This window comes from Meleagris gallopavo, chromosome 4 (genome assembly GCF_905368555.1).
Source record: "Meleagris gallopavo chromosome 4, MGAL_WU_HG_1.1, whole genome shotgun sequence".
Lineage (NCBI taxonomy): Eukaryota > Metazoa > Chordata > Aves > Galliformes > Phasianidae > Meleagris > Meleagris gallopavo.
Window position 1 is genome coordinate 5456729 of NC_139407.1, and position 288358 is coordinate 5745086.

At 38.5% G+C, this 288358-nt stretch overlaps 5 protein-coding genes, 1 long non-coding RNA gene and 1 pseudogene across 22 annotated transcripts; 4 read left to right on the forward strand and 3 right to left on the reverse strand.

The window, feature by feature from the left end:
* Positions 1-11131: 11131 nt before the first annotated feature.
* Positions 11132-32322, reverse strand: LOC146544399 (uncharacterized). 2 transcript variants are annotated; one of them, XR_014882816.1, is made up of 3 exons: positions 31539-32322; positions 31144-31230; positions 11132-13272 (listed from the first exon to the last, which is right to left on the reverse strand). It is a non-coding gene; the product is annotated as an uncharacterized LOC146544399 (long non-coding RNA). The 2 variants fall into 2 exon arrangements; XR_014882815.1 differs by lacking the exon at positions 11132-13272 and adding an exon at positions 23696-24733.
* Positions 25681-28501, reverse strand: LOC100540167 (tubulin alpha-1A chain pseudogene; annotated as a pseudogene).
* Positions 32323-32384: 62 nt separating the features above from the next.
* Positions 32385-38560, forward strand: HPF1 (histone PARylation factor 1). 2 transcript variants are annotated; one of them, XM_085222072.1, is made up of 8 exons: positions 32385-32503; positions 33338-33497; positions 34040-34226; positions 34686-34784; positions 35775-35925; positions 36674-36761; positions 37343-37515; positions 38313-38560. In XM_085222072.1, exons 1-8 carry the CDS (start codon positions 32450-32452, stop codon positions 38442-38444), a joined length of 1044 nt encoding a protein of 347 aa, XP_085078198.1. In that variant the 5' UTR covers positions 32385-32449; the 3' UTR covers positions 38445-38560. The 2 variants fall into 2 exon arrangements, with proteins under 2 accessions (XP_085078198.1, XP_085078199.1); XM_085222073.1 differs by lacking the exon at positions 38313-38560 and adding an exon at positions 38156-38300.
* Positions 38561-39540: 980 nt separating this feature from the next.
* CLCN3 (Cl-/H+ antiporter 3) lies at positions 39541-98313 on the reverse strand. Of its 5 annotated transcripts, none has more exons than XM_085222067.1 (14): positions 98154-98313; positions 85010-85185; positions 61390-61547; positions 59523-59622; positions 56876-57063; positions 56123-56245; positions 53881-54087; positions 53370-53450; positions 52262-52807; positions 49830-50016; positions 48192-48590; positions 46508-46724; positions 44266-44341; positions 39541-42594 (listed from the first exon to the last, which is right to left on the reverse strand). In XM_085222067.1, the coding sequence occupies exons 2-14, from the start codon at positions 85167-85169 to the stop codon at positions 42436-42438; spliced, it is 2601 nt and encodes an 866-aa protein (XP_085078193.1). In that variant the 5' UTR covers positions 85170-85185; positions 98154-98313; the 3' UTR covers positions 39541-42435. The 5 variants fall into 5 exon arrangements, with proteins under 5 accessions (XP_085078193.1, XP_085078194.1, XP_085078195.1 ...); XM_085222068.1 differs by having other exon boundaries at positions 98065-98154; XM_085222069.1 differs by lacking the exon at positions 98154-98313 and adding an exon at positions 97789-97966.
* Positions 98314-98355: 42 nt separating this feature from the next.
* On the forward strand, positions 98356-139844 carry NEK1 (NIMA related kinase 1). 9 transcript variants are annotated; one of them, XM_010709488.4, is made up of 35 exons: positions 98357-98504; positions 99261-99313; positions 99815-99963; positions 100039-100135; positions 101964-102061; positions 103381-103464; positions 103906-103973; positions 104086-104172; positions 105186-105240; positions 106450-106650; positions 109303-109363; positions 110483-110640; positions 112466-112525; positions 112778-112837; positions 112979-113026; positions 113130-113204; positions 116117-116289; positions 116372-116503; positions 119094-119196; positions 122277-122360; positions 122894-122977; positions 123831-123908; positions 125582-125677; positions 126098-126259; positions 127636-127701; positions 127789-128023; positions 129126-129278; positions 130252-130366; positions 130551-130633; positions 131586-131803; positions 133548-133702; positions 136437-136645; positions 137006-137139; positions 137420-137552; positions 139268-139844. In XM_010709488.4, the coding sequence occupies exons 3-35, from the start codon at positions 99847-99849 to the stop codon at positions 139279-139281; spliced, it is 3696 nt and encodes a 1231-aa protein (XP_010707790.1). In that variant the 5' UTR covers positions 98357-98504; positions 99261-99313; positions 99815-99846; the 3' UTR covers positions 139282-139844. The 9 variants fall into 9 exon arrangements, with proteins under 9 accessions (XP_085078192.1, XP_010707790.1, XP_085078185.1 ...); XM_085222059.1 differs by lacking the exon at positions 122277-122360; XM_085222062.1 differs by lacking the exon at positions 116372-116503.
* A 13021-nt stretch (positions 139845-152865) lies between these two features.
* SH3RF1 (SH3 domain containing ring finger 1) lies at positions 152866-226125 on the forward strand. The gene is made up of 12 exons (XM_085222074.1): positions 152866-153030; positions 153583-154060; positions 194855-195130; positions 196454-196549; positions 203675-203977; positions 204592-204702; positions 211687-211838; positions 213442-213612; positions 213761-214020; positions 217605-217963; positions 220069-220403; positions 223399-226125. The coding sequence occupies exons 2-12, from the start codon at positions 153680-153682 to the stop codon at positions 223565-223567; spliced, it is 2613 nt and encodes an 870-aa protein (XP_085078200.1). The 5' UTR covers positions 152866-153030; positions 153583-153679; the 3' UTR covers positions 223568-226125.
* A 13247-nt stretch (positions 226126-239372) lies between these two features.
* On the forward strand, positions 239373-245501 carry CBR4 (carbonyl reductase 4). Of its 3 annotated transcripts, none has more exons than XM_085222075.1 (6): positions 239373-239511; positions 241847-241989; positions 242524-242644; positions 242754-242890; positions 243466-243600; positions 244937-245501. In XM_085222075.1, the coding sequence occupies exons 2-6, from the start codon at positions 241848-241850 to the stop codon at positions 245113-245115; spliced, it is 714 nt and encodes a 237-aa protein (XP_085078201.1). In that variant the 5' UTR covers positions 239373-239511; position 241847; the 3' UTR covers positions 245116-245501. The 3 variants fall into 3 exon arrangements, with proteins under 3 accessions (XP_085078201.1, XP_031408869.1, XP_031408870.1); XM_031553009.2 differs by lacking the exon at positions 239373-239511 and adding an exon at positions 239872-239978; XM_031553010.2 differs by lacking the exon at positions 239373-239511 and having other exon boundaries at positions 241846-241989; positions 242444-242644.
* The last annotated feature ends 42857 nt before the right edge of the window (positions 245502-288358 follow it).

Genomic DNA, 288358 nt, shown 5'->3' on the forward strand with positions numbered 1-288358 from the left:
ATTCAGCAGATGAAGAACCCTCATTTTGCCTTTTGCATGGCAACACTGCTTGAATTTAAAGAGAATCTGCCAATGACTTCTATACATTTTAGTTCTACCCTGCATAGCACTCAGGTTGTTCACCAACCCGTTGTGCCTCCTCATGCCCTCAGTATCCTTCAAACTAGTCATCCTGGGTTTCTTGAACACTAAGGAAAGCTTTCCAGACCTTACTCTGCACAGAAACAGAAGTCATCATTTTAAAAAGTCTCTAGTCCACATCCAGCCTCATTTGCTTAAAATAAAACTGAAGATGGATAGAAAGCAGAGAAGCTCACCAAATAGATATCTTCAGTCTTAAATGCTAACACGAAACTACCACTGTGCAAAGACACAAAGTCTGCTCTCTTCTGTTTTGCAGGCCTTTTGCAGTTTTCCTTTTTAGTACTTGCCTTTCTGATTTGGAAGCCCAAACTGCACCACTAGCAGAGGAATCTGAGTCCAAGTTTGTCTTCTGCTTTTTCTTGCACTTACTTGACGCTTGAAAGAAAGCCAATTGAGCAGTCAGGCCCAGATCCAGAGAAACACATAAACATGTGATTTATATATATGAATAGTACCATTGTAAAAGGTGTTGGCTCTTTCCCAATATTTCCCATCAGTCTTTTCTCTGCTGTTGCTACTTCGTTCCACGTTACTGCATGTTACCTCTCTGTTTATTCCATGATTTGGAAATTCAAAATGTGTTGCAGGCTGTTTATGTGACCACCTCCAGAGCTCAGAGGATAAGGCTCTCTGGGAGGCAGCACTCGTATACAACTGTGTTTGAAATAAGATGTCAGAAAATCCTCAGCACTGCTTCTCATCTCAGTCGATTGGCATGGATCAGAACAACTATTAGCTAGCTTGCTTGTCCAGCTTGAAATGCTAGGAGATCTTAGCAGTTACTTAATCAGGGAAATAACAGTACAAGTACTGAAGATTTGTGTGTTAAAATACAGTTGGGGTTTTAAACACTAAATGCTCTAAAACTGCGTAAAATAGTGTGGATTTTATGGTATGATGAACCTATTAATATTCACTCATCTATGAGTAGTGATGCATACTTGGAGAAAAGACCAACATGTTTCTAACAGTCCCACAAGCAAAATAAACACGTAGGGGTAAGCTTTATAAGAGACTTATCATTAACATGAATTCCCCTGGGAACAATTTCATACAATTGAATTATCTCAATTATCCTACTTCAAGTTTAGGAATTTGTGTTGGAGATTCTCACATATTGAGGCAGACCCATCCCATCTAAGATAAAACATGCACCAGCATCAGTCTGGCTCTCAGAAAAAGGCATAATGGTTTTTCTAGGAACCTTTGCCTCAGCGAGGCCTACAGGGTAAAGGACAAGGAGCTGATCTTAGTGTAAAGGTATATTCAGTGCTGTTGCCCTAGTAAAATGAATTCTTATTTGCTCAAAACCTAACAAAGCAAAAAACCAACCAACAAAACAAGCAAACAAAACCCAAATCCTTAATTCAATATCCTCAGGGTGTTTAAAAAACAGACTGCTTTTGTGTTAAAGCTCGTTCTAGATGAATCTTAAATCAGCCTGTATTATAGAGTTGACAACTTACTAAATGTTTCTAGGCAACACAAGAAAATAGCAAAAAGGAAACAATTTAGATATGCTAAGGGAGAACAAACTGACACAAAATAAAACCAATTCTGGGCTGGAGCTCCTCTCTTCTGAGCAACATTAACTCCTTTCATTTCGTGGGTAACCAGAAGTACAGCATCTCACAAAACAAAGTGCAGTGCTCGTCAGAGAGCTTCTTGATTGTGTTATTTTCACTATGGGCTTTCTATTTCTTTTCAACACTTGAGCAGACAGTTGCTTCCAATTTCAGTCAATCCATGCTCACCACCACCGAGTCTTCAGAGACTCTGCAAAACCACTGAGGCAGAATCTGAAGGCCTGCCTCTGCTACACACGCTTCTGCCATCTACATGGGGCTTAGGCGTTTCCCCATTACTGCTCCTGTGTGGTCTACATATTGGAGGGTAAAATCCAGCTTTTGATTCTTAGATGTGTATTTCTTAATGCTATGGTAAAGTAGAGGTGCTGAAATTGTAGTTCATGCCAGTCAGGAGCAGTTGCTGACTGTAGCAAACTCCTCTTGGGCCACCAACTGTAAGAGCAGTCTCCAGGTGTTTTTTTGTGGTTATCAGCAAGCTCTGTTACCAGTTCTAATCTACCACCAGAAAGACCTCTTCCCCTCCACATCCCAATAGTACACTCACCATGCCCAGATGCCCCCAGTAACGGGTTTGAGGGCTTTAGAGATGCCAGGGTATTGGGTGAGGAATGTCTTATCATCCAGCTATTTGGAAAACACTCTCACCACAAAATAAGTTGAAGAAAGATGCAAATAAAAGCATCCTTCTACCTACACCGAGTTTAAATCACAAAGGTTTCTTTCTTTCATGGTACAGTGAACAGGGGTAGATTTTTCCTGAGAAAAGGTTGCCTCTTTCAGTGACACACATGTGAGCTGATTATCATCACAGAATGTTTTACCCTGCTGGGGAATTATAACCTCCATAAGCCGCCTCCTATTTAAAATCCTGCTGGGAGTCCATAAAACGTATTTTGTTTCCTCCTAATCCAGTATGTCAAAAGATCATTTCCACTTTGCTAAAATAAGCTCTGTTTTGTTCCTGTAGAGATGAAAAATATCTCTTTGCTAGATGAGGTACCAGGCTCCGTGCCTGACTAATTAACAACAACTTTTGTCAACAAGAGGTAAATATTTTCCCTTGCCCCTATTGATAAATTACTGCATGTTTCAGTTAAAAGCATGTCTCTGCTGAACTATACAGTCCATAATACATACTTGTAAATTTGTTTTAAATTTCTCTTATATTGCTTATTACTAGCAATCATGCTAACAATGTCACCGCTTTGGGCTGGCAATTGGTTTGGGCTGATTAATCCTCATCTCCCTTCTTCAAACCATCCTGTAAAATAACAGACATGTTGACCTGGGATACAAGAAGGCATTTTTCAGGATTTGCTTCCCAAACCACTATGCTCTTGCTCAGCTTAATGTACGTTGAAAATGAGTTAAGCTAAATGTGAGAAAGTCGTGCTAACCATGGAATAAAAATATCCACGTGTGGTGTTGCTCAGGAATAGCTGGACTTGAATGACGTCATATAAGCAAGCCTGCAAGATATTTTTAAGGCTTTCTTTACAATCACGACTGGTAAGATCTTGGGATATTTTCTTTTAATTAAAACAAAAATTCTGTGGCAGAGAATTGCTTCAGAGAAATTGTTCAGAAAGACTGTGAGTATTCGTATCTCTTAGTTTTGCCCTAATCTTCTGGTAAAAACATCTCCACAGCAAGGCAGCTAGAAACCCAGAACGGTTTTTTGCACATTTCTAAGAGCATAGGAAGCCACACAGTGTTAGTGGCAGTGCAGGAAGTCAGCACACATAGGAACAAGTTGTTGATGTGAGCTTGGTGACTCAGGCACCATGGCAGGATTTCCTTCTCTCTAAAAATTCTTTCATTGGTGTGGATGATGAGGTGTCTGCTCCCTCCCAGTTTGACTCAGTGCAACCCTTATGGAAAGATATAACTGTTTTAGGAAAACAGATAATGGAAAAGCTTTTTGACAGAGTACAAAAGACCAAATCTGTAGGCAATTTCACTGTGGCCAAAATAATAGCAGCCTGTGCACCAGATGCTCCACTGCAAACTAAACGCATCGGAGTAACTTCACTGGTTTGATTCATAGAAGCACAGAAGTACTTAGGACATCTGCTCGAGGGTTTATGTTCCACTTCTAGGAAAACACTGATAACCTTTTTCTTAGGAAGATATTGGTTCTTCAGCCTTCCTCCTCTTCTCAGGCCCTTCTGAAAATCCATTTGTCCAAGCAAAGCATGGAATTAGATTGCTACACTCAGAAATGAGTGTTGAGCTTATGTTTTGCCCAGGAGTCAGGAGTGTTTTGAGGGGAGGTGAGGTGCTGCCATTCTCTCAGGTTCTAAAGAGACAAGAATTCACACACGCACTTTATTGGGCCACTCAATAAATGCTACAAATCATCTCCCTGAGCTGATCAGAGGTGCTCATATTAAAGCCACTTTGGACCTTATTGCACTAAAATACGGAAATTATGTTGTCAGATGAGATCTTGCACTGAAACTTGATGATGAAAAATGTGGGGACAGTGTTTTGCAAGACATATTTACAGATTGATTCTAAGCTCAGGAGAAGATTTAGGTTGGATGTTGGGGAATTTCTTCACAGAGAGGGTGGTGAGGTGATGGAACAGACTGCCCAGAGATACTGTGGATGTTCCATCCCTGGAGGTGTTCAAGGCCAGGTTGGATGGGGCCTCCTCAATTTGGGTTGGATAATGTCCTCCTCAACCTCCATTAGGAATTAATGATGCCTCAAACAATATTATCTCTCAGAAATTTCTTTTTACTGCTGCTTCTTGACTACTATGGCAACATCACAGCTCTGTCCAGCCCATGTTATCAGGGCAAGTGATTTGCAACAGAAACAGAAAGGCACCAATTCCACGGGGACATCTTACTAATCCTCATAGTGCTTGATTCCATTAACTGCATATCTGGGATTCCCAGACTTTAACATTCCCACGGAGCACTCCACCATCCCTAAAGCTTGGAGAGGACAGCAAATATCAACCAAACCTCCTGAAAACACTGACTTTGTTTCCCTTTCTGTGGGACGTGGGATTCAGGACTAAAACTTTAATTGATCCTAGATTGATTCTGTTAGCAAAATATTAGGTTTTTTGGACTAAATGGGTGAGAAAACTTTGCAGAATTAATGGAAGCACTCAACCTCTTCTAATTATAAACTGCATTAAACTTGTATGAGGGAAATCATACAGAAAATGCTTCACTTTGAGTGTATTCTCAAAGCAGCTAATTTAGTTTGGTCAGTTGAATGGATCAGGCAAACAAAAACTTAACCTAACAAAGCAAAACCATACATGCAAGGGTAAAATCCCACGTTAATCTCCAAGAAGAACAAAAATAGAGACAAAAGCTTAGTACTGGCTTTAAGAGCTAATAAAGAACATGCTGCTGTTTCATTTAAAAAAAAAAATCCTAAAGGAAAAGGGTTGTTCTAATGTACTATTTCCAAGCATGCATATGTGTCCTTTGTTCAGTTTATTTATCTGCCTTTGATACGTCAGCTGATGCTGATTTTTATGTATATTACTCCATTTATTTATTCAGTCCGAACTCAGATCCATGTCCCTGCTGTGCTGTACAAGCAGGTACAAGATAAAATATTAACTCTGTTCCAGAAAACAAAGAACTCAAGGGCTAAAAAGGCGAGGCAAGAAAACTGGAAGGAGACTCTGAACACTCATTTCACATGTGGAGGATGGAGGCACAAGTCTGATCTTCGCTGGTACACTACAGGGATGTTCTGTCTCTGACATACGTAGGGACAGGGTTGCATTTTACGCAATGTAACCAAAGGGAAATGGAACATCCATTGCAGAAGGGAGGATAACCACAATCTGCTGCACACTATTCACAGATGCTGCCACTCTTTCTCTGTTTATCAGGACAAAAGAATTTCTATAGCATAAACAGACACATTACAGACACGCTCTGTTACAGTACATAATGTAATGTATGATTTATAATAGTGTTTACAGTCTCTCATGTATAATATACATTACACTTACATTAATAAAAAACATCAAAGCCAGTGGTTTTGATGCCTGCAAAGTATTTAATAGAAACAAAAACAGCCAACAGTAATTTTGTTTGAATATACACCAAGCAATTTCTCAGTGTCACCTGCTGGATCAAAGAAAAATTTGCTGTTGCTGCTTTGTGATGCTGTGAGGTTGGTGGGTGGGCAGCCACCCCTCCAGATGTGATTTCATCATTTGAGAAATAGCAACAGTAAAGGAGAACATGGGCTCAGCTCATCTGAGCTCCATCCTCAGATCTGATACTTAAAGAGGTGGGTGTAGAGTCAAGGGACAGCCTGCCTCACCAGCAGCCACTGCCATGCTGGGCAAACCCTGTCACAGGTTTCTCCATTAGCAGCAAACAACAACAACAGAACTCCTTATTCTAAATGTGCCAAAACTTGTCTGCTCATTTTCAAAATGAACATGGGCAAAACCAATTTTTCAAAGTCAGTATCACCCAATGCCCTCCCCACCAGCTCTAACAGAAACACCTACTTCTGTGTAATTCTTTCAGACCCACAAACAAGAGGTAACATATTTGTGTGGCAAATAACAGTAGTTATTTCTGTAGTGAATGGATTTTATGCATTTTGAGCTAAGCTAAATTTTAAAGGAGAACTCCAGAAAAGCTAGACTAACTTTTCTTGTGTGAGGTGATTCACAAAACCTGGCTACAACACCCAATACATTAAGTCCTGCAGCTCTGAATCAAGGCTTTTCATGACATTTTGTCCTTATTTTTCTCTTTCATTCCTGCTAATTGTTTTCTGGAAAGCCATTGATTTATTGTTAGCATCGGGGTATATGTTGCAGTAATTATTTTAAGGGATGCACTGAAGCTTCAAATAGTATTTCTTAAGTACTTACCTAGGCTTATCTTCCTAGTTACATTTCTAAAAAGACATAAAACAACCTCAAAAGGAAATGGGGTAGTGCAAATTATTTAAAGATCTTAGGCTGCAGCATGCAGTCTCGCTAGCCATATTGTTTTCTTCATTAATATTCCATCTTTTACTCATCTGTCTCAATGAAAACACTTCTTAAGACGAAAAGATCTGCTTCCTTACTGCAAACTTGGCAGTATTAGGAACAACTTGAATTCAGCTCTGGTTGAATATGTGTAACTCCACTGAGGACAAACAAATCATCCCACTGACATGGGAGAACCTGGCTCCATGCTAAGCACTAGCTGGCCAGGTTGGTTGTTAGGAGTCCTTCCATAATCCTGTTAAACGTCCTTCTACCTGTTGCTGTAGGCATACACAGATGATAGGGCACACAGTCAGATGTACATGAACATCTGCCTGAGTATTTACAGGACAGTATTTCCTGATAACAGTCTCTTATTTTTTCCCCTACTTGCATAGCGGTCACTACCTCTGATGGCTGAAGTTTCTCACCAACTAATTTTCAACCAGCCTGCCAATGAACCTTGCTCTTACCTGAAGCAGCATTTGCAAAAAAATCTAATTAAATTGTGTTTTCACATATAGCTTTTCTTTTCTGTTGGATTTGCTCTTCAAAAATCACCCTTGAGTTCAGGACAAGGGTATGGAAGTCAAGGCGAAAAGAAAAAATTCTGAGAAGTTAGGAGTTCCTAAAACAGAGGCACAGAAAGACAGAACTGGCTTTTTAAAAACTATTTGCTTACCAGAAGTCATGTCAAAATACAAGTAGATGACTCAGTGACAAGAGACTTACGTGTGTAATTCAGTGCCTCATGTACTAGATTTTCTCCCTAGGCCAAACAGGTGTTATCATGTCACCTAGGTAACAGCCTCAGAACACAGATTCTACACAACGACAGCAAAAGCTTATCCCAATTTCACAAGTCCACACAAATATATACTTACAAATGAAATGGGAAAAGACTGAAAAAAGATCAATACATCAAATATGAGCTTTTATGAAGTTCAGACGGTACAAAAGCATTAACAGTAGGCACTTCTGCTTCAAGCGCAGAAAAAAAAGTAGTTTTCCTCTATATCCAAGTTTTATAGTTTTCCCCAAGCCAGTAAAATCTATTTTTATATACATAAAAGAATTACATTAAAAATAAGTGTTATTTAAGGACTATTTGTATAGTTCTAACATTTCTGTGCGTGCAGTTCAGTACTGTAGCACTTGCCAATGCCAGGAACTGGGATTTAATAAAGAACAAAACATTCTTGATAAAGAAATCAGTGGTAAAAACAGATGGACTTCTTCTGAAAAGGATTTTTGGTATGTCTCCTATTAAAATCCTACGTCCCACCATTTACAGTTGCTGTGAGTCAGAGATGGGAACTGGGCAAGGCAGACCTCACAGAGTGAAAAATGACTCACCAAAATCTGCTTAGACTGAATTCCCTCGTCCTTGTAGTGAGAAACAATAGTCACTGAGATACAGAAGTGATCAAATGAAGAAACAAGGAAAGAAAATACAGATAAAAGGCAAAGGTCGTTGAAAAAAAAAAAACAGCAGTTACTTGATGGTCTTAGTCTTCACTAACTGAGAGAGAATGGTTTCATATATGGCCACTATTTGTGAATAGCAACGTTTCCTGCTGTATGACTCAAATGCCTTACTGTGCTTCAATCACAGATGTCCAAGTCTGGTCTTATGCTTCTATCCCCAACTCAACAGCAATTACATGAAAAAGCGAATTCATCTTGGAAGTATAAAGTGTCTTTCCAGAGATGCACTCAGAACAAGAGTCCTTCAAAGCAGTTATCAAAACACTCAGACCAAATGAAGGCATCCACATATAGCCTTGACAGAACCACAGAGTAGGACTGACAATGGATCAGTAAGTAAAGAACCCTCATCACACCCTATTCTAGACTAAATAATGTCTGGAAAAGGGATACTCCAAACCAAGAGTTCCTTTTCAGGTCACCATTGCTGGGTGGGGAGACTGCTGGAGGGCCTTGTGGGTGCTTAGCTAGGAGCTGCCCTGAGGCTGGCTCCTGCATGCCACTGCTGTGAGTCATTTACCATAACAGAAACAAAAGTTTCACTCCTTCCCAGGATATCCACGTGCAGTAAGCATAACAATCCCCATCCCAGGTGGATTTAACCAGTCATCAGGAACAGAAGGTGTGTACCTTTCACTACTGATGCAAATCATTGTTTTTCACGTTTTGCATAAGGTTTCCATCCTATTCTATGTGCATAAAGAAGTAGAAATTTGATTTAATTCATTTAATGTGAAATAGCACAGGGTAAATGAGTATCTCATAATGGTAGAGCTTTCGTTAATAATAATAATAATAATAATAATAATAGTAATAATGTACTTTAATCTTGGTGCAATCTCACTCATGTCAAATACTACCCTTCCCTTGTACTCCCAACATTATTTCTTTCCAGGGACATTACCAATTCCTCTGCAACTTCCTATTAGGAATGTTCTGACCATAACTAGAACTGGAAATATGAGTGAAAGGCTTCCAGGAACCCATGAAATCATGTTCTGCAATGATCCCTGCCATCTTGAGAAATACTGCACATTTCAAGCTGCCACTCAGCCCTCACCAAACCCAGCGCTGACCTTTAAGCACACTTGTTTCTTTACTATATACTAAATATATTTATTTGGGCTGGTTTGCTGCTTTGTTGTTGTTTGCTCGCTTTTCTGAAACAATCCACAATTATTTATACATTGCTTGCAGGGCTGAATGGCAGCTTGTTACATTACCAGCATTAACCATATGTCACGGTTTTATGATTTTTGTTATCGGTGTTCCATAACATCGTGTAGAGCACTGGGAGTTCAAGAGTTAATGCTCCAGCTCCATGGATTGACAACAGTTCTTAGAAGAGAAGAACTATCTATCCCAGAAGACGTTCATTGTTCCCTTTCTGTTTCCTGTAGAGAGGGAAAGATAAAACTGCTCACAAGTCACAAGATGTCCCTTTTTCTTTTACTGCTCATCTCTCTGCAGTGTGTGTTCTCCAGCTCTCTTGCCTTCAGCACTAGAGCAAGGCCTTTGGTTTTGAACAAGCTCATTTGATTTGATTGATTAGCCTCAATTCCAATTATCTTTCATTATATTGTGTTACCTTGCATTTCGATATCATGTTTAATAAATTAACTCTTTTCCTCAGATCGTTGCTGCTGTTCTGTTCCTAGGTCCATCTCCCATCTTCCTACCCTTCCTCTTTTCCCCCTTCCCTTTTCCCAGGGTGTGGGTCCGTGGGTCCCCTGCCCCATTAGTCACAAAACCAGGCTGAACCAGCTGGTAAACCACTGACACCATACTACTTGAATTTCCTGCTGTTTAACAGCATCCTAACTGATCAAAAAGGGGGAAATGAGCACACCCAGTGCCTCTGCAGGAGAACTGCCTGCCCTGACTGAAACTGTAGGTGGACAGCTGCTGAATCTCCAGCTTTTCTGGAGTTGTTCATACAGGCTGTGCTTAAAGAGCAGTGGTTTGAAATGAAAATGTTTCTTACTTGCTGTGTTAGTTCATCCAGCATCTCTCTCCCTGTTCAGAGGTCATTTGCAGTACTTCCTTTTAAGTCACAATTAAGAATGGTTATTATATTCCAGCTAAAATTTGAGTTGAAACTGAGACAACTACGAAGCTTTAAATCTAATAACAATAATAACCTATTCCCCAGAAATACAAGTGGCTCTACAATCCAAGTGTATATATCACCATTAAAATGAGCAAAGATGACACGAGGATTAAGATACATTTTATATGAACTCATTGCCACACGCTGCAAGCTCTTAACAGCAGTTAAAGACGTAATATTTTCTAGGAGATAGTCTGAAATATTATGGCTTTGGTTTACATCTAATAAGTTTTCAGTAACACACCAGAAATTTACAGTGGACTGTTGTCACTACCAGTTATTTCTTACTGACATCACCATAATAACCAGCACCTCTTCTGCTAGGCAAAGAGCCATGCAAACTTCCGTAAGAATCCAAGAGTTAACACCCAAAACAACAACTGACAAACCATCAGGCCAAAACCAGACCTGATTTACAAATTCACATGGATTAAACCTAAGAAAACCAGCTGCCAGAAAACAAGTGGCATTTGGAAAACAGCACTTCTTGAATTGATTTGGTACCGAGCAAGTACTCAGAGAAGGACCTCTCTTTGCACTGGTATTTTCCTAACGATTTTCTTATTTTCTCAAGCTTCTGGAACTAATGGGTAAATCACAGCCATTTTGTATTGCTGCCATATAAGAAATCTCAGCAAGTTCCATGCTTTTATTGCTCTCTCATGTATTTCCCAAATAATTTATACTTCATGTTTAACTTCTTGCACATCGCCGCTGAAGTTTTACCCTTCTGACTGCCAAAATTAAAAAGAATTATGAAGGCCGTTAATTTTAAAGTATATGAATCCATATTACTTTTGTTTTCGTAGATGACTTGTTATTAAATATTTTAATTACATCCAACGTTTTTATTTTACATCACAGAAAACAAAATTGAATGAGAAAGATGGATGTAGTGGTAACAGTTCTAGGTTATGCATCAGTGTGGGAATACATCTATCAGTGTGGGAAAAAGCTGCCTTTATAAAGAGATGATGTTATTGTTACAATGAAAAAAATGAATTTCGAAACATTGGACACCGAACATCTCAGCATATTTTTTTCCTAAGCTATTACACAGCACATAAATTGATTTTATTTGGCAGCTGCTCAAACCAGTTGAATGTTTCAAGACTGATTATGTTCTCATTTGCACTAATTTGCTCTATTTATAGCAACAAATCCACTTCTGTTTACACCAGTGAGAGAAATATGAATTCGTTTTTCCCTTGGTATAAGTTGCTTGATTTGATTTTGAAAGACACTGTGGGTTGTCTTCTTGTTTTTATTGACTCATTGCTATCAACATCATTTTATCATAACGGTATCAATGATATTATTGCAAAGGAAAATGACAAGTGAAAGATTAGTGAGTTATTTAAAACTTCTTGTAGGATACCCGTTATACCTAAACCTATGGATTTTATTTTGGTAGCAGAATTTCTCTTTAAATAATAAAAGCTGTGAATGAGAGATAAAGCCATTGCCAGTAACCATTTACAACTAATATTAGAAGTCCCGGAAAGTAGTTGTGTGCAATCTTGTTAGCCTTTTTTTCCACTCATCACTACAGAAAAAGACTGTCTTGTTATGCGAATCTTCTGTTGTGAGAATGATATAGCATGACACCTCTCCTCGGAGGACAGACTGAGAGAGCTGGGGCTGTTCAGCCTGGAGAAGAGAAGGCTGAGAGGTGACATCAGAGCAGCCTGTCAGTATCCAAAGGGGAGCTACAGGAAAGAAGGGGATAGACTCTTTAGCAGGGTCTGTGGAGACAGAATAAGGGGGAAATGGCTTCGAGCTCAGGAGGGTAGATTCAGGTTGGATATAAGGGAATAATCTTACAGTGAGGGTGGAACAGTTTGCCCAGTGATGTGAATGATGCTCCATCCCTGGAGACTTTCAAGGTGAGGCTGGATAAAGCCCTGGGCAGCCTGATGTAGCTGTGTTGTCCCTATGCACTGTTGGGGTGTTGGTCTAGATGGCCTTCAGAAGTCCCTTCCAACTCTAAGGATCCTACGGTTCTGTGAAAAGTTGCTCTTAATTTTCAGTTCTTCTCTTCCAGAAATTGCATTTGTTTGAATAGCCAGAAACTGGAACTAGTCACTGAAAGATGGATTTTGGATTGAAAAATAAAATCTTTCTGTGCGCCTTCCAAGGTCAAATTTTAACTTCAGTTAAAATAAGATATGGAGTAAAGAGAACTGAAGTAAAAATACAAATTTAAGTAAGGGGCATATCTCCAGGAATCTTCATATCAAGAAGCAGGTCTGCATTCAAATAATATTTAACTGGACTGGGGATTAGCAAACAAAAGAATTATTTGAGATGATCCCACACAAATGAATGATAACAAAGCCAAAACCTCGGCTTTAATGAGGTATGTAAATCTTATCATGTCTCTCAAAATTAGGGAGATTCTCGATTTGTCCTCATTTCTTTACACCTGAAATGATACAAGAGGATTTTAGCTATACCTGTGAAATTATGTGTACCAAATCAGCTATCGAGTTGGTAGCTGAGAAGAAAAATAAACACCTCAGCCTGAAGTGTTTACTTCATTTTTCTCTAGAGAAACAAGTGAGTCTAAAGAGTGCTGCCACATTGGAAAGGCTAGACTTCCTTACTGCAGCCTGGAAATACGTGTAGATATAAAATGTTCTAAAGCACTTACTGAAACAAAAATAATTTTAAAGTACTTTGAATTTTACAGACTCTCATTCTTTCTCCTGGAACAAGCTCTCTGGTACTTGATGAACCCACAAGCCAGTGATGAGAGAGAAGAAAGGACGTGTCTATTCATTTCTTCTTATCATGTAGATTCGATCAGTCTTTCTCCTTTCCTCCCTCTTACTCTTTCTTTGCTGACAGGCAAAAACAAAGTTGTTGTCACTCCTGAGCAGCCTTCTCACTGTCACACGTATCGACCAGAAGTTCGTATCCTCTTATGTCTAAGCAGTTGAGTTGCTCACCAGTGGGTTTTGAAACTGGTTTAAAAAAAAAAGAAAGGGAAAATGGTTTCTCTCTGATGGATATATCAGATCAGCATCAAGGAGTGGAGGTGAGGAGTCTTAGAGAGCTAAGTATGTGAAGTTGGGAATTGTTTTGTTATGTAACAGATTCCCACTGGGGGAAGGAGGAAAAGGACAACTGTGCTTAATTCCCTTCACAAAAAGAGAGGTGCATTAGGTATATGTTACCCTTTTAATCATAAAATTATTTAGATCAGTCAGGGATTTTTTAGCATTCAAGGGCTAAAAGTGCTAATTCACAGAATGTGGGTGTTTCCACTTGTGAGCTAAGCATCTTCACTAGCCTCATAAAAAGACTAAGGGTGGATCCTAGAGCTGTTGTTCCAAACTGATTGTGATGAGACACAAAATGTGACACCAGTCTTAATCACTATTAATTACATTTATGCCAGTAATACACACTATGAAGCTTGGTGGAGAACATGGCTCTTAGAACAGCCAAAGGCTTAAAGGCCAAGTTACAGTCATCTTTTCCATGAACGAGAGAGCTCCAACCAGGGAAAGCTTTTATGCACCGTTTGAGATTCTCCTGAAATAGCACTGGAAAAGCTCCAGGGAAGTCTGTAGAAATTACACAAGGGATTCATCAGTTTGACAAGCCTCAAGGTTTAACATGGCAAACACAAAGACAGCATCAACAAAAGTAAAAATCTATTTTCAAACAGGACTGTAGTAAGGAAAATATTGCCAGTCCCACGCCCTCCTCCCCCCCCCCCAAAAAATATATAAATATATATATCACATTTTGGATACTTATAGATGTCTTCCGATGCCAAGGCATTCACATTGACTTTGTCAAGGTTTTCTTCACAGTCACTATGGCAAGAAGCTTTCTTTAATTAAAGACTAATGCTCTCATGTTGTATCTAAACAAAGCAAATTTTATAGCCTGGAGCCATAGCAGTGACCCTAGGTGTGCCTGCCAAATGCATGCAGCTCGTTTCAGTCCCACAGCACACTGAAGTAGAAAGGAGAAACAGTGCAAAATAAAGTCATAATCCAGCATGGAGCTAGGCAGGCACAGAATTCCTGTGCAGGCCTTGGAACTAGGAAGTGCTCCTCTCAAGAGCACTGTTAAAACTGCTGCTTCTAATAACAGAAAATGAGGATATGAACTGGCAAGACCCGAATTATTTTCCTACGACATATTCATGAAGCCTTTGCTGTGCTCCATATCTGTGAAGTGCAGCTACTTTGTGGGAAAGCTAAAACCTTCCACTACATTTGGGCAAGTAATTCCAAATTTACCACTTTTTGCAACAACAAAATTTGATCAGATGACTCAACACATCCAGGAAAACTGAAAAACAAAGGAGAATTAAAAGGAACAAATGTAACTTTAGGTTGTATCAGTTCAAGTCCTGTATTCTTCCTATACTTAAGCAAAACTCCAGTCAACTGCACCAATGAATACAACCAGCTCAGGACTTCATTGGAAATGTTATGAGACACATTGAAACCTTCTGAAGAACTCCAAGCTATACAGCAAACCTTTAACTTAAATGATCTAACTGTCAGTTATTGTAGTATTCCAGAGAGAAAGAAGCAGGGGAAAAAAAAATAATCAACTCTCTCAGTTTTCTTCCCTGGGGTGCAGTTATATGGCTTTTATTAACCACATGGTAACTCAGATCTGTTGTTGTTAAGTTTGGTGCATCATTAAGCAAGCTGTTAATGGAAATGGTTTCTTACAGTTTTCTATTTTGGAAGAGAAAGAGTTGTCTTGAAATTCATTAAAATGGATATTTAGCAAAAGCTCACTACAGATAACTAAAGTGTTGCTTATATGTGTCCAGATTCTGCAACTTCTCAATACAATGGCCAGTTAAAATGTTGCAGGTTATGCTCAGTTGGTCTACAAAATAGACTTGACAGCTACATTTGCAAATACAACTCAGCCTCTTGAATCACTAGCACTGTAAAATTCCACTTCCTAATACAGACTGATATTTTGTGGTGATATTTCTTTCTGCTTTCAAAGATTAATCAAAATCTAAGGAACATATAGAAACTATCAAGACAATAAGGAAATCTGCCTGATCACTACTACTCCTCTTAAAGCACTCTAAAACTCCAGTTTCTTTTCCTGAGGGCATCCATGAGCTACATGGACCAAGGGCTGCTATAATTCACCTTTACAAATGAGAATGACTTGCAAATGTCCAAGAGCTGTTTCAAATAATCCTTATGTGACTTCAACAAAACAGCCTAAGTAGGACAAACTGATGGCACTGTTCTAATACAACTGAGAAATAATAATGGTATCCATAACTGTCAACAGATTAAAATACAGTCTTTTAACTACCCACTGGAAAAAGTCACCGGGATATGGAAACAACCTCCTAGTTTGTTGAAGAATCACAAAAAACCATACTGTACAAAAAACCCATAATCAATTGGATCAATTAGATCGTCCTTTATGGGCTGTATGCAGTCACTAGTCTAACACTGTCTCTATTGCTCGTCCTGCATTTATGTCAATCCACTTACCTGAAGTAATAAAACTCTTACAAATTTCAATAAGTTCAGAATAAAGTTCCATTTCCTATGAAAACATGAGCTGAAAGGCATTTGTAGACATTGCTGCATTACGCATCACAGTACCTCTATTTACTACAGTAGCTCGAATTTTATTAAGCTTTTCCTGACTCCTCCAGAGGAAAAAGTGACACATAAAGGGCGGTAATATTTTCACCCTCCTGCTAATAAAACATCAGCAGATGCGTATCGAAGTAGGAACAATATGCTTGACTTTTGTGATGGTGAGCCAGTAACACATAAGCTGTGTTATGAAACAAATGAAACAGAACTTTTATTTAGAATGTCAACAACGTGAATAAAATGTTCCATGTACCAAGCATTAAGAGTCCAGTCCAACTTTCTCTGAAGTCAACAGGAAAATTCTAGTAACTAAATGTTATAAAACCCAGAAACATGGCACAAGTGTGGGAATGCCACTCGTAAGACACAGCTCTCTGTCTGACTTTGATTCTTACTGAATGAGAACAAAACTCTCTATGAGTTAATATTGTTAAAAATCAGAGCACTGAGCATTAAAACCTATTCACACATACCAACCAGCTGAGACTGCTTTCATCAGATTCCTGGTAGTTGGAACTGAGATGTAAATACACACTTGAAGATCTTCATCTCAGCACAGTACTTCAATAAAAGTGCTTTGGTTGTCAAAATAAAACTTATTCTAAGCAAGTTATCTTTACTGCTTTTTTTATCTTCTCCTTTTCTGCAAAACAGGCAGTTCTTCAGTACTCCACGCTGTTACCTCTCACATTCTCATCATTTATTGAAAATCTGCCTGAAGGCTGAATTCAGAAGAATGGCAGCAGTGCTGGTAAATAACTAGCCTCTCTTATTCAGCTGTTACAACTGCAGCATTGGCACAATCTAAATAGTTTATAGACCAAATCGAGAATCCCAGCTCTTCCAAAGGTGGGACTGAAAGCAGAGATACAAATGGCTCATGACCCAGTGGAGGATGTGTCTGAAGTGTGGCTGCTCACGGACAGGCACAATCAAAACTGGCTGCCTTATATTTCTGCTCCAAATAAATGCCAATAATATCCATCACTTAATCTGACTTCTGAATGTAAAATGTTTTGGGGATTTTTTTTTTACTGTTTTTTTTTTTTTTTCCCCCTCCACGTTATTCTATTTCTGAATCCAATAATACAAAATACATTATTCTTCTTTGCTCTGGAGAAAAGTCCTAAATGGCTCTAAAGTCCATCAGGGAATAACTGATGAGGAGTCCACATATTAAAGTCCACAGATACTGAAGAATTTCAGTTAGCTGGGACTACAGTGAATTATTCACATCCTTCTTTCTATCTTACTCTTCTCCTGAGAAATAAAACTCCACCAACACAAACAAAACACTCAAAACTCTGTTTCTTTTTTCCTGTTACTTTTTCTGCTGACAATCTATGAAGGTACCCATATAATTTCACAATTTCACCTATTTTTTCTCCCTGTGTTCCCCATATCCCCATTATCCCATATTCTCCTCTAAACCAATCTGCAATTTGACATTTCCAGGCAACGTGGATGATAGCAGTGGATGTGTAGTCTCAGGTGGATGGTTGGACTCGATGATCTTCAAGGTCTTTTCCAACAGAAATGATTATGTGATTCTAGCATTTTCTTCCCTTTCATTTCTATTCATCTTCCCTGCATTTTCCTTATCAGCTAAGTCAACTGTATCATTTCAGAGCTTCAAGACCTCAGCTGGGCCCAAGCAGCCTCCCTGGTTAAAGGTTGTTTTTTTCTCTCCTTCCAGTTATATACATGTGATACTGTCTGAATGCCTATTTTAGTGATGTTTCTGTAAATGCTTCTTATTGTACCTTGGTTACTTCATTTTCCTCTCCTGTCAGGATATTTATTTGCATTTTTAAACTACACTACCTGCTTATATTTTTTTTTCAGAGGATTAATTTCTATCAAGTTGTCTTAATTCAAGACTCCTTCTCATATGAAATCTGCAGTGAGAAGACTACCTAACATCTTTTTTGAGCTTCCCTTTATAAATGCAAAGTCAAAGAAACACACCTTAGTAAACACAAACTGGGACACTGCTACGAGCTGCCAATTTGCATTTGATCTTGTCATGCTCAAGCAAGATTCTCACATCCACTGAATTATTCAAATGTATCCATATGATATAAAAAACCCAGGTGCCCAGCACCAGAAAACCACTGAATTGAGACAGAATGAGCAAAGACAAAGAGAGACTCAGGAAAAAGAGAAGAAAAAGCAAACCTGAGAATAATAGATCCCCAAGCCTAAATAACAAATCTGAAAATGCAGATGCATTTTATGTGTAAAATGACTGAATTACTAATGGGAATATGAAATGCTGCATTAAATATAATTGCTAGGTTACAAAACGTCATGTATGTGGATAACATTTTGAAGGCTGCCCTCATTTTTCCCCAGGGAGCTGAGTTGTGGTCACTAATCATCAAACAAAAAGGAGGCACAGAGGGCAAAGTGCATGTTCTTGGCTCACACAGGACGAATCCCCCTGACTCAGGCTGGTGTCTGCATTTGCTCTGTGCAGCACACAGCAGTCACAACAGCAGGCCAAGCAGATTTACCAGGCACCATAAGCTTCCCTGCCCATGGTCAGTGCCTTTACCTTCCTTTCTGTATCTTGAAAGTTAAGTTTTCTTGCAGCCATCTGAGACAAAGTACATTTCTCCCTGGAGATCAACGAACACACTAAAATTAGGAATTTAGGATTTTCTACAGTATGCAAACAGTATCAGAATATTCAGTGACACGTAGCTAGCAAAGCAGCCATGACCAAGGTACTTTCTGATTGAAATGGAAGGTTTGCCCTTTCTAAAAAACGTATTCAGACTTTGTTAAATATGTTCTCCATATATTGGATATTAAATAAATAAATGTTACTACTCATTATTTTATTCAGCATGTAGTGAAAAGAAAAGGAAGCCTGAGTGCAGGGCAGTAAGTTGCACTCATGCAGGAATTTGTTTCATGGGAAATCTCAGGGAGGGCAATCTTTGCAAAAACAGCTGCCATCACACCTCCCATCTGCAACCTGCTTTCACCCCCAGAGGCATGACTGCCAGCTACTCAGCCTTTCCAGGGGAGAAAGAAATGATTCCACAGTTCCACATGGTAAGTTTGATCTGTATCCTTCACTCGATGCCAGGCTAAGCAATCAGTTATCTGTACGAGTGGATCTTATTCAGAGTGCTGTGAAGATCAAACTACAAACTCTGGGAGAAAGAGCAAAGAACAGATGCACTACAGGAGACTCCTTTTAATACCTTTGCAGAATTAGCTATAAAGTCATTTAAAATCAGACTCCATTCCACTTGAAAACACGTAAGAACTCATTCAAAAATTTAAAGATATGATCGGTTTTTCACATATATTGTAGATTCCCTTATCTGAATATATTATCATTTTGGATAACAAGCTATTCATCCTTTTTGGAGTGGATAAAGTTGAACAAATGGCTGCTCAAATTCAGAATAACATCTTTCTAGAAAACCTAGATAAAATGAAATAAATTAAGGAGCATTCAATCATTAGATCTCAGATTTCATTTGTATTATTTTTAATATCCACTTTCTGCCACTGCTAGTTTTTACTACTTTTCTGTATTTCTACCCATGACTCATGGTTGTTTGCAAACCTGAAGCACTTCCTTTTAAATGTTTGTCTTCTGGAGATCAGTCATACACTATGACTACAGAGACTGACAATGTCTTCAGCAAAATGTCACTTCCCTTCAGAAACATGGGGTTTTATTCTGCACTCTCTTATCTTTTTGTTATTCCCCTTAGTTGGACAAAGTTAGTCTTCGTTCTCATCAGCCTCGATGAAGAATCAATTCAATAATTTCAATGCTTGGTGATGAACATCACTTGGGAACAATGGATTGCAGACTATTTGCATGTGATATAGTAATGGTATGTTGTCAGCAAATGCTATTTTAAGGGAACTTGCAACTCCTGCAACAGAAATGTGTTCTTTGACTGAAAAACAGAAAGTATCAGGCCGCAGGAGTAACATAAAGAACAAAAATAGTTTTATATTTTTTATTTTTCTATTTTAAAAGGAGAAGCAAACTTCTAAGCATGGGTTAAATGTGTGCACCAACTGCTCTGAACATGTGCATATTTGTCTCGTAAATCAAAACACAGTTTTCTATGTTGGTTTTTTTTCCCTTGCTTTGATACTGAGCCAGTGACTTCCTGCGTTGCTGTGATGTCCAGCAAAAAGCCTGCTGGGATATCACAGCTATTAAAGAGTGAGCCCACACAGAGTGGCACGTGTCACTGCCACCATGTGAAGTGATCTGGATGGCTTCAAAAAGGTACATTTTTATCACACTGCCCATGTGGCTTCTTTGGCTGTAGACGTGGTGGTCAGGCTGGGTACATGAATACTTGAGTGTGAGAAGAAATAGAACTCTATGAAAACCAAGCCCAGAACACACCTTTCCTTTAGGTCCTCCTTATACTAGCAGAGTACAGATGCACCTGCCTGATATACTGCATCCTATTTGTTGTTGTTGTTGTATTCCTAAAAATACAGAACTGTCCTCATAATTTTACTTAGCAGCTTAAGTAATAACTTCTCTGAGACTATAAAAGAGGTTTTGCTTCATGACAACCTGACTAAAATGTAAGCTTTTTCTGTTTATTTCAGCTTAATTACTTGATGGCCAAGAACTTGATAGTCTATAATGAGAGTGAATGGACTTCCAGTCTGAGATCAAATGTTAGGTCTAATAGGTGGTAATTTGAACTGAATATCAGATGGGACCAGCAGATGGGAGTTTAACATTAATTTATCTTATGGTTGCAGTCATAAAGCAAATTTAGAAACAAGTGCTCTTTTAGCTCATAATTCACTAAAAACAAGTGGAAAAAAAACCCCACAGCTTCTGAGTCCATTCATCTCAGCAATGCTTACAATTAGACTTAGGCTACTGCCTAGAAATTTCATGTGATCTGCTTAGGAGAGGTGCTGATTCTACAAAAGACAGGCACTGGAACACAGAGCAAAGTTTTCCAGGCTGGGAAGTCCATTTAACTCACCATAACTGGATGTGAGCATTGTCACTAACCATTAATTTCTCTTCAAGTAATTCTTACTCGTTCTTTACCAGTCCAAGGAGAAGGATAGTCTGAGCATATCTGGGCTTCTTTCCTACTGTTCAATCTTACTAGCTGTGAACTATTTTGCAGTAGCCATTAAGCACTATTCAGTAGTGAGTCCAGAAAGCAGCTCCTACGGTGAACTTGTGGCTGCATTATCTGAATGCTGGGTATCTGAAAACCAGAAAGCAAAAGGTAATTTGGATGTCTGTCCCACAGACAAGAGAAGAAACAATAAATATGACAGAGTAAAGGAGCAACAGTGAGAATATGAGAGCCATGGAAGACAAGAGAAGAAAAAAACACATCTGAGGGGCTAAGGGAATGGCATCACAGCATGTCTGTTGAGGTGTGGATCTTCTGTGGCTGCAGATACCTACTGATCAGAAGACACCAACAGTCAAAATGGTGAAAAAGGAAGAGAGGGCAGAGGAAGGTAGACAGAGAGACTCTTGAGGATGGGGACAGTGGAACACGGGCAAAAAGAGGGGGGAATGTTAAACAGGCAAAAGAATTCAAGGCAGGCAAAATTACAGGTAATGGGAAAGAAATCAAACTGACGTGGGTTAAAACAAAATATGGAAGGAAAAAAAGTATCTTTAGGAAGGAAAGACTGGGAAGGGGAAGAGGGCGAGGTGCTCTGTCAGTGAGAGAGCCGTGGGAATACGTGGAGCTCTGCCTAAGGATGGATATAAACCAGCTGAGAGTTTTCAGGCAGGGATTTGATTAGAATTAGTTTCCAGTGCAGACTATCTTGGGCAACATTGCAGTAGGTATCTGCCAAAGACTTCCTTATCATTAAGAATTAGTAGATGAGGTGTTCTTAATGCAACTAATAGTCCATGTGAATACCTATAAGCTCTCCAGAGGCTCTGGGTGTGTAGTTTTGCTACCAGAGTATGCTGAAACTTCCATTTTTGTCAGCAGCAGTGGTTACATTCAAGTTATAAAAAAGAATGCTTGTCAGTCAATAAATATGCCTCTATTTTACCCAGTATTCAGGCACACTAAAGGGAATCTCAGAACTGATCCTAATGGTCCAGTTCTGATCCTCAGAACCTCAGAGCCTAATGGGAATCTTTCAACTGGTTCCAGAAAGAGATGACTAATAAATACTGCACCAAAGATGCACAAGGCAAGCTCACTGTGCAATATTCTCATAACTGACATTTTACAAATTACAAGGGGCCATGAGACATGCACTGACCTTAACAACAGATTCATGCACGTAACCATTACGTAGCATCACCTTTCATGACCAGAATCCAACTAGGTCTGACTCTGCCCCACATTTGTAATGTTTCAGAAGACTGACTCCACCCATGATTCCAACATCAACTGGAACACCTGATCAAGGTCAGCCAAAAGACTGATACATGTGTTAAGAACAGAAACACCACTGGACTCCTGCCTACCACGATGTCAGAATACTTGCTACCTTATAACAGAACAGATGTCCTGCTAAAAGAGGACAAAACCACAAAGTAATGTTATTATCTAATTATTAATACTATCATGAGATCAAGACAAACACTTTTGATAGCTTCTCTCATAGATTGTCCTGCATTATGTGGAGGAAAAGTAATGAACCTTTTTGCAAGGACAGACCAAGCTCGTGTATCAGAGAGGAAAGGCAGCACAGCACAGGTGTCATTTCTTACATTTTTTTCTTTATTAAAATAAAGTACTTTTAAGGCTCTGGGTGGTTCCACGTAAATGCTTGCAGAGAGGACAGATTCCAAGAAGCAAAATAACATATTTTCAGTAATTCAAAGCCACGAGGCAGAATGATTTTCCTAAATAACAGTGTGGAAAAGACAAGTGGTAGATGCTATGACAAGCTGACAGGGATCCAGGTAGATGCACATAAATGTGACTGGGACTGCTGAAAACCTGAAGCTCAAGTAACATACCAACAATTCTGACAGGGAAGTCTGCCCTCATCAATCTCTGCCCATCATTACTCACTCTGACCCATACATGTTGAGAGGATAGCACCTGCTAGCTGTCTCCATTACTTTCAGACACTGACTTGCTCTGCATGGAGTATCAGTTAGGCATAATGAAGGAAATGAATAGAAGAAATGTGAGGAAGGTAAGGAAGAGGCAAAAGGGAACACATTGATTTGCACTGACATGGGAATTAGTCAGATGAGGGGGAAGACTGAAATGACTTCTGGAAGATTCCATTTTAGAATGTGTCTTGCCTTAATGTTTTCATTCATGATGTGGGCAGAAACTGAAGTTTGCTGATGAAGATGGGAAGCAGCACCAGCCAAGATAAGAACTAACACGGAAAAACAAGCTCATCTCAATATACAGTGCTTTCCTCAAAAGCAAACAGGACAGGCATCCCTAATCATTTTTTTAACAAACCATTTTTTGAAGATGAAAAATGTAAAAGTGAATACACATCAAAGTAGGTTCCAAAGAGAAAGAGACTCCTTTAGACATACAAAGCAGTGCAGAATTTGCAATATATATAGAAGTATGGAATTCTATGGTAATTTTCAGTCATGGTATCATTGTAAAATCATTCACTAACCAAGCCTGTCTTGGAGGGCATTTATCTGACTTCTGGGCCATAGCTCCAATTTATTACATTTATTACTTGCTTTTACCTCATTCAGTTAACAGAGTGGTCTTTAAGTAGGTTTTAAACCTGATACAACCTTCCATTCAGACACCCAACACTCTAATATTCTGGCCTAAATCTGTACTGAAATGCTATTTTAAGGCTGGGATACTCTCATCTCACAGATTCTTTTTTGTCCTCCAAGAAGTATTTGAAGCATTGCACAAAACTAACTCTAAACTGATCTTAAGCTAGAGGCCAAGCAGCAGGAGCCCAACCCTTCGGTCAGTGAAGGTAAGTGTTAAATTTCCATTTCATTCTGTAACTACACAGGGATTTTACAGAAACTTTGGGCACTCAACCTGTGCTCTTTAGGGAGACAAAAACTTTCACACGTGGGCCCTGGTCCTCAAAAGAAAGAAGTCTTGGCTGAGTTTGTGGTGGTAGCACTACTTCACATCCAGCTTTCACACAGCTTTTTTCACAGATCAGATTCCTGTTTTCACCAAGTTGATATCTGCTTAAAGGAATTTTATTTAAGGGGGCTCACAGAGAATGAACCTCTTGACTAGATCCACTGATGTGCCTCATGCATGCAAGTATTGGACCAAAATTGCAAATAAACTTTAGCTTCCTTATTCAGTCTGTGAAGTCTTGAAAGCTTCCATACACCTACATTTTCAGTATTTTAATTCTAAAACACTACATTAAGAACAGATTTACCACGTAAAAGAGCTGCAGCTCCTGCTTGAGCCCATTTACACTGCACAGATTGATGTGTTCTCAGTGTCATATGACAGAAGATACGTTGTGCTGTTCAATGGCACCCTTATTCACATCCTAACTGCACCCAGGCCTGATGTATAGCAGTACTGTGTGAACAGATTGCTTTCGTGACAGTTTTGAAACTAAGGAGAAGCCAGTTTGAACTGCAATTTTATTTTCAACCATTCTACAAGTGATGCCTACAGTCTGTGACACAACTGACTCCAACACGGTGCTGATCACACCTCTGCTAAAGTGTCAGTGTAAATAAGCAGACAGTTCTGAATGGTTACCTCATATAAACCACGTGGCTTTAAAGGGCAATTCACGGCCACGGAGAAGTTTAGAGTCCTAAAAGTGAGTTGGCAAACAATCGAGCCACTTCTTTTCAGTCCTCATCTTCTTTCTCAAGTGGTAACTGCATAAAAACATGTCAAATTTAACAAACTGCCCCAAAAAATACATCAAGGACAACTTAAATTCTGGGCTTCTAAATAACCAGAATGGTACTACCCAAACTCTATAAGCTTTCCACTATTTAACAAATACAGCTGAACTAATCTTTTAACATTTCCAAATACAAGCACATGATTATTTTAGCCCTTTGCATTTGCACTGTGAAATACTCAACTTAAACAAGACTGATGACACATCCCTTTGACACAGGACCATACTTAAGCACTGTAGTTTGCACTTCTGTTATGTGCACCCAGTGTAATGCAGTAATGCACAGATACTCACACTAACAGGAAGGAACAAGGTCATGATAATTACTGCAAAAATGCAGACAATGAGGAATGGGGAAGAACTTGGAGCTAAACTTCCCTCCAGAACAACATTTTCTTCAAATAAAATAATGACACTAATTAGTATTGTGATAAAAGACTGATTTAAGAATTACTGATAATTACTTGTTCATCAGAGATGCTGCTGGATCATACAGTACTTCATCTGCTCTAAAAAAAAATGAAACTTCAAGAGGTTAGTGTCTTTTTTGGTTTATAGAAATTTAACTACTCATCTCATATTCCCATTATCAGCCATGTGATTGAATCACCATGATTTACTCTAAAGGAAAAAAAAAAAAATAGCAATTCCTATAATGATTACAATTCTGAAGGTCTCTCAGGACAACAGCTGTGTCTTGTGGACATTTTCAGTTTTGTCTCATACCACAGAAAAATACTTGTATATAACACTGTGCATGTAGTTGCTAATGTGATCACTGTGCAGTCAACTGTGTGTTTTATAACTGCACACACACCAACAGTAGGTTGATGAGCTCTATAACTGTATTCAAGCATACGTACACACATTCATAACAAACCTCCTGTCTACTTCAAATTATATTTCTGTTGGCTTAGCTGTCTCATTCTGGATGATGATTATTTTTTTTTAATGAATGATGTCAACTCAGAAAGTATTTTACACACACTGTTGACTAAACAGTTATGAAGACACAGATTTGGGGTCAGAAAGAAGGAAAATGGCTTTGCCACACTGCAAAGCTATTATGTTGATGGTGAATGTGAAACAAGAAACTGCAAAATTGAGCAGTGGGTTGTAAGAACACACAGATGAAGGTTTATTTACCCAATTTTCTTATTCCTCTAGCAATTGCTATCAGCTATCACGTAACTGGCTGAGTTTGGAGCCCACTTTTCACAGGAGTTTTAAGAAGATCCTTTGCTGCACATCCAGCTCTCCCATCTGAAATGCAAATCTGGATCTTTATGTTTACCTTTTTTTTTTTTTTCTGACATACATAGGAAATAATACACTGCAGGCTTCTCAGCTCTTTCACTTTCCTTTGGATTCTTGGTTATCAGCCCAATGGGTGCTTCTATCAGAATCTGACCCACATCAGAAAATACTTTTATCATATTAAAAAGGCTGCATAGTATGAAGAGGGCTAAACTGAGAATTGTAAAAAAGTAACTTTTTTATTTAGGAAACCAACCTCATTGCTCCAGTCCTTGTCTTTGAGGTGTGCGTGGGGGGGGGTAGGGGGGGGAAGAAACAAATAAAATAACCAATCTTTGATCTTTTCTTTAACAAGATCTACATAGCAGATGCTCTCCCACGACGTTTCTGAAATGTCACAATTATAAATAGCCACAATGTTTGACAAAAATCTGTAGCCTATTTCCTCCAATGGCTTAATCTTACCTGCTCAGCTGAAAGTCACAGGAGTCTCCACATAACAGAACTTGCTACGGTGTTGTAAAGCTACAGCTGCCAACATTTTTTCTGAGCCAATTACGATGAGTTCTGGTCATAACATTGCATTTGCATACAATGAAGTACAGATATAATATAGTTAGTAACTATAATAATTACTAACATTTGCAAGACAGAGGCTTTGACTATTTTTTGCCGTATCATGTGAAAACTGCTTAAGGTTCTTATTGTGCTGATCATTAAGTTGAGGCTTATAAAGCTGATATGCTACAATGTGCAGGTAATGAAAGGCAGTTTCAGTGTATTTATGAGTATCTCTCATCCCTTAAAAGCTGTGTTTGTGAATTGTGAAAAGTAATACATCCCAGTACAGACAAACCTTAACTTTTCTGAACAGCAAAGAGCAAAGCTACTGAAGTCAAAATCCTATTGTGAATGAAGCATTCACCAGCTTCTGGCCCATTAACCTCTTTTTAAACCTCATTGTTGATACTAAAGCTGTCTAAATTGCTCATATATCCTTACATATCAGAACAAAAATTGCAGGCTCTAGAGAAATGAAGTTGAGAAATAATGTTGGCTCCTCAAGGTTGAGGAAGCATGTCATTTTCTTCCTGTGGTGTGAATGACTGCAGTTTCCCAGTGATGTCTGCTCTAGGTTACTGCACTAAGGTCACCTGGTGTGAAAGGGGTGGTGAGCCCAAGGCTTCAGTAGGTCTGCATCAAAGGCAAAGGCCAGACACTACCTCCTCCCACTGTCATCCTGGTGAAAATAGGGTTGTTTCCTGCTACTGGGTGTAAGCTTGCCTTAGGCAGTACTTTCTATCTTTCAGTATGCCTTAAAAAGCCCATGGGGATGGGCTTTTTTTTTTCTACCTTGGCACTTGTTGATGGTAGCTCACCATATCAAGACATGAACAGGAAGTGGGATGACTTAAAACAGAGTTGGATGCATTGCCAGTGTTGCAACATGGTAATCACAGGCAAGCATCAAACTTGCCTGGTTCCAGAACTAGAAACAGCAGAGCTGTGTCAGCACTGTGCTGCACTTGAATTGATTAAGCTTATAGCTGGAAAGCTAAAGTGTTTGGGAGTGAACTGTGCTGATGCTACATATCTGTTAGCTGGGAATGGCACAGTAGAACACCAGGTTCTGCACTGCTTTCCGGAGATGTTTCAGTCTGTTGTGTTGTTGTGTTGGAAGCCATATGGAAAGGAAACCTCCAAGCAGGTCTGAGAGTAGTGCTTTAAATATGAACACAAGTCCAAAGCCAAAATTAGACTTCAGTGCTGTTTTAGCCTATGCTAAATCTAGCTTTTGTTCCTTTTAATCTCTACTGCTTACGACTAAATATAATTGGATTGCTCTCCCTTAAGCATTCACTAAATCTGAGGACTGAGCATGGTAAGCTTTTGCTGACAAGATGATAGCTGCATAGTTTGTGAGTGGGAAGTGTATCTGTGGGAAAGGCACCAAGCTGGTCTGAAACTCAGTCAGGTCAACACTGAAGGCACCATCAATCTCAAGGAGGCAGTGATAGATGAGGCAATCTGCCCAGTCAGCCTGTTGAGGTTTGTGTAGGTGGGATCCTCGATATCCAGCTTGCAGTTGCAGATGTTAAAGATGGCCTCGTTGTCCACCATGAAGGAGCAGTCAGTGTTCCAGAGAGGTGTGGGTGCTGAGGATGAAGTTGTAGGGCGGGGTTGGGTTCAAAGAGAACTCCAGCTTGGATTTCTGGCCGTACTCCAAAGAGAGCTGCTCCATAAGGCATGAAGTGAACCTCAAGCCTTTACCTCCTCAAAGTTGTGAAAGGTTGGGGAACTCTTGGAGCCTCCACTTGTCAGCCATTTTACAAGCCCCGTCAACAACAGAATTGCTGACCTCCTCACCCATAGTGTGGTTGTCCCAAGAATAGTTAGTAGAAGCATCTTCTTTGCCATGGATGAGATGCTCCAGGTGGAAGAGTGAGTAATAGGTCCCAGTCCTGATCTCATCAATGAAGATTTAACTTCCTGGGATAATACATTTAGCTGGACTGAGCCTGATGACAGTGCTGAATATACACTGCTGTGCTTCACAGTAAACCAGGTAACTTATAATAATCAATTTGTCAGCTATAAATCTTAACTGCATTTGCTTAATTGCAAATGATCTTGCTTGAATTATAGTTCTGTACAATCACAGGACTACAAAGGAAATTAGTAGGACAGATGGTAGGGGTCAAATTGCACACTTATGTAATCAGAATGGTTTTCCTATACTCAATTCAGAGCAAAAAGGGAGGCAGGTTTGGGGTTGCAGTAAAACCCTACTGCCGACTTAAAAACCATAGTCTACTGCTAGATACCTGATCTAAATAAACAGTGGTTCAAAATGCTGGATTACAACAGTACCAAGCTGTGAGGTTTACATTCCTGTCAAGAGTTGTTATTTTAAGGCTCTCTGAGTTGATGCCAAAATAATGTTAATCACTACACTAAAAGGTATATGTGATTCCAAGCCCTTCTCAACCATCTACTTATATCCTCATCCATGTTCTATTCCAGACATTCCCAATACAAAGCAACACGAAGCCTCTAGGATTTCTCAGGAAATAGATGGCCTGCAACATCCTTACGAATTTTATTCCACTGACAAGACTTTTTTTCTCCTCCCACCGTGTTTTCTTCTCATTCATCCTGATGTATACAGCCTACCTCACAGAACTGCAAGGAGAGCTGGCAGCAACCCAGCCCAACCTAGCAGCCCAGTCAGCAGAGAGGTGGTGACTCAGCAGAGGCTTTGCAGAGGTCTTTGCAGTCTGCTGCAGCACTGCTCACTCACAACCTTCCCGGAGGCAGATCCCTCATCCTTGACACTGACTGTGTACACCACAGTTCTTGCTCATCCTTGGTTTTTTATGGGAGGGAGGACACGTTCTCCTCTGAACTTGAAAACATGGAGCTGTCGTACAGAAGCTAATAATGCTAGGACCAGTGGCTCTGTGTGACCTAAGGATTATTTAAGGCATACATGTCCAACCCACTAGTTATACAGTTTTGTTGCCCTCTTTTTTTTTTTTTTTTTAATAATAAGAAAAAAAACCATAAAAGGTTTGTTACTTACACACACCGACTATATTATATTTTTATACACAGCTCAGGTAGGCCAACAGGTTGCATGCCCATGATTTAAGGCTTAACTTGCTAATTCTGTGAAGTAACTCATTAAGAACCAGACTTTCACTCAAACTGTACTGTTAAAAACTAATTAAAAATAGCATAATTTCACAGTATGTCCATACAGCCACACAAAACAGACAAACAAAAATCCAACATACTTGGTACATATGCTGAGACTGCGTAGAGTAAGACTAGGTTATCCGAAGCTAAGAAGCAGCTTTTCTCCCAAAGGAGCTGCACTGAATGGTGTACAAGGACACATGGCCTGGCCAGGAATGGATTAAGATACTTCTTTGTCTTTTTTTTTTTAATGATAAGAATTTTAATGGCTCCCTCTTGTGGCAAGTGAAGCACAGTAGCATGTTCCTCTGCAACAGAATTTGTATATTTATATTGCATGGTCTAATCATCAGTACATTGTGGAGACCAACGAGAAGACTGTGCACACCTATCCCTTACTGCTTAGGTACCCTGTAAATTATCTAAAAATACGCTTGAATGTAAACAAAAGGGTGGGGAAAAATAGATGAATTCTATGTGTCACACAATTAAATGGGTAATGCAGAGCAGATTATATCACGCCTTGCAGGAAACTCAGCTCTCAGGACTCTGGAACACCTGAGCACAGACTATCTGACAGCAAAGACGTAAGAGTCCGTTCATCAGTAGGAAGGAGAAGGCTCTAACATACTTCATTGTATATTCTGCTTTAGTTGCTTATGTTTTGTGAAAAGTCTTTTATGTTACAGCCTTACAAGTTGTTAACAGAAGGAATGCCAAAATAACTAGCAATATCAAGTTATACATGTTTTCCAAGTCCGTGACTTTAGAAATCAGAACAAATTATTTGGAGGTAGATACAGATTGAATTATTGCTTGTTTACAGGGAGAAAAAAATACAACGGTGTTCTGAATGATCATTTAGTATTTTAAACGTTTTTTTCTGCTGTTGTTTTCTTTGGGGAGAGGACCTACATGGTGTAACTGTGGGATCCCACAAGCTCTCTATCTCTAAAATTCAAAGAAGAACTGATGAGGATAAAGACTTTACAGAGGAGTAACTGCAAGAGTTTATTAAACCTTAAGTTCAGAAGAGTTGTTGTGAAAACATCTTCTTAGCTACTGCCTGAGAGTAGATACCTCTGACCTCAGAAATGCTCTTTCTATCAATCCAGTCATTCAGAGATAGATTTCTGAACATACCACCAAGACGTTCTCAGCTGAACCAAGCTAACTGCCTCACAGCTAAAGCCTGATGGGGTAGGATCAGGCAACTGAGCCCATTTCTCCTGAGGTACTCATTCCAAAATTGTTTGTAACATTTATATAAAATGCATGAGTTACACCACACATATATACGTCTATAAATGTATACATCCACAGACAACATGAGTTCTCATTTTAAATATGACCAAACACTGTTACTCTTACTCAATAATCTAGTGGCTGCAGCACCTGCCTGGAAAGCATGAGATGATTTCTTACCTTTTCTCCTGGATACTGTGCCTTTCTTTCCTGCGGTATCTCTGCAGACTACTCTGGAAGAGAGATGCTCTCAGGCTTTTATAGCTTCTGCGGAGAAAAGAATGAAAAACAAAGTGATCTACAACGTTCACAAGAGCTGCATCTGTACTACAGAGGAAACAGCCCTCCCAGTCAGGCTTGTGAGGCCTCTCGCTATTAACACTATAAAATGCCCAACTACCAATCCAGGTGATAAGCATTTTTTTCTGGTATAGTTTTGCCTTGTGAGGTATTGGCATACTTCAAACGTGCCCATCACAAGTTCACTTTACACCTGTGTTACATCTCACTCAGTGCTGGAATGCAAAATATTCTAAGAGGCAAAACACCTAACTGAGGTTGTGAAAAGGTCCTACCTTCTCCTCGACTCAAAATGCGGAAGCTCTCACGATGACTTCCTTCACTTCTTTTGCAGCAGAAGACTAACACAGCAGGAACACACACTTCAGACTATGGGCTGTTTGAGCTACCCTTCCTACGTCGCTCTTGTGTTCAGCTTAGAAGTGTTTTACTTGTAAAACTGAGGATGGTTATTTGGAACTTCATTTTAGTAAAAACGGATGAGGAGGCTTGAAAAGTATCCGCAAAACTGTAGGTTTGGAGGTGTGGTAAATTAAGGAATTGAGTCCTTAAGGCTGTGTCCTGAAGTAGCTATTCTGAATGGCACAGAATCTCAGCCTGGCCAGTCACGTGTTAAGAAGTTTTTCCTTGGTTCTTCAAAATTCTTTGCTTTTTAAATATCTAACGAATAACAGCTAACTCCTTAGCTGACTTCACTTTGCAATCACGGAAAGCAAATCCTGAAACAGTAACGGATGGCAGAAGTTAGCAGTCGTTAGATTTAACACCGAAATGGGAAATACAGACATCTCTGGCGCCACTGCATCATTCCAGTGCTTGAGGTTAGAACACGGTTGAGCGAAGCTATCTAACGGATAGCGACGTGAGGGGATATGGAGCTTTGTTCTCCTGAGAACCAAGACCCAGGTCACCTCCACCAAGCTGCTGGGGAAGCCATTCCTCCAGGTGCCATTCACCCAGCTTCCAGCACACCTCAGGTCTGCTATGCTGCAGACTGCAGTGACAGCTAAATCAGCAGCACCCTGCGTCTAACCGCCTTCCCGCGCCCTTCAGTTCCCGCCCAAGGCGGAGCGCGAGGAGCGGGGCGCGGCCGGTCGGGGGGGGAGGGTGTGCGCATGCGCAGAGGCGCCGCGAGCGACCTCGGAAGGGGCGGGGCGGGGCGAGGCGCGATGCGAACGGCGGGAGCATGACAGGTGGCGGGAAGCGGCGGCAGCGCGCGGCGGAGCCGGAGGGAGAGCAGGTGGGCGCTGGAGAGCGCGCGGGCGACTGGGAGCGGAGGGTGAGGCGGGTGAGGGGCTTGGAGTGGGGCTTGGCCGGGTGGCACCGGCGAGAGGGCGGACGAGAGCTCTTCTAGGCCTGACTGGCGGCCGTGCTGCAGCCGGCCCTTGGTTAATGGTACGGTGGCTCCGGCGAGGAGGGCTTGTGACGTGTGGCTGAGTTGTATTCCCCTCTAGGAAGACAGGCTGAGGGAGCTGGGCTTGTTCAGCCTGGAGAAAAGGCTATGAGGGGACCTCATTGCAGCCTTCCAGTACCTAAAGGGAGCCTACAAACAGGAGGGGAATCAACTCTTTGAAAGAGTAGATAACAGCAGGACAAGGGGAGATGGTTTTAAATTGAGGGAGGAAAGATTTAGGTTGGAAAGGAAGGAAAGTCAGAAGGAAGTTCTTTTCTATGAGAGTGGTGAGGTGCTGGAACAGCTGCCCAGAGAGGCTGTGGATGCCCCGTCCACCCCTGGAGGTGTTCAAGGCCAGCTTGGATGGGGCCTTGGGCAGCCTGGTCTGGTATTAAATGGGGAGGTTGGTGGCCCAGCCTGTGGCAGGGGGTTGGAGATTTGTGATCCTTGAGGTCCCTTCCAACCCTGGCCATTCTGTGGTTCTGTAATCAGCCCATAAGGGCGCTGGTCCACTGAGATGACAGCAGTGCTTTGTGCTCTGGTGTGTGAGTACAGGAGTGAGGTGAGGCACTGGTAAGGGCCTCTGTGCAAAAGAGGCACTCTGATCTATGCGTGTGCTTTGCAGAGTTCAGTGCAACCATCAGGAAGCAGCCGTGTGCACTTTTCTTTCTGTGTCTGCAGTGCGACAAAACCAGGGACACCAAGAAGAGACGGTCAGGCCAGGCAGAGGCACGCGATGCCCTCCAACAAGAAGCAGAGACGTGCTATCAGCTGAGGCTCCCTGAGGACTTCTACCAGTTCTGGAAGTTTTGTGAGGAACTAGATCCTGAGAAACCAACTGGTAGGCTGTGCGATTCTCAGTGGTTTTTGCCTTTTCCCTTTCTAACAGCTAGAAGGGAGGCGGACGGGGCTGTGGGAGGCATCCTCGTGCTGCTCTGTTTTCAGTTCAGATGCGAGATAATTCCGGAATTGTAAACAAGAATGCTGGGCAGCTCACAAGGACGTCGGTCTGCTTCAAGCTTTCTGAAATAAAATGACATAATGCAAAGGGACTAAATGTTGCTTAGTTCTGCCTTTCTTGCAAGGATATCTAAAGTATTTAATGGGGAATTAAACCTTCCTCACATCAACTCAGACTTCAATTTCCCCAAATTGATTTTATTATAAGAGGATATGGTGTCTCTAGGTGCTCTAGAAATGACACTTTGTTTTAATATGAAAAGAGTAATAATCTAGCTCTTGAATGGAAGCTGTCTGTGTAGACTATCACAGCTTTTCTCATCTGCTGAACAGCACGTCTGACTGTTATTTGTGGAGGCTTTTGATACCTGAGTGACACAGGAATGTCTCAGTTTACAAAACAGTTCACCCTCTGCTTTTCAGATGCACTTGTGTCAAGTGTTGGGCTTACACTAGTTGGACCTTATGACATTCTTGCTGGGAAACACAAAAAAGCAAAATCAACAGATGTGAACTTCAGTCTTCACTGGAGATTCTTCTATGATCCCCCTGAATTCCAGACTATACTTGTTGGGGATAGCAAAACACAGTATCACATGGGATATTTCAGGTATTTGATTCAATGTATGCTGATATAATTGTGTTGTAACTTTGTTTTCTCATCTTTGTTTTCCACAAGACAGGATTTGAGAACTGCACTATCATCTCTCTCCTGTAGTAGGATATTAACATGTGAATTGGTATTTTATTAAAAGAAGATCAAAGATGTTGAAGATTGAAATATTTATTAAACTTCTCCCCCCAAATCCTCCAGAGCATCTTCACTCATTGGTCTTTAGTTCTAATTTTATTTAAAAAGTTGAGCATTATGAAATAAGGGGAACTGCATTCTCTGTATGTATTGATAGGAGTTCCTTTCAAAGCCACGCTGTAAGGTTCTACAGCTACCTAACTCTGATTTTGTTAGCTTTCTGAAGATGGCAGCATGGCAAGGGGGGAAATTAATCTCACTTTGGAATGGGAAAAATGGGCACAGCTTGAGTATTTGTATGTTCTTTTTCATAAACAGGGATGTGCCAGATGAGCTTCCAGTGTGGGTTGGTGCAAATGAAGCAAGGAAGAGCTGTCTGATTTCACAAGTTGGTGATAATGTATTTGCTGCAGTCAAGTAAGGTTCATATTTACTTTTATTCATAAAAAGTTGTATAGAAAACAAACTATTAATAATATCTTACCATGCCTCTTTCTTCCTCAAGAAACCCTCCTTTACTCCTGCTCTGGTAACAAGCTTTAAGCTGCCCTGAAAATCTTCGTTAGGCTTCTTGAAAATGTTTTCCTTTTATAAACAGAATGCATAAGAGTCAGTTGTCTGAATCTTAAAATATACTGGAATGACTACGAGGGGGAAAGTCTCTTAAGAAAAAACTGCCCACTTCATGTGTCAGAAAACTTTGTAGGTAAAGAATAAAGCATCTCAAACAGTGGTGAAGAAAATCTGATCATACTAAATGAGTAAGGTGTAGCTTCTTATTTCTTGCACACTTGAAAATACACTTTATATTCTAAAAAGAGTAACTACAGGAAGCCCTGTTTCTGAGCTGGGGCATGGAGATAGAATTCCTTGATTCATATTCTTTACCATATCCTGCATCATGAACTTAAACAGTGGAAGTGTGAGTAGTCTTGTCAAATGACCTGCCATTTAAAAATGGAAAGCTCTCTAAGGACAGATTCGTGTCAGTAAGTGAAAGCATACTAAGAAAAACTCCTGTAAAGAACTCTTAGGTAGTGCAGAGTTAAATGATGACATTTGTGCATGACTTGGATGAGAAAAAGTGTATAAGGCACTGAAGCAGTAAACTAAATTCTTCAGATAGCAGCATGTACAGTTGAGTTCCTGAGAATCTTCAGCACCTGCAGATTGCATAAACTATATTGTAATACAGCAAATGCAGATAGGACATAGCAGAGTATGCACTGTGCCAAACTCTTTGGCTGTTGTTCTGGTTGTTAAGAGGCCTGAGTTCCTAAGTCTGTGCATAAATAAATCCATGACTGCTAATCTGCATTGTAAGATTTGAAGGTGCAGTGATTAGAAGGCTATTCATTTGTTTGTTTTCTGCTAAGCTCTTTTAAGACGTGTTTCTTCTGTTTACAGATTATTTTTGTCAAAAAAACTTAAGGAAGTGACTGATAAAAAGAAAAATGCTGTTTTGAAAGACATAGATGAAAAGCTAACAAGGACAGCAAAAGAATTGGGTTATTCTCTGGAACAAAAAACCATGAAGATGAAACAGAGAGATAAGAAAGTATGACTTTCCTGATCCACTGGAGACAACTGAGTTCTGTTAAACTGCTTTTTTTTTTTTTTTTTTTTTTTTCCCCCCTTCTTTGGCCTCCTATTCAGTAAAGAAGCATCACTTACAAATTTCAGAGCAAATCATCTCTAAAAATTTTCAGGAGAGGGAAGATGAATAGAACTGTTTTCCAAATGTAGGATTGAATTTAAATGCTTTATTTTTCTAAACTGTAGCTTAGCAAGTAAGGCATTAAAGGGAAAACAAACACAAACAAACAAAACAACGGGGGAAACAGTTCGGAAACTGAAACAAATGGGGAACCTAGACATAGAACCATAGAATGTCTTGGGTTGGAAGGGACCCCAAGGATCATGAAGCTCCAGCCCTTCTGCCACGGGCAGAGCTGCCATAACTGCCTCATTATTGAAGATTAACTACAAACAGTAACATGAAGGATGATATGTATTAATAGTGGGATTTTAATCTATTTTCTGAATACCTATCAGAAATAATTTTGGCAGATGTGTGAATCCAAGGATTCCTACGTTTCAGAACATCATCGGAGTTTTCAGTTCTGTTAAACTTCAGTGCTTAACAGTAGCTGCTGCATAGTTTAAGGTGATGTCCTTGAGGCTAGGTGCTGCATTTGGCTGGACCACCAGAAGTCAGGTGCTAACGTTGCTTTCATGAAGTGAATGGTTTTATGTCATAGCAGTGCCTTACAGTACTACATTCAATTTCCTGGCTCTTTTTTTAGGTGGTGGCCAAAACATTTCATGGAGCAGGCCTGGTTGTTCCTGTAGACAAAAATGATGTTGGATACAGAGAGCTTCCTGAAACAAATGGTAAGAATCTTGTTTTCTGTGTTCTTCCACTTTCATTAGGCAGCCTCCAGGCCAATCTAGTCTGCAAAAAACAAACTGCAGTCAGATTTTCTACCTGGAGAAGATGAGTAGCTGGGAGTAAAGGGCAGAAGCTTTAACCATTGTAATGTAATTTATATATTTTTAATAAATCTGATAAGAATCAGTAAAACATACTACATACTACTACTGAAGTAGCAACTAAAGTAGTAGTTTAGTCTATGCTGCTGTATTGGCACAGCCGTATGGGAAGGATTCTAAAAGAACTGATCCACATTCAGGGATGTTTTGGTTTTATTTCTCATTCTGCCTCTTCTGGTGCTGTTCTAACCTGAATCAGTTCCTTGATGCAAGTTTTGATACATGAACACCCATCTCTGCAGCAGGAACTGAGATAGGGTGGATACAGGGTGAGAAGGAGCTGCAAAGGGGGACACTTTTTCACCAATAGCTCAGGTTGTGTCCATTTAATCTTCAGTTGAGACCCATGGGGATACTTTTGGCAGAAGCTGCTTTGATGCAGTATTATTTATTTAAACATATTTCTGCTTTTATTTTTGCAGCTAATCTTAAGAAAATATGTAAGGCCATTGTTGATGCTCCTACTGATGATGAGAGACTGAAGGCGTTTGCACCCATTCAAGAAATGCTCACCTACGTTCAGTTTGCTAATGATGAATGTGACTATGGAATGGGATATGAACTGGGGATGGACCTTTTCTGCTATGGCTCACATGTAAGTACTACAGAAGCCATGCATGTAGCAGACAAACATTATTTTTTTGTGTAGATCAGGGGTTGGTGTGTATCACAGATCTTTATTCCGAACTCTTTATCATATACTTGCTAGGAATCATGGAAATCTGTGTGGATATTCTTAGTGTGGGAAAACAGCTGAGAAGTCGTATTTGTGACACTATTCCATGTTAAATTAGAAACAGCTTCTATGAAGCCATGATCCTCCAGGTCAGAAGAATTTAAATGGCACTTTTGTGATTTGATGTGCACATGACAGTGAGTCACACTGAAAAAATGCAGAATTCTTAGTCTAGATATGCAGGATAGATACGAAGCTCCCTCTCCCCACCTGCTTTTATGGGCTTAAGCACTCGTGCTGAACTTGATCAAGAAACAGGCTGATGTCTGTCTGCAGTCACCCCAGGGGGGCAAAAAATTGACCCTGGGGTCCTTTGCCTGAGTACACCTCCCATAGGATGGCATAAAGCCCTTCCACCAGCCTGCTGTAGCCTGTAGGTTTCCAGATGTTTATTTCTGGCTTGCTGATGCTGTTGACTCACCGGCACTTAATCACACCTAAAGACTCAGTGTAACACTCCTTGTTCTCTATTCACCATCGCCCCCCTTCAACTGAAAAGGATCATGGCTGCAGGGACATCACCGCTGGCTGTGTTTCTCACTGCATGCTACCAGCCACTGATGGAACCGCTGCAGTCCCAAATAGAGGTGCCTGAGCCCTGGGGAGAGGTGGGCCTGGTGCAGGGCTGCGCTTAGGGCTGCTGTTCTCTCGTGCAGTACTTCCACAAGACCGTGGCCCAGCTGCTGCCGCTCGCCTACAGCCTGCTGAAGAGGAACCTCTTCGCCGAGGTGATCGAGGCGCACCTGGCGGACCGAAGGCAGGAGGGCCTGGACCGCCTGGCGCCCTGAGTCGGGGCAGCACCAGGGCTGTGCTCGTGTTGTGGGGTGGGGGCTGCTTTGTTCGTTCTGTGCTATTTTTCCACGTGCGAACGCGTTCTGTGCTGTTAATAAAGCTTTCTTAAGGACCGGCTGTCTCTTGCTCGCCTTGGAGACCCCTGGGGCGAGGCTATAAAATGATTCCAACAAGCATCAGTAATGTCAGTTGGTGCCACTCATGGAGGAATTTTCAGTGACATCACTTTGCTTGATACGTGCTTCCATCTCGGACACCGATTTGTCACGTAGCCCCTCTGTTGCCACGTGTCACACAGCAACAAAATGGACTGGAACGTTGGTGGGAAGGTTCAGCCTCTACAGTCGTTCCAACTGGTGGTGTGAGCTGACATCATAAATAGGAGGCGTTACTTTCAGAGCGCTCCTTGAACCGTATCACTCAGTTTAGTTTAACACACTGCAAAGCCATAGGCCATTTTAAATCATAAAGCTATTTTCAGTTCTCAGTCATGCAGGATCTGCTTTTCTAAATCTGACAGCTCCCCCCCTTTGGATCAGCATACAGATGTTTCATTTATTCAAACATCAGCAAGCAGACATGAGCTGTTTCATGGGCCTTCTCGTTTCAGGCTCCAAACAGAAGACACTTCCATATCAATGCCCTGTAAGTCACACAAGCATTCACCTTTCGCATTATTATTTAGTTCTGAACATCTCTGAAAAAAACGGGGATTTCAGTATGTACTTTCATCTGTTCTTCTCAATGTGAGATTAATGACTGTAACACTAACTGGAAAAAATACCAAAGTGAAATACATGGCAAACAGGCATCTAACAACCTTACCATGTTCTTTTTAAGCAGGACTAAAAATGCACTGTAAAGAAACTGTTTCTACCTTTGGGACGATATAAGCATCACCTATTTTTGAATCAGGAAGCCAACTACTCTGCAATTACATGATTGAAGCAAATTTGAAAACGTCTGTTTCAGAAATGTGTGATTTTTCCTAGTGTTGTATTTTAAGCCTGTGGCTGTTTATCTCAGGGAAATTAAATGCAAAAATCAACAGAAATACCGTTTGAGAAAAGATGACAGAGTCGAAGCGACAAATGGTCATATAGAAGTTTTTAATGTTTGATTAAGTCATCACAGTAATGGGAATTTTTACTGTAATGATACGCAGCTCTACCACACTATTATAAATAAAAACATTAAGATCAATCAATATTAAATACAGCTCTAGGCAACATCACAGATTAACAAAGTATGCATTCTTCATCAACCAGTAACTGAATGGTTTAAAACAAAAAATAATAATAATGCTGACACTTTCATCCTCCCATCCACCACATTTTTTTTTTCAAATCAGTAACTTGAGTAAGGCGCTGGAAGCTTTACATTAGAAAAATTTTGTTGAACAGCACAGGCACACATACTTCAGTATCAGAATTTCTAATGCATGTTTACGAGACGTTTTGCATGTCAGTGGAGAAAGCTTAGCAGGTAAGAACAGTAACCAGAGATGCACCACTTATATGCAGCACTTGGGATCCATACTAAAATGATAAAACACAGCAGGGGCACGGACTGCACTGTATTCCAGACAGTATGGTCTGTAGGTGGGGTCAGGTGCAAATCAATACACTGCAGTGTATTAGGATGAGGAAACCATCAGAAATGGCAGAGGCTTCAAACTGGTTTAAAGCAATTTTTTTTTTTTTTTAAAGCTGTAGTGCATTTATATCCTTCCACTACAGAAATAATAATAATAATAAACAGCAGAGATCAGCCTCAGACAATTTCCTGAGCTGTCCTCCTCGGATAGACCAAACCCTGCTCCTTATAAGGTTTCTGCAAGCTCACACAATGTAACAGAACAAGTTTGGAGCTGGTAGCACTGACTCACTTGGAAGAGTACAGCTAGTTGCTGCCACACAGCAACCATAACAGCTCGATTCTGTTTCAGTTCCAAAGCTGCTTTCTGCACAGGGGCTGACTGCAGCCCACCAACACATCAGGCTTTCCCCTGGTTCCAGTTGATGCAAGAGGTGAGAAAGAGGTGACTGCAGTTTTATATTCTGAAAACAGACAGCAATTCAGTGGAGCACTTGAAGCGCTGGCATTGTTATGGAGCTCGCCAATCCTGCCAGAGCACTATTTGGAGCACATCACCGCTCTTCAAGGTAAGATCGTGCTGAGCACTTGGCTGAATAAAGATGTTTGAGGTAACTGTGATGACAGCCTTAGAGATGCCCAAGATTTTAGCTGTTTCATCATTTAAACTTTTGCAGTCTTATGGGCGAAATTGTTAATAACTAAATTTTATTTCACCACATACTGTAAAACAAGATTTTGTCAACCACTTTTCTTAGCTTTTTTACTGCTTACTTACAGCACGCTACCTTTGTTTCCACACTTGTTTGTGGCGCTTTGAAAAGCTGCAGAAAAATTAATCTGGTGGCTGAAAGGAGAAAGACGTTAGGAATGTGTCAGCTCACCTTCTGGCGCGTGTGGTGCTGCTCAGCTCTGAAGTCCTGCCAAGCTTTCAAGTACTGGATTCGATTCTGCCCTGCTGCTCATCTTCTGTGGCTGTGTATCATTCACACCTCTGTGTACTCAGAAAAAAAGTCTAAAGCAATCTAATAATTATAGTTGCTTCCTATTCGTTTTAAAACCCTGATTTTTTTAAATAATGTTTTTAATATTACTGTTCCAGTTATCTGCTCAGGAAGGGAAAAGGAAGTCTTAAGGTAACGGCAGTGAAAGTTACATCTGAAGATCATCTTATATGCATGTTGGATTGTAAAGAAACAATTTTGTTTAAACCCTTCATCTAGTTGTAAACATTTGCTAATCCTCCATCACTCGCAGAGGATTACGAATTATTATATAAAATCACATTAAAAAGGTAATTAGTTATGTGAGACATTAACTGATTTGTATTTAATAGATTTTTTTAATTCATAAAAATATAAATAATGGTAAAACCTCAAGAAAAATAATATACATTAGTGCAAGTTATGAGTTACGTTTCTTCCTACCATGTCAGCAGTGGGACGTCTTTTGTTCAGAAGAAAAAAGAAAACTGAGCGATCTCAAACTTTACAGAGGGGAAATATCTCCAGTGTTGTAGCATGCATTTTTCCAGATACACGTATACAGAATTGTTCCAGCTCTTAACTAGTAGAACAGCAGTACTTCTCCTGATACTGCACAACATTGGTATATACCCTAGTGTTTCGACAATACAAAAATTGCATAAGATCAGGTCACATTATTGATATTTTCTGCAGCAAAACCAGTATTTTTCTCTGCAACTCTACTTTCTTTTGTTTACTTTTTCTCTTACCACGGCAGATGGGCTGAAAGATGTTTCGCGTGGCTCTTGCAAGGTATTTCCTGCTCAGTCTGCTCTTGTCGCAGTAGATCTGTACTGCCCCAAGCACTTCACGATGTTCAACCTTACGCATTTAATGGCACAAGCAAAACCTCCCTCCTTGTGATCCAACCTCAGTAACTCACAGTACATCTCAATATGAGAAACAACTACTTCAAAAGGGCACACCAATTTAAAGAGGCTTTGTTACGGCTCAGGAGAGAGAGAAATAAAGCTCTTCTGGAATGTAGAAAGGTGACGTGTAATAATTATACATTTCATGAGTTAACACAACAGTTTTCAATGGTAAAAAGGGCAAGACCTTTCAGTCTCCATAAGATGGCTCAATTCAGAAGGATCCCTCCAGAAATAGGGACTAGTAACACATCTCTTTGATGCTGAAGTACCAGGCTGGGGCTGGAGAATTGTGCCACCTCGCACGGCTCTCGCACTGCACTATCATGGCAGACCGGACATCTCAGGACGCATCCAGTGCAGGACAGCAGCTCCCACGCTCCCAACAGCCTTCCTCCTCTCCACATATTCCCCCAGACCAACTCCTGATTTCCAGCAGCACCGTTACGCAAAAACCCAGCTCTCATTTCTGATTTTTAGAAGTATCTCCCAGACTAAAGTGTTGTGCTATTCAACAAATGAACCTCCTCTTCAGTTTCCTCTCTCTCCTCAGCTATGGGTTTCAGTTGAACATTATTGAGGCGGGGTCTTGGTTTGCCGTCTGGGCCATATGACGGAGGATATCTTTTTTTGTTATAATGCCAAGGAGGCGCCTGGAAAGGATAAACAAACATCACCGTTAACCCGAGCGGGGAAACTAGTCAAACAGAACACATCTGTAGCCAAGTCCTTTTTGTTGACAGGGACAGAGCGAAAGTAAACAGCCTGATTTTCTTATTTAAACACAAGCATTTTATTAATCAAAATATTTAGTAACCACCAGTTTGTTAACAGACAGCAGTGCTGAGACACCACACCTGGATGGTCTCTGACAGCTGTAGTCCATTTTAATTAAATATAATTAATGCAAGTAAAGCCCGTGACAATTTTTATTTAACATTTTGTTTCCAGAAAAATGAAATTTGGTTAGCTATGCCAACAAAAAAGTAAAAGAAAAATAAAATAAAGAAGGACAAAGAAAAAGGAGGTATGAAAAAGAAGTGATACCGATCCCATTTCATAAGGGAGGTGTGTTTGGGCAAGTCACCACAAGTGACACACTGCTCGATGGCCCCCAAATCCTAGCAGCAAATCAGACTCCCCTCCCCTTCTTTCTTAAAATCACAAGGGTCTTTCCCATCTGACACACTGGCTCAGACTGAATATATTCATAGGAGCACACTGTATTGCCCATGAAACTTTTGCAAAATAATGAATAGTTGACTAGGCTTTAGAGTTCACAGCTTCAGAAAATTAATTACGAATAATAAAAGTTTTCATTTTCAACTTTGGATACTGTGCTCTTATGACAGCAACTGAATTGCTTTTAAAAGCAAAACTTTGTGAAACATCAAAAAGGGTGAGACTGTCCAAAAGGATAATATCACAGGAGAAGCAAAGAGCAGAATGAATGAGCTGCTGCCCTTGTTATTTTGGTTAGTACATTTTGGTTTGGGTTTTTTTATTCATTAAAGGACGCATGAAATACTTGTGAAATATTAGCATAAAATGAGAACATAATTAGCATGTTTTGCACATAAGCAGCTAAACTTGGTGGCTAGGTTTAGCAAAGATGCAGCTATTGCAGAGCAACCAATGTCCAAATTAAGACAAAGTCTATCTTACAACTAAGGTTAGATCACAACATCGTACTTAAAACAGTATGAAGTCAACAGTAGATGCATTAGCGTGCCATTTAGTAGCTCAGGGTCCCACTGGAGTGCACTAGTTGCTGTAGGTAACAGCAGCAGAATCACAGGACTTTGGACAGAATTAAAGGACTTCACGCGATTTTTAAAAATGCTCTTATTTCCCAGTTGATAAATGGGGATTACAGGGAAGACCTGATGCTGCAAGACATTAAGAACTTTGCTCCTCAAAATGTACGCTGCTTAATTAGCAACTTAACAGCTATTTAAAGCTGTCAAAATCAGCATATGGAAAAAAATTAAATTTACAATGAGGGGGAAAAGGTATTCCTAGCTGTGTGCTTTCCCAGTGAGGGAAATCAAAAGGTGGATCTACGTGATCCAAAGAACAAAATACCAGATTCTGTTTTTACCTTCCTTTAATGTTGTGACTAACAGACCGTCCATAGCAACTGCTTAATTTCTATACGAGGATTTTGCACACATTGTTTTCTGTTATAGTTTCTTTAATACAAATTTTTAATACAGGATTATTTCTTTGTTCAGCCGATGTCATAAAAGTACTGAACAGTTCACAAGTTTCATGCTTCCTGACTTCTAACGTGTCTAATTATGAGATCTGATATATCTAATCACCAAGGGTTCGACGTGCTGCTTTAGTTGCTCGAGATGCTCTAATATGTTCTTCTTTGTGATGATCCCCAAGACAATCCTGAAACAGATCATGTTATGCTAATAACTGCGTGTGAAATCAAATCAAAAAAGTTCTAGTCACAATGAAAAAGGTTTAGAGTAGTGCAAAACTAAAAAAGAAAATGGGTTGCAAGAAAGTTAATGAGATAGTTAAATGAAAATGGTTTGAAACTCAGCACCCTTTCCCAGACTTTTTTTTTCCCCCTCCACATGTTTGATCTCCAACAACCCCACAGCAATATGTTTCTCTATCATACACACTGGGGAAGCATACTTCAGCTCTTCTCGCCACATCCTAATTTCTTCAGATTTTAGAGGCACTGAAACTAAAATCTACTTTATATCCTTTGTTTACTAGTTATTTCTCCTCACAAATACAAATCACTATTCGCATTATAACAAGCTACAGTAAGTGATCAAAGCAGTATCTGTAAAGTCACAGAAATTGAGGTCTGAAGCTTCACTACAGAGCAGGGTTACCCGGCCCCAGGAACAGACAAATTCAAACCAATTTCTCATTTATCTTAATATAAATAAAGAGCAGCACCTAAAAATGGACGCTGTGATAAAAGCTAGAAAGAATCAGGCTCAGTCTTTATATATCTCTGTATCTATCATCAGCACCAATTCCTGCACAATTCCTAACTGTAACCAGATTTATGTATATCTATCTAGCTATATATCTCTATTCAATGTGCATGAAATTTGCCATAATTTAGACAAATTCTCTGGGTGGTGCATAGCCAACTGGACCTCAGGGATTAACTATCCAACCTTGCTATGGACAGCATTCTCATGGAAGATCACAAGCTTATAAACTGAAATGGGACAGCAAGCACTGAGTATCAGAAAACAACAAATCAAAGTCTCCCATATTTGCAGCTACTTTATCATCAAATAATTAAAAACTTACACTACAGTTTGACATACCTTTACAAGATCAATCTCTCTTTAGAGCCGTTTTTCACATCAATGTTAATGTTTGAGCACTCAACCACAACAGAAACTAAGACAAAAACCCATAGTAATAAATATTTATCACTGAAGTTTTACCAATTCAAATTTCCCTGCATAAATAGGAATAATTGTATGCATGTCTGCACTGATTTTTAAGTGGCAGATCATGATGGCCTTTTCCTGGCAGCTTTTTTTAAGAGCTATTTATGCTTCTAAAAGCATCTACTTGCCATTCCACACAAAGATGAATTTAATAAAAAGCAAATTTAAAAAAAAAAATCAGAAAGCAACAACAACAACAAAAAAAACAGGAGCACATTTAAGATACATTTGTTTTAGAAGACATCTTAGGAAACAAATTTGGAAGTTTGCACTATTTCAATATTTGCCACTTAGAGCAGCACTCCTTTTGCCCACAGCAAAAATAAATACCATCTATGTTTAAGGTTTCTTAGCTTTTTCCCATGGACACTGGTACTAAATAATGTAGATTAGCAGACAGTGCTTCACTTCTCATGTGATTTAAAAAGATGCTAGAGAGAAAGCAAGATACTGTGGTAGAAGCTGCAGTGTTAAGTGCAAGTGCTTAACACAAAAGATACAGGGAAGCAGAATGCTGAAGTAGAACCATACTCAAAAGATCTTGTAAAAAAAGAAATAGTTCAGAGGCAATTATAACAAACAATTTTCTGTTTCCACACTTAGGGCTGATTTATTAAGTGGCGACCACATATCAACCCCCTATAGTCACACTTACAAACACTCTACATCTTGAAGTTACCCTCTTGAAGTATTTTGAATTGTACAATCGCTGCAGACTGCAGTTTCAGAACTAGTAGCAGTTACTTAGTTTTCAGTATTCCAAAACTAATAGCTTGGTGGTAATTGCCATTCATGAACTCCAGAAGAGGAGAAAATGAATGGATTTTTTTTTCTCCTTTGCTTTTTATGAACCTAGTATTTGTAGAAGTTGTACAGCTGATGTATTCCACTTTTTAAATTTTTTTTTTAAAAAGAAAACCTTTTAAAAAAAAAACCAAACACCCAGAAACTACCTGCCTGCTTACTTGGAATACAGGGAGAGGTAAGAATTTAAGAGACGTGCACCTTCTTGTCACTGACATACTGCACCAAATGTATGGGTTCAAATTCCATCAAAGCTTTGATCCCAGAAGTGAAAGATAGTATACCTAACAAAAGAAAACAGAGTTGCTCCCACATCACTCACCCATTGTGTGTCACAAGGCACTGCCTCAAACCCAACTTCCGGAAAATATCCACCACTATTTCCATAGGTGTGTGGTCTGTCACGGTGAAAGGGCTCATGTCAAGTATGCTTCTCAGTTTCAAAGGCCGAGGGCTTTCTGCTGGAAGTGATGGGGTATGCTGGGCAAAACAGACCCTGGAACTGCCAACAATCCCTTCCTGCTTCTTCCTTGCACTTTCTTTAAGGGGAAGAAAAGAAAAAAGAGCAGGAAAACTTACATTTTTGGAGTAAGATCATTTAGCGCAAAGTTCAATCAACACTACCAGGCTCTGATGCTGATATGCTGACATTGTGTTTCTATACCCACTGCTTTATTCCTGAGATGTGTTTGTGCAGAAATCACAAAAACTATTTATCATACAGCTTTAGCCATCCTTCAGCTACTGCCTTTCTCAATCCAACAGCAAAAATAAAATTTATTTACTATGGAGAGATGGAAATACTGAAAAGCTAACATACAGGAAGCATGCAGCAGCTGAAGCAGTTGTCAAAAAGAAAGCTGATCTGATAGTTCCTCTACAAGAACGACAAATAAATGGTTTCAAACCATCAGTGATTACAAACTCCTCATTTCTGATCTCCTTGTGATTACTGTCTTACTTATGCAAATGTATTTAGCTTTTTGTGAACTTGATCTGTACCCTCTTCAGTATTTGGCTACATGAGCGACTCTCCCTGTACCCCGAGCTACCTCACTGACTGACTCCAAGACAAAGCACCATGCACCATGCACCATGCACTCTCTGTAACTCAAATAAGTTTTAACTGTGGAAGTGTTTTATCAGAACAATGTTTTGCTATTCCTCCTTCTAGTCTTAAGTAAATACAAACTTAAAACCATACAATATCTGTAATTCTTTTCCCTAAAGAGATATTTGTCAATATACAACCTTACAAATTATGAAAAAATATGAGTATTTTAAGATACAATTTCCGTCACTGATTTTATGTACAAGTATTTCTTAAATAATAATTCTATTTCCCTTTGCTGGCGATTGTAATTTCAAAATCCACATTTCTTTTGCCAAGGCACAAAGCACAGCCCTAGTTATCAGACAGTTTCTAACAGCCACCCAGAGACAGGGCCCAAACAGAGCACATGCCTGATGCCAAATTTCACAGCACGCAGACAATAAGAAATGTAAAATATTTCACTCATCTCTCCACAGTACAATATTAGTTGGTGAAAAAAGAAAATCAACAAAAAGAAAAACAGCAAATAAAATACTCCCAAAGAGAAGCTTGATGCTCATTTACATTTTACAATGACTTTGACAGTAACTCTGACTGAATCCCGCTTTTCCAAATGGGAATTACTCAATTTTGAAGATGGTTGAGGATTTTGAGGAAAGTTGAATGCCCTTGAGGAAAAGAACCGTCATCAAATACTACAAAACAAACAAAAATACTGGACTAGATGCCAGTCTGGCCTACAAGTATTGTACACAAAGGCACAAAGATATTAGCATTTTATTTTATGGTCTGCTATTGGACATAATCAATATCTTCAGTAAAGCAATAGACTACGCAAGCTAACTGGACCTTAAACCTGAAATAAGTAGAAACACAGAGAGTAAGTTCTCTTTTAAACTTTACAATAATTTCTATTAGAATATATAATCATAAAATATTGGGAGATAATTACCTATTGCAATAGTTAAATCTCTTCTTAAAGCAAAGCCCACTAGTCTCTGCGATTCTTTTGACATAATAACAGGAAAACCATTATAGCTGGTTTCGTTGATCAAGTTTTCTATGTCTTCAACTGTCATATTATCCTGTGTTAAAACAGCTAACGGTGGGTCGCTTCTTCGAGGTCTCATAACATCAGCAGCAAGTGTTGTGTGAGTAAATTCCTCCTTTGCATCCAAGAAGGGATATCCATTCAGTCGGATGTGTGCCTCATAAATGCCTTCCCTCCCAAAGGCATCTCCTACCCACTTACTGGTCATGACTGCAGCCATTAAGGGCACAATATACTCCAGCCCTCCTGTTAGCTCAAAGACAATAACTACCAGGGACACAGTCATCCTTGTCACACCACCTGTAAGAAAAATGGCAGTCAGTAATGCTTCAGTGTCAAAGAATACTGAACTTGTATTTTCTGCCTTCCTGCTGAGAACTGCAAACATAACTTTGCCATCTGACAAACATTACAAAAACAGAAGCACACAAGAAAAATGAACACAGACTAAACAAGTAAAAGAGCCTTAGGGAAAATTCCTGAAGATCAGAAAGTAAAAGGATTTGAAAAATATGTGCTTGTCTTTCACATAACTTAAGAACAACTGTATACTTTTTCAAGCAATTCCTAAGTTAAAAATACTGAGAAATTAAGAAATCCAAACCCAGTAAGATAATAATTTGGAAAAAGAATGACACTAATGCAGGAAAGGAACAGATAACAACTCAACAGCTATACTGTCCAAAATATCATGAATATAATGCTGCTGTTGAATTATAAAAACTAAAGAAAACTATAAGCTGGTGAAAACTTTCTTGAACAGAAGAAAGGAGTTACGTTTCTCCTTTGCCAGCATGCAAAATGTTTGTACTACAAACATTTCTGATACCGTGCCTTCTTTCAAAGAAATCGTATTCTTCCTTCAATGCATTCAAAGTGATTTTGATTGAACCATCTAAGAAAAGAAAAAACTTCCCCCCAAAACAACGGAACAACCTCTCCAAGAACCAGAGCCATTCCACTACTGTATATGATAGTTCTTAAGCTAGGACAAGACCTCCATGAAATCTCTCCTAGTTTAGGAGCGCAATCTTCTTCCAATGAAGCAGATTTTCAACAGTTTGTAAATCAGGCCTCATATCAGACCTGTAACCAGACTCCCCAGATCATTATGGGCTTCTTAAGTTTCTGTTTGGATTAACGAACTCCAAGAACATTTATTGCTATTCATGTAGAAGTGCCAGCAGATCATGTCACCTCCTTGTAGCAACTTCAACGTTTTCAACTCTGTTTTATACATTTCAATGCATATGACACCTATAATATGTAATTACTCCTATTGATGCCGAAAAGAAATAGCAAACTCCTATTTAAGTTACTCTCTTTCCCACCACATAGTCACTTTCATATTATTCCTCAGATCATAAGGATCTAAAAGCTTACACAAAGATATGTGACTGTATTCTTCTGAAGAAAGAGAAGTCCACATTACAAGTGTTCCTATACAGCACATTTATACCTATCCCCACTTCTCGTTGTTACTTTGCTAACATAAAACAAAATAAAAATCAGATATTTGCTTTGTTACAGTTTAGTTACCTAAGCAGGCAGCAGCACCAACCATGGCATAAAGACCAGGCGTAATACAGTCGGCTCCAACTTCACACCACTCCTTGAAAATGAACCAGTCGTGATGATAGTAAGCCAGCTGCTCCACTGCAATTCCTACAATCCTTCCTGCTATTGCTCCAATTGCCATACTGGGTATGAACAACCCAGATGGAACCTACAACAGAAATGGAATAACTGCCACCACGCTGATGGGAACATATTTGTTGCATATTTTAAAAAGAAATGCAAATACTCAGACTGTCATTAAAAACGCTACAAGGTTAGGAAAACTTAATGCAAATTCCTAAGACAAAAAAGCAGATTAACACTTTACTGTTAAAAAACAACAACAACAAACACATGTCTATTGTAATTTTAGTTATTTGATCTGTTTTTCTGTTACTAACTTAACCCAAATAGGCTAGATGGCATTGCAATAAGATTTAACCAAACCATTCTGGTATGACAAGTCTTGGTTAGCCTTGTAGCTGCAAAAGGAGTGAGGATTCAACAGAGACACTGCTGTTGTGCCTCTTCTCCTCCTTTTCAAGAAACCACCAGGAATAAAATAAAACAAACAAACAGAAAAACACCAAAACCATACTGCATCTGAACATCTCATTAAACTGGAAATGCCCGTTGTTTCACCTCATAGCAGTTGTTACTATCAGAAATATATTCCACCATGACCAAGGCATGAACCTCAACTACAATTTTTACTTTTGTCTAAACACACCTTTGTCAAAATAATTTCATTTTAAAAAAACCATACCATTGGTGTCAAAGAAAAAGCCATTTAATTTTTTTTTCCACTGTAGAGCTGGGAAGCGTATGCATTATGCAGCTTGTAACTAGATTCTGCCATGGAATCCAGTAGCTGATGCAGAACTGTATTTCAGATTCTATTTACATTATTATTATATTGACAACATGTGTAGTTGCAAAGAATTTCTAACAGGTAAACCAAGGACAAATCAATATTCCACAATTTATTTCAAAGCCATCTGCATTAGTTGTATTGAAAAGGTTTAATAATCCTTCATTCCCATCCTAATTTTTACCTAATTACTGAATTACCTAATTCAGTGTTGACAGCAGTAACTGTTCAATGCCATATTCTGCTAAGAGTAAAATTGTGCACTGACATCACTAATGCTACTTCCTACAATTAATTGTGTCTGAAACCCTTTTTAATTGTTAAGTACTTTTTTCTTTCTTTTTTTTTTTGCTTAGTGAAAATCATTCTTGGGGAACACTACAGTAACACCTGAAAACATATATTATAGACACAGAAGTAATAGAATGTATTTTTGAAACTGCTGAGTTTCTAGTATGCTACACTGAGTATGTCACAGTAATTCAGTCTCCAAATGGAGACTACATTCAAATTTCTGGTCCTTTGTTAACATGAATTGTTCATGAATCTCCTTCTCTTCATCACATGTGGATAATAAGTCAAAGGTCTAACTATGATTGCAATTTTACAGGTGACTTTTTTAGCATAAGCCTCTGACTCACATGTCACAAAGCAGAGAGGAACCTCACCACAGAAAGAGCAATGAAAAAAAATCAGGTTTTACCTTCTTTCTTTTCCAGTGCATAAAGTGCCCAACTCAAGTTATACTTTAGAGAAAATGATTTATACTGTGGCAAATGCAACATCTTTAAGACAAACAAGGAATCAGGATATACACGCAAACTTCTCTAGCAATGCAGTTGCCCTTGGCACTTGTAAACTGTAACAAGTTTACTGAAAATAAAATCCTGCATACACACAACCTTTTTACTTTTGCAGCATAGTTGTGTTAAGGCCTGGAAAAAAATACGTTGCCTTATCAGTCCCCCTGGCAATCTCTGATCATGGCAGTAAAAGCAGTTGGAATCACCGTATCCTATAGGCAGCTGAGTTGCTTTGCCAATAATATCTCCAACAAATTGCGACTGCTGAAGTTATGAGAGAAGGAACCAAAAACAGATCAAGAAGCTCTACCTTTGTGTAACTTTGTGAATTCTAATACACAGTGTTCCTGGGCTGACAACTTCGTGAGACAGCTAGATGTACATGAACAGAGGAGTGGTAAGACACAGTACAGGTGTTAGAATGCTTAAATGGTAAGAGGTATCCTAATGCTTAGAAGGGCAGAGTCCTAGATATAAGTGAAATGCTATACAACAGAATTTGAGAGTGATAACTGAAATTCTGTCTTATGGAAAGCTAACATTTAAAATATACCTAACAGATTTATCTTACCCAGCAACTAGTAATCAACAGTAAAGTTTTTTTTTTAAGAGATCTAAAACCATTTATGGAGAAAGAAATCTATAAACAAAGCTGCTAGCTTTGAGAGATGGAAAAATAAAAAGGCAGTAACAAAGAAAAATAATCACAGTAGACGATGTAGCCACTGCATTCAACTTACCTTAATACCAAACGTGAAGACTGTCATGATTATTTTAAATATGAGTGCTAAACACAATTGCCATATAGCTGAATAGACTCCAGTGCCTGCTGGACGATCAGGAATATCATCTACTATTTTGCTTGCATTCATATCATTTCTGTAGTCACAGAGGGAGGAGGACTCTAATGGCCCACAGTCTGTGAAGAGCTCTTTAATAAGCTCACTAGTGTTTAGCCTCGTATATGGATTGGGAAATGCAATGACAGCTGTTATTGCTGCAACAATGATGACCTCCAGGACAGGGTACTTCCCAAATTTTGTAGATTTGCGTCGACGACACCATGCAATGTTTGCTCGGATGAAAAATGCTCCCCAAAGCCCACCAAATACTCCCAAAAGAATGAAAGGTAGCAGTTCAAAAAGGTACCAAGGAGTGTGATATTCCACATAAAAAAGAACTAGGCGGCTATTACCAAAAGGATTGATGGACCTTAAAACAAATGCAGCGACTAAAGCAGCAAAAAATGATCTCCATAAAGTTTTCAATGGGAAATAGTAACTGACCTGCAAAAAGAAATACGTGAGAATTATTTGTAAGTCAATGAAAACAAATCCTGGAAAGACTTAAAAAATAAAACTAGTACGAAACATTTCTCGGTGAAAAGAGTTTGATGGCCCTTGTGGTCAGTTTCAATTATTCTTGACTTACTAATCACTGATGTATTCAATTGTGTTTAGCATCTGAAACATTAAAGAAAAGAATGTTTAAAAACTTCTTTCAGAGAACTGTCAAATAGGTTTCTAAAGTCTCCTATGAAACGAGAAAAGCAGCCCAACAATTTTTCTTTTTAGACTGCATTTCTAGAGTGAAAAACTGGTGCATCTCTATGTAAACTGTAATTATTAGCTGACTAGGCTGAACTGCAGCAAAGTTGACATTCATCTAAAGTAAGTAAATAAACAAATAAATAAAATCTTTTACAGTTTGCCAGTAACAGAACTCAATTTCAAAATGCAAAATTACATTCTCTTTCAGGTAGGACTCTACAACTTAACGGAGTCTGAGATTTTTCACACTAAAAGAGATTTTTAAGCATCCTTCCTTTAGTGCTGTCTCTCGACATACCTCCTCCAGACTGAACAGGACTCCACCAATTGGGGCACCAAAGGCTACAGACACTCCCGCTGCTGATGCAGCTGACAATACCTGGAAAAGAACCATGGTGAAGGTTTTTTGCACTCTGTGGTGTGTTTTAAAATGAAGAACAGAATCTCAGTACAGTTATCAACTTTCCCAGGAGAACTTTCTTCATGAGGTCAAAGACACTCTGCTGCAAGCAGAGAAACAATTGGAGACTACTGTCAAAATGAATCAAGAAGAGAGAATGTAAGGAAAAATCAAATGGTTTCTTATGAGGTAGGAGAAAGGCAGAAATGCTCCAACGTGGAAACTATTTACCTTGTAGAACACTAGGGATAATATGTTGTTTTTAAGACAAAAAAAAAAAAAAAAAAAAAAAAACCTATAAAAAATCCAAATCTAAACACAAGCTAATAGAACAAATGTAATCTTTTAAGAAGCCAGTATTTTGACATTTTTTACTAAGCACATGGATAATCAATACATTCTAACTTACCTCTCGTTTTTTAGCTTCATTTGTGCTGTACTTTGGAAAGAGGTAGGAAAAAATATTCCCACAGCAGCAGGCAACATGTACCAAGGGACCTTCTTTTCCTAAACTCAAACCTGATGCTACAGCCAAGACTAAAGTGATGGTTTTTATCATCAAAGTCCACTTCCCCAGGTAACCTCTGATGATGAAGCCACTCAAAATAGTTTTTATCTGAAAGAAAACAAAATTGGTACTATATATTCTACTTCCTTTGGTAAATAATTACTTATTAGTGACTTTAGACAAGTAACTCCAAAAACAACCCTTTCAAATGAATAATTGTCACATGTTAAAATATGTATTCTCAAATAGCCACACTGGTTGCCAGAGGATTTCCATTCACCAATAACTGTAAAACGTAAAGTGATAGCATACATCAATATCATCATATTTAGTAAAAAATATATCTGCAGCAGCTTCTAGAACTGCATTCATTAGTGTATTATGTAAATTCTAAGTTAAAGTCAGAAAACTCCTGAAGGAAAAACACATCTGCTAACACTATACCTCAAGATCTTCTACTGTTGACTTACAACCCTTGTACCAATTTATTCCCTTTCAATTTTTCCCCCCTATTTCCTTGCTAAACAAAAGATTAACATTGACTTAAAAATGGAAAAATCAGCCTTTTTCGCTAAAAAGGATACCTCAATTTCCAAGGACATTACTTTGCCTAGAAGCATTATGTCATTAATCTGCAAAATACACCCATACATGACCTGCACAGGCTTAATAGGTGGGCCCATGACAACCTCATGAAGTTCAACAAGGCCACGTATTAACTCCTGCACCTGGCTCAGGGCAATCCCAAGCACAGATACAGGTTGGGCAAAGAACGGCTTGAGAGCAGCCCTGAAGAGAAGGATTTGGGAGTGCTGATTGATCAGAGATTCAATATGAGCCAGCAGTGTGCGCTTGCAGCCCAGGAGACCAACCACATCCTGGGTTGCATCAAGAGAAGTGTGACCAGCAGGTCCAGAGAGGTGGTTCTGTCTGTCTACTCTGCTCTTGTGAGACCCCACTTGGAGTATTCTGTCCAGTTGTGGAGCCCCCAACACAAGAAGGACATGGAGCTGTTGGAGCAGGTCCAAAGGAAGGCCACAAAGATGATCAGAGGGCTGGAGCACCTCTGCTATGGGACAGGCTAGAGAAGTAAAAGCTTCGAGGAGACCTTATAGCAGCTTCCTGGTACCTGAAGGGGTCTACAGGAAAGCTGGGGAGGCCATTTTATAAGGGCAGGTAGTGAAAGGATGAGGGGAAGTGGCTTTAAACTGAAAGATGGCAGATTTAGACTACATATTAGGAAGAAATTCTTTACTGTGAGGGAGGTGAGACACTGGAACAGATTGCAAAAGGAGGTTGTGGATGCCCCTTCCCTGGAAGCACACAAGGCCAGGCCGGATGGGGCTTTGAGCAACCCAGTCTAGTGAGAGATGTCCCTGCCTATAGCAGGTGGGGTGGAACTAGATGATCTTAAAGGGCCCTCCCAACCCAAACCATTCTGTGATTCTACACTGAAAATAACATAGTTACCAAAATAAAGAACAGTACGTGTATAAATGGGATCTACACAAAACAATGGCCAGCTGTTTCTTGAAACTGAAGGCGAGCTAAATTTGGAGATCAGTTTGGGATGAAATCTTACGTAGAATAATGGCATGGAACTCCAGGCTTAATATAAAGGCAAGATTTGTCCTTCCATTTCCACAGTACAAATACATGAAGAAATATTTACAGACTGATGGGAAAAGTGTGACAGTCCAAAATTTTCTTCTGTCCCCACCTCTCACCACATTCTGCATATAGCTGCAGAGAGCAAATGTAGAAAGAATGAGTTTCCAGGGTTATTAAATGAGTTTCCTTGTTAGCTTATGGTCTGATTGTCCGTGCTATTTTAGAAGACTAAAGTGAGTGCAACAGAACATCAATTGCTGTCTCTGAGGACCCGTATTCTATTAATGAACTGCTATTCTCTTATTACTGCAGGATATGGATTAGAGATGTGGAGGAAAACCTATGAACTCAATACCTGAAGTTTCAGAGCTCTTTTTTCAGCAACAGTTAGCAAGATTACTTCATTTAAATTTTAATACTGGAAGTATTTCACAGAGGCCACCCTCTTACCTCTTCTTCTGGTCCTGTAGGGCAGCAGGAATTTCCACATTTATATGAAACATCTATAATGTAACTGTTAATTAGAGCTCACCTCAGGTATTCCCGAGCCACAGGCATATGGAGCAAACACCTTCACCAGACAAACTGCTAAGAAGGCAAAGCTCAAAGCCCAGAAAATGTACATTATGTAGTTCATTATGTATGAACCTGGACCCTAAAGACAAAAAGAAAAACCCAAAATGTAAGAATACAGATATGGTGTAGGAACAAAGTCACTGCTTAAAACAGCAGAGAAGTACTCTTCTTGTAATGTACTTGCATGTACACATTTCAAGGGACAGTAATTATTACCAAGCCACCAGAATGTTGGTTTTGTCTGGAAAGCACAGCACAGACTAGATTGTATGAGTTAAAAAGTGTTCTAACACTTCATATTATGAACAGAAATAAACATTTTAATAGCTATTAGATGCTTAGATTTACTGAATACCAAGAAAGTCTTCTATATTAAGAATTGGTTTAGAGAGAAAAATAAAAGCAACATTCATTGTTTTCTAAGGATGAGAAGCTGAATTTCTTTTATTTTTTTTGCTTCTTATGACCGTGAATAAAAATTCTCATGTTATTAACAGCTCTATACTCTCCTTGTAACTTCCTTACATCTGCAACACTCCAAGTCCTCTTGCAGTGCATAAAAGACACACTTATTAGAGTATAACTAATTAATTAATTAAAATGCTGAGAGCTGAGCAGAACCCAATCCGCAGTTTATTACCCTAGCTATTCTTTTCTGTAGTCAGTAGAGCTGTTGAGCAATGATTCCACAGAACAAGTACACACTTACTTCTGCTTGCCCAATTATTAGTTCTGCCCAAGTTTTCCACTGTGGACATTTATCTCTCTCTTCAAACGTGGTCTCATTTGAACCCCAGCAACATTGTTCATGGTTAAACCACAAAGCACTAAGGCAAATGCCTTCCTTTAAGTCCGTCATCCAGTCAGCAGCAATGTCAATTAATCCAGCCAGCGCCCCTGTTGTAGAAACAGTTAGACATTAATTCATATAAACTGAAATTACAAAAAACCTGAAGAAAGAAATGTTTAAACGTCACTGATTTCCAGAACCACATTATATTAGCAATACAGTGAGATTAGTATTTCCTAACGAATCTAATATCTTGCATATTTCTCAGGATAATCACACAGTCACAGGATGGCTGCAGTGGGCAGGGCCCTGTGGGTCTATCCGCTCCAACCCCAGCTCCAGCAAGGCCACCCAGAGAAGGCTGGCCAGGCCCACATCCAGGCAACTTTTGGAGATCTCCAATGACAAGATTCCACAGTTTCTACCTATTACCACTGCTCCATGGACTGTACAGTAAAAAACTGCTTCCTCGTGTTCAGACAGATGATCTTCTGTTCCAGTTTGTGCCTACCATCACTCATCCTGTCACTGAGTACAACTGAAAAGGGTCAGGGTCCACCTCTTTTGCACCCTCCTTTCAGGTATTTACAGACATTGATGAGATCCCCCATGAATCTCTTCTCCAGGCTGAACAGGTCAGCTCTCTCTGTCTCTCTTCACCAGAGAGGCATTCCAGTTCTTTCCCCATCTCTATGGCCTTCTGCTGGACTCCTTCCAGCATGTCTAGGTGTCATACTTGGGGGGTCCAGAAAAAATGATGTCTCTTCCCCTCCCTTTTCCTTTTCTCTCTTCTTTTACCCAAGCTATACTTCTCCAGTAGTCCACTAAAACAAATGAGTTAAGAGTCAAAAGTGGACTCTCATTGTTTTCTGACAAAAACCATAATGCACCTTCTGACAAACAACCTGATCACGCTTCAAAGGACTCCTTAGCTATGAGAGCAGAGTTTGTACAGAACAAGATATTTTAAAACAAATAATTCTTACCATGCCAACAATAGTGTTAGAACATCATAAGTAAATACCATATAAATGTCTCAGGGTAAACATGTAAAATTCCTACTGCAGGTAACAAGCAGTATAGAAAAAAGTAGCTCTCCAACTCAAAGCTTAAGAGGGATTCTGTGTGGCAACTATATGCTGAAAACCTACTGAAGAGCCCTCAAAAAGGTATTAGGTAGGAAATTGCTTCTAAGGGTTCTTTAAGAAGTATTTAAACAACCTTATTTAAAGGAAAGAAAAAAACAAAACACTTTTATGTGACAACAATATACTGAAAAAACACATCTAAAGTCATCTCTTTTTGTGAACCTGTACAACTGTTAATTAGCTATAGTTTCCTATTTTAAGGTATTAATCACTACCAGAAATAGCTGTCAAGTGTCAGCCCCTGAGCTTACTTGTGTAAAATCGAATCATAGAATGGCCAGGGTTGGAAGGGACCTCAAGGATCATGAATCTCCAACCCCCTGCCACAGGCTGGGCCAACAACTTCCACATTTAATACCAGCCCAGGCTGCCCAGGGCCCCATCCAACCTGGCCTTGAACACCTCCAGGGATGGACGGGGCATCCACAGCCTCTCTGGACAGCTGTTCCAGCACCAGACTGAGTTCCAGAAACATTTTCTCCTGATTTACTCATCTATATTTACTAGTTTCCAGAGACCCTCAGTCTGGGCCAAACAAATTCTAACACAGTGTTTCTGTTGAGTAGAATTTAAATTAAATCATCTGAAATACACAAATGTAAGACTTCTCCATGACTGAAATCAAGGCTATACTACTTAAGACTCACTGGACACATACAAGAGAAAATAACTGAGACTGAAAAAAACTGAGGAATGTCCATGGACAGAATTTGCTAGCTTTGGTGAACAGAAACACTGTAGTGATTTTAATATGCACTGCAGCTTTGGAGCAGGAGGAAGAGAAAAAAAAAAGACAAGACCTAAGCCACACAAAACCACAGCACTTTGTCACCCAAATTAACCAAATTAACATAAGCAATTTCCAATAATTCTACACTCCCAGTTTGTATATTCGGAGGTATAGACACACTTTGCATATACATTAAACTATGTGTGATTTGTGAAAGTGATTACGTATATACGTTAAGAATTATACACTTACCATGCCTTCTTAATAAGTGTATCTGTGTTATGCATTATGATCAAATCTTCCTAGGATTTAATCTAACAATTCTGTTTAGAAACATCTGTTTGGAAAAACTGGGCAAAAAGTTTGCATCCTCTTACTACTGCACATTTTGGTCACTCCAAACCACGACGATGGAAAGCAGCATGGCAACACAGTGAGGCCACAAACTATCAAACATTATTAGCTGTAGAACTCACCCCTAAAAGAAATTCAGTGGAAAAAGGTTTTGTTTCCTATTTCATTAGTAAATCCTTCCTGTGAAATGCTTTTACCTATAAATCAAGATAGCCACTGTTTTCTTTCCCCCATGAAATTAAAGTGCAAGCCTCAACCAGCTTTTGACAAAGTTGGTAGATAACACACAAAGGAAGAGCAAAATAAAAGAATATTTTTTTTTTTTTTTAATTACCTGAGGCCAAGCCAGTAAGTGTGACTACGAGCCATCCTGACCATGCATCATACAAACTTTTTGTCATCTCCCATGCTGATTCTTTCTTCTTGCTGTTAATCTGCAGAGAGAAATCATTACACATAGTTGTGGGGTTTTTTTTCCAATAATGTGAGAAAACAAAAACTATAAATATGTTATGCACCTAGCTGAAATTTGTCCTTAGCTTGTTCTTATGATTATCCAAATGTCTTAGGATTTTTCATACTGTTAAGGAAGAGACAAACTATGTGCAACAAACAAAGGGACTGAGAAAGAAAAAAAATACAATAAAAATAATGAGAAGAAAACAGAATAGTAGGCAAGGAAATCCAGACAAGAATTACCATCCCTAAAAGAAATGCATTTATTTTCAGAATCTCCCCTCTCAAATCAGCTTTCTGCAGTAGCATGTCTTTCAAAACACATCCTTCCCTATCTTATATCTCTGATTACATGGCTAGACATTCTCATGTCATTCAGGGCATATTTATAAATTTCCTAGTAGTTCCGTAACTGTAAATCCTGTCAACTGTAAATTCTGTCCAACTTCTCCGGTCTCAGATGTTAAAATAAATAACAGTTGTGAGACTTCACTTTACATAATCTATTCCCAGATGTGATCTGTGTCGCCATGACTTGGTGAGTCCTATCATTCTGTCCACTTGCATATCCACTAGATCTTAACAAACACATCTAGAAATGAAATTATGAAATAAAGCATTGCACAGAAAACACCTTACTTAAAAAAAAAAACAAAAAACATTCAATCACAGTACTTATGTGCAGAGATCCATTGCCCAAAGATCTTCCATTCCCACCAGAAAACTATAGACCTGCAGATGCTTTGCTTTTTGGACTGGTGTTAAGATTTCTTTTTCAATCATGTCAGAGTGAAAACACTGCATTCATCCTACATTTGCTTCCAGAAAGCTAAAAATGGATGTCCTCAAAGAAAGCAGAATAACTACAGGGTGTTGAATGTGAAAAAGTCTCTTTCCTGACTCCTCCCTGCAATTATGACTCATTTTTAACTATTCATTTTGATCAGCTAAAAATATTTCAGGAGAGATTTCATCTCCAAATTTATTTTTGTTTTTGGGGCAATTTAGTGTAAGCATTCCAAAAGTTTTGCAGTCAGGCTCCAAACAGTGTATTTCCTCCCCAAAGATTACTAAACAAGTCTGTTAAATGACTGATGCTATCTTGTCCAACAGTAATACAGCCAGAGCCCACTTCATGAAAGAACTCATAGCAGAGAACACTGAGGAGGGTGAATGGCCTCAACTTAGAAGACCTGATTAAGAAATCAAGTTTTGGGATGGGAGGGTGGAAAGAACATTCCCTATTTTGGGTCCATCTTTTTTTGTTAAACATATACATGCTCATAAGTGCTTTTAGATATGAGAATTTTCACTTTTCACAGTCAAAACAACCACAGCACTACATAGCAGTAGCACAGACACACTTGTACAGTACAGCTATCACCACAAGCACTATCAGACTACCGCAAATTCGTCTATGGTGGAAAATAGCCTTAATACACAACAACTGCAAGCAAAACAGTCCTGTAAAACTGTGCTGGGGGATGAGACATGGAGAGGAGGGAGGTAGAGCATGACTATTCCCACTCAGTTAAATTACTACTTCCTTTTCAAGTCACAGTGCTGTTGCAAGATTGCAGGGATCAGTGAATCAGTGCTTTATTTATAGTGTGAGGGTCGTTCTAGTTGATATAAATACTTACAAATTTAAAGTCTGCCTATATTTATATCCATTACTAACCCAGACCTCAACTCTATCACCCAAATAAACACGTCTTCCATGTATTGTTATTGATCTCATGTACCCGTCTGTGCCTTTCTCTGTCTTTGCACTTCTCTCGAACCCAGTCAATGGTATGGAAGTCATCGTACGTTCCTACTCCAGGAATTGGTTCATCCAGAAGATCCAGTAAATGTGTTGAACTGTTGATGCTTCCTCCATTTGTCATTGTATAATGAGTTCCTGTGGCAGAGGAAAGACAAAAATTCTGTAATAAACGAGTACTGTAATGTTCATGACATGGCATATAAAATTACTGTGCAGGTAATTAAGACACTTTCTGTAATATGTGTATGCTACTTCATCTAGCTGTTTTCTTTTTTGTCATTCAACTGTAGGTTAAATTTTCCCATTAGCAACTTCATCTTTTATGTTGTTTAAATAGAAATTAATGTATCACAGTCAAATTATTGTTCCACTTTGTGTGCAGACTCCTGAGAAATTTCAGTAGAACCAGCTGAAAAAATGAGTGGCTCTGACACATTTAACTTGAAATTTATTTCTGTTTATGAACTACTAGAAGAAAATTTGACGAAGGGAACAAAATCAGATAGCAGATGAAGTTGATAGCACCTCAAGTTACTACTTATTTCTCAGTATTCATACTGTTGTTCATCACTCTCCAACATGTCTGAATTAAACCTAAAACATTATCAACAGATCATGTGAATGCAGCTAGAAAATAAGAGCAAGTCAAGCAAGCAGGTTGATGGTTTTTTTTCCTCATTCCTGGCAACTCACAGAACAGATCTCAGTCATGAAAAGTTGGAAATCTTGTAAATAGAAAATGTCTTCTACCAATTTATCATCCTAATTCCTTTACAGCCAACTTACACAGCAAAACCCCCCAGTAATATTTCTTTCAGTGATCAGACTAAAAAGAGCATGAGGACTAGGAAGAACTTCTCCTTCCTCCAAAGTGGACCAAAAGTGTTGTTTTTTTAAGCTTACATATGTCAGTAATTCTGCAATATCTTTTGGTATTGCAGATGGTATGGTATATTTTGAGTTCCTGGGGTACATTTACAAACTCCAAGTATAATTTTCTTCTGGATATCTGTCTGAACATTCGCACGGCTTTCATTCTCCCACCCTGAGTGCTTCTGCAGCAGTAAATGCTATAAAGAGAACATTTATATTGAGGTTAAAACAGACAACAATGATTTAAAGAGTGGTTACTCTCACTTGTTTGACCACAAACAAAATAATTTGGCCAATGCAAATGGTACACCACAATAATGTCTATTCTTAAAGATGAAATCACAAGTTGGCCAGCACTAATGTCAGCTCAGATGGGCTCAGCCTCCTGGTGGCATTAGGATTTTTCAACACATCAAAAAAATCTTCAAAGATCCAACCTGGAAACTGCTTCTAAAGGCTATGAATGCCAAGTTCATCAGCCCCAGCCGAAGCAACAACTGCCAATAATGATTTATTTAGAAGTAAAACGCACTTTTTTCCCTTTAAACTTGTGAAGTCTGAGCTCTAGCAACGACAGCACAACACACAGCATTAAATTCTTCCACGTCTCCACCATAACCTCAAAGTCTCTTCCCAAAGCTGCAGCTGGTGTCTCTTACAGCAGATATGAAGAAGCATCACCTGTGTTCCAGTTAATAAAAGTTTAACAACAAGAAAAAGATCAGATTTACAAATGGATGTGAATGTGAAAAGCTTGCTCTAGGATAAGAGATTCCATTCTCTTGCTATTTCCAATATTGGTAACTAGGAAAGAAATCTAACATACAGACCTGACTCCTCAAAAGCGTAGGAGGATCTACTGGATGGGACAGTAAGCAAAGTCACACTGCAATGATTAGTTTAGCCCTCAAATTTTGAGAAATTAAAAACAAACAAACAAACAAACAAAACAGAAGTCACATTGAAAGTATTATTTTTACATGAAATTAACCTTTCACAAAGCAAGGGGACATACATTAGAATTCACATTGTAATTCAGCCACAGCTTAATTATTAATCTGTAACATTTCACTGAAATTAAGCAGTTTCCAGAACCTGGGTGAGCACAGTAGAACAAAAAGCTTGCCTTTGCCCGAGAGCGTGGTTTTATGTCCTGCTATACATGAAACAGTATCAGGCTACAGGGAGCACAGCCTTGGGCCATGTAAGGCAAAGGGCAGCTGAGAGCTGGAAAAACCTCACGAACAGCAGTGTCTGATCTGACACATATCACAAGGTGTGGAACCAGGTTCCTTCCAGGGAAGCCATCAGGGATGGCACCACACACTGCACAGACAGCACTTGAGCAGGATAACAATGAATGGCTGTTGCCTGGACACACTAAAAATGCCACTGAAATTGTGCCAATTTCACACTTTGCCAGCATTTGCTAAGTCACAGGATGGGATACATGTGGCACATCAAACACTGGATTACAAATGATTACTGAGTGATGGTGAGGAGATGCAGAACAAGATGTGAAGCTGAAGAGGTGATTTCCTTGAATACAGAGCTTGAATGCACTATTATATAGTGCCAAATGAGAAACAGGCTGCAGTGACACTCTGCACTGGAGTGTGGTAGAAAGGCCACTCTGTAGAAGAGCATCAAGAGGACAACTGTGTAAGAGCCAACAATCAGTATGTAAAATACAGTCTGACAGAGGTAGGACAGGACATTCTCTAGCTAATATGAGATATATTGCCTAGAACTATTCCAAAGCAGAATTTAGAGAAATGTATCTTTACAAGATTCAACCCATTTCAAATGTCTGCATCCCTTTCTTTCCTTCCTTCTCTAGCACTCCACTCTACTCCACTCTGTAAGTAGAGTTCCTTCCAGCTATAACAATTTTCACAAGCATAAACACATGCAAAATTTCATCATGTCATGCCACCTTCATTATTTTATTTTCAGTTTAAACACTGTGCTTAAGTCCTTGCCATTCATATGTATTTTTCAACACAACAGTCTAGCCTCCAAGCGGGAAATCATCAATTACCACAGAAGGTAATTAATACCTTGCACAGCCTCTAGCTATAACAACTCCATTTTCCAGATGCACATACCTAAGCTGCCATTTGGCTATGAAGAAAGTAAAGCCTTATTTTTTTTTTTCTTCTTATGCATGAATTTGCATAAGGCTTTATTAGATTGGGAAGCTGATAGCAAAAATGACAAGCAGAACTTTTGTTATTATAGTTATTCCAAACTAACTCATGTTACTACAGGGAGGCAAATAATATGCTGTTTCCCTCAGAGCCTCAGTGTAACTCCTTTCAGAGGCTCAATATAACTCATAGAAAAAGTTACGAAGCAAATCTGGCACAATCCTTCCACACTACACAAAACTTTAGAAGCCAAGGTAGCTGTCTCACCTTAGACTTCCTGTCCACCAGCGTATTCACCAATCCTGTATTCTCAGCTCGCAGCTAGTGAGCTTCTACAGTCACACACTGCAAGCTTGCAGACCTTAAAAGCTTTTAGGCAATGAAAGGAATGTGCTTCTTCTGAGAAATGGGATTGCCTTTTCCAGGTGGTCCAACTCCTGTTGGTTTGGCCTGACTTATTCCCAGGAAGGTAACTGACCTCTGTTATCCTTCCACGTGCACAGCTCCAAGCCTTCAGCACAATCCTTACACAGCAACCAGATCTGCCAGTGATGAAGCATTGCTTCAAGTGAAGTGGAGCAACAAAACAAAAGCAACCAACACATGTAAAACTGACTAAACAACTTCATATTTAGTCACAACTCCCAAACAAGAAACTCAGCTTTTTTAACTGCTGCTATACTTGCAATAACCTGTCCATATTAAAGATCAGAATCACAGCCCTGAGGAGTATTTTACACAGCCTACTGAAGGAAGTATTTTGTAGCATCTTCACCTCGCCACACACAAAAAAAAACTCAGACCAACAAACACACACATACACACACCCACCAAACAACCCCCCAGAGCTCTCCACAGACCTCACCAACAACCCAACAACAAAATAAACAGGAATATGAAGAGACAAATGTTGAGACTGTCTTAGTTGGATTCCAAGTTCCCAGTTCCAGTAGTTTCAATGAAGTATCTTGCAATACGTTGGAAGAAAAAACTGTAATAAGCACTAAGGAGTTGGACTTGATGATCCACGAGTCCCTTCCAACTTAGGACTCTGTTGATTCTGTGATTCAGGTGAACTGTAAGACACTGCATCTTGGTAGGCCTGACCAGAACAACATATAGAAAACCATGGACAAAAAGAGAAGAAGGGAAGTAGATTCCAACAGCATAAAACCACTCATCTCTCAGGAAGTGTTTCCTTTGTAAATGAGAATGAAAAAATACCATCCGAAATAACTTGTGCGGATGCTTGATGGAGAAGGCAATCCTTGCAGGAACTGACATACACCATGCTGTTCCTCATAGTTTCCCTCTAAACATGAATGGATATAAAACAGCCATTGGTTCCAAACACTGATCCAACTTACATTTGTCTGACTAGTCTCTCCTCACATAAGGTAGGAGTGGAGAAATTACAAAATGAGTATTTTATTACACTCACACAAGATGTTTTAGATGTTACAGCTTTCTCCTTGCCTTTCGTCCCCTTGAAGCAAGGAATCTCCCTTTCCTTACACTCTATACAGGCCTCACAAAAGCTGTTCACAATCTTGACTGACATTCAAACTATGACAAAACACATGGCTAAAAGTTGATTTTTGTAGATTACAAAGCATTTGTCACGTGCTGTGTAAGGCACTTTTACCTCCTACTGTAGTGATCCCTTATACTCTGGCAACTTCACAGATTTCTTTCCAAAGATTTGAAAGCAACACTTGGCAACATGCAGCTGATGGAAAATCCTGGATTTTGTTTGTCTTTAAAAGAAGATAACCTGTAAGTCTTGAGCTACTTCATTTAAAAAGAAAAAGGCAAAGACAAATGCCTTTAGAACAAGAGCAAATCATTACTGACTCATTCACTATGACACAGCTCGAAAGTTTCCCAGATAAAGCATTTCAGAACACTAATAAATGAAAATGTTAGTGGCTGACAGTCACGTGAGGTTGCATTTCTCATTTCACATATCTCTCAAATCAAGTGCTCAGCGAAAGTATCCATTAGATCATAAACATCTTCAGGGTGCTCCTATCCTTGTCCCTGGTATAAAGAACTGAAAAGCCAACAGACTTGGCATTCTCTCCTCTAGGAATGCACCTGGTTCCAGTTTCCACATTATGATTCAATAATCCCACTGAAGGTACAGTCAAAAAACTTTAAGAAATGAGGGATCATGTGCTTCAGTTATGTAAGTATACTGTTTCACACGAGGAAGGGGTTTTATAACATACTTGATGCTCCCAATTCCTGCTCAGCTGTTCAAGAATCTTTCCTGACTGTTTCCTCGTGTGCAGTATTTCTTCTTGTATCGTAAAAAAAAATGAGAAGTGGAACATCGATATTTAATACAAATACTGTTTCCTGGGTAATCAAACAGTGCACAATAGATTTTTATGAGGTTCTGAATCATATGTTTGCTTATCTAAACAATTACCCAATATTGTCTATAGAAGAAATGTACACAGCTTCCACAGAGACCGGAACCTGGACATGAATAGGCACAAGAGGGTGGCTGGCAAGCAAGAGACCAGAACTTCATCATAAATTCTAAGACCCCCTACATATGCCATACAGCATATGATCTGCATCTTCTGAATGCATATCACAAAATACTCAGCTTGCATCAGCTTAGAGCATTTTCTGATATGAAACATCTCTCAGGACACAGCAATGCAGCAAGGCTGAGCTAATCTTGTTCAACCCATTTCTACCTCCCATTCTCGGGCATACACTTCCACTCTCACCCCTGGATCAGCTCTGTCACACCATGAGTCTGCACAAAAAAACAATCTAAAATGCTGATACAACTAAGCAGGCAAAAGCATACTCTGCCTTTAAACAGACCTAGAGTCAAGGCACGGTGCTTTCAGCCAAGAACAGAGAGAGAGAAGAGATGGGGAATGGTAAACAGGCTCACTCTTTTCCACAGCAACAAACTATCAGACCAGTTACACCAAAATACATAAACGGATCCTTGGGGTCTTGTTAAATTTTAATTATGTCTTTCTGCTGGAAACAATTCAGAACTCCTATCAATACTAATATTAATATCCAGCTAGCATACAGCAATATCTGTTACACAGAGCTCAAAATCCCCAAAGATGACTGTTTAAAAAGGTTTCAGAACTGTGAACACAATAGATAAACAATGTCAAAAGATTCAGGTTAGATATAAGGATTTTTGTCTTTTACAGTGAGTGTTGAGGCACTGGAACAGGTTGCCCAGTGATGTGGTTGATGACAGTTTCCTTGGAAACTTTCAAGGTGAGGCTGGATAAAGCCCTGGGCAGCCTGATGTAGCTGCGCTGTCCCCGTGCATTGCAGGGGAGATGGACTACATGGCCTTCAGAGGTCTCTTCTATCATTAGGAATTCTATGATAACGGAACCAATGTCAGAGCAAGTACAGGACTCAATTTCTCCAAGGTGTTTCTCTGTAATCAACTTAATGCTAACACCTACAATAAGAATTCACTAGTTTGCTGCAGCTCACACATCCCTTGCTCCAGAAGATGCACAACTACACAGTACTCTGCTCAGCTGCAGTCTGCCTGGCTGACATCCATGCAATGTGTTCTATTTGTGTTACTTTAAGCAGTGAGAAAGGAGGAAAAAAAAAAAATGCACTGCTGTGAGTGAAAATGAAGCTAATCAGTTTACACCAGAGGCTGGAATAAGCCCTCCTTGACATGCCCATACAAACCTGCTGAGTGCTAAAATCAGCAGGGGCTGTATCTTTCCAGATACTAATCCAAGGCTTTGCTTCACCCGTGTCCTTGGGCATTAGGCAGCAAGGGGAATGAAGGCAGGGAAGAGTCCGGGTGCAACGTACACCATAAGGATTGTTTACACTCATAACAAAGAAGGTTTGTATGCACAAGGTACGTCGCAGTGCCTGAGCTGCTTTCCGTATCAGTATTCAGACTTCAAAATAGAAGGCTTTCAGTGAAAGGAGAAAAAAAAAGAAACTACTGGCAATTTATTTAAATTTGTCAGTAATCGCTCAAGAAAAGGCATTAAGCATTATTGTCTTTTCCAGACCAGAAATAACTTGTAAATTTCAGAATGAGAAGCACAAATACACTCCGCTGGGTGAAACACTGGCTGGATGGCCGGGCCCAAAGAGTTGTGGTCAGTGGAGGTAAATCCAGTTGGTGGCCAGTCATGAGTGGCATCCCCCAGGGCTTGGTACTGGGGCTGCTTCTATTTAACATCTTTATTAACCATCTTGATGAGGGGATTGACTGCACCCTCAGTAAGTTCACATATGACATCAAGTTGGGATGGAATGTTGATCTGCCAGAGGGGAGAAAGACACTACAGAGGGACCTGGATAGACCAGATCAATGGGCCAAGGTTGACTGTGTGAGTTTCAATAGGGTAAAGTGTCAGGTCCTGCATTTTGGCTACAACAACCCCATGCAACCCTACAGGCTTAGGGAAGAGTAGCTGGAAAACTGCCTGATGGAAAGAGACCTTGGTGCACTGATGGGCAGTTGGCTGAATACGAGCCAGCAGTGTGCCCAGGTGGCCAAGAAGGCCAATGGCATCCTGGCTTATATCAGGAATGGAGTGGTGAGCAGGACCAGGGAAGTCATCCTGCCCCTGTACCAGGCACTGGTGAGGCCTCACCTCGAGTGCTGTGTTCAGTTTTGGGCACCTCAGTACAGAAAGGACATGGAGATACTGGAGCAGGTGCAAAGAAGGGCAACAAGGCTGGGGGAAGGGCTTGGAGAATGTGGCCTATGAGGAGAGACTGAAGGAACTGGGGCTGTTTAGTCTGGGGAAGAGAAGGCTGTGGGGAGACCTTATTGCTCTCTTCCAATATCTGAAAGGAGCTTACAGTGAGAGCGGGGTTGGTCTCTTCTCACTGGTGTCAGGATGAAGGGAAACAGACTCAAGTTGTGCCAGGGGAGCTTTAGGTTGGATATCAGGAAAAACTTATTTACAGAAAGGGTTGTTAAGCACTGGAATAGGCTCCCCAAGGAGGTGGTTGAGTCACCATCCTTGGATGTGTTTAAAAACCATTTGGATGTGATGCTCAGGGACATGATTTAGTAGAGGGTTGTTAGAGTTAGGGTAGGATGGTTAGGTTGTGGTTGGACTTGGTGATATTGAAGGTCTTTCCAACCTGAGCAATTCTGTGATTCTATGCCAGAGTGTATCATTCACTACCACTGATAATCAATGACCATTAAGTATTTGTAAACAAGTATTACTTTACCCTTTGCACACAGTTATAAATTTTCTGCCTCTTTAGATTGATTTCCTAAACTGCATCAAATCATGTGTTTCACAAGCTACAAACTGCTCTCTGCTTTACAACCAAAATTCATACAAAATGACTACAATATAGCACCTGAAGAAAGAAAATCAGCTGCAAATCTAAAATACCAGGAAAACTCCGAACAAGATTTAAAGAACAGGGAAAATAATCAAAATGCTTTACAAAGGGGTGAGCGATAATCCTCTCCTATCATTCCTTCTGGGAGAAAAGAAAATTTTGTTAAAAAAAGTCTTTAAAAAGTGGGAGCTAAGAATGTTGTATGGGGGCACCTCATAGTGAAGCAAAGACTTCTGATGTCCTGAATGCACTGTAAGCACACAGGAATCTGAGAAAAAGGCAAGGTGATAAAATAGTGCTCATTATTTAGCACATGTTAAAAAATACAAATAGCTTTAGCTTTTTCTTCAGGTAAAAGAATCAGTTCTTGTTTCTTAGATGCACGAGGAACAAAAAGGCTTTATTATTACAGATAGCTTTTGGCTTGAATTACACGGAGAGTAGAGTCCATGTTGTAACAAATAGTGACTTTAGGTACACAGGTGAAGCATTATAGGGATCCTTATGCAGTTAACTTTACTGATTAAAAATGAGATGGACAGCACAGGAAAGAAAAAAAAAAAGCATGAAGACATGTGAAGTTCTGTACAGTAAACATTACAAAAGGAAAATAATGTAGCATCTAAGGTAACAGAGTCAAGACAACCAAAATCTAGGTAATTAGATTCCTAAATGCTGCTGCATGTCCGTAAAGAGCTACTTAGATATTCCTTTGGAAGGAAAGACAGGATGCAACAAAAACAAGAATTCTGCTAATACAATTATTCCAAGTCAGGGCATGCTCAGGCCCAAGAAGAGCATAATATTGATTTCCTCATTAGCTTTCCAGACACCAGAACATGGCAAAGATCTCCCCACAGCTAAGGGCGTACTGTGAGCAGCAGGATATTGTGACCCCCACTTTCATGCAGTGGTGATTGGACCTTCAGCACCAACAAATGAAGTATATTGCCAGTCGTTTTGTTTGACAAAAAGATTACTGAAATGTAATTCAGTATGCTGCTCTTCACGTGCCTGTTTTAATATCTTAAAAAGGCTAGCAGCTCAATTGCAAATTAACAACCCCCAAGCTTGCTGGAATTCCAGTTTTACCACTGACAGCCTGGCTGCTAGGAATGCACTGCTACTGCTCATGTCTCAAAAACTTTTAAAGGATGATAAAGTGAATGTTTATTTACGAGGGGAGAAAAAGGGAAAAATAAAAGGGGATGGAAATCTAACATGTCCATGAATGGCTGGAAGATCAGCAAGATGTTGATAACTGGACACTATCAAATGGGTCCAGCTAGGAAGAATAATGAAAATACACCCAAGAGGAAACAACTGAGTAACATAAAGAAAAGACATATTTATAGAATATATACTACACTAAGTGGCTTATATTACAAATTCTTCTGAAAATGTGTACATCAGCTAATTCTCATGTATGCAAACCCAAATCAGGACTGCAAAATGCTTTCTAAGAAGAAAAATAGTACTTTTAACTACCAAAGACGAAACTAAAATTGAGTTCCTGCAGTTATATTTCAGTGTATCACAGAGGGTAACCAGGTCCAGACTGAGGTGCTCAGTACTACATAAAGTATCAAGACAGAGCAAGTTAAAGGGAGTCTGGATAAAAAGTATCCAGTAGTATCTTGTGAGGCCCCACATGCAGCACTGCGTCCAGGCCTGGGCCCCCAGCACAGGAAGGACACGGAGCTCTTGGAGCGGGTCCAGAGGAGGGCACTGAGATGATCAGAGGGCTGGAGCACCTCTCCTGTGAGGAAATGTTGAGGGAACTGGGGTTTAGCTTGGAGAAAAGAAGGCTCCGGGGAGACCTCATCGTGGCCTTCCAGTACTTGAAGGGAGCGTTTAAACAGGAGGGGGAATGGCTGTTTATAAGTTGGATAATGATAGGACAAAGGGAAATGGTTTTAAACTGAGACAGGGGAGGTTTAGGTTGTATATTAGAAGGAAGTTTTTCCACACAGAGGGTGGTGAGGCACTGGAACAGGTTGCCCAAGGAGGTTGTGGATGCCCCATCCCTGGAGGCATTCAAGGCCAGGCTGGATGTGGCTGTGGGCAGCCTGATCTGCTGGTTGGTGACCCTGCGCATAGCAGGGGGTTGAAACTGGGTGATCATTGTGGTCCTTTTCAACTCAGGCCATTCTATGATTCTATATGTTGTTACTTTTTTTCACCCTCTCCCATTTACTACTTGCTCTTTAAGGAAAAGATCAACAACTAATCAATATATATTCTAAGAATCTCCACATTTTATCTTTCATGGCATATTTGCACCAAGAAAACAAAATTATCTTCCTAATGAAATCAGTGGGTCAGACATAATAATACCTTACATTTCACTTCATCAAACGGTAGTAAAGTCTTTTAATTAAAACTTCAAGCCCCCTAATGAGTTAAACAGTCATTTCACCATGGTTGAGGCGCAGCACTGTGGGCAAGGCGCTGCAATCAATTAGTGCAACAAATGCTTTGCTGTTACAAAGCAGTTTTGCAAGACATGAACGTTACTCCGCAGGACTTAAGTAGTGTCAGGATGTGAATAAAGGAAAAAATTCCACACGCTTGAACAACTAGGCTTGTTCTCTCTAAGTATCTGCCCATTTTCTCCTAGTTTCTTCCTCAACGCTCTGAGAGCTACGTAAGTAGAAACACCTTGATAGTGGTCCATTCCAGATTCATAGGTAATATAAAAAAAATGTTAGGAATACTTTAAGTTTCTGGTTTTATTGTTGGCATTTTAAGCCTTGTTTTAGCAGCTAAATGACAGTAACAAGAATTACTGTGGTATTATAGAACAGCAGGAAGTACAAACAAATTTTAATGAAATCTGTTGCACAAACTGTAAGGTGTGGAGAATCAATTTTCTTATGAGTCACATGCACTTGACAAATTCAGATTTGCAAGAAATTATGGCAAAAATTACAATTATGGAGTTCTGTTCAGTTTTCCTCTAAGTTTGCTACAGCAAATAGAAGAAGAGCACCAGTGAGACTGGTTTTGAAATACTGTGTTGGATTATTAGAAGTGCAAGCCTTAAGAGAATTCAATGAAGCTGCAAAAAGTGACATGTCACAAGGGGCAGTTCTCTTGCTGGCACCAAGCGTGAACACTCAGTCTGGCCCCAGCTGTTTTCATTACAGAATCTATAGACTATTTAGAAGCTACGTGCTATTTAGACGCCAGATCACATTTCAGCAAACATCAAACCATAATCCGCAGAGCTTTGATGTGTAACGACGTGCTTTGCAGTTTGAATTGAATTTGAAGACGTAACTGTAAGCCATCCTTACTGCAATTTCTCCCCGCTACAAAGCCAAACATTTCGGAAACGCATTCCGCTCGAAATGCGCAGTAAGGAACAAAAGGCAACAAAAGAGGATTTCTCTCCGCACTGCTAACACCGGCTTGCTGCTAATCGGCTTCCTGGCCAAGCAACACCGTGAGGAACCACCACAAGCTCCGGTTCCGTAAGAGCTCAGCACCGTCAGCACAACCGACGCGCTGCAACCCCGCGACGAGTCGAGCCTGCGAGCACGCAGGGCAGCCTGAGAGGCGGACACGAGCAGTGCGTTTCGGCTACCGGAGAGCCCGGGACAGATGCCTCGATACGCTCCCGCCGCTGCGGCCACAGCTCCGCTCTGCGCGACGAGACGGCAATGGCCGTGCAGAGCGGCCGAACGCGGGGCCGCGCCCTCCGTGCAGCGCCGGCTCCCGCCGGACCCGAGTGCCTCCCCCGGCAGCGACTGGAACCCGCACCGCTCAGCCGGGGGCCCCGTACCTCTTTTATGCAGCTCCCGGAGCGGAATGCCGTCTCCTCCGCCATCGTAGGGTAAATACGGGTCGGAAGAGGCGTCCATGGAGGCGAGGAGCTGCTCCCGCCCGCCGACGGAAGGGCCGCCGGGCGCTCAGCGCGGCCCCGCCGCCATGTCAGCCGAGCCCAGCCTACCGCCGCCGCCTCGGCGCAGCGGCCGGCCGAGCCCCGCCCGCCTGACGTCAGCGGGAAGCGCCGCCGCCGCCCGTTACCTGAGGCCGCAGGTGCCGCACACGGCGGGACGCTTCCCGCCGCTCGGGAGGAGCGCGGCTCCAGCACTGTCCCACCGGTACCACCTCTGGTGCCACGGGAGACCCCAGACTTTTCAGAGTAAAGGCACCTCTCGGCTCTAAATTATTGATCTGAAAATGCAAGAAATCTTTGCGCTTCTCAGTTCCGCACCTCAACAGTAACCAGGAGTCAGTAATCCTATTACAAGGCTCTAATAAAAAGTCATTCGCAGCAGGAAAACTATGGCAACAGTGTTTGTAATCTGAAAAAAGAACCCTTACAGAATGAGCTGTCAGCGCATTTACGATACGTTGATTGCAGTTCAACTCCACATCGGAGTTACATGAAATAAGGGTTACAAATAACTCACCTAACATAGTCTGGAAGATCATTGCCAGCAAAGGCCTTTGAACTGACAACAAGAACAAATTACAGCAGAGCAATGGCCAGCCTGTCAACCTGAACTTATTCACTGCCCTGAGGCACAGGCAGTATTTCCACAGAAGTCTAAAATTCAGTCTAAATTGGTAAAGACAGAAGATGCGAGCAGCTAGAAGTTGTATCTGATAAACTTCAGATATAGGGGAAAATAATGACAAAGTCTTCAATGTAAAACTGATACAACTTTGTGCTTGCTTCATAAATTTTTTAGACCCTACCTAATACTAACTTGCAAAAGCCCTCCCAAGGTCACTGCTAGTAGATAAGCTGCTAAATACAGTTCTCTGTATAGTGTTAAAGCAGAACAGTCATTTTCCCTTCTCGGTTCCCAGCAGCCTGTGTTCTCATTGTTTATAGCCACTACCATGGCAGGTATTATTCCATCCCCTACACAACAATGAAAAGTGTTTTATTATTTATTATTTTTGTTTTAAAGAAAAAAAGCAAAACAGAAAAAGACATTATGCAAGTTACCCTGATCTAAGAAAGACAGTCTTTTTCCTTCCACACTTCTGTAAGTCTATACAATTTAATACTTCCAAAATATCTTTTCTCTACCTGGTTTGAAAAAGTGCATCAGTTATTCCCATTGTGAAGTCCAATAAAATCCAGAATGGCAGTCATTGAAATGGTGTACATAACATTAGGAGCACTTGTTGCAAAGCATACATTTAGTTTTACAATCTCCTTATTTTCAGTGACTGAGACCCCTTAAAATGGCGTATCTGGGACCCAGAGCAGCAGGTTCACACAGCAGCTTGCTTCAAAGAGATTTCATCACAACAATTATATACTAAGGCCTCTATCCCAGAATACTCCTTGCTCAAATAACTTCATACACCCGAGTGCTTCTATTGTTCTCAGCAGGCACTTATTATTGTTAAACATTACTTGGATGCATCAATCTTTGCAGACGAACTTTAAGTCCATTGTTCTGGAAATATCACAACGTATTTGGATGACACGCCTTTAAAATACACTGAGAATGAAGAAAATTGCCTTAATCCTCTTCCACATTTTTTTTTTTCCTCTTAAGAAGAGAGAGAAAAACACACGTAAGATACAGGATCTGAATACATACGAACAAGTTACAGGTCAGCCAGATCAGACTGACCCTGGAAAAGGTGTTTTCAGCTGACAGACCAAGGTCGAGAGAAAGAAGGGAAGTATTACAAAGCTGCAATAGCTTCCTTAGGCAAGGCTGGAGAGAGAATTTTAATTGTGAAGCACCATTCCACAAGATCATACTAAGAAGTCAGCCAAACACCTTGCTACATATAAAACATACATTTTCTTTTCCCTCAATTATGTCATTTCTTCTGGTCATAGAGCATGTAATTTCATTGCATCAGGTAATGAAAATTAAAATCATGTCTTTTTTCAAATATGTGGTGTACGACTAATGCTGATCTTAAATAACAAGAAGTAACAAAAATGTGTCAGGTAATTACAAATGTCAGTATGACTGATACAGAAGATTTTTGTGACTGCTGTCATTTTCTTCCTTATTACTCAAAACAAAAGCTTCTCCTTCAACAGCTAAAAGATAATGTTATCTTGAAAATGCTACACAAGAGCTACTTTGCAAAACAGCTACTATTCCAGCCATTTTGAAATTAATTTAATCCATATACACTCTCGGTTCACAGACACATATGAAAGCATCCACTAACAGGGTACCTAAACACACCAAGTGTCCCAAACTCTACTGTTTCCCATTCTTTTTCTTTCCATTCTTTCCTTCCTACTTTATTCTCTTGCCTTGTTTCTAATTTCCTCTTTCATTCACCCTTTTCTCAATCCATGCGACAAATCTAGCCCAGATCAAATCACTCTGCCATCTTGATGTCTCCTTTAACCTAACTTGTGTCAGTGTGCTGATCCTGCAGCCCCCTCAGTCTGTGTTCATTCTGTACAAAACCACGAAGCTTTCTTATCTGGGTCACACAAGGACAGCAGGAGGAAAACTAAAGACAATACAAGAAGGACAAACAGCCTCTTCCTAGTTCCCAGACAGATCCAGGGAAAGATAACTTAAAGGTACAATCCCAAGGAAGGAAAAACAGAAAGAAAAGGTTCAGTTGCATACACTTTCAAATCAGACACAGTCATGTTTGTATTTTTTTTTTCTTCCAAATTACAGAGACCCAAACTTATTTCATTCATTATAAAACCGGCACTCAATCACAACAGTATTGGCAAAAGGCTCCCCAGCTCTGTATCAAGCCACAGTACACAAGACTGTTATTATTTCCACTGCCACCTTATCAAAAGCCTCAATGAGAGACAAACTAGGGCAGGAACATTTGAGACTAAACATAACGCAAATGTAAACAAATTTATAACATATCCTGCTACGTTCTTAAAGGCAGATGGGGCTTCAACAAAACAGAAGTCAAGGAAGCCCAGAGGAATGTGTTTAATGGTAACACATTCCAGGTTTTATACTATTTGCATTTTATTACACAGAAAGAAAATCGCTTGTCTTCTTCATTTGCCTTTTGTTTTTTCATAACTACTTGTTTCCTACAAATTTGTTATTTAATTCTGCTCACAATCTTTTCACCCAGCAGAGAACACTTTATTCCAGGATTGAGCCTAACAGGCTTGCTTCTTCATTGGTCAATCACAGATACCTGAATTATGCTTTTACAGCATGGTATAGCTTCCAGTTGTGCTTTTTGTCACTCGTCAGACACAGAAGACAATTGAAGTCAAGCCCAACTAGCAAACAATGTAGTAAAACAGGTCATACAGCCACAAGCACATTGTGTAATGAATTCTGAGATTGACTCCCCTCTAAGGACAGCTGAACTTCACTGCATGGCAGTGAAATATGAGCAAAGGCTCCCGTTGCCAGGCAAAATGTTAGAGCAGAAGAAAGAAACAGATTTAAAAGAGGTCAAATAATGAAGACGTGGTGCAGCATTAACATGTAACACCAAAAATAAAACATACAAAAAATAAGCCTTCAGTCCCTAAAAACTATTTTGACATCTCCACCCAAAATACAAGACTGCTCTCTTCAGGTTTCTTTACACTTCTTTCCATGTTTGTCCATCACACTGTTCATGATCTACGCCCCAGTGACTGTGGAAGAAAACCCTTGTGATCAACTATATAGAGCTATCAGCTATGATACTTTTATTTTTGTTTATTCTGTTTTTTTAAAATTGGTCAGCATTAAATTCCCATAAAAAATATCTTGTTTTAGTGTACTAATCATGCAAGGAAGATTTTTAAATGAAAGCACGCTATTTTCTGTATACATAAGAACAAATTGCTTTCATTTCCTGAGTTTCTTAGCTATTAGCTATTTCCTACCTTTTTTTGGTTCTTTTCCTCTACAGGATAGGCAAAGATAAGAAAACAATGCAAAGGTGAAAAAGCAGTGGGACACTTCCCTTCTTCACATTTCAATCTGCTAAACATGTAATTACAACTCACTTGTTAGAAGACATGGCATCTGAGTAGGAAGATGGTCTGACCAGCTTAACACCTTTCTGTATGTTTATTTCTCCATCCTGTAGCAACAGTGAAAATTCTGCTACTAAAATCATTTTCCTCTTACATAAGTGCATATAAAGATATTGGCTTTATCTGCTAGATTGCTTTTTTCTGCCTTAGGGTTGTTCACATTTGGCCAGTACTTTCATTTTGCAGTTTGGTTTCCACATTTGAGTTGCACCATCAGGTATATATCTCCCTAGATGTGCCACATATATATTAAGCTTACTTCCTATCCTCATGCACATTAAATCTTCTCCATACATACATAAGCTGTATGAACACAGATGCAGTATCAACACCATTTTTGTTGAAAAGAATACCGCACTATTCCAGGCATACTTGAATTTCATGAAATTATGAACTCAACACCCAGTAGAAGTCAGAACAAAATTGAAGACCTTCTACTTTATTTCCACAACATGTCTATCTTCCAAATGCTCTGTGAAGTTCTGATCCCTTCCTTAAAGATATTGGAAAAGGTTCAGAAAGAGGCAATACAAATGATTCGAAGCATGAGATAGCTGCAAGGTCCAGCTAAGCAAACCAAAACCTAGAACAGAAGTAAGAGAGGAGGGAAGAAAGTAAGTAGCAATGGAAAACAGTTTTAACTTATTTTTAACCATCTTCTCTAATAAGAGCTACAACGTTGGAGGATCAAGTGCACTATAAAGAGAAGGCAAGGACAACTAATTTTTCCTAACAAGTATACACTGTACACAGAAAGAAAAAACATTAGCTACAGCTGGTTGGGATATTTCAGAGGTCATTAATACACTGTTCATTGCTTTGCCCCAGTTAAATGATTGCTCTAATGTGCTTCTTTTTGTGGGAGACATGGAGTTTTAATTGATGATTCTTTTCTCTCTGACCCCTTAAGAGAGGACTACCACCTTTCACAGGGACAGCACTGTGCCATCCATGCACTAATCCCTGTGCCAACAGATAATAGGCCTCATCACAGTGCAAGTATTCAGCAAGACAATCAAGACGTCCTAGTTCCAGGTCACCTTGTCCTAGTTTCATATCAAACATTTTGTATCAACATCAATTTCATTTCAATAAGCTTCATAACATCTCTTAAAAACCCACTGTCTCAATAAAAGGTTTTCCACAGCTGCAACTATCAACAAAAAGAATAGTTTAAGCAGTTGGGTTGTACAAGGATGAATGATGAAGCCTGTGTGTCAGTCCATGTTAATGCACAGCCTGTGTGAGCCTAGCCAAGCCAAAACTCTGGCAGTTACAGCTGTTCTCAGCAGTATTTATACCTAGATTTACATTCAAAATAAAGAAAAGGTGATGGTTTTCCAAATAAGATGTTGAAACTTGTCAAAGAATGGTGTGCATGCAGAAGAATTACTTCACAAAAAGAAGTCACTGGTAAAAAGATCCCCAGATAAGGACTAAAAACATAGAAACCACCACTACGTATAGAAAAGCCCTCAACCAAACAGGACTGCAGTACAAGCACTCAGAGAGAGGAAGGAGCACTCACACACCCTGCTTTAACTCTTCCTTAAGTACTCTGGATCTCTGTCAGACAGAATGCTGAGCTAGGTCAGCCTGTGGTTTGACCCAGTATGGCTGCTCCTGTATAACAGATATACTGATATTTCCTTCCAGGGTGCCACCCATGCATTTGAAAGGCTGTAAGTAACAGTTGTTAATGGGCTAGTAAGCACAAATATTCTCCTTTGTAGAAAACATTGGAGTCTGACACTGACTTGGTTAAAATTGTATCTACATGCTTTAACTCATCTGAGAGAACAAAGCAACAGTGAAATGAATAAAAGGTCATTAAAGCTGTTATAAAACAAAATACGTTCCTTACCTAAGAAGAAAAGTGAGTCCTCAAATACAGTGAAAGCCCATGCTAGTACTGAAAAACTACTACAGACTGTTCAACTAGAAAAGGATGAAGTGAATTTTCATTTTGGAGAATAATCATGTTAAAAAGTAACGGATCACAGACAATAATCATGCTAAAAAAAAGAAAAGTAACATCACAGTATACACCGTATTTCATAATCAAAAATCTTATGGATCAATTGCAAGGCATGACATTTGAACTAAGGAGAATCACCATGACAATGAACAGGTAAGATACAAAAGATACTTCAAACACCCACATCTCACACATCCAATAACTAAGATCATCTATTTTTTTTCCTCCTTAACCCCTTCTCCCTCCAACCCAAGAATCTTTCAGCTAACTTTTCTGTTACTGTTTTCTGCCAGGGATTTCTGAAGTCCTGGAAGGAAGAACCTTGTTAATTAGCTAGTTATCCATGTAAACACAGCGCATGGCTACTTGTGTTCCTGACAGATTAACAGAATTAACTTAATGTGTTATCAGTAAAAAAGGTAAAAGCAAGCATGGTTCTGTCTTGCCAGATATCCTGTTTTTGGCCTCATTACTAATACAAAAAACAGGCAAAGAGTCTGCAGCTCTCACTACAATTAGATAGGAAAAAAGTAGATAAGTGATAACTGCACATTTAGCTATTTCAAAGAAACCAGCTGTGTCTCATGCTTGCTCTTATGATTGCTACCAATTATTTCACGCTCCCTTTTGTATGTGGGAGCAAATGTAATCCTTACCTAAAAAGGTACAATGAGTCTTTTAATGCAAGTATTACTCACTTGGAAAACAGGGTGTATATAATTTCAAAAAGAGGTATGTCAAAGTCAGTTTTATACTACTTACAGAAAAGAAACCACATCAATGGTGCAAAATGACTTTGAAGACTTTGCTTGCATTTGTGGAAAACAAAAATAAACAGCTAACAAAATTATGAGAACTGAAGTTCTTAAATGGAAGAAAAGTTCCTTTTCTTTGTATTCTTTATAAACTGTGATTGCCAAGTAGGAAAAAAACATACATATCCATGTGTTGCTGGAAAAGTAAACAACCTCTAGATCTTTCTTAAACATTTAACCTCTCGTGTGATAATATTTTCTTTTTATATAGAACCACCTGCACTTGCTGAAAATTCCATTCTGGTCTCAAATAATGACAACGCTAGCTGACAATGCCACATTTCAGTGCTAGTGATTAGAGCCCCTTTAGGAGGCTAAAAATTGACTGCTTTGGTCTTTCACCTTACTTTAGACAAAGGATTCCAAGCTCACAAGTAAAGACCGTTTTGGGTGTCTGCAGTGTTTAGCATTATTATCTGCTGGCATACATTCTTCAGCAGTGCTGCTGCTATCACTGCAAGCAGATACAAGCTACCCTAGCAGCAGCTTCTGAATTACCAGTTTACAGGTTGTCATATTAAGGTTAACTATTGCCAATTTTACGTTAACACCATATGCCAGACTGTAAACTGTCTTCACACTGAAGTCACAATATAAGCAACTCAGTTTTCTTCAACTGAAACAAGAAGCACCATAGCTATTGGAAAGAGTTCCAAGCCCACTAAGGACACAGACTCCACAGGGACAGATCAAAGTACCCAGGCATGGAAATACCAGTAAGATCACTTGTTTGTAAATCATTTTTAGTTCACATAATCTGATTTCAGTCAGTGCCCTGAAAAAACTGTAGTCTGATAACATTACAAAAATCGACCTTCCTGCTGAATTTGCCTACACTTCAGCAACAACAGTTAAAATTGATGTAGTCTTCTTTTATATAATATTAATGAATCTCAACTCTGAGTAAAACCATGGAAACCTCTCAGCTTCACCTCGCTGGTCGTTGAAATCAGAGTCATAAGAGGAAAAAAAAATTGAACTAACACACAATCTTCAGGCCCAGCCAGTGGCCAAGAATTGAGCCTCTCTCGATTTTAAAGAAAGGCAAGGGAACTGCAAGTAAAAGCACATTTCATCCCCTAATCCAGCTACCAGATGAAACAGTAATCTGGTAAAACATTTTTCTTCTGGAAATTTCACTTCTGCTTAGAGACAGTATCTTTTACCCATGTAAAATGATGGAAAATATTGAACTACTCCAGTGGATTTTTTTTTTTTTTTAACTAAATACTATAGATCTCCTCATAGCATTCCACTATGCCTCCTTCTTTTCCATAATGCTGCTGCTAAATCTGAAATTTATGCAGATGTAACAGCTTCTGCATAACGTAACAGGTCTACAACAAACAGTGCATATAGTCATGATATGACTGCTATACAGACATGTACAGCAATACTGCACAGAATGGCTTAGGTGGAAAGGGGCCTGAAAGATCAACGAATTCCAAGCCCTGCTAACTTCTGTATTCTTCTCAGGTGACACAGCAAAGGATAGTTAACATACATACTTACAGATGGCGTGATGAGAAACAGGATTGCTGTAAAATACCAGCAGTCAATCTCCCATATGGAACTACATAAAACCATTCAAACTGAAAATCAGAAGTGACACTAAAATAAGGGACATCTCTGCCAATGAAGTATTAATAAAGATACCCACAAGTTTAGATGCTAAGCCTTTCTGAAGACTACTTCCAGCTAACGTTCACATGTTTAGGCCTATATAACATAAAGGAATTTCCCACAAGAGGCAAGTAGAATATATCATTAGTATTCTTTCCCACTATCATCCCATTCCCACATGCTTTCACCACTCATAGCCTCACTGGCTTTGTAAGCCACAGTTAAGTGTGACTGTTACTGAGAATGGCAGTACTGAGCAGGCTTTACTGAATCACTGTTCTGATGCTGAAGGACCTACCAAGCCTACTGGAGAGGCTTGTTGCATTCACTTATTACCCTATGAACAAGGAAGGAGAAGACTACAATTAGAAATTCCACAATGTTTTCTTCTGTCAAAATGTACTTTTTCACTAAGTGAAAAAGAATTTCCTAGTCCAGTATTTTCCCTTTGTTGCACAGACTTTTTAAAAAAAATCTATCATTTTGTATTTTATTACATTAACTGTAAAATTACAACAAATGCTTCATTGTCCATGATAACTTCTCCAAGTAGGGTAAATATATGCCTAAGCTCATCTGTACTCCAAGCTCTCTGTGGCAATGCAGCCATCAATTTACCTGTATTACTTCACAATCACTTTAAGTAGAGATACACTACTGCCATGTTCCACAAGTTGCAAAGAAACCAGGCTCACAGATTCTTCCAGACCTACAGACTTAATGTACAACCAAAACATACATTTTTGAAATTGGGCTGGGGATTTTGGCAGGGTTCATCAGCTAAAACACAGCATTAGACTTAAGGGCCGAATGCACACGAAGTTCTGAAGGGCTTGCAGTGCTGAGAAGCATGAGATGTTCCAGCTACCAGAACAAGTCACTCCCTGTATGATGAATTCTGAAATCTACTGAGATTCAACAGAACAAAAATAAGCTAATAACAGGAAGATTAAAGAATGAGAGTATGTAACAAAACAAAACAAAAAACTAACCAAAACAACAACAACAAAACAGTTGCTGCTAAAGTCAGTAACGAAGTACAGGAAATAAAAAAAAAAAGACATGTAGTCCATCACAGAAGTGCTTGCTCAGTCTTGTCAATGTGATTTGCTGAATTCAAAACACACAGAAGAACCACCTCACATGTCTAGAAACCTAAGGAATGAGAATCACAAGTATTCATTTCCTGCATTTACTTAAAGCTTTTCTTGGAGATGTTCTTAAACATCTTTTCTTAAAAAAGAAAATTTACAGCAGATTCTGATTTACTGCTGTTCACCATTATTTACTCTCTAGAGTACTATTTACCATTATTTACTCCTTTCCTTGCATAAAGATAAATCACCATTCATGTAGGTACAGTGCTTATTACTACTGCAAAATCTTGCTATATGACCAGAACTGTGGCAAGCAGATATGCCATTAGCAAAAAAATTCAATTCCAGTAAAGAAAATAGATTGACATTTACATTCCAGTGCACATTCCAACACTTCAGAATCACAATAAGGTAGGAACTGCTAGCATACACAGCAATTAACATTGCTGTTGATGGTGCAAACAAAACTATCACCTCATCTACCTATCTCAGTTTATGGATATAATTTCACAGCAAGTAAGGGACAGAATACTGGCTCTGAAACTGTTTATTCTACTGCAAATTGTATTTCTTGTTAAAATCTGAAATGATACAGAGGGTTTATATAAACAATAACCAAAGTATTTTCAGACTTTCTGTACAGAAATATTACATTACACAAGCAAGTGTACATTACACAAAAAGACACATGCAGTACACAAAGAAGACAACTGTTCACTTTGATTTATAACTATCAAGTACTTGACTTCCTAATGCTGATGTTTTCCCAAGTAATTCAGTAGAAGGGATTTTTATGCATATAGAGTGTGTCAGGCCTTTTCATACCTGCATCACTATACAAGTTAAATAACTGCACATTCAAGACACACCTGATTGCATATAAAGACAGATAAGAAGGATGCTTGCAACGCTTCAACAACTCTCAAGTATAATGGCAAGATCAAAGTGTTAAGTATAGCAAAGAGGAAAGAGCGTGCAGAGCAGAAACACCAAAGTGTTAATGGGAGAAGAAAGGGTGATATAAAAATTAAGAGGCTGAGTTCAAATTTACATAAAACAAGAGGAAATGAGAGAAGCATATATTTAACTAAACTAATTGTGTTTATCAGAAATTACCTCCTTTCCTTTCTTTATATTCTTCTCTTTGATCATTGCTAAGAGGATGTTAAAGCTTTCACTCCAGTAACTAATCTATTTAAAATAAAAAGGCAGACCTTCTCAGTTCTTTCTTCTTTCTACAACTTCAATGTTTTTGCCAATATTCTTTTCTTTGCAACTTTTCACCAAGTCAAAACTTCACTCATGGTGTTTTGCACTGCTCCTAACACCTCTGCTTATACAGTTTTTGTCTCTGTTTTGCAGATATGAAGCTAAATCGAGCAGAAACAGATTTATCTGTTGATTTCTGTGCAAAAAGAAATACTGAAGACAGTAACGCCTCAGAACCCCCTTACAGCTAAGCAAACTAGGCAACTGCAGAATAGTCACCTTTCCCCTTCTTCACAGGCAGTTTGTCATTTGTCAGAACTTATTATCTGCCTTACATCAGACGTAGTTCCATATAATGCAACTGTCGGGCAAGAACACAGGAAAATTCTCCACAACTTTCAACTTTAAAGCATGCTTTTGAGGGAGAGATTAAAAGGCAATTTTGAGTAGCTATTAAAAAACAGTTGGTTTTAGTTACATAAAAACAAAATCCCACACACAACCAATAGCAATTTTAAGATTAAATTAACATTAGCTTACCAATTGATGCATCACCATCCAAGAGATTGTCATCTTCAGAGGTCTGAAAGTCCATAATTACACCTGCTCCATCTAGAAGCTCCTCATCGCTGCTTGCACTGGTTATACTGTTGTAGCTGTTTCGATAGTAGCCTCTATGAAACAGCTGCTCAGACTCCATTTAGCTGCTTTATAACCTATGTAAAGAAAACGTGTTATTTGATATTTGAAAATGCAAAGAAGATTGAGGTTTATATCAAATGAAACAACACTATGATTTAAACTTACAAAAACGTAGCAGTAATAGTATTATATAAGCATTTTAAACAAACATTTTCTGACATTTAACTGGTTGATGCTTCTTCACCCCTTTTCTTGGGCTCTCCTATGTTTAAGAAAGTATTTCACTTTCAGTAAACGTGGCTGAAATGTGCATGCCCCACACAAACGTGCACTGCACCACACCATGGTGCTAGCACAAAATCCACTCAGTGCTCAGGTTCAAAACTGATTTTATCTTTGTGCTATGTCTCCTTAGTCTGTTACCTGTTTCTCTCCAAACACTCCAAAGCTGTAGTCCCACAAACACAATTGTACACATTATTTTGCAAGGAAAAAATACCAAAAGGGACAACAATTCAAAATCTGCACATCTACACAAAGCTTTCAAAACACATACACACATGCTTTGTATACAATCCTTTGCCTTGCAAATTGAGAGCCACAGAAATCAGATCAGGAAGGAGTTAAGTCACGACTACATCTTGATTCCATGCTCTTATTTACCCCAAGCATGTCTTGCGTTTCTCATTTCTCAAACATCATCATACTTTATTAGCTCCCAGCAGCTCAACCTCAGGAAAGTCATGGAACTATGGAACTATGCAACTACCTCCTTCACGGTATCTTGGTTTCCAAAACAGAAAGAAGTTTCTTTCAAGTAAATGCAGAGGACAACACCTGAACAATGAGTACTATCAAAAACATTTCTGCAGTTCTCTTGAGAAGTCCTCAGTTTGCAGAACAGGGCTTTCCCTTCTCCAAGTTTCTACTCTAAGCTGGATTTTCAACTGTAACTTGGGGGTAGGAATAAGATTCAATCTTTATTCCGTATCTTGACTGTGATCTTTTCACTCAGATGGATATTTGAAAAGCAAGAGTTTCCCTCAGACCACTTGGATTAAGGGCTATAAGGCTTCTGCCTTTCCAGCAAAAGCCAAAGACTTTCTAGTATTATTTTCCCAAGAAGATATATGAGGAAAAGAAATTTTCAATTAAAACCACTTTAGCAATGGCTGTGCTATATAAAGCAATATATTATATATAGCAGTGATTGCTTTTTAATAAAATATTTTGTATTCACAAGCAGTATGAGACAAAGCATAATCTACCTTTTTTCACTAATAAGAAATATCTCATTCCCTCCAAAGGAAGGAGATGCTCCCCCCAAATCCAGGTCTTTTCCTTGTGCGCTTTTTCTTCTGCTTATCCTCACATTCTCTAACAATTCACTGTAACTGCTAGAACACTAAAATATCCTCCGTAAACATCCAGCCAGCTGGCTGCTCTAAAAGTAGGTGATAGGACTTGTAATTCCAATCCTTCTCCTCTACCCAGCTGTTGGGTCTTGTGAAGTATACCTAAAACTGGTTGGCCAATGTCAAGAGTTATTTCCAGAGTTGAAACTCTGCTTTGGCAAACTACTCAGTCCTCTAAGCAGCAATCGAGTTACCATAAGAAGGAATGAAAAGTTAAGCGACAGAGTTTGCTGGGTAGCTGCAGATAGAACTGTCAGCATGAGCAGTTTGGTGATAACACAAAACACTGGAGGCTGAGCTTTCTGGAAAAGCATATATGCTTATTCTCTTCTTAAACACTTCCCTAGAAATCTGCTGTTGGGCAAGACAAAGCCCTTTGGTTTGGCCATTCTAATTCTTACAATTCTTATAATCCTTATAATTTAAAAAAATAATTTTTTTCTTCAAAAACACCTTCATTCTTCTTAACCGCCAGCCATTGTACGGACACTGAGAAAAGTTCCTTAATGAACAGCCAAGAAAATTTCACCCTATCATGTGATGAAGCATATCCTATTTAAAAAGGACAACTACTTACACCTGGACACAGTGGAAGCATCTCAATTTTTCCAACAAGTGCATCAAATCATGACTTACAATTTATTCAGAATCTATATTTCAAACAAAGCAAAACACGCAGTTGTACCTACAAAGAGCAAGCCAAAAAGAAGTTTCACCACAAGCAGCCCAACTGTTTTGCTATTATGCTCACAGAAAGACCTGTTAACATCACCCTGTCTTTTATCAGTTGGGCAGTATCATGAATGGAAGACATCCTGCACAGCTGAAACGAGTAGGTGCACACCCACTTGCTGCATTGGTCACTGCATTCCTCCAAACTGGAAGAAGACCACCATAAATCTCAGAGGAAAGAAAAAAAATTATTTATGTTAAACTTCACAGCTTCAGTTCCTCTTACCACAAACTTGCTACTCAGAATAAGAAAGCTTTTTAATAACATTGCAGAAACAAAGTGGTGTGTTACAGATATTAAATCGTCCAATAATTCAGGAAATGCTTTCAACCTGGTCTAAAATAAAACAGAACATTTCATCGGTCAGAAATTGACAAACAAAACCAACAGGCTCTCAGAGCCATATCCAACACGCTGTGAAGAATCCCTGCATCAGCTCCACACAAACATCATCCCTCACACCAGCACACCCATGCCCTCAGACACACAAGAAGGTACAATACTAAGGCCTTCTGTCCTTGTTTTGAAGCACTGTGTCTGCTGCTGACAGAATTCTCCATCAAGCAAGCAAGAGCTCTAAAACCAAAACCATTCAAATTGAGAACTGTAAGGAAGATTCTTAAGAAGTGTTTCTCTGCATTCCCAGAGTCAAGTACCTCAGCTGCCTCCTACCTGACACAGTGTTGCTGCCCTAGAACAGCAGGCAGCAATGGCGGAAGGCAGGAAAGCAAGAACTCTGAAAGTTAGCAGACTACAATAAACTTTACTCAGAACTAAAGTTCTACTTCCTGAGACTGTAACAGTCACTACTTTCTCCACCACCTCTACTCACAACTGAGGGTGTGAGAGAAGACAGTTTAGGTGAACAGACAATCCATTACCCCTGTGTGTCTGAAAAGAAAAAAAAAAGCTTATTTAACAAACTAAGACACATAGCTAGGGATGCACTATCTTGAGCTGTGTAGATGAAGGAGCTGAGATCATTTAAAGGTGCTTGCTCATGTGACCTTCAAATGCTGTTAAGCAAAAGAACTGCCTCACCAGGGCAAAGGACACGGAGGGATGTGGAGAGGACAGGACAAGCCATGAAAATGGTCTTTCTATGGCTCCAGCTGCTGGAGAACCAGTATCATGACTGACCCAGGTGCAGGTAATCGATAATCTGCTGAGGATACCGAAAGGTTGCTCTCATACACGACAGCAATGCAAATATGTATGCAGTTGTAAAGAGGGAGAATAGAAAAGAGGGATTGAAGCAGACAGCTTGCTGGTTTATAATGTCAGATTCAGACTGCAGATTCCCCGCTCTATCCAAATTGGCACGATGAGGCAAGTAGGGAAAAGATGGAAGTTACTGTAGAGAAATTTCAAGCAGGAAAGAAAAAGTATTGTCTGAATGCTAGTCAAGCTCAATTCCCCAAAAGGCAAACAAAAACACCAGATTCCCAGCAGCTACTAGTCACAGTAAAAAATTTACATAAAAGACTTTTTTCAACTTAGATTACCATGAAAATCTCAAAGTATTTATGAAAATATTATGATATTGCATTTGCCATTTTTATGAAGCATCATAGTTTTCATCAAGAGCCTGATCCAGAGAGAAAGCAGACTAAAAATCCTTCATATTATCTCTGAAAGAAAGAAAATTAGAGAAGTAGTGCATTGCAAAGATAATGAAAGATGTAGGCAATGATCAGGGACACGAAGGATTCGATGCTGCTCACGTACTCAAGGTTTCTATGAAAAGAGTGTAATAGGAAAAAGGTGCAACTAAGTGGTCACACTATCACATATTTCCACGATGCCCATCACAACTCTTCTACAGAGCAGGTTAACAGAAAAGCCTCTGACACTAAACAAAAAACAGAAGCTAATTAAAGCTGTACTCTCACTTGCTTCATCTAGGGAGAGGGAAAAAAAAACAGTGAGCATACAGGTACAGCAAGTTATGCAAGATTAATCAAACACAACGCAAGCAGGAACTACACTGGTAAAGAGGAATTGCACAGAATCAGCTACATCTCTAGCAGTCACAGCAGATAGGGCTATTGCAGCTTTCTGCAGACACAGCCCAGTATCCTCAGGCATTTTCCTTCCCTCAAACACCAGACATCCTGCCTATCTCTCAGGCCATGCAATGAAAAGTCAAGCAGAGAAGCAAGTCAGCTGAGGGAACCATTTCCAGTGGTGTGAAGTGTCTCTGGAGAAGGTGGAGTAGGACAGGAAGAAGTCTGATTTGCAGGACATTTGTTGTCAGGCAATACGTACAATCTGCGAATCTTTGCTATGGGATGTTGCCCAAAAATAAGCATAAACACACTTTTTTGTAACTTAAAGGGTTGCAAACAAAAAGCATCTTAAGTTTTTTAGTCTTTTGGGAGGTTTAGAAGGAGGTGGGTGAGAAGTGCTCTTCCAGATTCCAAACATGCTTCCAAACATGAAATAAAAAAGGAACAAGAAAATCAATAATGAAAGGCCCAAAAGCACAATGGCACAACATTAACAGAAAAACTCTTTCCCAAACTCAGAAAAATCCCCCCCAAAAACCCAAACCACTGTAATATTCATTTTTCCTATCGCTACCAACAGCTAAGAGCTAACCAGCAGTCAGCCATCTGTCCCTTAACTCAAGCAAAGCAAAACTTACATGAGGACAGTACCTACTGAGAAAGGTTATGCAGGCATAAAACAAAAGCAGATAAAATAAAAATGTTGAATGTGATCTTCACACATATGAATGTGTTCTATAGTTGAGGAAATGTAACAGCAGCAACAGAGGAGTCATTTGCTGCAAGTTTAAGATGAAAAAAAATATATAGAATTCTAAAGAGTTTACATGATAAGAACCTTGAAATGTGATCTTTGGTATAAACTAATCAGAAATTCCAAACACAACATATAAACAAATATATACACGAATACATATATCTCATATGTATTAAAGAAAAGAATAATGTCATTAAAACCCACGCTTACACTAGAATTTTATCATGCATATATGTATGTCAAAACAAGTGCCTAAGAACTGGAATCAGTCAAGAATGTCTTTGAATACTTAAATCCAAACCTTCTGTATTGCTTTTTTTATTGTTGTTGTTTCCTTGTTGCTATGTAAGAGCACCCTTCATTAAGAGTTGGGTTCAGGTGTTACAGGGCTGTCACAGCAGTTATAAAACAAAGGCTGAGCTGGGCTCACTCTGTCATCCTTAGGCACCAGCATTAAACCTGTATTCCTATTTCCATTGTGGACTGAGCCCCTGTTTGCTCATTCTGTCACACAAAGAGAGCTAGCAAGAACGTGGTACAGCTTCCAAACTTTAGTTTTGGAAAAGGGGTGAAAGAATTGAGAAATTTCTCGCAGCGTTTTTCTTATAATTAGCAGAATATTTGTTCATGAAAATGGCTTAAAAATTATATGCTTCAAGCCAAACATGGGAGATATAAGAGAAGTAGCAGCATTCCTCAAGTTAGCACAGAGTACAAAAATTCTTAAGGATACACAAGAAGCCAAATTATGAAGAATGTGACAAATCTCAGGAACAGGAAGGCTCCTGTTGCAGTCCTGCAGTGAGAAAGGATTCTGGCAAATTACAGGTTATATTTAAGGAAATAAATCAGAAAGCCAGTTGAATAAAGTTCCTTAAGTGAAAAAATATACTGGTATTGATTATATGTTAAAAACTAATTCAATTTATGCTGTAGGTACTCTCAGAGTAGAAGAGATTTCAAAAAATATACATATATAAAAATCTCATTGTGGTTCTGTTCACTGCTACTTCCAGAACAAAATTAATCTTGATGGCATAAAGAGACACAATCTCAAGTGTTCTCTACACAAGAAAGCAAGCAGGGACAAGCAGAGAATCACACAGACAAAGCTACACTTCTATGATACGTACCAGTACAGAATATCACCACTGCTTCTGACCTTCACAAAAGGGGAATCAATACCAAATACTCATCCTACAGCACTTTTTATCTTCCCAGCTTTAAGAAAGAAAAAAAAAAAACAACACAACAGAGAACTGACAGCTTACACAGTAGATGAATACTGAACACATGCTCCCAGTCACATGATGAAAAACATTAAGGCTATTGACTTAAAGTATTCAAAACTACCTCATCTCCACTCTAAAGTGTCCTAGCCCCTCAGGCTATGGCTACCCACAGTAGCCGAAGAGTTTCCACCACCTGGCTCAAGCACATGATCCAGCTTGCTGGAAGGGACTGATTCTTTCACATTCACCCAATTGCTGACATGAATACTGTTTGGTTGCTTTCAAACCAAAATGGCTGAACTAGCTGAGAACTCAGATTTAAACCTCACCTCATTTACTGATGCATTAGAAAAATCTCCACTGTCAGAATCAAAGAGAAGTTTTCTGCATTACTGTGCATTCTGTACAGTAATAAGCAGTGAAATAAGTGGTAAAGTCTTTCAGTGCTTGGGTTTTGTTTAAAAAATAAATAGAATATAATCCCTTTGTACAAACCTAAACTAAATATAAAAGCAAATGTAACTCATAGGCTTAAGCTTCACAGCAAGTGCTGATCCTTAGCTGAGTCACGATAAAGAAATGCTCCTTGGTTGCCACTTGAGATACAAGCCTAAAATGCATCTAAGATTTGGCATTAGTTTTTAAATTAAAGGCTCAGTACCTACAGCTATAAATACTCCGTCCAGGAAAGAAAAGAATTTGGATTCTTCTTGTGATCACATGAGATGAGCATAAAACTGAAATTTGTTAGGGGAACTGAAAGGCAAAACTCACTCCCTTCTTCAAGGACAGGAACTATAACTGCATGTGCCATTGCAGACAACACGTTTTATCTGTTTAGTCTTCAGCCATCGCATCTGTTTGATGAAAAAGGACCAGCAACAGTATGCAATCTTCTCTTTATTGCTTCTATAGCATTTTGTTCCTTTTGAACATGAACTTGTATTGCAATTATCTGAGAGGCACAGAAAAAAAACTGAGCAGAGCTTTTATACAACACCACGACTACCTGAAGTTCTATCATTTATACCACCTTCATCTTTCCAGAGAAATGACCGGACAGCCTTCAGCTATGTGCTCAGACTCACAAGTTCAGGATCTCATCTGAACTGACTGCCTTCCAGATAATTTTGCTTGAGTTCAATGCATTTATATCTGAATGATCTGAAAGTAGTCAAGGAAGTAAAAGAAAACTTGACAGAAAGCAAGTAAGAGGCCATCACAAAAAGAGGCTCTTGGAGCCAAGACACAAAACCATCAGAGTGCTGACCCCAGCAGAAAGAGAATCGCACAGAAAGTATTCAATCTTGAGAGGCAATATTACAAATGAGGTTTATGAGACTGGAATCAGAAAAAGCAAGGTGAGGAAGGACTGAAGAGATGTGCAACCAATAGCAGGACTTAGCTGATGGCTGCCCTTCCTGGCTCCAACAGAAGTCACCTGATTTCTGTCAACACAGCATTTCTGCCCATTACGATGATCAGCATTCCAGCCTTCTTCAAAGGATAAAAAATAAAACAGATCTGTTAAGAAACTTGTTATGTTAATCTCTGGTATTTTTATATCATAGATTATCAGTTGCTTCTTTCTTTTTCCTTTTTGAAATACAAACATACAGGCTAGCCCCAGGAGGTATATCCATCTTAAAAAAAAAGAATAAAGAAAGAGAAAGGAAAAAGAAACAAGCAGCAAAGCCCCAGAGGCACTGACACCACCAGAAGTGAAGCATGCACTACATCAAGCACATTAACAGTTCCGAATGCAAACCAAGTTCCTCTCATCAAATATCTTCTCTCCAGGTGCAAAGCTGAACTGTCAAGTACAGCTTCTAAAATTATGTCTACTTTGTCAGGTCCTACACATGGATGACAGGTTTCCGGCAGGAGAGCCTAAAGTGAAGTTATAACTGTTAAATAGAATAGAGGTATCAAGTTGAAAGCAAGGATTAATGTCAATTATTTTAGGAGAGAGAGGAAAAAAAAAAAAAAAGTGGTTCCTTGAGAGTTTTTTAATTTTGGAAATTACAATGAAAAAAAAAAAATTCAGCAATCCACAAAATGGCATCCAATACAAGAAGAGTCTAGATGTGGTGAGAAGGAATGTGGTCAGTGGGGCAATACTAGTGGTAGGTGGATGGTTGGACTGGATGATCTTAGAGGTTGTTTCCAACCTTGGTGATACTGTGCTTCTATGAACTAAAAATGAGTGTTTGGAAGCGTATGGGGAACTACATTTTTTTCCCAACATGCACACAGGAGACAAATTAGTAATAGAAACCTCATGGGAAATACTGTAGTAAATCAAGAACTACAGATAAATCAGCAAAACCCAACTAATTTGGCAGAGAATACTAATTGGAGACAGGAGTGGAAGGAGCTCTAAGAGAACTATCATTCTGGAAAGGGAGAACTTTGATTTTAATTGGCAGGATGACAAAATCAGGAGCTGCACCTGTAATTTAAATGCATTATTGAAGTGAAATTGTATTTTTACTATTTGGATTTGGAAATATTTCTTCATTAGACTGTACTGTGGTATAAACACTCAAAATGAGTATTTGAGTACTCTCGGTAACTTCTAGAAAAAATTATGAGAAATAAGCAAAAAAATGAAGACAAAAAGTAACCACAATAGAGCACAGTCTAATTCCATAACTAGAAAGCCTAAGCAAAATGCACAACAAATTAAAAAGCTAAACATCTAGAAAGTTCAAGAGGAAATAGCTGATCAGACTCCAGAAGTCATTAAAAAAGTCTAACCTACTATGAAGTTACACATTCTCTTATTTCAACTCATTTCTATAAGCATGTATTCAAGATTATTTGCTACATGATACAAACAAATGTGGATCCTACAGCTGAAAACATTTACAGCTACCCTAATGGCTTTGTTTAGAATCGTTTCTATTATGCATGAAGCCCAGAAAACACTTTGTCAATTCTATTCTCTGACAACAGCAACAACTATTATTGTGCCATTAAATATAAACATTATCTCCAAGTTCTATGCCAATTTCTGAGTTTCTACCTTTTTAAAGCAGAATACGTTCCACAAAACAGCATTATTTTTACAACCTGTATAAATCTCTCTATTAAAATCAATTTAAATGTGTTGTTTTTTTTTTTTTCTAATCATTCTCAGAGATTATTTTACAAAGGTTTCCAATGTTCAGAAACAAGACTCAAGTTAAATAGCTATGAAAGTTCGTAATGGTCAACTTCCTAATATTCTAATGTTACTGAAGCCTGGAATAGGAACAAGCACAAAACACTGCACACACCTCATTATTCACAAGGACAAGTAAAGAGCTGGCCTGGCACACGAGCAGCTTCAGAAGTTGGCCAACACAGAACCTGTGTTTTCACATTATAAAGATTGCTGCGGGGAGCTCAGGTACAGGAATGTGCCTTCAGAGCATGCAGGTGTAAAGCTGAGGTGTGAGTTTGGGGAAAATGAGCAAGGAGGGTGTATGAGCAGACTTGTGCACACGATCACTGCTGCTGCTGACCCTGTGCAGGTTGCTACAGCTGCTGCCAATGAGGTGACTAAGCAAGAAGTTGAGAAACATGCAGCCCTAAGAGCTATGAAACTATTCAAACAACTTCAACAGTAGAACTTACATTATCTTTTTTTTCTTTTAATTATGAGCAGGTTACAAATATTCCTAGTACCAAATAAGCCTCTAGTCTGATCTGCACACCTGATCTGCACAGAAGCACCTACTCACATGCAGATGAAGTCACATAAATAAGGCGAGAGGAAAAAAAAAAATGTGAACGTTCCTAGAATGCCCTTTGGCAACGTTTGCCAACTTGGAACAGCAGTCCCAGCTTTTGTGCTTACATTCAAATAGCACAACTCTGTTATCCAAATATCAATGTAAGGTGCACACACACACACACAATCACAGAATTGTAGGGGCTGGAAAGGACCTCCAGAGAACATCGAGTCCAACCCCCCTGCAGAGCAGGCTCTCTACAGCAGGCTGTACTGGTAGGCGTCCATAAGGGTCTTAAATATCTCCAGAGAAGGAGACTCCAAAACCCACCTGGGCAGCCTGTTCCAGTGCTTTGTCACCGTCACCATGAAGAAGTTGGTAAGCAACTTCCTATGCTCCAGGTTATGGCTATTTCCCCTTGTGCTGTCCCCACAGACTGCTGAAAAGAGGTTGGCAGTACCCCTTTGTCTCTCAAACTTAAGATATTTACAAACATTAATAAGATCCCCTCTGGGTCTTCTTTTCTCAAGGCTGAACAGACCCCATTCGCTCAGCCTTTCCTCATAAAGGAGATGCTCCAGCCTTTTATCATCTTCGTGGCCTTCCACTAAAAAAAGATCCCTATCTTTTTTGTACTGAGGAGCCCAGAACTGGATACAGTACTCCAGGTGAGGCCTGATCAGGGCAGAGTACAGGGGGAGGATCACCTCTCTTGAACTGCTAGCCCACTCCTTTTAATGCACCCCATTATATCACTGGCCTTCTGGGCCACAAGAGCACACTGCTGGCTCACGGCCAACCTGTTGTCCACCAGGAGCCCCAAGCCGTTCTCTGCAGAGCTCCTCTCCAGCAGGTCATCCCCCAAACCATACTGACACTCACCATTATTCCTTCCCATGTGCAAGACTCTACATTTGTTTTGTTAAATCTCATCTGGTTTCATACCGCCCAGCTCTTCAGCCTGTCCAGGTCCTGCTGAATGACAGCACAGCCTTCTACAATATCGGCTTCCCAGTTTTATATCACTGGTGTACATGCTGAAAATGGACACTATCCCCTCATCAAGGTTGTCGATGAAGATGTTAAACAAGACTGGACCCAGCACCAACGCCTGGGCAACACCACTAGTCACAGGTCTCCAACCAGACTCTGCACTGCCTATCACAACCTTCTGAGCTCAGCCAGTCAGCCCCATTTCTTAACCCACTTCATTGTTCACTTGTCTATCCCACACTTTCTCAGCTTCGTTATCAGGATGTCGTGGAAGGCAGTATCAAACACCCAAAACCCTGAAGCAAGGTGAGAAAAACAACACATCACACCAGAAGTGTTTATTCAGAGATTTAGACAATACTGCACAACTAGACCCAGCTGTTAACAGAACAGACAGGAGTGGATTCTCACTAACAGGTGGCCCAAACACCAGTCTATGACATTCACAAAGAGCAGAGACCAAAAGGTGCAAAAATCTTTCCTGGTTAAGGATTTGGATAGGCTTGTTCTTATTATAAGTCAATAAGTAACACATATATAGAGAGAGAAGAAAAAAAACCTACCACAGTATTACTTTTAATTTGAAAAAATATACCACAGAAAGAATAAAAATAGCAGTACTGTAAACCACTCATAAAAATGAAACTATAATGATCTGGGGAAAGGCATCCATGGAACAGTGAAAATATGTTCTTAGAAACATTACAATGCATGTTACACTCAACATCTACTATTGGCTAGCAAAGAATTCTAAGGACTAACATACCACAGAATCACAGAATGGCCAGGGTTGGAAGGGACCTCAAGGATCTTCAAGCTCCCACATCCCTGCCACATGCAGGGCCACCAACCTCCACATTTCATACCAGACCAGGCTGCCCACGGCCCCATCCAACCTGGCTTTGAACACCTCCAGGGATGGACGGGGATCCACAGCCTCTCTGGGCAGCTGTTCCAGCACCTCACCACTCTCTCTGGAAAGAACTTCCCCCTGACATCCAACCTAAATCTTCCCTCATCAACTTCAAACCATTTCCCCTTTCAAAAGAGTTGATTGCCCTCCTGTTTGTAGGCTGCCTTTAGGTACTGAAAGGCTGCAATGAGGTCACCCCGCAGCCTTCTTTTCTCCAGGCTGAACAAGCCCAGCTCCCTCAGCCTGTCTTCACGGGGGAGGTGCTCCAGACCCTGATCATCAGTGGCTCTCCTCTGGACCCTCTCCAACAGCTCCCTGTCTTTCCTGTACTGGGGGCTCTATACCAACAGTAAATAGAAAGAAACAAAAACCACTTCTCATTTTCTTTGCCACAATACACATTGCATTTTCCAAAGCATTGCAGGCAGATGCAAAGTCATTTTGTTTCAAGCTATGAGATCCAGGCTAGCTGCACTTTTCTCAAAGCAGAATTGCCCCCCTGACAGCCCAGAATACAGAGCTGCAAGTTTAGGTCTGTCTGCTAACAAAAAAAACATCAAATTGAAAGCAGTTCTCCAGTCTAAGATTTTTATCTTAGAAATAAATGATAGTGCCAGTTGACAGTTTTCCCCATGGAAATCAGTTTTCCCCACGGAAAGCTTGTTTTACATTTTACATTACAGTATACTGAAGTTTCTTAAAACAAACAAATAATAGGTAGGGATAAGTATCTGCTCTCAAATCTGCCGTGCCAACACGCTTTGCTATTCAAGTAACTGCTCTAGCAGAGAAGCATTTATGTTGCCACGGGATACAGAACATAAAACCCATCACGGGTCCCACCAAGAAGAGAGAACTGAACAAGAAGCATCACCGCTCGCTCCTGCTGTCACGGCCTCGATTTACCTCGGTTAGCACTTGAAAGTGTGACACAGCACATTTATTATCCCACACAGAACACGTCCCCACCACCGGCACGACTTCGTGCAAAGACTTGGGCAGTTACGTGACGCCGGGCACGCGGTTCTTCAACCTCGTTTCAGGATCACCCGGGCAGGGTATCCGCAGGGCACCCCTCCCTTCCCGCTCCACAGGTAAACCGGCAGAGCCCGCGCCGGCCCCCCGCTCCTCGCAGCACCGAGACGGGGCGAAGAGCCGCTCAGCTTCTCGCTCGGCCCTCACCCGGCCGCAGCCGCCATCTCGGCCTCGCCGCCAGGGAGCACCCGGCGCTCCCTCGCATCACGTCGCGCTGCCGGAAGGCCCAGCCCTACCTGCTGCTCCTCGGGGAGGCGCTGGCGCATCCTCCCGCGGCGGCGAGGCGGGGTGGCGGAAAGGCCACTCACGGCGCCTCGGCCCCCGGCCCGACGCTCGCTCCGCTGCCCGCAGCCCCGCCCCCGCAACCTGGGGGCGGGGCTTCCTTCCTCCCTCCCGCCCGCCCGCCCGCGCGTCAGGATCGGCGGGACGGTCTGCGCTGCGGTCTCGGCCGCAATTTCCGGTTCCCGCCTCCAGCAGGAGGGAGTGACTTCCGGGAGGCCGCCTGAGGGAGCGGCCGGTGAAGGAGGCGGTCCTGGCCCGGCGGGGTTGGAGCGGAGATAGCGGAAGGGTTGAAAGCAGCAGTACAGGTACTCGTTCTCGCTCGGAACTGTACTGTGAGACGTGTTCGTGAGGAGATGAGCGGAGACGAGCCGTGCCGGGCGTGCTTTGCGGCCCGGTGAGGCAGACACCTCCTGCGTGTCCGTAGTGACGCCGGGACTTGTTGCACAGCACTTGACCGCCAACGCCCTGGCAGCGCGGATGGCCCTTCGCTCTCCCTTTGATCTCAGTTCTCAGAAGATGATGTTGATGTTCCTAGTGAGGTTTTCTTAAAAGTCCAGTTTCATCCTGAAAGATTTTTCCTGTGCTTACAGAGAAAAATAAGCATCTCCAAGCTGTAAGGCCTGTCATTTTACTTGTTTTCTTTCCCAGTAATTATCCTTAGGACAGGATAAGGGGAAATGGTTTGAAGTTGAAGGAGGGAAGATTTAGGTTGGATTTCAGGAGGAAGTTCTTTACAGAGAGAGTGGTGAGGTGCTGGAACAGCTGCCCAGAGAGGCTGTGGATGCCCCGTCCATCCCTGGAGGTGTTCAAGACCAGGTTGGATGGGGTCATGGGCAGCCTGGTCTGGTATGAAATGTGGAGGTTGGTGGCCCTGCATGTGGCAGGGATGTGGGAGCTTGAAGATCCTTGAGGTCCCTTCCAACCCTGGCCATTCTGTGATGCTTACTTCTGTTTTTCCTCACTTCCAATTTTGCAGTAAAGATTAATTAAGGTCTCTTGCTTGTTGGCTGGTTTAACTTGGTTTTCTTTTTAAGTGTACTAATCAAGCTTTTGCCTTTTAGTGTGTTTCTGTGGTATGACTCTTTCACCTTCCTGAGACCTTGGCACACTCCATGTGAGTACCTTCCAAAATAATGGGTTTAGTGTTTATTAAAAATTGACATGTATTAATTTCCACCCCTACCTTAGTTCTCCTAAGTAGAGCTTAATGGAAGATTGTTAATTAGATGCTGTAGCACGATACAGTCTCCTCTTGCTAGCTGAATCAGAAGTTACAGCACTGACTACTTGCGTCATTTCAAGGACTGTTTTTTTATACTGTCTATTAAGATGAAAGATTGAAGCAGTTCTGGCAATGCAGCCTTTTTTCTACACAAATTGAGTAAACTCTATGAAAATAGAATTGAGATTAAGATAGGGTAATGTAAAGCAAAGTTACAAAGCATATAAGTGTAGTTGAAGAGACAAAGGGATCGACACATTGAAGGTATAAAGAAAGGGTTGGAGATTCATGATTCTTGAGGTCCCTTCCAACCCATTCTGTGATTCTGTGACCTCGTATGCTGGAAGACTGACTAATTACAGCAACAAAATCTTTACTGTGTTTTTCGCCTAGTGCTTGAGTAAGAATGCCTTAAGAAGAAAACTATGGATAAATATATTAAAGTGCAAAAAATTGGAGAAGGATCCTTTGGGAAAGCATTTCTTGTGAAAGATAAAGAAAATAGCCAGCAGTATGTTATTAAAGAAATTAACATCTCTAAGGTGAGTGATATTATTAATTACTGATCTATTGTTTTTATATTCCTATTTTCAAAAATCGTTATTTTCCTTTTGAAGATGTCAAATAAAGAGAGAGAAGAATCAAGGAGAGAAGTTGCTGTACTGGCCAACATGAAACATCCAAATATTGTACTGTATAGGGAGTCATTTGAAGGTAAGATTAATAAAGTAGAGCCCAAGTTGATAACGACTGTGTACTGCATATGGTGTAAAAGTCAATGTTTTCTCTCTGTAACTGTTTTTCCATCCTTGTATCTCTTCATTTTTTATTTTTTTTTTTCTGCTTATAGTTTCTTGCAATTGCCAGGTTGCAACAGTTAAATATTGAATAAATATTCCTATCGCTTCCTTACGTGATTCTATTTTGGTTGATGGTTAAATGAAAGGATTGTGCTTTTTTTTGATTTCTTGAGGATTAATCTCCTTAAACACGTGTGTAGCTTATTGGATGCGTGTGTGTGTTAAAAATGCACATGGTCTGAAGTTGGTTACTGACAAAGTGGCAAAAGTGATGTTATCTCACTATCTAGTCCTTGGTAGTTATAATCATATCATTACTTTCATGGGTAGAAGAATAGTGGTGATTGCTTCATAAGCTGTAAAGGAAGGAGAAATTTAATTCTACATTGTTTTCACAGTGACCGTTCTGGGGAATAAGCAGAATAGGTAAAAGATGGCAAGAGCCTATCATCTAGACTGATAATCCTGCTTTTTAAAAAGCCCTGAATATTATTTGAAATGCTGCTTAATGCACTGCTCTTGTATCCTTTTGTTCCTTCCAGCTGATTTTAAAAAGCCTTTTGATTTGGGGGTTTTAATTTTTTCCTGTTCTTTAAGTGAGAATTGCGTCATAAAGAGCAAAACCAAGGTCTTCTGATTTATAAATCTGTATTTCTCTGCTCTGTATATTTGAGGCCTGCTCTTTCGGACTGATTTTATTTGATTCTTTGCTTTTTACGAGTCGTGTAGTTCACTCAATTTCATATTGCTTCTTTCTTGCTGAAGCATGTTGACTTGGAATGATAAGTTAATTTGGTTTGTGAAACAGAACTATTTCAACACCAGGTCTGCAAGGAATCCAAACTCCTAGGATCGTCTGTTAAAATAATTCATATCAGAAATCTTAACAAAGATACAAACATCCGTAAGCTTAAAATTCCCACTTCAGTGTTTTCAAGTCTGAACATTAGAGGCGTTCTGTGGGAGACTTATGTGACTCTACTTGGACTTTAAAAGTTATAACTAATGAATTTTCTTTTGAGCAGCACGTGATGCATATATTCTTCTCCAAATCGTATCTGATCTGTGAGTGGTGCAGGTCTTGAGTTTTAGCAACATATTTGGGTTTATATTCATGAAATGTTAAGATTTTCATTGGTATGCTGGTAACTTGCAATGTGTTCCTGCCTTGTAATTGGTTCAGTAGCAGCTAGGAAAGATTGCTTTGGGAACAAAACCATAGATTTTTATCAGATGTATTATATGTGTTAAACTCTCATAGTGACAACTTGCATAGGATTTTGGAAAGTTTCCACAGATTTCAAGCAAAAATGAGACTTTGACTGTTTCCATCATCATTGCCACCTGAAAGTTTTATTACCAGGCTTCAATCTCTGAAATCACATTTATGTCTGAGATGAGAGCTGGTGATTGCCACTTCATACAAGTGATACCTTATCCAGGTAGATCTGCATGAAAGAATTAGGAAGATGGAGGCAATTAACTGAATTAAATTTGCAGTTCTCTGTTTTTAGGGTAGAGTTTCTTTGGGACGTTTGCATCAGCAAACAGGTTTGAGAATTGTCTTATGATTTCATAAGGTGATTTCATAGTAAGTCATAATGTATTATAAATGGATAAGTGTGTATTTTTTATTATAAGAGTTGCAGGAAAAAACAAAGACAAACCTTTGCAGTAAAAGTTGCATTAAAGATGGGTAATTTTCTTTTCCTTTGCTTGTAATATTTAGTCTTATTTTGCAGAAAATGGTTGTCTGTACATAGTGATGGATTACTGTGAAGGAGGAGATCTCTTTAAAAAAATAAATGCCCAGAAAGGAGTCTTATTCTCTGAGGATCAGGTAATCAGCAAATTGCTTCTGTAGTATTTTGATGCATGATTTCTTTTCTGCATTAGTTCTAATTTTGGCTCAATTTGGTGGGTACTGCTTCTTAGCCTATTTAGAAAGTTTCCAAACTGTGCTGGATGTTGCCTTGGCCATGGCATTGTTTTTTATGTAGCTTTTAAACCTACAAGATATTATAGCATAGGATTTTTGTTCTTTAATACTGATCTCAATTTGTTAGAATTGGTCATTAGTTTATAAAGTAAAGTAATAATATAAGTTTACACTGTAGGACAGCATAATCTAGCAGTATAAGGGCTGCATAATTCCAAGTATTTTTTTCAGTATTGGAAGTACACCAGCAGACTTTCTTTCTTCATCACTCTTGCTAAGAAGTCACTCGTACAGTAACACACAAGATATAAATGTGCAGATTGGTTTCATCTAGGTGAAAATAGATCATGTGGGATTCAGGTTTTTGGTCATATTTCGTGCTTCCTTGCTTACAGATTATTTTTGTATTTTTTTTCTTGTTCTGTATTTTATTATCTGCAGCCAGTAGGAACACCTCAAACTCAGTTTACCTCTGGTTGGAAAGGCTTGTGAGTGTTAGATCTAGATCTGTTGGTGGAATTTAGAGCAGGGTAATCGTGAAACTTCTTAGGCGTCAGTTGTAGAACTTTTCATTTGCTGCTTTGGACTCAGTTACAAGAAAATTTAAAATGGGAAAGTAGAAAAAATTACCTTTAGATTATACTGTAATTTTGATATTTATGTACTTGTAAGTTGGGTACATGGAAGCATAGTTCACATGAAAAAAAATTCTGCTGCTAGACCCCTTTGTGTATTGTGATGTTTACAGATTCTTAAACAATGTGAAGGTAGCTGCTTTATTTATGATCTTCTAGTTGTATATTGTTTGTTGCTTTTCTCAGTGAAATCTGATTTGTACAGTTTTTCTTTTTAAGGTAGAATGCATAAAATATACTTGCACTGATGAGAGCAAAAGTATAATCTTTAAGATGTAAGTTCCTTGTTGGGAACACTTTTTGCTAATCTAATTTGTATTGTATGCATTTTGTTTGCTACTCTATGTACTGAAATATTAATTTGAGGCTTCTAACTTGGCTACCACACATTTTTCATTTAAAAATCTGTATTATGGTGTCAGTACTGCTAAGGCCTCAATGGTAGCATGACATAAATGAAAACAGGCTTGTGGGAAGAGGGTAAAAATCAGATAGAACTGATTTGATAATGTCTTCAGTAATACGACTGGAGAAACTTGTAGATAAATCAGGTTGCTGATGTTACCTTTTCTCTTTCATATGTAGATTCTGGATTGGTTTGTACAAATCTGTTTAGCACTGAAACACATACATGATAGAAAAATCCTACACCGCGACATAAAGTCACAGGTATGCAGGCAATCTTTCTTGAAAACTGAATTCACTTCTTAAGTGATTACATCTGTATCTTGGTAGTGGAAGTTGGCAAGTAATTGAAAATAATCTTTTTACATAAATGGTTTTAGTACTGGCAATGCTTTTTTTTTCTCAGAATTGTACAGAAGTGGTTTAAATGGTATTTTTACAAACTGAAAAGAAGCTATTTCAATATTACTGGAGTAGACTTTTTCTATCTCCCCAAGTAATTGTGTTTTAGAGTGTTCAGCAGTGTTTTCTATAATTATGGTAAAGCAGGACAAGAATAAGTCTGGTGTTTTACAGTCATTAATGCCAGTGACTTCAGTGTAATTGAACGATAGAAAACATTATTTTTAAAACATGCTGAGAACAAAAAGTGTGCAATTGTACGAATGTTCTGATTAACAGACTTCTTAAAATTTCTATGCCAAGAATATATTTTTAACCAAAGATGGAACAATACAGCTGGGAGATTTTGGAATCGCGAGAGTTCTGAACAGGTAATTCTTTTTTAATGCTGATTTCTCTGAGATAATCTAAATTGCTTTGATTTAGGAGAACATAATCAGTGCGTTGCATGTGAGTTAATGTTCACCCTTACTTTTTCCTTAGTACTGTGGAATTGGCTCGCACTTGCATAGGAACACCATACTATCTATCACCTGAAATATGCCAGAACAGGCCTTACAACAATAAAAGGTACTAATATTTATTTAATATTTGTGGTGAGGAGAAGAAAGCGAGTCCTTTAGAAATACACAGCTCTTCTATTCATATGATGATGATAGTTCCTCTCTCACCTGAAAAGACAGCCTCACCATACAGGCAGGACCTTAGTAGATTTGTGTAATGCAAAGCAGCATGATGTTGAGATGATTTCACTTAATGCTTTGGCTTCTAAATCTAAGCTGTCATCTTAATTATGACTCTGCTTTTGTCTGTGTGCACATTTCTGCCTTAATTTATGAACGTGAAACCACATTAAGAAAGAAATATGAAGGCAGTAATTGGATTGCTTTTAAGCACATGCATGGGTAGTAATCTTTCAGGTAGTTTGCTTATACATTTATTACCTTGGCAAGTATGGTAATGGTATCCCTAATGTAATGCAAGTGTTCAGTATCTGGTTAGTCTGCATTAAGCTACTAAAATAGGTTCACTTTTGTTACTGTTTGCTAAAAAGATAAAAATGATTCTATTGCCTTGTCTCTTAGTTTCTTTTACATGGGATTTTTTGTCCAGTTCTATTCAAACTAAATTCTGCAGTCCTCTAGTGAGTGTGGGTAGTGTAACCCAAATGTCAAACAACTTGTTTAGTTGAATCTAAGAATTGTGTTTGCCACATAGAGTAGTGGGTTGCTTTTTCTAAATTTCAAAGATCTCAAGTAAATGTCTACATTTAGAGAAAATAAACCTTTATCCAGAGTTTGTCTGGTTTCTCTGATCTCAGTGGTGCAAATGGAAAAAGTATAAAACCTGAAGCTAAAAAAAACCCCGTCTGTTTTTTCAGGTTGGCCTCGGTTTTGATTGTTAATTTTTGGTTGGTTGGTTGATGAGGTTTTATGCTTTGAGGAATAGAGGATGTACATTCAAGGGAGACTAATTTATTCAGAATATCCCGTTTTCTTTTCAAAGGTCAAGTGTTTGGTCAATAAGTTATTTGGCAGTGCTAATCCCACAGCAAACTCTAGGTTGTGTTCTTTTTGTTTTAGTGATATCTGGGCCCTTGGTTGTGTTCTCTATGAAATGTGCACGCTTAAACACGCAGTGAGTAGAAACTTCTTGCTTCTTTGAAAGGCTTCCTGCTGTTCTGCAGATGTATTTCTGTTGATTCAGGGCTTTCATGGTGACTGCTTAAAATTACCCTTCAACATCTAAGTTTTTTTTTCCTATACTGACAAACAGTTGCTGTGTTTTGATTCGTGCTGATCTCTTTTATTGTTTTGGTTTGTTTTTTTTTTTTTTCTGCTTTCAAGGTAGATATTCAGTGAGGTTGAGGTAGCTGAAAAGTTATTGGGTATGTTAACAAATAGTGTTCTTTTCTTTTCGAAGGCTTGACGTTTTCATTGTAACTGAGAAGGACTAAATTTAGACTGCCAGCTTTTGTGTAGGTGGATTTGTATGTTTCCATTTGGAACACTCATAGTTTTTAGAAAGAAACTCTGAAGTGAAGAAGTTGCTTTTTTTTTTTTTTTTTAAATTTGTTTGTTAGTTGTGATGGGAAGAAAAAAACCCAACATTTTAATAAGCCAAGTTGACAAAAAAGAAATAACTAGTTTTACTAGAAGAAATAAGATTACAACATGTCAATTTGAAGGGGAAAAAAAAGGTTAGGGCATAAGGACAACATTGATTGCAATTTCTTCTTACATAATCTTTTCTGAGGCAACAGTGTTGACAAAGTTGCTTCTCTGAGAGTTGATAGCAATTTGTTTTCTGTAAGCTGGGTGATCCATGCTGTTTGCTTTTAACCGTTCAAAGGAATTGAAGTGGTGTGTGCTGCCTGCTGAGCTCAGGCTAGTCTAAACATTCCTTTGGATTTCACACTGAATGACTGTGAATGCTTTACATTCTTTCATCTGAAATGCACTGTTCTGAAAAGAGCAGAAGGTGGAAAGGTTCAGGAGATCAGAGAAGATGGAGCAGATACTGTCATACCATTATACTTAACTGCGTATCACTATTCATCCAGATCTGGGGGACAATAAATATTTGCTTGCAAGATAAATATAAATATGGTATGAAGTAGCTGTAGTGTAATACATGTATGTAAAAGTGGTGGCAACAAATTATTTTCAGCTATTGATGAAAACTGTTGATGACCTTGGGAATTGACTTTGATATGCCCAGGCAGAAGAAGCTGTGGGCTTTTTGACTGTATTTTCTTTTTTATTATTTCCCCTCACCTTTTATTCAGCTTTACATGTAGGCAAGCAGTAACGTGTTGTACCTGTCTGGTTTTCTTACATGATACAGTTTGAAGCTGGTAACATGAAGAACTTGGTACTGAAGATAATCTCTGGATCTTTTCCTCCTGTTTCTACGCATTATTCCTATGACCTACGTAATCTACTCTCACAGTTATTTAAAAGGAATCCTAGGGATAGACCATCAGTAAACTCCATATTGGAGAAAAACTTCATAGCCAAACGGGTTGAAAAATTTCTCACACCACAGGTATGGAGTTTGTTTTAATTTAATTTGGCTAAGACATCTTAGGACTATTCTTTATTCCAGTGTCTATATAGAGTATGAGAAGGTGGAATAATGGTATTTCCTAAAGCTTTTGTGCAAACTTCTTCAGTTGAGAGAAGAAAGAGTTGTTACTATGAATTACAAAAAAATAAAAATGAACGCAATCTCAACTTACTGAAGTATTTTGGAGATTTCAAACAAATTTCAGTTGACGTTATCTTAAGGGAACTATTTTGTATGTCTTTGTATACAAAGGGAAGACTTTTGAGTCAGATGTCCATTTGGTTATATATGCACCTCTCTCATGAAATGGTATTGTCAATGTCTTCAGCATCAAATCTTTTTTATCATTTCTTCAGTCCTTTTGTTGTTTGCAATTTGGAATTGCCTGAAAGCTTGTTCTGTAAGATACTGCTAAGTAAATGTGATGTTTGAATTTCTTATATACATAACATAGAAAAAAATTTTCAGTATTTTGTTTAGGATCTATTGATATATTTTGACAACTATTCAAGCTATTTTAATGTAAATCTAATCAAAAGAGATCAAGAACAATGAGCACTGATGTATGAGGTAAGTAAATACAGGAAGAGAAAGGACATGGAGAGAATTAATGCAAAAGATAACCTCATTAAATATAAATAATTCTGGCGGACTCATTCTAACATAAAGAAATTTTGGGAGAAGGCCATATATAATTGGAATTTCATCTGTATGTGAAACAGACTTTCAACTAATGATAGTTCATACTAAAGTTCCAGTGAAAGGCCAGATTCAGAAGTCTTCACAGCAGGCTTGTAAAAATAGTAGAAAACCTGTCTTTTAAAAAATTAAAGGCTTGATCAGATTTTACTCCTAGCAGCTAGAACAAAACTTCTGTTTGTGATTAGTTGGACACGGTATAACTGGTAATAGACTGCCACCTGATAATGTCAGTATTTTCTTAGATTGAGTACAGATATTTGCACAGCTTTGACAACTAAATCACTCGTGCTCAGAATAAAAAAAAACTTAAAAGATGGAGAAAGAAATGACTGGGAAATGTTTCTTATTGAATGTGTTGCTGACTGGTGCATACGTGTGCTGTTGTCCTCTGCTTTTCCTGGTCTGAGTTAAAAGAGGTCCTTTGTGGTTCTGTCATCTGCAAAACATTACAGCTGTTGCTGAAATGCTGATCTTAACTGCTGGAAAATCAGTCTTCCATGTTTATCTAAGTTCTTTCTTAATTTTCATAGTCACAAGTCTGCTGCCTGTGTCAGAACAGGTACACATTTCATACGCAGCTTTGGTATTGCTTATGCTAAACCTTCCTTCTTGTCCTTGGTTGTATTCTATGCTTTTTATATTGGGATTATCATTTCTGCCCTTTTGTATTTCTTTGCATAATCTCTTGTAGTATTCCAGACCCTTGTTACACTGCATGACATCGTTTTACAGGCTGAAGAGCTAACTTATTCTTTGTACTGAAGATTTTGTATGCTGTTAATTATTCTTACTACTCTTCTTAGAAACTTTTCCATCTTTACTACATGATTTTTGAGATAAGGAATTCAGAACTCCATGCAGTATTCAAGATGATGTGTGAGGATAATCTATTTATGTTTAAATATTTTGTCAATATGTTTATTATATACAATGTCTTTAGTCAATATATTTATTTCAGTAAGGCTGTTTTCTAAAGCTTCTTTATGCTAACTTTTTGTGTGTGACTAAACCCCATGTATGTTATTCCTAGATAAAGTATGTATGTATGTATCTCATATATATCTTCACATCTTGGAAAGCATAGAAAAGCTAAAATCTGCAGAAATCTGTGAAGGACTGTGTTTTCACACAGGCTATCTGAGAGAGTGAAGTGAAACGTGAGAACTATACAGTAATCTAGAATAGACTGTTCATAAAACATGGTGATGAACACTTCAACTTTATTCTAGTTTCTTAGTTAGGTCATAGTTTGGGTAACATGCAACCTGAAAACCAGACTAAGTAGTTAATTAAAATGATTTTATTAATATTCCTACTTTCAATTAAAAATTCATTTTGCTTGGAGAAAAGAAGGCTCCAGGGAGACATGATAGCAGCCTTTCGATATTTAAAGGATACCATAAAGAAGGAAGAGGACAGACTCTGAGGACAGACTCTTCATCAGGGTCTGTTGTGATAAACCAAGGGTAAATGGAAAGGGGAGATTTAGGCTTGGATAAAAGGAAGAGATTTTTTTACAACACAAGTGATGAAGCACTGGCACAGGTTGCCCAGAGCGGTGGTGGGAGCCCCATCCTTGCAGACCTTCAAGATCAGGCTGAATCAGGTTCTGAGCACCTAATGTAGCTGTAGGTGTCCCTGTTCATTGCAGGGGATGACCAGGTGGTCTTCAAGAGTCTCTTCCATCTCACATGATTCTATGATTCTGCATCAGAAATGGCTGAAAATAACAAATCCAACTTCATTCCAATGCTAGTGATGCTACGTTGAATACATAGTTTAGTACTGAACTTACTGTTCGTGTAGGGTTTTAATGAATAGTAGTAGTTAGAAATTTAACTGAGAGAGGTATACAGACTTTACTGAAAATGAGTTCTTTCTAGCTTTGAACGTAAATATTCTTGGCTAACAGTTGAACTCTTTTTCTAGCTTATTGCAGAAGAATTCAGTCACAAAATGTTTCACAAGTTTGGACCACATGCTGCACCAGGTAAGTAGATGTATGAAATGCTTTAGCTTAAGAATCCGGCAAGATAATTTGCCTGCCTTTGTTCTTGTGTTGGTTTTGGTGTGTTCTTGTAACTGATTCTAGAAATCTTGTGCAGAGAAAAGAGAGAAGCAGTTTAGTATGTTGTTTTCTTTTTTTTTCCTCAGTGGGGAGCTGGATGTTCACAGAGAACAAACCACGGTGATGCAGTCCTTGAGCTTTTGTAACATTGTAGGTTTACTTTTTCCTCTTGCGCTATGTTGCGCTTCTAAAATTTAAGACAGTGGAAACTGCAGATAGTAGAAACATGTTGTTATTGTACTTTTTTTTTTTTTTTTTTGGCCTTATTACTGACACCTGGGTAATGAGAAATCCCAGATCTTATTAAAAGTGGGAGGCTTTGAGGTTTTGTTGGAGACTCCAAGATTACACCCTGACTTCAGCCCAGAGCCAAAGAATTTTTGCTATTGGTGGCATACTAGATTGTGGCTTACTTTATCACAACAGTCTTATCGTGTTTTTCTACAGCAGTTAGTTTACACTTTTTTTCTTAGATTTCTTTTTATTTGACTTTCTTGAAATTATTTGATAGTATATTTATGTACCTCACTGTTGTTCTGCTAGTTCTGTAGTTATGAGAACCCTCCTAACACAGAATCAGATTCATCAGATGTAATTGGCTTATTTTCAGGATCTTCTCAAGAGAAACAGTATCCCTAGAGGCCACTAAAACTACAGTTGTTTTAAAACTCATCTTCTGCTGACCTGAATTTTGCAGGTTGCAGTCCAGTGCCTCTTGATTATGTTGGGAAAACTGTCCCCTCTGTTCATAGCAACTGGGTAACAAAAAAATCTAGCAGCTTGAGTATGTTTCAGTCCTCCAGTGTAAAATGGTGAAAGTGAAAAGCTCAGGGATTGTGTTCTGCTGTTTGTTATTAAACATATTAATTAGAAAAGCTGTTTTGGATACCTGGATATGTTACATTTATACAGGCAGCTCACGTGAATGAAATGTTAGCAGTTCATCTGATCTCCTCTGACTGCTGTTCCAGTACGTAGGGAAAGGGATATACAGTACTGACTGGCCTGGATATAACTGTAAAACAGTCTCTTCTTGTTAAGCTAAAAGACCAGCTCAAGGACAAATCTCGGCTTCAATTGCACCAGCTCAGAAAATTACCAAACCTGCTGCAAAATATGGAGTGCCTTTAGCGATGAAGAAGTGTTATGACGCACCCAAAAAGCTTCATGAGAAAAAAACATTGATTAAACTTAGGCAGGTAACTAAGTTACTTGAATTGAACTGTTTTGCTAATGCTGTATTTGAATTGTATGAAAATATTATATGTTCCTTTTCAAAATGTCATTTATATGAACAAAGCATCTAGAGAGGAAATAGTATTGTAAGTGCTTGTCTTGCACTGTTACTGATTTTTTTTTTTGTTTGTTTGTTTTGGAGGCTGCTACTTTAGGCTTGCTTTCTAATTCCAGTAATGAGTTAGGAGTGCTTTGCATACATGGTCAACTTCTCTGATGTTGACCACTCTTAGAAATGCTGCTAGCTGGTTAGATAGACCAACAGCATTGGCGCAGCATAAGAATCTTGGCATATTTCTTCAGTGTTCAAAAACTATCTCCAATTTTCAAACTGAAGTAGGCTCTAGTTGTCAACCAGAGAAATTGTGTAATCAGAAAAAGAGCTAATTCCATGAGCTAATGAGGAATGGGTTTTCATACAGAACTACTGATCTTCTTTTTTCCAGTCATCTTTCTCCACATTCCCTATTCTGTAAAGCTGTTTATGTGTATTCCTTAAATACTGAATGACTGGCAGATATTTCATGATACGACTGGTTAGGCACATTCCAAGCAACTAGTAACCAGGGAGCTCCCACGTCAGCATTTTCTGCTGTAAGTGAAATAATTCAGATTGTCTTCTGAACAAATGATTTGCTGGTTTGTTTCATTCTTGGCCTTTTGGGACACATAGCACTGAGATTACTATCTATGAAATTTGGTGTCATATCTATAGATGGACAGAAAATGAGCCCTGAGATAGCGTTCCCCTCCAGTAACCTCTGAATCATTTGAACTTGTACCAATGATCCCCACAGGCTTTATTTGTTTATCATGTGCAGCTGGAAAAAGAGAGCAAGAGTAAGCAAACACAAAAACTTGTGCGTCCTTATGAGATCAAGATGGTTTTTCCCATTTAAGGCTTGGTTGTGCAATCACATGCTGTTCTGTTGCTGTTTATAATCAGTTTCACCAACCAGCGCTGAAGCAACTTGTACAGAGACTGAAAGTCCTTGTTATGGCAGGGTGAAGACTGAGGAAAAAATCTTGCATTGCAACTTTAAGATAATCCTTTGTGTGGAGTGTACATAGTAGCAAGGGGTAAGATATAGGCTAGAAATAATGGCTACAGCATAATACAAGTTTTATCCTCCTGACTGTTGTTCCAGGCTAACTATGAAGGTCACACGTGGATTTCTAATGAAACGTGCAACTTCATTGCTTGTTTAGTGTCATTACATGAATGCACAGTAGTTGAATTTTGAACTGCATAGAAGCCTTTTAGAGACTTAAATCAGTTGTTTGAGATATTTGAGAAGTACTAATCTGATAGAAATTTAGAGTGTCGGAAGAAAATTCTTACAAAGCAAACTGTGTTCTTAAGGGGTCAGGAAAAAAAGGTTTATTATGTATAACTGCTTCTTCACCAGACATTTGATAGTGTGGCTTTGTTCCTATCTTCCGTGGGTAACAAGACAAAGCCTAAGGATAACCTAATAAGTTAGTTTTCCAAATAAGAGACAATCTTAATATCTAAAGACCATCAAAGACGATGAAAATATTATAATGTGGAATGATGCTGCCAGAGAAGAAACTTTGAGATGAAACAGATTTTAAATTATTATTTTCAGCCTTCAAGATGGAGCTCTTAGCAGTGGGTGAACAAGTATGGTAGTATTTACAACCTTCCAACTAATGAATTATTTTAAACCCAATCTTGCACATGTCAAAATGTGGGTTTAAGATTCTTCTAGTTTTTCTCTTGTTCTAGCATTGCGCTATCTAATTTAAGTTTCACCTTTTATCTAGGCCTATCCGACTCCAAAGAAGAAAATTATTCCAGGAGAAGAAAGGAGGAAAATGTTTGAGGTATCATGAAATCTCATGCTAATCTTCAATCTAAGCAAAAGCTAAGTCCAAAACTTAAGAATTTGGACTTTTAAGAATGACAGAATGAAACCTTCGAACCTTTCCTCCTTGTCTTTTTTTTCCAGTCATTATCTAGCAATGATTTTTGTCTTCATGGACATAACCAGCAAGTGGAATACTAACCAATCTTGACAGATGCTTCACAGAACAATGGCTGAGCAATAAATACCAAATTATATGCTTATTTTTCAGGAACCTTCAAAAAAGAAAAGGTTAGAATTGCCTGAAAAAGAAAAACGCCAGAGAGATCAGGTAGACAAGATACTTGGGACGCCCTTTTAATTTTTTTTTTAAACACCCATAGTAATTCTAGTAACATGTGTTGTGTTGCCTAGGAGATGGCAGTAGTTCAGTTTCCCGGTTCTAAATATGTTTAATCCTTATGCATTGCAGATCAGTTTACTGAAGGCAGAAGAAGTAAGAAGACTGGAAAAAGAAAGGGTAAAATATGTTTAAAATATGTTAATAGTAAACCTTAATTTCTTACTTAAAGTGATTCCTTGAATTATGTTTTCCTTTATTGTTTTTTTTTTTTTTCCTTCAGATGGAACGAATAAACAGAGCCAGGGAACAAGGATGGAGGAATGTGCTTGGTTCAGGTGGAAGTGGTGATGTTAAGGTTGGCAGCAGATGCAGAAATGTGACGTAGTGTGCTCCTCCCACCTTTGGTTATCTGGCATGATCTTCTCTTTTCAGAAAGAATTGCTCTTGGATTCAACTCTTGAAGTTGCTCTCTATTAAACTAGTGATAACTCAAGAGAGAAGTATAACAGACTGAACTTCTGGCTTTTTGGAGTTCATGTGCAATTTTCATTTTTAATACTTAATGATTTCTGAATCTCCTCTCTTTCTGCCAATAATGGTTTTCATGCATCGCTTTTTTTTTTTTTCCAATTCTGCTTTTGCTACTTTTCCTAAGTAAATGCATGAAGAGCTTCTTTCATATTCCAGTTTGTTCTTGAAACTTTTTGCTGAAATATCTTTCCAGGTTTTCATATTATTATAACGGATATTTTCCCTAGTATTGAAAACATGTTTTAAGCTTTTGTTTTTAGTTAACAACATAATTGACAGTTCCAATATCTGTGTTATGTTGTCTATGATAGGTGAGAAAATTTGAGTAAGCATATCTTTTGTTCAAAGCTGTGAGCCCCTTAGTTGTTCACTTTTATGGAATTGAGTTGCATAATTTCATGCTATTTTTGTGACAGTTTCTTTGTCTGTACGTCTCTTGCTTCCATGGAAACATAACTGTTCTGAAAAGAAGCATGATGAAGGTATTTGAAGACAAAACTCTTGGTCTCTACTTTCATCAGACAAGAGATAGTGAAGAAATTCAAGTACTGCAATGATGTAAATCTATCTGACAACATGAAGCGGGTTTAAACGCAGCTATTTGTTATGGTGCTAGTGAATCCTACAAAAATATTGGGCTTAAATGTGTTTAGCACAGTTTTTATAAACAAACTCTGGCTGAACACAACAGTCAAAATGAGAGGAGGTTTTGTATGAGAAAATAGTAAGGAAATGGAAGTACTTGACCAGGTTTCAGTAGCTGCTTACCATAACTGTATTTCAAAACAGACATCTCATTTCGCTGCATGCCATGCATTGTTTAATTAAGCTTAAATATAAAACAAACATAAAAGCAAACATAAAAGTATCAGTTTCAAAGCTACCAGGCTCTGCATTAATGGGAAACTGAAAAAAGTTGTTTGTTTTCCACACCATCATTCTCTCTGTCAGAATGATGTTGGCAGTCATCCACGCAAGCCTCCTTTACAACATGATGTATAAGCAACATGATATTTGGATTGGAGATCTAATATGTTCCTGAAAATGACCATGCCTTAGATTAGATTGGAGAGTTTTATTGCAAGGGCCTTAGACGTTGAAAATATAAAACATTCTTTTGTAGCTAAAGTGACATCATATATATACATATAAATATGTAACTGTTTGAAATATGTTCTTTAGGTTAGTTTTACACAGCCCTTACTGCAGGCCACTAAGTTACTGTCACTCGTGGTTTTCATGTACTGTCAGAGTAGTTTTGTTTTCTTTCTTTCTCCTGCACATAAGCAGTGCAGGCAGTGACTCCCTGATGATGCTGTTAGTTAAGAATATCAGTGTTCAAGCACTCTGAAACTGCAAGCCACATAGTCCCTGATGAAGGCATAACAAGGTCATGCACTGCATTATTTTCTCCTCCTATTTTTTTTGGAGTGGTTCCTGTTTCTGAGGGAAAGTAGGGAAAGAGATGTCAAGGACTTGGCTTTGGATTCTAGTAGAGACTGTAATTGTTCTGCACATGTTGATGAAGACCTGCTTCTTAAGTGTTTGCCTAGAGATTGATCGTAATATTTCCTCAGAAAATCCTTTTGAAAACATACATAGTAATTATAGGTGAAACTCTCAACAGTGTCTAAGGCAAGGCTTTGCGTTCTATTTGTAGAATTGGCTATCTTCTGTAACAAATTATTTTTTTACCTAGAGCAACAGCATACCAGCATACTTACTTCAATGCTTGGATTGATCTGTTTGCATTTTATCATGTGGGTTATAAGGAACCACTAGTGTGCATTGAGCAACTGAAACTCAGTGTGTGAGCAAAATTCCATTATCAAATACAGGCTGATGCAGATCTTCTAGGTGGACCATCCTAAAACTGTCACATGTGCACTGTCTTATTTGAAATGTGAAATAATTTGGAACATTTATAGTATTGCATATGCCATAGGTTCACAACCATTGACCAGTTACCCAGGTGTAAAGGGAACATTTCTATGCATGTGCCGACAACCTTATCTTTGTTTTGTCAGTTTCACACTTTCTGTATCTACCCTTGACTATTACTATACACAGCTGCTTACAACATTTTCTTGATTGCTTTTTTCACATGATGTTTCTCCAGGATTCTCATTTTGAGGATGACAGAGATCATTTTCATAAAGCTCTAATCTGTGGTAGATGTTCGCCTGGTCTGAGCTTTACTAGGGAAGCATCTCAATTCTAGTGATGCAACAAAGTTACAGATTGCTGAAAATGAGGAGTCTCAGATAAATCTATTACTGTCCTTCAGCAACCTTAGAGGCATACTTAACCATTTGTGGCATTAGTAAAATATGAATGTTTGGATAGCAATCATTCATTAATACTTCAGTTAGTACTCTATCACTTCTCACTTTTTGCACTGAAACTTATTTTTTTGTTGTGTCGAACATCTGCTATTTCCAGTTATGCTTCAGCAGGTTCTTTACTGATAACTTGCAAAACATGTAGTAGATGTCTCGTGTAATAGCTTAGAGAGAGAAAATACTGTGTTATTTTAGAGTACTAGGTGAAATGTAAGTTTTTAATTTATCAGTCTTGTAGTAGATTAAAACAGGTGAATGCCAAAATTAAACTAGGACCAATTCAGAATGATTGCAAAACATATTCATACTTTTACTGTGCTGGAGAGGAGAAAAATTGAAAGGGCTTGTTAAAAGCAGTATTTGAAATTTTCAGCCTACCTCTTCTGATTTTCAGGCACCATATTATGGCGGTGGAGGTGGTGTTGGTCCTTTTCCTGCCTCTTTGAGAGGACAGTATGAGCACAACGATGCTATTTTTGACCAGTTGCAAAAGGAAACCTTCAAAGTAACTAAAGAGAGGCAAGCCAAATGGAGGGCAGAAGTACAAGGCCAAGAAGTTGTTGAGAGGTATGGCTACCTTCCATGTGATATTGCATGTGGTCTGCTTCAGATGAAAGTAATGAAAGTTACTGTACGTATTTATCTACAGAGGAATTCCACCTGGAGTTCGTCCAGGAGTTCCTAAGGGGCCTGCAGGTCATCACCATTTACCTGATGCTGATGCAATTAGGAAAAAAGTGAAAAGGTTGAAGGAGGTGTCTAAACAAGCCAGTGCAAACAGGTTGGACTACAATAATCCATAAATCTGTCCCTGCGTGTTAGAATTTTGTTCTATCCTGTTCCATTTAGTAGTTGGACATGTCTCAGAATCATCTTTATCCATTGGTAGTGTGCTGTCTGTTTTTGTGTTGGTCCCTCACAGACCACAGTACTTTCAACACCAATGGAAACCTTGGCTCTCCCAATAGGGGGAAAAAAAAAGGATTACCAATTACCTAAGCTAGATTTAAGCTGAAAGGACTGGCTTAATGCAGTTACAGTCTAGATAAAACAGCCTTCTTTGCTTTTTTCTAGTTCTGATTTCTGTGTTACGTGCCAAGATGCTTCCTTGTCCCGTCATCTCATTCTGACTGCCTTTTTTCCATCCGAGCATTTTTATTTTATTTAAGAGTAAAAAGCTCTTTCTCTGAAAAAGCTCTCAGCACTTTTAGCTTCTGTGTATTGATCAGTGGAAAACTCTTTGGAGCTTTCTTCATCAAGAGGTGTGAGTGCTAGATGTTACAATGGTACACAGTTTATGAATTCTGTGGTACTTACTCTTTTCAGTAACTAGAAAGTGAGTGTGTGTTGTATGTATTTAAAAAAAAAAAGTCATTATCTACCACTTTCAGGTTGATTGATAACATCTTTCAGACAGTGGTATTCTTTGATTTTTTTTTTTTTTGTTTGTTTGTTTTCCAAAACTATATTACTTTCCTTGAAATCTATTAATAATTTCCCAAAGAATTGTCTCCACACTCTGGAGTGGAAAATGGAGAAACTTATACTTAAAAGTTCAGTACTTCATCATTGCTTCAACGTTGTTCTAATGTTCTTAAGGGGAAGCTTTTTTCTCATGAATTATTTAAACTTCTGTGCATCAAAAATAGTATCCTTTGGTGGGAGAAATGAATAGTGTTCATGTGAGGAAAAGGAAGTGGCCAGAGAAAATGTTTTCTTTAATTTATTCTAAATTAATTAATTCAGTTTGACATTTTATACAGTATATATTTTGCCTTCCAGATTATATACTATATATCCAGTCTTCTACATTTTTCTAGTTTATATATTGCAACAACAGCATAGCATACTTAACACTGATGATACAATTTTGAAAGCTGTAAAGTGTATTCCATTTTCTTTACAGTAATTTGAGCAATTGTGAGCTAATTGAAACTCTTCCTTATATATATATATATACTTTTTTTTTGTTGTTGTTGTTGTTTTGTTTTGTTTTTGCTCAGGGGGCACTTCTCCAAAACTGTAGGATAAACTTTATCTATGTGATGTATTTTGATAGACTTCTTTATCTACCAGTTGAGTTCATATATAATGAATGTTTACAGTCAAAATCATGTAGGGAGTCAAATAGATGGTTAAAAAAGTTACCAAGTGGTTCTTTCTTTACCAGTGGTACAGTGAACCACTTTGCATTTCCAGAACAACTACAGGATTTGTTCTATCGAAGGAATTTTACCTCCCTTTCAATTCTTGAATTTTGGCATATGGAAATCTCATTTCATTTCCTCATTTGTTGTTGGGTAGCATGGTGGGGAAAATAAGATTCAAAGGTGTTTAATGAATGTGCTGATTCATTTATGAAATGCTAACAGTAGCTTCTGTATGGCAAAATATTCTTTCTTTAGCTGTTTCAGCCTTATGGGTTATTGCTGTCAGCTGTTCTTGCTATCTTCCTGCCTTTTGTTGGACTGATAGTACTCTACGTAGAATCAGACAAGGCTGGGGGAGCCTTGGAAAGGGGATTGTCTCATCATTCTATGATTTGTTAGGATTTCTAACACTGTTCAAGAGCTTTTTTGTTTGTTTGTTTTTCACTTGTTTTCCTTAGAGTTTTCTCATTAGTCTCCTTTTAACCAATTCTTCTAGAAACTGGTTTCTCTACCAAGTGATTGTATTTGTGCACTAGGAGACTTGCCAGGTGCTCAGTTACAATAATGTGAATGCAGCTTTCTTTCTAACCTAACCGGTCTCTGACATGGGGCAGGATATGTGAAAAAATATCTGTTCTGGTTAATTTTGTGGCAGGAAAGCTCACAAAGCTCACTTTAAAAATAACTGAACAAAAATCCCACTAAGTTAACCAAAATGCTATTGGAATACCACCATTGAGACAGTTATCTATTAGGTAGAAGCTCTTGCTCCAAGCCTAGATCAGACTTGCCAAGCTGTTGGATATCTTATTGGATGGCTTACGAAGACTTCTTGCCAGTCTCTAAAGGAAAGTCTTGAAGGAATTAATCTCTTTACTTTTTATCCATGTTTACTAGTGAGACAAGCTGAGAAATCTCCAGAAATAACTACACTAAAATCATGGTTTGACATTCATTTTTGCTTTGATGAACCGAATGTGGAAGAGAGCAACACTGTTTTGGAAGGGAATTCAATTGTACTTCTCATGTTGTTGAGTGTATTTTTCTCCATATTGTGAAAGTCTGACTTGAGCGTTTAGGCTGATAAAAGGCATTCTTCTGAAGATATGTTACGTACAGAAAGTTAATTTCTTATTTGTTTCCCAGTTAAGATAAATGCACTGGTTGTATGAATACTGTATTTCAGAAGCTTAGAGCTTGCTGTGTGTTACAATTATTCAGGCAGAAAGGATGGTTACCTGCAGAAAGAGCAAAGCAAGTTGAAGAATTCTGGCAACGAAAGAGGGAAGCCATGCAAAACAAAGCTCGTGCTGAGGGACACATGGTATGAAAAATGCAGTCTTTGTGTATTCTTTGTTTCAGAATGCTTTACAGATCTTTAAATTAGTATCATAGCCATGAAATACTGACTGAAGATTTTTCTACATATTAAAAAAAAAAAAACAAAAAAACAACAAAAAAAACAAGGGGGATACACTTAATAAAACCAACAAAGGCACCGGAATTGTGCAGACATTTCTCATTTTTGTAAATTCATGATCAAAGGGGAAAAAATACCTCTTCTGTGCATGTCTTACTTGATATTGTAAACTTCAGAACAGTATTTTGCATTTTCTGCTGGTCATAGGCGTAAAGTTTTTGGTTGAAATTGTACTTACTGTAAACTATACTCAACTATAGTAGTGTTTTCCTGAAGACATGCTTTTATTAAGATACTTTAGCTTTGATGCAAAAGTATCCTTAGGTTAGTATGTTAGTTCTAAAGCATGAGTCTTATGTTTTAAAAATGTGGTTCTGTTTTAAAGCCTTTGAGACCAGTAAACCATTCTGATAGAAATAATGCTTTCGCAGTCTGCCTTGTTGTAGATGAGTCAGTCACAGTACTTTGTTTTTAACTTTGTTGGCATTAATGTAGTTGTATATGATTTCACTAATGCAAGTTACCCAGGTATTCACATTGCTATTTCTCTGGTGTATTCAGCTGAGCCCAAATGCTTTACACTTAACGGGCAGCTGTAATAAAATGGGGAGGCTCTAACTCTAAGCCAGGGCTCCATATTAATGTATCAGTTACCACTGATGGCAGAAGCTCTCAGCAGCTTTCTCCTATTTGTACTGGGGAGGGAGGGGTGACAACTTACATGGCTTGCAGTAATTTCTATATAAAGAGTTGCTCAGTCTAGAGAAGAAAAAGCTCCAGGAGGACCTCATAGTGGCTTTTGAGTACCTCAAGGGAGACTATATGAAAGATGGGGAGGAACTTTTCACAAGGGCGTGTATTAATAAGAGAAGGGGTAGACTTGAAACTAGATGAGTGTAAATTTGATTAGACATCAGGAAGAAATATTTTACCTGGGGTACCTCAGCACTGGGCCAGGCTGCGCAGAGAAGTTGAGGAATTCCCTGGAGGAGTTCAGGACCAGGTTGGATGGAGCTTCAGGTAACCTGGTCTAGTTCAAGGTGTCCCTGCCCACAGCAAGGGATTGGAACAGGATGGTCTTTAAGGCTCCTTCCAGTTTGAGCCATCCTACGATTCTGTGACATAGGGATGATACTGTCTTCTAGACCACAATAATCTAAGAGGAAAAATTGATAGGAATTAGATAAGATGGAGCTTTTTGTGTGAATCCTAAGTCAAGTGAGTTGTGTTAATTTATCCAACCTTAGCTCAATATGTGGTTACATTTGATTTTTCTGTTTAAGTGACCCTACAGTTCAACTTGGTAGTTGAGTGGTATTTTCAATGTTACAGTCTTTAAGACAATTGCTGACTTATTTTTGTGCTTCTTTGTAGCTGTGGGGCATTAGAAGACATTGAGTCCTGGTCTTTGAAAATTTTAGTATGTTCACTTGAGTAGATGAGTATAAATGATTAATACTAACTGTCTGTATTAAGACCAGTTCTCAAAAGTCTTGCTTCCAATTCTTGTTTAAGATCTTTTACCTTAGATTGAGAAAACTTAAAACTCATGCGAATGCCACAGTGAGGAACAGGACAAGGGAAAATGATTTTAAGTTGAGGGAGGGAAGATTTAGGTTGGATATCAGAAGGAAATTCTTTTCTATGATTTTCTATGAGAGTGGTGAGGTGCTGGAACAGCTGCCCAGAGAGGCTGTGGATGCCCCATCCATCCCTGGAGGTGTTCAAGGTCAGGTTGGATGGGGCCCTGGGCAGCCTGGTCTGGTATGAAATGTGGAGGTTGGTGGGCCTGCATATGGCAGGGAGGTTGGAGATTTGTGATCCTTGAGGTCCCTTCCAACTCTGGCCATTCTGTGAACAGTAGGATTACTTGTAAAGTGCCAGTTAGCTTTTGAAAAGATCAGGTACATGCATAAAATAAAACTTAATTTTAAAAACTATATGTTTTCTGAAAAGTAAAATGTGGAAAATATAGTGGTTTTTTTTTTTTCTTTTGAACTTAGTACTCAAGCTGAAACTAAAATTCATAGAATTCTCATGGTTGTATGCTATTTCTTCTCTATGAGAATAGAGCTATTTAATTTATCCCTAGAGACTAAACCAGGGCTGTTTTAGAAAAAATATTTTCTTGAATTACTGATTTTTAGCTGAATCTGAAAGAGTATGTAGCCAGAATATTTGGATTTGGTCCACCTACTCAAAAAATTTAACTGCAGTGTTGATGTACAGGCATTTCTCTATACTCAAGCCTGGGAAAACAAAATACCAAGTGTTTTAAAAGGCAGAAGGTCTATGTAACAATCTTACATGCATTTACTGTCATGATGTTTTGAAGACACTTTTTAGTGAGTTCAGCAAGGACAGAATATTGTGACCAAAAGTATTTAATTTTAAACCAATAGGGAACCTTGGGTTAAATGATTCTTGCACTGTCTTGAGTTGAAACACTAACAGAAGTTCCATGAAGGTTGAATACTTTTGGTTACATTTGGGATTCTGAATAATCACACTACGTAAGATTATACACTTCAGATGCATATGCTATAGAATTCTTGAATTTGCTACTTCTACTGTGTTAAAGATACGTATTATGATGGGAAAATGCTTAATGTACATGTGAAGATTCCACTTTCATTTTAGGCTTTGCTCAGTGGTGGCAGAAATACCAACTGTGTGATGCTGTTTATGTATATTCTAGATGTACCAAAACTGCTGCTCAAGAACATTTTCTAGCACAGCAGGGGAAGACAAGCTGCAGGGAAAAGACCTCTACAATGTTTAAAACTAGCTTCTTTGTGGCTACTCAGGGTTGTCAGCTATTACGTCAGATATTACTTGTAAATGAAATCAGGTTATCATTTAACTGAAGAGCAGCTGCAGGTCATTGATGGATTTGGTTTCTTCTAAGTGATCAGTTACTGGATAAGTCAGATTAATTTACTGCCCAAGCCATCTTAAATTTGATACCATTAAATGGCAAACAGGGTACACTGCAAAACGTGGCAGATATCTATGGAGGCAGGCCCATGTCTGCAAGAGGAAGGAAATCCAGAAACAAGGAAGAAGAGGTATGCTTGCCGCATGTTTGCCACTTCCATCACAAAAATAGCTCTGTTTTGAACTTCACTGTGCCTTTTTTCCTTGCATGGTTCATCATTGTAATACAATGAAAGGACTTCATAAATTCCTAGGAAATAATTTATTCCTGGAATGTGGGTGTGTAATTTGTTTATTATTTTGAATAATCATAAAAACTGTTGTCTACAACAGTTATGAGAAAATGTCTGCCTAGAAAAGTTTCTTGAACTTGCATACATATCTGTATGATGTAACTGTGTTGTAATGTATGTATTACCATTCCTGGTCCTTGATTATGTCAAGTACAATAGTAGCTTCATACTGAGGAGTGTAAGTTTCAGTTTTATTTTCATTGGATGAAAGTTCTTCTGGGAATTATTAAATGTTACTATAGCAATAGTAATTGTGTTGTTTTTCCCCTCATTTTATTTGACTTTTTGTGGAACCTTAACTGGTATTGTAAGCTAACCATGCTACAAATGGTTTCAGTACAATTGAAAATTGTTTCCTTTCTTTGCCTTAGGAATATTTGGCAAGGTTAAGACAGATACGACTACAGAACTTCAACGAACGTCAGCAGATTAAAGCGAAACTTCGTGGAGAGAAGGTCAGTTTGAAAAATAAATAACTTAAGACGTTGGCTAGGAGATATAATCTTCTATCCCTGCAGAAACATTTCTCTCAGAAGCAATTTTACATATATTTCTACCATTTAACTGTGGAACAGAATTAGTGTACTTCCATCTCTTCTTTTGGAACTAACAAAATTTGTTGGAATCCAATGCTTGAGCTTCAGTACATGTAGCCTAACAATCTTTTTAAAATAGGACAACATAAAGTTACATCAGAATTTGACACACACACCTCCCACTGGAAAAAAGTTACCTAAGATTTTTGCTTGGGCTTTGTGAAATCATTTCTACTTGTACTCCTCCTTTTACTGCACGAAGCCTACATAAATAGGCTTCTAAATAGTTTGTATTAAATCAGAGGTCTGTGCAAGTTCATCTTTAACAGTTCAAGGCTCCTGTGAGACTTGATTTTTACTCAACTCTGCCACTCTGTTCTATAAATTGGACTATGCAGAAGTTATGGAATACGAGTTATTTGAAAACAGAGATTTCAGAAGTACACCTTACATATTCTTGTGTCCATTCTTCATCACCAGCCATCCACCCATTCAGTCTTCCCAGTGTTGCTGGGTCAACTTTCACTGCCTGTGCAACTTTAGGCCTGTTACATTCTTTCTTGTTTGTGGAAACTTTATATCATAATAATCATTAATTTCAAAAAGAAAGTTTAGACCACTTGGGTATTTTATTTAAGTGAGAATTTACCGTGTAAAATCCTGACTTGCGTTAGTCAGGTGATCAGTCTGAATAATCCCCTCGGTCACTTTTGTCTCTCAGCTTTTAAAAACAGGTGTTAATGATAATTATTTGAGAACTTGTACTTTGCAGAATGAAGCTCCCAGTTCTGATGGACAGGAGTCAAGTGAAGAAGCAGAAATGAAACGCAAAAAGATAGAAGCACAGAAGGTAATTGTGGGGAGGGAGGAAATGGAACTCATTGTTTTTAAAATTGCCTTCTTAACTTAATAGTTTCTTGCTATCAATATCTGTTCACACATTCAGTAATAGAGGTTTCTGTCTCTTGTAAGTCATAGTTACTGTACTGAGGTAACAACTCCATTCAACTGATTTATCTTAGTTTTAAAGTATGTTGTGATGTAGCATAGCATATGAAGATTTTTTTCCCATCCGTTCCTTGGAGATTACCCCCTAGACTATCTGTAGTCCTAAAGGCATTTTAGTGTAATAATTAGGATAGCCTTTCAATGGTGAAAGGGAAAGGAAAATGTAGCTTAAATAACATCTTCTAGTTTAAAGAATAAGTGAGTCTTCACTTGTGCAGACAGGGTCACATGTGGATTGTAGGATGGGCTATTGCATACTACTTGAATTTTGTTTTGTTCAGTAGTTTAAAGCAAGTGTAATTCACAGGAATCCAGTTTTTACTTTGAGCTTTTTTCTCTTTGTTCTTTCTATATTAATAACCACCTCTACCACGCTACGTAGCAGGTATTACTCTACCTGTTCACTTTCTCCCCTCATCTTCAAAGAGCAATGTACAAACAAGCTGACCTCATGCCTAACCTTAGAATTAGAAGAGAAACAGCAGCTGAAGCCTTTTTCATTTGTTGAATAAATATTGACAGTTTAAGCTGTATGTTTAATTGTTTGTGGTTGATGTTCTGGACGATGAAAAGCTGGACATGAGCCAGCATTGTGGACTTGCAGCCCAACAGACCAACTGCATCTTGGGCTGCATCAAAAGAGGCACCAGAGGGGATTGTTTCTTATACTTTGCCCTTGTGAAGGCCCCATGTGCAGTACTGTGTCCAGGCCTGGGTCCTGCAGCTCGGGAAAGATGCAGAGCTGTTGGAGTGGGCCCAGAGAAGGTCACAAAGATGATCTGAGAGCTGGGGCACCTCTCCTGTGAACAAAGGCTGAAGCAGCTGGGCTTGGTTAGTCTGGGGAAGAGAAGATTTCTTCAGGAAGACTTCATTGAAACCTTCCAGTACTTGAAGGGAATTTACAAACAGGAGGGAGAGCAACTTTTTACATGTTCGTGATGACCTGATTACAGGTTTGGGGGGAGGGTGAACAGTTTTAATCTAAGAGGGGAAATTTAGGTGGAAATTGTTCATTCGGAGATGAGGTACTGGAACAGGTTGCCCAGAGAAGTTGTGGGTGCCCCATCCCTAGAAGTGTTCAAGTCCAGGTTGGATGATGGGCCACTGGGCAGCGTGATCTGGTGGTTGGCAGCACTGCGTGTGGCAGGGAGTTGGAACTGAATGATCTTTAAATTCCCTTCCAACCCAAGCCGTTCTGTGATTCTCTGGTTAATTCATTTGGCTTCAAAATAAATTTTAAGATTATAATTTTAAATTACTTCTATTGAAAGTTGCTGTCTATTCTATAAATATAATTTTGCCAATCAAGAGTCATTAGTAAATTTTGAGCTGTGTTAGTGTGTATGGTGATTCTGGTCATCAGTCGAGTCTATGCATCTGTAAAGAATTAAGTTAGAGAAAACAAGATTAAATGATCCAAGAATGTTTCTTTGTAAAATGTTCAGCAGAACTGTGTACTAATGCTTTTATGTTTATAGTTGATCTTTTTTTTTTTTTCTTGCTTGCTTATTACAGGCCCAAGCAAATGCTCGAGCTGCAGTTCTGAAAGAACAGTTGGAGCGAAAGAGGAAGGAAGCATATGAAAGAGAGAAGAGAGCTTGGGAAGAACATGTAAGCAAATGTACACAAAGTATGTAGTGCCATGTCCTTGTATGAATCAAGTCTTTCATTGTCAATTTCTACCTTGGGCAGGTTTGTCTTCTGAAATAGGGGAGTGCATGAGCCAGTCATCAGGATTATGTTTAGTATTTTATTGATTATCTGCAGCTTACCAAAATGTATATAATCTTCATTTGACTGTGTGTGCTGTGGAGTGACAAGTTCAACTAGTGATAACTACAAAAAATACAGAATGTTGTGAAGCTGATTAATTGGAAGTAATTAACATGTGTAATTAACAGTTGCATTTAGTATGAAGATGTGCGACGTTGCTCTTTCTGAAGGTTTACAGGAGTGTATCTGAGCATACTGTGTTGAATGTGCAGTCTTTAATTTGATTTTTCTTTTATCTTTTTAATTGAATTTTTACAGCTGATAGCAAAAGGAGTAAAGAATCCCAATGTGCCTTTTCATGTGGGAGCAGCAGGACACAGTCCTGTGTATGGAATACAAGAGCCTGGAGTATCTCTTCCTAAGCAACAGCTTCCAGTTAAGCCCATCTCCATGACTTCTGCTTTGAAAGAAGTGGGAGTGGTAGGTAGTCCTGTGGGAAAAACTAAAACTCGTGAAAAAAAATAGACAAGCATACTGAGTTGAAAAAAGAATTTTTAGGAGAATGTGTTTATTAGGTAGAAGAAATACTGACTGCTTCAAAAAAAAAATAATAGACTAAATACCAATTTTTAAGCTGCTGAAATACATCTGTATTCTGAAACTCAAATCTGGTCAATTTTGGACAAAATAGCAACTTCATTTTTGATGAATGAAGTCATGGTTAGAGGAAGAAGTGGTTAACTAGACACGAAGCCTCTTGAAGTCAGGTGTTAATGAGTTTGTAATCTGTGTCCAAGTGGAGTGGAACTGATAAGTGTTAAGTCAATCCATTTTATATCCTTGATTCTTTTCACTGACTTTGAAAGTATATACTGATTATAACAGGTCTGGCACTCAAGTGTGACAGCATGGTCTGGTTTTGTTGTTTTAAGACAGTATTCCAATTTTATATTTTCTGTGGTCTTTGGTCCCAATAGTGTTATTGTTAACATGTTTGTTTGTCATTTGATTTAAGCAATAGCATAAAAACTCAACATGTGACTGTACAATTTGTGTTTTAAATGCAATCTGTTAACTTGAATGCTAACCTTTGTATTATTACCTAGGTTATAGATTTAATTATAGTACAGGGTTATATACTATGTATAAACTTGGGTATGACAGTTTTTTAAGAGTAAAGTATGCTTTCTGAAGGCAGCTCATTTTGAATGTTCCTAAAAGTCTGATAGGTCTTACCCAGTAATTCAAACTTACTGCTCTTGTAATTGAAGCAGATCAAGAAGGATGTAAAATGTTTCTCTGAAAAATGCTCTGCATAATGCAGTATTTGCCTTGTCTTACTGTAATTGTTGCCAGTCAGCTTTGTCCAAGCAGGTTTTCTGTGCATTCTTGAATACTAAGGCAGTACTATTCTTATTTTTACTGACTTGATAATATACGTGCTGTCATTAGTAAAATTGTCTTTTCTCCCTTACACTTTTCTTGATAAATGCTCCTGGATTCTGTCCTTGCAACTTCTTTGTTCTCACACAATTACTTCTTTCTGGCATTGGAACTGAGTGTCATTTTGCTGTGTGTGACATATTTAGCTTTATCTCTGCCTTTATTATGCTGTGAATTTTTACTTGTCTGCTTAAGATTCATTTGCTCACCGCTTAAGACAGCAAACAGGTCAGACTTCTGTCCTTTAAAGTGCTTGTGAAGCACCACAAAACAAGAAGTGTTTGTCATAACCTATCTATGCTTATCAGTGAAAAGGTCTTAGAGGTGACTTTTCAGTGTGTTGATTAATATTCTCAGGATTATTTTTTCTGCTATACCTTCTACATTATATTTCCTGCTTCTTGGATTTAAAGGATGGAAATGTAACCACTGCCCAGGAAGTTAAAGAGGAAATAAAAAAGCCAGATCTTGCAGTGCAGGTATGTCAGGCTGCGTTCTGTTTAATTTTCTTTTCCTTTTTAAGAAAGATGCTCTTTTAGGTAATTATCTATTGATCCTTATTTCAGAACAAGCGGCAAATACTGAAAAGATTAAATCAAAATCTTAAAGCTCAGGAAGACGAGAAAGAAAGAAAGGATGATAAAAATATCTCTGAGTCAGATGGCTCTGAAGATGGTAAAGAAGAGCAAGAAGATAACTATCCACTTCTAGGAGATCGCAAAAGATGGGCATCAAGGGCATCAGATTTGGTGGTTCCTTTAGCTCAGTTATCAATGGAAGAGTCTCTCTCTGGAACAGACCGTAAGTACTCTTGTCATGATACTAGTAAATCAGTTTGTAGTGTGTAATGCTTGCTTTTTGTCAAGTACTCATTTATTATCATCCTTTTGTTATCACTTATCTATTTGCTTCTTAAAAAGGTGGCTATGTATTCAGTTGGATAAGGAGTAAGGCATGTGTGTAGTAGTTAAATAACCTGCAGGAGATGTAAAAAATAAACTCAACAAATAGTTGCCTAATTAAATACATAGTTTATTTCTTCAAGCTGCCTTTTAAAGTGTCTTTTAAATAGGCACTAGTGTAACAGAAAGAACGGATGCAATTAAAATAAATGAACTTTATTTTGCTCTACCTTTCTTTGTTGCCACTTGTAGCAATTGGACGGATCAATACAGTGGAAAAGGTGTTTCACTAGAGGTGTAATGTCAAAGGAGTGGCATGGTAGAAAGATGCTATAAAGGAAGGGCAGAAGATTGCTCACCCCTACAGGAAGGTTCTAGGTTCTTCGCAGAGGAAAGCTCCACAGAGGAGGGATCCCCATAAAGAGTCCCTTCCCCAGTGGCAGTCAGCCCTTAAATGGGCTCTACAGCTTCACCTGTGCTCCCAGGGCTGACTCAGTCGTGTCCTCAGGTGATCAATCAGTGGTTCAGCCTGTGACTCAACAGTTCCCATACACCACTTTTTATCCTCTGTTTTCCTCAGAGGGAGAAATAATAAGAAAAACATGTCCTGATACCTTATGACAAGGGATTTTCTGGTTTTTTTTTCTTTTTTTTTCTTCCATATGAGCAAGCTGGTAGAAGTAGAGGTGAAACTTCTTAATCAAGTGGTATTAAGTCAGTCTTTGACAACTATAAACGTATCTCAAACGTTTTCTTCTGGAGTACCTGAATTGCTGAAATAATCCTTGCTTTTCCTATGAAGTAGATGATGTTAATTGTCATTTAATAACTTATCATTAAAAGCAGTTGGCAGAAGAGGAACTCTAGACTTTTCACCATAGTCTTTAAACTCTCTCTTGAGGTCAGGAGCATGATACTGAATTTGTAGTTTTTAGTTTTATGAAGGTTTTTTATTATATATAAAGTGAACGGAAGTTTAACATGTTTTTGTATCTTGACAGGGCAAACTATGGGGGAAGTAATTAGGCTGGATATTGGTGAACCTCGCAGGAAAGTCTGGGGCAAAAGCCCCACTGATTCAGTCCTGAAGATTCTAGGAGAAGCAGAGTTGCAGCTACCAACTGAAGTACTGGAAGAAATAGATGTAATAAATGGTAAGCACAGCTGGTAACTATTTATGCTGCAAGTGTGGGAAGTGCCAGCTTGACTGTCTATTGAGAACAATTTTGAAGTGATAGGAACATATTCTGTCCATATTCTTGTTGCGTCCGTGTGTTGCCTCAGTTTTAAATGTTCCTAAACATTCAGAATGGCAGCATAAGCTGATAGCAAAAGACGCTGAACTATTTCACTCATTCAAGTAGTTAGAAATTAAGATGGATGTGCAGCAAGGCAAAGATCTTCATTTTGTCAAAAACCCATGGAATTGACTTGCTAATATAAACAAGTCTTTTTTTTTCTTTTTTTTTAATAATGCCATCAACCAAATATTGTATTGCATAGTTCCTACTGCTTCCTGTTGGTGTGTGACTTAGCATACTAGTAGAATTTCCTTCTGGACTAGTACACTTTGTCCTGGCTGCAAACTCTGTTACTTCTTTATCCTTCCTGTCTTTGTTAAACAACTTTCTTACCTGTTCTTTTGTTATTGCCATTTCTGTGTTCTTTCCTCTTTTCTTCTGCTTTATAAATGGTAGATACAGGAAGCTTTTAGAGCTTTAGTATATTTTTGTCTTTGTCAAGTAGTTGCTTTTAATAGAACTGAGGATGGTGGTATTTTGCTTTAAAAAAATAAATGTAAGGCTTAGTTATATTTTTATATATATACTGAGAACGTTGGCTGTTAGCCAGCACCATAGTCTGTTTCATGTACCTTTTCATCTTATGATTTAAAGCAGCAAAACATGATTATCTTGCCAACTTTGGCTAAAATTTAAGTTAAAAATATTAGAGAACAGTACAAGTTTATTTCAAGTAGGTTGCTCTGAAAGTAATGCTTCCCGTTTATTTCTGTGAAGATGACAACAGATGCAAAGAACACATTAATAGATAGAGCAGATTCCCAGCTACAAAACACTGTCCTTTTTGTTTGGGATTTGTTTTTAACAAGGTGTGACTTAATTTTAGAGCCTGATGATTTGGAAGCAGAGATGTTGAAAGAAACTGAAGAAAATAAAAAGCACCAGAGCAAGGAATTTCCCATCTCTGTTAATGAAGTGTGGGTGAAAGAAAAACAGGATAAGTGAGTTATTCCTTTATTGATCTCTCTCTCTCTCTCTCTCTCTCTCTCTCTCTCTCTAGTTCAGATAACTAGCTACAATAGTTACATGATTAAGCTTAGCTAAAGCTCTGTTGCTTGTCTGTACTTCCTGACTGAGGATCTTTTCAGTGGACTAATGACTACTTTAAATTTTGCTTTCTAATAGTGCACAACATGACAGAAGAGATGAAGCAGTGTTTGAGAAAGCAGAGCTTGATGAAGTGCAATCACAAAATGAAGCTCCAGGAGGTCAGTCAGTGTTACAACTGGTGGGACAGAATACTGGAGCTACGCCTTCTCACTTCTTCACTAACCCTAAAAGAGCAGATTTTCTGTTTTCATTTTATTTTTTTAGTTCAGGACAAATTTGTTATGAATTAGGAAGATGACTTGTGGGAATTATTTTTGCCGCTTCGGAAGAAAAGATGTAGCAACAAAGCTATGTTATGTATACACAGGGAGAATAGCCCATTCTTTATTACTTACAAGTAAATATCAATCACAATAACAAGTAAATATCATTCACAAGAATGTTGTGACCTTCTATCATGATGATCCTAAGTGTTAAGAAGCCTGGTGGTTTTACTTGGTAAAAGTGTTGCTTTGCTTGTTGACTCGCTAATATTAACATTAAAATGCAGCTTGGATAAAAAGATGAATTTTAAACAACTGTTAATGATAATCTGTTGTCTTTATTCCCTGGAAGAGTTGCTTCCTTTCGGGGTTTCTAAGCTAATTCCAGAAAGTATTTTATACTAGAAGAGAAAATACATCTACAGTATTGTTGGTGATACTGAGAAATTTATTAATTTCTCCATTAATCAGTCTGTACATTTTTTCCAGTGTTGGAGCACATATGTTGGGATAAGTTTGAAGAAATCTAGTATAAGGCAAGGAAATAAATGAAGATGGATGATTCCATCATTCCAGATACAGATTGGGCCATGATAAACAAGAGGGCATAAGAATGGAATAGACTGTGGCTAGTAGTTATGGATTCTCAAAAAATACGTGGGAGAATCTTGCATTATAATGCTTTTACTTAAGTAATCCAAATCCAAACAGATTTTAATACTCTGATGGTGTGATCTGTTTTTCCTCTAATTGCACAACAGAAATTGGTTAGCTCTGCTCATTTAAGTTTCCTTTTGCACAAGAGCTTGGGTTTAGATTTGTAATGGACTTTCTTATACCATCTCAGAAACTTGTTCCAGTGACTCTCTGCAACCGGAACCATTATTCCAGAGGGTAATACAGCCCCCAGCTGTACCTACAGCCTCACCAGTTCTATCATCTCAGTCTTCCCAGGAAGAGCCTTTTGTACCTCGTTCTCGTTCCATATCGCCAGCAAAAAATAAAGGGAAAAGTTCCTTATTTTTTGGACTTTCTACAGGGCTGTTTGATGCAAACAACCCAAAGGTAACTTAAACTTTCATTTCTTTAGTAATGCTTTTGAATCTTCCTGAGTCTTCATGAGGCCAAAACAAATGGCATAATGGCTTGTATTTGTCTAATTGTGTCTGCCATGCAGTATGATTGCACTGTGTTCATTGTGTGAATAAGGCTCACATTGTGTTTTGAGTCTCTGGTTTCACTGTTCTGCATTCTGCCATGTATAATCAATGAATATACAGATGTTATAATTAAGAAATATACAGGAAAGTTAGGCTAACCAGGTTATCACACTAAAGAAGAATGGATGGAAAGTTTATCCTTGTCATGGGCTCGCTGAGAAGACTCCAAGAGGAACAATCTCCAAAAGCAGCCTGGCTCCACCCCTTCTGGTCACACAGCTGAATTGCCTTCACCTGTGCTCCCAGGGCTGACTCATTGCTCGCCTCAGGTGGTCAATCAGAGGCTCAGGTCATGATTCAGCAGTTCCCATACATGCTTCCAAATGTTTATGGAGGAATTGACCTCACTTGAGGAATGATGTTACTTAGATACAACTGAGGAAATTCTTACTCTCTACCTTTCTCCCTTTTTACAGTTTTACAAACTTTGTACTACTTTGCCATCATAAAAACTGAAAAGAGCAATGAAGGCATTTCATAATTTCTGGTAACGAGGCGACTGGGTTTAACATTCAGAGAAATGGGGTTACATGTGTGGTTACATGGAATTTAAAGTATTTTAGCAATAGGCATGGAACCAGTAGATGAAACAGGCCTAAGACTGTGCAATTCTTGGATATATTCTAAAATGCAAAGTGCATAGAAGAAAAGCTACTTTGTGGGGAAATATGGGTGATAAGGGTTCTTTGGAAACTTGCACACCTGCGAATTTGATCAATATATGGAGTAAAGATTTCCTAGTTGATGAAATGCCAGATCAAGAAGAATGTTTCTTGTGACTCTGCTATTCTTGTGAGTGCATGAATGGAAGTTGCACTACTGGATTAATAGAATACTGAAAGATACCTGTTGGGTGATGAGGAAGTTTGTTACTGGAGCTGGTGCTGTTGGCATGTTCAGAAGAATAATGCTTCTAGATGAGCTGCAGAGAGACAATTTTCATAGACTTAGGGATTTACAGGAAAGTTGTCACTTAGCACAGAATGAACATTGTTTGTACCCTTAAAAGATGTAAAACAGTGGATATGCTTCATAATTGAAGCTCTTCAGTGTGTGACTATGAATCATCTCAGCATGCCGTGTTGCTGTTTATTTGACACGTTCTTTGGCCATAAGTGTATGTCCTAATTGCTAATGCAGTACCAGATGAGCTGTACATAGTAGCAGAGAATTTGGAGAAAAGCAGCAGATGTTTTGTTGTTGTCACAACAGAGAGACCAGAGAGAGCAATAAATTCTCTAAATTCACTTTTCTTGTTTGATTGCAGCCAGAGGAAGTTCAGAACTTCAGTGAAAATTAGCTTCTGCTTCTTTTTATTATTGGGCTGAATATTTAGTATTCTTTAGGAGTTCTTAAATTTCCTGAGAGATCTCAGTGGATCACTGAGGCAAACAGTTTGTTTCACTGTTGCTTTATTTCCACTGCGAACAGACTGGTATTTTAAACTTCTAGTATTGAGGAAATGCTTTGAAATTTTTGTTTTCAGTATCCAACTTTGAGAAATAAAAGCTGATGTTTAAAAACACACTGAAGCAACTTGTAATCACAGACTCATTGTTTCCAAACACAAGGCTTTGTTACCTTTGCAGATGTTGAGAACATGTTCGCTCCCGGATCTTTACAAACTGTACAGAACCTTAGTTGATGTACCCAGCATAGCAGATGTGCAGCATCAACACAGTCTTGAAATAGATGATACAGAAGATGAGCAGGCCAAAGAAGGACCCTCTGATTCGGAGGATATGTGAGTGCAATAGCATTATCAAGTATTTTAAAAGGCGTCTTACATCAGGAATATTTTTGGTTATACATAATTGTATACTGCATACCATTATATACCAGAATGGATTCGTTTGGCTAGCCAAACTTCAAAACTCCTGTATTTCACATTTGTTTGGTTTGAATCAACGTTCAGTCTGAGTGTTGTTCAGAAAATGGCACAGCTGATGGGATGTCCTATTTGCAATATCTGTCTGAACTGTTTCCAAATTCCATCTCTGGAATTGCTCTGATTATCGGAGTGAGAGAGGAGATTCTGATATACTCTGAGTGAGAATGAGATGCAAGCGAGGTAGATGTTGTCTGACCAGCTTGTTATCTAATTAAAGTGACGGGGAAGGGACAGGCTGGTCATTATTACTAATTAGGGCGATGGGGAAGGGAAGGCAGGTGATAGGAAAGACAGAATTCTTGCTCTTTTCCTATAAAGCAGGGATGGTCAGCACCAAGGATGCAGCAGTGTCCCATTGTGTGCCGTTCCAACAGTCCAAAGCTGATGCAGGAATAAGGATGTAGAGGCAGGCAGGCAGGCTGGCTGACCTTAGGCAGCAAGCAGGTAGATGGCTCAACTGACAGTGGATCTAGGAGGCAGGCAGGTCTCAGGTAGCAGGCCCAGGAGAATCAGGCAGCAGGCAGGTTTCATGCCACAGGGTGTCCGATACCGAGCACAGTGTTCCTGGTTTGTAGGTTCCTTCTGTATCCCTGGGCACTTAGGTTAGAGTCATGTGCAGCACCTGTGGGCATGGGTGTCCTCTGGCTGGTTATCTTGCTTGAGATGTGCCCACAAAAGTCAGCTCATTGGCAATGCAGCAGCTGCTTATCTCTCATTGCCTTTGGCCTTCAAATCTTCAGACAAAAGATTTCTTGGTCTTGTCCATCTGTTGAAGTTGTCCAACAGCAAGCTTTGAGACAAAGGAGCAGAAATAGTCTCTTAGACCATTCAAGATGCTTTTCTGTCTATCTTTACTGTTTATATTCCCCTGAAACAGATCAAAGTTGATGACTACCATTCTTCTGAAAATGAAGAATTCTTTAGTTATACCCTTTCTTTTCATGTTCTGGGAATCTCTGCTCATCTGTCTTCCTTGCTGTGGTATTGGGATGTCCTTAAATTCCCCCAGATTTTTCCAGGGGCCTCAAAATCTGACCCTAGTCTGACTGTTCCCCACAGCTTGAGTAGTCTGCAGAGATGAAAATCATCCAGTCTGTCTACTCTGATGAGACCTAGATCTGTTTTGCTCCAGATAATTCTATGTGGTTTCAGGTTTTCACTTCTTTGTAGCATTTCCTTAAAATGCATTCATTTTATTACTAATTCCTGGACTCTAAAACCTAGCTGTTAGTTGTCCTTTGTTTCCCTCATCCTAAATTTTCATTTGTTCAACGTGACTTATAAACAAGACAATCATCCTCCCTGCTGGTGTAAATTGAGCTGAGGTCTTTGTGTCCAAACTATGCCTTGTTGCTTTGTTGTTGTTCTTGGTGGTGGTTGTTGTGTTACTAAATGTAATGTCTGAGAGAATATTTGGGGTTCAATATCAGTTTCTTGCTGTCTTAGGACTGGGTACATGATATTTACTTTTATCAAGGCTAGTGGATAAGGTATTTAACTCATACCTGTACATTGGGAATGTTAGTACAAATATTATTTGTCTCCTCATTTGTATTGTGCTGTTTTTATTTCATTAACAAATGCAAAACACACAAGTTATTTTCTCTACTTCATTGCTTATCCTCAGCCCATTTTCCTTCTGCTTCATTTTTAAGCTATTTCTACTTTGTTGGCTCTTACTGCCAGTTCCTATTGCTCACATACTAAAATTAGCTGACAGTCTTAAGAATGGAGGTTTTTGTAGCAGTTGTCCCACACGTATATAGAAAGTGCCCTGAAATCCTACATTTGAAAATGAACATAAGATGAAACAAATAAAGCAGAGGTACAAATTCTGCAGTTTTTCCTGGTGCTGAAGTGCTGCCCCTGGCACACGTGCTGCTTTTGTCTCACGTTTTCTGTTTTGTTTTGGATAAGTGAGTGTTCTGATGTGGAATTAAATCAATCTTTCCTGTTCTCTTCTTGAAAAGTGATACCTGCAGTTTCTGTAGCATCAGTTGTGCTTAGCCAAATCCATCTCTACCTGATCTTTAGTTTTCTCATCTCCAGACTTGAACCTCTTGAGCTGTGTGGAAAGAGAACTCTGCCCAGTTTGACTCCCAGCTTACAAACTCTTAGAGATAGACTGAAGAAGAATCTTAGTATTGGTTGTCTGAGTTGGATTAATTATTTTGCCATAATTAGTATTGTTGGGCTTGCAGCACAGGGTTTTATAACAGAGCATGAGTACAAAGATTGTTTGAACTGATCTTACTAATAAAGCTCAACAGTTCCTGTCTCATCATCCTTCTACAAGATGCTCTAGTGTCTGCTTAGGCAGATCTTTATTCCCTGTGTCTGGCATTGTATAGTGGTATTAGGGCTGTCATTGTGATGAGCTGTGGATGTAAATATCTACAGAAAGTTCTTGATTAACATAGTGGTAATATGAAAAGAATTAGTCTGATATATACAAATGCTTGTCTCATTTTTCTTCTCCTAAAACCTCTGCTGCCTTTAGTTTGTTGGCTTAACAAAAGATATGAACTCTTCCTAGAGTTTGTCTTGAAAAGCATTACTTTATATAGTCTTTGTCACTTTCTTTTAGCATGTTTGGGGAGGCTGATACAGATTTGCAGGAACTCCGGGCCTCAATGGAACAATTACTTAGGGAGCAGCCTGAGGAATTAAGTGAAGAGGAGGAATCTACTTTAAAGGCTAACGTCATCAAATGCATAACAAATGGTACAGAGCTGGATGAAGCAGATGAAAATAACCCCAGCAGTGAAAGTGCACTTAATGAAGAATGGCAGTCAGGTACAGTTTGTTAGACCTGTTTCATAAGCTATTCATTGATGTTAACAATAAAGACACAGAAGAGTTTTGCATTTTATAAGGGAATAAAGTTCTGAATAATAGTTTTTCTAGAGACTTAAAAAAAAAATTTCTGATGTTACTTGAAGTTTTCTGAGCATGAAGCATCTAAGCACATGTTCAGCTGCAAATTACATAGCAGCTATTTGTTAGGCACTGATCATAAATCGTTTTTTCTCTGGTTGCCTGAAATGTGTTTTTAGGGAAGATCAGGAAGATCTTTTTTTAATAATTTAATAGCTTTCTGATGCTGGTGGTTTTATTTCACTGGTTCTTGTTTACTGTTGTTTTCTTTCTTTACAGATAATAGTGATGGAGATATTGCCAGTGAATGTGAAGAATGTGATAGTGTCTTCAGCCATTTGGAAGAGCTGAGATACAACCTGGAGCAGGAAATAGGCTTTGAGAAATTAATTGAAGTTTATAATAAAATAAAGGTTTGTGGAATAAACTCAACTGGAAGCCGTTTTAGGAAACAAGATGTGTATGTAGGGCTGCATATTGTGCAGTAACAAATTGCATTGCGTGGCTAGAATTAATGCTTATTTCTTGAGTCTTTTGTTTTGTTTCAACATACCTAAAATATTAACACAGAAAATTCCAGTGAGTTAAAGGAGGAAAGCTTTGGGGTTAACAACAGACTACGTGGAGTAAATTTGAACTGCTTTTTTCTAAATCCATTTTAGATTTCACCACGTGGATTGTTCTTTTTCCCAGGCTATACATGAAGATGAAGATGAAAATATTGATATTTGTTCAAGCATAGTTCAGACTATTCTGGGAAATGAACACAAACACTTGTATGCCAAAGTACTTCACCTAGTCATGGCAGATGGAGCCTACCAGGAAGGTAATATCACTGGCAATGATGGATTGTCTTCATGTTTGTTCTTGCTTATGTAAAGAAGATCTGAAAAATACTTTTAAAAACAGATGCTTTGTTACACAGCTGATCAGCAACACAGATTGAAGTTTTTTTTCCCCACAAACATCATTTTTTATTGCTGCAACACAATGTGGCAAACTGTCAGTGTGCTGACCACTCTGGTTTAACATTACATGCGTGTGGAATGAACTGTAATAATAGATGCCTTATAAAATTACTTTCTGTGAAACCATTCCGCAGGTTGGGAAGATGGAAGTCTAGAATAAAGATCTCAGAACAAAAAAAAGATTCTGTTTTAGGAATTAAATTGTTAATAAAGTAATATTTCTCTTTCCAAAACTACTTTTAATGGGTTCTGGTGTTGAAAAGTAGCAATCCTGATTCAGAAAAGGAAGCTCCAAGTGGTTCTTTATTCTATAATTGCAATTTCCTGAAAGACCTTGCTGTGGAGATAGAATCCATCTTAGTTTTACGGTAGCTCAGTAATACATGGAGAGCATTTAACTTGCTGGGAGCCCCCCGTGTGTTTGCACAGTGTGCTGGGCAGGCAGACAGTTCCTGGGTACTCAGAGTCACTCAATGAAATGCCACCCAGCCCCCTGTCTGTGAGAAAATGCTGTTGGCTTTTTCTCTCGTGTCAAAAAATTAATTGCAGCTATGTAATATTTTCTGATGCCAAAAGACTTAACTGGGGAAGAAAAAATAGAAATCTAAAACATCAATTATTTTTACAGAAATCAGAAGATCACATTAGTTTTAGAAATTTGTGTAATGATCAGTATTTGCTGATTTTCAAATTCTGAGTATTTTAATGCATGTTAACCAATGTTTGCTATCTGCATCTTTTAATTTCTCTCCCAGTTATGTTGCAGTAGCAAGTGAATAAAAAGTCAAATAATGACAACTTGCTAAGCTATTTATACAGAAATGGGAAAAATAAGACTTAAAAAGCAGTTCTAACACGATCATTAAAAATAAAAATCTCTATCTGGGACAAATTACTCTTCATGTTTCCTTTCTTTGCTACTGATACAGAGTTGCTGAGTCAAATGGGTCAGTGTTGTTTTAATTCTGTGTTATGGAAGGATGACAGAAAAGCATCAAAAATATTTTTTCAGCCACTTTCAGTGATTGGAAAATAAACTGCAGTTGTTTGTCTGTCAAGCATCTGGAGGGCTGGCAATGCAGAACAGGAAAAAAATGGTAACCACAGTGTTACCCATTTCTTTTCCTTGCCATTTCTCTGTTTAAGGATATTTTAAAACTAATCCTAAAAGGCTTAAATGCCAGTTTGCTGAAAATATGTTGGCATACAAACGGTCAGCTTTTGTCTGAGTGAATAATGTTAAAATGAGCTGATTTTCATCTTGTGAAATGCTGATTAACAAGTGGCTGTTCTTAATAGCTTCAGTTCTAATTCTGTATTCTACAAATCTATGATACCCTAGAAACTGTAAGGAAAAGATAGTTCTACCCTTTTGCAATTAAAGGAAAAAATATGCTAATAAAGGCAAATAAGGACAAAAGCGTGTTGAGGAGCTTCTATCTCAAAAGTTTTGTACTATTCAAGTACTCTGACTATTGTTCTGTAAAACCAGGTTGTGTTTTGCTGTGTTTTATGGCTTGTTTTCTCTTTTGTATCCTTTTCACCCTGCCTTTCCCTCTCGTGGTTTTTACAGATAATGACGAATAAAGCTGACTCAGGAAACTCCTTAGTGCTGCACGACACATCAGTGTTCAAAGTCTGCACAGCGGAGTAACAGACTGTAATGAAAATGTAACGTGGGGCAGGAGAAAGAAGAATTGGAAAAAGAGTGCTGGCTGTATGAAGCAGAGAGGAAAAACATGCCTTTTACACTAAGATATGTATACACTTCTCTTGTCTGTCTTGCATACGTGGTCATTAAGTAATAGATGCCTACATTTGAAAAAACAAACTATCATCTCTCTCTCTCTCAAAAAAAAAAAGAGTAAATGTAGCTGTTCTGATACGAAACCAATACTTACAAGGTAAACCTGAGTTCTTGTCATATCAACAGCTGGCTGATAGAGTTATGGAGCTGGAAGGATTACTGTGTTGTGAAAGCCATCTCTAGCTGTTCATTTACATACTTAAAGTAGTCCTTCTTTACTCCTGCATAAAGAAACTGTTCATTTTTATTGACCTCTGTGTTTGTATTTTATTAGCATCTTAACCTGGTGGTCCAGTTTGAGTATTTCACTTTTTTTCTTAATAAAATGTATTTTGAAGCTAAAGACTTCTGTCGCTTCTTAAGTTTCATCTGAAAAATCTTACAGGCATTGTTTCTAACTCAAGGCAGACTGGTATTTCAGTCAGTGAAATACTTGAATATTTTATTTTGGAGGCAGTGGAATTAACATGGAGCCAGAAGACTTCCCTTACATTCTTCCTCCTCAAAATCCCAAGAACTTACACTTGAAGTTTTGCCATCCAGTCAATGATAATGCAGTATATTGTTGAAAGATGTTTTCTCTCCTGTTTGTTTTTAAATTCTTACTGTTATTTTCCTGGCCTCACAGCCAGAGGGGAAGGTATGAAATGTTACAGGCACGAGTGCTCTGTGATTTGTCATCTTTTGGGCTATGTTTCATAGCTTTATATCTTCTACCCCTGAAAATTAATTACCTGACCCACATTTTTGTTTCTCCTGTCAAAGCAGTGCTGTACAGAGCCAACATGAGCTATATTGTTCTCACATCATCACTGCAGAGGTTCAGTTGGCTTACCCATACTAAAAGTCTCCTGTTGCAAACCCAGTGAACCGTCAGACTTCTAACTGTGCTCTACTGAAAGAAATAAAATATTTTTTTCCAGCTCCTGCAAAATACAGCCAATCTATAACTGTCAGCTTTTCCACAAAGTACCATCAGATACACATGGTTTAGAACTGATGTGTACTGTATGTTTTTTTTATAATTGTTTTATGGAGTTATGATTGAAGTTTCACCCACTGAAAAGTAGTATTTTTTTAAATGTCTGATTTAAGATAGGTCAAAATGACTCTATTTCCATATTATTTTCCTTTTTCTGTATTGCTGTTCAAATTGTAGCTTGCACCCGTTAGGAGGAAGAAGGACTAAAATTCTTTAATATAGAGAGATTTTTCTCAAGGAAATACAAGCTGGGGGTTAGGTTGTGTTTAATTGCTTTTCTGTTGAAAACATCATTATTGACATCCTTCATTTCTTATGCAGGTTGCTGGCTTGCAGACTTAAAGCTTTACAGACGTAGAGCTTTTTATCAATGAATGATTTGAGAAATATGCATAGGCTGTGCACAGCTTTTCAGAGATTAATATTCAGACCTGCCAATCAATACTGAATATCCTTGAAAATCCCTCAGGAGCTAATTTTAATTTTACACAGTAAATAAGTTTGTCTGCTAAAGTAATACTTTCCTCTGAAATTTTAAAGCCCTATTTAAGAGCCCTATTTAATGTACAGTATAACAGTGTCGGTGATTTTTTTTTTTAAGGGCAATGCAGTGATCTGCTTGTAATAATTTATTTGAGTTGGTTGAGTATTTGGCTTGCATTCATAAAATTGCACTCACTGTGGGTAGTTTTCTGCTACAAATCTAGTAACAAACAGATACAGAATGATGGTTTTTGGCTCAGAACATCTATTTTGTGTTGTGTCCCTGTCTTCTGGCTTTCATCTCGACCCCTGAAACCAACTGTAGCTGAGAGAAGGAAAAAACAGTTAAAATATATATATATATATCCAAAACACAACAATAATAGATCTCAGTACCTGCCTGCATTGTGTTGTCCTGCAGACATGATTACAGTCCTTGACATGAGACTCTTCTGGCAAGGCAAGCTGTGATGTTTATAGCTATTTGTGTGCATTGAGCTTCCTGATGCTCAACAAAATGGAATCAAATGCCAGCAGCAAAGCAGAATCAGAAGGAACCTGAGCTCATAGCCTGTGGCAGGAAGATGAGTCCCAGCTGCCTTTGTTCTGGGTGGAACAGGAAGACAGTAATCCTACCTAAAGTACTGATGCCTCAAATCTTATTAGAATCATAGAATCACTCAGGTTGGAAAAGACCTTAAAAGATCATTGAGTCCAACCACAACCTAACCATCCTACCCTAACTGTAGCAGCCCCCTGCTAAATCATGTCCCTGAGCACTACATCCAGATGGTTTTTAAATGCATCCAGGGATGGTGACTCAACCACTTCCCTGGGGAGCCTATTCCAGTGGCTTTTTTGAAGAAATGAGACTGAAGTGGCTTTTGCTCTTTGTTTTGCCTTACTTTGAGAGTGTATTTAGAGTTACTACTAGCAGGTACTTCAAAAAAATGTATTACCTGGTCAGCCAATGCAAATCAGAACCACAGCACAGCACTGTTTCTGTGGTCTGGAAAGTGAATGGCTGATGAAAACAAAGTTAAGCTTCCCACATTCTGTCTTCTCATGTGGCTGTTTACAACATTGATTAATTTTTTTTGGCTCCTAGTACTTTTGTCTCCCCCTTGCTCTGATTTGTGCAGAAATGCTGTATGTTTATCCAAATATGCTTCCTCAACGTTTCCGAAGTTTTACAGCCTTGCATAAATCTGCTGACAACTCAATACTTCTCCAAGATTTCTTTTTCCACACTTGTTTGTAGGGTAATTACACTCTTCAAAAACTGATGGTCCTCAAATCCATGCTGAACTGTGTGTTCTTAGCACAATATTTAGCACAATCATTCCGATGTTCTGTACATCTTCTGTATGTTTTCTTCAGGTTGGAGAGCTGGGTGGGAGAAGAAGGGGAAGCGTAGAGCAAGCTTGTTTGCCTTAGTATTTGCTGTGTATTGCTTGGTGTTTGCTTTGTATGATAGATTCATTTAATTGCCTCTACGAGAGCTGAAATATTGGGATTAAGGTTATGTCATTTAAAAAATGCTTCCTGGTGAGCAAAGGGCTGATTTTCAAAGTCAAGATTAAAATGCCTGTTACACACTTGAAAGTTATGTTTTCAAAAAAATAGGTACAATATCTAATGATATCCAAGTACAGCAAATATCTAAATTATTTCTTAAATACTTCTGTGTTTCTTGATGTATTAAATAATGTGCCTCTATGTTTTATAAATCAGCTATTAAATTTGAAGCAAACAACATCGGTTTCATTTCTTGGTGGGTGGGTTATGGTGAGTTGGTGGGTCGAATTATACTTATTTTCATTTCGTTCTTGTACGTAGCATAGCTCATTTAAGCAAGCATTTAACAGAGATCTGATCTCTTTTAATCAGAGCAATTAAAGAAAACAGGGTTCTGTCCATCGACTGCTATTCACGGTGCCCTACTCACTAACAAGAGGTGCTTTCTGTTCAGTGCAGCACTCGGTGCGAGCGCCTCAGTTTCTGACCTTCGTTGCAGAAGTACAACAAGAAGTGTTATTTCACACGGCGTGTGTATTTTATGGATCTGAAGCCTTGGGAGGACGCGAGCGATCGTACGATTCTATGATCTCCGCCTGCCTCCTCCTTTTCCCTGCCTGGCAGCGGCCGGGCCCTCATGCGCCGCAGTTTCGCCGCGCTGCCGCGAGGTGGCGCTATAACTGCGGGATGCCGCGCCGCACACGGGGCCGAGCTTCGCGCCTCAGGCGGCGCTCGTGTTGCCTTCTTCCCCGCCGCAGAGAGCGCTGTGAGGGCAGGAGAACGCTGCGGGGACACCCGGGGCTTCTCTGTGGTGAATCTGAGCCGGTGTGAGGACTCAGCTCTTGGAACTTGTTACAGTTCTCTCTCCTTGCACGTGGCCGTGCTCTGAAAACCTGACGCGTACACAGTGCGTTTGTTGGGTCCTCCCTGGGGTTGGCTCTGTCCTGCATCAGGCACTTTTTGCTTGGCTGATGGATGGTCTCTTAGGGACTGCCAGGAGAAAAGAAAGTTCAGTTTTAAATAGCACTGTGGCTCAAGCTGATGCAGATGTGCTCCGAGTGTAATGGAACGATAATCCCCTCCTCGACGTTCCCTGTCTTTTGCTGTGTCCTGCAGACAGTCCTGACAGTAATCTCTTCTCTAGGGGAAGGGATGAAGAGTGCATTTTTGCTGATTTCTGAACATGGGATAAAACTTCCTTCTATTCACATTTGAGGCAAAAATTCTGCCATCCTAGCTCTGCTGATAAAATGTGAAGCTTCAAGCAGTGCTTCAGGGCTGCTATTTTTAATGTCTATCAGTTTCCCCGTCAGCAGTCAGGAGCCCTCATTGCTGTTTGTTTCATTGCTGCTCGAGCTACTTTCAATGTTATCAAAGTAATTTTTAAGCAGTACAGAGCCTTTTCTTCTGAAGAACAGAGTGATCTGATGGGGATATGGAAAAGAAAGAAAAGTCGAGGTACCACTAATGATTATCAGAGCTTTCTCCACTGCAGGGCTATGCTAACATGATCACTGCTCAAGTCAGACAGTCTCCTTATGAACTGCTCTTGCTGTCACACTTTCTCACCTGTTTTTTTCCTTTGTATTAACCTGTAACAACTGCTAATAAAGATGTCTAAAGGACAGCACGCGTCTTATTTGCCAGTACTGTAGAACACTTTGTTCATCCTTTCCCTCTGATGTTAGTTTTGAGAACTTAAACAGTATCTTGGAGTACTTTACCATTGTTCTTCAGTCTTTTTAAGGGAAAATTAGAAGGTGAAAATGATCGTGGCAGTTCAGCTTCTCTGCAGCAGCATTTGGACTTATGCTGGACATGTTGTCATGCGTTTGTAATTGTGATGTGTTAGTGTTTTCTAGTGTTTCCTGTTTAACAGATGTAAAGCCTCAGAAAAATAAACCTCCTAAATACTAGTAAACATCGATGAAGAATTCTTTCCACTGCTCTAAAGCACCTCTAATGCAATCCTTAGCCATTACCAATACAGTATCTTTTTTCAGCTGTTGACAAGCCTGATTGCGCAGTGTAGTATCCTGTTCTACCCTGGACCTCAGTATGTCAGTGCTCACAGTGCCCTAAATAACTCAACTCCCTGTATTCACTTAATTCCCCAGAGCACTGCCTTTTCTCAGATGTCCGCTCTTGCTTTCCCTGCATTGGGCAATCTTGTTTGTCCAGGAAGGGGCTCCAGCAAACGCTGCCTGGAACAGACAGCAGGGTTAAGTGTTGCCAGCTGGGAAAGGGAGCGCTGTTCAATCCTGTCCCACAGCATTTGCTAACCAGGCGGTGATACTACAGTAACTACTGGGCTTGGATAGGTAGTGGTTACATTGTCTGCTATAAATACCAGTATCTAGCCATGCATGCAGCAGTGGAGCGTGGATGAGCACTGTGATAAAGCTTCCCCTCCTCACAGTAAAACTTAAATCAGACTTAAGAGATTAACAGCTGAGTTCTGTCAGATCTCACTGTGACCTGTAAAGATTCTTTGGTAGTGATTATTGGGACCAGCAGAACGAAACGTGTGCTTACCCTCGTGCTTGAGCACAAAACACATCCTTGATTAAATTAGATGGATTTGAGCCAAGTCACCCGACTCCGAGCTGCAGTCAGCGAGGCTCTGAGCGCATCTTCAGTTCTGTTTATTGTGCTGATTGGAAAGAAATATCCATCAGAAGGGTGGGGTAGGACAGATGGAGGCACAACCTAAACCACTTTGTAACAGTTGCCGAAGCTCATCTGTTAAGGGTGATCTAAGGCTGTAAGAGAAAATTGTGTGTGAATACGAAGTGAAATAGGCTTGCTTGGGCAGCACAAGGTGTGCAGTGCAGAATGTTTCTCTTGCATGAATCAAGTCGTAATGGATGTACCAAATACTGGGGTGTTTTTTATTCTTTACTCAATTTCTAAACTAGAAGTTTGCTGTTACTGAGGCCTAAAATTAGTCAAATAAAACATCAGGGAAGCCTTGTCTGCTTGTCTTGCATCCGTTTCTTCCTAACATTATTATAGTCACTCACTCACTCCCTTTTCTGAAGGCTGAGCACAGCCCTAATGACATGAAGAAAAACACAGAAGGAAGCAGCAGGGAGGCCAAAGTTTCAACCACTCTTCCCCCTTTACCCAGGAAAATTTTGGTGACCTCTTGACACCTCCCATGGGAACCTTTAAATTGACAACAGAGCTTGCCAAGTAAATACAGAAGATTGCATTAAAACAGTATTGTTTCTGATTTAATCCTCCTGCAGTCAGTGAAAGCAAGTTCAAGATCCCGCAGCAGCTACAATGCACCGACCTCATCCTAGGTGGCAGGAAATGTGGATACATGGCAGAATTGATTAGTAAGAATAAGAATGCTCGCAGACTGATGGGAAAGCAGCACACAGGAAAACACCTAGCACAGGCCATTCGCTGGCAGCTGTTTTGACCACAGCTGCCTTGCCTATATTTAAGGACTGTGGCATCCTTTGTTTCTTGTAGGTGTGTCCTTAGAAGAAGAATGGTGACAGAACTGCATCAGCAATTTGGAATGATGCTTGCTAACAGGTTTTGGCACGTTTATATGTTGTTGGTGCCCCAGTCACATCCATATTTGTGTTTTCTGTCACGGGTGAGAAAATAATTCCATAAAATGAGTTTTACTGCAGCTTGTATAATGTGTATATTCAAGCAGTATTTAGGGGCTGATTCTTAGCGACAAGATGGAATCCAGCTGCCTGTTTTCTTTGGCCCTGAGAGTCAGATCGATATGATTTACATTCTCAGAGCTAGAGGGCTCGTTTTGAGGGATTTTCTTCTTTTTGCTTGCCTTAGTAAGTAAATATTTTACAGACCAAATTCCCAGTTCCACAAAATCAGTGACTCCAGGCTGTGGGACAATATAAGTAAGCACAAAGGCTGGAATTTATTGCTAGTAATGATCTATGAGATAAGATTTTCAACTGAACTAGTGCAGAGAGCTCAATTGCCAGATGTGTGGGAGTGAAAGTGACACAAATTCACAAACACACACAAATCTTTGGCAATCCCAAAGTGGTTCTATAGGCCTGTAGCGCCAGAAGCCTCAAAGAATTCATTTTGTGTCTCACTGTCTTCATCAACTTAAAAGCCAAGTCCCAAGCTTTATAAAAGACACCCAAAGTACTGCCATGAATACTTCATACATTTATCTCACTTTCTAAATCTTATTATAGACAAAGAAAGGGTTTTTTTGGTCTGTATTTCCCTCCTTTAGGATATCCTAAGAACCATAGGAGCAGAATGACAGTGACTCTGCAAAAAATTACTGGGGAGTTTGTCCTTGAACTCACCCACTTTCATCTCAATGTAATCCAAACTTTTACAGTGCTCCACCTAAGCAGCTTTTCCTTCAGAGTCATTTTTTCCCTTGGAAACTTTTGCTTTTTGCTTGTAACCGATCACCTATGTGAAATGACTGCTCATGGATGGTATGCTGTTCACATCCCAGCCTCTGCCTTAAATCTTTCCTCATGTACCAGAGACTGCAGATATCTGAATCTATAAAAAAGAGCTTCCATGTCCTTTAGACAATGCAAGATGTATCACTTGTGCTAATGAGCGTGCAATTTTCCTCCTATCTCTATGTTCCAACAAAGGATGCTGCAGTCAAAGAAAATGCTTTACTGTGGGATAAGACCTCTGCTTTCACTGGTTTCGGATGAAAGTGATAGAGCATTTTATATGCTGTAACATACCATCATTTCTTATACTTCAGTAAACAAACTCTAAGAAAACCCACTGCGTCACTCATATTTTGATATCACAGCAGAACTGTGTAAGTGTGGCAGAGATGTTTGAAAAGTAAATGCACTGATAATTCTACTTGCTTGTCAGATAGCTCTGCACAGCAGGCAGTTTTAGGAGAAAAAAAGCTATTTTAAGGAAGTAAATCTTTTTGAAGAAACTAGCTGAGCATGCTTTTAAGAACTAGCATTACAGCTCAGATTTTTTTTTTTTTTTTTTTATTTTTGGCAGGCTATCAAACTATTGCAGCACTCATAATACTAAAATGGCTTAATTTAGAATTTAAACAAGCTACATGAGTTTCATGTGGAAACTCTGTTTGTCCTGGAGCATCTTACAAGTCTCTCCTCCTAAGCCTGGGAGTGTGGCACAGCTCTGTACATCAGGACTCAGTCCTGGGATGAAATCAGACCAACCAAACTCCACATGCGGGTGAAGGGAGGGCGGTGTTTTTTGACAGATCTCCTGATTTGAACGATAGGAAGAACTGCAGGAGGCCTAAAATGCACATAAACAACATTACAGATATAGCCTTACTGTTGCTATGTATTTCTTCACGGCAGGTTAAGTATGCTTTAATGAGAAAAGCACAACTGGTTTTTAAGAGCTGCTCCCCTGTAACTGCACGGAAGTCTTGCAGTAACTGAATTAGACACCTACTATTAGGTGTTTGTTTAAACCTGAAGAAATGTCTGGGTTTTCATATGATGTCATGCAGTTGCTCAAATCCCATATTGGGCATGTGAATAGAAATAACATCCCTAAATTGTCTGTTACAGAGCCTGTGCTAAGAATGGGCCTGAAAACTTTGAGTTGAGAAAGACTGATAGGAGTGCTAACAGCACGTTCTAAAGATGTACCTAAAGGTGTGTGAGTGTGGAGATGGTCAGAGGCACTTCCTTGAGGGTGGCTCTGTGGCTTTGGCCAGGAATGTTTGCTCTGCAGGGGTTCATTTTACCCTACTAGATAAAATAGTGCAGTGCTGTGGACTCTTTCCAATTCATAAAACTTACTAACTTCATCCATCTCTCAGGATTTTAGAGAGTGGAGCTCTAATGCTTTTCCAGAAATATAAAATGTGATCAAAGACAATATTTAGGATCTTTAGACCTGATGTAGCAAACACAGCCTTCACCCAATGCCCACGACAAACCTCTCTCTGCACAGTCCACATGCTTATAAAAGCTCTCCTCAGCAGTTCCAGCTCCTGATATCCTAATTTTTGCTTGTCTCCAGACATTTAGCTCCTTTCACATGCTACAGTAATGATGTGATCAGGTACGGTAACGGCAACTACGTAAACTTCTGTGAACACTGAATATCCTTCATTGTGTTATCTTTTTGCTTATTTAAAATTAAAAACAAAAATAAGTTGCGTGGGCTTTACAGCTCATCCCATCCGTTTGCATTTTGAGAGCCCTGAACATTTGTCACAATGTTCCTCAAGGGTAAAATTGGAGTTCACTCACTTGAACAATTACTCAAAGGGGTTGATTATAGCTCTGCCTGATCTCAGACTAGAGTGGGTAACACAATAATTTTACTTAAACACTTATATGATTGTGAATTTGCTTGTCCATATGAATGCAAGTGTCAGTTCTTCAGGAAGTTTTACTCTATAACTTGTATGGAGTATTTTAGATGGGGAAAATATTAATAGCTTAAAATTTGCTAACAGTGTAGCCAACTATGAAAATGGCATGGAAGTGTTACAAAAGGTCTAGGTTTGTCACATAATTCTAAAACTGCAGCCTGATACACTTGTAAATTCTTAGGAGGGCAGACCTGAATCAGATTGGGAGATAGCTAGGAAAGGAGTGAACAGAGCATCTGGCATGCTGTCCTCACAGCAATCTCCCCTGTGGACAGAACACCAATTCTAGAGAAGCAAAGAACTGTTAGGACTAACTCTGTGGCCTCACCGGATAGGTATGCAGTTTATCAGCTGGATCCCAAGGAGGAAAAAAGCTTATCAAATACCAAGTTCTAACATTTCTATTTGCTTTATCTTTTCTAAAATCTTCACAGCTGTGTTGTCTAGCGTGATTTCTTTAAATAAACATTCTCCTTTGCTTCTTCTTTAACTTTGTTTGTAGTAAGGGCAATTTCAAACTTGCTGGTTAATGAGATGCAGGCACTACATTCCCATCAGTGTAAGGATCATTCAAATCAAGTTCTTGACCACCTACACAAAACAGCTTTGCAAGATAGGGCAGTGGATGCTGTAGCTTAGGCTGCATGGATCATAAATACCCATAGGCCCAGTAGGCATCCTCCAGTGATTAAACTGGGGGAAATGTGAGATAACTGAGCTCACCTAATTTGTAACACATTGATTCTCCAGTGGCACATCCAATTTTTCTTTTGTATATTCCTTCACTGTGACTCAAAAGTTATTACAAAAGCATCACGTATGGAACGTGTGCATAGCTTCACAGGATCCCAGCTTCATGGTGCCACAGAGAGCTAGCTTACAGCATTCATAAACAAACAACGCTCTCCTCGAGAAAAGAAATAGGAAGCTAAAAAGTAATCTAGATTCAAATGATGTCTGTGTTTCGTCAGGTCTGAGATACAGCCAGGTGATTTTTGTCAATACTCCAAGCTAAATGCCTACCTGGATACAGAATGGAGTACATAACAGTAAGCAAGACAATTTAAAGCTAGCACTGACTGCAGCATGGACATCTCCTTGTTGTCCAAAACAAAAACCAAATCAAACAAAAGTACACAACACAGGTGAGAAGGGAATCGAAGAACAGCCCTGCTCATTTGCACCAGAGACTGGAGAAAGCTGTCTGTGCTTTGCTGTGTGTTGTGCTTTCTGCTACAAAGCAGCAGCGTCAGCATGGACATCAGTGGTAAAATCTCTTCATGTCCCTGTGAGTCTTGCCTGGCCTTTGAAAAGAAATCTCCACTGCGTCTCCAGGGGTCATTTTACAAGGAAGTCAGATTAACCTTTTTGGTCCGCACTTGAGATCAACGTGGCATGGGAAAAATAAGCTAATGTGGAAGATAGAAATAATGAATTGACCTTTCTGAAAAAATTGGCTATAAAAATAATTTAGTATGAAGAAAAGTATCTTAAAATGAAAGCATGCTTATTCTTCTCAGTAGAAATAACATTGTTTAAATTCATTCCTGAACCCACAAACAAACAAACAGAATTCAGCCCATTACTTTCTCGAAACATCATCCTCTGTTACACATTCTTTTTAGTAGGACATAAAACCTCTTGTTCCACTATTCTTACTGCCTTCGTGTTAAGTCAACTGCAGTCATCTTAAGACACTGAAGATGTAATTCATAAATTAACTAAAATAGGTATCCATGTATCGATTCCCTCAGTGCAGAGTTTCTCCTATTCAGCCTCCATTTAGTCAGCTCTGTTTTATGACTGCTAATACAGTGTTCCAGGCACGTGGGTTATTGTGTTGTTGGGGTCACAATCTTTAGTGAGATTTTGTAATATTCAAATGGAGGTTGGATCTGGTTTTGCTTTGCAACCCATTACTGTATTTTAGTGCATTCACTGCTTTTGCTGTGCATTTCAGAGGATTTTCATGCCAACAAACAGAATTCTCTTCTGAAATATCTTAGTCAAATTTCCTGAGACACTAGACATAAAAGATGATATATAGAGTGCATGTCAGCCTCACTTCTCAGTTATTTATAATTCATTGACAAAATCCTATGGAAGATTTGTAAAGATATTAAGATTCTGCAGGCTTTTGTGGAAAACTGGTCATGGCCAAAAAAGGGGAAAATTGAGTGCTATCTTCTTGTTGGCTTGCCACCTTATCAGATAGTCTGTGTTGCTAAGATCCAGGTGCAGCTTAAGCTGTCTAGCATCATAAAGACAGAGGAAGAACTAGGGGTACTTGGAATTGTGTTAGAAAAAGGAATTAATGCAGGAGGGTTTGGGGATAGAGGAATAGAAAGTATGACTGTTGGCAGAGAAGGCTGAAGTCATGGGAAGGTCTGTAGAAGACCTACAGAAGAACAAGAAGAGACCAGCAGGAGGGAAGGAGAAGCACAGAGGATACAGGTTCCTAAGAAACTGGGTTTTACCAGTCATGCTGCTGACATTTGGTCTTTTGCAGTTCTCTTCTGCCTGTTTCCTTTCACATCCTACTTTTGTTGGCTTCCAGATGAAAAGAAACAGCATATACTGAAGAGAAAAAGAAGTTCGAACCTGAAAACCAACTTCCAGAGCACACAACAATGAGTAAAATGAAAGAAAAATAGAAAATATCATTGTAGAAATCTAGCTATTTGAGTAACGGGAGGGCCTCTAAACTCAAACTGCAGTTGTTCTCCACAATACACAACCTCTTTTTTGAATCAAGCAGAATCTAACACAACGTTTGCTAAGTACATGGAAACAGAATAGCTTCAAGAATAAGGAGGGGGGTTGTTTCCCTGTGAAATATGTGCAGGTGTACAAAGCAGTTCCCTGCTTGTGGCTGCCAGTGAGAACGAATAAACGCCTAACTGCAGTGGGAATTCTTTTGGCCTGCTCTGGCCAGGTAGAGCCTAACACTTCATCCATAAGAGGGCAGTGCCGTACACCAGCATGCCTACCCACTGTTTTGCACGTAGATCACATTTGTTTGAAAATTAACTCAGTAAGTAACGTGTTCATCTGACGCTCTTCAGAGCGTTTATTGCTCTGGCCAGTATACTCAAACACATGTAATATTTTACAGACTTTATATGAAACATTACCAAAGGCCAACCCTGATAAAAAGCTAATCTTTTTATCCCACTCTGAACTTTCATCTTCCTTCCCTGGTGCCTCACCTGCCATCTAAATGCTTTCATTGTTTTAGTAGACACTTTGCATTCCTGAGGCAACAAACTGAGCTCAGACAACAATAACTGGGTTGCTTACAGAACAGCACAGTGCTGGAAGGGCGAGAAGCAAACTGTTACCACACAGCCTTGATGAGGTCTTTTGGAAAGACCATGGCAGAAAGTGGCATCGACTTGTGAGATGGGTTTCTGTTTCGATTCAGCCAGAACTGATAATTCTTCCTGTAGTGGCCGTGAATGATGGAGGAATGCTGCGAGATGTGGCAATACTCCAAAGTATCAGCTGTTCATACCCTTCTATTTACGTTACAGTGCTCCCTGCAAAGCACAGACAGAGCAGAGCCCCATCTGTATCAGTTTCCCTAACCTCCAGAACGCATGGGGGAGGAGGCCTTATTTCTTAATGAGCTGCATATATTTATAACTTTTGCTGTTTCTACTAGGGAAAAAAAAAAAAAACAAAACAAAACCTCCTAACAGTCACAGAATGCGATTTCCACAGGAAGCAACCCAGAGGCACTCTTATAAACTGTGCAACCTCTGAATAAAGGCCTTCATCTGCACGCAGAACTCAGTGAAGTGACAACAGGTGCGTCTGGTGAACCCAAGCAGGGAAACCTCCCGATCATTTCCTTTCCCAGTCTGCAGCAAAAGAGACGCTGAACGTGACAAACACAGGGTTTGACTGGCCGGCTTCCAGCTCCTCGGCACCTGGCGAAGGAGGAGGAAGGGGCGGCCGTAATGGGGCGGCTCCACCCGCGAGGGTGGCGCAGCCGCTGAAGGGGAGCCGCCTCGCCGCCGCGGCCCCCTCGGCGGGGCGGTGCCGGGCGGGGCGGAGCCGCTCCCCGCGTCAGCCCAGCGCGGCGGGCGGGAGGGGCCGGCAGCCTCGGCGCTGCCGCGGCGGGAGAGGCGCCGGCGGGGTCGGCGGCTCCTCGCGGGAACAAAGCGGGGCCGGCGACGCACGGTGAGAGGCCGCGGGGCGGCTGAAGCGGCGTGACGGCTCCCGTCCCGAGGGCCGCTCCCCGCGATCGGGCCCGGCCGGGGCTGAAGTGGGGGAACGGGCGGGGAGGGGCGCCGAGCGGGGTGAGAAGCGGCGGAGTAACATGGAGGTGCGGCCCGGCGCAGGTTGGGGCGGGCCGGCGGACCGCGAGGGCTCGCAAGTTCGCGCCGCGGCTCCGCAGCTCTGGCGGCCGCCCTGGGCGCCGCGCCTCCCGCTCTCCTTCCCTCCCTCCCGCCCGGCGGCGCTGCCCGAGGTACAACCGATTGCCGACGGCTCGGATTCGAACCCCCGGCTGTTAATGTTTGCCGTGGTATTTGTACTAATCGGGTGCCTAAATGTAGGCTGTGGTTGTTATTTAGTGCTATTTCGAGGTTCCTTTCCTATATTGAATACGCAGCATTGGATTAGAGTCTAGAGGTGCAACGTTTGGCTCGTTGTAGGTATATCTTAAGGGAAAGTGGACCCGGTGAGTCTTTTTCAAGCTTCCTAATGCCTTTCTCCCTCAAAAAATTTCAGAGCGCAGCCAGAAGAGGAATGGATGTAACATGATAGCCCTGGAATCCTCAAAACGCACTGTGAAGATTCGGTTTTTTGGTTAAGCGCTGCGAAGAAAATGGATGAATCAGCTCTGCTGGATCTGTTGGAGTGCCCTGTGTGCTTGGAGCGCCTCGATGCCTCGGCGAAAGTCTTGCCTTGCCAACACACGTTCTGCAAACGCTGCCTGCTGGGTATCGTGAGCTCTCGGAATGAGCTTCGCTGCCCGGAGTGCAGGACTTTAGTGGACTGCAGTGTTGATGAACTTCCGAGCAACATTTTGCTTGTTAGACTACTGGATGGCATCAAACAGCGGCCGCGGAAGCCTGGCACTGTTGGTGGGATGGGGGGTGCAAATAATTTAAGGGTCCCCATCACCGCTAATTGCGGATCCAAGGACCTGCAGAGCTCTCAGGCTGGGCAACAGCAAAGGGTGCAAGCACGGAGCCCTCCTGTTAGGGTAAGTAGGAGGGAATGTGATATATTTTGTTGCAATCCTTTTCCTCACGGCTTCAAAATGTTATTTGCCTTTGTTTCAGGATAAGATTGGTCAGTAGGTAGTAAATGTGGCAAAACAAATTATTTTGGACAGTTGTTGCGGATGTCTAGCATCAGTTCTCTTATCGGTGATGGTTTATTGCTGTGTAAATATTGATGAGTTAGGTATAATACTTTCATACTGGAGATCTTACTTTGGCTCTTGCCCTTTCTGGTTATCTGTACACTTCCTGCAAAGTAGGTACGATGAGTATTAAAAATGGGAGGGAAGTGAAGTTCGTGTTGAGGATGATGAAAGTTTTGCCTTTGGCTTCTAAAGAGCTAGGCTTTGACTTTGAAAAAGAAGAGATCTGTGAATTGCCATGGTCTGGTAAGTTCGTTTGTCCTTTCAGTCCTCATCCTGTCAGTCCTTTTCTTCTTGAAAGTATTTTTTTAAGCAATTAGAACAATCTGTGTGCTGTAATTGGCAAACATTGTCTTAAGCCTATGCTCTGGTTCCTTCACGAGATTCATGCAACCTGTGAACTTTGTTGTGCTTTATAATTGAGACTGCAGTGGCCTTGTTTATGGTTATCCACTCTAGAGTCCTTATCAGGAAATATCCATTTACAAGACTACCGACCTTGCTCTGTTACGTCTTAACAGCAAGGCAGATTGGCTTCTCTGAAGGGTCCTGCTGCCCACCTGGGGATGTTGCCTGTCCTGAGTTCCCATGATGGAAGTGCAATTTCTTAACGACTCATGTTTTTTCCTTCTTGCTGAGTTTAGCAAAATGTCCTATGGAGTTTCAAGGAGAGGGTTTAAACGTGTATTTGGCAAGACTAGTCTATCTTCAAGTACATCTGAATGTTTTTGTTTACTTACCAAATGAGGAAAAGCTTATAAATACTTCTGGAGATAAATAAACATGACTGGCATCTCTAAAACATCTTCTTAAGTTTGCATGAGAATTTCAAGCACAGGTGTTCCTCCATTAGATTGTGTTGTTTTAGCTGCTGGGTAATCTCATTAGGTTCTTCTCTCTAGAATATAACAGTGATGAATGTCATGCTGCTTCCTGCTAATGAGTTTTGATCTGTGTGTATATGTTGGTAAGGGAGAAGAGGTCATGTACTTCTGTTTCAGAAGCTAAGCCTTAAAAAAAAGTTCTGTAAAGAAACACCAGCAGAATCAAAACCAATCATCTGGTCTCCTCCATAACCTTAAGGAGTTTGCTATGACATCTTGTGTTTTCAGAAGCTCTTCAACTCAAAATAAAGCAAAAATATCCATATAACTTGTTTTTGTATGGTTGTGTGTTTTCAGGGATGCCTTTTTGGAGGAGAAGACTTGTGGTGTAGGAATGTAGTGCACATGCAAGTGAGTGCACACCGGAGTTTCTCAAAGCCTCACTAGAAAAATATTAAAATGGAATATGGAATATTCTTTTCCGATGTTGCACAACAGGATATTGTGGAATGCTTACATTTCCAGATGTTGTACAGAGTAGAAAGTGATAACGTATGGAATGTTGCTTCAATTCATGAGCTGTTCTATACCATGTGCCATTAAAATTCTGACCATGTGGATTCCTCCTGTAATTAATTGATACTCTGTGTCTGCTAGTGGTAGATGTCAGTGTTTTACAGTAAGTCTGAATAAGTCTTTGTTTCTGGAGCTTCAAAGCTGTTTAGAGTAACACAGGCATTCTTGTGTCTTCTTTCCTTTGGGAGAGAGGAAAGATGATCTCTCATCCTCTGTCCACTTTGTCCAGAGCCTTCTTTTAATGAGGAGGGCAATGCTTCTAAGAATGAGCCTACTCTGAGGCTCATAATGGGGATAAAGGAACAGTATTTCCTTTTTCTACGTTAAAGTGTTTAAAAAAATAAAGTTCAGAAGACAAAATGCCAGTTTAATGGACGGTTGAAGTGAATGTTGTATTTGTTTTGTGAACTATAGCATCAAGATGGTTTCAAATACTGTTCTTCTCTGGGAGCTGGGGAGGAAAATCTGTTTCTGGATGACTGGCAGAGTCAGATTTCCTGAACTAATTTTGCTGAAGGGGAACTAATAAATGAAAGTTGCTGTTACGTTAAATGAAGTGAATGTGGATGAAGGCTGTCAAGTCATAAACATTCTGCTTATACCCTGAAGTAATACTAAACTCAGAAACGCCCTTTCAGAGGATGCTATAGTTGAGAGAAAAGGTTAATTCAGCATGTACTGCAACGCCATTTCCTGAACTGTATCAATGGCTATGAGACTGCCAGCCCTGTTGTTTTAGAGTTCTACCTATATTGCATTCTCTGAGTCTATGTGGTGACACATGGCAATAAACAAACAAATGATTCCTTGTGCCTTAAATCTAATAAAGCTGGGGGTGATGGAGGTTAATGTTACTTGCACCTCATATTCCTCCCTCTGCAGTCGCCCTGTTTCTTTCTGTAACCTGTATGAGTTCTTAACCTGTATGTGTTCCCTTCTGTCTTGATGCAGAAAGCCCTCTGCACCTTTCCCTGGCTGCCAGTTGGACAAAGGCAGCACAGTGCTATGCCTGATGGAAGTTGCCTTAGCTGGGTGCCCAGCTCTGATGTTCTGAGTAACCAGCTTGCCTGGGAGATCAAGTAGCGGTTGACCTTTTTCTTCTTGGTGTGGACAATAATTTGGTGCCTTTTTAAGTGAAAACTTTCAGCTAGTTTGGCAGTTGGACAGAGCTTTAAGAAGTGCAGCATGCTGTTGGATCTGCCTGGGTCTGGTCATCAGGAGCAACAAACTATTTTGGTCTACTGTGAGGGGCTGTGTGAACAGTTTGCTTTCTTAAAAGGAGCGTGTGAACATTTGAAGATGCTTGCTTTTAAATTTCTGCTCTTATTATGCATCTTGTCACTTCCACAAGGTATGTCAGGCAGGTATTATCTTAAGTTCCTTATGGCAGATTTACGAGGGCATGCTTATTGCTGGAGGCTTAAACCCAGCTGTGGGCATAAGTTAGGAGGTGCTGGAGAATGTTCTAATTGCTGTAGCAGAGGATAGGTTTTAAGTTGGTAGACGTGTATGTCTTGGGCAGTACAAATTCAAGGGGGAAAAAAGCTATACGTTTTCCTGCTAGTTTATTTATGGTCTGAATAGTTAACAAAGTTAGGGCTGTCTTTTCCACAGAATCTTGAATGGAGCTGCCTAGATGGTCTGAAAGCTGCCCAGAGAGGTTGTGGATGCTCCATCCCTGGAGGTGCTCAAAGCCAGGTTGGATGGGGCCCTGGGCAGCCTGGTTTAGTATTAAATGAGGAAGTTGGTGGCCCTGCATGTGGCAGGGGTTTGAAGATTCACGATCCTTGAGGTCCCTTTCAACCCTTTCATCTATTTTGCCTAAACTTGGTCCAGGCAACAGATAAGTGAGAGATTAAAATGTTTTTCCTTCCCAGAAGAAAAAGTATGAATAGCTCAAAAATTGGCCAAGCCTGATGGAGTTGATGCTTATGCTGAATGATGGTGTAATCTGAGTGAGAAATGTTATAGAGAAATCTTACAGTGCAGAAATTGGAACAGTCAGTCATAAAGCTCTTTCCTTTTTTTCTTCATTTTCATCTTAAAAGCAGAGTCTTCACCACAGATGGTAATGTTTCTTTGAAACAAGAAGGTAAAGGAACATTACAGGCTCTTAGGAAGCTCACTTAAGGTGCTGAAGGGGCTTTCTCATTTCTTTAATAAATTCTTGCTCTGTGCATTCCATTTTTCTTAACCACTAACATCTCAGCTGTTTGAGATATCTTCTAAACTGAGGAGAAAAGAAGCCCGCAAACAAAATCTTATTCCACAGGCTTCTACTAATGAATACGTGGCTGTCTGGCATTGTGTTGTGACCCCACGCTTCCATTCTCATGTGAGTGTACCCCAGGTTCAAACAGTACCCCAGGTTTAAGATTTTAACAGTCAGAGCTTAAACTCCGTGTTGTTACTACAGCAGCAAACATTGCATTCTAATAGGAACTGCTGAAGCAGCTGTAAGGCCAAGAAGGAGAAGAGAGAGATCCAGACTGTCTTTTCCCAGTGGTTGTGTCTGAACTGGGTGCTCAGCTTTGGGCAGCAGGTATGATGGGCTGCCTTCTTTTCTGGTAGGGCCTGGGAAGTGTGACCTGTTTATCTGTCAGATTTGATGGGTGGTGTTGGCAGTCAGGTTTCCTTTGTGCTCAAGAGCTCTGAAGGAAAAGAGGCCGTGCTGGCAGCCTACACAGCTGGACTTTTGGGCAGGATTCGTGGACCTGCAGGGAGCTCAAGTGAGTGTTGCAGCTGTAGGCATGGTGCTCACTGGTCAGCTGATACCTTGGCAAGTCTTTGTTTATGTCAGAAGAAAACAGTGGGATTGCAAATGTGCTATACATAGATCTGCAACTTTAACAAAGGATTGAAAATAAACATGAGGTCCACTTGGGGTTTTGACCACGCATAACAGCAGATGTTGAATGGAACATGTGTTTAAAATCTGCTCAGAACAAAACAGTACTCAGAAATGCAGATGTTTACCAATAGGACACTTGGAAGAGGCCCCTATTGTGATGATAGACCAGGTTGTAAAGTGTTCCTCTTAGAAAAAATCCACTGTTTTAGAAACATGCAGTTAGTTTCATGCCTGGTATTTGTGCTGATAAGTTAGGAACTCATTACCTGGCAGTGCTTGATTTTTGGTGTCTGTATTTGTACCAAATCTGCTTCCTTTTTTTTTTTTTTTAAGAACAGTTTACTGTTGTCTGTGCAGTTTGAATCACATTTCTGCATGTGTCCTTCCTTAGAAAAGTAGGAAGAGGCAAGGTGCAACTCAGAGGGGCTTGCTGTGCTGACTGCAGGGAGAGGTGCTCGTTTGTATTTGGCAGACATGATTAGGAAATATTTTGAGAAGTCTCTCTAAAACATGCACATGCACTTCTGTTGCCTCTCACGCTTTCTGAAACAACAGATTTTGATTTTACATCTACAATTGCTTGTACCATTTTAATTACTTCTTTGTAAGCCTTCTTTATGCCTTGTTAAGCCAGATAAAAATTTAACGGAGATTATGAATATAGAAGGATAGCAGATGATCTCTTTATTAATGTGTCTGGCTGCTAGATAACTAATTAAGTAGAGAGAAGGAGGACGAGCAATAGGAAGAATTGTCTCTATCTGAAAATACTGGGCTAGGAGTCAATGCTTCCGGGCTCAGTTCCTGGCTTTCCCACAGATGTCTGTTATAACCTTGAGCCAAGTCATCCACAGCCCTTTGTGCCTCTGTTTCCCATCTGCAGATATGACTGATAGTACGTCCTTTGTCTGAGCTGGTATTTAAACTGTGTACTCTATAGGGCAAGGATTGACTTTTTATTTTGGATGGATGTATAGTGTTTTACAATGGGTCCACAGTCTCAGCTGAGGTCAGTAGATACCACAGTGCACTCACTAAATAGTTGACTTCCAGATTACTGAAGAGCTGTTGATAATCCATTTCCTGGACCAGAGATGGTCCAGTGCCTAGTGTTGATTTGTAAAAAGGATTTCCTTTTGTATTTGGGTGTTTGATAGCCACGTAAATATCTGCCTTTTCTTCACTGAGATGCTTAAAAATAGCTGGAAGCTGGTGTTCCATTCTTTATCTTGGGAAATTTGTATCTGACTGGAAGACTTGTGTGTAGACGTGAGTGTATTTTGAAAGGAATGAAAAGAGAATATCTAATGTGAATGACACTGCTAGCGCTGAAATATTTAATTCCATGCTTTGAACTTTGATAGCAGTCTTTCTCTGCAAGCTAACAGTAATCTGCTTGACGAAATAGGTGAGAAACTGCTATGGTTCCTTTATTATACCTAATTAGGTTTTGAAGTAGCTTGACCTAAAAAAAAAACCAACACCAAACCAAACTCAAAAACAAATCCGCAGTGTTTATTTGGCCCTTAAATCTTCTGGTTTTGTCGCTCTCTTACATTTTTGCATGTTCATAGTAGTGTTGAGTGTGTGAGGGCTGCTCTGAAAGTAATGCCTCCTATTTATGATGTTGGCCCACGACACCGGGGGCAGATGGTGGTATGGCAGCAGAGACTTCTCACCAATATTCTGGTCTGTTTTGTTTCTGTGTGACAGACGGTAGCAGGACAGCCTAACAGAATGGTGTCTGACGTAGAAGTGCGTATGAAACAAAGGTGTGTCATTGAATTCCTCCATGCAGGAAAAAATGGCACCCGTTGACATCATTACTGGTGACAAGATGTGGTGTTGTGTCTGTGAGATGGAGTTAAAATTGCAGTCTGAGGATTGGTGTGAATTCCCCATCAGTGGAAAAAGTTCAAGGTGCTGCCCTCTGTGTGTAAGGTGATGTGCACTGTCTTCTGGGATTGGAAAGGGGTGATCCTTATGGATTTCCTGGAACCTGGACAAACCGTGAGCTCTGACATCATCTGATTGTGATGCTGACTAAGCTGAAGACTCAGACTTCCAGAGTCAGGCCAGAGACGAGAACCTCTCTATTGCAACACAGGAACAACATAGCAGTTTCAAAACAGTAGTGTACATTGCCTGTATTGGCTGTACTGTCCTACCACACCTACTGTGTAGTCCAGATTTGGTGCCTTCTGGCTTCCAGGCCAATGAAAGATGGACTGTGTGAGCAACATTTTCCTAGCAACACCGCTGTGATAGCAGCTGTGACACTGGGCCAGCTCTGCTGGTGCACATTTTTTTTTTTTCACAAGCACAGCATGTAGGCTTTTCTTCTTGGCTGGCAAAAATGCATAACTAATGGTAGTGACTGTGTTTAAAAAGTAGTGTTTTGCAGCTGGGAGTTCCCTTATCAAATAGTGTTATTGTGCTCTTCGTATCTGTCGTAGTTTCCGTGGAAATAAATGAGGCATTACCTTCAGAGTGGCATATCTGTAATTTTTTTCTCTTCAGGAAGAGGAGGGCCTGTCTTAATTTCCTTTCATTTCCTGATTTAATATTGGTATTCCTCCATCACTGTAGATATGTTTAAAACTTACAGTGATATTATAGTGTCTTTTTTTTTTTTTTGCACTCTAACTTGGCTATTTACAGGTTATTGCTTTGATCATTCGGGAAAACATAAACTTCTGCACAAAAAAGAAGCTTAAAGCCTGTATTTTTAATAGGTTTATGAAGGGCAGCAGTCTTTTTTTTTTTTTTAAATGATATAAAAATCTTCTTTTTCTCTTTATTACCATAGAAATCAGTACAAATACAATTATACAATTGCTTTACATAGATGGTCCAGGTTCTAATTTAAAAATAGAAGTCGCAGTAGTACTATTGCTGCGTGTCTTTCAGCATTTTGCTGAGCTTTTTTATGATTGGTGTCTCTAATTCTGTGGCTTAGTAGATGCACTGTAAGGTAGGAGAAGCTAGAGGGGGTGATTAAAATGGGGCTCAGCAAGAAATCTTTCTTCATCCCTCTCCTTTACCTGAGTGAAATGGTTTTTAGGTGGTATTTCCTCTTCCTCATTTTACACGTACATGTAGGCCTGCTGTTCTCTGCATTCCTAAAACTGCAGCTGTACTAATAAAACTTAGAATTCTTCTCTTCACTTGTTTGTCTTTCAGAGGACTTCCCATTGCAGTGCCTTCTTTGTATCATATGCTTAGCTTCTTCCTTTGGCTCCATCGTTGTCCTTTATTCAACCACATGATCTCTGATCTTATGTAGTGTACTTCTTCCAAAGAAAAAGAAAACATATCTTGCTTCCCTTTCCTGTCCAACTTCCCCTGGCCTGTGTCAAACTTAAGGAAAATAAAATAAGCAACAAGGAAAAAAGATACTCTGATGTGTCTGGACTGCAGAAACTCGCATGGTGTTTATGATTACCTACTGAATGAACGAGGACTATAAAGCATAGGTTAGTGCTGCTATGTTGATTAGCCTCCTTCAGTTGTGAAATGAGTGCCTTCTCCTTTTTATCACTGGCTGTGCGTGTATCTTGGTGTGGATAAAAATGTGTCTCAGTAATTGAAGCTGAAATATCACCTGGTCAGCTCTGTCCACACATTACCCTTCTTACACAAAGGGAAGTGTGCATCTGTTATGTCTAAGTCCCAACCAGATGCCTCTCTTCTAGGCAGAAAAGCTTCATCTTGGAAAATCAACAGTGAATTCTTGGGTCAGTTGTATTATGCTAATTTCTTTGCTTTTCTTTTAAAATACCCCAGTTGTCATGTTTGATCATTGGGCTGGGGGCATCATCCCAGTGAAAGCCTTGCTGCATTGTGCTTGAGTCACTGCTTTCATTTGTGCTCATCCTGTAGGTACTGCTTGGACTGCGTATAGGTTGGGCCCCTAGCTGGTTTGGTCAGCACAGAGGTGAGCAGTTAAGTCGTCTCTTTCTCTTCTCCATCCTCCTAAAGTCAGGAAATTATCAGGACTCAGGTGTTTTTCTAAAGCGTATGCATATAATCATCTTCAGTTTTCTTAAAAGTACTCCCTAAGCAGATAAGTAATACTGTTGTCTCTTCCATGAGTCAGAAACTTTAAATGGTGCAGAGAGGGGATTAGACTGGGTGAGAGGGGGGAGGCTAAGGACACCGTAATCCTGTTTGCACAGATCTCTGTGGCTTCTCTATGGCTTCCTGGTTACAGCAATGAATGTGAGATGTGTACATTCTACCTGTGAAGGACAGGTCAGTCTGTATGGCGTTCTGGCTTGCTGATGCTAACATGGAGAGCAAAAAAAAAAAAAAAGGAACAGAATGGTCTCTGCAGTATTCCATATCTTTCTCTAAAGGAGATAAAATACTTGTCATTATCAGTGCAGTGCTAAAATGCCAATAAAAACAAATGTCTGTTCTACTCTTTCGTTTAGCAGCTGTACAGAGTTGTGTTTTGGTATTAACAAATTGCCATGTAATTTCCTGACAGGATGAGTCACTTCTTTAAGAAATAAAGCCAAAACAACAGCTAAAAAAAAAAAAAAGCAAAAACAACCAAAAAAACATAAAAAGAAACTCGATCAAAACCAAAACATTTTAGTTCTGCTGAGATCCAGTTGAGGCTACAGATGAGCTGGTCATCGTTCTGGAGATACTGCATAATCACTTCACATAAGCTGAGTTCAGCATTTGGAATTCTTTGTCTTCGTGATCTAACAGCTGGCAACCCAGCTCACTGCAGAGGTGTTGGAACTGAACGATCTTTAATGTCCCTTCCAACCCAAACCATTCAGTGATTCCACGATCTGATGCCTATATGCATAACTTCAAAATGCCGTTCAGAGTTCTGTGGAAACATGCATGTTTGGACTGTACAGCTGAAGGGAAAATGTTACACCACAGTTCAGCGGAACTCTTCGTGTTCCATTTACAGACACCATTGCTAAGGTGGGAATCTGAGCTGCTAGGTAGGTGAAAATCAATTGTGGCAAACATGAGCAATCCATTGTGGAAATCACTTACCAGTGTACCCTTATGAGCTTATGATTGTGACGCTCATTTGACGCTTATGTGACACTCAAGCATGTGATTTTTATTATCCAGCATGAGGTTTTTGTAGCACAGGAATGTCAACACTTCAGAGTTTGAAGTAATTGAATTTATTGGCTGGGTCTTCTCTGTCTCAGGTGACCCTTGATTAATTTTTGTTTTTCCATCTGCACTGTAAATGCTTAAACTTGGAAGTATAAAAACAGCCTGTGTGTCTCATCCTCAAAATGGGTACGTGATTCCCTTGGATGCATTTATATGCTATTTCTTTCACACAGTAATTGGGTTTAAAACTGTACTGATAAATTCTGCCTTCCAAGCAGAAGTTTTAAAATGTGGTATAAATGTATGGATGTAGTGTCACTTGTTAGCTTTTGAAATGGAAGGTCTTAGAGGGGGAGTTTAACTGTTCTTACTCCGTTTCTTTAGAGCTAAGTGTGGGTTGTCCATTTCTACTTTCTGTAAGTGTGTGAAGTATAGCTTGATAATTTCAAGTTGGGAAGTAAACTATATATCATAAATGTATTTTGGATTACAGGTGAGCATTTGAAAGGTGCTTAAAAAAATTAATACAAATATCCTTCTCCTCTTAAGAGCAAGTGCTGTCAGTGTTGCACAGCAGTCTTAATTTTTGGTATGAGTGAAGTCTGACACCAGCGAATGTTTTGTTGAACTTCCTCACAGCTGAAGCACTCAGAAGCAGTGGAACACTTTCCTCATTCTGTAATGTATTTTCATTAATAAAACTAATTTTGTTCATGTCATTGACATTACAGTAAGATGAAGTAACTATTCCCCTTTTAATAAAGGAAAGACGTATATATTACCTCTCTTGAATTCCTTTTCAGTACCTAGACTTTGAAAATTCACATGGACATTAGAAAGGTTTTTGAAGAACAAAAGCACTGTTTTATCTTGTGTGAAGCACAATTTTCCAAGACAAGCATTTCAAAAGCTCTGGTTACAGACAGAAGTACCCGCTCCTACCAGTCTTTCATACTGCTGAACTAAAGGAACGTAGTCTTGCTTGCACAGAGATGGGAGAGGATCAATGCTGAATAATTTGAAACAGGTCTTTTAAATTATTCTTCATTAGTGTGCTCTATTACTTTAGGTTATGTAGTTTATATTTTATTTGTATGAAAAATGCAGACACTTCTGACTGATTTACATGTTAGAAGTATTCAGAGATGATCAGGTAACTGACTTGGCACGCATAGGGCGTAGCTATTCTAGAAACTTATTTTAAACAGAGTAAAGGTGCAATTGGTAATGCACCTTGGAGAAAAGATGAAGCTTTTATTTTGAAGGTTGGAGATTGCCAGAAGAAAACAAACTTCTCGAGGACTTTCACTTGTTTGTGTCAGCGTGCTGCTGTCTCATGTGGTCGTCTTTTTCATGAGCTAGATAAAGATCTGAAAGGAGACTCTTAAATCTTATCCACGCTAGCAGAGTTAAACCATTTTTGAAACCTGTTTAATTTAACACAGTTTTAAATCCATAGCCTTATTAAGTTAACAAGCCTTCAGCCTTGCCACTAGGTTCTGTAATCCTCTTAGATCTTCAGTCTAAGCAGGACAGGCATAGTCAATAAGCAGATGAATAGATAATCTTTCAAAAGACATATAGGCCTTCCTGAAATAAGTCTTGGGGTCTACACTGGTTTTTGAAAGTTGAGAAATGCCAGTTTCAGCTGCTATTTAGTATAAGATGAGCTACCACACTGAATAAATATGAGAGGAAAAGACTGAGAGGTCTATTGCTTATTTGTTGGAGGAGGAAGGTAAAGAATTTTCCTGTGCTTTCTTTTACATTTACAGCACAAAGCAGTTATTGCATTGCAAGAGATTTTCAATATAAAATAAGGTAAATAAAAATAAGATTGTTTCATTGCCTTTGTCTGTATGCAAATGAAAACCTTCTTTGTGGTTGTTTCATGAGCTATCTTGTAAATCTTTCAGGCAATCGGTAATCCACAAATCACAATTCTAGAAACAGGAATGCAGATAATGTGGTATTTGCTACCACCACAATCTGCACATCTGTTCAATTTTGGCTCTTCAAGGTGTGTCAGACTTAAGCTGCATCTATTTCCTGAATTGGGCTGTGGGGGTAGGTTATGGAGCCAGAGAAAGGGGCTGGGAAAAACATGCTGGGGAAGAAGTCAGCCTAGCCATGGGATCTATGCCTGACACATCCACAGTGTGGAAGCAGGAGCATGGGAAGTACATGTGGGGTGCTGGCCAGGTCTGGGAGATGCCAAGAGTGACCTTGCACTGGGCGAGCAGAGGAGCTAATGAAGCACAAAGGTGGTCACTCATTTCATTGGGGGAATGGAAGAACACTTCAGAGTGGAGGTATCTGATAAGAAGAGAAATTTCAGTGCCAATGAGTGCTAAAGAGCAGAAAGGTCAATTAAAGTGGGGTGATTGTGAATTGGGATGAAGGAATACGAACTGCATCAATATATAGCAGTGTATCCATCAGCGATGGACACACTGGAGGAGAAATGGAGGGGGAGGAGACTGGATCAAACAGATGACTCTTTACTTGCTGTAATTGAACTTGAGACCTGAGGAGGAGGAAGTACTCTAGAAACAAACTGTAAAGGTAGCCCTGATGTTTTAGGAAGGTTTTGAAGAGCATCGAAATAGAAAAGCTGCTGTAGAAAACCTGAGTAGACAACAGGTGAGAATGGGAATTATGTTGACTCATATGTCCTCTGTATTCCTCTGGTATGTATGTATTTTTACCTTAAAATGCCATGTGTTGTTTATTTTGAAATAGTTTCACGTGCTGTGTGGCTTTAGAATATTTCAGTTCTAACACATGCTGAAGGTGAAGGAACTTCGTACCTGAATAACAATTGATAGGACTGAAAAGATTATTTAATACAAGTCTCTAAAGCACTTTGAGATTCTTCACAATATTCTGAAAATAGCAGCTTCATTACTAATAAACTATTCTCACTGTTCTTGTAGAGGTGGTAAAGCCACAAATTTCAGTTCTTCATCTGTTGAACTCAAGAATACTGGAAAAGGTGTGCTTAGGAATTACCTGGGCTGGCACGAGTTTTCTTGTTTGCTTGGAGAAAAGGAGTCAGAAGAAAGAAAAGAAGAGCACATTTCCAGCTTCTGATTTGGTTGTGTTTTTTTTCATCCTCCATATGTTTCCATATCTTCTGTGTGGTCCTTCTTTAGTGGAGAAGGAGAGGGGTACAACAAACCTTTTGGCAGAATATGGTCTGTTGACTTAAAAAGGGAGACCAAGCTGAATGCCAACCTAGATTCACTTGAAGTAGCACTGCGGCGTTGTGGTGCTCTGGGTTTGGGCCCAGGGGTCAAATACTGAAGCCCAAGCTGAGTGCATTGCTCTGTGAGTGAAGTAGCTGGTTGGTGCTGTGCGAGGAGGAATCTTTTGTGGATTTCTTTCTTCTATTCAGCAAGTTAAGTTTATTAGAAGAAAGGCATCCAAAGTGGTTTTAGGTAAATACTCACTGTATTTTTATTTCAGTAGCTTCAAGACCTTGAGGAATATAAAGGCAGACTGGAACTTTGTTATTAAATTATGCTTTGGAAAATAAACTGTTGGAATGCAGAGGAGTGTTAATGGCTTCCATGAAAACAGATGTGGTAACAATTAACAAATTCAGCAGATACCCTTCACTAAAGGGACACTGGTGTTGGTGTTCCTGAAAGAACAGCAGCTGCTGCTCAGGGCGCTGATCAGCACAGTAAATGTACAGCAGGGGAAACTACTCTGTGAGGCCTGATACAAGTGAGCATAAAGATAGCGGGCTGGTTGTTGAGTAGTGCCTGAGGAGAACCATATTTAGTTGGGGAGGGGGTAAGAAGGGAAAAAGGAAGCAGAGATGCACAGGAGCCAGAGAGCACGGGAGGTGCTGGTTAAGCCTGCAGTGGTAAGGTGTGTGAGCCATCGGTTGTACTATTTACAGAGTCATGATTTTATGAGTGTTGGTAAACAGTGTTTTGAGTTCTCTGTTGGAGGTAGGATAGCAAGGACTGGCCATTCAGATCTGCATGTAACCAATACTTTGCATTTTAGCTCTGCTTTTTGTCTTCTTTGTGCGCAGTATTTTCAAAAGGCACCGAAAAAAACAGCGGTGCTTACAGAAGTCCCGTGCTTTCTGTGTTGTCGTTCTGTCAGGATGCATTAAATCTACCTTAAGTGAATCACCTAAATCAGCGTAACTCAATCTTCAGTTCACTATTTAACTTCCTGTGCAGATGTATAGTGGAGATAGTAGTAGCCCAGTTATGTAGATTTATGGTGTCTCTTACTGAAGTTGAAATTGCTCCGCTGTGTGAAAATAAAGCATCCTTTGGAAAAGGGATTTCAACCCAACTGTCCCCATTTCCAAGTGAGTTCTTGGGCCACAGAGCCAGAGGACTGCTCTGCTATCTTTCTGAATGCTGCGATAGAGGCTATGGGAAATTCTTGTCGGAATGTGGTGGTTTGCTCAGTCAGACTGGGGAGAAAGGGGAGCTGTAGGTGAGATCTCTGTGTCCTGGGTGAGTGCAGGAATCCTTTTTGTTACAGGTGAAACAGAGTATATTGCAGATACTAATGGCAGTCTTTATGGAAACTGTATCTTTGTTGTTTTCTCTTAGCCTGCTCCTTTATGGCCCCGGTGATGTTCTTGCTGAGGTGAAATGATTTTATTTTGTCTAAAAAAGAAAACAATTAAGCGTGAGTAGAGTTTTTCATTTCAATTTTTAGCTATCAGACAAGATTTGTTAGCTGTGAGACTTCTTATTTTCCTCTGTGATGTAAAGATAGGGTTGTTTTTGGAGAAAATTTTCTGGCTTCTACGTTAAATGAGAAATTAATATCTCTTGAGATAAACTTTCATATGATGGAATATTATTGTTTTGGAAGGAACTAATGGTTATCAAAGCATAAATTAAGATTTTTTTCTCTGCTCACTTTTAAAAATACAGTTTTAAAAGCATACATAACTTTGAATACCCACTTCAGGTCATCTATATGTCTGTGGGGATTGTATAACTTTTGTCGAATTTGAGAGAGATAGATAGCAAAAACAATAATTTCAATGTAGCCTTTGCCATTCCCTTAATAACAACTTGCAAATTACATTGAGGTGTGTGTGGATCTCAGTTTTTTTGTATGGTGTTGCAAAGTACATCTAGCCCTTTTGCTCTTAGCAATGCAACGTTCTCGTACATGAGATCAGTGTGAGGTACGTTCTTTCTAAGTGGTAGAAAAAGATAATTAAATTTTAGGGGCTTTAAGTTATTGCACAAAGCGTTCGAAAGCCTCGCTAGTGAATTTGTATTTAAACTGAACTGCTGAGCAGCGTGATACCACGGTATTCTTTTGTTTCCCTTTTAAAAACAAGCAAAATAGAACTGCAGTCTTCTACCTCCTAGGCAAGAGAACAACGAGGGCCATACAAATGTAGTGTTATTGAGAATTACAAGTGAGTACTTGTCTTACAGCTCCAGGTGAAGTGTAACTGTTGTACTTTACTCATGCATGTGGGGGCATAATAGCGACTGTGATGCTCTATATGAAATGTTGGCACTGGAAAGCTGCACTGCTGTTGTGTGGAAATTACCCCTTTGTTCTCTTTTCACGTCCTCCACTTAACCTATGCAATACTTTAAATAAAAATCAAAATGCGAATTTTCGTGGGTTTATCTCGTTATGTACATAGTTATGTCTCACTTGATTATTTCTTTAAATGTAGATCGTGTTGCTCGAGTTGATTTTCTTACTCTCTTTTGACTTCAGGGTGCTTCACTTCTGACTCTTCTCAAACTGGTTGCAGTTTGTCTTGGTGTCAACTATTTCTTACAATTTTGCATTTAGAAGGACGCAGAATGTGTAGGGAGAAGGCTGTTGGGCTGGCTTCGCACTCCGTGGGCTGAGTTCCTCAGGAATAATTAATACAAGTGTTGCTGATTGTTCCAGCCAGGCTGCATTAACACCAAGTTTCTAAGGAACGACCGCTTGCGTCTAGTTTTGTTTCATTAGTATTGGCAGTGGCAGAAGCAGAGGAGCGTGCTGCCAAGGTTATTAACAGTGTATGACCCAGACTTTTCCTTTTTCTGGGGGTGTGTGGAAGATGTTAAAACAAACTGCTGGAGCCATTGGTACTATCCTTTAGATATAACTTAGGCCAAGGATGGCAAAATCAGGAGATTTTTCCAGGAAAAGGAAGGCCTATTTTTGATCCAGGAAGACCTAATGAGTTTAGTATTGTCCAATTAAAAATGTCTCCAAATCAGCACGAGGGTTACTATCCTGTCTTCATTTTCCAAAGGCAAAATAAAGGTTGGTTTGTTTTACGCTTGTGGGGAGGATATTAGGTGACTCTGGAGGCGGTACACTACCATCCTGATATAAAACTCACCAAACAGATGTAAGGTAGTAAAAGGAGAAGCCATGAACCAGCACAGAACAGCCCCAGTTCAGGATCCTGTGCAGGCAAAGTACCATGCTGTAGGTCAGACACAACCAAACTCATTCACAGTGAGAAAAACGCTTTTGCTAGGCTTACAGGGTTTTTTTGTTTGCCTTTTTTGCTTCTCTAAAAAATATGTCAGTTACATTAGAGGGCAGAGTTTTAAGAAAACAAACCATAAACAAATGCCTCACAGTGCTTAATGTGAATTTTCCAAATGAAAATCAGTTGGATTACTTCAAGTAGAGAAAGAGAAGAGCTATCAGCATTTTGACTGAGCAAACACGAATTGCCTTCAGTCACCTTACTATCTTCATTTATGAAGATACTTTTTGTTTTATTTTTGTCACTTTCATGTTCAGTCAACAGTGACTTTCAATTTTGGTATTCAGAATTGACCTAAATCATTGTATTTAAGTATATATTTAATATGGATTTTTAAAATGAATCTTATATAAAATAATGTGAGATGTAATAGTCTTTGACGAAGATGCTCCGTGCTGCTGTTGGTACTCAGCTCTCTTATGAAACATGAGGGAGAATCCCTTAAAAAATAAGATCTGTTGCACCAGAAGTTTTGAGAGCATAGGGAAAGTACCAGTAGAATGAAAAATATGAGGAAATTTATTTTGTCTGAAGGCATATTTTCCTGCTCATGTTAATTCGTGGTTCTAAAAATGGGGGGGATAACTGCACCATTTCACTTGGGGTTACCTTTGTGCTGGAACTATTGTAATGGAATTGTATTGTAACTGGAATTATGATTTCTTTTTTAAAGAAGTTAGGAAAAACCTTTAGGTGAAAGAGAGACTACTGTTCAGCTCCTTTTAACAGAGGAAATAGTCCTTAGCTTTGAACAGCAAGTACCTTTTAATGCTGATGCATGTGTTGTATTGGACAAATGAGGCAAAAGAATTTTCAGTATGATGTGAAAAACTGTTTTGAGATACTTTGTACAATATTTTTCCTGTCATAATTTTCCTGTTGTATCAGAAAGTAATAGTTCTGACTTGGAAAATGACTGTGAAATGAGCTGTGGGCTGTTCTGCAGTTCTTGCCCTGTGGTTGTGATCAGCTGAGTATATTTTGCCTTCTTAATTTTGAATGGAATGGTCTCATTTATTAATTAAGATGCAGTTAAAGGAACCAAGAATGATAAATCATGGACTTATTGGTATGAAAAGGAAAGAGCCAAGACTTCAGGTCTGTGTTACACCTTACGTATCCTAAAAATGTCTCTTAAAAATGTATAACCTGAGTATTAAGATTAGGAGAGCATTTAATTTAAATGTATGGTGAGACAGTGTTTCCTGTTTTCTGTAAGTATAGTGAAGATACTGAAAAATTCTTTAAGTGCACAGGTACTGCACACAACTGTTTAAAAAGGTCACAAGAAGGTGGTATCAATTAAGAACTCCTATTTTTTTTTTATTAGTATTTCACATGGATATATTATGGCAAATTATTTTGTTATAACAAAAAGAGGTTATGTGAGTATTGCTAGCTTTTAGGGAGGAGGAGGGCAACAAATAGTATTCTAATAGTTTAATATAAATATATATCTATTACTTAACAATCACTGCGTTTTTCTGTTATTATTTTCCTGTTGAAGGATTTGGCACGTTAGTCTGAGTCCTTGTTAAAACGATTGTATTACGATACTGAATTATTTTATGGAGTATATTATTTATGAATTGGATTGCTTTTTAGGTCCTGTTCCCAGCATGGGGAGATGAAGTCCATAATTCTAAGCAAGTAAATTTGAGTGGAACAAAGTTAGACTGAATCCAGTTTGCAAGTCCTATAATCAAGATGCATTTAAAAAACTGGGTGATGTACATTTCTGCTTTGCTGAAATTTTTGAGTGGTTTATCTTACTGTCAACTGCAGTAAATCTGGCAAGCTGTGAAAATAAGGTGGTATTTCCAGAGTTCTGATTGAAGCCCATTATTTCCTTTCAGACAAATAATAGGTTGTGTGAGAAAGCTGTTTTCACTTCCATGTGCATGAATGTGCAAACACAGACCAAAATATTGGTCTGTGTGTTCAGCTGTGTGTTGCATGCAAGGTACGTTATCTCCTCTCCACATCTTTATTTCCTACCAAATGGGCAGTTTTTCTTCCATGCTTGGGTTTTGTGGACTTATGGAAACCCTCCATAAGTTGTTTTTTTTTTTCCTAGACTTCTTTCACTGCTTTAAAATTAACAGTATGATCGTCATCTCCCATATTCTTTCTACTCTGGTGAGCTCAAGTATTTGTATTGAATAAGCATGGCAGGTTTTTGAAGCAAAACATGGAATACCATGTCATGAAGTCATGAAGCTTGGCCTGTTTATCAGGAGAAAGAAAATTAAACTTTTGATTTCATAGTTAAGCAAAAAAAGAGAAATAGGAAGCAAAGTTGATCTCAGTTCATTGCTGTGGACAGTTAGCTGTATTTGTTTTCAGCTAAAGCTATTGCTTCTTTTGGGTCTTTTATTTCTCATTTTTCTTCCCTTTCACTGATTGACTCCTTTTTTTGAAAAAGAAAGACAAAGGAAACATTACTGTGGAGAGAAATGTGGAGAGAAAGAGATGACCTTGTATCACGACTTCAGAGTGAATCTGTTTAATTCAAATTCATACCGTCAAGGTTGCTCCCTAGCTCAGCTGTACAAAATATATGACGGTGTATGAATTAGAAAAAAATCTGTTTTGCAAGAGATAATATTCTAGATAAACTGCAAAGTTTTTGTATTTTTTTGTATTCTTTTGGAGTTTTTTCTTGGTCAAAGTTGTATGTGATGGAATGGAAAAATGGAAGCACTTAAAAAAAATTGGAAAAATAGAGGATGAATTCAAAAACTTCATCTTTTGCCCTCAGCAATAAGTGTGCTAATGAGCAGTATCTTGCAGATAAGGCTAACAAAGATACTGTGAAGTTCCAGCTCTTAAGCTGTGAATATGTGATGCTGGACAAATCGCTCAGTCGGTATGTGAGCTGAATCAGGATCTTTGACAGGTTTATCTGAGGCAATTTCAGCTGTTATCACTCCTGCCTTCTGCTGAAGGTTGCTGACACAGTCAGTTGAGGCTAATCTGCAGGTTATGAGCTGGCTGCCAATGAACTAGCATGCAGGTTTTTCCTGTTGTCCTTGCCAAAGGGACAATAACCCAGTGCTGGAAAGTAGGGTAGAAAATAGAGGCAGTGACATCTTATTTGCTGTAGTGATGTCTTCTAGAGACATTGAATTCATCTTCAGTTCTTCCAGTGACAGCATGAAAAGGTGTCATATTCATGTTTTAAAAACTTTATTCACTGTTTGCCTTGTAGATCTGATTGCAGGGGGTGGTTTTAGCCACTGGATTGTACATCAGGAAAGTTGTGCCTTTCTTTGGTTTGTGCTGTTAAATCTGTCAGTTTTGGTAATCTGCAAAAAGCTTGCTGAAATCCGTGATGTGTCATTTATTAAATACACTAAATGTGCATTTTTTCCTGCTAAATAATTAACAAATACTTACTACCCACTGTTTTGTTTCTAGCACATTTTGATCTTTGTGTGTGTAAGAGATAAGAAATCTCAAACATGGAAGTACTGCATATTGATGGTGTTTACTCTAGAATACTGTGTGGTGTTTTTCGGATGATACATCTTGCTCTTGAACTCTGTAACACGAGAAATTATAGGTGCTTACTTGCAGATGTGTTCAGCAATTCTATGTACATGCTTGTTGAAATGGAATTCATTGTACTGATGAAACAGAATGAATAGCAATTTCCCAATGGCGAGCAGGGTATTAAAAGAACACGTGCAGCTCTTGGCAAAATTGGTTACAGAACCCCTGTGGATTATAGCAATATAAATCAGATATTTTTTTAGCATAAATTAGATTAACTCTGTAATGTGCTGTGTTTGTGAGTGACTTTATTAATGTCTAAGTACTCTTTTATCCATTCAGTAAATGGGAACACGGTGTGTCTCTGTTGCTTTACTAATGGTTGCGTATTCACTTCAGAAAATTGCACTTGAACTAGCACAGAGTCTTGTCTTTAGCCTTTTTCACATGGGGTCCTTAATTACTTTCATTATGCCTTCTTTTAATAGGGTTTTTAAAACTTTGGATGTATGCACATTTTGATCTTTTTAGTTTGTTAGAACCTTAATCCGTATGCAAGAGAGCTGGAGGAGGAGCAGCTCTGTGCCCTGCTGGGCTTCAGGGAGACGAACGTGTGAGGCTGTTTGCTCCTCCTCTGAGCTTGATGACATTTTGAGGAGTATGTAGGAGGCTATTTAGTTTTTTTCCCCTGAGGACAGTAGTTCACGTGCCTGCATAGCAGTGGGAAGCGGTGCCCTCTCCCCTGGCTGGCGCTGGTGGTGGTTGCCCTGTGGTAGAAGAGCAGAAGAACTGGCAGCACCTCGCTGTGTGTATGACTTGGTGCCTTGTTTTGCTCTTCCCAATGGTGGTTTTCATGGCACAGCATTTCAAGCTTTTGGAACTGTAGGGCTACAAATAGAAGGAAAAGGGGGAAACAAAGACTTCATTTTCCTTGCTAGCACGTACTGCAGGCGCAGGGAGAAATATCTGGTGAGCTAAAAGAAAAGGAGCAGAAACATTTCTCCCTCCAGGGTTGCTGGTTCACAGTAGATAGTTGTAATTTTGGCTACCAGCGTCTCTTCATCTACATCCTCCAGACAACACCCCTTGTTTTTTTCCTGCAGAGATTTCTCATTGAACAGCTGTCATTGTGAACAGCGTTGCCTTGTTAATAGCAATGTTTTGTATCATTTTTGTAACAATAAGTTATTCATAACTGTTTGCATGTAATGCTTATTATCACCAAGAGTTGTTCACCATGCTTATTTTACTCAGTGTATTGCTGCTTATATTTCTGAGAGTTAGGCTCGATTACCAAGGTATGTTTTCATATGTAGAAATTGTCAGGAGCATAAAATGTTGAACTTCTGCAGCTGACGTGCTCCAGCAATCTTTGGATGCCTTCATTTTTTATTGCTGATGTCTTCACTGCTCTTAGGCAAAGAGCTGTGGCCAGGGAAAATTGTTTGTACTGCAGGATGTGAAAATGCCATTGTCATATACTAGTGAGGAAATTGAATGGCTCTCTTGTTTTTCAGCTCTGAAGATGGAACAAGCTTTTTCAGGTACTTTTTCAGAGGCGCGTTCAAAGAAACGTGGTCTACCTCTGATGAGTCTGGTAATGCTGGCTCAGCCGCATGAGTATGTGAGGAGGTGGGAGGTCTGCCTTTGTCCTTTGGCTTCAGAAGGAGCATTAGAACAGTGAAATATTTTGTGAAAACTACTAGTGCAGGCAAGGGTTATGCCTCTACTAACTAAGATTCCTAAGGAAAGGTCTTCATCGCATGAAGGATGTGCGTGGATTGATGTGGGATGACAACTCCTTTTCCATTATCAGCTAATGTGTGATGAGATGTTGTTGTCTACACTTAGTTTAGTAAGTCACTAACTGCACGTGCTTTTGGGTAAAGTTAGTGTTAAAAACAGTGCAATTACACTGTAATAGAACTTGAAAAATTGTCTGGGAGCGCTCTCTCAGGTCCTAAGGATTTCCTTCTCTTTTTTTTTTTCTTTTTTTCTTTTTGCCTTCAACTGAGAGTGTATGTGTGCTCTTGTAAAGACTTGAACAAAAGTGGCAGGAAAAACTAAGGCAATAATGAGTTGTAATGTGCTACAAAGGGATGAATGACATTCCTAAGGGAAACAAAGTAGGAGGGCAAGGCAGAGGTCATTTAAACGCTGGACAGTAGCAGCTATTGTCTGCTGGGAAAACAGAGGGCCAACAAAAAGCATATTTCTTCTCAAGAGCCTATATTCCCTATGACAAACATTCAGGGAAAGCAAAACAAACTCTAATCTTCAGCATTCTCAAAGTGCTTCTTTCTAAGAGTGGAGGCTTTTTGCATAGCTGCAAAACTTACACCTATTCCAGAGGAAGTTAGTTATCTTTTGACAGTGTGCATTCATTTCTCTAATTAGGCTTTGAGGGATTGGAATGGAGAATCATGTGTTTCCTAAGCCGTGTGTTAAAGTAGTCCCTTTTTGGCTGTGTCCGAACTGCTTTGTGTTCAGATTACATAGTAAGTTTTTATTGCAGAAAGCTTCTATTCTGCTTTTATTATCAAGCTACCACTGAAATAGTTTGTGCAGAAATGAGTACTAATGCATTTTCCCCTTGTGATAAATGTTTAGTATGACTTTAGTATCCCTGGCTGACTTCTAAACTGATCTGATATTTGCCCACAAGTTTAGAGAAACAGAAAAATAGTTGATTTTTTTTTTTTTTTGTATGAGTAGAAGTATAATAAATGCATAAAACCTGCTTTAGTAGGGATGCTGACTACCACTGTCTAACAGGCAGTTTTGAAGATGAGTCTGTAAGCATTGCCATGGGTGTAAAGGTGCGTTTTTAAATCATCATTTGTGAATTTAGAAAGCCTTTTACAAACTGTCTTAATGTAGTCAGGAACTATTGCATTAAATGTTTTTGAGGTGCTGATTATTTTTTCTTGGATTTCCTGACATAATTTGTCTCTCTTTTTTTTGGTGTAACTGGAATCTCGCTGTGCATCTGGAGGTAGCTGATTTCTAATTCATAGATCCTTTGAAATGCAAATATGCAAACAGTATATAGAAAATAGCTAGCTGATAGGCATTAACTTTTCCATTTTCAGTTGCCTGCCTCAAATACTGTAATCAGTGAGTCAGACTTCAGAATACTGTCGGAATAGGAGAGTATTTGGCACAATGAATGTAAGTGGCTCATTTGAAAGAGCTTTTTTATAATATTAACTGAGTAGATTTCTTTTTTACTATTGAACATCGGGAAATACATCTGTAGAGTACAGTTTGTCAGTGGTCTTTGCTTTAAAAAAGAATGTGGAGGATGAAGGGAGAAATAGGGACATTCACTTTTCATTTAATCAACATGAAAGTGTACCATAGTTAAAATTTTTTATCATTTTGTACTTCATGTTTGTAATTTGGATTACACTTGAGTCTGTACTAATGAAGTACAGGTGACAGTGGCATATAAGGCCAATCAATTCAGTCTGTTCTTCCTCTCCATTTTGAGGAAGGTAAAAATGAAATTGTCTATGAGAAAAGTGAAGAATCGTGGTAGGGCAAGGCAAAGATACAGACTGACAATAAACACATTTTAAATGGGTAAAAGTTAATACTGCAGCCAGTTTCCTCTGGGCAATTCTCGTATTTATATCAGATTATCTACAGCTAACTAAAAGTGCAGTTTAAATCAGGAGTGTATAAATGTCATAGGTCTTAAAGTAAGAGATGAATTCTGTAATCTAATGCACATCTATGGATATAAATGATGCTTTGTTATAAAAAACTTGTGTTGGAGTTACTTTAATCATATGTATGTTTGTAAACCTTCCCTCCTCCAGGACTACTTAAGCTGTTATTCAGCTGGTCTGCTTAGCCAGCAGAGCCAGGAAAAGACTGAAAACCAGAAGTGAAGGGAAGGAGTTTCTTTCCTCCAAAGGCCAATAGTTTTGCCTCTGTTATCAGAGAAGATTGAATCTAACAAGCCACAGACATTAGCGGTTGACATTGATAAAAACCATGCTGCTTAAAGTGAGACCCATCCAAATCCCAACTAAACTATTCTAGATAAATACTTCTCTCATATTTTGCTTATGAAACTTTGGAAAGGGAAATCGTGCTTCCTCTTTATCTGTAGGTGTAATATTTGGTCTGTTAGTATCCAGCTGAGGGCTTCAGGTGTTCTTTTTAAAGTAGCGGTCGCGTGATGTCGTGGTATCAATTCAAAAGCACTGGTAGTTTCCCATTTGGAAAAACGTGTGTGTCTTTGCGCAGCCATGTCTGCTACCTGTGCAGTGAGAGCTTCAGCGACTCATAGAGCATTTTCTGTATCCTGGAAAGGAGAATTGGAATAGAAAGGAACAGAACAAGTCACCAGAAAGGAGCGAGGGCTTGTGTTGTTGGCTTTTTGCTTCCATGTATGCAAAGAAAGTTACATCACTCCCTCATCTCATCAAAGCATTTATGAATTTTTATAAGTAATAAGACTTCACTTAGCATAATTGAAACCTTAGTAAGGTAAACTAAGGCTTAGTATTTGGGATTAGTCAAATGAATAGGACTTGGAGACTTAAGACAACCCAACCACTATAAGAAAAGGATATGACAGTCTCTTCTTTAAAAGTTAAAGCAGTGATCATGTAATTGAAGATTATATTTCAGAGGGATAAGGTAAAGTTCTTCAGGCTCTCTCAGGTCAACATTTCTGACTGTGAGGACACGTCTCTCATATTACTGATTTTAACGTAAACTGCAATTGAGAGGAAGAGCCTGTAGAGGAGTTACCTTGTGCCTAAGTGCAAGTTCCACTAAAGAACTACTGAGGCTATTGTTGGAGGAGTTGCTTTGTTTTGAACTGAAATGCTTTTTATCTTTGGATCCCTGGTGAACACCAGTAGGTATGGAACAGTCTGCACTACTTTTCCATCTCTCGAGGGAAGTTATGGCTTATTACTTTTTTTTGTTGTTGTCTAGATGGCTGAAGCTAGGATTGGCATCATATGGATTTTGCTATATTTTTAAAAAATGCCTTTGGTTAAAAATAGGTCGGATAAGGAGTGCTACTGAGATCCTACAACAGTCTGACCCTTGTTGAGCTGGCGAGCAGGCTGACAGGCAACTTAGCAGTCTGATTTATAAAATTCGTTAAATAAAAATTATTCAATAAATGATTTGTATTTCAGGCTTCCTCAGGCAAATGGGAGAAGTTGACATTAGATTCAAATCCTTATTTTTGTTGCAATGTGTCTTTTTTATAGCTTTCCTCTTAAATACGAAATGGTGTATTACCTTGCAGGAGAGATCTCTTAATTTACATAGGGCAGTGCCTCTCTTACCTTCACTCTCTAATTTGCCATACATCATTTACCTGCCCTTCATTTCTTTACTCAGGTGTTGGATTAAGTTCCGTATTTGATAGGCTTTCTGATGAAATGCTTTAAGATACTGATTGGCCTAAAGCTTTCTCTGTTCCTAGTCCAGATTTCCTTGGCTCTATCGTGGGTGCTTCATTGTTGAACCAAACAAAAATGAACATCTGATGCTTCTGAAAGGGATGAATGTCCATCACTTCATCAGAGAAATTGCTGAACTCCCTGAGGAGTGGATTTGCTCAGGTAATTTGGGAGGATATAGGCCTGAGAATGGGATACTTGCTTCTCGGAGGCATCTTGTTCCAGGTTCACAGAAACCACTTTGAATCCTTTCCCACTCCACTTGGTTTGATCTGATGGAAACGAGTGAACTTTCAAACGATTGAAGTAATAAATGTGGGCAGTAGTAAATAAGCTACAGTAGGGATCAAGTAATGTTTGGAGAGAGAACGATTCAGAACTGTGTTGTCTTTGCCTTAAGAATTTGTTTGGCAAATGCTGCAGGAAAAAATAAAGAGGCCTTGATCCACACCATTAAAATGTAGAGGGCTACACTAACAGTTTTAGAAGTTTAATAGTATTTTTTTTATTAACTGCTTTTTTGGAAGCTTTATCAGGACAGGATGCCAAGAAAAGCTGTTCTCGCTAGAAGACATTGGAAAGAGCTGTTAATGTTAAGATGATTAGAGGATGAAATTGCAGACAGGAGAGATAGAAAACCCTTACCTTAACTATAAAGACATTAACTGCTAGGGAATAATCGGAGGAAAAAGAAAGTTTGGCCTGTACTTGCATTCACTGTGAATTTACAGCCTCTGAAATGGAGTTATGTATGAATAAAATTTTTCTTCTACTGCACACCAAACAGCCATGGAAGCAGCATCTTTTTGCTTGTTTGTAGAGTTTTAAAACTCTTAGGGAAAAAATCAAATTATTTGATATTGATTGCTGTGAGTGTGTAAAAATAAATAAAAGAAGAAATCAACATGTTGATAAACTGGTTGGTGGATGTGTGTTCTTTTTTGTATTATACAGGCCAGCTATATTCAAAGTTACTCTGAGTCATTTTTCTTTTGACTGTTGTTGGTGTAATCTCAGAGGATTAAAGTTGGAAAATATAATAGTATTAGATATACTAGCATGACTTCCATTTCTGTATACAATAAAACAAGGCTCAATAATTCAACCTTCAGTCCTTGTTTAAGTAGGCTAACTTGGGTGTAAAAATTCCAAGAAGAAAAAAAACCCAAATTTTCAATAGGCTTTTTAGTAGAACCTGTGTTAATGCAATGTGAAGCATAAGAAGGCATCATTAAAATGATCTTTTAAGGTAAGATGTGATCATTGTCTGTGCTTACATAAAGCAGCTCAGTACATTCTGTGTTCCAAAGCACAAGCTGTATATTTTTTGGAAAATCTGGACTTCGTATTGTGGATGATGTGATGGAGTTGACTCCTTTGAAGAGAAACTGGGTTGGGATCTTTAGTCTTTCTCATTTTGATGCGAGGCTTTCTTTAAAGTGGCTTTTAAGTATATGTTTTATGTAAGATTCTAAATGCAGGGTTTTTTTCTGTACTCGTTCTTGAAGTTCATTGGTATGATGAAAAATGATGCGTTAGATAAGGTCATTACAGTCTGTCTGGTATTTCTGAGACGTAAATCTGCTTCGCTGACTGCATGTTGATGTGATGGAAAGTAACAATTCAGAAGAAGCAGTAAATGATTTCCGTGGAATGACTTTAGTACTGCTTTAGAAAGCATTACAGGTTGAAGTCAGTTTGATGTATTCTGTGACAGGAGGTGGGCTTTTATGTGACAATAACAGGTTGTCCTCATCTGTGTTGAGAGCCGAATGAGTAACTAGTGACCCATGGGGCTGCTGGGCCCCTTGGAACTGTGCAGGTCTCCCAGTCTGAGCACTGTATCAGAAGTCCTTACTCAAAATGGTCACCATGTTACACATTACAAGTTGAGATTTGCTTCGTTTTTTTGTAGCAAATGAGTTCTACTGTAAGACAGGAGAAGCGCTGTTTATCTCATTGATGCAGCAGTGAAGCAGTTACTGCTCTGCAACAGTATGGCCTGAATCTTGGTGGTGGCCTTATGTGTTGGTGACTGCTCCTGCCCACCTCCCAGCTCTAATACAGACCCAGTATAATTCTTCTGGGAGCTTCCCTGAGTGAACCCGCTGTGTCCAGCAGCATGGGCCTCGTCCTTCTCTAAGAGACATGGGGTGAGCTGCAGTCCCTCAGCTGGTGCTTTTGTCAATCTCGAGGTGTGCTGTAGTTGTCTCTTTGATACCCTGCCCCAAAGCTTTTGAGCAATTTTCCGTTTACTTCCCGGTTTGTTTTTTTTTTCAGTATGTTGACTGTTAGCTAATGACAAGCCACAGCCGTCACATTGCTGAAGCTGAATAAAAGAAAGCACTGCTCTTATTCTTAGCCATCTACATTATTTCTTCTATTTCTACACACTTGACTTTCTGGAAAGGCATTTACGCTTTCAGTCCACTCTGGTTAAGAGATTTGCTCGTACCAACGCTGTGGAAAACTCTGATGCCTCCTCGTGTCCTGAGTTGCTGCTACTGCAGTATTTTGACTGTGCTGGCATTCCTTATCACTCATCCCTTGCCAGCAAGTTGGAGAAGAGATACCTGTGACTGGTGCCCAGCCGTGCATGTCGGCACCACAGAGCCAGCAGCCACGGGGAGCATGGCATGAGCACGGCGCTCGGCCCTTCTGCGTGCCTGCTTGCTTTAATGCAGCTCAGCGGAGAGGGGAGCAGAGCTGGCCAAGGCAGCAGGGATTCCTTTTCAAATGTAACCAAGCTAAAAATTGCTTTTGGCTCAACAGCAAGCTTGGAACGTCTCAAACAAATTGGAATTTTTCATAAAGTCATGATCGGAACGTGGAATTTTCATCCATGTTATTAAGCTTCATACTCTAGCTCATGCTTACAGCACATGTTAATAAAAACAGTCATTGTTTACAACAAGTTCCTGAAGTATGTGTGGCTTTTACTATTATTGTCTTTAACTTTTAAAAAGAAAATGAAGAACATGCTTTTGAAATACATTCTGATTTGTCATTACGACAATGCTGATTTGTAAAATATGGCTTCAGATATGTTTTTATGCCAACCTCTGTACAGGGATCAAAGACGTGGAGTTTAAACGGAACAGTTGTGTGCGATTAATTTTGGGGTCAGTGTTACAGATGTACACTTAATTGGTAAGGAATATTTTTTAATGACTTCTTGCAATTAAATAGCATTTCACACAAGCTTGCATCAGCTGCAAGGAGAATTGAGGAAACCAAACTGTACTGTATGTTACACATCTGGAAAGGCTTTTACTTGCAACTAGCTAGTGGTCTATCTGCAGAGGCCGTTTAAGCCAGGGATGTGTTTATGCTCACAAAACTATTAAGTGAACTCCTAGACATTTCAAAGTAGTGTAAGGAGGACTGGAGAGCATCGTGTTGCTGAGGTTGGCCATTCTTAGGTAAAACCAGTTATCTACTGTTCATCTGGATTTTATACTAACTAGAAGCTGTTAGACATAAAAACTGCAGGGAAGTTGAATTTGGAGACTTGAATAATTGGACAATAGGTTTGATTTCCTTTATGCAGTGTATTAAAGTTGCAGTGTGTTTTGTCTGATGCATAGATGATAAATGCCAATTGCAGAATTGTGTGTGTGCAGCAGAGCAGCATACCTGGAAGAAGTGTGGTGTCATTTTTTTCTGAATTCTATTTGTGCTGCAGGATGGTCATGCTGCTGCCTAAAAAGAAAATGCCTTCATATGTCTAAGGAAAGACTTTTCTTGGGGTTCTAAAGAAACTTGTAAATAAAAAATGAAGACGTGCTTTGGAAGTTATTTTAGTTTTATTCTGTACAGGCTTTCTTACATACAATTTTAGAAAATAAGGATTCCTGTGTTAGGACTGTTATCACAGAAGGCTATTCCTTTGGCCTTTCGTAATTATATAAAGACTGTTAATGGATCTATTGAAAACTCATTTAAGGATATTAATAGGGAAGATTGGAGTTTTCCTGAACAGGAGACAAAGCGTGCTTTGAATACATTTGCTACTGTGTGGTTTCTGTCATGTGCTCCCAATCTTACTTAAGAGACATTAAAGACTCAGCCTCCTTTAACCGGCAGCTCAAACATTCAGAATAGAGTTGGAGGGGCCTCCAAACTCATGCCTAAAGAAAAGGAAAAAATCACATTTGGAGGTAACAGATTTTGAAACTTTTTTTTTTCTTTTCCCCAGAGCTAGAAGAATTTTATCTTTATTTGTGAATACATCTGAGTATGGGTTTAAATAACAGCCCACCGTATTGAAATAAATATTAAAATCGAAAGAGTGAAAATCACAGAAACTGGAGTAATGTGCTAATTTTCTTATGCTTCTGTAATTCATTTGCAGTGTTTAGAGTTACTCACGTGTTGCTTGTGTATAAATGCTGCAGAGCTTGTGCTGGTGTGGCTTGATCCTTCTCTTTTCATGAAGAAAACTTACTTTGCAGTACAGCAGTGATAACAGCAATGTTGATGTTAGTGGTCTGATAATCAGACCGTTCTGACCTGATAAATCCTAACTTCCTAAATACTTTCTCAGGATTTGTTACTAATACAGAGAACGGGGAATTGCCTGCAGATAGCTGCAAACAGCAGCTTGTTGGATTGTAAGCATTGTTAAAGCATTTAGGAGTAGACTGTATTCTTACAGTCTGGCTCCTATCTCCTCCAGAATTCATAATAGATATATATATTATGAAATAGGATCAGCTTAACTTTGTATTTGAGAGAAGTTAATTTGTTGGGAAATTTGAGAACATCCTAAATAGTATTTGAAGAAAGAAGAGAACAAAGAGAGATTATATGTAATTAGCTATCAACTCTTTAAATCGTTTAAAAAATATATAAAGGAAATTAAAACTGAATTTTTTCAGGATAATAATCTCATTCTGAAGACCTTATGCAGCTTGCATTAACTTAATTTTAGTTTCTTAATAATATTGGTAATTATTTTTCTTCACAGATTATAGTGAATTATAGAAAATATGATTGAAATATAACTTCGTAGTCTGGGACCTCAGTCATTTTTGTCTGTCATAATGAAGTTCAAGACAAGAAGCGGTTGCTTATGAAGATATTAAATTCTGTACAGTATAAGCAATTCCTAATTTGTTAAGTCAAAAGAGCTAGTTCCCCACAGCTGGAAAAAAATTGAAAGTAGAGCCAAACTAGTCTTCTGTAACAAGTGAGAGAAAGAGATTGTGATTAATAGAGATTACAGCTTTATGTAATCAGAAGGGTGATGATGAAGAATGGGTTAGAGCTAGCAAGAAGTTGTATGAGTACATGAAGGACTGCCTGAACCTTTGTTTGTGATGTCCTAATGGCCAGCTTTGTTAAGGTCAGCAAATTTTGGACGGACTGCTTCATGGCATTTTGATATTGTACTTCCTGGAGCTGATCAGTTCAAATGCTTGTCCTCAGCCTTGCTAGAAAGATGGAACTGAATTGAATGAATGATGAGAATGATTTGAGTGTCAACAGAATTTGAGAGAGAGAGCAGTTAGGAGGAATGCAGGAGTTTTACTGCATGCAAGTTGTTTCACTTGGAGCTAGTTGGGGGGCATTGAAGAGTGCTTCTTTTGCAAGAAAGTTTAATGTATGTGACAACTGCATGTATGTTGGCTTCATATCACTGTTGTCATACCATGTAAAAGTGTTGCACCTACAAGAAATGTATATTCAAGGCTTTTTGTTCACTACAGCATTTCTGTATCAACAGCAATTCACACAAGTGTGCTGAGTGAAACAATTACCAAGTGTTAATTATTGTAGTTGTGATCCATAGGGTTTTTATGTATGTTTGTGGGTTGTTGGCATGTTTTTTTGTTTTTTTTTTTAAAGAGTAGTTGATCAATGTGATTCTGTCTAGATGAGATAGAATCTCATGTAAAATCTGAGAAAAGCCAGTTCTGGTAGTGGTGGGACTGCAAGCTGTTCTACCGATGTGCTCAAACCAGGGACAAGAATTCACTAACAGGTTGTGGAGTTCCAGTCAATTTGAGCAACCTGCTCAAGGAGTTGTCTTGCATCAGGCCATGCTGGAGTTAGATCAGAGACCTCAAGGGCAGCATGAACAACATCTGTTTTCCAAATGAAATACTAAACTGTTAGTAGCATGAGTAGTTGAGAGAGAATTAAAGAGCTGTCAGCCTTTCATTATCCTATCTGATCCCTAACTCTTGGCTCCAAAGCTGTGCTTTCCATTATAATGCATTACGATTGAGCCACATAATTAAAATACTTTTTATCTAAATGAGAGAGTTGTATGTATTCTGAGTTGTTCTTTGGAATTTATTTGTGGGACATAATTATTCTGTGTTCCCTATTAAAGTAAGTAGATGGTTATTAATTTTGCTTGCTACGGAGTCTCAAAGGCCGGAGGTGCTTAAGCAGTAGAACTTTACAGGCTCTGTAAAGTTTTTTAGAAGTTAAAATTGCTCAAGAAGTGGCAATGTCCAAGTGCATGGTCTTAGCCCACTGGAAGAGCTTTCTGTTTCCTACAAAAGAGTTTGACATCTAGTTGGTTCTTGTTACTATTTTATCTGAGCAGTTTTACTACCCTTAGAAGGCAGGTTTGGGGGAAAAAAAAGGTCTGGCTATCATGAAATAAACTTGTAGTAGGGTTAACTTGGTTGGAATAAGAAGTATTTTAATTATTTCAAAGAAAACCTGGAGATCATGGCATGTATCGCATCCGACAATCAGAGGACTGAAACCTTCTTTAGGTTGAGAAAATGTTATCAACATTAGCAAGTCATTTATAGTGGGAGTGGGTCCATAGAGGAAAAACACTGAATGCAGAAGACTGTGTGGCTGTAGCCCATATTTTTCCAGAGGCAATACTCTTAGCCAACTCTGCTCTGTTTTCAGTGAATGAGTACTCATTATGTTGATTGTTGGAGCATGTTTTCCATTTTATTTTCATCAATAAGTAGTGCAGTTTTTGCGCTTTAAGATTTCTCCAAAATGGAAAAAAAAAAAAAAAAAAGATAAGAATGTTCTACTTACAAAGCTTTATCATGCCAGAGCCACTTGATTAAAATCATTATATTTAGAGAGATTTTCATTTATGGCATGAATACAAATGAAAGCTACTAGTAGATCTGAGACAGCTAATAGTATTAAGTATGAATCTACCTTTGTTGGGGAAGAAAAATTGTAATTTTCATTGAGCTGGAGAAGGGAATGACTGTGTTTATATCACAGGCAAATTGGAAAAGTTAACATTTTCAAGTATTTGAGGCTTAAAAAAACCCAGAACTTGTATAAACTTGTTTTTAGTAGATAAAGAGGCTGATAACCAAGGGTTATTTTGGACTTTATTTTACAAAAGGCTTTCAAGTTCTTCTAACATTTGGAGAGAAAAGATTTTTAGAGAAGCTTGACTGACTATAGGTTAGTGTTGGTGTTAGACTGCTGTTTGGAATAGTAAATATGTATATTTTGTAAAAGAGGGCTGCTTCTAAGGAGAGGTTTTCTGCACATGATACGTAGTGCACAATTCTGAGGCAGTATCCACCAGATACAAAAAAAGATGGGTGAAGATTTCCAGATGAAATAGTCTGTAAAAAGAGATGTGATATAATCTGCATTGAAACACCACAGTAATGATTGACTTGTTATTCTTGAATTTCCTTTACTTTCTGTAAATGTAAACTGAATGCAAATACAGTTGCTGAAAAACAATTCATGTAAATAGTTAAAATCTTTCTAATGTCTGTGGTGTTGTGAATTCTGTCCTGGTTGTTGTTACCAAGAAATAATACAATGTCAACAATGCAAGTGCAGTAGAGGAGCAGAACTTGTGTAAGCAGAGCTCCTTGGACTAAAATTCTGGCAGTGTTTCTGTGGTAAAATACTGTGAGGTAAGCAGGTTGTCCCTTCAGTGTAGGCCTAATTTCTTAGCATTTCTAACTCTTGTTCACCTATAATGTTGAAAACGAAATCTAACAAACCCCTTTTATATAAACAACTGCATTTGAATGCAGAGTGGCAAATCCTTTCGTGTCTGTGCTGAAACACCCAATTCTGCTTCATGGACCCATTGTGTAACTCTCCTTGCTTTTGTCCATGGAGTAATGAGTAGTAATGAGAGATTTTGCTGTATGTGAGCTGATTTGAGTAAAAATAGAATAAGCACCCCTGTGCCATTGAAGACATTCTAGAGATTTGCAATTTGGAAGAAAATCTGGCCATATTCCACTGAATTAATACCTTATTTAGGTATTAGCTCCCTCCTGAAATCAGTAGCGGCTCTCAGTGGAATGAAGTGTTAATGGACATTCACAGCTGGATTTTCTGCCATGCTTTCAGAAGTGGTCAGGTACTGCTGGAAATGGGTTTGCGGGGTGGCACCAGGGCCCAGGAGAGCAGGAGATCTGGTCCAGGCTGAGGCAGGGAGTGGAGTGGGCCTGACGGGAGGTGGAAGGAACTCCCCACTGAGCACCATTTCACAATGGAGGGCGTGGGGAGGATGGGAACGGGGATGGATTGAGTTTGAGGGATTTGGCAGCACTTAGTGTGTAGGTATGGAAATGAGGAAGCCAAAGCCTGCAGACCTGCAGCTGGGGAGGCTGCAGAGGGCAGCAAGAAGGGCTTCTCCAAAGGTGCAGGAACAGCAAAAGGAGAGCATGGTGATGCAATGCAAGTCCAAGAAATGCCTGTGTACCAGTTCAGACTTGATAAACTCGAGACACATTGATTGGTTTTGCATTCTACATCATTACTTCCGTACTAAAACTGTTCATTTGAACAGTGTGAAACATGAAGTGTGGTGCTGCGTTTCATGATACATAATGGATTCAAATCTCTTCTAGGAGGACTACACTCAGCAGAAGGCACGTGATAGCTGGGCCATTCATTTACCTTTTGTGTCCTAGCTGAAGTGATTGTGAGGTGCAAGCTCTAGCTTGTCACTGCACAAAAGATAAATGTTAATGTAGCATTTTTCAGGCTCACTCAGCTCTTCTGTTATAATAAGGAACATTTCTCTTAAGAAAACTGTGTAATTTGGCTAGGATTAGTTGCCTTTTCAAAAGACCAACCAGCTGCTTCAAGGAGAAGGCAATAAAAAATTGAAGGATACATAAAAAAAAAATTGCAAATTGAGTTTGTCACTTACGCTGTGCACACAGCATACATACATTCGCGTGTACGACAGAGAAGACTAAAATTAGCACACATCTTTGCTTTTTTGCTGTAGGCACAGGGCTGTTGGAAGTCAGAGCATTAAAAGAAATTAAGCTGGTTCCAAAAGAACTTCAAGGAAGTGATAGAGTCTCAGGAGACATTGTGTTGCTTCCAAATTGAGTTAGGAGAAGTCTCTCCTGGCAAAAGGTATCTATCTGACACCAGACAACAACAGTGTGTGACAGAAATGTCGAGTTCATCCAGATGATTTGACAGGCAGCTGAACATTTACAAAATACTGAAGGTGACAGGAAATAAACCTTAAAACACTTTCTCATCAGGTAGTAGCATGTCAGATGCTATTTTTTTTTTTTTTTTTTAAATCCAATTCACATAAGAGGGCTGTATATGATTACTTTATGTTCTTTTTTTCAATTTAGTTGACAGAACAATTTTAATTTCAGTCCTTATGTTGTTTTGGCTTTAGCACCTAAACATGATGAAAAGCAAAATATGCTCAAATAAAGTGACAACCTTGATAGAATTTCATAAAAAAGATGCAGCAACCTCCTCATTTGCTGCTGCTTTTTCCCATAGCCCAATTTTAGGCTGCAGAGTATTTCAGAGATTAAAGGTATGTTTCTTCATGCTGAGCTCATCAAGAGTGAACTTATAAAGTCACTCGCTAGTTCAGAGTCACTTGCTGGCTTTGGTTCTTCTGTATCATGTTCAGACTCCTCACCTTCAAAGCTCAGTAAGACTTTGCTCTTGGCAATCTAATTTTTCTTTTCTCTTTTTTTTTTGTATGTATGTCTTTACGCGTGGAATTCCATCTGCTTTTCTTAGTGCAGTAAGTAAACATACTGATCTTTGTATCACAGCGAGCAAAGTTTGTTTATGCTTGTATTCAAAGTGTAAAACCTTTTAGAACCATACAGTGTTACTCTCAAATTTTTACATTGTGTTGATAAACCCTTTGGGGCTTTTGATACTTAAGCTGAAACACCAGTTCCCTCAAGCAGGGACAGGGCCTCCTGTGTTTCGGTGCTCTGTTGGTAAATCAAATGTTGCAATCTCTTCTGCATTAAGTAGATTAACTTTTTTTTTTTTTTTTTTTTTTTAATGTGAGCAAATAATATGTTTCATAAAGTAGTGGAAACATGGACTTGTGAAAGAATCTTAAATATGCTCAGGAAGCTGGCATTCTGAAGACACTCAGTTTTTCATTTTAAAAGAAGTTTACAAAAACACAGGTATTGCACAGAAACTGACTGAGTGAAGTGCCTTTGGGAAGCTTTGTAAATGTCCCTTTCTGACATTCCATGCTATTAGTCTGATTGTTTTGGCCCTAAGGCAATATTTTTAAATTCCTTACATTCTCCTGTATTCCAGCTTTTAATTTCAACACCTTTGTGGGAGACTGATTCTCATACTTACAGTAAACAACATTGTATTTATTTCTTGACATCAGACAAGAAAAAGATGCCGAAATATCTTCTTCTGTGTATGCTAAAAACAGTTAAGGCAGAGGAAGCAAAAAAACCTGTCACAAACCAACCCTGTTACTTTGAGTTGCCAGTGGTAGTTTACTCCAAAAGAAAATATGAGAATTGTTCAAGTAAGGAGAGATGCAACCTTTCTACAAAGTGCAGGGTTTTTCTGATGCTGTCTTGTGGAGTCCTGCTGAAAGTTGCCAAGAGTTACGGGTTGTTAACTGGTAAAGACCTTGCAAGAGTTGGGCAGCCAAAGGGCTCTAGCAGTGCATGCCACTCCAAGTTGTTAAGTGAAACCTGAAATCCAACGTGCTTTCCTTTGAGCAGTATTCTGATACATCTAGTACTGGGATTGGTGTCAAGAATCAGGTTAGAACAGAAAGAAATTACAGTGTTCTGTGGTACTTAGCAGAGAAGCTTTGAAGGTCTACTTTAACTTGATTGTTGAATGAAATAATAGTAAAAATAGTGTCTAGTTTCTTCATTAATCTAATATTTTTCCTGTTTGATTTGTTCAGCTCCTCCAAAAGTATAAGAACTATGTTGATGTGATTGTACTTCTTATACTGCATCATATTTTTTTTCTAAAGTACATTTGCTTCAGAGTTGTGATGTAGAGCACTGCTAATTTGCACAAAAGTGGTGGATTTCTAGGGTAATCTGGCTAGCTATTTGTTTAAAAAAGCTACTTTACTAAAATAAAGAATTGTACTAAGTTGTGACTAACCATCTTTAGATACGGCGTTTCAAAACAATTGTAAATCTTTTTACTTTTTAAAATCAAATGTGTGGTTGTTTTATAACTATACTGAGAAGAATGAAAACTAGTACAGCTATCTCATTAACTAGTAGAAATGAATGTAGTTGCCAACACTAGCATTGCCTACTTCTAGTGAACTGTCATTAGAAGAAAAGTGAACTGTCAGATACTTTTTCATGATGTTCAGCAAGAGTAATTCACACCATGGGAATACCAAAGATTTGTTTTTATGGATACTGCAGCATACTGACAGCCTGGTAGGACCTCCTGACATAGAAGTATCTCACGTTTTTATCATTTACACTGCAGTTAGTGCAGAAGCTCTCTAACTAGAAAACATTTCATTTGCACTCAGGACCTCTGCAGTCTCCAAAAAAGTTCTGGTAAAATTTATTCCACTATTAATTTAGTGTCGGATGCAGGTTAATAGTGCTTCACTGAGGCCTTTCTTTGAACAAATCTGACCTGGTTTGTGTTATTCCTTGAATAAGGGGGAAAAAAAAAAAGAGCTTTTAAGATTCTTCTTGGACAGTGGAAATGCTTTGTGTTCTAGAACTCAAAAAGAAATGGGGAGATTTAGTTGAAAATGTTAAACCTCTAGGTTTGTGTTTTCTGTAAATCTGGCTGTTCAGATAGGATGATTTTGTGGTTAGGACTGAGCCGTAAATAAGGCAGGAAAGGAAAATTGAAAGATCTGAGGCAAGATAAAGAAGGAACTAGAAAATCAAAAGGAACAACACTCTCACTGAAAAGTATTTTTTTCAGTAGGAGTCAGAAGATGAAATCTTGGGTATACCTGCATTTGCTGGAGAATGTACATGCAAAGAATTTGCTCAACCCAAATCCGCCTTCAGAACAAGCTGACTGTATGTTTACTGTAGCACGTTAACAGCTTTCTTATTTTTACTGATGACTGAGTATGTCTTACAATACTGGTTCTCAAGGCAAAAAAAAAAAAAAAAGTTGCACCAATAAAAGTACCTCTTCAACACTAAAATTATTGTACTTTCTATTGCTGTGTAATTGGAGATTTTCAGTAATTGATTTCTCATCTTGTGTTGGATATTAATGTGACTTAGTTTGGTTTAGGAACTCGATGGAAAAACAAGTAAAAACATAGAGGAAGAATATGTTTCTGCCTTTACCTGTAATAAAATCACAAATAACTGTTGATAATTAAAGATCCTCTTATAATATGGACCAAAATGAGTGTTGCAATGGAAAGGCAGTGGTTATATAGGGAAGCTGGGCATAAAAACTGCTGCTGAGTTGTAAGAGCAGGCTATCTTTTTTGGAGGTAGACAGTGCTTTGGTTTTGCACCTAGGCAGTTCCAGAAAGCTTTTTTTGTCTGTCCAGTGCTCTGTAAAAAGAAGACAGCCTGCTCCCTTGAAGGCACTCAGTGTCTGGGAATGTGGGATAGCTGAAAGCTCTGTACATAGGGTGGGTAAGTTCACCTGGTTGAAAGGAACTCCCAGGCCAAACTGCAGCCTGGCAGCAGGAGAAATCCATCCTGGAAAGGGACGACTGGCAGTGCTGCAGCAGAGGCTGGTGAGGAGAACTGCCTATGGAACAGTCTTCCTGTTGGGCAGGAGTAGGAGGTCATTCTTGTGCTCCTTCAGCTTACGCTGGTTCTCCAAGTGAAAGGAGTTACACAATGAACTCTGTTTTATGCCAGTGTAAGCATATTTACATTTGGGCTTCTGCCACAGAAACTTCTTTTTGAAAGGAAATCGGATCTCGTGTTTCTGTGGCATAAGTTTCTCTTGGCTTAAGCTCATGAAAAATACATACAGTTGCATACTGTCTGTTAAAAAGGTAAAAGCAAAGTTAGAAATAAGGTGACTGAAGAGAAAGTGTAAATCCAAAGGGAATTGCAATGAAATTCTGTAGGTTTCTAAGGGGAAGTATCTGGATGGGAAGAAATACAAGGAAGCTTAAGAAATCCTAGCCTCATACAAATAAATATATATGCGCTTCTTGATATTCTTGTTGTGCTGTTTGTTTTGATGTCACCATTTTTCTTCTGTAAAGGAATCTCGCAAGTGAAAAATTATGTGTATCTGTGCCTTAGCTAAAACTAGATTTAAACTGTTTATATGTAAGCATTTTTAATTCCACAGAGATGACTAAGGGAATAATTCTAAGAAACCTGTTTTGCACGGTGTCTTTCTGGGCTTTAACTTTTAATTTCCTAAAATGTTTTTGTCTGTACTTCGGTTGCTTTCTCAAAGAGCTCCGGGGTAAATGGCAGCTGTAAACCTCAGGGTAGGCTGCAAAGTTTTTCTTCCAAAGCCTTCCTTTCAAGTGTAGCCAAGCGAAAGGCAGGGAGTGAGCTGGAAAGTCTGGCTCAGCGTTATCGCCGCGGCCGGCTATCCTGGTGAGCAGGCCGAGAGGCGGAGGGGAGGCCGAGCAGCGAGGCACTGGGGCTGTGGGCTGTGTCCTGAGCACGTGTGCCTGTGTGCAACACGTCCCTCCCGCTTCATCCTTTTCATCCTGCTTCATCTATTGCAGAAGGCTGTTTCTGTCTTTCTTTTTCGGATTGCTTCAGCGTTTGTGTGTTTGGAGCTTCATTCATGCGTGACTTTGTGATAAGCTGTATGAACGCAATACTGAGTTTACTTTGACGTAATCTGTTCCACTGGCACTCCTATTCTGGTTTTGTTTGCGTATCCAAAAAGGTATTTTTTTATTTTTTTTTCCTAAGCAGTCTTAAAAGTTCTTTCCCAATATAGGGAGACAGGTGACTTTATCATGGGACAACTCCAGTTATTCTCAGTGCAAGACAGTGACTGTCTTCTCGTAGCCATGACTTCTGGGTGCCCTTCTTCTGCCAAGTAATTCTTGGGATCATAATCTGTGAAGTGCAGCAGGTTTTTTTGTTAGCTTGTTTGCTTTACTGGGGAAGGAAATGGATGAGCAGACAGTGCTTCCTTTGTTATACAGATGCATGCTGTTTCTGTGGCCATGAATTTCCTCTCCAACCGTTTAGAGCACACAAATTCTCTAGTTGATATCTTTGTCTTTTTCCTTATCTGGACTCATACAGAGTATGCTGTTACTGTTTATAATGTGCCTCAGTGCAGTTAAGTGTGATCGTGGAAGCATATCTTGTTTTCATCAGTCTGAAGATCTCCAGACTTTTGTGAACAATTACATGAATAGTGATAATATAAAGGATTTAGTGCCCATTCTAGCTGCAATAGAACAAACTGTGGCTTGCCTTATTCCTATATAAATCAAGCTCATCTGTGCATCTGTTTGTGTATGTATATATGATTATCCTTTGACTTTGATATAGAAAGAAAACTGTTTAATAAGTTTACAAATAAATAATACCTTTAAAATAACATCATTACTGCGATTGTAAAGTCATGCACAGAACCTGAGAGAGTCCAAGGAAACTGGATTCCATTGAAAGATAAAATTTCAAGTGGTAAATATGAAATAAATTATCAAGTACTCTGCCTCCTGTCTAATTACACAGACTCTGAGTGGTAATTCCTTCTGAGAATTTCCTTGCATTGTGTTCCTCTTGAGATAGATTGCAAACTGCAATTGCACATGCAGTGTGCTGGTAGAAGAGAGACATACCACAGTGTAGACCTTTCTGAGTAATATTGCCAGTACTGAATTTCATTACAATTTATCTTTTACGTTAGATCTTCAATACAATTCCATAAAGAAAAAAAAAAAATATTGTGCTGTAGTTGACTATAAATGCTATCTTTTGCATGGAAAAACTGTTTTGGTAATGCGAGTTACTGCTGCTTACATTAGCAAAGGGTTGCACCCTCTTCTGAATATTCATAATTAGAGAAGAGAGTTTTGAAAGAAGTATCTCTAATGCTAGAGTTTTATGGTTTACTCTGTAAGGAGGGATTACAGTATTGTTTTGTAATTCTCACATGCATTCAAGAGCAGCACTAGTTACCTACAGTTTTCAGATATTCTGGAGGAATTGGAAGAAAAGCCAAGGGTAGTCACTTTGGACTGATTTTTTCAGTAATTCTTTTCAGCTGTGTTTGAGAAATAAATAAAAACAGTCGTTCAGGATGAAAGCTCTCATCTTTAATAAAGTGAGATTTGTTTTTCAGGCTGGAAAACACCTCCCTTATGTCCTCATCCTCATCATTAATAAGCAAGCCAGACAGGCAGAAAACGTGCCTCAAAGGTCTCATAGCAAATTTGTTATTCTAATGCTGTATTTTCTTGCAGAATTTTTCTGTCATCTCTCTCAAGTGGTCGAATAGTTTCCAAAAGTGCTCCTTCTCCTCCCCCACCCTTTTATTTTTATATTGAACTGATAAAGCCTAGTGGTCTTCTCTTATGTATAATTTTACTTTCCAATTTTCTATGTTTACTTTCATTCATCATCCCCTGGAGAACGTAATATAAATTCTATGTAGTGATACTTCACTAATTCTAACTGGTCTTTTCTTTTTCTTCTTCTTTAGGGTGTACCTCAGTTACCATGTGCCAAAGCATTGTACAACTATGAGGGAAAAGAACCTGGAGATCTTAAGTTCAGTAAAGGAGACATCATCATTTTGCGTCGACAGGTGGATGAAAATTGGTATCATGGAGAAGTCAATGGCATCCATGGCTTTTTTCCTACCAACTTCGTTCAGATTATTAAACCTTTACCTCAACCTCCGCCTCAGTGCAAAGCACTTTATGACTTTGAAGTAAAAGACAAGGAAGCAGATAAGGACTGTTTGCCATTTGCAAAGGTAAAATATAAATACAATAAATATTTTCTTTGAATAATTTTATTCACTTCAAAAAGAAATAATAAAATGTATGTAGTCTTGTCTGCATTTCTAATGGGTCTATACAAATATGAAAAGGGCAGATAATTTTGTGGGTATTTTCTCTTATGTAGATGAGTTTTGCCTTCCTTTTCTTTCTGAGTTGCATACAGTTTCTCTAAGGTTTTATTTTTGTGGATGGAACTTTTCATAATTGCAGGAGTTGCATTCTTAATCTCCAAGAAATAACCTATGTTATGAATTAAGTGTTCCATCTTCTAAAGAAATTCTTGATATTAATTTTCAGCTGTACATTTTGTGTGATTTTTAGGCTCTAGATACTAAATACGAAGCAGTACTAATCTTTGTGATTCTGTAATACTACTAATTGCCTTTTGGAAGATGTGACATTCTTAAATTGTTGTAATTGTCCATCTCTTAAGGCTATGTTTTAAGAGAAATCAGAGCTGTCCCATTTTTTGTTTCTGATTCTTTATCAGGTTGCACAAAAATGTTTCAGGATGAAATGTGAGCTAATTGCATTTTCATCCTTGCCTACTGAAAATGGAAAGGATGGCTACAATTCTAAAAGCAAAAGGTTTTATCTCTTTTTGTGAAATTAGCAAAAGTACGTGTGGTCAGGCCGTGGTTTTTACTACCCAGAACTTAATGTTGAGGATAATTGTCATTAGCTTGCATATTTTGATTAGATTGTTTGCAGACTGTATGTTTTGATCTACACTCGTGCTTGAATTGGCATCTTGTGTTTCCACATGCTTTAACTTACCTACAAAATAAATATGAATCTCAGTGTAGCAGTGTTTAATATGCACGTGATGCAGTTTTTGTATCGTGCTCAAAGCCATATCTAGAAACACAAGCTTGGGATATATCTGAAAGAAGTCATGCCACTTATCAGTGCTACTAAATGTTTAATAGAGGAGCAACATCTATGGAACATTAGATAATGAGATGTAAAAAAAAAAAAAAAAATAGAGTTCCTGTGGATGAATGCCAACATTTAAAAGGGAGGTTGACAGAGCACTACAAACTGAACGTGCCTGGAAGCCTGTTATGAAAGACAAACTAGGCAACTGAGGTTAGCTGTGGACGGTTTATCAAAATAGGAAAAGGAACACCTGGAACTGACTTCAGCCCCAAGAATGGCATACTTGTATTACAGAATGCTTTCTGTGAGGTTCTTGCCTATGTAGCACCTTCTCTGATTACCTGTGCATTATGGAGGGAGATTTAATTAGAAGTTTAATTAGACTTGGGAGACGTAATCACTGCATGTTCCCACAGGATGATGTTCTGACTGTAATTCGCCGAGTGGATGAAAACTGGGCAGAAGGAATGCTAGCTGACAAGATAGGAATATTTCCAATCTCATACGTTGAGGTGAGTTGTGCTATCAGTAAGGCTGTGCCCACTGTGCACTTCGTCTTCTACAAATGAACTACTGCAATTAATGAATAGCATTTCTAAAATAATTGGTACTGTTGATGATTCTAAAGTAACCTGAGATAGATTATTCTAGGTCTAAAGTTATTTATAAGATCTGTGTGCTTAGTTTGGGAAAGTTCATGATTTCAGCAGTTGAATCAGTGATTTTTATGTAGTCATTTGATACTTGTTTTCATCAAATGAAATCAGAATGAAAGTATTGGAGGCAGTCACTGTGTTTTCTTATTAGCACCGTGAGTCAATCACAGACCACACTTAACCACAAAACGAAAGCAACCAGCAAGTCAGAAAGTAGTAAGCTTTGCACTGTCCCTCTCAAACCAAATCAGCACAACTAGGAAGTTAGAAAATATAGGCTGCTGTTAAGCAAGTAAAGCATTGTATTTTACATCAGATAGACTGTTACGTAAAATTTTCTGTCTTCCTTCATTTCTTGAGGTAGTGCTTGAGAGAGTCTCCCCAACCTTTTAGGGTGTCACATTTGAAAGCTATTATCTTCTATGTAGAAGTGAGTAAGTCATTAAGAATAGCATCTACAGCTGCAACAGTTGTTATTGAAATTTGCATCGCTGGTAGGTATGCTTGAGGATATTTTAACATAGACTTCTTGGGCCAAAGTGATTTTGTTTAAATAAATGAGATAGATGGATGAAAGGAAGTGTTTTCACATTGTAGTTGGCATGAGAAATTTGTACCTTAGGTCACGGGAGAAATGTGTAACCATATTAAGCATTCAGTCAGGTGCTGTTAATGCCATTCTCGAGTGTCCTGCAGAGATGGGAACTTGCTATAAAAAAAAAAAAAAAGAAGAAGCCAACAGAAACACATTGTTTTCAGACAACATGGAAAACTTTCTTTAAAAAAGGAAAGATGTGTGTATTCATGTTTATAGGTTGGTCTTAGAATCATACACCTGGGGATAGAGAACTTAAAATGACTTAAAAACAATATTTCTGATAATAAAACAGAAGAAAAACATAAACATTTCAATCTGCTCAGTGCAATTTTGTCTTCTGTTTAAGAAGATTTCAGAAACTGATCTAAGAAGTTCTTGCCCCTGGCTGTTCATTCCTAGCTCCTTGCAGTTAACTGTCCCTTCAGCTCCAGTCAGTACAGCTTTTTCTGGTGCTTCTTTGAACTAAATCACTTAATTCAGGCAAGTTAGGGAAAAAAACATTCTCTAGGGCTGCCGTTTGGGCTAACTAGCTAACCATTCAGATCCCATTTCTACAAAAATCTGCAAAATGGAAATTTACTCTTGAAAACAGTTTATGTAAAAACAATAGTCTCAAAAAATATTTCACTTGAAATTTTCAGATAAATTCCATCAGCTAAGAGAATGTTTTAAACTAACCCTTTTAGATAAATTCACACGTTTAAAATAGGCACAAGCACTTTTATACGTACACTCAAATCCACAGTATAACGATGAGCATCTAGAACAATATAAATTAATCACAGAACGATGGAAGTTGGAAGGGGCTGCTGGAGATCAGCTGGTGCTGTTCAAGTAAGAGTGCCTCAGAGCACATTCCCTAGGCCCAGATGGCTATTGAAAATTTCCAGGGAAGGAGATTCCACGAGCTCTCTGGGCAGCCTGTTCAGGTGTTCAGTCACCCATACAGTAAAGTTGTTCCTCACATTCACATGGAACCCAAAGGGTTACTTCAGATCATGTAGATGTTTCTTTTATTTATTTTTTTCAGAGTATACTGAGCTACCTGTATACCAATTACTACTTACATACCTGAGTACTGCACTTGCTCTAGTGAAGAGCAGTGAGATATGTCAAAAAATAAATGTTTGGATTTTGGAATTTTTGTTTTCCGAGATTATGTAACTGTTCTTCCTGAAAATATGCAAACAGCTGATGGAACCAAGTAAATTGAACCATTCTTAGGTACATCATATTTATTATATTTTGAAAACTAAATATATATATATATTTTTAGTTATTTTGATATGTTTTTTTTAGATACATTTCCTAATCCTGTGATCATTACCTGTTTTTGTCATAATGACAATGCATCTCTGCCTTGTACGTCAGTACACCTTTTATTTTTATTTTTTGATCAGACAGTAGCTGCATTTACTAGAGGTCTTATTGGCTTCTGTCACTAAGTTTAAGATTAATATAATCTGTCCTGTTTATTCCTGAAAATTATTCTTGAAGTTTATTCTTGAAATCCTTGAAAAACTCTTATTGACTGTGTTTGTGGTCAGCTTATTACCTGGAGGAATATCCCCAATTTAATGGTTGCCTGTGTGCTGTATTCATTTATATAGTCAAACATATTAAGTCTGTGATAATAATAAAAGCTAAGACTGACGATGTTTTGAAAGATATTTTAATAGTGATTGCATTAAGAGAGTAATTTGCTAACTGACTCGCAAAACACTGTCTTTATTTGTAGACGTGTGACATTGTGAAATAATCACTTCCATCTCCAAGTGTAAAATAAAGTGTGCAAAACGTTACAAGAAAACGTCTAAGAAGGAGAAATGCTGAAACCGAAGACTAGAAAAAGCCCTCTAGCTGTATTAAAGTAAATCCTAGCTAATATTATCTAAATGACTAAACTTTCAACTGATGGAATTTCAACATATTTGCTTTAAAAGTAGATACAGTCCTGAGTAGAATGTAAATTAATTAGAACATCAAATTTGATACTTTGATATGGATGAACATTTAGTAAACAGGCTCAGAATCTAAAAGCTATTTATATTATTGCAAGAAATCTTAAAAACAAACAAACAAAAAAAAACAGCTAGAAAAATACAAATATCTAGAATGGAAAAAAGAAAGACTGGAAAATAAATCATTATTCAATCAAAATGTCAATAGAAAATAATGACAGCTCCTGTTTTCTCAAGCGAATGTGAACAACTGGAAAACATCTCTTTATTAATCCATCTCCTCTAGTTTTATTTATAAGCATTCTTTCGGAAATACAGTGAAGTATTGTTATTCGTATCTTGAATGCTCATAGTTGTAGATCATTTTAAGCTGCTTCGTCCATCAACCAGTGCAACATTTTCAAAAATGGTAAAATAAGATTTTATGTACCTACTGTTGGTAGTTTTTGTTTGTTTGTTTATTATTATTATTATTATTATTAGCATCTTTTCCAGTACTAAACAAGAATGTTTCACAACATTTTTTAATGTGTCTCTGCATTTCACACTGGATTTTTAGACTGGATTTCTAAACATATTTTTTTAAACATCACACTTACTAGACTCAACTTCCTGTCACTGTTAGATGATGTGATCTAATGGAAACACTTCTGTAGCAATACTGACTCAGAAGAATACTTCTTGACTGTTTTGACTAACCAGAACAGAAAATCTATGCAGAAAATGGATATTGTATATTATGCTTGAAACCAGGGATAGTTAGGTTTTAATAGAAAGTGATAGTCTAATTCACATTGTATTTGAATGTAGTAACCTCAGTGTTGTTATTCCAATAATAATTGCCAAGTGTCATAATTTTAATCAATTTTCCTTACAGAAACTGCAATGCAGAACTACTGAGTTAATTTCAGTAATTCATATGAACACAGCTCTCCTTCTGACTGTCAGCTGTTCAGGTTTTCTAAAATGATTGTTCTGCTGGTTTGAACAGAATATGTTCTGAAACCTTAATTACAAAGCTGAATTTAGATTTCTAAGCTATTATCTGTCTTCCAGGGGGATGTTTAGCAAGAGTAATAATGTCAAATAAGGACAATATTTGCCTCTAGTTGCACTTACACTTCGTTTGAAAATATATTGGTGAAAGTGAAATGCAGCTTAGGAATTTTTGTTTGACCAATAACAGCGTTGGTGATGGGAGAAAAACAGCTTTTTGATGCGTGATAATGGAATAAAGTTTTGTAAGTAAAAATTCTGGATGAAGAATAATGAGGGTAACTGAGAGAGCAGGTAGTGTTTTGACTTAATTTCGGAAAGTGATAATATTTGAATTCCATCTATCTACACGTGAATGAAAAAGGCCAGAATTCATTTGTTAAATAAGTGCAGTAAAGCGTAAGCAGAAGGCTGGCAGTAGCCATTTGTGGTGGTCTGCTTGATCATTTCTCCAGACAGCTGCAAGGAGATGGAAGCCCAAGAGCCCTGCAGGCCCATTGAGTTGCTTCGAAGCCAGCTGACTGTGCTGTTACCATCTGGGGAGATGTTCTATTTCCTGGGGTTTGCTGGAAAGGGGTTTCAGGTGACCTGACGCAACGATTATTTTATTAATTAAAAAAATAAAATTATATCAACGTGAAAGTTAAAGAAGTTTCAATTTAAATGTGTCTCCTCAGGAAAACCTGCAAAATACTGTGCAATGCTGCTGTCCTCAGGTTGTTTCCTTGGAAAGGCCAGCCATCCATTCACAGCCATCGTTAGGTTGCACGTTACCATCCTGTGCTTGTTTCTGTCTTTAAGAAAGCTCAGTATATTGCTCATATTTGAATCATTCCCATGTGCAGGCTTTAACTTTTCTCTGATATGTTGTTTGCTTTATAGAAGAACTGGATTCTGTAGGCATTTTTAGTTTGAGGAGGTAAACAAACATGATTAGCTGTAATTGTGGTGCCTCAGGATGCTTCTGGCAGTGAGGCATTTTTGCTTTCATTTTGTTTTTTACTCATGGGCGATCCCTTAACTTTTCTGATTAGATAATTCATATTTTAGAAATGTGTACTGCCTTTCTTTTTCTGATCTACATTATTTGTGAACAAACTGTTAAATGAATGATAGAGAATGGATTGGATAAGTTTGGTTGTGGCCAGTGTTAGAAGACAAGGTGGAATGCACAACGGGTTCTTAGGTAGCGTGTGAAGAACTTAATTTTGAGTTGAAAAATAGAAAATGACTACCAATACAAAATATATTAAATTGTTAGTCTATGAAAAGCCTGCCTGTTCTTCCAGGTTGAAGAGTAAGTAGCAGAAAAGTCTGTCTTTGGTCCTGTTTTGCTGTTTGTTTCGTATCCTTCAACCTCCTATTGGTGTTCTGTGTTAAAATAATTTTTTCACTAGTCTACTGACTATGTATGTACAATCTAAATTAAAAATTTAACAAAAAAAAAAGTAAAAATCCAAATGATGAATTTGTAAATCAGTTGCAGAAAGCTGTATGGATGCTTTATATACTATATAAATATGGTATAAAAATAATTTGTTTGTATGATTCATATCCAGTGGGAGGAAAACCAAGTGTTTACACTTCTTTTAGGAGAGTTTATTACTGTGCCATTGTTCTCTACTATTCTGCCCTGTCTTTTCAGCTACGTTTTAAAGAACCAATAATAGGAACTTGTAGGAATTATTTCTGTGCTGTCATCTTCACGTCATCTTTTTCAAATCCTCCTTTGTTTCCCTCTTCCTCTGTACTGTATTGTGGGTCCTTTTTCCTCGTTAAGGCCTTTCAGTAACTTAATTTTTCCTGCCTTTATGACCTAACAGGTTTTTGTGTCGGTTCCTCATTGCTCAGTAATTGCCATTTTGATCCTTGTTTATTTCTTCTGTCTATGCATGTAATTTCCTTCCAGATCTTGTCTTTGAAATGCTATTTGAAAATCTTATGTTTATTTAACAAATTTGTGTGTGTGTGTATATATTCTACCACTTTATATTACCTACTTGCTGTCAGAGCTCAGAAAGTGTTCAGAATATGAGCTACTGATGTTTCTATGAGACGCACTTCAGTGGATGTTGATATAAAATGATGAATAACGTGTAACTTGTGTAGTAAAGTTTTGATGGGACAACATACTTCTTGGTGTCTTGAGACTTATAAGGAAATGATTACAATAAATAGAAAAAAATATGCTGAAAAACAAAGGTAGGGCTTCCACAGTTGCTAATTTCATTCTTTCACAGTGGTGTTCTTGAGATAAGGTTTTTTTCCTTTCTTCGTAATGGATTGAATGACCTGAGTAACATTATTCGTATTTAATGGAACATATTAATTTGTTTGTTCAAAAGACTGGTGCTTGTTTACATCAGCTTATGAATAAATGAGAGTTCTGATGCTATTATTTATAGCAGCTTTAAAATATTGATGAGATGAAATCAAGGTTTTGTGAGAAATTTAGTTTTTTTTCTCCCTTTCTGAGTAATCTGTTGTAACAAGAATGTGTACAGGATTCCATACTTTGTTATCAGAGAGGAAGGACTTGTTTGCATTTTCTGTCATCTTGTTAGAACAAATCAGCAAACAGACTGCTCTTCTGTGGGCAGGGGAAAAACCCTATGAGATAAACTTAAAAAAGAAGAATTGATTTTATGCTCTTTTGCACAAATATGCTATCTCAGCATTAGAGAATCCAGAGGCTACAGATTTTTTTTTACAGCTGAGAAGATGTTTCCACCAGGTTCTCAATTTGTGTTTCTTTTCCTCTTATCCTGTTCTATTCTTATCCTGTTCTATGCTACTTGTTGTCAGGTAGTATAAGGATATAGCTGAATTTGCCCTACTATGTAATTAAATTTGTGTTTAGGAAGCCTGTTTTTCACTTTTGCTACTGTTACAAGTGTGTAAGTAGAAAGGGATGCTAGGAGGAATGTCTTCAGGAATGTGCATGTCTTCAGGAACCTGCATGCAAAGGTTTGGGTTGATGTCATAAACAACAAAAAAGGCTTAAAATGAAACTAAGTTTTTAAATAACACAGATGTTTATATTATAAGGTCAAAGGAGGCTGTTGTGATTTAGTCTGACTTCTAGATAACACAAGCCATGAGTATTTCTGAATTAATCCAACTTTGGACCAGTTCATATCTTCCTTTCTGCGCTGAAATTATACCTTCTGTTGCTAGCCCACACCAGTCTGAATCTAACCATGCTAAGTTTGTAGTGAAAGCCTCATCAATCTGTGTCGACTAATTTGTTGGTCAGTGTGGCACGTTTTTGAGTTTTGAGTTGCATAGTTTTAATTTTACTATAATATGAGTAGTAAAATTCATGTAATTAATTAGTAAAATACGAAAATAGAATTTGGTTGTCTGTAGGTGATCTTTATAAAGAAAAAAATACTAATTTTTCATGTGTGAATATTTTTTTTGTAGTTCAACACAGCAGCCAAGCAGCTGATAGAATTGGATAAGCCCTCAGGTTCTGCTATAGACTCTGGAGAAGGTACCTCTGGGGCAGCCCTCAACAATTCAGTCCAAAAGCACAGCGATACTAAGAAAAACACCAAAAAACGACACTCTTTTACCTCCCTCACTATGTCCAACAAATCCTCACAGTCTTCTCAGAATCGCCACTCGATGGAAATTAGTCCTCCTGTCCTCATCAGCTCTAGCAACCCAACTGCAGCAGCACGCATAAGTGAGCTGACGGGACTTTCTTGTAGTGCCCCTTCTCAGGTAATTTACGTGAAATTAAGTATAAATCATGTTTTGTTTTTTAAGTAACTATAAAGGCTTCTTCTTGCATTGTTTACTCCAAATTACTTCTTATACGCAATTAATATCATGATGTCACAAAGCTCATCTTCAAAGTTTACGTTTTAAAGAAAAATATTTACAGTGGTCCTTCAAAAATGATTGCAGATATTTTTGGTCTTGCGAGGTTCTTTTTTTACTGCTCTTAAGTAGTTATCTGGCTTAATTTATTTGTTAATCCCATGCTTCTTCAAAGCCTTTACTTACAAGTGACAGCAGTTAGTGAGCAATTGTGTGCTTCACATAAAGAATACATTTTGAGAGTGGACATAGTAATGTTCAATATGTAGATCAATCCATCTCCAAAATTTCAGAAATATCAGATTTTTTTTTTTTTTTTTTAAATGAGAAGTGTGATCCAGTATCTTTTTCATGAGTATCTAACCAAAAATTATTTCTGTTGTAAAATTTTGGGTGGTAGAATGCTGATGGTTTTGACCACAAAGCTTACAGCTGTGTAAAAAACTGTTCCCATAAAGTTAATCAGAACTGACTCTGTTCTTTGTTTGTTTGCTTTTTTTTTTTTTTCCCAACAGGTTCATATCGGTACTACAGGGCTAATTGTGACTCCACCCCCTAGCAGCCCAGTCACAACAGGGCCTTCATTTACCTTCCCATCAGAAGTTACCTACCAAGCTGCTCTTGGTGTAAGTACTGTTTAAGGAAACTCAGCTTTCTCATACATCTTTGGTCTGTATAATCACTTTTCCTTCTGGAGTTCTGATACACTGATTTGAAATAATGGTCTTATGATGGTGATCTATGTAATAGATGATAGTATCAACTACAGCAGAAACATTTTTTATAAAATAATTATTGCATCATGTGATCTCTATCAATTTCTCTAGTTTTCCTCAATCTGTTAGACTTCTTTGATCCCATTGTCCAGAAAGTACTTGCAAGCACTGGGCAAACAAATTCATTGTTGATACCCTTGTTAGGCAGAATACAATTCTAGTTAATGTATTTGCTGCAAGCGTAAGATATTGATTTGATTTGTGAGCAAGATGCTCAGTTTTGGAGACGATGGGTTAGAAAGGATCTGAAGCATAATTTCAAATTTTCTATCAGAAGGTCTTTTTTTCCTCTTAGTGACTCTTTTTCTTGTTATTAAGAAGCAGTAGTTCTTAATTTGATACCAGTGTGGAAAAACATTTTATTTTGGTGTTGGTGCAAAGTCATTAAACTACCTTGGGTGCTTTAGTTGCATAAGCTTGTTCAAAAGCAATCTCACCATCAGTACCCATAGGAGTTAAATTACAGTGCTAAATGCAACGTGGAGTGAACCTTTGCCACATGATTGTCCTGTATCCTGCAGTGATGCTTTCTCTTTGTGATAACTAGGTTCCTGGTTAGATTTCCAATTAGGCATATAATTCCCATTGAGAATCTAAATTATTCTCAACCACCCTCTTTAAAAGTCAATAACCTTCTGTACATAATGTTCCATTTCTTAACTTGTTTTCAGCATGGTTAGAATACAAGCTAACAGCTCAGGCTATGGTCAGATGGTTCTTTTCCAGTAGATGATATTAGATGATATGTAGTCACAGGCTGAAATTAATCTTTTCCACTTGCTTCAGAAACGTATTTTAATTTTAGAACTATGCAGAACAGCTCTGATAGAGAGAAAGTGATGATATTTTCCCTTTGCATATTTTTTCCCCTCTGGAAACACCCTCCCTAACGTTTTGAGCATTAATTTTAAGCTACAGAACAATTGTGCTGTATGATACAATATTCCAGTGATTGGCCTGAGTCTTTTTGCTTTTGTGTTTTTTTTTTGCTTGAGTATAAGCTCTTCTCAAAGCTTCCCTCCTTAACTTTTCTCTTCATTTATGAACGCTATTCAAATAACAGGAGGGCTGGGATGGAACGAGGAGCATTTCTCTTTTGCATGAATATGATTTTATTGGATATTGCACCTGTGGATCGTTTTGGTGTTTATGTCACTATTTAAAGTAATTGATTGTTCTTTGAAAGCAAGCCATTTGATACAACTTGTTTTGCTTCGTGCTGAGCTCAGATAAAGGGAGAAGGAAGAAATAAGAAAGCATGTGTGTAATTCACAACCAGGGATGAACGAGAAGCTATATTCCTTTGCTGTAATTAAACTAGATTTGATTAGGAAAGGGATGTACTTCTGTGTGAAAGAGAAGCCAGTGAGCACTGTCACTTTTGGCAAGCAGCAGGGGAGAACCTCAGATTTGTCCTGGAGGAATTTGGGAGGACTACTGCAAGAAGGTAATGTGGCTTATAGCCCAGCTGAAGTGCCTTTGTACCAATGCATGGTAAATAAGCAAGAGGATATGGGTACCACGGTGCAATTAGAAAACTATGACCTAATTGCTATCATAGAAGCATGATGGGAAGAATCACACAGCTGGAATACTATGATTGAGGGCTACAAGCTTTTCAGAAGGGATAGGCAGGGTTAGGAGGGGTGGGGGATTTGACCTCTGTGGATAGACTGCAAAGAGCTGCCTCAGAGACAGCCACAAGGTTAGGAGCCTGTGGGTTAAAATTAGGGTCCGGGCCAATAAAGGCAGGCCACCTGATCAGGGGGAGCCTGTTGATGAGGCCTTTGTGCTTTAGATACAGGAGGCATTGTGCTTGCAGGCTCTCATCACGATGGTTGATTTCAGCCCCTTAGATGTCTGCTGGGAAAGCAACACGGTGAGCTACAAAGTAATCGAGGAGATTCCTGGAGTCCATTAAGTATAACATCCTGGTCTAGATACTAGACAGACCAACTAGAGATGAAGCACTAGTGGACAGTGGACCAGGTGCTCACCAATGCAGGAGAGGTTCTTAAAGAAGTTAATATTGAAGGCATTTGGGGCTATAGAGACCAACATTGAGTCAATTTGTGATCTCAATGAATATGGGCCTGGCATTGGGCAGTCAGGACTTTGAACTGGCCTCAAGTTGCACCAGGGGAGGTTTAGGTTGGTTATGAGGAAAAACTTTACAGAAAGGGTGTTAAGCACTGGAATAGCCTCCCCAGGGAGATGGTTGAATTACCATCCCTGAATGTGTTTAAAAACCATTTGGATGTGTTGCTCACACCAAGAATACAGGGATGTTGTCTAGATGTGCAGTGGAGACAGGCTGAGGGAGTTGGGCTCCTTCAACCTGGAGAAGGCTCCAAGAAAACCTCACTGCAGCCTTCTTGCATTTGAAGGGAGATTATAAATAGGAGAGAGACCCAACTGTTTGCATGGTCTGATAGTGACAGGACAAGGGAAAGAAAGGGGGGAGATTTAGGTTAGGCAGAAATTCTTCACAGCTTGCTCTTAACTTCTGTAAGACAGATGTGAATTTTTTAGAGATGTTTTTACCTGTCTTGTTTAGGTAAAAAGTCACTCTTATTAAGATGGTTGAGATGATTTCCTATCTTCCAAATCTGTGACTCTTGTATCTGCTTACAATTACACTTCAGTTTATTATGTTGCTTTTTACAGTAGTTCAGAAGATGCCAATTGCATTCATTTTATTTTGTTCCCTTTTGTAGATGATATTTGGTACCAGAAGTTGTGTGAGTTGTATGTTACAAATTTGTAGCCAAAATTGACACAAATAACAATTGAGTGTTTGTGTTGAATGGCCACATATGCTGTCTGCTGCATGGATCTCATCAGCACATTTTTATTTGCATTAAGAAAGCCTGTGGTAATTGAAGTTTTATTTTACAGCTTTAAAATAGTTCTTTTGCCAGCAGCATGAAATCTCATTTTGAGGTTTGGTTCTTTGAAATTGAAGAAGCTATGAACTGAGACAAACTTCTCATAGCTGAGACTTTTGATTGATACTATCACTTACAGTGTTCTCTGGAACTTCAAACTACAGCTTTGTCCTTAATAAAGACATTAATTGGTCTTCTCTTCCCGGCTACTGGTGTTTTTGAACCTTGCAGACAATTAGTATATTTGAAGTTCTTTATAAGATATATATATATATATATAGCAGATGTCAAGTTCAATAGTTGTTGGGTGAAAATAGGCACATGCAATTATGTAAAGCCACATTTACTTGGCAGGGAGCTCTTGGATGTAGTTTATAAAGCAGTTATCTAATGGAGGAGGTCCAGTTGCCATAGTCTTTGCCAAAAAGAAATATTAGGGGAAATATGTGACTCAAGCCGTGATACAGAAGAAAGAGATGAAATACACCACAGCTAAGTTCATTACATTCATAAGCAGCATAAGAAAAACAGACTAACAACAACTGATAGCTTATCATCCTTTCATTCTGTCTTTTATATTCTCTTGAGATGTGGAGTGTGTTTTGGACTGCAGCTGCCCAGATATCCACACTTCTACTTATTCAAGTTAAATATGTTATATTTGAAATAGCGGTATATGCAAAATAGATGGTCTATATTTGGATGATTTACATTAATTTACGTGCTGAAGGTTTCTAAACTTAAAAAAAAATCCCTCTTTCTGGTTCTGTTTGTTCTCTCACCCACCCACACAAAAATTGCCCTTCTGTGCTAAAGTACATAAGATAGTCTGATCTGTTAGTGGTGAGACACAAGCTGTGAGAGTTACAGTATACCGATGACTTACAACTCTCTTTCATGTTGTTCCAGCTGATTCAGTTGTGTACATCAGGAGGAGGTTTAAACAAGAACTGTCTGAGTTTAAACCAACAGATATCCAAATTAACTTTTGCTGCTAAGAGGAAGCAGCTGAAATGATGAGGTTTTATGTGAGAGGCCTGCTCTTGATAATGCACAGTTCAGGAATTTTGTTAAACATGAGCCTTAATTTGTTAGCTCTCAGGGGATTTTGTGAGTTGTATATTTTTTCCTATGCCTTGTGGGAATTAAGGTAGTTAATTAATATTTTTTCCACCGCTTTGCCTTTTGTTTTTCTTTTGGTGAGCTGATTGCTGGTCTGCAGCTGAACTGAAACAGGAATGAAGCCTAAATATATTTAAAATCAGAAATAGATGTGAGTTTCTAGAACACGCTTAAAAGTGCATTTTGAAATTTTTAACATAATTATCAAATTGTATAGTGTTCCATCTTTCAATTAAGAAACAATCATCATGCTTCAGAGATGCATGGAAGATGCCATTTTATGCAGAAAGTACATTTGCTGTCTGAAGAGCTGTTGCAGAAAGCTTCGTTTTTGTTACCAACTCAACTGCCTGATACAAAAAATACTTAAAATTATTTTGAGAAGTATATTTTATTAAATCATACGGGACTTGCATATATTCTTTCACAAAATGCTGACTATGGAGACCATCAAAACTAGCTTGTGCTACAGGTAGGTATGTTTCTCAATAGCTACAAAAATAGCTAAGTGTTGGAAAACTTACTGAAAACTTAAGTAGAGCATTTGGGCCCGTTTTAGTAAGTTGTAGCAGCGCCAGCAAAGAAGCAGTTGTCTTCTAAAGCCTATCAGGTAGTCTGTTTAGATTCCTGAGTATTTGCCCAGTCTTCAGGGGTTTAATTGGGCTGTGGCTCACTGCAGGCTTCATTACCATAGTAATAGACATGGGGAGGGGAATGGAGCAAAATGAAATAGAGCTGGGAACGTGCCTTTATTGCTGCTAAAAATTCTATCTGTAATATGCGATCTGATAAGTACAACACCCAACGTTTATAGCTTTGGAGATGCAGGAAGTATGAAATAGCAATGCTTTGGTGCATGGATAGGTGTAAAGATTTCACAGAATCACAGAATGGCCAAGGTTGGAAGGGACCTCAAGGATCACGAATCTCCAACCCCCCTGCCACAGGCTGGGCCACCAACCTCCCCATTTAATACCAGCCCAGGCTGCCCAGGGCCCCATCCAACCTGGCCTTGAACACCTCCAGGGATGGACGGGGCATCCACAGCCTCTCTGGGCAGCTGTTCCAGCACCTCACCACTCTCTCTGTAAAGATCTTGAATTTCCAGCTTGTCATCTCTAATGTGCATTTACAGATTCCACCATGCATAACTGAATCAGCATTTCTCAGAAAAGATTAGAATTTATACGATTTAATAGAGTTGCCTAGAAGTTAGTGGCTTACATTCAACTTGGATTCATATACAATGTTTGCTGAAGTTGATTGGCAGAGGAAATTCTGCTGTGAAGCAATGAAAAGAGAAATGCTAATATTTCAGTATGGAAGATATTTTAAGAATATTGAATGGGTAGGAGACTAGAACGTGAAGCAAGTGTATCTACAGCTCTTGTGAAAGTTGTTAGTATAAAGCTCACAGTTATTTTTCACAGCTCTTTTGTTTTGGATACAGTTGGTCTGGTTTAGAAAAAGAAAAATGATGCAGGATTAGAAAAATAAGGTATTTTGCAATTTACCTTTCTATTCATATCTAATTTATTAGAAGTTTGACATAAGAAGTTTGACAGAAACTATGGTTGCTCTAAGAGACCATCAGTTTTCTTTAGGTTTTGTACCATTGGATCATGTAATACTTTACTGTGTCTTGATTCTCTGTACTAGTCTTACATTGTCATCTTTTTATTAATGCTCACACAATGCAGTGAGGTACTAATCCCACAGTGTAGAACTACTTCGTCTGTACCTTTTTTTTTAGGAAAACAACAAGCTTTTAGAAGTAGGTTGGTTGAGGGGAATTAAAATTACTTTCAATGCATTTATATGCAGATGTACCGAGTGAGCCAGGCAGCATTTCAGTACATTTTGTTAATTTCTATTTTTGTGGGGTTTTTTTAGATCTCAGTTGGCACAAATTAGAGCATTAAAGATTGATTTAAGTCTGAGATCATGTATGAAATGAATTGTGTTTTACATTTTGAAATATGTGAGATTTTTTTTTATTTGTTTGTTGTAATACAAATAATTATTTTTGGAAGGAGGAAAGAAAAATTCTCTTTTCTGAGATAATTTTCCCAGGAGTGTCAGTACACAAGCTCCTAAAGAATTGTCTGAGGCTTTATAGAGCAGAAGGTAACAATTGCTCCTTTGAGTCTCAAAAGGCATAGAATCCTGTAGGCAGAACCCCTGTTAATATCTGCCTGGAAAGGAACTTTGCCTTTTTACTGGAGTGTTTGTTAAAGATTACCAATCTCGATAATACTGAATTTCAAAAGCTAACCCTTTAAACTAGAAGAATAAGTGAAAGCAGTAACAATAGCTCAGTGGCTATGATCTCATGTTGTGCTTGCTTTTTGTTACCCGTACATCAAAAGAAATTCTCCCCCAAAAGGGGTGATTTGGGGTGCACTGCTCTCGAATGGTATATTATGTTTCAGCTTCAGGTTACAAAAACAGTAATGGTTTGAAGTACAGTCAGCAGTAGGGTGCAAAATCAGCCTCCTGGAAGGGCTCTGAATTTCCATTGAGTCCTATCCTAAAAGATGTTATAAATAGAAAAAATGCCATCAGTTTTTTTTCTCCTAGATTACTCGTCCTTTGCTTACTTAGCTGCCAAGACTTCAAGATTTAAACTTGAAAAAGCAAAACGTAGGCAATTCAAACTTTATATTTCACCAGGCAGTGGAATGTTGAACTCGACTGTTTTTTCTTTGTTTGCTTCCTTAGCATATCATACTTCTGTTTGATGAGTTGACTCAGCTGAAAAAAATATTTCTCATTTACTGATTTTTTTTTTATTTTTTTTTTATTTTTCCCCTCAAAATATCAGAATATGAATCCCCCTCTTCCACCACCACCTCTGTCTGCTGCAGTTGTTGCATCAGCCTCTTCTGGACCTCAGCCCGCAGGTGTAATTCAGAGGTCTGCATCAGGATCAGCTGACCAAATGGCACATTTAAGACCACAGACTCGTCCAAGTGTGTAAGTAAAATTGAAACATTCTGCCTGTCAGAAAAATGCAACGTGCAGTAACTTCATTTTGTAATTACTTCGTGTCAGCTGGTTATGTTCTGCTGAAATTCCCAAGAGCCACACATACTACTTTAAACAAAAGCCTAATGGTGATATCCTCAGATGGCCTCAGTACTCATATGTCATAAGTAAATATCAGCTGATGCCATTTGTTTAAAAAAAAACTCACTTCAAAAATATAAAGCATTTATCATGCAGAATATGAATGAATCCTGAAGTTAGTGATGAAGACTGTATAGCTTGCAAGTGGCAAACAGTGGAGTGAATTTATTCGAAGTTTTCTGTTATGAGTGGAATGAAAAAACTGTTCTCATATGGAATAATTCATGCTAAAACATAAAAATACTGTTCCTCATTTAGTCTGTTATATTAGCAAGTCCTTGTCAGTCTGCTTGTGTAAGCTGCAGTTGAAATCTGATTGAGGATTCTACGGTTCTGTTAATTACTGGGTGTCAGTTTGAAATAAAGGCAGAAAGCTGCTAGTTTGCATTATGTTTTCACGCTTCTACAAGCAAGTGCATGATCCTTCTGGTTGAAAATATTTTGTATATTAACATGTACTCGTGACAACAACATCTTTCTTGGAAACTTCACTGTATCCAGTTTGGAGAATAAGAAAAGGAAAAAAACCCAACAAAATTAAGGAGTGATTGAGCCATCTGATAGGACACATTTGAATTATGCAAGGATCTCTATTGTCCTGTCCTGTATTTATTGTTGTGCCACGTTTCCTTCCTCTCCAAAAGAGTACCCATCTTGTGTAGCAGGTGCATCTGGATTTGGGCCTTTTCTTTGGTGTCAAGCATTTTTAACACTGCTTCTTGTGGATCATTATTGCTTAGTGCCATTAATCAAGTTCCATCTCATTTATTCCCATTCTCCATCTTCAAAGGATTGCTTTATTTGAGGATACTAATGAAATTTGCAATGATTTAACTAAAAGGGAAGTTAATGAACACCAATTAAAGCACATCATTTGCTTTCCTGCAGAGGTTCATTACAGGGCTTGAGACGCAGTTTTCCACAAACATCTTTCTTAAAAAAGGAAAAAAAAAAAAAAAAAAAAGTAAAACGTTTCTCAACTCTCACTGTGATTTAAGTTGTGTTGTATTATGCAGTAATGCTGCTTTGCAAGGAAAAAAAAAACTGTAAAAGGTTAATAACTGCTAGCTAACTTACCTACGAATGTCAAGTTCTTGTAAAACTTGGCATGTCATGTATTAGAAGCAGGTGCAGTGAGAGAGGTGGGTTTTGGAGGGATCTGCAGCTGATCAACACCTATTTAATTAAGAACACTAAATTAAGAAAGTGGTCATTCTTACTGGAAGTAATGTACATTACAGTAAAGTGCAATTAGAAGAATATTTTTTAATGGTCATTGCTTCCAGTGATACTGTCAGACTTCTGCTTTAATATTGCAACAGTGTGATGGATCAACTATCACATAGCCTTTTCTACCACATCTTCTCATTTCTGACTCTGTTTTTAACTGTCTTAACAGTTTTTTAACTGTTCTAATTTTAACAACTACATCTACTTTGCTGTCTTTCAGATATATTGCTATATACCCTTATACTCCTCGAAAAGAGGATGAACTGGAACTGCGGAAGGGAGAAATGTTCTTAGTATTTGAACGCTGCCAAGATGGCTGGTTCAAGGGAACCTCCATGCATACGAGCAAGATTGGTGTTTTTCCTGGCAACTACGTGGCTCCAGCTACGAGGTATATTTTTAAATGGGTGTCTAAATAGTTTTTCTAGTTTCAGGTCCAAAATGATTGTGTATTTAATCCTAACGCTAGGTACTGGAGGAGCTGCAGATGAGTGTCAGTATGCCTTGTGTTTCAGTATTTTGTTGTTAAATTTTGACAGGACAGTGACAAGTGCATCACAAACGAAAGTTCCCATGTCTACTGCTGGTCAAACAGGACGAGTGGTAACTGTGGTCAGCCCTTCCACTGCTGCTGGGACATCTCAGAAGCTCCAGGGGAACGGTGTGGCAGTGAACTCTAGCACCGTACCCACAGCTGTGGTTTCTGCAGCACATATCCAAAGTAGCCCGCAAACCAAGGTCCTTATGCATGTGACAGGACAAATGACAGTCAACCAGGCTCGCAGCGCTGTTAGAACAGGTAAAAAAAACAAAAACCAAACAATTGAACAAAAAGCTTTGTATGTGCAGTAGTATCTTTGTGGTAGACAGTCTGTAGGGTCTGTCTGAGCAGGTGGTTTGAGTCAGGATGTGTATAAATATGGTAGCATTTTTTAAGTAGCCTTATAGAGCTGAATATTTTCTAGAATTCCCGTGTAACTCTGAATTTTTGAATCTTTTATTATTCTCTTCCAATCAATTGCATGCACGTACATAATCCTCCTGTTGGAAACTTATATATAGGTGCTTTAGTTGGAATTACTTTTCTCTTCCAATGGTACCTGGAATGGAGGCATTATGTGATCTCCCCTGCTCATATGCAGTTCATCTGGTAATAAAAATGATAGGCACAAGAGTCATAGCTTATTTTTCATGTTAACAGTGTACAGATAATTACATAACTTCTGATTACTGTACATCAGAAGTACTTTTAAATTATCTCTGATTATCTTTGAAGATGTCTAGAATTTTTTTTTCTCAGGGCTCAGCATTGGTCCTTAGGCTTTCTAGTTTGTTGTCTGCAATTGACTGTAACTTCATCCAGCTTTGACTCTGAGACCCTTAGGACTGTACTGGCTTCAAGATGCACACCATCCATGTCATAAAATTCAGTATTTCTGATAGATATGACTCTGCCTTTTATGTATAGGACAGGTCATGTGATAGTGAAACATGCCTTCTTATTATTTAAACCCTGATCTTAAAAGACTGATAATGCTGTTTTCAGGAGTTTTTGTGTTGTTCTACTGTGGATTTGCCAAGCTAGGAAAATAGCATGCAACTGGATCCTAATCTGTTTCAGTTGTTGGATTTTTTCTTTTCTTTTCTTTAGAAGAACAAGTTCAAAAACAACAATTCAAAACAAACAAAACCCCAAAACACAAAATCAGCTTCCACTGAAAATTATTCTAGTATTCCATCTTTCAGCCTCTAAGGTCTCTTGGCTGAAAGAGTCATGAATGGAAATGTTTCTGTTTTTTTGTTTTTTAATTTTTTTTTATTCACTAGATTCTAATTGGCAGAGCAGAAGAGAAAAGGAATAGCAAATGGTATAATCTGTTATCAGTTTAAGCATGATTGCTCCTTATACTCTCAAAATCTACGGACTTGTGGAGCCCATCCTTCCTTCATGCAGCTCCCCAGACTTCTTACATATGCTCAGATATCAGCACTGGGTCTGTTTTTGAAGGCAGGATCCATGTGTATGTCTTCAAATACTATATTTCCTTAATTGGCCCATCTTCCTACAGTCTGATCTTAGGCTGGAACAGATGCAATAATCTTTTGTTACAACTTCATTCTTTACTTTTAGATTAAAAAAAAAAAAAAAAGAGAGAGAACAACACCAGGTGCTATTGGCAGGCAGTAAGAGAAACTAAGCAAAACATACTTTCTTGCCTCTCAGGCACAGGTGGTTCCTACTTTAAATCCTTTCAAGCTCTCTAGAAGCTTGCAAGTGACTGTGCAAAGGAGAAAGCTCCTGTGGGCTCCAAAGGCTTTTCTGTCTCTACATCTCGATGCTTCTGTCAAGATGAATAAGCTCTTACAGTTTATTCAGCTGGAAAACATGACAGCATATTGCCCACCAACTTCTCAGGTCCCAAATGGAAAATTCAGAGCAGCGGGACTCTCTTCATTGGGAACTTAACATTGGATTATGGTGTAGAAGTGTACTGTTCAGTCACAACTATAGATCTGTTCCTTGTAAGGGCCTGTTTAACTAGTACTGAAGCAATAATGGCTGCTTTATATTCAAATGTTGGAGAGAACTGTATAGTCAGCATCTGAAATGTGATTGTCTTGAACTTCTGCTGTCTGAGTATTACTCTCTTGATGAGGCTTCACAGGCTAATGCTGCAATTTGTAGGGCTCTTCTTCAGTTTCTGTTTGTCTTAGGGCTTTGAGTATTGTTCTTCATATTTTCTTAGTGCCACTGAAGACAAGCAGTGTTTGAGGAGTTTGTATTCTTTCTCTGAAAGGAACTGGGAAGGAAATGTATATTATACCTGTTTCATTAAAGGATAAACTGTATGGAAATAGAGGGACTTCAGGTGCCTACCTGCAGTTTCCATTACAGTTCAGAAAACAAAGACAGGAAGCAATCCCATACTTCCACTCCATTGATTGCATACAAGCATAGACATAACTTGCAAAACAGCAGGTACTTGCAAGAAAACTGGCTTTATCTCACAAACAAAAGATAGTTAATAATTGTTGGATTTCTTCTTCTTTTTTTTTTTTTTGTACTTTTTTTTAATAATCAAAAAGCTTGCACTTTTGGTTTTAGGCTATCCTGCATTCTTATCATCTTTTTTTGAAATGTTCTTGATACTGAGAAAGATCTGATATGGTGGGAGACATCACATATCAAAAAGTATACGTAGCATTTAGTGCTGCTTTATAATACTTACTGTAGTATTGTTATATCAAACTTAGGAACTGTGTATTAGAGAAGACTGACACTATTGGTACAATCCACCATGGGAATTTGTAGAGGAGAGACTGAAGAGAGGAAAGCACTAGAGGCTTAGTTCCAGGATATTACTTCTGTAATAAGCCTGAAACTCTTAATTTGTATCTGAAAAATCAAAATGAATTGATATATTTGAGAAGTGCATGCACCATACCAGAGGGTTTACCCCTTCCTACATATTGAGTTTCAGCATATTTGAAGGAAAGACCCTGTGCAACAATGGAATGCTGCATATTTAGCCTTGTATTGTTCAGGTGAGATGTCTGCACTTCATACCATCCGGTGGTACACAGACCTCCAACCTGTTTAAGTGAGCTAAAGCATGTATTCTTGACAGTATTACTGTAACAAGCAATGTTGCTTCTTGGAAAGGATAAATTCATGTAGAGATCTGTGCTTTGCAGCTGGGCTGCAGCCCAGGTTAATATGTTCATCCCTATGCTGCTCTCCAACTTTGAGTGTAAATGTTGCTTTTATTCACCAGGGGTATGAGTAAATCCATTTCTATATTTAAACATCCCAAGAGACAATAGCATATGTTTTCAGAAGAACCACTCATAGCAGTAATTGCCACTGTACTTACTGTTTGAAAGACCCACTAAGTCTGTTGTGGATTCTGTTTAGGGAAAACAATCCAATTATATTTTTAGCAGCTTCTGTAAAGGAGTGTTTCTTTCTGCATTGTTTTATGTGCACTGACAACTACGCAGCATATAATAAGGAACAAACAAATTCCAGGCAGTTATTTATCTAGCTCTTGTGAACATGTTTTTTGCATGTGAAGTACTTTGCTTAGCAGCTTGGACATCTCCACAATAGCTGCAGTGCTGTTAATCTTCCTGTGGCATAGTGGTGCAAGTAGATCACCAGGCATATGCTGCTCCACTATTAGGCTGAGATAAATTTGGTGCTGTGTAAGATGTTATTCTGGTAATATAAATGGAAGTGATACAGTAGGAAGAAAACTTTTTAAAGTCAACTAGACAAGTTGATTTTAAAAGACAGACAGTCTTTTAAAGACAGTGACAGTGCCTCATTTTTTGCATGCCTTATGCAAAGTTGAACTCTCTCATATTATCCTTTTGTTCTAGTTGCTGTACACAGTCAAGACCGGCCTACAGCAGCAGTCACACCCATACAAGCACAAAGTCAAACATGCCTTATTCCTGCAGCTGTGATCATTCCCCACCATTCTGTTGCCTCTCAGCAGCTCCAGTCCCAGCTTCCAAATACTGCTGCTTATGTCACAGCTGTGAATGTGAACCGTTCAGCCATCCCACTGGCATGTGCAGCAGCTTCTTTGAATTCTCCCAACATTGCTGCTTCATCTTTGGAGGGAGATATAAGTGGGAGAACTGTGAACACTCACCCTGTAGCTCCTGCGTCTCCAGAGAACTCTTTAGCAGCTGGTGGTAGTGCTGCTGTCAGTAAAACAGACAAGGATGTCAAGGTGCGTAGAGAATCAAATCACTCCCTTGAATGCTCCGATTTTCTTCTTGCACACTTCTTAGAGATCTATGCTTTTTTCCTACCTTTGCTGAATAGCCACGCTGTAAGGTTAACAAAGCTTAACCTGAAACTCAGGCAGCCATTTTGTGACTACAGCTGCAGGCAAGCCCATTCGTGGCCATTCAAAAATACGGATATATAAAATACAGAGCAGACGTGGGGAAGGGTTAAAACAAAGTAGGTGGTTCATGCTGTTATTTGGATGAAAAATGGTGAGTTGAGAAAGTTCAGAAGAGCTGACTGACTGTTGGGATTTTAAATAATTTGTATTCTGGACCTGAAGCCAGGTTGCTGGGTACGTAAGGAAGTTGCATGGTTAGCAAATGTTATCTGTAAGTGTCTTGAAACTTACATATTAATGTGGTAATGGAGGGGAAAAAAAAAAGAGTAAACAAAAAAAAAGGTGATGAACTTACAGGACCATGAAGAGTTCAGTCTAATGAAATAAAATTCATATTTAGTGTTAATCAATATTCCTTTAGGTGGGATAAACGAGTGGAAAAAATAAGCTTTAGAAAATTTTTCTTCCTTGTTAAGCAGACTGGTCATGGAAAATGTTACAAGCAGTGTTTGTTGCACAAAGAAAAAAAGCTGAAAAACCAGACATGTAACTGTCTTTTTGAAATGAAGGTCAGTCTAGCAATTTCTTTTCCTTCCCATTTGAAGTACTTTACCCTGCATCCAAATTCATTTTTACTGTCCAGCAGTGTCTTTATGTTACGTTGTTGGCAGAAACATTCCAACAAATTTCTAGCCATTTTTGTTCTACAGTTGTGGAGCATTTGAAACCTTTTTTCTGTTTTTTTTTTTTCCACAACTTCCTTTAGATCTCAAATGTTAGGCATTACCTTACTACTTTTCACCCACATACTCTTCTTAATGAAGTTTATGAAAGTTTTAATCATAGGCTGTAACAGTAATCTCACCCACTTTTTAATTATTTTTGTTGGTTATTGTTGAATGGAGAAACGTAGAACTTCATTTTTAAATGACTTTCAGTTGTAACCACTGAAAACAGACCAAGGTGCCTGTAGAAAGGACTTTTAAAGAATAGATTTAGAGTTTAAGGTGAAAGATGCTAATGCATTTGGACTATGCTAATTCCTTTGGGTTTCTCTTTTTCTTTCCCGTTTCGTAGACAGCAGCTTTTTGCTGAAATAGCTTGAAGTTATTGGAGACTTGGAAAAAAGACAGAGGATTTTTCATTCACAGTTCACCAATTCCACCGCATCCTAAGCTGTAATAAAAGTCTCACACTGCTGAGCTCTTCTCTTTCTGTGGTTAGCTTATAGCTTATTTTTGTCTTCAGGGCTTACAATCTGGCACTTCTCCTAAGCACTAAATTCACTTAGTCAGGGAGTTGGTGAGACAATCGCTGCCACACCCCTTAAAAAAAAAAAAAAAAACACAACAAGAAATACAAAAGCAGCTTAAATAATTCTCTTCAGGGTGAGTCCCAGTCTTCAGGGATTCCTGTCTGGGCAAGCAAAAAGAATGTTTACAATTCTCCCTTTAGCAGAGCAGCAAAACACAATACATTCCTCTTGTGGCAAATTTTTGCTAAATCGTGAAGGCCTTCCCTTACTGAAGGAAAATAAATAAAATACACTTATCGAAACAGCAGCCTCCAGGGCAGACTTTTCTCCCTGTTTGGTCTTAGATAACATGGAAGTTTCTAGGAAGGAATGGAGAGTTAACTGTTTTACTTCTTGGATTTCCCTTTGTGGGTCTCTAATGACTCCCCCCTTTTTGTAGACAAATTTTTGGTCCACTGACATTGGCTTTTAAGGTTAGCCTTAACTTACCTTAACTAAGCAAAAGGGCTTAGCTGGTTTGTGATCTGAATGAGTTACTGTCTTTCTCTTCACAGTTTTAGTAATTCTCTTTCTCTTTTAAAATTTTCATAATTGTCTCTTGTAATGATTTCATCAAGCATTTCCTCATTACTAAGTCTCTTCTGGACAAGGTGGTATCTGTAAGAAGGAAGTGTTTAACTCTTTGTAGAATACCTTTGTTCTGAAATGAAGCACTGCCCTTTGCTTACAGAAAGAAAAAAAGGGTTTGCTGAAGCTGCTTTCTGGAGCATCCACTAAACGCAAGCCACGGTTGTCACCTCCACCATCTCCAACACTGGAGGTTGAGCAAGCAGCCACAGAGTTAGCCCTGCAAGGTGCAGTTGGGCCAGAGCTTCCATCAGCAGGAGGTCATAGCAGAGCTGGAACCTGTCCCACTGACTGTGAGGTCTCTGTGCCAGCACAGGAGTTGTTGCAGCGGAAGACGAGTTCCCTGGATTCTGCTATTCCGATAGCACCCCCACCACGGCTGCCTTGCTCGTCCCTGGCTCCAGTCTTGAACGAGTCCAGACCTCTTGTCTGTGAAAGGTAAGTTATCCTCAGCCTCAAAATTTAGGCAGACCAAAAATAAAAATTGCACTCTGTGATGTTCTCTGTATATTAGAACTGCTTCAAAATGCTGAGATCTTGTAAAAACTAAGTTTGCTCTTCTAACAATGCTTTATATACTTACCAAGCAACTTTAATATTTAGGCTTGTTTGCTTTTTTAAAATGTTGGTGCAAATTCATGGTAAAATACAGTGATCTAGCCTTGGAATGAAAACTGAGGTAGAGAGAACAGGTCTCTTTTGCAAAACACTAACATTACAGTTTTGCATATAAGATTATCAGGTTGCACGTTTAAGTTTACTAGCAGTACTTAACTACCAACCCAAATCTATGCTGAATAAGTAATTTATCTCTGTGTCAGATTAATACATGATTTCTTAAACTGTTGCAGAGATGCTTTTCCTACATGAATTCCTTGTTGCTATACACTCCGCATAGGAATTGTTAGGATAGCTTCTGCATCTTGACAAGTGAGACTAGAAAGTGTGCAGTTGTCTGCTCTCTGAAGGAGGCAGGCAGTTACTTTAAGGTTCAATCACTTTCCCTTTGTGTCCACCCAATATTTTCAAATTTCAGGGTCATTTGTAGTTTGTAGTGACTGGGAAGCAGGAGGCAGTTTTCTAACTACTGTTTCTTTTTATTACCCTTGAAAGTCGACAAGCATTATGAAGACTATTGAAAGATATTTTTTTTCATGGTAGCTACATGCAGAAAGAACCAGCAGAGTTGCAGTTTAACAGCTCTAAACTGAATTCTGCTGACTAGTGTAGAGCTTGTTCTAGTGCTGTTCACTCCTGATACATGAGCAAACCATTGTACTTCAAGTCTCGTTGATCTTAAGCTACATCCATGTATTAACAGCCAGACAGTATATATGTTTTTACTTTCTTTTATTTGACTTCTTTCATACCTTCAACATTATTTAAAAGTTTATTACTCTTTCTATGCAGTTTTCTTTGAGGAAATTTCTATCTCGTACTGAATTTCTGAAGTAAATTTACACTTGTAGATGGAAAATAAGAAAGGATTTTTCTTTAAAAATAACTCATTTTTGCAAAATCATGAGTCAGTTTGGCACAATAGTATGTTCTTCTGCTTTGAATGCAATAATAATATCAAATTAATTCTAGTATGACCAGTGAATATTTGTATAAAGCTATTTGCATCTTGGCAAAAAATAGATTTTTTACTTTTATGTTGGAGACTCATTTCTTGGAACTACTTGTTGAGAATGATGCTGTATACTTCTATTAATCTAATAATAACATGAAAAAAATCCTTTTAATATAATTGTATCCTTAATATTTAGGGAAGTGATAATCAGTACCGGAGAAATGCTACCACAAATTCATTCATTATGTCAGTGTATTTAAACAGAATTTCATATGGATTCTCTTTGTGCTTTTCAGGGCAGTTTTAATACCTTTCTTGCTGATGTGCTCTTGTCACTTTTTCTGTTTCTTTAGGCCACATTACTTGTATTGCTTAATAGGACTATGTACTTATGTCTTACCTTCTATTCTGTCTTCAGAGTATCTTGTGAACATGAATCAGTGTTATTAGTTCTAGGGAGGGATGCATAGAGAACACACTGTATCTTCTGTTAAAATTTTGGGAGAGGGATGGAAAGTATTAATGAAAGAAACCTCAAGAAGAGGTAAAGAACAGAGAAATCCCCTGCAAAGATTGTTTTGCTCTTACATATCACAATTTCAATCACAAACTACAGTCTGTCTGGAAAAAAACCACAGCAGTACTCTACTCTGACTTTGGAGAATAATTATTAGCATTCAAGTTCTGTTTACAAAGTTCACTACAGGATTTAGGAGTTATATTCTGCTGATGTTCTGCATGAATAAGAAGCAGAAGTGCCTGAATCAGCTCTGAAAAGCACTTGAAAATATTTGTTTGATACAGAGTTTTCCCCAGAGTCTTGCCTTCGTTTAAGACATGGGAACACATTCTTCATTGTAATCCCACTGTTTTTCCATTCAGTAGCATTGCCAAGTTCTCTTACAGTATATTTAATGTGTGTTCTGTAGAAAATTGGAAGTAAAACTCAAACCATTACAGAGCCTGCTTCCATTCGTACAGAATAAATGAATTAACAAATTTGAGTGTACACAGGCTCTTTGTGGCATGGATTTGCAGATAAATATTTCAATACCTGTAGCTATTTCTCCAAAGGAATGGAAGATGGTGGCATTCCCTTCCATCTCGCTGCTGCAGATCTTAGTAGCAAACCAGCACTTTGCTTCCCATTACTATACTTACTCTTCTCCCGTGAGCTAAATTGCCTGTTGGCATCCACTCTCCTTCATATCTTCATTGAGTCGTATTTGAAAAGTGATTTTACTGTGAAAAACTGGAAAAATACATTTTTATCAGCTGAGTGCTGAAGGAAATTGTTGGGTTGAACGCTTCTAAAAATGTTTATTTTTAGTGAAGTAGTACACAAATTGTGCAACTGTTTAATTAAGATGACACGCGTTCTTTTCTTGAAAAGCTCTAAGATAAACAAAAATAATTAAAACCAAAAGCAAATTAGTAGATGTTATTTGTTGCTTATTTTTGTTCTATGCACGCTTCCTTAAGAGCGTTCCCTGGGATAACATCATATTAAACATACAGTTATAAAATTATGCTCAATTTCTGTTCTGAATGCTTTGATTATAGTTGAATTGTTCTACTGGAAGAGTCTCAAACTTATCTTCAAAAATGTGCTTACAGTTTTCTCCTGTTCCTTACCTTTTTTGTTTATTTTTACAGGAGTCATAATTTAAATAAAATCATGATAGGAGATGCATACTTTTAACTTAAATTCATTACAGTATTATTATTTTCTGTCCAAGGTATACTTAACGGTTTTAGACAGTTTCTTGTTAAGTTTGAACATGCATAGGGGTATATTAAAAGCACTGGTTTAAAAAAAAAAACAACTAAATTTTGGGTTTTTTTTCCCCTATCAAACAGGTACAGAGTGGTGGTATCCTATCCTCCTCAGAGTGAAGCAGAACTTGAACTTAAAGAAGGTGACATTGTATTTGTACATAAAAAACGTGAGGATGGCTGGTTCAAAGGCACTCTGCAACGAAATGGAAAAACTGGCCTTTTCCCTGGCAGCTTTGTAGAGAACGTTTGAGAGAATTGATTCCAAAAGCTTCAAATCACTCCGTACTGTAAAGTAGCACAAGTATTTTATCGGAAAAAGCACAGTCATGAAATGTTTTCAAATGACTGTAATGTAAACAAAAATATACATATTTTTACAGTGTCTATAGCACAATTACACCAGCAAACAAAGAAGATGAAGGCATCTGCTGGTTTTATCACTTTTGATTCTTGAGTGTGATGTGTGCCTTGTACTGTCTGATTTATTATATAGAAGAACTTTTTTCCCCATGTATGTTACATAAATGAACAATTGTTTACAAGGCTGTAACTAATTTATTGTTGTTTTTTTTTTTTAAACTTGAATTTTGTGTAATAGTTAAAAATCTTGTGACTATGATTTTAACAAATTATTAATTTATGAAAGAATAGCTAAGGGGAAGCTGGATTCTCTCCTTATGAGCAAGCAATTATATCTGATAAAGAGCCTGCCATTTATCCTCTGGACATCTTTCCCCTGCGGTGTTTAACAGTGGAGTAAGTCTCTTGTTTTATGAGTTAATATTGAATGGTGGTGATGTGATGTCAAATAGAATTTGCCAAGTGGGGGAAAAATGTGTTTTGTTCTTTGAATGGAGGAAAAAAAAAAAGTCAGTGGTGTTCTTCAGTCTAGTTCTACTCCTTCATAAATCACACAAGTGGAGTAATGTTTCCAGGAGGCAAAGATGTATGTGAACAAATGATTGAAATTCAACCATGCCAAGGTTAGAGTAATCTCAAGGTTAGGAAGGAAGGAAGAAATTTAAGAGCGTCAATGACAATTTCCCTATACCTTCTGATTTTGTAATAACTGGGCTGTTTGAACAAAGCTTAGCTTTGTATATTTGGCCTTTTTTTTTTTTTTTTTTTTTTGGCATTTTGTGCTCAGGATCCAACAAAATTGGAGGGAATGTTAAAGTCCGGTACTTAGAAGAATAATGTCTTGAAAACACCTGTTTGATAAGACTGAATATGAAAATAAAATTATAAGTTGTACTTACTGTCTAAAAATGCCTAAGAAGTATAATTTGCTGTTTTCTTCTCAAACTGATGTGCATGGCCAAAAGATGTTTTACAGTGTCTGAGCAATAGTGGTGGTAAGTGATACACTCGTGTTAATGTAAAGGCTGTATGAAACACTGGGAAAATTTTACTAACGTCTTAACCATTTCTACTTTGGTATGTTCTGACCTTTTCTTTGTCTTGCATGTGTTACTCAATTCTTGCAGTAAAATAGCTGTGCACGATTCGCATTTTCCTTTTCAATTACCTGTTACTGGGTTATTTTGTTCTGAAAGTTTCCCAAAAGCCACTTGACCAAAACTAGTGATCAGCTCACTTTCAACCAGAGAAGGTGTCCAGTGTTTGAATCATTAATAAAATATTTTATTTCCTTGCAGCTGATGGATATAAAGAATGCAGCCTGCAAGAAAAATGTTAGTCTTTGAGGGTTCTGTTAGAGATTTGACACTTTCATTTTTTGGTTGTTGAAGTTCAATTGTGATTTTTTGCAAGATACTGAGCACCGTCATCTCCAGTAAAATTTGATGTAATTTGGCTGTTACTTGGCACTTTACAAAGGGAAGCCAGTAGTGTGATTCAGTATCACACAGTATATAGAAAGCAATGAACAAATAAACAGCAATGTGTGAAATCCTTACTTTATTTTTTTTTTGAAGCTATATGTTGAAAAATATCAAATGTTAATGACAAGGATTCTTTGCCATTATCATGTAGTATCATTGTGATGGTCTTAAAAATAAGAAAATATATATATCTATAAATATATGTAGTTGAACATGACAGCATTCCCAAATTAACTATCTCTCTGAAACACTGTATAATTCAGTTTTTGTGCTTTTTAATATTTTTAAATAGTTTACTTGAATATTCATGTAATATATAAAGGTTTTGTGAAACAAATTTTTAGTTAGAAAGGAGCTGATATCAGCTTTTGTCAGCATAAATTGGCACTAGTGTGTCATAATATTCTTATTTTGAAAAATGTAGTGCATTTTATATTAAAGACTACTAAAGGTTAATTTTTTCTATTTCTGCTCTCCATATTTTAAACTAAGCGACTAAGTTACCTCTGTTAATAGATTTTCATGGTGTAAAGTCAGTAAAAAATCAGCTGTTAATCCAATAGTTCTGTTAGATGGAATACGGTTTTGATTTTTTGAACAATAAATGTTTGTAGAAAGGGCTTATTACATAGCAGTGCAATGACAAAATGCAGTTATCCTGCCTTTTTTGTGATCTTTTAGGAGTTATTTTTTTGGTATTGGCTTGGGATTAATTCAGTGTCGAAACAGACAAACCTGTGCATTTGCTTTGTGTAATTCCATACAAAAAAATTTTGTAAGGTATTTTATATCTATGTTTGAAGTTCAGTGAATGTTAAGTGTTCGATTTACTATGTTAAACTTCCAATCGTAATAAATATTTTCTTAGCAAACGTCTAAATCAAAATGTGTATGCAAACACTGAACATCAATTTCTTGTACAGAATTTGACAATAAAATTACCAGAACTTAATTTTAGAATTTATAGGAGAATATTTCTGCTCATAGAAGAAGTCTTCAGATTCCATAATGTTGGAAGCTTGGAATGATGAATATTATGCAAAAATTGTAAAGAGAACTGATCTTTTCCATTTCCTTATTTCTGCAGGCAACTTCAGAACATGTAGGTAACTTCCATCTCAGTCTGATCATGACTGACTCATTTGCTGTAGGTCTTGTTATATCAGGCACAGAGGAGTTAAGAAGTGCTTTCCCTAGAGTATGAAGTGTTTAGTGTAGTGTGGATGTTGAAGGAGAGTCCCCAGCTCTAAGGTTAAAGCAGCTACAGTGACTTTCTCTGAGGGCAGAAGTGTTGGGTGGTAAGAGGCTCCTTCCCCCTAAAGAAGTTTGCAGTTGAACAGTAAAGCCTAACTAGACCTTCTTCATTCAAATGAGTTCACCTGTCTACGTGTAGCTGATGGGGGAACAAATATATGGGGTATTTGGGAGTGAAGTCAAGAGGAGACAGCATTGCCAGAAATGGAGAATAGAGATTATTGAATAACAGCTTTTTTTTTTTCCTCCAGAATTGTGATCAGGCATCAGTGTATCCATAGGAGAAAAAAAAAAAACGCATAAAATCATGGTAAGAAGTAAAACCATTTCTTTGGGTGTGAGGGATTTTATTGTTGTTTTGCTTTTGTGTTGTACTTACTGAGTAATTCTAACGTGTTCAACACTTGGATTGCCAGAGGTGCCTGCAATCTTATTCGCTCTCAATTTGTTTTCTCTGCTTTAAAATAGTGATGCCAGTAGCTTTGCACAGACTCAAGAACGTGGCTTCTGAGCATCCTAGCTTTTTTGATAGAGCTGGCAAAATGTTTTGACTGGATAGCTCTGTCCAGTAGCTTTAAACAAGAGTGTTCTAAGGTGCATGTTGACTTTAACGAAACAGAAGAATCCATTTGTCTATTTAGAAACCTTTATTTTTAAAAACTGTGACAGTATGGTATCTCATCCATATTTGTACATTAGTGCTGTTTTTATAGGACATGCCAATGCACCCATCTTTTGGGGATTCTTTACCATGATTCTCAAATACACGTACATCTCAAATCACTGTGAAGTGCTTTTTTCCTCCATTGTGTTAGCCAGTTAATGGTGAATCTTAAACTGTGTGAAGCTTGGCTTGAGCAAAACCAGTGTCATCTTTCTTTTGAATGATTTAATCATTTATCAGCTGGTGTACTCGAAATACAGTTATATAAAAGAATAAGAGCTGAGAACGGTGATGGTGGAAGATGAGGACCCAGACATTAAGCGTGAGGAAGGAGTTTGAAGACCTGTATGTGGCACCTGCATCTTCCCTGACTTGTTTGTGGTATGACTTCTGTTATCAGAATCCAGCTCTGTGAAAGGAATTAAGAGGCACTTGAAAGTTTAAGAGTGGAAATGCATCCCTTGATGTTTGCACAGTCTCGTAAGCTTGTATTTGTTTGCCTATGTCTAAAGCTACTACTATTCCGGTTGGCCTGAACTGCATAACTGTTCTCTTGTCAAAACGTTTCTGAAATCCCAAACTAGGTATCTGTATTCCTCAATTATACAAAAAGCACTCTTTTAGTGCTTTGAGTATATGTATTACACTGAGTACTGACTAAAGTTTAAAAAAAAAAAATGAATAAATAAAAAATCTGGCTACAAAAGACACAAGAGGAGTCACAGCTTGTCGCTAATCATCAGTGGTAGTGTTTGCTTATGATGCAATCTATATTGGTATACTGATATTTGCCTTTGGAAATGGTATGGATATGATGAAGTCATACTTCACAGTGTTATCCAAATTCCTCTTACTTTCTAGAAGACAAACTTGTTGAGACCCATGGAGTTAGCAGCTGTTCTTAAAAACCTGAGGGCTCGTATTTTGAACCTCAGTTTTTTCATTTGCCAAACTGACAGTTCCAGATCTTGTGAGGTCTGTGATGCTGAGCCTGTTTTCATTTCTTCTCTGCTGTTCCTACTCAATGGATAAAGGCAACTTAAACGCAATAACATTAGCCCCAGATTTCAATTACTTACAGTTATAATTAGCTTGTAAAAATTCCTCTTAGCACATTTAAATGAACAGTACTCACCTGCACTCTGCAACCAACTTAAGTGCCTGTATTATGGTCCTGTTTATATGGCACACAGAACCCAAAGGCCTTCAAATGTCTGCATCTGTTAAATCAAAACCAATTCAGGAGATGTGCTTAAATTGTAGCTACATTTTAATTTCAGAGTGCTGGGAACAGCGTGTACAGACCAAGAAGTAGAAACTGGACACAGAAAGAAAAAAAATACACTGTATTACAAAGGCAGAAAGGAGAATGTCAGGGTTTTAAAATATCTGTGCAGGTGTTTACTGTCCCTGCTGTCTTAGATGGAACCCCATTCCACAAATCAAGTGGACTTTGATTCCTCCTGCTTCAGGTCCCCTACCCCCACCCTCTACAAACACTTCCCAGAAAGGAAGGCTGCATAAGCCTTTAAAACATCCAAATTCTTTGGCACTGAAATATATGGTTGTACTCTCAAATTACTGCAAATCAGTGCTACTTCATTGATTTCGTTAGATTTTGCTGGCATACACTGAATATGCCCCCTGCTGTTAAATAGTCAAGGAAAATATCTTCCCTGAAGAAATGACTATATCTGAAAAGAAACCGAGCTTTGTTGATTGTCATACTTGGAAAATAAGAGCTACTAGGGCTGTGTTATTCTTTTCTCAAAAACTGGCTGTCCCGCTAATAAGGAAAAGGCACTAGATCAAAGATGAGGCCATCTAGCTGCTCTGTAAAGCATAGGAGATTGGTTACTTTTCAGTCAAATTATGAATTTTCAGATCCACAATTACAGAGCAGGATTTGGTTTGCAGACAGCTGCTAGCCCCAGAATCTTTTGTGGTTAGCTCGTGCTGTATTTTCTCATGGTATGTCTGTGAATGCTTGGAAGAGAAAGATGAGTCAGCAACTGAATGACTTTAAAGTGGTCACTGACATTGTTTTCCACAGAAGGGATGTGACCTAGGTCAAATATCTTATTTCAGCTGGTTGAACTTCTCAATAAGTTGAAGAATGCTAGCTCTTAAAAGTTTACAGTTCAAAGAAGTTTTCCCCACTCTGGTAGTCAATCTCAGTGTGACTTCTGAATGCATGCAGATCAGGAAAATCTGCTGGTTTTCTGCTCCATTGTAAAAGCTTTCCTCTGTCCAACTTCTAAGTTAGCAGTACACAAATAACTATTGTCCTGCGTATCAGTGAAATTATTTGCATATAACAATTTGCATCTAATATACATGATTTTTTTTTTTCCCCTACGTAATGAAATTTAATAATGCTCATCTGTGTGAAGGTCAGACTTTTCAGGAAGGATGAGAAAACATAGAAATAGATGAATGTTTTAAAACTCTTTGTAAAAATAATTTTAAAAAGAGGGTCCTCACTCTGGCTGTGTGTTCAGTATTCTCACACCAAGGGCATATTCCTTAACACTGAGTAGGTGGTCTTTGCCAAAGACTAGGCATAACTCTTAAAAAGCTGGAGTGCCTTTTTTGAGAATGTCTCCAGTAAGTAAGAGGAGAGCAAGACTGATGTGGTGTCTGTTTTCTGTCTGTTACTGACCCAGTTGTTTATGCCACAACCACATTTCTATGTGGGGGCCTGCTATAGTTTTGCTTAAGAAAATGCCGGAAAATACTGATTTCTACCTGTTCAGATGCAGAATATTCCTTGATAAGGAAATCAATGTTGACCTCATATCAAATCCTAATAAGATTTGGCAATATCCACAAAAAACAAGAGTACTCTTGTAATTTTTCTCTCATTTGATGTAGTATTAATGTATGTGTAAAATACTTGAAAGGGACCTGGAAGGATCATGGAGTCCAAGAAAATTTAAATATTAAAATATAAATTTCTGTAGGTAACATTCCTCGACTGTTCCTGCAGCACAGGATCCAGCTGGGCTTAAAGAGCAGTTTTGAGTTTGGGAAAGTTGCTGCAATTCTCTTGGCATGGCAAGATGGGCACGTCAGCAGTGTGTGAGTGGGGAATGAGTGGGAGGAGAACAGCCCTGGAATTAAAGAGATCAGTGAAACATTGTCTGGTTTAACCACAGTTGTTTCTTTTTTTGTCTCTAAGCTATCTCTTCGTAAATGATTCAAGTACTCCCACCATAGGGCAGTGTGGTTCCTTACTGGATATGACCATGTGTGTGGATGTCTGGGATATAAGGGCCACAACAGAGCTTGATTACTGTCATATCTTCCTCTTAGTGAGGCCCCTGCCTTAATTCCCCAAGTGCTGGCATAGGCTAGGTTGCATTGGTGGTGGAGCTCATAGCATCCTTGGATGGCTAAACCAAGCCATGAAAACTCTCTGCTTCCAGAGCAGTTGCATCTCTGCAGAGGTTGTGCTGGTGAAAAAAAGATCAGTTGGCAGGTTGTGTCTGTCCTCACACCATAGTGTATTTATGTTGGCAAACCTTTGTTGTGTACACTCAGCCAAAGCTCATTACTGATGAACGAGATGATGTGGGAATTTTTCCATCTGCTGTCTTCCTGCTTTTGCTGATCTATGTAACAAGTTTGCTTTTAACTGTGAAGTATTGCACTCTCATAGCTGATAGTAATAGAGCATGCTCACACAGCTGTGATTTGATTACACTACAGCCCTGTTTTTGAGTAATAGCTAAATCCATCAGAACAAAAGGTATCTTCTGCCAAGTACAGGAATTAATTTAGAGAAAAATTAATGAACTTGTACTGAGCTTTTTGAACTTTAACATCAGACAACACTGGCAGAAAGAAGCTGGGTCTCTTCCTAGTTGTGTGCAAGTCTGAAGGTCAGTCCGCGTTTTATCTGCATGTTTTTTTTTTGTTTTAAAATCAAAAGCAACATTTCCAAGGAAATAGTTGAAAATGGAAGTAATTTTTGCAAAGGGCAAGTACTGGATTCTAGTTCACTTCTGGTTGATGTTTCTTCATAAAAGTCAGTGTGTCAGCCATTGTAAAATAAACAGATAACTAGTATGTCATCTTGCAATTAAAAAGCTCTATTGATGAATTTACAATAGCTTATAGCTGGCTTGTGCTATCTTTTGTGCTGTAACACAGTATAATATTTTGGGAACAGATATTGTATGCAGAAGTACTGATTCCAAATATAAAAGAGGTCCCTAAGGCACAAATGCAATTTCTTGCTTCTAACTCTAAATTACTTTTTTTGTAATTAAAGCTAGTATGTCTAACAGCTAATTGCAAAGTAACCTGATGTTGTGCCCAGCCACCTCTCTCACACGTCCTTTTCTCTTAACTTCCTAGGCCTTTTTGTCATAAAAGATTAAGTGCTTTGGATTCATTGGAACAAAAAAAGCAAACAAAATTATTATGCACTTTACAGAACAGGAATGAATTTAGCATGATTTTAAAAGTTAAATATATGTAGAGGTGTTTTGCTGAATCAATTTGTTTCTGTTTGGACCATCCCAGAAATAGTGTTGCAGTGTGAAGCATCTGATTCTAGGGAATAATAATAATAATAAACAAAACCAACATTATGTACAAATGGATGTTATTTATACACCTGTGAACCAGCAAAAATAAATATAATGGACATTTCAAACCTGTAATCGATTTCTTGGGTGCTTTAATACTTAGATCTGAAGGGAAAGTACAGCACTTTGGATAACTCAGGGAATTTTTTCTCTTTTCCTGTTTGAGATGTAATGGTCACGGTTCACTGAGTTGGCCCAGAATACTTTCTCCCTTCCTCCCACATTATGCATTAGTCACTATGACTGCATTTGCTGTAATCCTTTGGTGTGCACATTAAAGCTGCACTGATTCCATTGGCAGTTTTGGGTATTTGTGAGCTCTGCTCAATCAGAGTCTTAAATGATGTATTGGATATTGGACTACACTTAAGCAGATGACCCCAGAGGCTTCTCCAAGTGGGTTTTCAGACCCAAAGACTTGTCCAACTGGATCTGCGACATAAACATTAAGAGTAGAGTGTCTCCACAGAAAGCAAGTTTGGAGCAAAGGCCTTCAGTGCCGTAATCAAGCAGCTCAGCACATGGATTGAGACTTGTTCCAAGAAATCTTAGCAATGCTGATGATAAATTTGATCTGTTTCTACACGTCCCATGTTAGTCATGTGAAGTCTTCTCTACCACTAGTGCTGGAAAACTGCTCATGTGTATGATGAGAAGTTTTGTAGGTGCAGAGTTAGAAATTAAGAGTGCAAATGCTTTCTTAGGGAGGAAAGCAATGAACTGCTAGATTTCAGCTAGACATTGGCTCAGACATTTGTAGTATAGGTATATAGCTTTGGTTCTGGTGGCAGGAAGAATGCCTGAGGTGCCTGAGAGAACTGCTTACTGTGGAGAAGTTGAATATTGTGTATGCTGATAACTTGAACGTGTAGAGGTGGCAGAGGAAGGCCTTTTTCTAGAGTAGATGTGGGAAGCTCCTTAATTTCAGAGTAACCAAAATCTGGCTTATTTCATAACAGCTTCTATCTTCTGTGTTTTAGGAGCAGATTATGGCTTGTCACATTCAATATGTCCACTGAGCTGGATGTATGTGCTTTTCTTCAGTCCTTTTTTTGTACTTTTTAGAAGGGAGATCATTGGGTTTGGGGAAAAGAAAGATTGAGACAAATAATTCCTCACCTTACGAGTGAACTTACGGGGGGCACAGAGGGAAGAAGACCTAACAAAGAACTGGAATTGTTCTTCAGCAAGGGGCAGCAGTAATTCTGGGTTTGGTACTGGTACCGGTGCTTGGTATCAGCTGCAGGAAGGGTTGGAAATAATCTGACAAAATGGCTGTACCTAGAAATTGAATGGCTGCACACCTTACTAACTAAAAGATTTATGCTTACATAATGCGCTAAAGGTATGAAAATTATTACAGATGTGCAGCCTGTATCTGCCAAAGAGAGCTGCCTTTCAAATGATGCTATAAAATGAAATTAGGACCTGTAGCATTGCAACACTTTGTTCTCAAAAGGAAGCTACATGGATGAATATTATGCCTTTAGTATTTGTATGGCTCTAGTTGTTTTACTTCAACATTTCTGTGCTAATGTGAGTGCTTTTCTGAAAGAACTGAATCATGCTGTAGCACAATAAATTGTAGTAATTACAGGAAACAGGGCTATAGAGTAAAGCTGTGATCCATGCAGAGTTCTGCTTAGGTATTATTTTGTCTACTTGTTTATACTTTGTGTAATGCATATCTCTGCTGGGAAAAAAAAATATCTTATTTACAAAATGATTATATTTAGAGACATAGGAAGGACAAAGTGTAATGTTACAGTAAGAGAGCTTTTGTCAGATGGTTGAACTGGGCTTTGTGTTTTCCATTTTTCAGTCCCATGAGTGTAATACTCCCAAGTTTGGAAATAGTTGGGATGCAGATACTGTTGGGGAGAATAGTATCCCGTGTGTTTTTTATTTTTGGCAGAAGAAATGAACTAATACTTTACTAGACTGATAAAATACACATAAATGGTTAGTATCGGTGACAGTTGTGATTTCTCAGCTGGTGTAAAGATCTTCAAATTTATGCTGCTTTTTGAGTTTCCACAGGTGGAATACCTAACTATGTCCTGCTCTTCCCAGCATATCCGTTTCATCATAAAATGAATCTCTGCATGGCTGCTTTGCCTGGAGATGTTCATCAGGAACCCAGCAATGCCTTGTGTCTCTTTAACATAAATTTGCTAGCACAGACATTGCATGCTAATTCCACATACATGGGTTTTCTCATCCCTCAGGGAGCAGACTGGCTTATCAGAAACAGAATGACCTTCCTGTCAGCATAACAGATTTATTAACTTCCAAGAATCTTGTTTTGGAACCTCCTGCTGTGTTGTGAAGTTCCAGATGGCAAAGCACAAGAGCATGGCAGCAGTTTTATTTGCCTGCGAGCTCCCCCCACATCTATTATCTGACTTGTCTTTGTTATAATTTCTGAGTGTCCAGGTACAGAAGCTTTGCAGCAAAAGGCTTCCTTTTACAGCTAAATAATGGCGATCACTGCCTTATTTATTTCTCAGTCTGTCTTTTTTTCTCCAACTGCTTAACAAAATAGGCAGCTTAGGTTGGTTAGAGATATGAAGGATGTTGCAACTGGATGTAGCACTGCAGCCAAAATGGGTTATAAAAACACTGTGCAGAGTTCTGCTGCTAAAAATAAGCATGCACTGAGTTGGGGAAAATGCAGAGAGGCTGTATAAGGTCAGTCAACACAGCTCTCAAAACAGGGAAAATCTACCCACTGTGCCCACATGTTTTTCAAGAGTGGTGTCCTGCTGTGTATTGGGTGAAGCTTTTCTGATTTTTCCCTTCTTGGCCCATTTGGTTTTCTGCTGTGCTTTCCTGTGTTCCCCAGGCTGTTTCTGGCAGATTCTCAGCTTGTTCTTCTTTCTTGCATCATTCTTATCAGGCAGTGTACCAAAATGTCATAAATAGAGTTGCCTAACACATATTTAGCAGATCATTTATTTATACATATTTAACAGCAGTTCAATCTAGATATACATTACTAGAAAAGCTTTTTTTTTTTTTTTTTTTTTTAAGAACATGTTTCTTCCAGAAAATGGAAGTCGAGAAATGTTTAGTAAATAGGATAAATCTTACTTCAAAAATCACAGAAAACATAAAGTTATTTTTTTGGAAATTCTCTTACTCTTCACTAATGAATTTATTTTTGTTTCCTATGAAAAAAAAAAATCACTTACTTTCTTTATAAAAGATAAATACCTTTCCAAATGGGGCTTAAGGCCTATATCTGGTGATTCAGGATTTTTTCAGTTGCATTTCTATTTCTACATTAAATCCTAAAAGTGCTTCTTCAAAACAAACAAGCAAAAAATGCAGCCCTGTACACTGAGATCTTTTCCCAGGTCTGTGACAATAAGGGAGCTGACAACCATTCACCTCAATTAAAGGTGGGAGAACGCTCAGAGGGGAAGAACATTAAGTGGTTTAGCAGATCTTAACAAAACTTGTAACACGTCCTCTGAATTGCACCCCTCCCATTAGCAACCTAAAGAGCTTTTGCTTCCCATTCCTCTGCTAACTATTCTTCCTTCTTCATTTCACTGGGAAAGTAAAATTGGACCGCAAGCTTCTGGGAATCAGAGCTGCTATCCTGCTTTGTTCTCTAAAATGGTTTTTATATTCAGAGTTGTAAGAAATTGAAATTTCTTCTATTTTCTTGTTTTCATCATATATTTGTAAGTGGTGGTTATTATCATGTGATGTTAGCTTTCTTAAACCTTCATACTGCAGTGGATTTAATGAGCATACAGGAGCCAGATGGCATGCCATATTTTTTTTTGAAAACATTTTAGAGCACATGACAGACAACTGATGTTGACAGGAGTACTTCAGTGAGGTGTCTGCAAAGCAAATGTGTGACTTGTTGCTATTAGAGCAGAATAATTGTTTGCGAAAGGCATTCTCAAATTGAACAATGATTTGTTAAAGTAAACAGGAATGAGTTCTGCTATGTAAACATTGCACACTGTAGAAATGTTACCCGCTTGTATACAGAATGCCTAAAATAATTGTGATCCGAGTGGAAATGGATGATGCAGAGTTGTATGTTGCAGTGGTAGTCAATCCCGATTTAGGCAATTTTGCTTGAAAATCTTCAGTCTGTAGGCAATATTATGGGGGGGGGGGGGGGGGAAGATTGTAGATGATAAATAACTGCTTCATTTTCCTGTAGAACAGGAAAAGGGAAATGTTCTTTTTCCTTCCGCCTAGTAGGAAGAGGGAAGTAAAGATAGAAAGCAATGAACTTTCACTGTTCCAGTTAAGGTTGGTTGGAGCTGCAGACACATCATAAAAAGTCTTGTTGCAGAGAATAAGCTGGGAGAAGCCAGCTATCTGGTTTTGGGAGATAGCAGGGTCTCTGATAAACATCTGGTCATTGCTTATGCATCTTCTCTAGCACAGCAGCTAAACTGAGACAGTCAGTAGAGAAACGGTAGCTTGATTTTTCTCAGAATGTGCATTATTTCAGCTAAGTAATTATGTGATTTTAAGTTTTCTTAAGAAAATAAATTAAAACACGGAGAAATGTGCTTTTTTTCTTTTTTCCTTTTTTTTCCTGAAGATGCATGTTATTCATGATTTTTTTTCTGTGTAATTTTCAGTGCTCTTCAGAACTTTTCTTTTTGCAAACATGTAGTTCCCTAAAAAAAAAATTTTTCTCTGTTCAAGCAGTAGTATTTGAATGTTGTGTCTGTTGAAAGAAATAGGATGGGCAGGGGGAAACATTTCCTGTGTTCAATAATAAAGAAAATGATGTCAAGAAACTGGATGATGAGGAGAGTTGAGCTCTGGCAAAGAGTTTATCCACAGAAGGCTGGGGATAATCTTATCATTGTCATTTGTGGAATACACTATATTCTGCATGTACAGTATAAAAACAGTACAAAACCTTATAGAGAAAGTTTAGGCAAGCAAGGATAAAAACAAAAAAGTACTTAAAATACATAAGTGAAATTGTTCTGTTCTGGAAAAATAACTCAGATTCCTGTAGCACCCTGCAGGTGCATCAACTCCGCATCACGTTTTCACAGCCAGTAATAATCATAGTGTGGTAAATTCATACCTTCTAGACTCATCTTCTAAGTTACTCTTTTTTTTTCCCCTTTGCAGTTAATATTTAATATTTTCTATAAAATGAGTAACTATACATATATGTACTTCATAACATTTCCTTTTGGGATTTCAGGACAGTAGTTTTTGCCATCTGCAGGCTTCTGTAAGCCACACATCAATTGTGTGGCTGGGCAGGGGTGGTCATTGGAAGCTAGAAGAACATGTTGGACTTCTAGCAGAATTTTGTAATGAACTGTGCTCTTGAAAATCCATACCTATGAGAAGTGATTAAAACTGTTGAAATAAGGTATGCGTTTTATATAAACAGCCATCACTTCATCTGGTATGGTCTAGAGTGAGCAATAGGTTAATTCTTGCCAAGGATTATGCTAATTGCTTACATTTGGGTTTTTGTTTTTTGTTTTTGAAGGAAAATATTCACTATAATAGATAAATTAAAAAATGGTGTCAGCAGTCATCTAAAAATAGCTCTTCTCATCTTTAATAACCTACTTTCTACCTCATTAAGCCAGCTGATTGGGTATTATTATGCTTTACTACTCTAATGCTCAATCACTGGAAGGAACTACAACAGCAAAGGCTTCTGTATCTCTCACAAGGAGATGAAGTCTTCAGCTGCTTAATGAAATGCATGAACAGGATGAAATGACAACAACGTATTTCTGTGAGGAGATGAGATACGAAACTAGATTTATTTAGGACAATCTGATAGAGAAAATTGAATGTCAGGAATTGAGTTCCTTGAAAGCTTTCCAAGTATTACTATATGTGTTTCAAGCTGTAAAATGGGTAACAGCTGTAAAGAATATTGTCTTTGACATTTCCTGTAATGCTGGTGAAGATAAAGGAGGTGAGCAGTCTGTGAGATATGAGTGATTGTTGCTATCACTATCACAGTTGCTATTTATTATGGACCATGTTCAACACTCAGTGCTGGCAAATCATCAGCTGAAGTTCTGCCAGTGTAAGTCCTGGTTAGGATCACAGCTATTTGCAGTTCTGGGGGAAATGGCTGCGTAGTCCCCTGGCTTGCTGCTTTCTGTCAGTAAGTAGATGTGCCACCTTAAACCAGGTATTCCTCTGCTCAATTAATCTGTGCCTCATCAGTGCTAATCTTGCAAACACTTTCATGATCCTACACTGAACAATCCTGCAAAATAGGTGACGCTATAAAAAAAATTGCTTAATGCCATTATGCCTTCAGTTTCCTGGTTTCCTGCTTCAAACAGCCTGTGGTCTCTTCCTATTCATGCATGCTGCAGATTTCTAAGTAGATAGTAAGGGAAATCATGAAAACATTTCACTTTTGTGTCCTATTGAGTTCAGTCTAAATCATCAGTTCAATTTTCTCCATGTTTATTAATCTCTTCTTTCTTTTTGCTCCTTTCTCCTTGTCATCTCGCAACATCCCAGTTTCTTCCCTTTTCCCAACAAAACAAACTTGAAGACACAGTAAATACAATGCACTAAATATGAATAGATGCAGAAATGAATTTTGCTGCATTACAGGACCAGAGTGGGCAACAATGCTAAGTTATCCATAGCCTGCGTGGAGATTCTATACTTGAGGTTGTGATTAGTGTGATGTGGTCAGGGTAGGAATAACTCAGCATCACACCGTGATGAAAGTGTTGGCTGTTCAGAACGTTTTGCTGTTAGTTCTAATGCTGACAGCAATTTTTTGTAAGCATATGAACTGAAACCCAGTTGTGTTTGCTGATAAATACTTATCAAAAATACTCGTTTCATCAGCAATTGGAATGATACCCCAAGAGGTTTTTGCAGGATAAATTTTTGGCATCACTGCCATAGATGTTATCGTGCAGCAAATATAAATATGTAGCGAACATGAGTAGGGATGAGGCAGAAAGTTGAGACTATAAAGGAGAAGTGAAGGAGACTGATGAGCTCCCTGGTACTGCATTCCTCACTGTGGAGCTGATATATTGAGGGAGGCAAGACATTTCTGGAGGCACAGGAGATGTCATCTCTGCAGTGCTTCCTGAATACCTGCTTTTAAGACCGGGTGTGGCAGAGGGGAATTGTTTTTATTTGATGTGTAACGTGCTGCGTGACAGCCCTGGGAGGGGCAGAAAGAAGGGATGCAGCTCCTCAATGCCTGGGTGGAACTTCGGCACAGACCTCACGCTCAGGTGTGAAATCAGTGGGTTGCTGTGGGGAAACCTGTTTGGTCAGGAGAGCTTGAAAATAGCAGTGACTTGCCAGAGCCTCTCATAACTTTGTTCTGAGTGTGTTTTGTTTGAGATGTAAGGCTTCACAGAAGCATGGCAAATAAGGGGAACGTAAACATATACTTGTGTATATGTTGAAAAAGTGCACCTTATCGTATAAAACCATCCAATTTTGGAATGATAAAGCTCACTCTTAGAACACACTGAAAATGTCACAGAGGTTTCGGGTGGTCTGAAAAAAAAAAAAAAAAAGCAAAGCTCTCTTCAGTAGTAAAGATGACTTAAGAACAAAAGCATGGTAGTTTGGTCACCCAAACAGCTCAACTGCTGCGGCTGGCAGAAATCCTGCGAGCAACGTTTCATGAATATAAGCGGAGACCAGGGCTGAGAGCAGCGCCCACCCTCAACCTTCAGCCCCGCACGGCACCGCCCCCGCGGCCTGTGGGAGGGCACGTCCCGGCGTGCCCCGCGGCTCCCGGGCAGGCTGCGCTCGCGCGTGGGCGCCATCTTGAGCCCGACCGCCGGAATCGTGCTGCGGAGCCCCGCCCCGCGAGGTGAGCGCGGAGCTGCGCGGGGGCACGGGGGCGTGAGAGGGGAGTGGGCGCTGCGGCGGGCTGCGTGCTGGCCTCGAGAAGATGCTGTTCCTCGGAGGAAGTTTGGTCTTTGGGGATCAAGTCGCAACTCCGAAGGATATGGTTTTTTTTTTTTTGTGTCAAAATATGCACGCCTCCTGTAAATAGCTGCTTAACGCACGAGGATATGAAGCGTTCCTTCTGAAAGCACAGAGCCTTTTCCTTTCCCACAGGAAGAGCAGGATGATGCAGCTGAAGAGGCTGCCTTCCAAAGACTGGAAAAAAGCCATGGGACCAGCTCCGGGGGCTCTGTGCACTCAGACATCTTCAGAGTTGTTTTTTTTTTTTTTTTTTTTGGAAAATAGCATATGTGTAGGTCTGGCTGTAAAATATCTCACTGTAGTTAATCCCAGAACTGATTGTGGAGAGCTGTGGGTACAGTGAGTAAGGTGACACTCCTAAGTTGCTAGAAGTTTTTTCTTAATTATGGGTATCCATTCAGAACTGACCTCGGCAAGGCTCCGAGTGATGAGGCACAAACTGGCATTGCTTTGGGCAGGGGAATTAAATAGGATGGCTTCCAAAGGTTCTTCTCAATCTGTGTTATTTCCAGGTTTCTTGTGTGTATAAGAGGGTGGGTAGAACATGGATGAAAAGAGAACATTGTTGCAACAAAAAGACAAGAACTTCCCAGAGTCTACTTGATTCTGTGAAAGAATGGCTCAGATTGGAAAAGACCTTGTAGATCAACAAGTCCAACCAGGACCTAGCCATACTACTCTAACAACCCTCTGCTAAATCATGTCCCTGAGCAGAATGGATCCTTCGTGGTGGAAAATGCAGACTGAGATTTCATTTCTAACAAAATATGTCAACAAAATACAGCTTGGTTGTGCCTCTAGTCTGCTGAGTCAGTAAGAGCTACAGTTCTTGGGTGCACAACCTCTCGATTAGTTTGTTGCAGGCTAGCTACCTAATGTGAGTACTCAAAAGGTTAGCCTTCCTATGAGCCTATAGTAGCTGTTTTTCTCACTGAGAAGTTGACTTTGCACAGCACATCTTTTTGTATGTGTTCTTGAGATAGAAGCATCTATCTTCTTCCTGCTCCTAGGAATCCAACTTGCCAGCTGGGAAGCAGGCAAATGGATTGATTTCAGGCACTTATGATCATTTTCTAGTCTGTGAATGGATGGGCTAATCCCTCTGGCAGATTTCAGTCTTCTGTAACCAAAATCTGTCAGAGCACCCGGTCATTTTCTGGTCTTCTGTGACTAAAATCATTACACAATTATAGGAATTGATAGTGTCTGTGTATGTGCATGTGCAGTTTTAGTTAAAACACATCAAAAAGGGCATAATAGAACTAAATAAGGAAAAGGGTAGGGTGACAGGATTTCTACAGTCTTTGGTAGAATATGGGATGGCTTCCACATGTCTGAGAGTCACTAAGTAGACCTGGAAGAGGATACAGGGGATATGGTAAAATGCTGAAGTGTAGTCTCTGAAGTTATGGGCAGAAAGGGGAAGACACAAGGAGCATTCTCTAATCAGAAAGCAATTCAAACACAAAAGGAAGTACTTTTCCACAAATAATGAAACCCATTGCCTCAAGATATAATAAAGGCAAAGTATAACTGGGTCAAAAAGGATTTATTTAAATGTATGGAAGAGAAATTCATTACTATTGCTTGTATCCTTCCTTTGTCTCAAGAAGTCCCTAAGCAGCTGATGATTGAGTTGTAGAGATTACAAATTAAAATCTCATTCTACAGGAGCATGTTTTTACAGTCCTGCCTATACATCTAAGCTAGCTATTTCTGAGTCATTTCAGATTTCAAAAAGCATTTTCTATCTTCAAATGCAGAAAATCAAGCAAACAAACCTGCTGTAAATATAGTGTTATCAAGTCATGCTCCAGAAGCATTTGCAATTTGGATGTCCAGCACAGATACATAGGATGGAGAGAGACCTTGAGCCTAAATTTAGTACTAGAATAGAGCAGAAACAATATAATTACATCTACTGTTTTGTTTTTGAATAAAAAGCTGAGTGATACCTTTTGGTTTTAGATACGTAAATCAAGTATTTCCTCAAATTCTAGACTACATGATTTTTTTTCAGACATAGTTAAAGTGGTATCTAATTTACTTCAGCTATTTATTTTTCCATGAATAAAATAAAAAAACTTTTATAATCTTGTATTACAAAATGCTGCAGACAAGTAAGGATTGTGATATTGACAAGAACAGTGGTTGTTCTCTGCAATGTTGGGCCTGAAATTCATGCTTCATTTGCAATTTGTGAATTATTTTTTTAGGATGGGCAAGGTTTGTGCCATTTTTGGAGGATCCCGAGGAATAGGAAAAGCTGTTGCAGAATTATTGGCACGGAAAGGCTGCCACCTGGCAATTATTGCTAGAAATCTTGAAGTAGCCCAAAATACTGCATGCGGTCTTGGTGGTATGTATACTGCTGGCTTGCAATGATTTCTTCATTGCCAAATGCCTAGGTAACTTGTGAAAGTTGTAAGTCATTAAATGAACTGTATTGTTAAAATAGATGAGGAAACTGGGAGCAGGGGGGAAGTTATTTCATTACACCTTTGTTTTCACAGTACTCTTTGGGAAAAGTGAATATGTTGCAATTCATATCACGCAGGTAGAATAGATTCAAGGAGTTGTTCAAGGTTGCAGCAGGGAGTTGGTAGGAATTGAGTCATCCATGGCTCCTGACCAAGCTAAAACAGAGACCAGTCAGATCATGCTGAAGTTCTGACTTCAAAAGGCCGAAAGTATGATGAGAGTTGTCATGTAATGAATTAATACAGTTCTTGAAAATTGTGCTGATTTAATTCTCTGGAGATGAAATGGATTCCTCAAGTTATAACTAGTTCAACATCTCTTTTTTTTTTCAGTTGAGTCTATAAATTCTTAAGATTTATGAATTACAAACTTCTTTCTACTGTTATCATCACGTGCCTTTATTTCAATGCAGCTGGCCATTTGGCACTTAGCTGTGATATATCCAGAGAACAAGAAGTCCATCGTGCTTTTGAAGAGATACAGAGGAATTTAGGTCCTATAAACTACTTGGTTAATGCAGCTGGGATCAACAGGTAAGTTATTAGTGTAATATTCTGCTCATTGATCACGTTTAACTATGAGTAAATGTGATCATTGAGGCTGTGCAGTGAGCTCATGTGTGTTTTTCGGTCTGTTTGTCAGGGATGGCTTGTTACTGAGAACCAAGACTGAAGATATGGTATCCCAGATTCACACAAACCTTTTGGGAACAATGTTGACATGCAAAGCTGCTGTAAAAAGTATGATTCATCATCAAGGAGGTGCTATTGTTAATATAGGTAAATTGCTTGTCTCATCCCATGGAATTATATGGAAAGTACTTTTCTAGAATGGTCTGGCATGTGCAATGTTGAAATGTTGCTTTTTGCAGTTGACTGTTTTCTTTATATTTCTTCCTATGTTTAGCATTTCTTTATGAGTGCTCATTCCTTTATCGAATTTCAGCAACTTCTGAATGTTGCTTGACAGCTTGTTTCAATAATAAACACCTAAGAGTTTAAATATTTCTGGAAAAAAAAAAAAAAACCAAACCAATGTTACCTTATCAGGGGATTTTCAGTAGCTAAATCTACCAACTTCTGGTTATAAGAACTAAATTGGTGTGGTAATTCCTTTTTTTTTTCAATGATATTTTTCCATTTTACTTTCCTGATACATGTTCCTCAACATAGATATGCACTCATCGTAAAAATCACAGATAATTGAGGGATCTGCTTATTGCAATAGACTGTAATGTGCTTTGAGTAATATACTTTTAACTCCTTTTCCTTTAATCTCATTTTCTATTAAAAATTTAAAGCTGAAATAACGAACCTATTAGGTTCTAACCTCTTCCAATGTTATTTTATTTTAGGAAGTGTTGTAGGACTTAAAGGCAACTCTGGTCAAAGCATATACAGTGCTAGCAAAGCAGGAATAGTTGGATTTTCACGTTCTCTTGCTAAAGAAGTAGCAAGAAAGCAAATTCGAGTCAACGTGGTTGCTCCAGGTTAGTTTTTGGGAAGTTTGTAAATTCTTGACTACTGCAATCAGTGAGTGGCCTTCAAGCCTGCTAGATATTTGGTGTACTCTGAAAGTACTTAAGACAAATTACTATTTTTTTCTTCAACCTTTGTAAGCAAGTGGGTTTTTTTTTCTGTTTTATTTTCTCCCTGGTTTAAGATATTATATATTCTTTTACAAAACACTGTAGTTTTTCCGAAGGAACGCTGAGAAATTCAGGAGCATGCATCTACCTGTTCCTCTATCCACACTTACATAAAAACCAGTTTTTTTCCTTTGTTCCTCCTTCAAAACCTGCCATCCTTAAAGATGGAAGAATTAGAAATAGCTATATACAGATAGCTACCTTTGTGTAAAGAATGCTAAAGAATTCTTCTAAAGAATGCTTCTAAAGAATGTTTATTTGTTATTAGAGAAACATTAAAGAGCATAAGAAGCTGTCTTGAAAACATCCCTTTCTTTCCCTTTAGTAAACAGAGATGGTCTGGAAAGAAAGTTTCTGAGGATGGTTTCACAAGACAGTCTGTTCCAAGCAAACCACCACCCTTAAGAAAAAAGCCTCGTATGTCTTTTCTGACATTCTGTGCTCTGAGTTATGTGTGTACTCTGCTGCTTGCCTTCTGCTGCTGTGTCTTTCAGACTTCCCCTGTTCAGCTCATGAACCAGGCAGGAAAAATACCTTTCCTTGGTTAGTGAGTTGAACAGTTGATAGGGGAGATTTATACAGCAGAAAGTAAAGCTGAGACAAATTCTTAGTGGCAGATGGACAGTAGATCAGATTTTTATGAAGCTGCAGCTTTTGTGAAGGGAAATGCAACAGTGGGAAAACTAAATCTCAGAAAATTGAAGTTGTGAAGTGTTGTCCTTCAAAATTGTAAAGAAATATTCCTCAGAGAGTTCTAATAGAAGAGTTATAATAGAAATTCTGAAAGTGCTGGAATAAGCTCTGAAATTCAATGAAAGCACCTGCCAGCACTAGGTGTTTCTTGTTAGGGATTTCATGCCCATGGGTTTTTTTTTATAGTGTATGTTTTGATGGCATGTTTATTTTTTGTCTTTCAGAAAAGTCATAATGTTTTTTGAGTGCAAAAAAGTTACCTTTTTTTTTTTTTTTTAGCACGGATCTCTTTACTTCAATGCTTCCAGAACTATGTTGTTGGTTAGGTAAAAAAATTTGTTCTTGGCTTCAAAATGATGCAGACTGACTTCTAAGACTTTGGAGGATGGTTGCTGGGGATGGTCATGTTGGATGTTTCAGGGGAAACTCCACTGGGAAAATTTAATTGGAAATTAGGTTACTCTTCATGTTTTTCCTTTCTTAGGTTTTATTCACACAGAGATGACTGCTCATTTGGAAGAAGACAAGCTGAAGAAAGCAATTCCCCTTGGAAGATTTGGAGACCCTCATGAAGTTGCACAAGCTGTTTTATTTCTTCTGGAGTCCCCTTATGTTACGGGGAGTACTCTAATTGTGGATGGAGGCTTGCAGCTTTTGATTTAGATATTACCTTGAATACCTGCTTAAATGTCAAGATGGTAATATACACATGCTAATTAAGAAGAGGGAAATTAGTCTAAGATTCATGTATATAATTGACTTATATTGTTTAATCAGATGACTAATTTGTTGCAGTAAAGTCCAACAGGTATGTTTAGCTACCTGAAAGAGTCCATTTGGTTGTATGAAGTTTGCATATGTAACAACTCTAAAAAAAAAAAAAAAAGGTCTACCTTTGGTATGGTGATAATTATAAATAACTTCCTGATGGATTTTTAAAGCACTGTTTTTATCAAGTCACGTTTTCCAGTTTGGAAACAGAGTAGAGATTTTAATCTGAATTATTGTGTTACACAAAGGTGAATAAAATGTTTATTTGCTGTCAGTTACGATTGCATCAAATTTTTCATGTATTTGAAGATTGTGAACCATATGATGTTTTAATTCTTATCAGTCAGTCCCTACAAAGTGGCAAAGAGTTTCCTTTGTTTTTTTTTGTTTATAGCAGGAACTACAAAGGTAGAAGCTTCTTGGTCTCCAGCGTTCCTGAATTCCCTTTACAAGGTGTAATTATATGCAATATATTTTTATGAAAACAAAAACTGTGCACTTCCATCCTTAAATGTATGTACAGTGATTATTTAATTCAGTAGCACTTAATTAGATTAAAGGACCATTTGTTGGTCAGTAGAGTTGCTAATTCTGTAATTTTCTTAGTTCCAGCTGCACAGACACTGGTCACTGGTGAATGGTATGGTTGCAGGCCTTGCTGCATGGAAGCCTTTTCACAGTCTCAGTGCATGCTGAGAAGACAAGTATTCCTTTTGAAGTGCAAAGTGCTGCTGTCTGTCTTCTTCAGCTCAGTCCAACTGTGTTATGTTGACACTCTTTAATATGTATATATAGTCAATAAAATAGCCATTTATTTTACTCAAAGCAGCTTTTGAAGCAAGGTAATTATTCAACTGTAAATGATCTTGGATGTTCCTCTCTGACTGAAAAATTACCAAGAGGTTGACCTCAGGCTTTTCTATTGAGATCAAGTAATTTTTGGTATTTGATGTTTTTATCTTCTCTGAAGAAAACTGCAAATGTGGTTTAGGATTTTCTCCTAGCTCCAATGTTCTTTGCATCGTGATCCAGATGTTGATTCAGCTTTTGAAATTCCTTCCCATCTTGGCACAAACTGAAGTACAGAAAGAAGAGATCTCACTGATGATAACTTTGAATCTTTCAAGTCTGAGATTTTCTTCATTTGTGTGGCTGGGAAGTTTTGTCTTTGTGCCAGAAGACAGCGCATTTTCAAGCTTCTCACAGGTATGTACTAAGAAATAATAGAAGGAATGGTTGTGTTTTCAGGGAGTTTTACAATTGTTTGTGTTGCTTTTGGAATGTAAAATATCAATAAACGTTGACCTTTTTGGAGGCCTTATCTTACTGATACCTCTGATGAGAGGTGGTGTTACTTGCTGTGAAAAGCTGTGTGTCCTATTTGTCTCTTCCAAAAATCTAACTGCTAATTATGTTTCTCTTTGATAGGAGGAACTTGCCAGAGAATAGTTGAATTTCTTCAGACAGCACTGAAGGTGAAGGGCAGCTGGTACTCCCATTTTTACTAGTCAAGCCATCAGTCACATGTTGGTAACTTGACTGCTGCCCATACCTGCCCTTCATTTTTTACCAGCAAAATCTATGTGGTGGATCTTGTCCAGAAACCAAACATAAGAGACTTAAATTAATTTCCTGTTAGTGAGTTTTGGCCCTAATTATTATTACTATCTGTTGTTTCGTTTAATAAAGAAGATGTTAAGTAAGTTAATAACAATAGCATTTTTAGTGTGTGATTAAAACCTGAATTCATAGTTTTAGAAGAATCTCAGTATGCAGCTTAATAATTAATTAATTAATAAAACAGAACACCCCAATTGTTCTGTTGTTTTAAAATATGATATAAGACCTGACTGAAGTGTTGGCAGCCTTTTTAAAATGCATTTTTACTCTTCAAACTTGGAATTCAGAACTGAAGACCATATGAAAACAAGAATCCATTTCATAATTTACTGTGTATGACTACTCTGAAAAGCAGTACTTGTATTGGTCAGGCTGAGTTTCTGTCTGGCCTGGTGTGCTGTTTCAGACTGTGGAACTAGTGAACGTGTAGGGTAGATAACAGGTGAAGTCTGTGGTGATGTCCCTGTAGAAATCTCTACTGAATGTCTAGAACATTCAAATTTCCCATTTTGGGCATCTAGCATTTATGCCAAATTGTATAAAAATATTTTGGTTTCTCTTTTGTGTGAGCAGTTCTTAAATAGGACAGTGTGCTTGACTGACTGAGCATGATTTCTCATTTGAATTTGGAAAACTTCAGTCTACTCTCTTACTAGGAATACAAAGTTTCTCTGATTCCATTCCTTCAAGTGGAATTGAATGATTTATACTCTGATTCATGTGGTATTTTTTCACCTGCTGTATTTCTTAAAGCTCTTTATAATCTTTTCATGTAATCATTAAGGTTGGAAAAGACCTCTAACATCATCTGGTCCAACTGTCCACCTACCACCAAAATTGACCCCATTTACTTAAGTACCAGTATTCTTCTTCCTTGTTGGTTTAGAATGAACTCTTATAGAAATTCCCACTATTCCAACAATTTCTGCAGTTTTCCTCCAAATCTCTTTTTTTCAGGCATGTATTGAAACTTTGCCTCAGCATCTGATTTTGGGAGTGCTTTAAAGCAGGCTGCTATCCAGGGCTCGCGTTCATCTTATCCTGTGTTTTATTCCAGGTCTTTTCTTCTGCCCCAGTGACACCTTTGTGTCACTGATGCCTGCATGGCCTGTCACCACTTCCCCAAATTTCTAAACAGACCTCTGAGACATGTTTTGAGGGTGGCTGCTTTTGTAGCTGTCATTTAAGTTGCCGTGCAGTCCTCTTTAAATGCAACCTGCTTTCTGGCTCGCCCATAATTCCTGCTCTCTGATTTTCCTTTGACTTAGGTTACTGTTTCAGAAAGGATAGATATCCTTGCTGAAGGAGGGTTGTGTATTGCAGCATTTATTCCTTTATAAAACTGCTCTTCTATTGCCTTTGCACTTGATTAAGTTTACGTTTTGTATGTGATCTGCATGTTCTCTGTTTTAGTTGAACTCTGGAGGGCATTGCAGCCTAGCATGTTAATTACTCTGTATCTCTTCTCTGCTTTAGGGAAGATAATGGACTAGTTGTATTTTTTTTTTTTTTGTTTTTTTTTTTTCCTAGCTCAATCAGTGAATTCTTATTTCCACTTCTCTCTTCAGAAATGTGTTTGTAACTGTCTGTCTGGCCTTTGCCTGATTTATAGGCACATATTGCAATGGATTATCATCAGCAAAAGCTTCTAACAGGACACGTAATGTTGGTGATGGTGGTTTTTTTTTTGTTTTGTTTTGTTTTTTTTTTAACTATTGCAGCTTGTAAATAGGAGATGTAGGGAGGAACAGCTTTTGCTTAGTACATTGTCCACTTGTGACATCCCATGAAGATACCTCATTTCAGCCTCCTGAGGGCAGTCTATCCCAAGGTATTATTAGGTTGGAATTTGGTTAATGTATCTGTACAGTTCTAGGGGAGTGTAGATACAAAGACCTGTGTAGATACAAAGTTGATACTGGTGTCACTGTTACCAATTTTGTAAAATCCGTATCCTGAACTTTTCAGGGATGTAAGGTGTGATTTTGAAAAATAAATTGCAGGTTATTGAAATTGAATTATTTCAGCGTTGAGTGAAATTTGAATAAGGAGTGGATATCTAAATCCCTACTTCCTAAGTATCTTGACTACATTATTATCCACAGTTAAAACACATATTGCAATGATCCTCTCTCGCTGTTGATCTGTTTTCTTCTTTTGATGTGTTGCATAGTTTGAGAGCTTGTATTGCATGAAACTGAGGGGGATGTTGCCTGTTGCAGTTATGTGGCTGGTTTTTTTCTTTTTTTTCTTCTTTTTTTTTTTTTTTTTAGGTATAATGCAGTTCATTTAAGTAAAGCTGATGAAAACAGAACTTTTCAATACCAGCTGCACCACAGGTAATGAATCAGTGCTTGAAAAAATGGGGCAGATGTAGTGGTGGAGAGAAGTCTTTGGCTGTGCTTATTGCTTGAAGTCAGAACTCTGCTAAAGTCCCAGAGTATGTTGTATTTTCATCACATTATGCTCAGCTTCTGACTGTAGGTAGGTTTTATTGAAAGTTCCTTTTTGCTGTAGATGATAAACTGAGCAACAGAGGTTACCTGTGCTTTGACTGACATCTTTAGGTGAGCGTGACCACATGTTCTAGATGATTATCATGCAGTGAGTTTTATTTGGAAGAAGTGTTTAATTCAGTAGTATTTAGCTGAAGCTGTCCAGGAAGAGCTGTTTGCATTGCAGAAGTAATAAGCTTAGTTTTCACCTTAAAAGGACACTGCATTTGAGCTCCCCTTATTGTGTTATCTTTTGTAAGCAGGAGCTGCATTTCTGCTATAGTAACTGCTGAGCAATGCTCTGCTACGTCAGCTTTCTCGACTAACAAATCGAGCTTAACGCCACCTACAGGAGTTTGGTTCTGAATTCTGACTTGACATCATCTGAACTCTGAAGCAAGAGCCCTGGCAATGCACTCATCAGTTTATTTTTTTCCATTTACGGTTCTGCGTTCTTGTTTCATCTTAGATGTGAATGCTGCTCGCCCTGCACAAAATTAGGTAACTGATGTGTTTGTCCTTGGTATTAGTGATGAGAAACAATATTACAACCCATCTCCATTCTTAAGATGCATAGGCTGACCTGAAATTCATTGTTCCAGAATGAAGATAACTTCCTTTCCTTGTACCTGTTATACTTTACAAGTGTTTAATAAGTTCAGAATTGCTTCACTCTTCTGTTAGACTTCTTAACTATTTCTGAGGGAAACAGCTAATAGAACCTTTTTAGATTTGGAAATTAAAATTGTGAAATTACTTTTTTTTTTTTTTTTTAATTTCCTAGTGGAAAGTGAATCTGAACCTATTTCTACTGCAGTTCTCTCTTGTCCAATATTTAAGATTGGCTGGAATATTAAAAGTTATTATAGGACAAGGGGTGTCTAAAGAGATACCAAAAAGATCCCCTGGATTGTATTTTGACTCACTGGAAAGATATTGCTGGTGAACCAGGGGGAACACTGGGGAAGAAACCAGGAACGTAAATAAAGTAACAGGACCAGAAAGGGTTAAGGAAAAAAAGTGAGTTTGAGATGTTAGAGCCTGTGATCTGCTGAGACAGATGGGTGCTGGCATGAGAACACCCCCCACAGAGATCTAGGAAGCCAAATATCCCAGTGTTAGCACTGGAAATCTTGGAGGGGGGTGAAGCTGAAATATGTTAGTTAAGTGTTTAAATTGTCAGCAGCTGGGGACTTTGGTCTCGTCAGACTTTTTTTTTTTGTGCACAAACTGTAAGGAGTGGTCTCTACAGCTGAGGAAACCACACTTCAGTGTTTTCAGTGTGATAAAAGACGCTCATTAAATATTGTAATCGATGTCTCTGTATGAACTAGAGAGCAGGGAGAAATGGCCCGTTAATGACACTCTGAATTATAACACCCTGTTGCAATTAATGTTATTCCTGAGAAGGGAAGGTAAATGGGATGAAATGGAGTATGCAAATATGTTCTTTACCCTTAAAAACCACCCCGAATGACAACAGGAGTGTGAGCTGGGACCTCCCCAGGACCCTACAATATTAGCCCTGGAAAAGGAACATGAAAGAGAAGGATTTGACCAGCTCTGTGATATTGCTCTGTGTGCAGTATAGGACACAAGGTGTACAAAATTAGAGAAAATGAGAAATCGCCAGAACATTATAAACCTCCAGTGAGAGTTAAACAGAAGGATGAGGAGAGTGAGCAAGAGATGGGGACCCCTCCTGACAGCCCAATGTCTGCATGAACAGTCACTGAAAGATAACTCAGGCTCCACTGTGGGAAGCAGTGGGAGCAGAGGGGAACCCCCATTGTAATCAAAGTACAGTTTTCCTCCTTTGACCTGGAAACATGGAAAGGAGTGGCAAAAACATACCAAAGTGATACCGTTAACGTAACCCCATTGCTTTCAGTTTTTGATTAAGCAACATAATCCCGACTGGGCTGACATCCAATTGTTATTAGGTCATATGACAGAAACAGAGAAACAGTTAATTTTAAAGCCAGCACAAGATTTGACCAGTGACAGCTTGAAGGAAGAAGGGCAGGATATTAAGGATCATTTTTCCCTTTGCAGGACCCGCATTGGGATCTTAATTGAGCTGCTGGATGGGATCTTTTGGTAGCTTATAGGGGATGGATTGTGAAGGGAATGGAAAGAGCCATGCTGAAAATGATCAACTGGTCAGCCCTGTATGCAATAAGACAGGCTCCATGGGAATCCCCATCTGACTTTTTGGACAAATTGCGAGCTACCATGAGAAGACATTATCCTTCAGACCCAGGGTCAGAAATAGGAATACAACTGATTTTCTTGTTCATCAGCCAGGCTGCAAATGACATCTGATGAAAGCTGCAGAAATTGAAATTATTAGAGAGCAGGAATTTGAAAAATTTGCTGGATTGAAGCATGGAGAATGTATAGTAATAGGGAGGAGGAAGAAAGGAAAAAAGAAAAAGATGCTGGTGGTGGCTTTACAAGAAACTAGGGAAATGAGAGCTTAGACAGAGGAGGTCCCTGAAGAAGGACCAGAGCGCCATCTATCGACAGCCAGGACACTGGAAGAGCCAGTGTCTGGCAAAAAGGCAGGGAAGGAAGGGAGGGCGGGCTCAACTGCAAGCCCCTATTAACGAGGAGCGATGCGGACCTGGGGAGTCTACCCTCGCGGATCCACTGGTTAGAATAAGGCGAGGGGAAAAACAACTGGATCTTTGAAACTGCAGATCCAAAGGCAGCAAAATGGGCTCTTGTATTTGTTGGAAATGTAAATTTGAGAAGCGTGGCTTTTGACACAAAAGCTTATGTGTCTCTTGTGAAAAACATTGCAAAGTATACTAATATCGGTAACTGCTGGGTATGTGGTCAAGTCAACAATTTCAGTTCTCCACTTCTTGGAGTCCCTATGAACAACTGGATGGAGGTGAATCCATCTGAGATACTCAATACCTTGTACCAGTGTAAAACAGGAAATTCCTCCCTAGAACGCATATCTTTTAGGATGATTTTGGTAAACTCTTCAACGTTGTAATACCTCAGGAACATGGTTAGGACAGCTTAACAAAACTGGACTGAGGTAACTGTGGTTGAAGGTAGAGTGGCTGAGGGAAATCAGCCAACAAATTATAGAAAAGGAATTGAAGATAGGCAGACTACCTGTACAGCAGGAGCACTACCTATGTGACACGAGCAATAAACATGTCATGTGACTTACCAGATGGGTATTGGTGGTTGTGTAGAGATTCAAGAACCTGACCAATGCAATTGGACGGGATTGTGCTACGAGTTACCTGGCTCCTCCATTACAAATGTTTCTTACCAATAGCATGACTGGCATTGCACGAGGTGGTTGGAGGAAATTTAATAAACGTTCTGTCTCTAATTCCCTGATTCGATATAAGACTGGATACCATAATTCTGCTAGAGCTTTGATTCCCTTTTTAGGTGTAGCACAGCTGGAACGGGCTACAGTGAATATTTCAGCAGAAATTTAGGTAATAGCAAATTCAATAGCTGGAGCTCCTTATCTCTTGAACTGGAAGGTAAACTCATTGAAAGGGATGGTCTTTCAAAACAGAATAGCTTTAGATATAATAATGGCTCATATAGGAGGCTAAAGGAGCTATGTGTAGCAGTAGTTGTACTGATTATCCTCATAGTTCTTTCTGGTGTTGTTGAAAAAGCCTACGTGATTATGCCACCTGGAAGAGACATCATACGAGCCACCAGGTGGAATCTGAGAAGTACTTCAGAAAGGCGTAAATGGACAACAGTGCTCCTTGATTAAAAGATTGTCACGGTTTTATGATTTTTGTTATCGGTATTCCACATCATGACATCATGTAGTGCACTGGGAGTTAAAGAGTTAATGCTCCAGTTCCATGGATCATCAATAGTTCTGGGTATAGCTGTCTCAGAAGGGGAGAGGAACTACATATCCTGCAGGACCTTGCGTTTCCATTTTCCCTCAGAGAGAAAGATAAAGCCTGTCTGCAGGTCACGAGATGCCCCTTTTCCCTTTCTGCTCATCTCAGTAGTGTGCGTTCTCCCTATATGGCTCAGCTTCAGCATTAGGGTAAGGCCTTTGGTTTTCGGACGCTCTCTCTCATTTTATTTGATTTATTAGTTTCAATTGTAATTGTATTATATTGTGTTATCTTACATTCTGACATTATATTTAGTAAATTGGCTTTCCTCCTCAGATCTTTGCCGCTGTTTTGTTTTTAGGCCCGCCTCCCTACCCTTTCCCTTTTTCCCCTTTTCCCAGGGCATGAATCTCCCTGCTCCATTAGTCATGGAGCCGGGCTTTTTTTCCCCCCTCATGTTTAATAGGAAGAACTTCCCTTAGAACTTGATGTGACCAGAATGGAAACCAAATGGCAGAGTAGAGCTCATCTTCCTTGGGATTATTTTCCACCAGGTACTAACATGTCCACGACATTTGCAATTTATGGCTCAGGAGAATGGAGAAAATATGAAGCACTTTCTTTTATTATCTCATGAAAACTTGTTACTCAACATAAAGTGGTAGCTAGGTAAAATGCAGAGTGCCTGTAATATCTTTCAAGAAGGGATTCTTTCTTAAAGTACAGCTTCATGAAAATCCTGACTTTTTCAGAGATTGATAGCAGATGTATTTATGTGAAGAGATCGCTCCTTGCTGCTTTAATTGCTTTTGGTTTGTCTTCATGTTAGATGGGCACTACCTATTTAGAAAATTCCATTTACTTATTTAAATGATTAATGGTTTTGGATGTTCTGCTCACTGTTTGGAGGCTGTTTAAGTATTAATAAAAACTTAGCCTCAGTCTTCTCTCAATTGTTTCTGTTTGGTAATATAAAGGAGAAATTCATAGCAAGAGCCAGTTCATAATGTTTGAAAGCAAATGAGATGCAGTCTTAGGGGAAACAAGAATGCTTATTAGCTTCATAGTTTCATTATCCTGTTCTGTCTTTCTGTTTTCTGTAAGGAGTGGATATCCCTGTGATACGACTTTTCAGCTGGTCAATAGTTGTAAACAGTATTTGGCTGGAGTGCAGATATGTTGTAAAGCAGGGTATCCTTTTCATTCTTACTTCATTTTCAGTCAGTGTAAATTGACAGTTTAGAGGTCATCTCTTTAACTTCACTTCATACTGTGTTACTTGTTAGCAGATAAGGATTTTGCCCTCTTTCCAGTATAAGATTTTCAGAAACAGTGTTTACATTCCCAGAAAGCATGGAAAAAAACATCAGTTAAACCTACTGAGAATGTTTTAAGACAGTACTAAGAAACTTACATGTGTTTTTTTTTTTTTTTTTTTTCTCCTTTACCTATTGTCATTGCCTGGAACTTTTCCAAGAATTGAGCCTGAAAGTACTAATGGAATAAGATTGGAAGTAGCCTGAATCTGATATATGGAATTCTTACACTAATTAGCAAAATGGATTGGGGTTTACATTTTTGATAGCGTTAAGTTTCAACGAAGCTGTATAAGAACAAATTATTTGGTGCAGAGTTCATAAATAAAAGCTTTTATTGACACCAAAAACGTTAATCAATCATAAAACCAACAGTAAAATATCTGGACCAGTTCCTTTTAAATTGTGAAGTGTGCAACTGCCAATCTGTCAGTTCATCTGGGTCTGGAGCTTTTAATCTATGCAGCACAGATAAACTGCCCCTTCAAAAAAGGGAAAGTTGTGCTTAAATTACAGTTGAGTTTCCATGAGAGCTCTAAGACTGATAAGACAAGTATCTGGCTTGGAATTTGTTTCTTGCAGTTGCTGCATTTCTGCTGTATTTTCACCATGTTTTGTTTCTGCTGAATGTGAACTTGCATGCCTACATCTTTTTTTTGCAACCAAGACTGAGAATGCCTCCTTCAGGAACATAATTGTCATGGCTTTTTGTAATCCAGTACTCACACTGCAAGATGCTTTGCAGGTACAACATTAGCTAGCCCCATTTCCTAAACTTTTCACTTGCATGTTGCTGAAGGGGAAATTCTTTCTGTTACTTTGTGTCTGGTTCTAATTCTATGTGGAATTTCTAGCAATAATTGTGCACACAGAGTAGTCCTAAAAAGGGTTTCATGCAACCCAGGCAAAGTTTCTGGGGAAAGTCATGTTTACTAAGACCTGAATACTGTTGTATGCCTACAAAAGCTTGGCTTTTTCATGTCACCTCAAGGATTCAGTGCAGACTAACAAATATTGTTTGCCATTTAACCCCAGAAGTATGCAAATGTGTTGTGGATACCTACTTTCCTCCTTAATAGCATGAGTATTTTAACACCACTGAGTACTGCTGGATTTTAAGATCTAATCTGTGAACTTTCACAGAATTTAGTTGTTCCTTTCTTGTCCTTTACAAGGTGTTGCTTAGAAAACAGGAAGCTTTCCCACTGACCTGATTCTATGTTTGAATAGTGGATGACTTCAAAATCAAAATTCTTTGGTTTAGTTCAGAATGAGAAGTATTTGAATCAAGACATGGTTCTCAGTCTGTTATCTGAGGGTTCCCTGCATCCTGTTGAAGTGTCATCATCACAGAGTGGAAGTTGGTCATATTACAGGCAAGAAGGATTCTTCTGGGAGTCTGAGAGCACATGGTTGAGTCAAGTGAAAGATTTTGTTTCAGAAGTTACCCCGTACAGTCCTGCAGTTTCCTAGAAGAAACTGCGTTCGTGTAATCTAACATGTTGTCCAAAGCAGGGCTGTCATTGAAGCTAGACCAGTTTGCACAGGGCTGAGTTTTGATTAACTCCATAGATGAATATTCTGCAGACAGGCTGCGGGTAGCTTTTTCAGTGCTCAAATGGTTATATAACGGCAACTTTTACGTGTTTTCCATTTTGCAATTTGGCCTCATTGCCTTTGATCTCCTGTGCATCTCCAAGAAGAGTTGTGCTTTCTTCTCCATAACTAATGGTTATGTAACTGAAGACAAGAGCTCGCCATGGGCTTCTTTAAATGCTGCCATTCTCAGTTTTCTTTTTATGCATTTTGTTAGTAAGCATCTTCCTGTCAGATAATACTGAGAAACAAAAGTGTAACTTGGGTTGTAATCCAGAGGCAGTAATGTTCCCAAGCCTTTTGTAGTTAGATCATAAATGGTTTAAAAAATCTTATGTCTAGCTCTGGATGTCAAAATGTTTGGTACTTGATGATCCTTGGGGTCCCTTCCAACCAAAGCCATTCTATGATTCTTTGATCTGCAGCTTCTCTGGGCAACCTGTTGCAATGCCTCAGTAAATTCAGTAAAGAATTTCCTCCTAATATCTAACCTAAACATCCTCTCTTTTCATTTACAGCCACTTTCCCTTATTCTGTCACCATCTGCCTGTGTGGGGAAAAAAGTCTGTCCTCTTCCTCTTTTTTAAGCTCCCCTCAAGCAGTGGAAGGCTGCAATGAGATCTTCCTTGAGCCTTCTCTTCTCCAGGTGCACAAGCCCAGCTCTTTCAACTGTTCTTCACAGGAGAGGTGCTCCAGCTCTCTGAGCATCTTTCTTGCCCTCCTCTGGATCATGGGACTTCAAGTTCTGATAAAACATTCCTGGTCAGAGTAGGCAAGCCATTTTATTACTATATAGACGTGCATGAGTTTAAAAGGGTTAGCAAAGACCTGTGTAATCTGTTTAATTTATTCTGTATCTTTTTTGTGATATCTGAGAGGATCATTTACAATTAAAATCTGTTAAAAACATGTTGGATGACCCTATTGTACATCTTTTCTGCCCTCAGTCAATGAGGGTATTAACTGTAGAATTGATTCTTATCTTACTGTATTTTTACTGTTATCTGTTTGTCAGTGCCTGTAGCTCATTCTTTCCCTGCCTTTTTCATAATATGCTTCAAGATATCCTTGGAACGAGAAACACTTCTAAGATGCAAGCCAAAGTCTGAAGTTCAGTGCTGTTGTTGGAGAGCACCAATGCTTAAGTTCTTTGTTTGCTACAGGCCTCTCTTGCTTCAGTTCTGAAAATGTCAAAGGCAAGCCTGACAAGCAGCTGGACATAAGTGATGTGCCCTATAATCTGTTCCAAGCCTCTTGTACAGTAACACTTCTGTTTCTTTGAGACCACAAATCTTTTTGGTTTGTTTGTTTGTTTTTAATTTTTGATGGATTATGTTTCTGGGAATTGCCAAATTTTTTTTCCTTTTTTTTTTTTTTCCTTTTTTTTTTTTTTCTCCTCTTTGTAGTATATAAGTTTTTCTTTGTGTGTGTGTGTGTTACTCACACACTGATTGAGAATGCTATTAGTTGAATTGTTCTGTAGAACAAATTGCCCATGGAAATACTACACACTATAATGCCGTTGGGATATACCATATAAGCTTTGCTTATTTTATATGCTAATTATACTATTTTTTTATTTTATTTTTTTTACATTATGGCTCCCCTAAGGCCAGTGAAGTCACATAATTCAGAACTACTAGGACATCCCAAGCAGTCTGCAAGTTGTGAACGGGTAGGCCAGCTCCTGAAAGTCATTTTCATGGGAGACCTATCACAAAACTCTATGGGGAAAAATGCTGGCAGTTGCTAATGCGTGGGAAATGGGTTATTTAATACGTGGCAGAGTTAAAAGAGCCCAAGGAGAGCATTTTGATAAGAAAGGGAAGGAAACAGCCTGTAGGCATGCTGAGGAACTGGAGGGAGGAAGTATTCCCAGTTCTCAAAATATTTTGTCTATTTCTGACTGTAATTCTTTTCTCAGGAAGAAAGGTGGAGTGGTTGGATAGGTGTTTGTCTGCAACTTGCCTGCTATCATCTAAAACACTTGTATTTATCTACTTGCACATTCTTTTGGAGCAATTCCTTTGAAGTTATCATGTATTAAGCATTATATGGGTAATTGTAGTGAATTTTAGTTTGTAATGCTTTGAAAGCTAAGTAAAATTGTCTCTAGGACATCACTGGTATTGCTTCTGCACTACGTAACAGTACTTTGCTGATACAACCCCGACTAAAGTGAAATAATGCTATTTCTGCAGAGTTTAGGTTGCAGGACTTAATCAGCTCGTATTTCTAAACTTAATCTTGAAGATAAGAACAAGTATTTTTTCTGATTTGTTTTATTTTCTTGAGCAACAGCTTTTGTTTGTGTATGACCAGTACTGCTCAGTGAGTAACACCGTCCTGCATGTTTTACAGCGCTGTCACTGTGGTTAAGGAAACTGTTAAAAGCATGGCAAAGGATTGCTGCTTATGGCATGCTACCATGCAGCACTGATCTGTAACAATAACTCAGTTACTGAAGTACTGGCAAGTGTACCCATGGCTGAGGTAACCTAAGTGTAGTGTAAAGGTAGCAAAATGGTAGGAATCTTGAGAAAAACAATAATATCTGTGTCTTGCTGAGAGTGCTGGTCAACTCAGGCTTGTAAGATGCTGCTGGATACTTTTCTACTTTTCATCACCACAGCAGTGAAAACAATTGCTTTACTACTTACACGCATAGTAGTTTTGTATTACAATTTCAATTAGTTTAGTTTTAATGACCTATTAAATTTTACTAGCAGATACAGTAAAAAATTAAAAAAAAAAAAAAAAAAAAAAACAACCCAAAACTTCAGGGCATGTTTTCAGAGGTTCATATTCTTAAACTTGGGGAAAAAAGTTCCCTGTTCCTGATCTTCTGTGCAGAAGCTCTTGCACAAGAGATAGTGGGTTGAGTTTCCCCAAGTTCAGTGCTAGAGTTAACTGAAAGCCCAGAAACACAGGTCTGTCACTGCTTCTGAAACTGCTCTTCTATCTGTTCTCTTTTCTCATTCACTGTGTTCTGTTGTGAGAATGCTGATCCTGAAGGAGAATATGAGCTTGAAAGTGCCGTGATTTGAAATTACAGTTGATGTAATGGATATATTTCTGTTGCATACGTAGTGCTTAAGACAAATAGGCTTTGTTTGTTTGTTTGTTTGTTTTTCCTACCCACGATGGTAAGATAATTCAGCAGAAACTTTTAATAAGCTCTTATATTTTACTCCAATGCTGCTGTAGGGCAGTAGAAATAAGCTGTTTTATGTAGTTTACACTATCTGTGGGATTAGATCTGCAGAATTTAATGAAATTCTAAAATCCAAGCTGTCTCGCTGTCAAGCTTCTTATTTTTTTGCCACTAGGTGGAGGAAGACGGTTAGCAAAGCTGAGTCCTGGCACTAAGAGACCAGTTTATCCGTGATCGGATCCACTCCTTGCCTTCCCGAGCAGCATAGTGCCTAATCTGCCACAAATAACATTTAATATTGTTCTTCCACGCTACCCAAGCCTTTCCTAAAGTGGACTTCATTGCAAGTAATTACACTGCATTTATAATGATACTGTTGAAATTGGATCGTTCACCTGTATTTCTTGTACTGATGGTTCCTTCATCCTGCCGTCAGTGAGTGCTTTGGTTTACTATCTTGTCTCTGAACAGTGCTTCAGCAAAAGCCCTAGGAAGTGCTTTAAGCCTAATTACAGAGCCCTTATTTACACTGCTTGTATAAACAGCTATACTCGTACTCCCACAAATAGTCCCAGTGAGATCAATGCAACTGTTAACACGGGAAAGTAAATCACAATCATGTCTCTTTTCCCCTTACTTTTCTACCCCTTGAAATCAGGGATTACATTTCTAGAAGCTAGTTCTATATTAGCATAATGCTGGGCACTGCTTTTTTTCTTTCCTTGGGCCTAAAGCAAGGAAAAAGCCTTGGCTGCACTGTTCATAGAAGGGTTTAAGTGGTGATGCAGAAGGCTGATTGCATCTGCATTCACTATGAACATATCAAAATGTGCTCATGATTTACTTTCAGACATGTTATGGAATACCACAAAGTACAGAAATATTCTCTGCCACTCACCTAGTACATTTGCAAATATATTGTTGCATATTTGGTAAACGAAATCTAAATAAATAGTGTTAAGATAGTATTGAATTATTGTGTCTTCACTGCTGCTTTAAAACCACCCTGGCTAGACCAATGTCTAATTGCTTTCATGGCATACACAACATAATCTTAAGGGAAAAAGGAGTTTTCTGATATAACTGATATATTCATTGTGATATATGATTTCAAAATACGGAACTGCCCTGCAGAAAAAAACATTTTTATCCAATTTAATCTTATATTTTATTTCATGATTCCTTCTTCAACTCCATTCATAGCAGGCAATGAAGTTTATTTTTTGGAGGCTGTCATAAAATTATTCACCCCTTTAATTCTAGGCAATGTAATTGGTTTACTTCCTTCTTAATTTCGAATTTGATTTTGTCAGCAAATGATACATTTTGAAAGCTTTTTCTCAGTGTCTTATAGTTTATGCAAGTCCTGGGTTTTATTTTTGATTGTGTAAGAGGGGCATTTCATGATATCAGAAGAAAAGAACACGTGGTCTTTTACCTACATGAGGTTTTTGTGACAGCACAGAATCTTGAGGCTTGGCAAGAGGAGGAGTCTTTTGTAATCCCTGTGAAACAGCTTTAAGAAACTGTTCTCCATGTTCTAAGAAGTATTTTTTTGCAGCATGATTTCTCTCAGATCTTGCTAGAAGTGGGACGATACCATTGCTGAGTAGAATTACCAAGCTTTGACTTACTCCAGGCCCTCTCTTCCCTTGCAGCAGAAAGCTTCCAGGGCTGTCACTGGAGCAGTGCAAAATAGGGCCAGTATAGGGGGCAATAGAGTAAAGTATTTAAGATCAGGAGGTGTAGCATTGTGTATTTATAAGCACTTCTGGTTTCTCTGTGTGAAAAGGAGGGTTAGCATAGGAAGAGGTTCACAGAAGGTTCTATGAAGCTAGTGAGCGTCACACTCAAAGGAGAGAAATGTAGTACTTTTCTTAGCAAATGGCCAGAAATAGCACGTGAGGATTTTCTGTTGTTTCAGTGGGAGATGAAAAGTGTACTGAATCTTTAAAATCCGTAAGTAAATAAATAAAATTCAGGTTCCAGGAATTCTCTCAGCTGAAAATAATTGGGAGTAAGGAGTGTAGTAGAGCAAGCATATGCTTTTTTTACTTTGTATTCTCTCTCTTCCTTAGACATCTACTTACGGATAAAAACCACTGTGCAAGGTGGATCATTACTCTTAAACGCAGTAGCTGTTATCTCTGGGAAAAAAAAAAAAGGCTGAAGGATTTGTTATTTAATTCCCCACAGTTGTTTCTCATTACTTACAAATTATACCAGAAGTGCACATTACAACCAGGGGACAAAGCCACTGCTCTTGTTGATGTTCTTAAAAAATCTCCTGCTGAACCAAGTGAACAAGAAATGAACAGAGCACTAAAGCAGTAGAGGTGGAATGTGGCTTGTGGTAGACTTACTCCTATGGAACGCCGTGAAAGGATTTGTGTTCATTCTTCTCCATGCAAAATGGTTTGCTTAATAAAGTTTTTACATGTTTCTTGTCATAAGCTGCTTCAAGATGAAAAGTTTGAACAGTTGATAGTAGAGCTTTGTAGTTTGTCACCTGATTTCTTGCAGAATAGCTGTTCTGTGATGCAAACTTGTTTTTGTAAGATTTCCAAACCACAAATCACTTATCTCATGCCTTTACAGGCTTCATTTAATTCATCTTGCTATTATTCTTTCTTACATGGCATTATTTTTTGAATTATCAAATGGTGATCATGGATTTGTGTTAATGGTATTTGTTAATATCATCTACCTGGAGATGTGGATATTCTGGTGTGTTATACAGTGCATCTGTACTTCACCCTGCAAATAATGCCTCCTATTTTATTCTGTTGGACCCACGATGTCAGGCCCCCAGAAGCCCACAAACGAAATCCCTAAACAAAAATACATTTGCAAGCTGAATGAGTGAAATAAAAGGGACACAGACATCAGGCTGAAGAAGGAGAGCACTGCAGGCATTTCCTTCTTTGGAGAAAGCTTTTTTATTTTGTGGTGGAGGTTCCTTTAGGTAAGTCTGCTTCCATGTGTTGTGTCTCTGTGTTGTCACACTTAGTGAGATTTAGCCCTCAGGACTGAACAGAGCATCTAAGATAACGAGAAGTGGAAATCCATTTCTTAAATTTTCTGTACATGCTTAGTTGATTTTAATAGGGAAGTAAATGGACTGCTTTCCATCTGTTAATCTGTGGATTTGTTGCTTGGGTGAGGCTCTCCAGATTGATTAGCAGCTTTAGTAAATGATACTGTAATCACATTCTGCATGTGCTGGTGTCACTGTGCCAAGACTTCCTTTTCAGCCTCATGAGTCCACTGTACCTGAAGTGCTTAGAATCACGGTAGAGTTGCTTTTAAGATGTGTAATTTGTCTTTTAAAATGGAGATGATTGCACAGATTGTCCTGTTGATTATTTCTCCCAATGTCATGTTCACAGTAATGTAAAATACTGAATTCCTTTTTTTTTCTTCTTTTTTTTTTAAATTATCTTCCCACTCCATGGTTCTTGAATGTATTCTGAAAGACCTGCATGGTTTCCACCAATATCTATTTTTCTACTGAGATCATTTTTTTCTAGATCAGCAAGACTACAATAACACACTTACAATAGAACTTTGTCCAAAAACTCTGTGTGACTTCTCACTCTTGTTTAGCTTGTGTATCAGCGTTACTAACTCAAAACATTGGTTTAATCATAACAATTGGATATATAAAGTTGTCTACAGTGGTTTTAAACCTCATATAACCTACACTGTATTATTTCTCATTGAATGATGAGTTTTTAAAGAAAAGGTAGTGCTAATTCAAAAATGTCATGATTATTATATATACTGCTCTTGAAATTCGGCATTATGTGGCATTTAAGTTAATAGCTAGCTTATTAGAACTCCTCCTAATTGTATGATTTTTCCCTACAGCTATATTGTAATCAATTTTGATTGTAAGGATTTGATTATTTTTTTAAAACAAATTCCAAAGATGATATAAAATGCCTTTTTTCAGATTTTGATATGAAGGTAGGCCACTAATTTTTATTTATTGATTGATTGATTTTTGGCAGTTGTGGTCTTTTGCAACTTCTTTCTTAGTTGTAATGTTCCCTAAAACACTTGAGAATGGAATACAGGGGCTGCTCCAGAAGTTATGCCTTCTATTTTATTATTCTGGCCTATGACATTAGAGGCAGATGTTGGTATGGAAGTACATTTGACATGGAAGTACATTTGACATGAAAGTACAGATGAAGCAAAGGTGTGTACCTGAAGTCCTCCATGCAAGAAAAAATGGCACCCATTGACATTCATCAATACTTGCTGAGTATTTATGGAGACCATGCAGTGAATGTGAGCACAGTGTTGTTGAGAGGTGTTTTTTTAGCAGCAATGGCAACAACAGTTGTCACCTCCTTTGGCACAGATTTTTAAGAGAGCAACATGCAGACTCTTGTTCATTGCTGGTGAAAATGCAATGCTAGTGGTGGTGACTATGTTAAAAAACAGTATTTTGTAGCTGAGAATGTGCTTTTACCGAATAGTGTTTTTGTTCTCTTTGTATCTGTTGTAGGTTCTGTGGAAATAAATAGGAGGCATTACTTTCAGAGTGACCTACGTAACTGTGGCCTGTTGTCTTTCAGCATCTAATCTAAGAGCATATCAATTACAAACTATTCTGTAAAACCTAGTTTCCAGTGTATGGATATTCCATATTCACATGATGCTTATCCACACGAGCCCTTCTATTTGCACTAGAGATCACTTGAAGATCTTATGTCTTGTTAGAAGAGAGACAGTCCCAGAGCATGTAATTGCTGTGGCACTCTGAGCTGAGTATGTCATCTGTTTTGCACAAATGCAGACAACAGGAATATCTATGTTTATTTTTGATGAAAAGCTAACTGCTTCTTTCCTTGTGTATTGTCAGCTTACAGCAAAGTCTACAAGTTTGCTTTTGACATTTTAGGAATACTTTGAAAGCAGAAGATAGTGTGAAGCTTTACTCTTTGTTTACACTCCGTTTGCACTGATAATGATTATTTTAAAATCTAATGGTTGAAAGCTGGCAAAACCTGATGTGAGATGTGGGTCTAGAAGGCTGTGTGCTGGGAAACATTGCTCATTGGAAGAGCTATACTGAATGAAGAAATAATCTGTTGGCATCCATTACCCATTCTTGTTTGACTACATAAGTTGAGCTATAAATTGTAATGGGTGATATTATACAGCCCCAGAATGCCTATTTGAAATTAAGTAATCTAAAGTGCAAGCATGTTGGAGAACATGACATAGAAAACTCATACTGCAAGTGATACTATGGAAAAAAAATCAGATTTATTTGCAATTTCAGATGTCCTTTCCAGCTATGTTAAATCAGCACTGTTGCTCTCAGAAAACCTGTTGGAATTTCCTTACAAAATTATTTTCTCCTTGGCTGGATTTAAAGTATTTAAGCATCCATAGTCTGAATCGTAAAATTTGTGTTCAATTCTGAGATTTGCTGAGCAGCATCCGTAAGATTGTCATTAGCAAGAAGTCCAGTGTAGTATTCCAGGTGTCGTGGATGCTTCCTTTCTGGCAGAATTAGAGCCTGTGACAATATCAGAGCTGTGCCATTTGGAACAAAAATCTTACACCCTACTGATCCCAGAAGAAACCCACGGCACAAAACACTTAATTTGGTAGTGCCTAGTTTTTTATACTTTACTTTTTTTGTGCTCTTTTTGTCCTTTGATGCTTATCCAAATCAAAATATAGCTTCTACCTGAACTGTGTATGCACGAGTAGTTTGGCCGATATGCTGGGTGTGTGCATCAGTTGACTGATTAGCTGGTGCTTATTAAACAAAATACAAATGACTGGAAATTGTACCCCTCTTTACTTAGATGAACAGTAACTGAATCTCCTGTCTACTTAGACTTCTGTGTGAAAATGGTAAAAGTTTGTTATTGTGTTCATACTTTCCCTCCTGTTTAGATGAGATTTCTCTGTGGATTTGTGACAGGATGAAGGGAAATGGTTTCAAACTAAAAGAAGGGAGATTTAGATTGGATACAAGGAAAAAGTTTTTTTTTTACAATAATTACAGTGAGGCACTGGAACATGTTGCCCAGGGAGGTGGTGGGTGCCTTATCCTTGTATGCATTCAAGGTCAGGCTGGATGGGGCTCTGAGCAATCTGACCTAGCTGCAGGAGTCCCTGATCATTGCAAGGGGTTGGGAGGGACCTTAAAGGTCATTCAATCCAACTCAGAAATGATTCTGTGATTTAAAAGTAATCAGAACAGGGAGGATAGGAAAGTAGTGCAGCCACATACATTTTATTTTCATGGAAAACCAGACAAAAGGCTGTGTAGCCAGAAGATGGGGACATCAAAAAACATCCAGAATTAAGAAGCTAGTTGATCGTTTGTTTAACTATAATTTGTTCTGAGTATGTAAAGTCATAGCTTATTCTTTTTTGGAAGAGACATAGCACTGATTATGAGGTTGTTGTTTGCTCAAACTTTAGCTGACTTTAAACCTTTATAGGTTTAATCCTTTATAGGATTCTTTGTCAGTTATATACGGAGTGAGAAATTAATAAAAGGAGTGCAAACATCTGGTTCTTCAAATTGTTTCCATGCCTAGTAATTAAATTCAGAGAAAACAAAAATGTTAGCTGATGAGGTTTTGGTTTATGCTTTGTGTGTCTCTGCATAACTTAAATGTGGATTCTGTTTTCATTTGTAACTATTGTAAACTGCTTGCAAGAAGATAAAAGCCCATTGTCTTGAAAATGTGTGACTGCATACTTATAAATGGTCTTCAATACTGATGGAAAACTGGAACAGGAAAGTCAAGTTACTGTCTGAAGAAGATGCTACTTTTCTGTCTATCTACAGCATCACAAGCACTTTTAGGAATACAACGTAAATAAAATTGGACTTTGCTGTTCTGAGGTGCACATAAATGTGTTTTGTCATCTATCACTTTCTGTCCCAGTCAGTAGTGCTTGTGTTGCTGCAGGTATTTTAACACCTAATGATGCTATAACCAATACTGATGAGTAATTTTTTCTGGTATGACTTGATTTTGTATATTGACCTGAAGTTAGATAAAGGGGTTGGACAACTTCAAAATTATCCTTTTATTTTTAATGAGTCTCTGACAAAGCTATAGAGGAAATGACTAGTGTCTCATAAAAGCAGGAGCACTTACTGCAGGTGGTAGGCAGATGCACATGAAATCACGTTTAACTTATTTTTAATCTGATGAAACCCTTCTACTTGTGACATCTAACATTGAAATCTTGTGTGCTGTCTTAAATGATTTCAGTATTGGCATTATTATTCTTTGCCAAAAACTGAGAAATATGAACTTTGTTACAGAACAGATATTCCAGTTTGGAAGAAAACTAGGCTGCAGTGGTGTATAGGAGAAATCAGCAAGTGACTAGGTGAGCTAACTCTAACCTCGCTCCACCTTAATTATGAAGATGAAACAGGTTGACTTGGATAGGCAAAGCAAATTACAGGCTCTGGGAATGATGAGAAATGAAGGGTCTTGTTGAGATCAGTGCTTAGTAGAAGTACAACAGACTATAGAAATTCAAGATAAAAGCTACAGAATGAGATAATTGATAGACTTTCTAATCTTATGAAGAATGGCAACTTTCTGTTAAATCTTTCAGAAGAATAAGAAATGCTGTATTTTTAAACATAAGTAGAATGCACGAAGAGGAGAGGGCAAATGATAATACTGCTGATGCATATAATGTGCAATAGCAGGAGAAACTATTGTACGAAACTGAAATACTTCTGCATTTAAAAGTAACTGACTGCCGGTCTCATAAAAGATCAACGTGCATATGATTGCAATTAGGCATGTAAAAGTTGCTGCATTTTTTAAGAGGTCCCTTTTTTGGTCATTTTAGATTCCTGCCAATGTCACTTGTTAATGTTGGCTGGATTTAAAAGATGTCACCTTGAAACTTTACCAATACCATTCTGATAGAGGGACTCAAGCAACACTCCAAAGAACAGTCCTATTACCACGGTAGCGTTAAACATTTTTGTCCTAATTCAAAATTACCATACACCCTGCATTATAATTAAAATTAATACATAGGAACTAATTTATACCGTTACAACAATGCTGAAATGAAAAATAGATTGTTTTCAAATTCAGCTTATGTGTTAAAGCTGAAAGAACCACTGAGTACTTTGATAGGCCTGCATTCTTCTGTGCACATATAAATTTATAAAGGATGTAAGACTGGCTTATACAAGGAATGAGAATGTTTTGAATGCTACCAATGTTCCCCAGGTGATAGAGATAATGCAATGCATAGGTCAGTTTTCCAAGTGTGACAAAAAATGAAAATGTTGAGACAGTGTATGTCAATGATCTTGTGTGCTACAGTTTGGGTCAAGCCTTGCCTTGTACACCCATCTTCAAGTCAGATCTACGACTGAATGTACCTTGAAGTCTTTTAAAAGGATTCTATGAAATTCCTTATAGTGTCATTTATTAAATGTAAGTTTAGGAACTTTAATTGAGAAAGTGCTTTCTTTGCAGGGTGTTATTAACAAGAGGGATTCTGGATTAATTTATCAGCCAGGTTTGTTCTTTCAGCCATAAGCTGTGCTGTCAGGGAAACTTAATTACACTTTAAGTGGGATGCAAATGAGTTGTGACACTACATCATTTCACATGAAAGCTTCATTACTTACATTAAGTGCACAATGCTCTCTTCTAAGCATTGGGCTCATTACAATTTTTCTGTTTCTTTAACATGGCTACATCTGAGCTGGGCTTTTACTTTTATTATGTCTTTTCTCACTGCATGTCTTTCTTTAATCATTTAAGCTTTAAGCTGGTGAGTTTATTAAATGAATTGAGCCTGAGTTGCACAGAAGATACTCAAATAAAATCAGACTTTATAGGTTTCCCAGATTATCATTTTCAATTCATTTTCCCTCTTGTGAATTTTCACATGCAGAGCTTTTCTCTTTGATATGAGTATGTATACTATGACATGAGACATTTTCCTTAGTAGCACTGCACATTTCTCTTTTTTTTTTTTACAGAAAAAATATTCTTGATTTATCATGTTTGCTGAATCATGATAAAAATAATGGCTCCTTTATAATGGAATGTAAAGTATAGAGGATGACTCAAAGCTAAGGAATTTTGATTTATTCCTTGTCACTCCCTCAAATGGAAAAATAACTTCTGATGAGTCTTATACTTCCTAGACTAACTACACAGGGCTTTGTTGGGTTTTTGTCAAAGAAGGAGAAAAAAAAGCACTGGTGAAATAGTTCAAAGGAATTAGTTGGAAAGCTTTTGAAAGTACAAGCAATTGAAAGTACTGTGGAAAAAGTTGCCCATTCTTAGGAATTCTTGCTCATGTGTTTAATCAGAAAATAGATCTTTGGACTTGTTTTTATTACCAATAAACTGGTTTTGTTTGCAAAGTTCACACTATATGGGATTCTAGTTAAACTCTATATTGCTGCTTAGGTGAGGTCTTGAAGGCAAGTCTCTCAGTGTTTATTCTCACTGGCAATTTCATAATTCGTTAATAGGACACATTCTGTTTCACTGAATCCTGTGCTCTTGGAAATTGCCAACAGGACACCCTTGAAAATATCTGGCAACCCAAGGTCAGCATTTATTGCACCTCTTTTGTGCAAAGAGCAGCTTTATTGCCAATTCTCTTGTGCTCTTCAGGAACATGCTGTAACCCTGGCTACAGAGGATGAAACAATGATTCTTTGCCGCTGTCTCCTTGGTCAGTTCTCAAGTGTGGAGTTTGTGCTTTAGTAGCATCAACAGTCCTCCTGAATTCAGTGGGGTCACTTTGGAATGGAGTATGACTGTCCCTTGAAATCAATAGGCCTTCCCTAAGTAAGGATGATATCTGAAAAAAATGTACTAAAAAATTTATTAGGTTAGCAGCCTTCCATCAGTCCTAATATTATGCATCTCTGAAGTACATATATCAATGGCTCATTAACTACAAAACCACAATTTTAAGCATAATATCCAAGCTCCTAAGCTATGTTTGACATGCTGCTGTGGACCTACCTTGTTATTCTGAGAGGATGTTTGGTTATTATCAAGCTATTTCATATATTGACCTCTTACTAGTTTAGAACACCTGAGAGTTGATGTTGTGAACTTCCCACTGTTTGAAGCCATGTCTGAGGTAGCTATGTGAAGCCTATCAGAAGAATTACAAAAAATGAACCTGCAAAACAGCTTTTAAGTAGAAATGTATTTATAACTATTTGCTAGATTAAAAGTTGGTTCAAAAGATTGTCATGGTTTTATGGTTTTGTTATCAGTATTCCACATCATAACACCATGTAGTGCACTGGGAGTTAAAGAGTTAATGCTCCAGTTCCATGGATTGTCGATAGTTCTGGGTATAGCTGTCTCAGAAGGGAAGAGGAACTACATGCAACTACACTTTCCCCTCAGAGAGAAAGATAAAGCCTGTCTGCAGGTCACGAGATGCCCCTTCTCCCTTTCTGCTCATCTCAGTAGTGCGTGTTCCCCTTCGATGGCTCAGCTTCAGCATCAGAGTAAGGCCTTTGGTTTTTGGACACCCTCTCTCATTTTATTTGATTTATTAGTTTCTATTCTAATAATATTGCATTGTATTGTCATATCTTGCAATCTGATATTATATTTAGGAAATTGGCTTTCCTCCTCAGGGCGTTGCCGCTGTTTTGTTTTTAGGCCCATCTCCCTACCCTTTCCCCTTTCCCAGGATGTGGGTCTGTGGGTCCCCCCACCACATTAGTCATGGAGCAGGGCTGAACCAACCTGTAAACCATTGACATACATGAATATTACTGTAGCAGTAACTCAATCCACAGTGAATAAAGGTTTTACTTAAAATAAGTCTTCAGAGAATGAGAGCAAATCTTTTTGATTAGATTATTCCTTCCTAAAAAAAGGTCTATATGTATTTTAAGGAAATGACTTAACTTGTCATATGCCTTGAATTTTCTGAAGGTTGTGTGAACAAGCTGACTACAATTACATTCTAGAAAAATAGTGCACAAGCTACAATGTCTACATACCTTCATTAATGAAAAATCACAAAAACGCAAATATTTCACTGGTTCTTCTCTAAGGCAGAACAGATTCATTAAAACATAAAGGAGAAACTTGTGCCTGTTTGTGGATATTAGTATCCTCATAGCCAGCAAGAGGCGATTTCAGTTTAACAGAAGAGTGTATGACTTAGCACTGTTCATGCACAACATCACCAAAATCACATGTGGTGCAGTCATGTGAGTTTGACAGGACAAAAGAAAAGCTGCGTCAGAAATACTACTGAAATTTTCCATGGGTTTTATTCTGATCCTTGAACAGAGACTTCCAGGTGCTGTCATCTAACGCTTAGGACTTCTGACTAGGTTAAGTCCTGCAGTGGAGGAAAACGGAGCTCAAATGGAATCACTGAGCAAAGCCTAGCAAGAAATGTGGAAGCTAGTTATCTGTGAGCTAATAAACTGAAGATGGAAAGGTGTTTTGATGTTTTTGGTGGACTGCAGATTTGAAAAAATTGCTTTTTTTGTAAGTGGATGTGTTTCTCAAAAATGCTTAAAAGCTTATTTGAGTGAAACGAAACTTCAGGTTCCTTCAGTAGGATCCCTTAAGAACAGCAATATTCTAAAATATCAAAATAAGCCTTTAAAAGCTCCATTGGGCACTACCTTTTTTAGGTATAATTTATATAATTACACTTTGTAAAGTGAATTATCCTCGATATTTATTTAATTTTTTGTAATATCTATCTCTTTTAATAGAAAGTCAATGCATTTTTCATCCCTATCTCCAGCTTTAATGCTACTTCTTGGATGACATATGTGCAAAAAGCAAGGGGCAGGAGGCCTGCTCTAGAGTGGAGGAGACAGTAGTGACTTTGAAAATGTGTGTTTCAGTTTCTGGATGAAACCTGACCTTAATGGCTGGTACATAGGAGGCTGGGCTGCAAGAGGGTGTGGACAAAAAAAAAATTCTTCTCTTTGTAGTAAGAGAGAAGTTAAGAAAAGAACAGAGATGTAAGGAATAACAATAAATAATTTAAAAACTTTTTGGGACATAATTACTTCTTTTCTTCCCGTTTTGGTCTCTACGGGGTTTATTTGCAATAGATTGTTTTTTTTGTTTTGTTTTGTTTTGTTTTCCCTAGGTTTATCCTGTAATAAGTGTAGATCAAAGAAATGAGACCATACTGTGTATTAAGGAAATTGAATGAAAATTGAAATTGTTACAGAAGGTCTTACAGGATAAAGAGAGAAGTGGTGTGATTGAATGAATGCAGGCAAATACACAAACTAGGTGTAGTGAAAGAGATACTACAGTAATGTAGCAGTTGTATTTAGGATTGCTCTTTTAAACAGCGTGCAATGATCAACATTACTTAAACATGTCTCTTCTGAAGGGGCAATTGTGCTGGTAGTGATACAAGTAGAATTAAAGAAAGGAGGAGATTGTTAAATGGTACAGAAGTGACTCAAGGTTTCTGCTGGAAACTTGAGGATTTTGACCCTGTCACAGCAGGTGTGAATTTTAAGTTTTATACTTCAGTTTAGTACTTGCTGATTTACTGAGAGGCTGGGCTCAGGCCAAGCCTATTTCGTTTATGCCTACATAAATGCTAATAGGAAGATATTCTCTATATACTGTAAATAATATTTCAGGGAAAAGACCTTGCACTTTCATTTTTTGCGCCTGTTAACAGTGAAACTTCCAATGAAGATAGTTCAGTTTTTGAATTTTGTTCTGCAATAAGCATTGGTTTGTTATTTAACTGTCAGATAATTAATTTTAGCTCAAATATAAAAAAGCCTTTACAGTACCAGAAAAGAATGACTCTGGGAACTGCAGCTTGTCGTGTGTTAACCATACTTGGATTTCAAATACCTTTGCTCTTTCACTAACTATTTCTTTTCAAATCATTAATTTTTTTTTTCTGGAATGCTGTGAAAGGAGAATTCCAGAGAAATTTTGGAAAAAAAAAAAAAAAGCAACTTTGATTCTCTTGAAAATGGAAAATGGTTCAAGGTGATCTTGAAACTGAACTAATTTGGCAGTATTTGTATATAATATCTAAAGTTGGTTATTTGTATTCACCTGGCTAGTGACCCAGAGGCCATCTGAAATGGCCCAGTGTGAGTTATGCTAAGCTGCGTGGTAACAAAAATTTTGATAGAGGAGTATTCCTTTCTGATTATATCCTGCGTAATATTTAGAGATACAGAGCACTGGTAAAACATCTGTTATGAAAAGAGCCAATTTCAAGATTTTGAAATCAGCCTTCACACGTTGTAGTAAAGCAACTGTAAAAAGATCTGGGGAAAAAAACGGACTACTGTAGTAGGTTGTTAGCAATTAAATATTTCTAGTACTACTGTTCAGATAGAATTAGAAATTTGGTACAGCTATGGAAAAGATTAGTAATTAAAACAGTTTAGAGGAATAGAAAGTATAAAAAAAAAGTGTAGGTGGTAGAATATGGCATCATTTTCAATCAGCTAAAACAAAGATGATACAGAATTGTTTACTCAAACAGTATGAACTTGCCAGAATATTCAACACTTACTTCTATGATTGCAGTGGCCAGAACACTTGAGGGTAAGGGGGTTGTGTGGTCTTCAGTGCACTCTTTCACATAGTTGATTTTGTCTCTTCCCCGTTCCTGCTCCATTCTGTGAATGTCTCTTTTACTGGAAGAGGTGAGTTGAGAAAAATGAGGAATAGGCAACACTTAGATTTTTGACTCTGCTGTGTTGGCTTCATATTGGAGCACGTGGAGTGGATGGGAGCTGTGAAGAACAAACCAAATATTGCAAGGAAAAAGCTATTAAATATTTCCAAGCTCCTTCCATCACCTCCTGAGGTAAAAAAATTCACAAACTCCATTGAACTTGTACTGCACTTTTGTAAATATAATATTTTTCCTGGATTTTTATAAGTTCTGAAAATGGTGTCATGGTATTTAGTAGCAGTAGCAATAAATACATCTGTGCAACATTTGAAAGACAATGGTTATAGTTGGTATTAATGGAAGAAAATATTTACATTTGAAAAGAAGCACGAGTGTTTGTACACCTAATAGTCTGTAACCAGAAACAATATTGTAAAGTAGCCTCTGTAAGCATTTTTTTCTGTCATAAAATTGTGCAGAAGACAGTGATCATTGTAGATTAAAAGTAAATTGCAGGAGACAATTGAGACTAGATGTTACAATTATATTGGGTGATATTTTGTGCTATATTAATTTAAATGAGATGTCTGGGGATGCTTATCTCAATGTGTTTTGGAATGTGAAGGGGGTTGCACTATGCCCACAGGGGCTGCTATTTTCCTTTTTTACCTTTGTGATTTGCTTTGAGTGGGACTTCTTATACTCTTTGATGCCGTGGATTTTCTGCCTTCGTTCAGGGAATCTGACCCCTTTGCTGTTATTGGGTGAAAATTATGACACCTTTTTGGTTACTGCAACCTCACGCAGGGTTTTATAAAGCAAGGTTATGGGAGTATTAAGCTCTCCAGTGTTGTTTCCACTCAACTTCATGTGACAAGGAAGAGGCTGTCTGGTTTAAAGGTGTCAGAAATTGTGATTTTGTATCCACACTGACGACCAGAACTCTTTTATTCCGTGTATATTATCTGTTCCAACAGCAGCGTAAACTGTAGCAAAACTGCTGCTGCACTTCAGGATTAAACAAAAAAATAAGACAAAGCTTAGTTGGAAAAAAAGGCGAATTGACAATACAGAGTGGTCAATGGAGTGTGTAAGCGATGTTATGGACATGGATGTCTGAAAGCTTGAAAGGCCCTTGTTACCCTTTAATCAAGATGACAAAACCAGCTTGATATGGTTAGTATTTCATTTTCTGTTGCCCTTCGGGACATGGAATACACATCTCATGGTGTGTTCACTTTGAGTAGTTCACTGTATCAGTGTTGTGGGGCCTCTGCTAATATTATTCCCCTCGTGGATATGGAAGTGGAAGCATAAGAAAACATTTAAATCAATGAAGCCAACAAATAAACAGTATGTGGCTGATGCATGGCCTGTCAGTTAGAAAATACCACGTGTAGGTCGTATTGATGTCTTCTGGTGTAGAACTGCTCTGATTATTGACAGCAGAAGTCCGTGTGTGATGAACATCTAATTGGGATTAAGTTTACATGGAACTGTAACCAGTTACAAACGGTGAGAAAAATATGATCCAGCCTCCCATTATGAAAGATTTTAACCATAATGGAGTTGATAATGTGCTCTAGAAACATGATATAAAACTTAATTTCAGAAGTATAGGCTATATGAGCACTTTATTTGCCAATTCCCTACGAAAAGTTGATGTAAATTGTAGAAAATTTTCTAAGGAATTTTCAGCTTTGTCTCTAATTTGGCCAGTTTAATCTCTTTTCATCTTAATTTTAGGTTTCCCCTGATTATGAGTATTTTTGGTGCACAAATATTAATATTTACATAAACTTGTAGAGAGAAAACAGAAGAACAAAGAAAAATAATCAAGAACTCCTTCTTACTACCTGAACAGGTTTTATTATAGCATGCCTTTTTGATGGTATTTTCAGGAAATTTGTCTGAGGTCCCAGAGTAGCTGGCTATTTCTGTTGAGGCTACCGTGGAAGTATTTTCCTGGCAGCTGAGTCTTTACTGAGAGCAGTGCTTTTATCATGGTAAAATTTATTGATCTGTACTGAAATATTGACGCATTCTATACTATTTTCTGAATTTTGGGTTAAATCTTGTCATTCTATGTAAATGCATTGCACTAAAGCTAATGAAGATTCTTAAATTTCATATATGAAAAAATTCATATAAATTCATGGATGAATAAATTACTTCTACCGTGTACAAATAAATATCTACTCCAAACTCTGTTCAGGTTGAAAAGCAAGTGAATTCCCTCTAAAATAGAGGAGAAGTAATCATATCTTTTGGATTCCAAAAGTTGAGTATAGTTCAATATTATTGTAAACACAGTCAACACCTATCTTATTCTATGCATTTTTGTAGCTCTGGTATGCTTGTAATGATCTTACTGCAGGAAATCAATGAAATTCATATTGCTCTGCTATCCACTTTTTCTGGCAAGATTATAACCAAGTGCTTTAGAGGAACTCAGTGTGTACGTGCTTCATTCTGTGCAACCTTAGTTAAGATGAAACATTCAGTGTAAGAGATTGGATTGATGTACATCTTAAAGCCAATCGCATTTATAACGTTAATATTCTTCCAGCTAATTATTTAGTGGAGACAGAGTCAAATAGCTTATCCTATATATGTGAACATCTTGAATTTTTTTGGCAAGTTACTTCATCTTTAATGTGGAAAGATGTTGTTATGTTTGCTTCCCATTTGCAAGTTCTTTGTCTCAAAAAAATGTCGAGGGGAATACTATTCATGCAGAAGCATTTCCTGGACATGATAAACCTTGCAAACTGTCTAACTGAAATTGCACACCTTGTTTACATTTCACTAAACTTGTTTTGTGGTTTCTGTGTATAGTACCTATTCTGATGTTAATGGAGAAAGAATGTAGCAGTGCCTAATGCAGCAGTGCAGACCATTTGTACCGTAGATGTGGTATCTTCATTTGCCTGTTATCAGGGCCTGAAAAATCTGTAGTGTACACTCATGACAAAGGAGCTAGGCTGCATACTGTAGTTCAGGATGGGAAGCCTTGCAATAAAAATGGAATTCTAGCAGGATAAGAACTAGTTTTCATTGAATCCTTTTTTTATTAGAAGCTAATTCCAATTGCATCTCTTTCCTTCGCTGCTGTAAATTATGACTTCAAGATCAATTGTTTTTAGAGATTAAAAAAAAAAAAATGCATAGAATGTCTACAACCAGGCTTTACCTTCAGTATTTTTTTTCAGTGAGTACCGAATCTTTGAAAGAGGGTGGTAATGAGGTATATCAGGATTTACTAAGTGCTTTATCATAGATAGTTAGGAAACTGACTTGGCCCAGGCCGAAATCATTAGCTAATGAAGGCTGCAATGTTGTATGAATGACTCAAAAGCTGGTTAGGCAAGCAAGGGATGGTTGAAACTGAGTGTAGAAAAGGCAAGTGATGAGCTTAGAAGTGACTTTATGTATAGATGGAAATGCAGTGAACTCTTATCAGTGCGTTGTTAACGTAGGTGTAGTTTGGTATTGTGACCAAGTGAAGATGGGCAACGTGCAGTCAGGAGAGTAAAGGAGCAGAGTACAGTGCAGAATCCTTAAAACGTCAGGAAATGAAGCTGGAAGAAAAGACTAGAAGAATGGAAAGATTTGCATGGGGAAAAAAAATTACTGTTGTACTTGACTTCTATTAAGTAGATATTACTAACTATATAGCATCTTAACAAATGTTGAGCTCATTGGGTTTTAGTCTTAATTTTATGGCAAGTTTTTCTCTAGTCTGATGTTCACGCCTATGCACTGTGATATTTAAACTTCATTTTTTTTTTTTTAATGAATTTCTTAGTGATATTTGTTATTCCATCTACTTTAACTTGATTCTCTCATGAATTAAAGAGGACAAAGGTTGCCATTTCTACTCATTCCAGAGGATTTTGAACTTTTGCTTCATCTGCATTCATTATCTGCCTTTTTTCATTACCTGTGGACCCTCTAAGGGGTCCACAGTCTGCCTTGAGTTCCCTACATAGTTAAATCCCAAACCTGTGCAATAGTTCTTTTTAAGAACAGTTTACTCTGTTTTCCTCAAATGATGCAGAATAACAATCACAAAAGAATCCACTGAAATAAATGTATGCCATAAATATCTTTTTAAAGCCTTGCCTCTGTAATTTAACATTATGCTAATTAGGCTATTATTTTAAAGTACCACTTTACTTTCCTAACAAGTAGCCTGCAGCTTCTGCATCTGTAAGCCATCTTGACACCCATGCTTGCCAACGTTGTTTGCAAACAGACTTCTGGTGAATTTATTAATGAAGCTAAAGCCATGTTTACCATCTGAAATATTGTACCTCAGAGCAAAGTAACTTTTAGTGGATTACAGGGTTTTTTTTAGGCTTTTCGTTATAACCACAGAATCCTGGAGATGGCAGCAAAGTACATACAAGGAAAGTAAGATGGCGTAAAATGAACATTAATGCAGAAACTAGCAAGAGATTAATGATGCTATGCAGTACTGATGACTGACTGAATCCATCAGCCTTTTCTAGCTTGAAATGACAGTGTAGGTAAATAGAGGGGTAATGTGTTTATCTGTTGTTTTTTAATTATACTGGGTTTGATATCAATGCACTGAATTCCTTAGAGGCAGATGGAGATTTTCTTTCCTTTTTCTCTCCCAGTATTATATGAAAAAGAAACAAACAGAAATAGCCCTTTTTTTTTTTCCTTTTTCCTTTTTATTGTTGTACCCCTATGTAACAAAGTTCAAAACCTGTCTTTGCTCATCTTCCTATATTTTCAGATAGCTTTTCATCATTTGGGAACACGCACTTTTCAATCCCACTTGGTTTTCATGTCTTCAGCATTCTTAATGGTATGATTAACTGGCAAGGTGATTCATACTTTAATAACTGATTACAAAGGACACCATATTAGACATCCTAAGAGCCCTCTTTACTCCAAAGTATACATGCAATAATGACCCAGCAGACATGAGTTATAGCTGCTGTACCTTGAATAGCAAGAACAATGAGCGCTGGCAGAAACATTATTAAAATGAAAGGGAGAAAACTCCTGGCTGCCAAATTGCAACTGTTGGTTTCAATGTTGAGCTTGTTTGTCAAAATACTGTTGGGTAGAATCAATAAAATGCTGCAGTCAGAATGTGCTGCAGGTTAGCAGTCTAATGCAGGAAAGTTCACTTCAGATCGATCTGAATGGGGATGTTTTTGTAAAGAATATAATGTAACCTTTTCGAAACGTATAGCTGGGCTTTGTTGATTAAAAGAGAAGGCCTTGAGCATGGAGCCATTTATTTGCAGACACTCTGCGTGGGCAGTAATGGAACAATTTCTCCATTCCCACTTAGCTGTATGCCTAAATCCCAGCTTGTGTGAAGGCTTCAAGGAATCAAGGAAGATTTCACATTCAAGGGAAACTTCATGTTTAGCCTCTCTGAAACAATATGCAGTCTAAGATTTTGCATGAAGTGGTTACTGGGAGAAGGGATAAATGTGGCTGGAAAGTGCAAACAAGCTTGAAGATCTTGCTTCCATCCTCTGGCTTTAGTAGTGAGAGCGGTGGGCAGCCATACCATTCAGCTACATGGAAGTAGTGCTAATAGGGCCAGCACTAATATGAGGTCTGCTCCTGCCAGACGTGATATCTGCAGGAGCTGGACATAAGCTTCAGTGGAAGCTTGAAATGCATGTCATTTTAATATACACATATATTCCTAGCACTGACTTGAGGGTATAGAAAGCAGAAGGCTTGACATCTTTCTGATGTTAGTAGGAATGTGTAAGACTGAGGGCTTGTAGGAGACATTGCTTGGCAATGTTGCTTTCTGGCTGAGTTAAAGAACTTGCTGTCCAGCTCAGCCATTTCTCTTCTGTCTAAGTTTCTGTTTGGCAGGGATAGTGATGAAGTGATACTAGATGGCCAACTGTAGGCCTTATGGTGGTGATGAGAGGCTCTACAGAAGGATCTAGCTAGATTGGAGCAATGGGTCATCAGCAAAGGCATGAAGTTCAGTAGAGGAAAATGCCAGGTTCTGCATTGGGATGGAGCAATGCTGGACACTGAATATTGTGTGCAGTTCTGGGCTTCACTATATAAAAGGCACGTTAACGTGCTTGAACACATCCAGAAGAAGGTAACAAAGCTAGTAACAGGGCTGGAGGGCATGTCTGCAAGGAGAGGCTGAGGACAGTCCCTGTCAGTGTTCAAGGGCATAGGATAGCGCCCTTGGTAATCTGTTCTAACTTTTGGTTAGCCCTGGAGTGGTCAGCCAGTGGAAATTCCTTTCCAGGCTCTGTTACTCCTCCATTTGAGTTTTTGCATGCTTTATCTAAGCGCTATTTATCCATGCCTTTTTGCCAAATAAATGTACCAATGAATGTTATCAAGACAGTTTCTACATATAGTTACAACAGCATAATTATCGCAGTGTAACAGGTAGTTATGTTATGGCTAATGAGCATGAGCAGTAAGGAACCTGTACATTTTAAGCCATTGTAATATTTCAGCTTTCTTTTGGAGATGGTCACTGTTATTGTTCAGGCAGTGAAGAGCTGAAAAGCTACCACAGGCACATTCCCTGATCACGTATTTGTTCCAAAGATAGGGGTAAGCTACAACATTCTGATAATTCTTAAGTCTATAAAAGAGCGGCTTTGTTGTTCACTCTCCTTCACAAAAAAAAAAGTGTTAATCTGTGTAAGAAACATTACATGGATTTATTCTGACATAGGTATTTCAACCAGGTCATTCACTTCAGGGAGGCCTGACAATCTTGTGAACTCCATTTTTAATTAATAAACATTTAGTTTAGCTTATGTGAAGCTTAACCAGGACTTGCATACTTTGTCAGTTTTGCAGCACTTCTATTTAAACTACTTCAAAATAAGATTCAGTTTAATCCCAGACAATATTTTGCTAAGTAAATGGCCATAAATAACAGTATTTTGATCCCAAGTTTTTATATTCCAACAGATTTCTAGTTGAGTTTAAATGTTTATTTTGGGAAGACATCTACACTTTTCCATCATTTAAAATGTTTATCAAATCAACTGCATGGTGTCCCAAGAGCTAAAAATGATTACTGTTGAAGGGGGGAAAAAATAAAAAGAAAAAAGGCATTTTTAATAGCAACTTTGTCTTCAATCCCTGGATTTGTGCTTTAGTCTGTTAGATTGAGTTGAGGCTGTTGTGGTTTGAGCTACAGTACAAAGTATTTGATCTGAATGCTGATATGACAGTCTGCCTTGCAGCATGCTAATTCTTTGATTGAATTTTAGAAACACGTTTTGTGTCCCACAAAAATAAAAATAATATTATCTACTGCTAATCATGCAGTCTCCGACTTTTTTCTGCTCTTATGCATTTTGCTCTCATCCTTTTGAACCCAGTTGTTGTCTTTTCCCTTAAGAGCTCAGATATTTAGTTTGATAACTTTGCACGTGTCTTCCCAAGTGCAGCAATGGGCTCTCTGTGCATTGCAATTTGTATCTCTATTGTTCTGAAGATGTCTTTGAACTAATGGTTTTTATATGCAGGTGGCCAAAATCATGCATGTGCATTGTGGCTGTAGATCTACAGATTAGTAATTCATTAAGTGACAGGAATGCATCTGTCTTTTATCTTTGAATTCAAGACTGATATCTATATCTCTTTTTGCTCTGCTTTGGGCCTTCTTTCCGCACTGAGCTGCGCATACTCCTAAATATGAATAACTAATAAGTGCAGGGGTTTTTTTTTGTTTTTTCTTTTTTTTTTTTTTTTTTTTTTCATTCTAAAGATCAATCTAAAGATTCCCTTTTCTATTTCTTCTGCATCTGTTTTTCTCACTGGGAGTGATGAATCAGACGTGACAGCAGGAATGATTGTTAGAGGTTAGCAGGACGGTTAGAGTTAATACAATGAGCTGAGATAAGGTAAGCTGTACCAGTTATGGCCTTCCTAACAGACTGTTTTGTATGGGTAACTATTTCACTTGTGAATGACGATTTAGTGAAGCTAGAAGAAAGCAGTAAGTTGAGAAGCAAATAGAATGACCTGTCAATTAAGCAGGTAGAATGGCAGACCGCTAATGCAGGCTGAAATGAGGACTGCAAATTCTTTGCAACTTATTTGCAGCTTTCAGAAACTTTGAAGCATTAATCTTCTGAACCTCAATCCTCTGACAGATAGGGCCGTCTTAAAGAAAATAAACTTACTAATTTAATGAAAATATTTTTAGTAATAGATGCCACAATAGCAGTGGACAATAAAACAATCTTCATTCCATTTTTTACAAGTTCCATTCCATTTTTGTAGTATTATGATGATAATACTGTTGTGACATTCCTTGGATAATGAATGAATTGTTGCTGTTGTACTCCTGTTTAAATCCATGTACTTTTTTTTTTTTTTTTTTGAGAGTCATGCAGTTGAGTTTTCCACACTTTTATTAAATCTGTACTGATTGTTGCTCTGAATCTGAAGAAATCTATATTATCAAGAAGGCAAAAAAAGGGGTATGCTTTAAGAAGGAAGGCTTGTACTAGGAGTGTAATCATTACCACTCAACAGGTTCATAGCTTGCAGCTTATTAAGTCCCCAGCCTCCCAGAGTGGTGGCTGATGATAGAGCCCTGTGATAGTCTGTTATTTAGCCAGGGTTAAACCCTCGGGGAGTCTCATGGATTGACTACTACCTTTCACCATGGATAGTCACATTTCTTTGAACTTCCCCCCCCCCCTTTTTTTTTTTTTTTTTTGAGTTCTTACAGATCCCATTTACTGCAAGATTTATCACAGAAATTTGTAATGCATTTCTTGTCTATCCTTTAAAAGAAGGAAGGAGAAAATTTGTCTCAGATGTAAAGTCATGACATGCAATGTATTAATAAAAGGTAATCAGAAATAAATTTTCATCACATTAGGGATTTTGGTGGGGTATTTATTACAAGTAGCTCTTGATGCTTTGACTGTGTGAATTTCTATTTGTATATAGGTGGAATTAATGCTGGATTTCAACTTGAGATGGACTCATCAAGGTAAATTGCATCTCTAGTTTTGAAGTGGGTTGGTTTTTTTTCTGTTTGTTTGCTGTTTTTAAACTATTCCAAATCAAAATAAAGTTTCTATAAAGTTGCTTCATTTCCCATGAACTATGAATCTCAGAGATATCCAGGCTGGAATGTGAGATACAACCAGTGAAGTTACTTTAATTTTCATGTTGATCTGCATAGAGTAAGACCTTATGACATTGTTTCCTGCTGATATAAATAGAGGTTGTCGCTTCAGTGGAATTTCTCTACTTGATGCTAACACAATCAAATATTTCTATTCAACTCTAAATATGTTTCACTGACATGGAAAAACACTTGGTGCAATTTTATTTCAGAGAAAGAAAATACAAATACTTTGAGAACAAAGCCAAACACTTACAATGCTTTTCCTATCACTCCCTTCTCATATAAATAAACGATCAATCTCTCCTCAAGTACAAGTGCCTAAGGGCTTTTATAAGATCATTCTGTAGCTGTTACTTTTCCTTTTATATTAGTAGGTGTACCAGGCTGTTCTCGAAGACATGCTGACTCTACTTCAAAAATCAGAAATAATACAACTGTTAGTGCATGAAGCAAAAGTGATAGTGTCCTAGAATCAGTAATCAAGGCAGAAGGATAAATATTACTATAAAGTGTTTGTGAGTTCTAATAATATTTGAAAATGAAATGAACCTAACCAGTGTGCTGACATGAGATTTAGCAGATTCTTCCAGACATGCTGTAGGTCTCCAGTTGTTTCTCCAGGTAATTTAAGAGACTCTCTCTTGTTTAATAAACCACAAGTGCTGAGGCTGTCATCCAAGGCAATTACATATTTATCTATTATGGTACCGTAGACCTCACATAACCAGTGTTACCTTATGTATGCATATATATGAAATAATGTTTTCCAGTGATGACCCATAGAGACTCTTCAGCTGTTTTCGCCCTTTTACTGTCACTTCTGCTTTCGTCATCATCTCATCATTATATTGAAAGCATGGGATTCACTTTCTATCTCAATTTCTTAGCTGTGAAGGTTGCTTCACTACTAGATTTATTTCTATGGATTTTCAGCTGATGTATCTACACAAAGGAGTCTAAAGTAATATTGACAATGTGAGACACTCTAGGTAAGATCACTAAGAAACTGAGGTGGTTGCAGCAATGGTACTTGTCTCTGGTGGTCTGTACCATCTTTGAGCAACACTGATGTGGTAAAAATGTCTGTCATAGTCTGGAACATCATCTGGAGTTTTTCTTCAATGAAATTTACTTAAAGGTTTTATCTTCCAGTCTTCATGACAGCAACTATCAATCAAAGTCACTTCCTCTTGATTATCTGTGTACCCTTTGAATAGACTAAAGAAATCTTTAATTGCTATTAAACACTTGCCAAGAGTGGACATAAGGGGAAAAAAATCTGTCAATCACGGGGCAAGTTTGGTGTAGACAGTGAATTATAATGAGAGGACATTTGAGAGAAGCAAATAAAGTAAATGAATTGGAAAAGCAGAAGTAGTTCACACGAGAAAGGGTTTGACTGAAGAGTAAAAACTTTATTTTTATGTTCCCTTCCATCTTGTGATCTAGTGTCCCAGCCTGTAAATTACACTGTTTGCATCGGAGGAAGGGAGGTTACAAAGAGAGGATATTTTGATTTACTTTATTTTGGGGCTTTTTGGTTACAAACAAATGGATAAGGCTTTTTATCTTTGATTTTCATTACGGCTCTTTCCTCCTTTTTCTTCTTAGATTGAAGCATGTTAGGCTGGATTGTTTTGGTAATAAGCCTAAGCTGGTTGCACTTCTTCCTTCTTTTTCTTTTTCTTTTTTTCCTTTTTTTTTTCTTTTAATATCTTATTTATTTATTCTAAGAAAACTACAGAGATGATCAGAAAATACCTAAAACCTGGTATTTAAGGTTCTCATTTAGACTGTAGTTTCTTCTCCAGGGAATGTATCAATTCAGTGAGTTATATTTCACATACAGAAATTAGATTTTTGAACTTTTTTTCTTCTTTGTGTTCTCCATGTCTTTAAATGTGTCTTTTACCTCAGGTTGGATCAAGAGATGCCCAAAAGGAATGGAAAAATAAAAACTAAATGAGGTTATAGGGAAAAAGCAAAATGCAGAGTAGGATATTAATAGATCACCTGATTCCTAGAGTGCTGCTGACGTACCATTACTTAGAAGTTATAAATAGAAGGTTACTGCTGTGTGCTACAAGGAGCTAAGTTATGCAACTTGGCCAGAAAGGTATCAAATGTAATGAGAACCAACTTGAAAGCTATTTGAGACTTTGCTCCTTTGCAATTTGGAGTGAAAGCATATTCTCAGTTGTAAAGGAGCTCCATAAACATAACTCACTGAAATGAGAGGGTGATAAAAGAACTTTTCGTTCTCTTTTTTTCCCCCCCTAGGATAAATTACACTGAAATCTACAGAAATGTTCTTTTCTAGTTTGAGAGTAAGTGGGCTTCTATAATAAACATTTCTGTAACATGCAGCTATTTTAGCCCAGACAGCTCAATTAGGGTTGTGCAGTAAAATGCAACTTCTGTGCACTTTGTGAGCACTTAATGTGACTGAAAGCCTGTTAGCAAGAAATCTCATAGAAAATAGGTCCTGTCGAGTGTTTAAGGAAATTGAATTGGCATATATTTAACTCACAGGTCTGAAAAGCAAGAGATTTCTGGCTGCTGAGTAATTTAATTATATTGTCATATTTGACTTTTCCTGTTTGAGCCTCCTTTATTCATTATTTTTAATACATTGAGAGCTGTGCAAAGTGGGATGGAAGCTACTCATGCAAGATGATAAAAGTGGAAAATATAAAATTAAGCCTGACAGCATTTTTCTCATTTCATAGTTATCCATAAAAATCCAGTCTTCTCATGTAAGCAATGGGCTAATAGTTGTGAGCCATGTGTTCACTGGAAAATATAGCTTTTTTTCTATTTCGCTCTTTAAGAGAGTCTCTGATAACAGAGAAAAAAATATCCAGTTTGCATCGTTTATACAGTTCCTAAATAAACAATAATTTAATTATCTTTAACATACCTTTAACTAATTATAACATTCTTTGTTCTCTTAAACTTTTGCTGGCGCCCTACAGTTACAGTCCAAGAATCCCTGACTGGTTATAGCCCACTATGGTAATGAATGTTGTTTCTGGTTTGCTCTTGCTGAGTTGCGTGCCACACTGGACATACTGCTCTCAAAGAGGAGTTACTCATCCAGTGTGAGATATCTATAAAAAGCAAGAATCTCATTTACTGAGCACTTACCAGAGAGGTGTCAGTGATTTAGCTGCATCAAAACATTTGTTTTGGGATGGGAAGAATATCCATCTGGAGGTACCTGCTTTAATCTAATGACTCTAAGTAGGGCCTACAAGGCTTGCTTAACCTATCAGAATAACAGATAGAATATATATATAATATACTCAAAGAAAGACATATCAGACCTCTCTGGTTACTTATTCTCAAGACAAACTAGGGGGTTGGCCCTTTATTTGTGGAGTAAGTATTTCTAAAACGTCAGATTAAATCTTTTAAAAAAATAATTATGCTGCCAATTCTCGGAGAAGGTCACTATGTTATTTTTGCATGAAGACGACAGTCATAAATCTGCACTGGATGCGTGTCTGTTAGATGGGATACAGCAAATGAGGTGGCTTGCTATCTTGAGAATTCCATCTTGTTTCACTAAATACACGTTTAATTTTGAAGAAAGGCGTGGGCAGGCAGGCTGCTGTTTCTACTTTAGACAAGATTTATTCTGAATGTTTTGAATGATCAAAATTGAAATGACATTTTTGGGCATCCTTATCACCATTTGTAACTGATGATTTACTCTCAAGGGTCTCTATAGTTAAATAAGGTATCTGTTATCTGTCTCTTACTCAGGACAGATTTTACACCAGTGACAATAAACAATGAGAGGACTCAATTTTGTTATGGATCAAATAACCATCTGCAGGCAGCCAATGTTACTTTTGTAATTGCCACTGTAGCATAAACACTTAAGAAACTGTATACAATGTGAGATGGATGCTCAGCAAGTACTGATGATAGTTCATGCTGGTATAGCTTGAGGATGCCAGATTCATCTTGTCACAGTGAGAAATTGCTATTTGCTTAAGGGCAGAAAGCAGACAGGAAAAAACAAAGTTTGGGATGCTATTTTGAAACAGTAACACTTGCAAATGTATTTGCAAGTTTACTTTTTCTGATGCACAAATAATAGAAAGACAGAGAACATTTTGGCAAATATTATTTTTTAAAAGAAACACCAAGTGATTATGAAAGCTCTTCTAATTTTCCTCTTTTATTTCTCAGCAGGGAAATCATCAACACTTCTGAGTAAAAGTAAATATTGAAATGCTGCAATTTTCTTTAGAAAAGCCAGTCAAATATTTACTGCTGTATATAGCGCCCTGTTTTCCATTACTTGCCAGAGTATCTTGTTTATTGAATGCTTCAATTGTACATTGAGGAAGGTGATTTTGTGTTATGGTAAGTAGTTTAAACATTGTATTTTTGAAAATAGTTGAAGGTTAATAGAAATGGATTTTAAAATGGATCAAATAAGCTGATCTGCTGCCTGCTAGTGCCTCTGTGACTCACAAATGCTACTGTTGTGCTAATGAAGCTTGGCTGACTTAAAATAATGATTCTATTTCTTAACAAGAGATTAGGCACATCACCACTTTTTCTTCCCAGTGAGTTCACTTTACTGTAAACATCAGGTGACAGTGTAACCTGTAACGGTTTCATTACAGTTAACTACATTTGATCTTTTTCAGCACATTCCTGAAAAAAAGCTTGCATCACTATTTTTACTTGCATATCCTACATGTTTTAAAGTGTGAATAGGGACGTATTACTGTTGGGCAGTTAAATCCAGATGTAGGTGTTAAAGTGGGGCTAGAAATTAATGCATAATATGAGAACTGTTATGAGAAGCCCTACAGCGGATATGTGAGCTCTAAATGAGGTTAGGATGGACGCTTGCTGGCTGCTGTACTGTCTATAGCTCAATTACACAGAAGAGATATTGTTCAAAGGGGCAGGATCTTTATTTTTAGTCCCTTCATTCTAACCAGTATTTGATTTGAGAAGAGAAGCATGTGCACTGTGTTACTTTCATCTAGTGTAACAGTGCAGTTGAAAACAGCTTGGACCTTTCAGCCACTCAGCTTTTAGTGCTATACTGATAGACGCCTGAAATAAGAACTTTGTTGCCTCAGGCTGCCTCAACAGCCACTGAAAGGAGATAAGCACACTCCAAAATTCAGTCATGCTGTTGAAGATCTGAATTGCTTTCTGAAAGTGTCCTTCTTTAATGATTATAGAGGGTGTGTAAAGTAATTACACACCTACCCTTGGTACCTCAGTTAAATGTGCTGATTCTGAACCTCAACTCAGTAAAGCTGATGCTGAATGATAGTCTCTCATCTAAATGCAATCTGAAAATCAATGGAAATCCACAGTATTTACTAGAATTTGATGGAGAGGCTGGGAGATTTTTGCGGAGTAATTTGGAGATGTGGTTTAATTCTGCAGAAAATCAAGTAAAGATTGTATACCAATCTAGTAAAGATTCTATGCCGTGAGGGACATTTCCAGGAAACCATTATGAATCTTGTAACTGAGTGTGTGTACGTGTCTATATCTGAGAGTAAAATGGTGATATGGATAGGCTTGAAATGAATTGTCTAGGGAGACTAATAGTAAGATGGAAGGTTGAGAGCCTAGCTGTTAACATCAACAGAGACTGTGGATTCTGTGATGGCGAAAACATCATAACACAGCTATAACCTCAACAACCAGTGTTCAAGAAGTGTTTAGATGTTGCAATGAGGGACATGTTCAGTGGGGAAATATTGGTGGTAGGTGTACAGTTCGAATGGATGATCTTGGAGGTGTTTTCCAACCCTGGCGATTCTGTGATTCTAACTAAAAACATTTTAGGTGGTACTGAGGAAGATACTAAAGAAATTGGCTTCAAGGTCTCTGACTGTGAATGGAGATTGGGCCTCTTTTATTTCTGCTGCTTTTAAATTTTTAATTCATGTACAATGCACTGAAAAGTGAAGATTTCCTAATTTATTTTACATGACTCTAAGTGTGGTGGGCTAGGACCACTCTATTAGAGGAAAGAAATGATGAAATATCATTTCCCCAGAGTGCAAACGAATAGAAATCTGGAAGTAGAAAGATATGGAATTATTCGAGGAAAACATAAAGTACTGAGGCTTGGATAACTCTTAGAAAGCACAAGGAGATGTCTGCCGAAGGTATTGTTGTATCCATTATCAGAGGAGTGAGAACAATGTTCTGTATGGTACAGATGTCCCTTATCAGTTCTTACAATGTATTTCTCAAGGTATACATTTTTAAAGGAAGCTCAAGCTGTAGTAAATCTTAAAATGTAAGCAACAAGA

Excerpts from the sequence above, each read along its gene's own strand:
- NEK1 (XM_010709488.4), top strand. The coding sequence starts at position 99,847 with ATGGATAAATATATTAAAGTGCAAAAAATTGGAGAAGGATCCTTTGGG. Across the intron at positions 103,465-103,905 it reads ACCGCGACATAAAGTCACAG|AATATATTTTTAACCAAAGA; the intron begins GTATGCAGGCAA and ends TTCTATGCCAAG. Across the intron at positions 106,651-109,302 it reads AAAAATTTCTCACACCACAG|CTTATTGCAGAAGAATTCAG; the intron begins GTATGGAGTTTG and ends CTCTTTTTCTAG.
- CBR4 (XM_085222075.1), top strand. The coding sequence starts at position 241,848 with ATGGGCAAGGTTTGTGCCATTTTTGGAGGATCCCGAGGAATAGGAAAA. Across the intron at positions 242,645-242,753 it reads AATGCAGCTGGGATCAACAG|GGATGGCTTGTTACTGAGAA; the intron begins GTAAGTTATTAG and ends TCTGTTTGTCAG. Across the intron at positions 242,891-243,465 it reads AGGTGCTATTGTTAATATAG|GAAGTGTTGTAGGACTTAAA; the intron begins GTAAATTGCTTG and ends ATTTTATTTTAG.
- CLCN3 (XM_085222067.1), bottom strand. The coding sequence starts at position 85,169 with ATGGAGTCTGAGCAGCTGTTTCATAGAGGCTACTATCGAAACAGCTAC. Across the intron at positions 61,548-85,009 it reads GGATGGTGATGCATCAATTG|GAACTCATTATACAATGACA; the intron begins GTAAGCTAATGT and ends CCTCTGCCACAG. Across the intron at positions 59,623-61,389 it reads ACAGAGAAAGGCACAGACGG|ATTAACAGCAAGAAGAAAGA; the intron begins GTACATGAGATC and ends TTCTCTCTGCAG.
- HPF1 (XM_085222072.1), top strand. The coding sequence starts at position 32,450 with ATGACAGGTGGCGGGAAGCGGCGGCAGCGCGCGGCGGAGCCGGAGGGA. Across the intron at positions 35,926-36,673 it reads TGAAACAGAGAGATAAGAAA|GTGGTGGCCAAAACATTTCA; the intron begins GTATGACTTTCC and ends CTCTTTTTTTAG. Across the intron at positions 36,762-37,342 it reads AGAGCTTCCTGAAACAAATG|CTAATCTTAAGAAAATATGT; the intron begins GTAAGAATCTTG and ends TTATTTTTGCAG.
- SH3RF1 (XM_085222074.1), top strand. The coding sequence starts at position 153,680 with ATGGATGAATCAGCTCTGCTGGATCTGTTGGAGTGCCCTGTGTGCTTG. Across the intron at positions 154,061-194,854 it reads CACGGAGCCCTCCTGTTAGG|GGTGTACCTCAGTTACCATG; the intron begins GTAAGTAGGAGG and ends CTTCTTCTTTAG. Across the intron at positions 211,839-213,441 it reads CCACAGACTCGTCCAAGTGT|ATATATTGCTATATACCCTT; the intron begins GTAAGTAAAATT and ends GCTGTCTTTCAG.